Here is a 288358-nt window from a genome sequence, read left to right as displayed (position 1 = left end):
GTGCCACAGGGGAGTATTTGGGACCATTGATTTTCACAATATATATAAATGACCTAGCAGATAGTGTCGGAAGTTCCATGCGGCTTTTTGCGGATGATGCTGTAGTATACAGAGAAGTTGCAGCATTAGAAAATTGTAGCGAAATGCAATAAGATCTGCAGCGGACAGGCACTTGTTGCAGGGAGTGGCAACTGACCCTTAACATAGACAAATGTAATGTATTGCGAACACATAGAAAGAAGGATCCTTTATTGTATGATTATATGATAGCGGAACAAACACTGGTTGCAGTTACTTCTGTAAAATATCTGGGAGTATGTGTACAGAACGATTTGAAGTGGAATGATCATATAAAATTAATTGTTGGTAAGGTGGGTGCCAGGTTGAGATTCATTGGGAGAGTCCTTGGAAAATATAGTCCATCAACAAAGGAGGTGACTTACAAAACACTCGTTCGACCTATACTTGAGTATTGCTCATCAGTGTGGGATCCGTACCAGGTCGGGTTGACAGAGAAGATCGAAAGAAGAGCGGCACATTTCGTCAAAGGGTTATTTGGTAAGCGTGATAACGTTAGGGGGATGTTTAGCAAACTCAAGTGGCAGACTCTGCAAGAGAGGCACTCTGCATCGCGGTGTAGCTTGCTGTCCAGGTTCCGATAGGGTGCGCTTCTGGATGAGGTATCCAATATATTGCTTCCCCCTACTTATACCTCCCGAGGAGATCACGAATGTAAAATTAGAGAGATTCGAGCGCGCATGGAGGCTTCCCAGCAGTCGTTCTTCCCACAAACCATACGCGACTGAAACAGGAAAGGGAGGTAATGACAGTGGCACGTAAAGTGCCCTCCGCCACACACCGTTGGGTGGCTTGCGGGGTATAAATGTAGATGTAGAAATTGGTAGGTTGTCCAGAATGTACTCTTCCAGTATGAACTTGCATAATGTACTGTTCAATACGAATTGGTACAAATCAGTTTGAAGACATTCTAAATAGTTTGCAATATAGTAAAACTAGATTCACACCATATGAAGTTCATTTTGATCAGAAAGCTGCTAACTTACAAGGTGAATTGATTTAGTTTCCAACTTGTACAGAGTTAACTGCTGATGAGAGGAAAGAGGTGATGAAGAAGAATATGGAGCCATATCACAGTAAGAGGAAGAAAAAGCATGACAAAAATGTTAAAGCTATACACCGTTTAAAGTAGGAGACCTCGTGTTGACTAAAAGTTACGAAAAGTCAAAAGCAATTAACAAAAAAACAAAAAAATTCTTCGATATATACACTGGACCATTCGTGATCTTAGAGGTACCACATCCAAATGTATTCAGGTTAATTTATCCAAAGTCAGTTAAGCTCTTTGGTTTAAGAAATACCACACAGCTGAAGCCATATGTTCGAATATGATCAACCCTCAGAGAAGTACACTCTCTGTGTGTACTGTGTATCTGGCAAGCACAAGAACCCCAGCTGATGTAGTATCTGCTTCAACTTCTTTGTACTTTGGAACTACATTCCTCATATGCACCAGTTACACTTACTTTATTGCCACATGTTTAAATCAATTCTGTGTATATGAAGTGCTTTCACTGACTTGAAAATAGAGTCTTATCTAATCTGTACTGACAGGAACTGACAAAGTCATGAATTTTGAAGATAAGTATTGCCAATTGGATAATATACATGCTTTTGTCTACTTAACACTCTACTTCATCAGCAGGAACTATGGTATAATCTTGGTCACATGCATAAAATTCGACATTATTTCACATTTTTATGATTTTACAATTAATCAACGACATTTAAATCTTAAATACCTTGTATATATATGACTGAATGTTCAGCATGTTTACTATGGAGACTTTCAGCGACAATCGACTTAAATTACAGTGTGTACACTTAGCCTGCTATTTGAAGTTTATACATGACGCAGATTCTATGGATTACAACTATTTAATTATTTTTTACTTTATCTTGACTATAATGAATACCATTGTTTTGAAGTAAATCTGATGTTTTCTCTGAAAGCTTTCGATTAATGTGACTTAGGAGTATTTTGCTTGCTCTTGTCCTAGGGTGACAATAATATTATTAGTGGATTTTGGCTGCATGGTAACAGATGACAACAGACTTGAAGACGTATAAGCACTGGCTGATTAGTCTGCAGAAGGCATCAGTCAGATAGGAGATATTTTGGTTGGATGCTCCGGTTGGACATGAACCGTTTCTTTGACACACCAGTTATGCATGGAGTTTAAGCTATGTTTCAGTATGTGAAGTGTATTACTCTGATGTGCATTAAGTTTTGTGCTTTTACCTATAGTTGATTCTGTATATGTTTTTGTGTCATGTTTTTTATATTTGTTCTTAGCATTCATCATATATGTTCTTTGGTACTTTGATGCTCAACATAGTCATGTGGTATACTGATGCTCTTCTTAATCATTTTACATTTTCTACACGTGACCATCTCACCAACATGTTTCTGTTACATGAAATTTCTTGTGTTATGCGTACCCATATATACATTCAGTTTTCTCTCTCAATTTAACCTCCATGTCAGAGTTTGCACAGAATCTTTAACAACATTCTTGTTGAACCACTTTTGTTGGGATATGCTTTATCATCAATTTCATGCTATCAGTGATATAACAGTACTGTCATTGCATTTTTTTAACTGTTCAGGATACTACTGAATACTTACATTACTCTTCTTATTGAATCATTTAAGTGCCAATGTATCTTCAAGCATCCATTCATATTAAAATGTGGCATGAAATAATTAGATTGTGACTGAAAAATGTCTACAAAATCATTTTTGTCATGTTTTAATGCAGTATGAACATCAATAATTTTGTTTTCTGGAAAAGTGTCCCATATTTAAAATGAGTTGTAATCGTTGACTGTTCTGTGTTAGACATTTCTTGTGAACAAAACCTCATCATACAGTCCAGTCTGTGCCTCATGAACCCCATTTATAATCTTCTGTTTCTATGCCCTGGATAAAAAACTTCAGTCGTTATTTCCTCGATTGGAAAGGCATTTCTTCATGTTTGCTGTCTCTTAATATGTAAGTTCTTTAGTTTTTACGTTGCACTTTGGAAACTGTGAATATCTCTGTTGACCAGTTCGGCAGTAAGACTAATCAAGTACAGTTTTGTATTTTGAAATACACACCAAATCACTTACACTGAATCTCTGCCTATATGAATTCACCCTTTAATACAGCTGTATGCTGCGTTTAGGAGTTGATCATCATGTGCATTGATAGGTTTCATTTTCATCACGTGGTATCTAGTTAGATTATACTCCTCATCTATTTTTGGGGGCAAGTCTAGCCATTTGCATGACCTTAAAAGATTAAATCTCATCCATGTATGGTTTTTTATCACACTGTTCGAATATTTCACCATAGTTGCATTCTTGTGAGGGAATATGGAGCAACAGTTTATTGCATATCGATCTGTTACCAATTTGAGATGTCTACTGTCATCGGTTTGAAGATCGTCAGGACATCGATTCATCCTTGTCTGCAGCAATTGTTCGAACACCTGTGCACCTTCCTTTCCCATCTTTGCGATCACAGACAGGGCCCAGGCGCATTTTGAATGTATATCTATGACCATTAAAAGGTATTTAGAATCTTTATTTGACCATGAATGTTAGTTCACATCTACAAGATCGTCCTTCCGGGAATCGTCTAAACTTTGTATTATGATGTGTCTACAGGGGAATGTTTCACATGCAGGCTTGTTGAGTCATGAAGACTGTCTCCATAATTACTTGATGATCTGTCTTTCTTGAAGCCCTGAAAATGTTGATATAATTTCATTCATATGCATTGTGCTGAAGCCTATACTGTGACTAGTCATAGGCATTTTATAATTTCGTTTTTGAGTCATTATAGAAAATATACTCCAGATGTAGATGTTTCAGTAGTTTATACTGAGCTTCAATGACTTCACTTACACTACATGTATCTTTTAAAGTAAGTTCCATAATATTATTGTATTTCTTACTGTCATAACCCTATAACCTCCCCACAGAAATTTTTTTATAAATATTAATAATGATTATTATTGATAGTAGTTCTGAGCCAAGTGTGACCTCCCACAGAAAAAATTAATGAATATAATTAATGTGATTCTCATTTACTGTAACCTCTCTACAGAAATTCTTTCACATTTAACCTCCACACAAAATTTGTTTCCCATTTAATGTAAGCTCAAAACAGAAAAATTCCTAAACCTCATAATAAAAAATAAATTCAGTAACCTGGTAAAATTTGGACGATAGCAGTGCTGCGTCATGGCCCTGTACGATCATTCTGAATAAAAAAGCAAAAATTCTCACCTCGATAAAGTCGGCAACTATCTGCTCTTACAATAGCTCTTTTATGGCACAGCTCTGTGCAATGCTGGCCTATACATTTGTTAGTTATGAAAGGAAGCAAATGATTTTTCTTTTGCAACAATCGGAATGATCATGCATTTAAAAAAATATTAAATTCTTTAAATTGAAATGAATGCTTGTTAGAAATTAGACAATGATTATTATTGACACATTTTTAAAAGATTTACATGTGAGTTTACATAGTTACTAGATATGCGCAAGGCTGCTTTTTTACCTTATACAATAATACTCAGGCTCTGGCATCGCTGCACCGCCACCGCGACCAGCCCAGCGAACATGATACACGAGACAGGACTGACTAGCGCATACACGTGACTGCTCGCTACTAACAACATACTGCTATTGCTACACAGTTCGTACTGCAGTCAACACTGCTCTTTGGTCTCAGATTCTCTTATAGCTTACATATCGCTGGTAGCGCATACCTCTTACATAACCCTCCACTGGGGGGGCAAAAATTTGGCAGCGATGGTGAGTCAATTGGACTTGCCATGCGCAACAAATTTTTCTAAAATGTACTTAATTAACTAAGTTGACAGTCACAGAGTATATACATATATATAAGTACAGAACATAAAATGAAATAGAGTGCACATGCACTGAGTACAGAACATATCAAGCAATGACAAAATGTATACGCAATGAGTACAAAACATATTAACAAATGACATAGAGGGCATACGCACTGTAGTACAGAACATATCAAGCAATGACAAAATGTATACACAATGAGTACAAAACATATTAACAAATGACATAAAGTGCATACGCGCTGTAGTATTTTTGTTATCATTTTACTAGAACTAGGATAGGAAAGGGAAGGATTGCATCATGGTTGTAGCACATTAGGTTGCACGTAGCTGCACTGAAAGTCCATATCTTTCTACAGAAGCACAACACCAAGTGAGACAATCTGAAGTTCTCACTCCTGAAGTATTAATCAGTGTAGCCAAGACACTGAAATGTCGTATTAATATTCCATGTTATCATTTTGGTAGTACATTAGGTACACCAAATGGTGGAACCATAGTAACATCTTCATTGTTCAAGGTGGAGGACATCATGACATGTCAACACCACACTCATTCACCAATGTAGAATTAGTGCAGAAACCAAATATAGTGCTCCATGATCATAAGGATAAACAGGACAAACGTATATTGCAGTAATTTTTGGTAATTAGGTCAGAAGATGAAGGACATTAAGTCTCATGCTAGTCATCATTGAGAATTACACTAGTCTATCAACCAATTTGACTAATTGTTGGCACTCATTGCCTAGTTACTGAACACTTCTGTGCTATGTATGAAGTATTACAGAATAATGTTCATAAATCATCTGATTACAGTGAAGATTGGCACTCATTGGCCAGTTACAAACCATCAGAAGTCATCATTCAAAACAGGAGTTAATGAATGGCATAGTATTAACATAATTCACCTAGTTATAGTAATCATTGGCACTCATTGGCCAGTTACAAACCATCAGAAGTCATCATTCAAAACAAGAGCTAATGAGTGTAGCATCAAGCTACTGGTATTCATATATAATAGCATGTAGGTGACATAATACAAAATTAAAATAAGAAACAGGGCATTCATTGGCCAGTTACTAAACATATAGAAAGTATTGAATAGTAGAAAACATTTTTCATCATTCAAGTGACATACGACATATTTAAAATAATTATTGGCACTAATTGGCCAGTTACAAAGTATTCTTATATTTTTATAAAACCTTATTCAGTATTATTCAGAAGTTATCATTCAAAATGAGAATTAATTATTGGCATAGCATTTATAGAGTATAACAAAAATATTATTTACAGAAATTATTGGCATATTATTTACGCATTATTACAAAGCATCATTCAGTATTACTCAGAACTGATCATTCCAGTGACATAGGACATATTAAAAATGTAACATACTGTAACTATTATTCAAGTTCTGTGGCTAGAAAACATTACTCAGAATTACTCAGAACTTTCTTAAACTGGTAGCATTATTTGGGACTGGTAGTGCATTTTTTTTGTGCTAGCAATGCATTGCGTTGGGATCGATAATTAACTGCTGGGGCATAAAAATATTTATTTTTGATTTATTGCTGCAAATAAAGATTATTTACGTCTTTCGTCATGAGTCAGCTGTAGCAAGGTTATGAAACAAGTAGAGTATATGTGATCACATTCATGAATGACACACACAAATGGGTAAAAGAAAAAAATGCAAGTACTAGGACAGGTTTAATGATTAACTGCTCATAGCATATTAATTTTGTGAATAGCTTCTCCTAGAAAAAATACAAAATGGATTATTAAGCTGAAAGAAGAAACGCATATTATGCTGAAAAGTAGTGAACTTCGAATTAACAGGTAATGAAATGTGTATTCAATATATATGTACTCTAGCTGTCCTTTCCAAAACCTTCAGTCATTATACCATCCGACATAAGACATACTGTCAAAACGAACTGCAACAAATACTTAAATAACTGCATAGCATTTCTTAACTAACAGTAAATATATAAACTTCATCATTATTCTCATCTGCAAAGAATAACTTCATTATTCATATTACCATAACTTTATTACTATCATCACCTGCAAAGAAAAACTTCATTATTCATATTACCATATTCTTCATCACTATTCATCATCATTCATTATCATCTGCAAAAAGACACTTCATTATTCATTATTCATATTACCATTTACTTCATACAACTATTCATAGTATAGAGTTCCTTATTTCTAGCATATTTCATCACTAAAACTAAGATGTGTAGTTCTGTATGACAGCCTGCATCAATCGCCTCGTATTCTGAAAGAAAAAATTAGTTAAGACTGCTATCATACGATGTGTATAGTATATTCATGTTAATGTTTGTTAATTCTGATTCATTTATTCTTCGTGACGAGGTATTGCATCGTCTTTTGTTCATTACGAAGGTGAAATCCCATTTCATAGTAATCCACTGTGGTTTGTTTCATTTATTTCTTTTACACGTTATTGCTTTCTGAAAATGATGAATAATGATTAATGTCTTGCATTTAAATCATATATCCATTAAATAAAAACTGGTTTCTAGTGATATAATTAAGAATACAGCATAGCATGACAGAAAACGTAATATGTCAAAAACAGAGACAGTGTGCAGGTGAAAAAATGTATAGAGAGTATCATAATGTAGTAGCAAAAAAATGTAAAATAGTCACGATGTTGAGATATCATAAGGCAAAAATGTCAACGTCAACTGGTGTTTGTTATATCTTAAAGATTTCATAGTGCATACAAAGAAACAGGGAAACAATCATACATACATAAAAAAATGGAAAATATGCACGGTCTGATATATAACGACAAGAAATGACTTTCTTTGTGTTCAGCTTGTATGTTGTGTAGTTGATAGAGGCGAGAGTTGAAGAGTTTAATGGAGAGAGAATTTGATAAAATTAATATGTCACTAGATAGAATTGGACAGTTGTTCATAAAATATGTAAGTTTATCTGGAAAAATGTGCACGGTCTGATGTGTAATGACAAGAAAAGCGACCTGCTAACCTTACCTTGCCGGACACTTGCCAAGAAAAAATATGATAATCGTTAGTAAGTAGTCACATTAATATAATTGCATAAGTGGTCATAAAATGTGTAAGTTTATCTAGATAAATGTGCATGGTCTGATGTGTAACGACAAGAAAAGCGACCTGCTAACCTTACCTTGCCATGCACTTGCCAAGAAAAAGTATAATAATCATCAGTAAGTGTTCATATAAATATAATTGTATAAGTGGTCATATAAAATCAGGAAATGGCATTACAGTGTAATAAATCATAAAGTATGTTCATTCAATAAAGGGTTTAATATTGGTACATGGTGATTGCCTTTACTTTTTCTGGTTCTCAGAGTTTCAACGTGTACGACATTGGGGTGAGGAATGCTGCGAATTCTATATGGACCTGCGTATTAGAAGCTCAAATTTACTACATCTACTCTTTCCTCTGTTAGATAAATAGTGTGTACACACTAATATCTTCTGTCCAATGTCAAAGTCACGGCGTGTACAAACCTGTTTTTGCTGTCTTCTCCGGCGCTCTGCGGTATGTTTGATGTTGTTCAGCGCAATGTCAATTATTTCATGGTGTCGTAGTCGACGAGATGTAGGAAAGGATACTAATTCTTTAATTTTGTTAGGTGGTTCAACATTTTTCAGTATAACAGTCGGAGATAACAGAGTAGATTCATTTGGTATGGAATTAATTACATCCTCGAATGAGAGTATTTGTGTGTCCCAATCAATATGTCTTTTATGGCAGTATATTCTACATAGTTTACCAATTTCTTTCATTAATCGTTCACAAGGGTTCGAAGAAGCATGATACTTGGATATATAGATCGGAGAAATATTTCTTGTTCGTAAAATACGTGTCCATATAGCAGATCGAAATTGTGGTCCATTGTCGGAAATTACTTTCAATACATGCCCTACATAAAATAAAAAATGTTTTACAAATGCTTTCGAAACAGATTTAGCAGTAGCTTTGCCTAACGGAGTGAAGGTAACAAATTTTGAGTTGAGTTCAACAGCGACAAAGATGTAGCAAAAACCTCTATTAGTCTGGGAATCGGACCAAAAATGTCTACAGCGGCCATGTGTCTCAATTTAACAGGTACAATGGGATGTAATGGAGGAATATGTGAGGTCGTGTCTGACTTAGCTTTCTGGCAGATTTTACATGACGCTAAAACTCGTCGAATACGTTTCTCCATGTTGGTAAAAATAAAAGTTCTGTCTCAGTATTAGAAAACATTTTCTGGCTCCATAATGTGCGTAACTTAAATGAGTATACCAAATTAATTTGTTAACAAGTTCGTCAGGAATGCATAGTAACCAGTTGTTGCTGTCTGGGTGAGAACGGCAAAACAGAATATTATTGCGTACAGTGTAATGGTTTCTAATGGTAACATTATTCCTATCTTGCCAAAGACGTTTTATTTCTTTCGATACGTTGTCTTTTACTCTGCTCTTGTGCTATCTCTCGTAATGACGACGAAATGAAATTTTCAAATGCAACTTGTTGAATATACATGACGCTGAAATTTGCTTCGCAGAAGTTGGTTGCGATGTCTTGCTGACTGTTGCTGAGAGAACGGGATAGTGCGTCTGCTACAATATTTTGTGTACCGGGAATGTGAGCAATTGTGAAATTAAATTCTTGTAAATAAAGTTACCATCTGCTTAATCTGTCGTGTGTAAATTTAGCGGAAAGTAAAAACTGTATAGCTCTATGATCTGTGTAAACGGTAGTGTGTCTTCCATATAGAAAATGCCAAAATCTCGTAAATGCCCATATAACACATAATGTTTCAGGTTCTGTAACAGAATAATTGCGTTCAGCAGGTGATAGAATGCGACTCGCAAAGGCGATGTTTTTAATTACTGTAGTACCATCTTCTTCAATTTTCTGAAAAATGTGTACGCCCAAAGCGGTACTAGAACTGTCGGTAGCAACGGAAAAATTTCTAATAAGATCTGGATGTGATAAAAGTGGTGCATTCAACAAAGCTTCCGTCAGATTCACAAATTCAGAAGGTGCTTGGCCATCCCAGGACCAAATAGTGTTTTTACCCGTCAACTGGCATATTCTAGGGGTGTCTAAAGCAGAGTAATGAATAAATTTACGAAAAAAATTAATCCCAGAAAGCTGCGTAGTTGTTTCTTCGTCGTAGGTACAGTAATGTCACGTAAAGCTTGAAGTTTCTCCGGGTCAGGCGCAATGCCTTCTGCTGAAATTACATGTCCAAGAAATTTTATAGAAGTTTTGCCAAAGTGCGATTTGCTAAGATTAACTGTGAGTCCTTGTGCACGTAAAGTTTGCAAAGTCGTTCAAGAATCAGATTGTGTTCAGACCAGTTAGCTTCTGCAATAAGAATGTCGTCTACATACGTTGTGATTCTGTCTTTAAGTTCTGTCGGAAGTATACTATTCAAACCGCGAATAAATGCTGCTGAAGAAATAGTTAAACCGAACGGTAATTTACAAGACTAATAACAGTCACTAAAACAGAGAAGAGCTGTGTACTTTCTGCAGTTCGGATGGAGCTGAATTTGCCAAAATCCCGGTTTCAAATCTAACGTGGAATAAATAGCAGTACCATGAAATTTCTGTAGAAGTTCTTCTAGTGTCTGTGGGCGATCTGTTTTATTAATAATAATGTCATTAATGTGACGCGAATCAAGTACGAGGCGAAGTGAACCATCCTTTTTCTTAACATTATGGATTGGGTTTATGTACGGACTAACTGCCGGTTCAATAATTCCTTGGTCAAGCATAGCTTGCAATTCTTTCTTAACTTGTTCTCTGTGAATATACGGAATGGGATAATGTTTGGCTTTAAATGTGTCGTGCTGTTTAACTTGAAATTCATACATAAAACCGGACATAGTACCAGGGACGTTGTCAAAAACTGAAGCTTGGTGTAAAAGAATTTTGCGTAGTTGCATGCGTTCGTCGTCTGTATTTGCACTGCTCTGTTTAACTTTATCAGAAATCATCTGTATAACGTCATAGTCGGCTTCGTCTGGAGTATTATAGTTGTGTACGTACGTATCTGTGAACACTGTGGAATGACAGCCTATGTTACGTGATGCGGAAATGACCTCTGTACGATTAATTGTTTGTTCTTCTGCAGATAAAGAGTGCTGAAATTCTAAAGCCAGTTGAACATTTTCATCCTTTAACATTAAATAGGAGTTTTGAAAGTCAATAATTGCGTCGTGTTGTACTAGAAAATTCGTACCTAAAATAACGTCTGTTGTCAATAAGGGAACAATCCAAAAATTTGAGTGAAATGTATGACCTGCAATACAAAATGATAAATGTGTCTGTAATTTTACATCTACTCCTTTACCAGATACTGCTCCTTTTACTATAGTTTTGCCTAATGGTAACGTAGGATAGGTATTCTCTTTGTTACATTCGTTGAAAGTTTTCCTCATTTATAACTGACATAGGTGATCCAGAATCGATTACTGCTGAAAATTTGGATGATCCAATCTTTACTTCAATGACAGGGTGTGAAATGGTTTTTTGAATAACTGGTTTTTCCTCCAAAAGAGTGTCTCGGATGTCGTCAAAAGTAATAACATTTTCGTGAACAAGATTCTGCGTATCTGAAGTATTGCTTGCGTTGCTGGAAGACGCAACCTGTACTGTATCTAGTCAAATTCTATCTGACGTGCTATTATTTTCGGGAGGATGCTGTGGTATTTCCACTATTTGTACTGTTCTGTTATTTCTTCCTGACGTGTTACGTTCGGGATGATATCTACTGTCTGGTTCATTCATTATAATATGTTGTTGCGGATGATTTTGCTGCTGATAAGACCGACTGTTATTAAACGTACGCTGAAAATTGTGCTCATTATTCTTACGTCTGTCATGATAGTCATTGCTATATGGCGCGTTGCGATAGGAATTGAAATGTGTCTTCTGTACGTACTGGTTTCCTTGTTGCGGTGCATTCAGTGTTGCCAACTCTAAAAAACCCGAGTCGCTAGGTTCAATATCAAAAGTCGCTAGAAATTCGTTAAAACTGATTTTACTAGGGGTGTACTGAAAATTTCGTGCTGTTAATGGAGCAATAAGCCAGTGTGTGTGTGTGTGTGGGGGGGGGGGGGAATCATCATCATCAGTTATCTGCTATATTAGCAGGTCCTTTGCCTCTCCATTTTCTGCGATCCATTGCTTCCTTCTTAAGGCTGCTGTATGTTGCACCGTCCATCATGTCATCCAGTATCTGGAATCTCTTCCTTCCTCACTTCCTTTTCCCTTCTACATAACCTTCTAAAACTGTTTTTATCAGTCCGTCACTCTTTCTTAATATATGCCCAATCCAATTTCTTCTTCTTCTCTTTATTACATCTAGTAACTGTCTTTTCTCTCCCACTCTTGTCAGTACCTCTTCATTTTTTACTCTGTCCATCCAACTTATTCTTTCCATCTTCCGCCATGTCCAGATCTCAAAAGTCTCCAGCCTTTTTCTGTCTTTTTTCCTCATAGTCCATGTTTCAGCGCCATGTAGAAGAACACTCCATACAAGACATTTTATGAGTCTTTTTCTGAGTTCTCTGTCCAGACCGCTGCAGAAGATTCTCCTTTTCTTATAAAACGCCTCTTTTGCCATTGCTATCCTTGTTTTAATTTCTGTGGTGCACTTCCAGTCGGTGTTTATCCTCCTTCCAAGATACTTAAAATTTTGCACCTGTTCTAGTGTTTCTCCATTCAGCACAATTTTTATTTCCTTATTTCCTCCTATTGCCAATACTTTTGTTTTATTTGTGTTAATTTTCATTCCATATTTTTTTCCGTTAGTTGCAATGGTGTCCACCAAATCCTGTAATTCTTTTTCCCCTGTAGCTAGAAGGACCATGTCATCAGCAAATCTCAAGCACCCTACTCTTCTTCCTCCAATTTCTACTCCTTTGTCATCTAATGAGCATTGGTCAATCATATTTTCCAAGTACAGGTTGAAAAGAGTAGGTGATAAACAGCATCCTTGTCTTACTCCTTTCCCTAGTCTGATCCAGTTTGTACTTTCTCCTCTCACTTTAACTGAAACTTTTTGATTAAGGTATAATGAGTTTATAAGTCTTCTGGTTTTCCAGTCCACTCTCTTTTCCCTCATAATAGTAGCCAGCTTGTCCCAAACCACATTGTCAAATGCCTTTTCTAAATCGATGAAGCACATATATAGGTCTCTTCCTTTTTCAATAAACCTTTCTCCCAAGATTCGTAGGAGCCCTATTGCATCTCTGGTGCCCATATTCTGTCTAAAGCCAAACTGCTCCTCGCCGAGATTCTCCTCTATTACTTTTTTAAGTCTTTTATTAATTATTCTTAACATCACTTTGGCTGCATGTGAAATGAGGCTGATTGTCCTGTGGTCGCTGCATTTCTTTGTTCCTTGTTTTTTTGGTAATGGAATCATTACTGTTGTCAAAAAGTCCTCTGTCCATTCACCACTGTCATATATTTTATTACATAATCTCAATATTTCTCTTATTCCATTGTGGTTCAAGCATTTCAGTATTTCTCCCGGTATTGTATCTGTACCTACTGCTTTGCCATTTTTCATTGCAGCAATGGCAGCCTTTACTTCTTCCATTATGATGGTCGGTCCTTTCTCTTCATCACTTACACTGTTGTGTGATTCAAGCTCCAGAGTTTCTGGTTTGCTATTTGTGTCATATAGCTCTTTTATATATTCTTCCCATCTCTGGAGGACATCGTCACGATCTTTGTACACTACCTCTTCGTCTTTACTCAAAATTTCCATAGTAGCACTTCCTGCTCTGTTTTGTTCCCATGTCACAGTCTTTACTCTGTTGTATAGTAAGTCGTATCTTCCCTCCCTGTCCAGTTCTTCAATTTCATCACATTCCTCTTTTAGCCATTTTTTCCTAGCCTGCTCTGTTTCTCTTCGCAGTTCGTTATTTAACCTTCGGTATATCTTTCTTGCATCTTCAGTGTTCTTGTTTTTCAATTTTCTTCTCTCCTCCATCTTGGAAATCATTTCTTGTGAGACCCATGGTTTTTTTTACCTTTTCCCTTTTACATATCCTACATTTTGCTGTCCTGCTTTAATGATTCCTTCTTTCGGCATATTCCAGTACTCGTTCGCATTGTCAGGTGCTTCTTTGTCTCGTAATGTGTTTAAAAAGTCCTGAGACAGCATTTCTGTAATTTGTTCTTTGTTGGACCTTATCTTCTCTAAATCCCACTTCTTCACCATTGTCGCCTTTTTCAGTTTTTTCATTCTTATTTCTATTTCTGCCATAAGTAAGTTGTGGTCACTGTTAATATCTGTACCTGGTAATGTATGCACCTTCTTGATTCAATTCCTGTATCTTTCTTCTACCAGTATAAAATCGATTTGGTTTCTGTATTTATCCCCTGGTGATTTCCAAGTGTATAGCATCCTCTTATGGTTCTTAAACCATGTGTTTGCTGCTATCAGCTGCCTTTCCCTGCAGAAGTCAATTAACCGTTCACCTCTGTCATTTCTCTTTCCAATACCATGACTGCCTACTATGTTTCCCTCTTTCCCTTCTCCCACAATGGCGTTCCAGTCTCCCATTACTATTTTGCAGAATTTTTTATTTTCGACCATTATTCTCTCTATTACATTGTACGTTTCCTCTACAATTTGGTCATCATGTTCTGAAGTTGGCATATACACCTGGACAATCAGTAAATCTTTTTGCGCTCCTTTCAGCCTTACGCCAATAACCCGGTCATTTGCATAGTCTACATATTCCACACATTTAGCCAATTCCTTTGTCATAATCATTCCTACTCCATTAATTTCTTTTACTTCTCCTCCTGAGTAGTAGAATATAGATTCATCTGACTGCAACTCTCCATGTCCATTCCATCTTACCTCAGCAACTCCTACGAGGTCCATATGATTCTTTTCCATCTCTCTTTTAAGGTTTTCTAGTTTTCCTGCTTGTAGCAGAGTTCTGACGTTCCAGGTACCAATTCTCGTTTTGATTTTTTGCCTCCTTTCAAGTTGTCCCTCCCAGAGATCCGAATGGGGGACTATTTTACCTCCGGACACTGATTTAACATGAGAGGAAGCCATTTTTTGTGCATAAAATGGAGACTGCATTATGCAGGGAAGATAATCTGCGGTGGTATTCCATTGCCTTCCGCAGTTCTGGAGGCCGCCCCTAACATGGGATACAGACGCGTTTTGCAGCCGCCCGCTCCGGGTCAGACGCTGCATGAGAAGTATAGGTTGGAAAATGAAAGACCCCTAGCCCTCGAAACCTAATAGCGTCAGGGTCGGAAAAGAACAAGAGCTGGCCGAGGGTGGCCAGATAGGAAAGATGAAAGTGAGGAGAAAGTGGAAGCAATGCCAGGACTCAGCTCGGGGCCCTGTGGTCGCCAGCCACGTATCACTAGGTGTGACTCCCTGAGACGGGGGGGGGGGGGGGGGGGGTAATAAAATATTAATAAAAATTGTATCGTATGTAATTGCTATATTGTCTTAATTAAATGACGCATTGCTTGCAACAACATACATATAAAATGCGCTAACGTTTAATTAAACATGTTATCATAATTGGTGCAACACATAAATTGTTGTTTCAATCACAGTAGTCAAAAAAAAAAAGGTTCAAATGGCTCTGATCACTATGGGACTTAACATCGATGGTCATCAGTCCCCTAGAACTTAGAACTACTTAAACCTAACTAACCGAAGGACAGCACACAGTAGTCAAATATACTAGAAATATACAACTATATTTGTAACAAAAGAAAGCAGAACTCAAATTATGTTACAAAATATATACATACCAGTATGTGAGCTATTCATCGTCGTCACTCAGAAGATCGAATAACTCTTCTGTTTCATGCTCTGACAGAACTGTAGTTGATGTAGAGGGTTGAACGTCGCTCAAAAGATGATGTTGCAGTTCGACTGGTTTTATCGCAAAAGAGTAGCTTTTGTTCGTTCCAATAAGCTCCAATACGCCTGACGTATGTCAAAAGATGCACAATCTTTATTTTGTTTCTTCAGCTGGTCTCTCAATATGATCAAAGCATTAGTTGTCTTTAACGATAATCTGTTATGTTGTTTAGTTTTTATAATGTTCATAGAACTGAATATTCTTTCCACTTCTGCATTTGAATGCGGTAGGCACAGAACAGTCATTGCTAGCTGTGAAATCAAAAATAAAGGATTCGCCCCTGCAGCATTTTTATACTGCAAAACCTCACTCCAAAATCTAACAGTGTTAGTAGTGTTATTCCACCTAATGAAGTTGATATTATGCCAGTCTTGCAGCATACCGTCTATGAAATCGCCACTAAAACCCAATTCCTTGGCTACATCCGCTACAGCATTATTTTTATTCACTTTAGTTTCTTCAACATTCAGCATTGACATTTTTTTCAGAATCGTAACGTTACTTGGCAGTCTTTGTTGAATTTATTTTATGAGTTTCAGACTAAACTGAATGCATCTCTTCTTAAAATAAACTTTCTTTTCTTCAGACAAACTTGACTCAGACAATTTCTGTTCAAACATGAAGCCAAGGTTCGGATTTGCGTACATACATTTGCTTGGAACTGGTGTTGTCAACAAATCAACAGTTGGAAAAACTATGTTTTGTCCGAGTGACTGCATGAGAAATACAAGTGGATCTAGTAATTTAGTGGGGTCATTGTCTTACCCTTCAAAAGCTTTTATTGCTATTTGTGCGTCTTTTAAAGCATGTTTAAGGTAAAACATGTAAAGATGATTTGAGTCGTCACAATACATCTTGTACAAAATATCGGCAGTGTAACAACTGTTTTGAACCACAGCAAGTGAAAAATGTAGCTTTAGTTCTCCCCACTGTTCCAGAATACTTCGTATTGCTGGTTCAATTGAAAGCCAACGTGTTGCACAGAGCTTCAGAATTTTTATTGGCTGTTTTCCACAATTTATTGTCTCATAAACCTTTTTATATTCCTCTTGTCTTTTGTGTGAAATGGAGAACCAATTGTAGGTTTCCCTTACAAGAAACTCTATGTTTCTAGGTATGGTATTCACTGAGGTGTGCGAAATTGCAAGCTGAAGAGAGTGACAAATGCAACGGATCAATACCAAATGCTTAAAACCATATTCTCTCTTGAGTTGTTCGAAAAGCCCATTGTTTATTCCAACCATTGCAGAAGCATTATCTGCGTCAATTCCTACCATATTAGCGATTGGAAGTTTGAGATCTTTCAAAGAATTCACAAGAACAGCAGCCAGATTTCTTGCATCTGCAGTTACTACTACAGCGAGTTTGAGAAATGCTGATCTAATGGTTTGGTTGTTTACACTACAGTACCGTGTAACGATACCTAGCATTTTATATACTGATACATCTGTGGATTCATCTATTAGTACACTATATTTTTGGTTAACTATATCTTCAACCAATGATTGTATAAAATATGGAGCCAAAACTTCAGTTATAATGTTAGTGCACTTTGCACGATGTAATTGCATGTTTTTAGCGCCCATCACCAGAAAACACCTTCTTGCACAGTATTCCTAAATCATCTACAGCTAAAATAGAACAATGCTCAGCAATAAATAAAGAAAGGGCGCCTTCCACTCTGCTTACTATTCTAACTGTAATTTTCGGAACAATTTTCACAGGTAAGGTGGTTTGCGTTATTTTTAATCAATTTTTCGTTGATGCTTAATAGTTTTCGAATGCTTTCTAATATCACACAATTTAGCATAAAACTCTGTTGCACATACTTGACATCTTGCCTTGGATAAGTCTCCAACGACTGGTTTCAGCCACCCATTGAATTCAGGTTCTGCTTCTCACGCATCCCGATATTTTTGAGCGTACTTCTTCTTCTTCTGCGGTAAATCCATTATGTAAGCCACCACAACATAAGTTTCACCAATTTATAATCACTGAAAATACATTAAAACTTAGGCGAACTAAAGGTCATGAAACAATCTACACACTCGGTAACTCGATATCAGTCCTATTGCTCATTGTTTAAAACGTAATAATGTCTGAGATACCCCCACCGAATTGTTCTTGCGTTACCACTGTGCATGTGATAATAATTTGACGGCGAGTTAACATTTCGAAAAATTAAAGGTTGCTGGACAGAAATGTATTTTATTATACTTACTATTACGTATGTTTTTTGTCAATTCGAAAAATAAAGGGAGTTCAAAAGTTGAAGAATTGTAGATCGATACGCTATCGACGATAACAGGCTAGTGGGTAATGTATAATGAATTGTTCTATAGTCAAGGTTTTCTTACTCTGTAGGCAATTCCCACATTCAGGTTTACTAAATGTTGAACAATGCTAAGAGCTTAATTTAACTTAGTAAATCTAGAACAAAGTCAGTGTAGTACCCATTCTATAGTTAAAATCGTAGTTTTGTTAATGAAATTACTGGCCCAAAATAGTTTTGATTTGTACTTCAGAAGTCGTCAGTACTCCAAAAGTCGCCAGATAAGTCGCTAAATAATTTTTGTCGCTAAAAAGTTTGTTTTTGTCGCTAAGACGAAGGCAAAAGTCGCCATTTCTAGCGACAAAGTCGCTAAATTGGTAACACTGGGAGCGTTACTATTTGGTGGAGCCGACATTATGCGTGTAGGTGGCGAAACATTAAAGCTTGGTTGACCTTGTACATTACATTGTTGGTTAGGTATGCTAACCGGCTGGCTTTGTTGCTGTTGTTGGGATAAACCTCTATTGTTACCAAAATGTGTTTGCTGTTGCTGATAACTTTACACATACTGATGATTAAAATTTTGTCTATTATTAAAATTATGCTGGTATTTCTTTTTATTTCGCGAGTGTCACTTTCCATAAAACTTGTCATATCTGGTTTTCTTTACTGATTCCTAATCCTACATAGATCGATAGTTGAAGAGCTGTTTTGGTAGATATAAAGAATAGTAGAAGAGAAGGCAGCAGTGCAGAAAACTAAAGATGAAATAGCACTACTACGGCTCGGAGCCCTGTGCACGCTACGGCACATATTCATCGAAGAGTAATGAATCCCCTGAGGTCAATTACTCGCTACAAATAAATTTTAGTTTCTGCGTTACAGGCAATGGCGGTGAAAATTCAAAAACAAATTGTCGTATCTAGTCCAAAGCGTGATTCTGTGCTGTGTCATTATTAAGTACCTTAAATTTTTTCACGGATAAAAATTGCTTATAATCAACGTTAACGTCTCTGAATGTGTGAACAGGTTCAGGATGGCATGAGAATCTATTTGTCCGTGTCTGTTCGGATGCTAAGTCACGTAGTCTCTGTAAATTACCCAAGTTATGCTGGCAGTGTGAGTCTGACAAATGTTCACAAAGTGGCGTATGCTGTGATGTGTTAAAGGCTGAAACATTTTTCATCTCTGTCACTTCTTGCTGTAAAGTTGACAATTTTCTACGTAATGTATTATTGGACGAACCTATCTCACTGATTGTCTGCTGTAAATTTTGGAATTCAGGTGTTTGATTAAACGAAATCGGTGAAGTATCGTCTGATTTGGTGTCATTATTACTTTCGATAACGTCAATACGACTGGCCAATTCATCATATTTTTCAGTCAGAGCTTTTAACTGATCATCGTCTTCATTATCACAAGCATTAATTTGTTTTTGTATTTTACGTGTGGTTTCGTTCAATTTTTTAACGTCTGCTTTGATGGCATCGGGATCCTGTATTAGTTCCAATTGTTCAAGTCTGTTGGTCATTGTCTGAAAGTCTAATGTGTGTGTGTCTCTTTTTGATTTAAGATCGGAAATTTCATCATGCAATCGGTGTTCAACTGTTTGATTTCGTCTGATACTGTAGCAATATTGTTGTCTACGTATGTTTTTGCTTTCATAAACAATTTACGCTTATCTTCCTGTCTCTGTGCAGTAATTGTTTCCATGACTTGTCGCTTTACTTTTTTCTGTTCCTGTATGAATTTACGGTAACGCGTTTCACTGTTTTGTAGGTGGTGATTAAAACGTTCGTCAATTTGGCTATTCTGTTGGTCAAATTTCGCGTCTACTTTCGCATCCAGTGTACGTGAAAGTTCTGCGGACATTGATTTAAACTCGTCACGTAACTGTGTTGCGTTCTCAGAAAATTGTTTGGCGACTGCACTAATTTCATCTCTAAGTAATTTCGTTGTAGCTGCTTGCGTATTCCTTAATTCTTGAGCCACAGATCTAATTTCTTCACTACTGCTCCTAGCACAAGCCTTAATTTCCTCGCGTAATTGTTCTTTAATATCATGACATTGCGCGGCAACGGCTGCAATCTGTTCACTAAGTTGTTTGTTCTGTTCATTAAGTTGTTTGGAATTGTTGTCTAATTTTTCATTAATTTCATTAATTTGTTGTTCGAGATTTTCACTAAATTGTTTGTGATTGTTGTCTTGTTCTTTCTTCGACAGTTTGAAATTTTAATTAAGGTTGTCTTGTTTTTCATTTAGTTGTTTGACATTTTCATTATTTTCATTAAGTTGTTGTTTGAGATTTTCGTTAAGTTGTAGCATTAATGCTATGACTCGATCCATGCCAATATTAGCTACTGTATTCTCTGTGCTTTGTGATGGTGTATCTGCTTTTGTCGCGTTTTGTGTAACCATTTGGTCATTCTCTGATTCTTGAAAAGGTTCGCCACTTGGATGTGCACTGTTAGTCACTACCTCGGAATCAGATAAATCTGACGTACTTTGAGTGCATTGTTCACCTTCGTTAGAAACAATTATCTGTTCGCTACGTAAATTTTGCAAATTAGGCATGTCAAACTGGACAGCATTCATTGTAGCGGAATGTGCCGAATCATCAATTGTTACATTTACTGTGGACATAATTGCATTTGTTTGCTCATCATTAGAATTAAAATCATTACTAGTGATTGGTAGGCACTGATTGTCTGTAAATGGAGGATTATCGCTATTACACTGAGTGTCGCAAGTATTATCGGTCAAATTAATCAAGTTCGCGTTTTCACTCATTACATATTGCTATGTACTGTTAACAGTTTTTCGCGGCATTTTTCACAAATCAAAATGAAGTACAAAAATGAAACAAAGACAAAGCAAAAATGGAACAAACACAATTACAACAAAGAGCAATAAATTGCCGATGACCTGTGAAAGAAAAAGTAACAAATTAGTAAATGTGTTGCGCCAGATGCAAACTACATTTAAGTAAATAAGAGCAGATATATGACTACTTCTCAGAGATTCACAAAGAAATACGATCCCTGCCGGATGTCGCCAAGTGTAACCTCGCCACAGAATTTTTTTTATAAATATTAATAATGATTATTATTGATAGTGGTTCTGAGCCAAGTGTGACCTCCCACAGAAAAAATTAATGAATATAATTAATGTGATTCTTATTTACTGTAACCTCTCCACAGAAATTCTTTCACATTTAACCTCCACACAAAATTTGTTTCCCATTTAATGTAAGCTCGAAACAGAAAAATTCCTAAACCTCGTAATAAAAAATAAATTCAGTAACCTGGTAAAATTTGGACGACAGCAGTGCTGCGTCATGGTCCTGTACGATCATTCTGAATAAAAAAGCAAAAATTCTCACCTCGATAAAGTCGGCAACTATCTGCTCTTACAATAGCTCTTTTCCGGCACAGCTCTGTGCAATGCTGGCCTACACATTTGTTATTTATGAAAGGAAGTAAATGATTTTTCTTTTGCAACAATCGGAACGAACATGCATAAAAAAATTAAATTCTTTAAATTGAAATGAATGCTTGTTAGAAATTAGACAATGATTATTATTGACACATTTTTAAAAGATTTACATGTGAGTTTACTTAGTTACTAGATATGCGCGAGGCTGCTTTTTTACCTTATACAATAATACTCAGGCTCTGGCATCGCTGCACCGCAACCGGCCCAGCGAACATGATACACCAGACAGGACTGACTAGTGCACACACACGACTGCTCGCTGCTAACAACATACTGCTACTGCTACACAGTTCGTACTGCAGTCAACACTGCTCTTTGGTCTCAGATTCTCTTACAGCTTACATATCGCAGGTAGCGCATACCTCTTACAACCCTCAATTCATCACTTGTGATTGTTGTCCTTCCTATATGTCACAGTCATATGTAATTCTTCAGCATATGTTTGCTTCTCTTTCAGTATACATTTTTCAGGACTTGAAGAATATTAGCTCTAATACACTTGGTATTTTCTCAAATTTGTTATTTACGACCTATATTATGTCTTTGTTTAAATGTCTAGGGTGGCTACCTAGCGCATATAGCTCATCCTTGCTGACCCCATATACACACATCAAAAAATGTTTTGTGTCACCTCGGTTCCGAGAGTTCCGCAACCTGTACAGAAAATTGGAATAGAGATCAACATAAACATCATTTCCACCCTTTTTATTGCTCATGACACACATTGCATGTTGTTCCACCATCAGCAAGACCTTCAGAGGTGGTGGTCCAGATTGCTGTACACACCGGTACCTCTAATACCCAGTAGCATGCCCTCTTGCACTGATGCATGCCTGTATTCGTCGTGGCATACTCTCCGCAAGTTCATCAAGGCAATGTTGGTCCAGAGTGTCCCACTCCTCAACGATGATTCGGTGTAGATCCCTCAGAGTGATCGGCGGGTCACGTCATCCAATACACTGCCATTATGCTGCCGATATGGTTGCACTATCGATCGGAGGATGGCATTCACGTATCGTACAGCCATTACAGCGCCTTCCATGACCACCAGTGGAGTATGTCGGCCCCACATTTTGCCACCCCAAAATAGCAGGGAACCTCCACCTTGCTGCACTCGCTGGACAGTGTATCTAAGGCTTTCAGCCTGACTGGGTTGCCTCCAAACACGTCTCCGACGATTGTCGATTGTCTGGTTGAAGGCATAAGCGAGACTCTTCGGTGAAGAGAACGTGATGCCAATCCTGAGTGGTCCATTCGGCATGTTGCTGGGCCCACCTGCAGAGCGCTGCATGGTGTCATGGTTGGACTTCACCATGGACGTCGGGAGTGAAGTTGCGCACCATGCATCCTATTGCGCACAGTTTGAGTCATAACATGACGTCCTGTGGCTGCACAAAGAGCATTATTCAACATGGTGGCGTTGTTGTCAGGGTTCCCCCGACCCATAATCCGTAGATAGCGGTCATACACTGCAGTATTAGCCCTTGGACGGCCTGAGAGAGGCATGTCATCGACAGTTCCTGTCACTCTGCCTTTCCTCCATGTCCAAACAACATCGCTTTGGTTCGCTCTGGGATGCCTGGACATTTCCCTTGTTGAGAGCCCTTCCTGGCACAAAGTAACAATGCAGACGTGACCGAACCGCGGTACTGACCGTCTAGGCATGGCTGAACTACAAACAACATGAGCCGTGTACCTCCTTCCTGGTGGAATGACTGGAACTGCTCAGCTGTCGGACCCCTTCTGTCTAATAGGTGCTGCTCATGGTTGGTTGTTTACATCTTTGGGCGGGTTTAGTGACATCCCTGAATAGTCAAAGACACTGTGTCTGTGATACAATATCCACAGTCAACGTCTGTGTTCAGAAGTTCTGAGAACTGGGCTGATGCAAAACTTTTTTGATGTGTGTGTATGGTGTCTAGGTCTCTATCACTGTGTTTGTTAATGTTATCAGTAACATGTTTCCTTCTTCTTCTTCTTCTTCTTCTTCTTCTTCTTCGTCTGCTGCTAAGAAAGGCTGATCTTGTTTCAACTGTCCTAATTTGAGCAGTCGTAATTTCTGTCGAACACGTTTTCACACCTCAATAACTCTTGCCATGGTGAAGGAGGTGAGGGAAGGGCCCTTCCATCCCTCCCCCCCTTTCCCCTTACGCTTGTGCAATGTGCATGAAGCATCCTTTGCCTCAAGCGCCCCCACTATGCAGCCAGAAGAATACAAGCTCAGCTCCACACACTTGATCATTTTTTAAAATAATGCAATTCCATGCATATCACCGTTTACTGTCCAGAATGGAGAGCTCCCAGCAGCAGACACAGCGATCAGCTGGGCTAAAGAAAAAGATATCTATATGTATTATGAAAATCCGCCTCTAATTAATAATAATATTATTATTAAGTACGTATGCTTCATTATACTTAGCTTTTTTTGCTGCTGTACTTGTTATAGACACACAGCAGCAGCTGCCACCTACAGGATGTCCAGCGTTGTTAGACTAAACCATAGCATGAGCAGAGGAGCTGCAGTGAATGCCTAATCCAGTGATGAATGAGGACACTCAGATGTTTCCACAGTCATAATCCGCAGGTTGTCTTCCCAACTTTTTGGGCATGGTGTCATCTAACTTTACCAAACCAAAACCACAGCAACCAAGTTCCACACAAGAGGGTTGTTATTCACTAACACATACAATGCAACTGTCAGTGCTTCTAAATGTGCAAATATATGTTTAGCACCTAAAACTGACTTTGAAGCAGTTATAGAGGTAGAAAATGCATAACATGCTGGTGCTGAGGTGCAGTACTCATGGTATGACTATCCATGTAGTGTGGCGGAATATATAGAAAGGAATTGACACATACCACACCCCTACTGACATTCACATGTTTGGTTGTAAGTAGATATGTATAGTAGATATGTATAGTGAATCAATGCTAAATTTAACCTCATGGGACATGAAAATAAATCTAAAACATCCAGAAGTTGTTGAACTGAGAGACTTCTATTGTGAATTTTCAACTGCCACTGACAGATTGTGGTGTTGGTGTCTCTGTATACATGAGGGGCATATTATGAAATTATTGAGTATCTGCACAATAGTAGTGTAAATATTGATCAGGTGGAGCATTGAATCAACACCTGTGCTCCCCTTGTATCAAAGCGTGTAAGTGTTGAGCCTGTAACTATAAAATCAGTGGAGGCTGAATTCACTGAAAGAATGCCCATGTATATAATTGCACCTGCATACTTGAATGCAATTCAGACTGAACCCAAAGTATATGAAAAACAATTATTTGGAATCTTCTGTAAATCTGAATGATTGTGCATAAAATAAAATAGAAGTTCTATAAAACTGTTCTTATTATATTCCACCCTACAGTAACTTCAATGGTAGAAGAGACCAAAAAAAGATAATAATAACAATAAGAACACATGGTTTATTATGAGAATCAATATATTTTTTCAAAAAAGAGATTACACAAATGTAGAATGATTTTATTTACATAAGAACTACTGATTGACTGTACAATATTTTACAGCATTATACAAAATACATTAAAGCACTAACAAAACATTTTTAAGAATAGATTGCATAAATATAGAATGATTTTATTTAAATAAGACCAACTTATAAACTGTACAAAATTGACAACAGCAGAAGTATATAATATTAAGTTGATGTTATGTATTTATAATATTTACAGCATATGGGGACTAGCAGCAGCAGGTGAAAAACCACACACATATGCACAAACACCCATAATATACACAATTCTTTTACAAGCACACACAGTGTGCAGTTGTTTACATGGTACTCATAATTATATACAATTCACACACACACACACACACACACACACACACACACACACACACACACTTTAGCAAATAGTGCTTGAAGAGTTCAATTTCCATCTACACAAGTGAAGCATTTGTCGTCATGACGTGACAGACATACTTTCCGTTGCAGTGCAGTATATACTTCAAGCCTTACGACTGAAAGACTACTTGTTGCACCATATGAGGAGATTCGTCATCAGAAAACAGATACTCATTATAGTTTTTGATTTTGAGCGCCTGTGAGGCTGCACAATGCATATCGTTACCTCGTCTCAGGGTGGCATCTGCATCTAAATGGTATGTACAGATCATCGATCTGAGACCTATAAACTCCACAATCTGCAAGCTATTCACCTTGTCTTTCATCAGGCCAATAACCTTCTTGTTCTGAGGTGTTATACCGTAAGGATTATCAGCTGCAAATCTAGGCTTGTCGAGTCTTCCACCCAGTAGGAGAAACTTGACACCAGTGAAGTCTGATTTTGCCAACTTGTAATGGAACCGGTACTTGTGGAGTTTGGAGAAATCCAGAACACACAGACTGGTACAGGCTTTGTGAACTCCAATGAAACATTAGCCATCTCGACAGCCACTAGTCCTTCATTGAAGATTGTGGCCCATGAAAATCTGTCCTAGTAAGTTAATCTCTTGCACCATAATGCCCATCCCAACTGAAAGCTAAATGCATATCGAACATTCTCCATGGTTTAGCGAAAAAAATTATTCTTTAATTTATAAAAATCTTTACAAAATCACACATCGTTTGAGCCCTCTGTTCAGTGTTTAAATCAATATACTCTTTCAACCAGGGACGTCACTTGGAGGAGATGCCGTGGGTGGATCTAAGAAGTCGCATCACCAACCTCAGTCGCTGCTGGAGGTTTGTATAGCGTAGAATGTATCGCCGCTTATTTCCCACTGTTGTCATCAGCTTGCGGATGGAGCCATTTCGTGGGAACAGACGTGCCCAGTGCTATGCTTGTCACGCAAATCACTGAAATATTCCAGGGCTGCCTCTGGAATATATCCCCTAGCAGCATCAGCAGCCCCACTGAGGATCTTACCCTTCATTCGGCGATTTCGTCTTAGGATAGCCATCGGAATTTTCCAAATGGCAGAGTTTGTTGCATGGCCTCATATCATAAGATGGCCTGTAGTCATGCTCACTCAAATGAGGGTTATTCACCTTGGCATACCTGTGGACATACTCACAGAGTACCTGGCGAATCCCACTTTCGAAAAATAGGAACATATCAACATTGGTCAACAGTTCGAGGTTGACACATGTCTTTTTTAATATTGCTTTCCACGAAAGCCCCAGCATGACGTAATAGATGGCAGGAGCCAGAGTGCATGTGCCCTGGGATAAACTCCAGAATTTCTCAGAAAAATCTGTGAGCATGTGCACATGTGTCTCCATGTACAATTTAGCATACCCCTCATAAATCAATGATGCTGAACTTCTGGCAAACAATTACCATGTGCCTATGTTTCTCATCTGTTATCGCAGTGCCTGTGAGTTTGGTGGCGAATGTTGTTATATTGGGCAACATAGTTTTGCTGAGTTTCTCCATCAAATTCATATGGAAAAACGCCCTTCTTTTTTAACAAGCTGAAACTTTCCATCCTTGGGAAATTCAACCCAAGTGATATGCCTATCCTCATGCCGCACCACCTCAGCAAGTTTTTGAAGAGGTACCTGTATAAATCTTAGCGAATCCAGGAAGCGGAGCGATATTTTTGAAGTCATTTGTTTAGTACGAGAGTGAGTCAAATGAAAATCTTAAATATTGTTTTAAATATTATTTGTCGTGCAGAAGGAGCACAAAGCTTTTCACTTTTCAACGTAATCTCCCCCACGCTCAATGCAAGTCCTCCAGCGCTTACAAAGTGCATTAATTCCTTTACAAAAAAATTCTTTTGGTAGTCCGTGCAACCACTCATGCACTGCGTGGCGTACCTCTTCATCAGAACGGAACTTCTTTCCTCCCATTGCGTCTTTGAGAGGTCCAAACATATGGAAAGCACTTGGGGCAAGGTCTGATGTGTATGGTGGATGAGGAAGACACCCAAATGCAGGTTTGTGATTGTTGCAACTATTGTACGGGCAGTGTGGGGCTTTGCATTGTCATGTAGCAAAAGGACACCAGCTGACGGCAATACACGTCGCTTTCATTTGATTGCAGGCCGCAGATGATTTTTTAGGGGATCTGTGATGCACTGGTGACAGTGGTCCCTCTAGGCATGTAATGCTCCAAAATGACGCTTTTTTCGTCCCAAAAGAGAGTCAACATAACCTTCCCTGCTGATGGTTCTGTTTGAAACTTCTTTGGTTTTGGTGGTGAGGAATAGCACCATTCCTTGCTCGCTCTCTTCGTTTCCGGTTGCTGGAAGTGAACCTAAGTTTCGTTCCCAGTAACGATTCTTGCAAGGAAGCCATCACCTTCTCGTTCAAAGCGCCGAAGAAATTCCTCACAAGAATCAACACGTCATTCTCTCATCTCAGGAGTCAGCTGCCATGGCACCCATCTTGCAGGCACTTTGTGAAACTGGAGCACATCATGCACAATGTGGTGTGCTGACCCATGACTAATCTGTAAACATGCTGCAGTGTCATTCAGTGTCACTCGGTGGTTTTCCTTCACTATGGCTTCAACTGCTGCAATGTTCTGTGGAGTCACAACTCGTTGTGCCTGGCCTGGACGAGGAGCATCTTCTGCTGAAGTCACACCATTTGCGAACTTCCCACTCCATTCGTAGACTTGCTGCTGTGACAAACATGCATCACCGTACTGAGCCTTCATTCGTCGAAGAATTTCAACAGGTTTCACACCTTCACTATGCAGAAACCGAATAACAAGAAAAAAAAGGTTCAAATGGCTCTGAGCACTGTGGGAATTAACTTCTGAGGTCATCAGTCCCCTAGAACTTAGAACTACTTAAACATAACTAACCTAAGGTCAACAAACACATCCATGCCTGAGGCAGGATTCGAACCTGCGACCAAATAACAGAACACTGTTCTTCCCTGGTGGTGCAAGTCGCAAGTGGGGCGGCCATCTTTATACTGATACTGCGACGGTATGTGTGCATCTGCACTCCATCTTTATACTGATACTGCGACGGTATGTGTGCATCTGCACTATTCTGCCACCTACAGGCCATTCTACACGCTGTTTGTAGCACGCTTACCAACTTACAGGATAACGGGGCGAAATTTCGATTTGTTATTACAAATTTAAGGTTTTCATTTGACTCACCCTCGGAAATGAAATGTGCTTGTCTACGTTGTCAGGTATGACACTGACCTTATCATTCTCCAACCCAAAAGCTCTCAAACGCTCAACAAGACAGTGAGCATCATCCCCCACAAATTATGACAGAAGACGGGTATGTATTGTGAGAGTTGCACTTCAAGCTGCATGGTTTGTGAGCTGCATTGTGGAACTTCGTCCTTCTATCCAAAGACAGGTCACAAATGACATTTAACTGCCTGGTTGTATAAAGCATCATTCTCCTGTGATCTGGTAACGGTGATGTTTATGCTTAAAGGCCATTAACATCCCAAGCATGTTTTTCGAGCTCAGAGAACAACTATCTCACAGGATAATCCCCTGACATATGAGTCAACTTTTTTGCGTCTGGAATCATATGAGCATACAACGAGAAATGCTGCCATATACAGTACGTGTCGTTCTGTGAAAGTGATTTGAGGGGAATTGGGATCAACTTCACAGTGCGCCAGAGGAATTAGTAAACGCTCGGAATCGGCATATGCAACAAAGGGACTCATTCCTGATAGCGAGCGTTCTTAAACTTTAAAACGTTTTTTCTCCCTCGTGGGCATTTTCACACACACTAGTTCCTGTCGCATTCGGGAGGACGACGGTTCAATCCCGCGTCCGGCCATCCTGAATTTGGTTTTCTGTGATTTCCCTAAATCGCTCCAGGCAAACGCCGGGATGGTTCCTTTCAAAGGGCACGGCCGACTTCCTTCCCCGTCCTTCCCTAATCCGATGAGACCGATGACCTCGCTGTCAGGTCTCCTTCCCCGAAACAACCAACCAACTAGTTCCTGGCTTGAGAAATCAAGCAGATGTCTTTCTAAATACTCAGATTTTGTAAAAGAGTTGAGGCATCTTTGACATAAGTGCCTTGCCTCAATCTTTTTCGACATTTAGGCGGAAAGTAGGCGGGACATGTTTTTGATCCAGATGCAGTGTTGCTTTTCGCCTTCTGAGAATAGCAATAGATATACGTGTTTAGAATACCGAAAAGCTACACTGGAAAAGTAGAGAGGTCCAACTACTTTATGCTTCAGATCTCCTGGATTGCTTAACTTCCCATCTACACAAAGACTGTAAACATAAAGCTAGTAATTAAGGTTCTGCCTCTCGAATTTTTAGCAGGTTTGGAGCTGTGACAGGGAATGAGATGCCTTTAAAAGTCTTAATGTCTGCGGATGTTAGGTGTGTTTTAGGTATCTATAAGATCTGCATTTTTCAGGTAATAAGTGACCATGTGAAGCAGTATTCATCCTTCTCATCCAGATTCAGGACATTAATGCATCACTAATTAGTGGCAATATCATCTGGAAGAGGGATGAAACTGGACCTCCCCATTAGCTGGATAAAAAGGTGTGAGTATACATCAAAATAGAGTAAACGGCTAACTGCCTTACCAGAGTCTCTCCCGTTCATATTGGAAAAATATTTCAGTTCAATTGCTGTCTGTAAAACTTCCACACCACTGTGTTGTTGACTGCAATATCATATCATCCTTCATCCAAAGTTTGATGATATTTTTCTCTGCAGCATCATTTCTCCCTTCTTTAGGGAGGTGCAACAGCTCACAGTAGAGGACTGCTTTGCACATGGTGGTGGGATACCATTGGGCGTTTGTGATTTCAGGGAGCTCCCTTTCCACTTTCCAACACTGTTTGACAGGCATGAAGGAAGGTAGCCGGATCTCGAAATCCAGCATTGATATTATGTGTGGCATGGTAAGTTCCTACCCTTGAAAGCAGCAGCAACAACAGAGAACTCTTAACGTGCCTGTGTTGTTCTACCTGCCGTTGGTGGCTCAGATGGGCTGTGGGACTCCTACATGCAGGCTGGGGTGATGGTGATACGTTGATGGTATGACCATGCTACCATAAGGCTGGGGCATTAGCCTTGAGACCTCAGATGAGGTGACGCAGATGTCGAGAGCATTGTTCTGCAACCTATAGGCTGGGTCCGGTAGCCTAATGGCCTCAGACGAGGTGACACACACGTTGATGGCTCTGCCCTGCTACTGCTATGCTGGGGTGGTAGCCTGACGGCACCCCACAATGTGACGCAGACACTGACAGTACTGCGCTGCTTCCGCGAGACTGACGTGAAGCAGGGGTCGGTGGCCTTATCAATGAAGGGTCCAGTCAGTGATGTGAGCTCCCATCTGGAAGTTTCCAGTACTCCTTCTGCAATAGAAGAAAAAGAGATATTGATTTGGCATGTTAATTGGAAGGGGTGGCCGGATGCCCTTTCTGCCGCCACCCCGTACCCCCCCCCCCCCCCCCCCCGGGACAGAATCAGAGTACCCCATCTGTCTGCGTCTAGTGCAAATCATGGAAAAGTGCGGATGTGTTTCAAATGTCTGTGAATCGTGTAACTGAGGCGGGAGGTGAGGACCAGTCCAGTATTCACCTAGAGGGATGTGGAAAACTGCCTAAAACCCACATCCAGGCTGGCCGGCACATCGGCCCTCGTCGTTAATCCGGCGGGCATATTCGATCCGGGGCTGGCTCTCGGCTAACCTGGCGGGTCAAACAACAGACATATACATCCAATAATAATTATTAATTTACAATTAGTTCACTCATGTGAATGGGTGGTCCGTAGTGATTACTTAGAAGAAGAGCTTCTTAGCCGAGAATGCTGTAAAAAAACTTTATTGAAGATAACCGGTTTCGCTAAAACCTAAGTTACCAGCTTCAGATCTGTAATAAAATTACAAGAAGAGCTACAGACTGTTATACGAATAATGTAACGTTAACCCATAATATAAAAGAGTTCCATATGCCACCGCTGGAGAACGCTTATATACGTTGGAGCAGAGTGCCGCTCAACCCAGTCCGCAATCTTCATCGTAGACGACAGCATCATCTCCTTCCAGACAGTAGTGAGAGAACTGTATTAGACAGACTATGCAGCGAAGTTTATAGATATTTGTACTGTGAGAGAGGAAACTATTATCTTTTACTGTATCAAGTGATATGTTGCTGTTCAATGACAGTAACAAATATAAAAATGGCTCTGGTCACTATGCGACTTAATGACTGAGGTCATCAGTCGCCTAGAACTTAGAACTAATTAAACCTAACTAACCTAATGACTTCACACACATCCATGCCCGAGGCAGGATTCGAACCTGCTACCGTAGCGGTCGCTCGGCTCCAGACTGTAGCGCCTAGAACCGCACGGCCACTCCGGCCGGCAGTAACAAATATACTCCTGTGGCATTGGATCAGAGTTAAGTACTTCATCGTGCTCTAAAGGGATGTTAGGATATAGTATTATAGTATCAAATCGGCCTCTTCCAGAAGTCATCTAAGAACCCACCTCTTACAGGTGTTTTTTCGTCGAACACAACAGTAACAGTTGCAGAATAGTTCAAGAAAAGTTTACGATCAGTAGTACGAAAATACCCGGATCACGCAGTATTACTAGGAGGCGACTTTAACCTACTGAGTATACATTGGGCCATCTACAGGTACACTGCACTTTGTACAATCATACAGTCATATGAGGTACTTTTGAACACATTTCCGCACTGTCTTGAACAACTAGCCCGACAGCCCGCACGCAATGGAAGTATTTTAGACCTTGTAGATACAAACACGAGCCAATGGCCTTGCTGCAGTGGTAACACCGGTTCCCGTCAGATCACCGAAGTGAAGCGCTGTCGGGCTGGGAAAGCACTTGGATGGGTGACCATCCGGTCTGCTGAGTGCTGTTGGCAAGTGGGGCGCACTCAGCACTTGTGAGGCAAACTGAGGAGCTACGTGATTGAGAAGTAGCGGCTCCAGACTCGTACGACGCCTGTGGTCTGAGGATGACACGGCGGCCGGTCGGTCCCGTTGGATCTTCCAAGGCCTCTTCGGACGGAATTTAGTTAGTTTTAGTTTTAGCTACAAACACGCCTGACCTTATCGACAGTGTTAGTATAGAGACAGAGATTAGTAATCAGGCCGTCATCTGATGTGATAAATGTATACTGAAGTTAATAAATCCATCAAGAAGGCTGTGAGAGTATTTCTGCTAGAAGAAGCATATAAACAGTTGTTAGCATCCCACTTAGAGGATGAATGGACATCATTTAGTTCCAACACGACGGACAAAGAGAAATTATGGGCAAAGTTTCAACTGATTATTAATCGTTCTCTGGAGACCTATGTGCCAAGTCAGTGATTCAAGGATGGAAGAGAGCCTCCGTGGTTTATAATGATATTCGGAAAATGATGAGGGAAAAGTAATTGTTGCCCTCTCGCTTCAAAAAAGGACGCGCAAATGTTGACAGACGAAAATTAGTAGAAATTCGCCCGACAGTAAGAAGATCAATGTGCGAACCGTACAACATCTTCCTCCGTCTTACCTGACAGAAGGATCTCGCCGAAAACCCCTAAAAATTCTGGCTATATGTAAAAGCGCTACACGGGTCACAGGCTTCTATCCAGTTCCTCGTCGAATAGACTGGTGTGGCAATAGGAGACAGCAAAAGGAAAACCGAAGTCTTAAATTTCTGGTTTAAGAAATCATTCACGCAGGAGGATCGTACAAATGTACTGTTGTATGACTATCGCACAGATTACTGCAAGGAGGACGTAGAAGTAGGTATTCCTGGGGTACAGAACCAGTTGGAAGAGTTGAAAATAAATAAGTCGTCAGTTCCAAATGAAATACCAGTTCCGTTTTCCAGAGCGTACTCTGCGGCATTGGCATCTTACCTGGCCTGCATTTATCGCGAATCTCTGGCCAATTGCATAAGAGCCAATCGACTGGAAGAAAGCACAAGTGATTCCTGTACACAAGAAAGGTAAAATAAAGGACCCGCATAATTACAGACCGCATAATTACGGTTTGCTGCAGAATTCTTGAACACATTCCGACGTCGAATGTAATAAATCTCCTTGAGATATTAAAGCTTCTGTCCACATATCAACAGGGGTTTCGAAGGCATCGCTCGTGCGAAACAGCTTGTCGTTTTCTCACATGATATTCTACAAACCATGGATGGAGGGCAACTGGCACATTCTGTATTCCTAGATTTCCGGAAATCGCTTGAAATGGTGCTCCACTCCAATCTGTTGAAGATGCATATGGATTAGGTTCCTGATAATGTGAGTGGTTTGGAGACTTTTTAAGTAATATCACCCAGTGCGTTGTCCTCAATGGCCAGTGTTCACCAGAGACAAGGATATCGTCGAGAGTGCCCCAGGGAAGTGTGGCAGGACCTGTGTTATTTCTTATATACAGCACATAAATGATCTGGCGGACAGGGTGAACAGCAATTGTAGGTTGTTTGCTGATGATGTTGTGGTGTATGGGAAGTTGTCGGCCTTTTGTGACTGTAAGAGAATACAAGCTGACTTAGACAGAATTTCTAGTTGAAGTGGTGAGTGGCAGCTTGTTCTGCATGTAGAAAAATGTAAGCTAGTGCAGATGAGTAGGAAAACCAGTACTCGTCGCAGCGATCAAATATCTAGGCTTGATGAAACAAAGTGACATGAAATAAAATGAGCATGCCGGGTTAATAGTCGGGAAGATGAATGTTAGACCTAATCTTATTGGTTTTTTTTTTGGGAAAGTGTAGCTCATCTATAAAGCATACTGCATATTAGAGATGGGGGATCCGCTCTTGAACTAATTCATAGAGTTGAATCTTTCAAAGGAGTGAACAATCAGTGATTCAGAAAAAAAGAACGGTAGCTCCAAACGTTTCCCATGGCAGAGAGAGAGAGAGAGAGAGAGAGAGAGACGGAGCATATCAGCAGCGCCTCTGCTGGTCAGAGCACAGTGCACGCCACACAACACAGCCAGCGCCGGCCTCTGCCCTGCTTCTACCTTGGCTGCCTTCATTGTGCAGTGCCCCATTGGATTTTGTGTTTCACATATGCCGTGCCGTCTCTGTGCGTCGTCTGCCGCCTGCAGTGTCTGGCGCAGCTTAACTTCGCATCGCACTCTGTCGGCGATCGTTTCAGTCGCACGTCCTGCCCTCTGGGCAGTTGATGTGAGCAACAGGACAGAGAGCCACCTAGCGGATAACATAGGAACTACTTGCAACAACCTGCTCGCAAGGGAACGGACGATTTGTCTCGGAGCGGCTGAGTTCACCGCTCCCCCCACCCTCGGAACTCGCCCGCTCAACGCTCGCCCCACCGTCTCGACTCTAGCCAGAGCGTTGAGCAAAGCGACTCAGGTGTCACTATGGTCTCTGCGGTCTCAGCTCACGCAGTAATACAGCTCGCGGCTCGACCTGCTTGACTCAGCGCCTCTGCATCAGAGTTCGTCTCTACTGGATATTGTTCTTCGTAGTAATACCGCTATGTATATTACATTATTATGTTATGTATACATCAATTGTTTTTATTTTATTTTTATTTGTTTAAACTGATTACATTAGGTTCCTGATGACTCCTCTTACTATAGGATTTTTATTATGGACACTCGAATTTACGCTTTAATTACGAGCGAACCGATAAACGTATCGCAAAATGTGATACACCAATATTTTCCTTGTTTTATTCTGCGTAAGGCTATATGCAGCACTTTTGTTTTACAGTCAAATTTATATTTTTTTTCTTATTCTGGTACGGATTTTGCGATTTTAGGCGTCTTCGGAAGGAAACATTCACTTTAAAAATATATGGCTTGCGATGTATTTGTATGAGGTTAATGAAATTTTAATACATTATAGCCAAATATATTGTTAATGTAAATCTCAAGTTACAACATTTTTCGATCACCCAAAAAACCACAATAGTGCAAAATAAATCAATAATCAAAAACTTTGTCATATCGTGGAAATTTCAATAAACAATACAAAATTCTTACTCATTATCTGTGTTACTTCAAAATAGGATCAAATAAGATCAAAATACAGGTATAGTACTGGAATAAACCAAGTTTAAAGGGCAATGTGCCTTCCATTTATTTTCTATTGTAAATGAGTGGTGAGTCATGAAAAAGAGCTAATTCATTTCAGGGACTGAACAGTTCTGATCCAATCTCTGAAAAGAACAGTTTTGCCCATCTCTACTGCATATAGGAGGCTAGTGCAACCCATCCGTAAGTACTGCTCGAGTGTTTGCACCCCAACAGGTCGGATTAAAGGAAGACATTGAAGCAATTCAGGGGCGTGCTGAATTACTGTTAGATTCTATCAACACGCAAGTATTACGGAAATGCTTCTTGAATTCAAATGGAAATCTCTCGAGGGAAGGCGATGTTCTTTTCGAGGAACACTACTGAGAAAATTTAGAGAACCAGCATCTGAAGCTAACTGCAGAACGAACCTACAGCTGCTAACATACATTTTGCGAAAGTACCATGATGATAAGATATGAAATTAGGCCTCATACAGAGGCATATTAGGCAGTCCTTTTGCCCTTCTCTATTTTCGAGTGGAACAGAAAGGGAATGGCTAGTAGCGGTATGTAACACACTCTGCCATGATCGGTATGGTGGCTCACGGCGTATGTATGCAGGCGTAGAGGTAGAAAATTTTATGCTCCATTGTAAGACTTGGATCCAGCTGGGTGATCATTAGTTCGAACAGATACTATGAGATCAAGTTATCGCTATAAGATGTAGATGCAAAATGTTGACATAAAAGTATCATGAAACACAGTTTGTGCTGATTCCTGAGCTTTGGCAAATTTTAAATGCATTGCTCTGGATTGGTGACTCTAAAGCCTTCACACTGATATCCCTATCAGGAGCTAGGCATCTAATGATAGCACGGATTAAAGATTCTACAGGTGATGCACCACACTGTTTACAGGAAAAATTACACTGGCGCACTAAGTCTTACAAGTCAGCAGCCACTCCTACATAAGCCTGCTTGCATTGCTTAAGACACTGATGTAGTCTGAGCCTAGCTGCAATTATAGGTAAGTTCTGACTGTAATAGCCAGTCAGCAAACCACAAAAATCAGACAAGCTCAAACTACTAGCGTCTGATAGAGCGCATTTTTCTGCACCACTTCGTATAACTTGTTAATAGAAGGCAGTAAGTGTCGACTCGTTCAGGGTCAGTTACTTGATTTGCCTTGCGCTGAAAAAAAAATTAAAAAAATAGGCCTCCCAGCTCTCGTTTGCCTCATTGAAGCAAGTGAGTGGTCGAGGAAAAGGCAATGATTCTGTAGATGCAGAATGCTGTTGGCTTTGCAGTAGTCGTAACGGAAATTCTTGTTGTTGCTCTTGTTGTTTTTATTGTTGCTGTTGGAATTTCCGTTGCTTTTCTTGCTGTTGCCACAGTTATATTGTTTCAGCTGCAACTGCTACTGCCACAATTTTGGAAACTCGGGATCCATACCCCGTAGCGAATAGGTGCATGATGAGAAAGTTCTCGTCGCCACTTTCATATCCTAATCGCCTTAGGTAGAACACAGTTTAACATAACTATCCCTGGTGGTGTTGTAGAGGCTAGAGGAAAAAACAGGCACTTCTTGTGATGGATGACAATGGAATTCACAAAGTGAACGGCTAGCAAGGAGTTAAGTTCAGAGCACTGCAAAAGTAAGTCGTTGAAGCATGTACAAACAGTCCAGTGAGCAATCCAAATTGAAAAACATAAACACAGGCAAAATCAATCACTCTACTACCAATGAAATGTAAGAAGGCTTTAGACAAGTGCTAGACTAATGCAGGGCATAGTGTTTACGGGTACGCTCATGGCAGTGGAATGTGAAATGGGTACAGTGGTTACAACCTCAGTGACATGTAACAGTGGCTGTGTTAAGAAACCTGAGTGTCTCTGACCTTTCCTCCATATCAGTGATGCATGCTGTACAGGGAATCCAATTCACTGTCGAATACTAAATTAATGTTGCATCTTGGAAATAAAATTCACTGTTCTTTCAGATAATAACTTCTAACTTTGGTCTCATTTAGACAATCATGTCAATACTTCACCGTTTGTAGATCGTCGTCTGCATAACGCGAAGGTTTGATATTCTGTAACAATTGATGGGCGAACTTCCTTCCTGTGGTAAAATTTATCATTATATCTTTCTTCGTAGGATAGGCTATGTTCAACAACACTGCATCTCTAGAAAGGCACAACAATGCATCGGTTACAAAGTTAATCTGTTCAAGCAGATACCTTATTCAAAGTCGAAGTCTTGTTATATTATTGTCCAGTCTGTAAGATGGTTGTGTGTAAGATGACAGCTCATTAGAAGAGGTAATGCTCTGTGGTCAGTCACTACAATTGTACGAGAACTGGATTACAGTAGTGACTATCTGATCTTTCAATTATATTCTGTGGCACCATTTCTTTAATTTCAAGGCTCCAGCTTCACACTTGTGTCATGTGAAGTCATCCACATGAGTACTAAAAGAAATCCGCTAAATTTTAGTTACAACATAAATCACACGAATCTAAAGGTCATGAATTCAACTTAGTGCTTAGTGATTATAATTATAGATAACTTAACTTGAAATGATCACAGAGATAATGTTGTGGGGAAAGCGAACGGAGACTGCGAGTTATTGCCAGAGCACATAGAAAATGCAACTGGTCTACTAAGCAGACTGCATACACTACGCTGGTCCGTTTTTTTCTGGAGTGCTGCTGTGTGTTTTAGGATCCACATCGGATAGTATTGATGGAGGACATTGAAAAAGTTCAGAGAAGGGCAGCTCGTTTAGCATTATCGCAAAATGAGGAGTGTGTGCGATGGATATGATACATCAATTGGGGCGGCAATCATTAAAACAAAGGCATTTGCCGTTGTAACAGTATCTTGTTGGAGAAATTTAGATCACCAAATTTCTCCTCCAAATGCGAAAATATTTTTTTGGCGCCTGTCTACATAGTGAGAGCTAATCATCATAATAAAATAACAGCAAAGATTGAATTCTCTTATGAATTTGACAAAGAACATTTTCAGTCTTTTCTTCATTTTGAGTGCCACCTTTTTCTCTGAGGTAATACTATCTTTGAATCATTGACGTTCGCTATGCACACTGCTCCAAATGAAATTTTGATAGTTGCAGATTGTATATCTGTTTTAAAGTCGATGACAATAAGTAACTGTAGAGTATCTATCTATAATTACGCTATAAATAATATAAAACAATGCATTCATTGTAACAGAAAAGGAAAAAATGATGACTAACTGAAACCCTCAGCTGCCGACAGGTGTTGTTGATATACCTCGATTTGGACAGCTGAAAATGCGTACCCCGATCAGGACTCGAACCCGGGATTTCCTGCTTACATGGCAGATGCTCTATCCATCTGAGCCACCGAGGACACAGATGAATAGCGCGACTGCAGGGACTTATCCCTTGCATGCTTCCCGTGAGACTCGCATTACCAACTGTCTACAATTCTACATATGTAATGTACCTTATAGACAACTTATAGACAACTTTCGAGAACAGTTACTGTCTTCATATATATATATATATATATATATATATATATATATATATATATATATATATATATATATATATATATATATATATATATAGTTAAAGGCTACCCAGCCATTGACCTTCGTCTGTGTGATTGCGCACAGGTTGCCCAAACTCTTACGGGAATCGCCATAGCGTGCGCGAGTAATGAGTAAATGGGCAAATGTCTATAAGGTACATTACATATGTAGAATTGTAGACAGTTGGGAATGCGAGTCTCACGGGAGGGCGTGCAAGGGATAAGTCTGTGCAGTCGCGCTATTCATCTGTGCCCTCGGTGGCTCAGATGGATAGAGCGTCTACCATGTAAGCAGGATATCCCGGGTTTGAGTCCCGGTTGGGGCACGCATTTTCAGCTGTCCACATCGAGGTATATCAACAACACCTGTCGGCAGCTGAGGGTTTTAGTTAGTCATCATTTATTCCAGGGAAAAGCTGCACAGTCAACAACAGTAATTTGTTCTTTCGAGAACAGTTACTGTCTTCACATATACATAGAAAAGGAAAACTCGTAGAGATGGCACAGGTAAAAGTACACTGTGGAGTCATCTGCAATGAAAAGGAGGGTGTACATACAAAAAAATCAGTAGCAACAGTGATTCATTTATCTATAATAAAATTCTAAAATCCAAAACTAATTTCCTTTCGATAAAGACAGGAACTTACCAAGTCAATTAAGGGGCATTTACCATGCAGCAGTTCAAAGCAAGATTCTGTTGAGATCTTGGTTCCAGAAAACCAAATTTTCTTGTCCTCTATTAAGGATACTGCAAGAGGAACTAATGAAGAATCTGTTACAGAAAAATGTACCTCTCCCTGCATCCAGTAGCACCCTTTTGGAATCAGGAGCAGTTGCCACTTATCACCTAGTACACAACAAGAAAAGGACCTGTATAAAATCATAGAAAAGAAGGTAACTTCAATGAATGATATAAGAGTGTAGTGTGTGCAACTCGTTGGCATAATTATTTTATTGCTAACATAAAACTTAAATCTACACACTCAATGTTATTATATAACTTGTCCAGCACCTTAATGAAGCTCTATATTCTCCATGTGTATTTATGTAAATGTGTACATGGAAGATGGTGTATGGGAGAAAGGTCAAAAACAAATAAAGAACCAATAGTAATAATACAAAATAACATTTATCTTAGCCACAGTCCCTCTTCATCCACTTTAATACATCATCAATTCATGCACTTAGTGCTTATCTCTTCCTTACTGACATATTCTCTAAATGCAACTTCCGTCCCCTCATCACCCTTTTGAGTATATAACTTGTCTGCAGAAAAATTCGCTTTACATCTATTTGCTGTGATCCAGGTGCCCCCAAAATACACCCAATGGATACTGTCTGTCTGAGCTACCAGGAAACTTTGCTTGTAATATTTGTCATTGATTGAAGACTTCAGTAATATATCATTCTTAATCAGTTTGCTTCTGCTTTGCCACAGCACTGACAATATATACACTACTCACAGGAAAAGATGGGATCTGTGTAATTTCACTTAACTGTAGATGCAGTTTATTTGATAGTGCACATACCTCTGCCAATAAACCCATCAATATTAATACCACACCACAAACAGTAATGTTGATAATGTGCATTAATAGAATTATTCACCCAAACAGAGTTGTAACTAAAGAAACAAAAAATTTTGCAGGAGAACAAAAAAAATTCTTTATGCTAATGTATTTGGGTTTTATTGGCGCAGACAGTATATAAGAGGTAAAACGCCATTCTGGATATTTTAGTGACAATAATTACAAAATTTATTATGTTGTCTTTGAAAAATGGCAGTATTTCAATTTTCGTAGTTGAACAATTTTATATCTGTGCAGTTGCGACGTTGTACTGCTGAAACTCGTTGTTGTTTCTGTGTTACTTACAGCATAAATAGCATCTTTATTTTGAGAAAACGCATGTCAAAATACATTATGTTCATTACAAAACAAGTTTGCACTATTTCTGGACAATTACATGAAACACATACATTCATTACATACATTTTCAGTCCTTAATAAGACAGACATGTAAATCCACTGTTTGTCTGGTAGTTGCTAACAGAAATTTTGTTTTTCAGCTGGGATGTACTGAGACATATAAGGCAAGGATTTCTTCTTTGTGGTTTTTATTTGCAAAAGTTTATTATAGAAGATAGAGAAAATTGGAAAGTTATCTGGTGGCAGATTTCTTTTCCCAGTGCCTCTCAGCTTCTTTTTGAAGCTCTGACAAACCCACAGTTGCAGGATTTTATGATTTTTTCTTCTCCTCAGTGAAGCAGGATCGTCATATTAAATTCGTAGCTGAACTTACTCAGATATTTTGAATGAGGTACTATACTCTAACATCCTGAAGTCCTCTGGTTCCATCTTGCAGGCAAGGAATCCGTTGTCTTTGGCGTTGGTAATGATTGGGATCCATTTGTGTGCGTGCTACATGTGAAACTATCTTCTGTTCCTCTCCATAAAGCCAAACCCTTATCACAAGGTAGGAACTATGTCCTTTTATGAGGAATTTCTGGCCTACAGCAGTGAAATATTTATAGACAATGAGATTTTGGAAAATGGAAATCATCCACCTGTCGTTATTCTGCCAATGCAACAGTCAGGACAGATTATCACATTTCGAACCTCACCATCAGTGCGCGGAATGAAATTTGTGAAAACATGCTTCAGAATACATGAAGATGTATTTGCTGCCGCTCTCCTGACAGCGCTTTTATGTCAAAAATCATGAATTGTTACTACTAGTATTATGTAATATTAGGGTGTATCGAGAGTGCTGCCATTGACAGAATACAGAAGAATGATTCAACTGTGGACAGAAGAGCAGGCCTGTCGAAAATCGAGATGCACAGGTACATTATTACCTATTGTTTTGCTTTTTCCAGCATCAGCAGCAAGTGTTTTGTATGCTGCTTCAGCCCTTGCATGGCAAATTGCGCTTTACATTTTAGATTTTTTAAACTTTTGGCAAGATCTGTCCTAACTATCTAAATAAAGAGTTTGTTGCAGTACGTACGAACACATATCTGAACATGACAGAACAAATTTTAATTCGAAATCTCTCCAGATGTATTTGTGCTGATATTTAGTTCAGGATATTTCTCTTGGAAAAGAAGAAACATCTTGTGCGTGTTCAAATCTGAACTTAAATAGTAACTAAGACTTTTACGCCTTGAGTAGTACCTTTATTATTTTGGAAGAAATTTACGTATTCCTTCGCTAAGTCTCTGTCACTGTCCGAATTTCTGTGGGGCCTGACGGAATGTATTCCTTTTTTGTATTTGAGAGGCGAATTGCTCATTAATTTGTCGATCAAAATTTGCAAAGTCTAATACACAGAACATTGCTTTGTGCCTCTTGAGGGACGTGTACTGTATTTTACGAGTTTCTAAAGGCAAATGATACATATACTTGAACAATGGCGATTGGACACACTCTTATCTGTTGTTTGTTCCTTCATATCAGCTACATCAGTCCAATTAAAAGTCAAAAATTGGATCTGCTTCTCATGTTCAAGTGCGTAAAATCTCCAAAACAGCTGCACCTTATGATTTTCCGATAAATCTCCACATAAAAACTGCCAGCGGCAAATCACATTCTAGAGAAAAACCAAATTCCATTACTAATATTTTGAATATGTCTTCAAAACGTGCGATATTCAGGCTCACATTCGAATTAATATCATATGAAAAATAGAAATTGTTTTTAAGAGATTCGCCAGCCACTGTGGCATAACGGTTCTAGGTGCTTCAGTCTGGAACCTTGCTGTTGCTACGGTCGCAGGTTCGAATCCTGCCTGGGGCGTGGATGTGTATGATACCCTTAGGTTAGTTAGGTTTAAGTAGTTCTACGTCTATGGGACCGATGACCTCACATGTTAAGTCCGATAGTGCTTAGAGCCATGTTTTGTTCAAAAGATTCCATTTTCGACTGGGTTTTACAGTACTACACTAGAAGTCTGTAAATATTTAGGAATAGGACCTATTTTTCTTGACATATAAGGGTTCCTTGGTGCCTTGCTTTCATTGTTCTTCCACTCACAAATTTTAACTTCGACTTTCCTTCCTTTATTCAAGAGTTTTTGCACTCTGCTCATTATGAGAACATTTGGTGAGTACTCATGATGCCTTCACTTACAACATTGTTTGCTGCAGTAAAGAATTTTGTGGCTCAACAACGGTAATAGTAATAACACGAGACAGAAACAATTTAACCAGCAGATGCAGGGTGTCAGATACAACATTGTTCTGACTCTAGCACACTTTCGACAAAAATGTTGGCTACAATATTGTTTGGGCGAATGATTCAACACATCTCCAGTAATCATTTCAAGCTCCCACATCAAGTCACATATTACGTTATAACCCATGTCATGCTGAATATTATTAATGACAAGTAATAACTCATTAACTGCAATTTCACTTTCAGACAAAGACCCATACAAAACTTCATTTAGTTTGATTGTGAAGGTTGTGTAGGTATGCATTAATCATTTGTTCCTCAATCCAGAGATCTGTCCTGAGTTCGTCTGTCACTGATTGGCTGATAACTATCACGATAAGGATCATAGACTTCATTAACTAATTTTCAGTTGGTGCTTGGCAGAACATGATAATTATACTAAAAATAATATCACATCCTGATGCTCTGTAATTCTTTTTAGTATTATTATTGATTTCTCTTGGTTGCCTGTAACCCATGTTTCTGTCCAGTCGTTTTTCTGTCCTATCAAATCGATTTCGTTGCCATTGACTTCTGTGCAGCATATTTTCACTTGGTGAAAAGAGTGCCTCACAATTATTTCATCAAAATTCCCTCCATTGCACTACCACTTTTCTTGAACAACACACTCCATGTGATCTAGTATGACATATACTTCTTGAATTTCATGGTGCCAATTTTCTCACAACCCAATGGGTAACCTTTTAATTAAAATTTCTGGTAACTCCTGACCTTTTACTGCATCATCTAAATATACATTTTATGCCAGTGTTTTTGTAAATATTGTTGCTTGGGCCCCTCATTACATGTACTATTTGGTGGCAATAGTAGTCATGATTGACTGCTCATTAATCGTTTTGTGGTCAGTATTTGTTAAAAAACTGTGCTATATTGTAAAATATTTTAAAAGTTTCACATTTGTCCGACGCTTTACTGCTCCACATATGAGCTTCATCTTTTAACACTGTGAATAAAGTGCGCCACTCACAAATGACACTGTTTCGTACCATTCCATTGTTGTTTTACAATCGTGAGTCATACCTACTCCTTCATTATTCCCTCAGCTAATACAGTAATTATAATTAGTTCTGTTGTTATATGTCCAGGTGACCAGCAGAAATAAAAAGTAACAGCAAGCTAGGTGAGTAAAAATTTACAGTTAAAGAAAATTACCTAGACTGTGAGCTAGCAGCATAATCGCACAAGGAGGCAGTTATCTATGGGATAATTAGTAATCAAATGACTGGTTGACAGGGATATGATGCAACTGCCTGTTTAATGCTTCAAGTGGGTCATTACTGCAGGGTAACACTTGTGCGTGGCAATAGTTTGATCCAATTAAAGGTTTGTTTTATTACTGTTTAATTACACAGTGATTTATAACGTTAGTTTATTTTATCATTGTTTAATTAAACTAAGATTAAAGTATAATTTACTGTGTTTACTTTGCTAACATAAAGACAGCTATTCTTTGTATGTGAGCAAAGTGCGCCATGTGTCCACTCGTGTTATGAGAAACGACGCTCCCGCTCGAGGGTTAAATGGCTCACACATATATCAGTGCTCTGGACAGATTTCAGGAAAAATATTTCGAAATCGTTTTGTGAAAATAATTGGAGTATGCCTTGAACTGGTCTGAACTTCTGAAGCTTTTGAAATTTAGACTGTGATCCATAATAAGCTCACGTGTGGTAACAGTTAGTTTGCTCCTCCATTCATTGGATACTGTGCTAGCATCAGTTTTCATACTATCACTATCAAATTTCACTGTACTATCAGCACAGTCGCATCACACTTCGCTAATGCCATTAAATTATGTTTCAAGCTTTGTATAATGAGCTTGCACATCATGAAGCATTTTTGTCACTGTACTTACATTGCCTGTGTATATTTGGTTTGCAGTAACCATTCTAAAATAAGAGGTTTCAGTTGCAGATTTTTGACACTGAATCTTGAGGTTTTTTTAAATACTGTTGTGATTTTGCCCGTTACATTATTGAATTTACTCTAGGTCAGTCAAGACAAATTATATGTGTGTGTTGGATGGTGTTCCATACAATATATTTAAAAATATCTCTAATTGTGTTATAAAACCACTGATGTACATTGTTCTCATATCCTTTTCAAATGGAAATTCTCCAAGTTCTCCATTCACAAAAGAGGACAATGGTAATGCTGATAGGTATTGCCAGTTTCCCAATTCAGTGTTTTCTAAAAAGTAATTGAAAAGTTTCCTTTTTAGTCCTATATGTGTTTGTGGAGGCTCTCTATAAAGCAGTGATTGAAAGAGAACATGCTATTGGTATTTTCTTACTCCTTTCACAAGTACATCTACATCTACACAGATACTCCGCAAGCCACCATATGGTGCACGGCGGAGGGTCCCCTGCACCACTACTTGCCACTTCGTCTGCTGTTCCACTCATAAATAGAGTAAGGGAGAAACGACTGTCTGTATGCCTCCATATGAGCCCTAATTTCTCGTATCTTATCTTCGTGGTCCTTACGCACAATGTATGTTGTCGGCAGTAAAATCGTTCGGTAGTCAGCTTTGAATGCAAGTTCTCTAAATTTTCCAAATAGTGTTTCTCGAAAAGAAAGTTACCTTCCTTCCAAGGATTTCCATTTGAGTTCCCAAAGCAACTCTAACAGCCCACCTCTGAACTGCTTTGATGTCTTCCTTCAGCCTGACTTGGTATGGATCCGAAATACTCGAGCAATTCTCAAGAATAGGTCGCACCAGAGTCATATATGCGGTCTCCTTTACACATGGACCACTCTTTCCTAAAATTATCCCAATAAACTGGAGTCCTTCCCTATCACAGTTCTCACATACTCATTCCACTTTATATCGCTTTTCAACGCTAGACCCAAATATTTAAACGACTTGACTGTATCAAGCAGGGCACTAGCAATACTGAAACCGAACATTACAGGTTTGTTCTTCATACTCATTCTCATTAACTTACAGTTTTCCACATTTAGGAACTGGGAATTTTGTCTAAATCGTCTTGTATCTTCCTACAGTCCTCAACTTTGGCACCCTATTGTACACCACAGCATCATCAGCAAACAACCACAGACTGCTGCCCACTCTGACCACCAAATCGTTTATGTATATAGAGAACAACAGCAGTTCTATCGCACTTCCTAAAGACTCATGATGATACCCTTGTCTCTGATGAATTCTCACCTTCGAGGACAACATACTGGGTTCTGTTATTTAAGAAGTCTTTGAGCCACTCACATATCTGTGAACTTATTCCATATGCTCGTACCTTCATTCACAGCCTGCAATGTGGCGCCATGTCAAATGCTTTCCAGAAATCTAGAAATATGAAACCTGCCTGTTGACCTTCATCCATGGTTCTTAGTACGTATATCACGTGACAAAAGCGCAAGCTGAGTTTTCCTTGGGCGATGCTTTCTAAAACCATGCTGATTCGTAGACATAAGCTTCTCAGTCTCAAGGAAGTTTATTATATTCGAACTGAGAATATGGTCAAGGATTCTGCAGCAAACAGAAATTAGTGATATTGGTATGTAATTTTGCAGGTCCGTTATTTACCTTTCTCAAATGCTGGAGTTATCTGCGCTTTTTTCTAGTCGCTTGGGACTTTGTGCTTGGCGAGAGATTCACGCTAAATGCAAGCTAGATAAGGGGTCAGTGCTATAGAGTGCTGTTTCTAAAATCGAACCACGATTCCACCTGGAGCTGGTGATTTATTTGTTACCAAATTTTTCAGTTGTTTCTCTACACCACATATGCTGATTTGCATGTCGTCCATTCGGGAATGTCTCTGATGGTCAAATTACGGCATGTTTATCCAATTCTCCAGTCTGAACGATTTTTTGAACGTGAAATTTAAAACTTTGACTTTCGTTTTGCTATCTTCAGCTGCCACACCAGACTGGTCAACAAGGGACTGAATGGAAGCCTTAGACCCGCTTAGCGATTTTACATACGAGCAGAATTGTCTCAGGTTCTCTTCCAAATCATTTGCTAAGGCATGACAGTGATAGTTGTTGTACGCTTCATGCATAGATCTTTTCACAGGTGCACGAACCTCTACTAACCTTCGCTTGTCGTCAGTTTTGCGTCCCCTAGAGTCCAACAGCCTCTGCTTCCTCAGCATCCTCCGAATTTCGTTATTAAACCATGGTGGGTCTTTTCTATCCTTTATCCACTTACTAGGCACGTAAGTCTCCAGACTACGATTGAAAATCTACTTAAGCTTTGCACATAATTCCTCTACATCCATCATACTGGAGCCAAGTGATGCCAATTCACTGTCTAAGTGAGATGTTAATAACTGTTTACCTGGTATATCTAGCAGAAACACCCTCCTAACATTCGTGACTGATTTATTAACTTTTGTGATCATAGTTACCACAATGGCGTCATGGTCGGTAATCCTCATTTGTATACTGACATTGTCGATAAGGCCCGGCCTATTTGTAGCTATAAGATCTAAGATATTTCCTTTATATGTGGGCTGCTGAGCTAGCAGCTCAATACAATTTTCAGAAAATGTGTTCAGAAGTATTTTGTATGACTGTCTGTCTGTACCTCCCACAATGAATCCATAGACATCCCAGTCTATACTCGGCAGGTTAAAGTCCCCTCCAAATAGTATTGCATGATCTGGGCACTTACACGCTATTGACCATAGACTTTCTTTGAATGACTATAGAACTGTCACATTGGAATCAAGTGGCCCGTAAAAACATCCAACAATTAACTTAGTTTCATCTAAACCAGTTATACACGACCAGGTGACTTTACTGTCACACTCAACTTCGACCTCAATAGCGATAATATTTTTGTCAACTGGAATGAACACTCCCCCTCTTATGGCCTCTAGTCTGTCTTTCTGATATACGTTCCATGACTTGCTAAATGTCTCAGAGCTTTCTACTTCGGATTTCAGCCAGCTCTTGGCCCCAAGAATAATTTGGGGGCGAGAACATTCCTGGAGGGCAGTTAATTCGGGAACTTTATTACGAATACTTCGACAGTTTACTGATAAAATTTTGACAGTCGAAGTGTCTTTACTCTGAACGCCGTTTGACTTTCCTTACTGTAAACTGACTGGCGAGTGTTCATTAGAGCACTTCAAACTACCGCTTAGCCTAAAAAAAAACCTTATGTGCACTCCACAAGTACTCTGCTATCCGAGTAGCTGTTTCCTTTGTGTAGTACACCCCTGACCTAGCAAGGGGAGTCCTACAAATCCCCACATGATAACGCAGATCTAGAAATCTGCAGCCCAGGGTGTCACAGTGCTGACGAAGCGTTTGGTTTAGACCCTCTACTCGACTCAAAACCAAAGGACCGCGATCAACTCTTGGAACGATGCTGTAAATGCCAAGCTCTGCTTGCACCCTGCACGTGAGGCCAGCAGTCTTCACCACTTCCGCCAGCCACCTTTACAAACTGAAGATTGCCTCAGAACCCATGCGATAGGCGTTGTTGGTGCCGACGTGAGCCACAACTTGCAAACAACTGCTCCCTGTACGATCGATAGCCACAGGCAAGACTGCCTCTACATTTCAGATGAGGCTCCCTGGAAGACATACCTAGTGTACATTGGGTTTCTTTCCACCAGAAAATGATTTAGAATGCATAAAAAGCGCTAGGGCTATATGCAACTTAAAAGAAGCTGATATAATTTATCATGACTTTCATATTCAAAAGAAGAAAGGCTAGAGTTAACATCCCATTAACGGCGAGGTTTTAGAGAAGTTTGTATTCACAGAATAGCCTAGAAAGATGTCAGGTGTATCACAAACTAGTGGATAAGGCCTTACCCAGAAGAGAAGCAGCGAATGGTGATACTAAGACATGCTAATATTGAAGAAAATATCATTATAACAACAACATATTTACCCAATAAGTTACTGCTAATTTATGGTACATCAGAGCTCATTAGCTTAAGACTTTTATTATTCATTATTTTCATTGATGATATAAATGACTCGATTAAGAAAAAATTGTTTTCACATGATCTCAGCATTTTAGTTGTAGCTGTGGATAAAAGTTTATGGTATTACTTATAGATTACTTCAGTGTCCCTGATTACCAGCTGATTTCAACAAAATAAGATAATACCAAAAAGAAATAATTATTTTTATGAATTTTCACTGTTTCTCACTTTTACAGGAACTTGCTAAGATATAAAATATTGGCAACATGTTACTGAATCAGTTGGTGATACTAAAGTTCCAGGAATGTTGCTAAAATGCGAGATAAAATGGGATTCCTGTGTGGAAGCTCTTGAAGCAAAGTTTTCAAAATATCCATGTCCCAAGTCAAAGTGCAAGGAGAACAGTTTCTTAGTAAACTAAACGCCTAGCAGAAAACGCCTTAGAATGCAGAAAAAGCTGCTAGGGCTATTTGCAAGTCAAAAGAAACTTAAATCGTGTAGAATACTTTCCATTCAGCAGAAAATAATGAGCCTGATTGCAAACAAGTGCGTTCTAAGCAGAACTGGGGAAATTGCAACAAAATCAACATAACCATAGCCATAATGCGAGAAATAATTGTAATATCCACATATCTGAGTCTGAAACATTATTATATTAGAAAACTGTTTTAACATACCATTTAAATTTTTCAGTACACTAGGGATTTAGAAGAGTAACAAAATAAAAATTCCATTGAGAATAAACATATCATTTTATAATGGAATTTTGCTTTTATTCCGTAAAGGCACTCTTGTGGACTATCAATGATATTGGATGTTAGTATATGGAACATTTCTTACTTCTCCTTCAGATAGGTGTGCACTATGTTTCGTTCCAAGCACTGAGCAAAATGTTTTGTTTGTGGTATCTATGTTATATTATGGTTAATAGAGGGGCTAACACAGCTGCAAATTCTGTGTAGGATCTGCCAGTAATTCCATGGCTCCTTATTAGGATTTAGTGACTTCAGCTATTTCTCAATGGTACTGGCAGTAAATTTATAGCACTTGCTTTTGCAGTGGATCTCGAATGAAAGTGGAATACTATTTCTGCATCTTTGTCCGTAAAAGATTTGAAAAGTCTGTGATTACGATTTAGAAACTAATATTTATATGTATTTAAGCAGTAAAGAGCAGTCCTTATGTTTAACAGCCACAATAATAATAATAAAAAAAAACCACTGATGATGCTTCAGCTGCAGTGAAACATGTCTGGGACAAAAACAAAATTGTGTTTTGCTAAAGGCGGACACCACCCAAAAACATATGTTATTGTTAAAGCAAACACAGACAAAAGAGCTTCAACCTCCAGATGATTATTTGAAAACAGAGTCCAGCATTTTTTCTTTTGTAGTCTCTGTTTAGATTTCTGTGTTATCAGTGAGTGCGTGAGGACTAACTTATGTGCCATTGACAGCCTTAACATATAATCATAATTTGTTGGGTCTCTGAGACGTCTTTTGATAAGATATTGCTATGATAGTCGTTAGAGGCTTCATACATTGCCTTTCTAACAACTAAATGCATTTCATTTATTATTTCTCTATCTCTTTTTATACTTGTTAGTCATTATTTTTCAGTGTCTATAGACATTCTTTATAGAAATGGCATACCCTGAAGGTTTTGGCCATATAATTTCGTTTTCATGAACGTATATCATTTACATATAAAATGAAAAGAGTACGGCTTTGTCCACTAAAGTACACTGTACTTTGCATACTGAAAACTACACTGTGCAATTTCATTTATGTTATTAATTTACACTTTGAGTTCACACAGTGTTCTCCCTTTACTACGAAAGTTTCACGACGTCAACGACTGTTTTGCTGTATCACGACCGCATTATTCAGGACGCCGTGGCTGTATGCTTCTTCACGTATCTCAACGCCACCTCTATGCGCAAAGTTAGGAGGATGCTAAGTTCACCCAACCTGGATGTGATGTGACGTCATTATGACGTTTCTACGCTTTAGTCGATTAACACACCTATCGACTTTTACGAACGTTCGAGATTTCTAAACTGTCGACAGCTAGTGGTTTGTTTTGACACGTGCGATTCTGAAAACAGCTCAGTGTGGCAGCGTATATGTATTTCGCCAAAATAAAAGTAAAAGAGCTGGATATTAGTAGAAATATTCCTGACCGTGGGCTTGAAAACACCATGGACAATACGTTTCGTAAAAAAGTGAAGTCTTCTTATGTCCCGACCAGATTAGATTGTGTGATTGTTGTATTGAATGCTTACGCCGAAAATAATATTTATTTACTATCAACATTTTAGTATGGTTTCATTTAAGTGGTCTTGTCAGTACATATTAGATTGTAGCAGCATACTCTTGCTGACTTTTCTTCTTAATTTATATAGCTGAAAGAGAACTCGTGGACGTTTGTTAGCTAAGTAATTTATATGTCCATCCCAAGATAGTCTTTTATCAACCATAATTCCAAGTAATTTTACTCTCGGACCGCAGAGACGGGTACCTTAGTGTCCAATAATGACTGGTGTGTAGAATGATTGAATTTCGAACTCAAAAAGAAAAATATGAGGCATTGTTGAAGAAAAATCGTCGACCGGAGATGAAATGCGAGGGGAAGTGGATTTCTCAATGTAATCTTAACCAAAGGTTAGTGTCTAGTACTTCGACCATAGATACTAGTAGACTGGCCTTTCCATGGAGGTATTTTTACCTCCATGGGCCTTGCTGTGCAGAAGCTATGGGGCTAGTGTGGTTCCAACATAAACCACGTGACTGTTGGCAAAACGTGGCGGGATTTCAAATCAGCGGTCTGCCATCCTATGTTTGTATCGGATTTTCCCCACATTTCTCAATTGACTGCCAAATGCTTCCAACAAAACTACTTTTTTATTTGTGAAAAATTATGCCAGAACTACATTTGACCTGGATTTGTTCAAAGTACCATTTATAAAATCTAACAAATACATCGAACGCCACTCTGGTGGGCAGCGGGACGAAATTACTATAAACTATCAATGTCGTTAAAATTCTCGTGTCAAAACTTTAAACGTTGTATTCGCCACGTTTCGAGGTTTAGTCACTTATAAAAGAAAATGGGTTATGGGAATTATGTCAACTATAGGTGTCAAAATTGTTTACTTTAGGAGCAGGTCCATTTTAGAGTATCAATTTTAGGTGCACTTCAAAGGTTCAGTTCCAACTATTTTTACAAAAGTTTAAACTATCAGTTTAAAAAAATATATTTTAGATGAAAGGTGAGACTTTGCAGTTTCAGAAAATAATTTTGGAACCTAGGTTTAAAAATGACAGACACTATAAATACAAATTATAGATATACATTGCAAATAATAACTAACCTATCAAAACACTTCTCCGCGAAGTGCTTCGAGCAAAGGCGCGTATGTGCAAACGGCTTGAAGTTTTTCCGTTTCAGGGCCTGTATCCAAAGCTGCCTTCGGTTTTCATCCTTACGGAACCTATGAGTAGGAACGAGAAACGATTATACTTACTTCTGTAACCGAATTATCACAGATACTTTCCAAAATGTAACATGAGTCTGACTTTACAGGCATCGCTTTCAACACTTTAATTTACGTGATACTCTATTTCAAGTGTAAAAAACATATAAAAGTCACTTCAGCAGATTTCAATAAACGCATCTGCACTATCTTAGACACACTTACACGTGAAATGTAATGCCATTTACCCGACAAAACGCTGAGTACAGCCATAAGCGCAACACGAAACAACCATGTTTTGCCAACATTCACGTGACTTCAGCCCAGAGATGTTGGGGCCACGAAAATGACGTCAGGGCCAGTCTATTATATTTATGGTCGAAGGTCTAGTACTGATTGACGTATGAAATGATTGAATGCAGTGTCAAAGCATTCCACGGTGGTATGATAAACCAGACGTACTGTTTATTATGTCATGTATACAACCACAATAGTTTTAGCATGTACCTGGCCATGTCAATGTGGTTTATGTCAGCAGTATAATTTGCTAAGACAAGATTATGCAAAATACGAATTGCATCACAACATGAGCGGATACCTTAAACTATGCAGAAGTCTCGTTACTTTTGCTGGATGCAGCTTGCAGAAGATGGCACCAGTAAAGGTCTCTTACTCGGAGAACGAATGTGTTAGGTCCATCATATACTCAGTTCAGCTTTGGAGTCTACTGTTCCGAAACGAATGGCGCAGAGCACAACGCTACCCTGTCACAACCTCTCGAAAGTTCATAAAAGTCGAATAGTTGATATACGGTTTCTATCGTTTTCGATGTAGCGTGTATACGTCATAAGGACGTCACATCGTATCCAAGTCCGGTGAACTTCGCATCCTCCGCAAAGTTGTTACAAAGATGTTAGTGATTTAAATTTTGTTACTAATATCGTTGATGTGGTTTACTCACCAAATATATCTTTACAGCGCGTAGTCCTTGACATTACGTCTTGCCTTGTGAAACTGTTTATGTCGTAAACAAAGCTAGGAAGACGAACGTAAATAGCATAATTTGACGTTTTGAGACTGCCGTGCAATGGCTACAGGCACTGTTCTTTTCGTAAGAAAAGGTTGTAAAATGGTGAGTCGTCAATCACTTACACACAATTAACGAGGCGTAAAGGATTTCTTGTAGTATATTTTAAAATCCTTCTGACTTCTTGTCATCAAAGTCGACTGGTAGATGAAATATTGTTTAATAGTTTTATTTGAAAGAATGGACATAACTCTTGCCGTTTACAAGGGTCGCTGAAGTCGGCAGATTTTGATTTGTATACCGATGACAGAACGTAGGAAAATATTTTGTTTCTTATTCGTGTCGCAGAAAAGAATAAGATTTTTTTTTATAGGAAGAAATAGGAAATACTAATAGCATAGCTTCCGTATATGTTATCAGATTGCTAGCTCGTTAGATTGTAATGTTAAAAAGCCACGTATTGAACTGCATTCATGCATTGAAATACTTTTTATACCTAAAAAGACAGTTCTATTTTATCAGTATAGAATATTCCAGCCACACAGTCTCAAATACGACATAATCAAGAAATGTCACTGATGTACAAAGAAGCATCAGGACTGTAATCTATGGAAAATTATGGAGGTGATTTACAGCAGGAGGTGATTGTCGAATGAATGGTAATGGTATCACTTTCTTCTGGCCTGTAGCTCCGTATTGAAGCAGTGTTGTTTCTTATAACGCTATGTTCTGGACATAACTAAGTAATGAGAAGAAGTGTAAATTTAAAACTTCTGTAGTGATATTTCTGAACAGATCTGTTTAAGTCCATTAACATTGCACACAGTCTGATTTCCCTCAAATAATTTGATATCATAGTTCTGGTAACTGACAGCTCTCCTAGAAGTAAAATGTGAAAACAAATTGGGAAAAGTTCCCCCTCAACAGCTTACATTCTGTACAAAAATTTCCATTATTGTCGTGTGAATGGAAAAAAAAAAGACAGTTGGGAAGACATTACTCGCATCTGCATATTTAAGAAAAAGGGAGAGAGAGAGGTGTGAATGGACTGTAATTTAATTGTGACAAAACATTAAATACAAAATTCAATGGTTAGCATAGGAGGAGAAACTATAACCACAACACATTCAAATAATTATATTTAAAGAAAATGTGTAGTGTGTCGTTTGTTGGACTACAGATGGATCAGTCAACACTGGAAACTTTTATCACACCCTTAACGAAGCATCTTAATTCATTTAGTTTTTGGAATGCATGATTACAGTGATTGGTGATTTAAAAAATGAAGACGCTTGTCTACTTATATCTGCTCACAAATGAATTACAGAATCATTCATTTGGGGAAACTAGCCTTAACAGCAATATTTAAAGAACATGAAACTGATACATGAATTATACCAGGTGTTAATTCTAGAATATCCTATAGAAATCTCTTAAAAACTCGTTCTGCAATACACACACTAATTAATGTACTTCTAACTAATACTATTTCCTTTCTTTTAAAAGTAAGTTGCCAGCTTTGCAAGTTAAATGTTCTGCTTTTACATCATTTATTGATGGATTTACAATGTTTAGCCTAAAATCTCTTTGAAAAAAATTGGAAATCAATTCATATATGGAGGTGTTTGATACTTCGTTACATGTGTATTTAACTTGGTAGAGCATATTAAATGTCACATAGATACTTACTTTTATGGGTTACATTGGGCCACCTGCGTCTGTCCACATTTGCTTTTTCTGCAAAGGCTGCTTATTTTTTATTTATTTATTTATTTTTTTTTTTTTTAAGTGTAGCCAGTACCTTTGTTTGGCTAAGGGTTTCCTCAGTTTGTTTGAGACCATTATAGTCTTCCTGTGTGTCATTTCTGCAGAAAATGCAAGTCTTAAGAAGAGAGTTATTCTTCTTTCTTCTCTGCATTTGCTAGCTTAAGTTCAACTGATAAGAGAATTTGGGGAGTTTCTCACACCTATTGTTCCTACCTTCTTTCTGACACCTCCTCACTACCTGCCCTTAAACACTATTTGGAAACATGGAAGCGTCAGATTCCACCCATCTGCTTTGACCCATGACGTCAAAAATGTGGCAGAAACGACCATCCACTACGACTCCAATAAGTCACCTATGACGTCATTATGTAGACATGACAACAAACATGAAAATACATTGAAAAACCAACACACACACCTTCCACAAAAAACATAATCAAACTAATGGGACAAATGTGGGAATTTGGGGGTTTTTGGGTGGGGACAAACTAAATATAAACACATGCCACTACACCAAACAACAAAAAACAATAATGTAACAAGACCCCACAACCTTCCCAAATTCCACTGGAATCGAACACTTCCCTTGACCTGTTATCCTTATGACATCTCCACATATAGCCGTCCCTGCTCAGATGCCGGAACTTTAGCAAGCCTCATTTCTTCTCAAAACATTGAACACTTCGTGACCTCAGCCAACTGACTGAATAGCTGAAGAAATTTTATTAGAGACGGCGCACTGTCCCCCATCATCGCCGACAATCAAAAACTGTTAACCTTGTCAGTCATATCCATGCCTACCAAAGACATAAACAAAGCAATTTACCAAAATTCACACATGATGAACAGAAAAAAAACTACAATAACGTTGACATAACAAAACCAAAATTGTTAACTCCCTGAAAAATACTCCGCTGAAAGCACAGTCACCACCGATACCACACACGTGCAATGCTACCACGCAAGTGAACCCCATACACTACATAACACGCAATCCATAAACACACCACCAGAGAGAACCACCGACCACAAGAATACACCACTTATAACCATGCCCCCCCCCCCCCCACACACACACACACAAACTAAACCAAAAACATCACCTAACACTCAACACATACACACCACCAGAGAGCACCACCGATCACATCAAAACGACACTTACAAACATGCCATTCTCACAAACTAAACTCCGCGCCATTGTCTCGTCACACACCACAACAGCCTTAAGTCACAGGTCTAAGCCGACGGGTGTGAAAGAAACAAATATATCTCCTTTTTGCTGATGATTGTGTCAGTCTCTCATTAGGCAATGCCTGTGACCTATATTGTTTATTTACGCTAGTTCTGGTGATCATTCTTTCAGTTTCAAGGAATTGATAAGTTTTTTTCATTTTATAGGTATAATTATGGTTTTATAATGTTGGATTTGTTGGTATCTCTTGGCAACCATTCTTATAATTTGTAGACTCTATTATTTGTTGTATGTGTTTATCCAATTTTTTTCCCTTAGATTGCACAAGACATTTTCTCCCTATGTTGCAGCCATGTTAATTTTCTGGTATTTATGGAGGCTTTATTGATACATAGGGTTTTTATGGAAGTAATCGGTTTTCTCAACTGATACTAGCAATCCCAGTTTTTAAGCGATTTTTTTGTAGACTACAATGTAGGCTTTCAAAGTTGGTGTTTACTTCAACAACTACCAAGGTTTGAGGTTCTGCTCGATATTGTCAAAACCTGAAAGCAGGGTCACGAGTGAAGTACAGCACATTTATTACTGACACAAATGTATAGCCAGAACAGAACTGATCTCCTGGCTAGAGAATGCCCCTATTTATACAAACATGAGATGTGCCAGAATGCTGGTATTCATACAAATGTAACAATTTCAGGAAGCTTCTAGAAATAAATACTAAATAACAAATAATTCCTGGTGGTTATGTTTGAACTGGCAGCATGCCAGCCAGCATTACTAACTACTACACTGCATGTGCCACAGTATGTGGTGTTGCTTCCTCTCTTGGTGACATAATGACCTGCTGTTTCAGAAGTTCTCATTGGAGCTGATTACAGCACCCTGGGTATAGATACCGACAATGGTCCTCTGTATGGCATCGCTGGCAGATCCTTGTCTTCTAGTTGTGTTATTCCATCTTCTTCCCTCTGATGAGCATCAAAAGTAGTCCCTCCCTTTGAAACATAGCAATTGGTAAGTAGGTCTTCAGTTTTCTTTAACCTCCCATCATTAATTTGCACCTCTGGACTGTTTTAGGGCTTCATATGGAGGATGTGAACAGTGTCTCAGCACTCTCATCTTATTCATGAAGGGTCATAATCTTTGACTTCATATGTGACTTCCGACAAGTGCCAAAAGATGCAATACGGTCCAAAGTAGTGCTTTAGTAATATTCTAATAGTCCCACTTTCCACACTGTCCTAAAAATTAATACCAAGTTTCCCAAACTTTATCTCACTGGCTAGAGCTTGACATTATAGTGTTCTCATGCTTTCTCCTTGGCACTCAGTGTCCATATGTGAGCCAGCTGCCTTGCTTCTTTGTTCCTTGTGATCAGGTGTTTCATGTACTTCGTCATTCTGAGTATTTTACAGTTGAAGTGGAAACAGTGTATCCCTTGTTTTGGGCTTGGTACTGTGTAATAAGAATGGTGTGACGCATTTACTGTTTCATTTCCCTGTGTTGTAAATGGGTGACACAACGGGCAGTATTGTCCCCCAATATCTGTTTGACATCTACATGCATAAAGAGTAATTTGCCAGCATCTTATTAAAGCAGTCTGTGAGGTCATTCATCTGTGGATGGTAGGCACTTGTTATCCTGAGGGTTATATTGCAATATGAAAGTACCTTTAATGCCAGTCTTGACTGAAAAGGTTTTCTGCTATTTGAGAGCGTAACACGAGGTGCTCTGTGCTTCAAAACGGTATCTTCTACAAGGAACTTAGCAATTTCTGGAGCTTCGACCGTTGACACAGCTTTGACAGCATAGCAGGTGAGGTAGTCAGTGCAGACTATTTTCCATCTGTTCTCATTTGTTGATTTTTTATGATCATTCCAGTATTCTGGAATGACCCTGAGGCAGATGGGATTCATAGCTGGTGGCCCAGGGGTACATGTCATGTGCTTGATTAATTGGCACTCTTTACAGTGGCTCATGTAGTAATCTAATTTATTTGCAGACACGTGGCTAGTGATACCTGCATCTGATTGGATTGTCTTCATGAGGCCCAGATAACCAGATGTTGGAGCATCTTTGAAATGCTCCAGGATAGCATGCCATAGATAAGCAGCCATTTCTGCCCTGTTGTATCTTAGTTCCTCTTACACAATGCGCCATTTATTAATTGGAATTCTCTTTTAGTCAGTTCCTCCTTCAGCACTTTGTGGTTTTCAGCTGTATTCTTCCAGAGGATTTCTTAAGACATGTAGTGTCCTCATGTTTGTGTTCACTTCTGTATACCACTGTGATGTCAAACACCTGAAGCTTCAGTGCCCATCTTGCCAGTAGACCCAACAGATCCTCCAAGCTAATCAGACAGAACAGAGAATGATGGTCCATAATGCCAGTGAATGGCACAAACAAAAGTACTACCAAAAGTACTCTGGAAACATAAGCTCTCAGCTCTTGAGAAACATCCTGAATTTGTTCGAGAACTGCTTCTATCCCATAACGCTAACATCGGTGTAAAGTTCTTTCTTCGCAATCTTGTCATACAATGCTAGAACTAGAGATGGTGACAGTGAGTCCTTAAGGATAGGGAACGATCTTTCTTGAACCTCGTTTCCAGAAAATTTCATGTCTCCCTGCAGTAATTCTTCTGTGGGACATGCCTTTGTACAGAAGTCCTGAATGAATCACCAGTGCTGTGAGCACATTTCAAGAAAACATCTCGCGTCATAAATGAGCCAAGGAGTCAGGAAATCTGTAACTGCACTTATTTTCTATGGAGTGGGATAGGTCCCATTGCTATTCACTATGCACACCAAGATATTTATTTCTTGGACAATAAAGAGGCACTTGCGGATTCAGGGAGAGACTTGCAGGCCGAACAACTTTAAAATTACAAATTCAAAGTTCATGTTCCTCTTGGCTGGACAGATTTCCGTTTGTGACCTTTAGCGCACTTGCTGTAGTATCAAGGAACATAATCTTCTTTAGCCAATGACGACAAGTATCTGACATTACAGAACTGGAAGCTCAAGTCAACTAGTGGCCAGACTAATTGGCTGTCCATGAGATTTCCTGTCGGCTTGGTAACTGTTGTCCATAGAGGATTTTCATCTTTTGGCCTCACCTCTGATAGGGGGGTTGCCTTGCTTAATTTTCCTGAATTAGGCAAGTGTCTGTGTCTCTGTATGGCGACAGGGAATGGCTACACCATGTTGAGGAGAGACTTCATCCAAGCTGCAGTGATGAGCTTTGGCTTGCAGGTCAGCTGTAATAATCTGCAGTTGACACATGAAAAGGATTGTTGCTGTGGCATAATAGTTGTTGAACACTCACTGTCTTTCTCTGCAATAGTGCACAAGATGTCCATGGTGCCCACAGTGAAAATAGACTGGTGTGTTGTCATCCAAGCATCTATTCTTTTGTAGGGCATGTTACTTGGTGGAGGAGTTGGTTGTACGTGTGTTAATGGATGCTGAGTTCTTGTTAGATGGCGGCGGCAAAGTAAGTAGGAGTTGGCAGAGTTCATTTTTTGTGGTATGTTTGACTTGTGTTAGGGACTTGACCCAAAGATAAATGTGCTTTTCAAAATTCTTTGTTAGCTACTGACGTTTGTGGTCGACATTCATGTCTGCTATCTGTTGTTTAATTGGTCTGACAGTTCTGACTGCCAACAAATACTGTCTTCTTCTCGTATAACCTGTCTTGTGAGAGCAGCAAAATCATGGTCTTCCACAACTGCCATAGGGACCACAATCGCAATCAGTTGTACCTGTTTCATCTGATGCTTTTCTATCACATTTCCTGATGCCCCAGGGCCACTTGCTCCGAAGACCACCCACCCCCCACCCCGAAACCTTCAGGTATATCAGTCCCCACTTCTGAGCCGGAGAAGCGTAAGTCTTCTTCAGCTCCTCTCACTAGGAAGGGATCCCTTGAGTTCTTCCCAGGTTTCTGCTGCTGGGAAAGATGACACCTGCCAGTGGATGAAGAGCAGCTGGTTGTGGGGCTTCACACTCGTCCTCAGTCCCAGAGACTGAATCACTGAATTCCTCCCAGCCAGGGAAACCCAAGAAGCAGTGAAAAAAATCCAAAAAGAAGTTCCTCAAGACCAAGGGAATTGTGGTGGCACCCACACCACTGCTACTTACAAGCTCTGTGTCTGCGGATGAGGTGGAGATTCTGGGGTCCGCTGAGGACCTAGATCTTGCCGGACCCTCAGACACAATGGATACTGACTGCTCAGGCAAAAAGTTGGTGGCAACAGGTGACCCTGAGGCGTAAACTGTCTCATTGAATGTTCCATGTCTTCCCAGTATCATGATGACGTCATCCTCCAGTGGAGTTGCAGCGGTTTTTTCCACCGCCGGCTGAGCTACAGCAACTGTTAAGCTTTATACCTGCTTTCTGCATTGCCCTCCAGGAAACCTGGTTCCCGTTAATGCAGTCCCCTGTCCTCTTCTGATATAAGAGATACTACAGGAATCTAGCGACTGTAATCGAGTGTCAGGTGGAGTTTTTGTTTAGGACATAAACTCAGTCTGTAGTGAACCCCTCTTGAAGCTGTGACTGTCAGAATAAGGACGATACAGGAAATAACTGTGTGCAATGTAAATCTTCCTCCAAATGGTGCATTATCCCTGAATGTGTTAGCTGCACTGATTGATCAGCACCCTAAACCTTTCTTACTTTTGGGATGTTTTAATGCCCATAACCCCTTGTGGGGTGGCACTGTGCTTACTGGTCGAGGCAGAGATTTTGAAACTTCACTGTCTCAGTTCGACCTCTGCCTCTTAAATACTAGGGCCGCCACAATTTCATTGTGGCTCATGGTAGTTACGCGGCCATTGATTTATTAATTTGGAGCTCAGGACAAGGCGGACTGGGAAACTTTCACATTTACTGTCACCTTTGAATCTCCCCCACACGGTTACAGCAATGTGATGGTTGAGCAGATCAGATCCACAGTCAGATGATTAAAAATCTCTCATCTGACTACAAGCGACATCTCCTCGTCATCTTCAACTGGATCTGGTGTGATGGTGTTTTCCCCATCACAGTGGGGGGAGAGCTCCATCATTCCGTTGCTCAAACCCAGTAAAAACCCACATGATGTGGATAGCTATTGGTCAATCAGCCTCACCAACATTCTTTGTAAGCTGCTAGAACGTATGGTGTGTCGGCGGTTGGTTTGGGTCTGAGAGTCGCGTGGCCTACTGGCTCCATGTCAGGGTGCTCTACCACTGATAATCTTGTCCCCCTAGAGTCTGCCATCCGAACAGCCTTTTCCAGACACCAACACTTGGTTGCCGTCCTTTGTCATTTACGAAAAGCGTATGCCATTACCTGGCCGACGACATAGCCTTGCCACATTTTATGAGTGGGGCCTCAGAGGCTCACTCCTGATCCGGAATTTCCTGTCACTTCATATTTTGTGTCGAAGTTGGTGCCTCCCATCGTTTCCCCCGTACCCAGGAGAATGAGGTCCCGCAGGGCTCTGTATTGAGTGTGTGTATATTTTTAGTGGCCATTAATGGTCTAGCAGCAGCTGTAGGGCTGTCTGTCTCACCTTCTCTGTATGCAACGACTTCTGCATTTCATACCGCTCCACCAGTGCTGGTGTAGCTGAGCATCGCCTACAGGGAGCCATCCACAAGACGCAGTCATGGGCTGTAGCCCATGGTTTCCAGATTTCGGCCGCAGAGTCATGTGTTATGTGCTTCTGTCAGCGTTGTACTGTTCATCCAGAACCAGAACTTTACCTTAATGACGATCCACTCACTGTAGTGGAGACATATTGATTCTTAGGCCTGGTTTTCGACACCCGATTGACTCTGCTTCCTCACTTTCAGCGGAAGTGCTGGCAGCACCTCAATACCCTCCGCTACCTGATCAACACCAACTGGGGTGCAGATCGCTCTACGCTGCTGCAGCTCTACAGAGCCCTTGTTCAATCCCGCATTGATTATGGTTTATGGTTCGGCGGCACCCTCAGCGTTGCGTATACTCGACCCAGTGCACCACTGTGGTGTTCTATAGTTCTGAGTTGGGCGCATATGACCCCACTTATTTTTTGCGCCCTGAAACAAAACAATCAGTCACTCGTGGAGCATCAACAATGGCTTCCACTTTTCCCCTGACAAGACTGTCTGTATGAACTTCTTTGACACAGAGTGTTTCTTCCCCCATCCCTGTGTCTCAGCACATTCCTTCTTCCATTCGTTGACTCAATGAAATTTTTGGTACTCAAGTTTCATAGGAAATTATGTTCTTCTCATGTTTCTTACTTGGCAGCTCGTTGTACTCGCTCCCTCGATACCGCTGGGGGCGCACTGCTCTTTGATGGGTCTATACTTGGCTCCCACAGGGTTCCGGCCTTTACAGCATCTTTTCCCTTCAGTGCTGCATGTCTATCCTCTCATTTTCTTTTCCCCCCTCCCTTGGGAAATACGTCTTGGATATTTTGGAAATGTGTTCTGCATATTCAGTATCTGACATCAGAAGAAGTCACTTCACTGTTTTTTTGTTCCTATTTTTCTTTGTTCCCCTTGTCCTATCCTTCCTCCACTTTGGTATTAGAGGTTCCTCTGTTTCTTCTTCCTTCCTGTGTACTCCTGAAGGCCAGGCCACGCCTCTATGCATAACTGGTGATTGGGTAACGCATACACACAATTCCCAGCCCTGCATTGATAGGTAGGGTCCGCATGTACCCCCTGGTACAGGTCAGGCTCAGGGTGGGGTGATTGCCTGAGCTGCTGCCTTCCCAAATTACCAATTGGTACCTCAGTCAGGTGTTCCAATTAGCTTCAGTCAGCAGCTGTGAAACCCAAATGGGATGAAGCTAATAATTCAAAGACCCTCGCTGCTTCATCACAGTTCCTTATGGTTTCACATGCTGAAGGTGGTCAGTCTTTTGCTACAATAAATCTGTTTCATTCAGGAAGGGGTTGATGCAATTGCTGTCCCTGTGACATCCTGCTTTCATTTATGCAATGACACTTTGCTTTTGCAGACTGCTTCTGATTCCCAAGCACAAGAATTGCTTGCAGCTGCGTTCCTCCATGGCTATCCTGTTTGTGTAGAGGCCCATCGAGTGCTGAATTCTTTCTGTGGTGTTATTTACGCTAGGCTGCTCGATGGTCTGACTGAGGCAGAAGTCCAGACATATCTCTCTGATCAGGGTGTCATTGCAGTCCATTGGGTGATTAGAAAAAGACACCTCCTTTGTGCCCATATGCACTCTCTCACTTTCTATAGTAGTTTATCTATCAAAGATCAAAGCAGGTTATGAAGTTATCACGGTCAGACTGTATATTTCAAGCCTAATGTGCTGCTACCAGTGGCATCATTACAGCCACACTCAAGAGTCCCGTCGACACCCAGCCAAATGTGTAACCTGTAGTAGTGATGCTCATGAGGGATTTGTCTGCCTCCTTCTCACCACTGCATCAACTACAATGGTGCCCATGGCATCTCCTCCCATGATTGTCCCATGTATCTTGATGAGCGGGCTGTCCAGGAGATCCTGGTGAAGGAAAAAGGGCCTTACCCAATCACTCGCAAGGTGTTGGATGGCGGAAACCCTGGGATCTACCATCTAGCACCTACAGTACTGTTCTTGCTATATTTCGCTCCACGAAGGACATGGCCATGCAGACATGCGACCTCAAATTTAGCGCTGCAGTTGTGAAAACTCCCAGTGTCGTGATAGTGTCCCTGTCTCGTCCTCCAGCTGCGCACACACTACCAAACTTTCGCCCCACAGGGCGAAGTCTCCAGCTATACCACTGGCAGGCTGGAAACAATGGAAGGAATACTACCCTGAAGACTTCCTACATCCCTCCAGCCAACTAACATCCTCTGCCAGCCAGAATGGTTCTAAGAAGTCAAACAATGGCAAATGGTCTTCTCCTTCGCTGACTTGAAGATCTTCTTTGACGGTGTCACTATGTGATACCCTCACCCAGCTGACCTCTGTGTCTCCAGGGCACACCACCAACCGTTCTTCTATTCTAGATTCTGCAGGGTGACAGGCTTCTGACATTACTGTAGACCTAATGGAGCAGCATTCTCCTGCTTTTGTATCCTCTAGCAGCTAGTCTTCGAAGGCAGGCACTCGGCAGCTGCTGAGGTGAGGTGACACCACTTCATTTTTTTTCCTCATCATGAGGATTTCTGGCTGCTCTTAGAATCACTGCGTTCACTTGTTCTCTGCCTTCAGGAAGCAAAAGTGCATCACTGCAACCGATTGGAGCTCTCGCATTTCTTCCCAGTCCGTTTTGATCTTCCCCTGATAACGGCATTCCATCTCATGGGGGAGTCATGCTGCTCATACAGGATGACATTCATATTTAACGCATCTCCCCGACTATTTGCCTTCAAGCTGTTGCAGTTCCTTTTCCTTCATTTGACCTTTTCCCTTTGTGCCGTTTACATCCCTCCCCGTTTACATCCCTCCCGCATTTGATGTCATCAGGGCAGACTTCCTCCAGCTTATTGTGTGGCTACCTCACCCCTTTCTGCTACTTAGTGACTTTAATTTGCACCATCCCCTTTAGGGTTATCCCAAAATCTGTCAGAGAGGGTGCCCTCTTGGCTGACCTTCTCGGCATTAGCACAGGAGCACTCACGTTCCTTTCAGACTCCTCGCACACCTATTCCCATTTGGACCTATCCTTCTGCACTCTCCCGCTTGTCCATCATCTCTCCCTGACATGTACTCAGGCGACAATATCCTGTATGCTATCCATTTGCTGACTCCTATGCCAGCTCTGTGCACATCCAAATAGCAGCTTATCAAGGCTGACTGGAGGCTTTACTCCTCTCTGGTGACCTTCAACGAACATTATTTCCCTAGGTGTAATGACCAGGTAGAATATCTTAGGAACATTAATCTTACCACCGCAGAACGTACAATTCCTTGCACTTCCTTCTTACCACGTAGTGTTCCAGTCCCTTGGTGGACAGAGGCATGCCACGACGCAATTCGCACATGGACACACGCTCTCCACATTTTTAACTGTCAGCCTACAATGGCAAACTGCATTCATTATAAACAGTTGTGCGCACAGTGTTGTCATGTTCTTCGGGATAGCAAGTAGCAGACAATGTCATTGTAGACCTTATTGCTATCTCAAACACCTTGGGCCGCCATTTTGCAGAGATTTCGAGCTCCTCCCACTATCACCCTGCTTTCCTCCATCGGAAATTAGTGGAGACAGCTCAGGCAATACCCTTCTCGTCTCATAATTGTGAGTGCTGCAGTGCCACCATTGAGGGAGCTAGATCATACTCTCACGTCATCCCCACAGCCCCAGGGCGGGATGATGATAACATTCAGAACTGCAGAACCTTTCTCTTGCAGGCAGTCACTTTCTGCTTTATAACTACAATCGCATCGGGGCAGAGTGCATCTTTCCCAGACGTTGGCATGAACCACTGTCATACCCATTTCCAAGCCCGGTAAGGACAAACAACTTCCTCCAAGCTACCATCCCATTTCTCTCACCAGCTGTATTTGTAAGGTAATGGAACGCATGATTCATGCCCAGTTGGTACGGTGGCTTGAGTCTCTCAATTTACTTATCACTGCACAGTGTGGATTTCGAACACGCTCTTCTGCAGTTGACTATCTCGTCACTTTGTCCACCCATATCGTGAATGGTTTTCTGCAGAAATCTCAGACTGTGGTTGTGTTTTCCGATGTCATACCCATTTCCAAGCCCGGTAAGGACAAACAACTTCCTCCAAGCTACCATCCCATTTCTCTCACCAGCTGTATTTGTAAGGTAATGGAACGCATGATTCATGCCCAGTTGGTACGGTGGCTTGAGTCTCTCAATTTAGTTATCACTGCACAGTGTGGATTTCGAACACGCTCTTCTGCAGTTGACTATCTCGTCACTTTGTCCACCCATATCGTGAATGGTTTTCTGCAGAAATCTCAGACTGTGGTTGTGTTTTCCGATGTGGAGAAAGCCTAAGACACCTACTGGAGGACCGGTATCCACCGTACACTCTGCATAAAACAGAGTTTTCATGGTATGTGTGGATTCTACCTTGTCAGACACCTTTATCCAGGAAAACAGTGTGCCTCAGGGTTCCATCCTGAGCGTCATCCTCTTTGCTATTGCCATTAACCCTATAATGGCCTGTCTCCTGCTGGGTATCTCTGGCTCCCGTTTTGGTGACGATTTTGCCATCTAGTGCAGTTCTCCACAGACATGTATCACTGAGCGGCTCTTCAGTGATGTCTTGCTCGTTGTTACTCATGGAGGATTGGCGTTCATTTTTCCACTGACATAACCATTTGTATGAATTTATGGTGGTGCAATTGGTTTCTTCGACTGTCTTTACATCTTCGTCCTGTTGCTCTTCTGTTCATTGAAACTATGAAATTCCTGTGGCTCCTGCTCAATAGGAAACTGTCTTGGTCCTCCCAAGAGTCTTACATGGCATCCCACTGTATGCGGTCCCTCGAGTGTCCTACATGTCCTCAGTGGTACTTCCTGGGGAGCAGATCGAACCACCCTCCTATGTTTCTACCGGTTCCTTGTCCGTTCAATACTAGACTGAAAGTGCTTTGTTTCTGCATCTGCACATCCGTCCCTCTTATGCTGTGTAAATACTAGCCATGATTATGGCATCTGTTTTGCCACTGGGGCCTTTTACACTAACCCGGTTGAGTGTCAGTATGCAGAAGCTGCCGAACTACTGCTGTCCTACCGCCGTGACTTTCTCCTCAGTAGTTATGCATGCTGATTGTCTTGCCATGCCTGACCATCCATCCTATGCCACCTTCTTTGAAGACTCCTTTGATCGCCAGTGTGGGGCATATCCCTCTTCTCTGTTAACTCGTGGAGTTCGCATTCGGCTGTTGCTCCAGAAGCTTACCTTCACATTACCTGTAACGTTCTGGTGGGTGCGAACCCTTCACCACCTTGGCTTCGTATGGTGACTGGTGTTCATTGTGGCTTTCATTTGCTTTCTAAGGACATCACTCCAGCCTCACTCTGTCACCTTCAGTTTCCCAACCTTTCCATGGAGCTTTGCGATAGTGCCTCTGTATACATTGATGGCTCTCGTGCTGACCAGCGTGTCGAGTGTGCTTTCGTCATTGACAAAAACGGTTTTTGGTATCGGCTTCTGGAACACTGCTCAGGCTTCTGGAACACTGCTCAGTATTTACAGCAGAGCTCTTTGCCATGTATCAAGCCATTCAATACATTGAGCGACACAGGATTTTCAATAGCGTCATCTCTTAGTGCCCTTCAAAGCCTCTGTGTGCTGTACACAATCCATCCCTTAGTGCAAAGGGAGCAGGAAAGTGGTCACTTGCTTACCCTTAATGGAGCCACTGTGGTGTTTATGTGGGTACCTGGTCATCAGTCTGGCAGGAAACGAGGCCTCTGACACTGCCTTCAAGGCTGCAGTCCTCATACCTCAGCCCGCTAGTTCATACGTTCCCTCCAACAATCTGTCGTTGTTTGTCAGCAGGTGTTGTCACTTTGGTATCTCCACTGGTCCTCCTCCTGTGGGAGTGAGCTTCAGGTTATAAGCCTCCCCCAGCAGCTTGAATGACCACCTCTTGCCCCTCTCCCCTATAGGTTGTGTATTGGGCACTATCTTTTAGCCATCACAATTTAAGTGGTGCTCCCCCACAATGAAGTGCACATTGCACTCAACTTTTGATGGTCTAACATTTCCTGACAGAATGCCCTTTTTCTAAGTGCTTAAGTTCTCATTTGTGTTTGCTGTCAGAGTTATCGACCATTTTAGCAAACGATGCACAGGCTGTTGACAGAGTTTTACTTTTTATCTGTCGTAGCAATATGGTGAAGGACATTTAATTTTTAGTTCTGGACCTCCATTTCTCTATGGTGTAATTTGGAGACTTTAGTCTTAAAGTCCCTGTTTTTAGTTGCCTTATCTTCAGTCAGTTGGGACTGATGTGTAGTCATTTGTAACTCCTTTCTTTGTCATCATGTTTTACAGTTTTGACATGGGCACATATGACCCTAGTTTTTTGCCTCCTAACACAAAACAACAAACAACATCCTGTCTGTCCGAGGAAAAAGGGATTGATGACATAGTAGTTTGATCCCTTTAAGTGTCCAATCAACCAAATCTGTAGTATTCAAGGAGTAGGGATTGTTTGAAAAAGTGTCGCCTGTCTGTATCCATAAAGGCTCAGAAGGGCTTGCTGGTACCTTAACGAGTATAAAGTAATTAAGAAATGGTCACGTATTGGTTGAGACTAAGAGGTCAAATCAGGTGGAACTTATTAGGAGGCCAGAAAAGTTTGGTGACTATAACATAATTGTTGTTGCATAACTCCGCCAACTCAAGCAAGGGTGTGGTCATGTGCCAGGATATTATGGACATCGACATTGCAGAATGTAAATGAGAATGGGCATCAGAGGATACAATGGATGTGTGGAGCAAAGGACACGAAGAAATAATGGAGAAATTGAGGACACCGCCACCTTCATTGTGACCTTCAAATTATAACATTCTTAAGGGTTGTTTTACTCATTGTATCAGGCAGTCTGTCGCAGCATAAGTCCTGGAGACAGGAATTAGACTGGGAAATGTTCATTTTAAATAAGCCTCAATGGGCTGTTATGTTTCAACACCCGAAAAAGGATTTGTGAAACTGAAAGCTGAACAAAACCTTTTCTGACATGTATGTAACAGTCCTCAGTGTGTGTGTGTGTGTGTGTGTGTGTGTGTGTGTGTGTGTGTGTGTATAAACAAAGATGATGTGACTTACCAAACGAAAGCACTGGCACATCGATAGACACACAAACAAACACAAACATACACACAAAATTCTAGCTTTCGCAACCAACGGCTGCTTCATCAGGAAAGAGGGAAGGAGAGGGAAAGACGAAAGGATGTGGGTTTTAAGGGAGAGGGTAAGGAGTCATTCCAATCCCGGGAGCGGAAAGACTTACCTTAGGGGGAAAAAGGACGGGTATACACCCGCGCACGAGCGCGCGCGCTCCTACCCTTGTAACCGCCCCTGGTGTAAAACCTGTCCCATGCACCCTCCCACCACCACCTACTCCAGTCCTGTAACCCGGAAGGTGTACACGATCAAAGGCAAAGCCACGTGTGAAAGCACCCACATGATCTACCATCTGACCTGCCTACACTGTGACGCATTCTATATGGGAATGACCAGCAACAAACTGTCCATTCACATGAATGGACACAGGCAGACAGTGTTTGTTGGTAATGAGGATCACCCTGTGGCCAAACATGCCTTGGTGCACGGCCAGCACATCTTGGCACAGTGTTACACCGTCTTGGCACAGTGTTACACCGTCCGGGTTATCTGGATACTTCCCACTAACACCAACCTATCTGAACTCCAGAGATGGGAACTTGCTCTTCAATATATCCTCTCTTACCGTTATCCACCAGGCCTCAATCTCCGCTAATTTCAAGTTGCCGCCACTCATACCTCACCTGTCATTCAACAACATCTTTGCCTCTACACTTCTGCCTCGACTGACATCTCTGCCCAAACTTGTTGCCTCTGTATATGTCTGCTTGTGCCTGTATATGTGTGGATGGATATGTGTGTGTGTGCGAGTGTATACCCGTCCTTTTTTCCCCCTAAGGTAAGTCTTTCCGCTCCTGGGATTGGAATGACTCCTTACCCTCTCCCTTAAAACCCACATCCTTTCGTCTTTCCCTCTCCTTCCCTCTTTCCTGACAAAGCAGCCGTTGGTTGCGAAAGCTAGAATTTTGTGTGTATGTTTGTGTTTGTTTGTGTGTCTATTGATGTGCCAGCGCTTTCGTTTGGTAAGTCACATCATCTTTGTTTTTAGATATGGTTGAACATTATACATTGGGAATTGGTTCATAAGTGAAACATACACCATGACAGTTATAAAATAGGCTTTGTACTCCAATGTGAAGTAAGAAATGAAATAGAAAATTCGGAGTGTTAGAGCTGAAGACGACTTGCATATAAGTGAGTTCACAATTTTGAGTGCTGGTACATGTAAAAAAAAAAAATTACATACAACAACCTTGGACATAGATAAATATAGAGTAATTACAAATTTTAACGAGTGAGCCCTTCCTCACTATAATTACAAATATTAATGAGTGTTCACAAATTTGAGTGCTGGTATGTAGCAAAATAAATCCATAAGTAAAAGGTTTATCAATTTAGTGGTAACATACAACAAAATAACATAAATAAATAATATAGTATGACAGTATGGTTACATCTAATAATGCATAAATGCTGGCTTGATTCCTGGTTCCTCCTATAAAACTGGCTTTAGTCATTTAATAGGCTGACAAGGTAAATTAGAAGGGTCTTAGCAATAGACATATGCATGTGAACAGGGACCAGAATAACTTGGTACTCAAATGAGAAGTAATAAATGAAAAATAAGATTCGGATGCTAGTATATAGCAAAGCAAATACATAAGTAATTATTTACCATTTGGGTCATAACATACAACAAACTCAGACATAAATAAATAATATAGTATGGCAGAGTATCGTTATATCTGATAACACAGAAATGCTAGCTTGTTCCCCAGATCCTCCTAAAAAATAGGTTTTAGTCACTTAATAAAGTTGACACGGTAAATGAGAAGGGTCTCAGCAATAGAGACATATGCATGTGGACAGAGGGAAGGATAGCTTGGTACTCTAATGAGAAGTAAGAAATGAAAAAGAAGGTTTGGAGTGTTGGAGTTGAAGAAGAAAAGACAGCAGACCCCAAAGACAGGAAATCCCCCTACCCAGGACCCCCACTGTTCCAGTACTTCACTGTGGCGTCGGAGGGTGAAGAGTGTTCAGCATTCCCTGCAGAATGGACCTGCCACAGCTTCACCTTCCCAGTCCCCGAAAATTAATCCCAACAGTTCCTATTGATTGATCAACGAAGGGCGAACTAATGGCATTCTGCTGAACAGAGTAAATGACAAATACAATGCTGTATTGGTTAACCAAATAATACATGGGAGATCCAACAGCTGACTTCCAAGTAGTCCCTCTAGTATCTGGGTTTGATCAAACATAATCAATAACCTAAACACACAATTTTGAAACCTGTGACATATCTGAGACGTATTCATGAAAATTATTGAAGCAAGGTACAGAATTACTGTGTTCCTCTGACATCTGTTGCTGCTCAAACATAAATTTATATAAATACAACAAAATAGAAATAAGGTAGTAAAATTCATCGAATACAGCATATCTCATATTAAAAAAATGGACAAAGTCAACTGCCTCACTGGATGAATGATCAAAGTGTTAAAATGTTCACATTATGTGAAGCACTTTCTTTTGCATGGAATATATTTGCTTAACATCACAGAGCCAAGTGTGACAATGACAAAAGAAATTTTTTTGTTACGTTTTCAAAACTGTACAAGAGGCAGGTCTTGAGATATAAAATTAAAGTTACTGGAATCTAGGGCAAATTATATAAAATTTCCTTTTCATAACGTCATGGCATATATGTCTTACATTAAGTTCAAGGACAAATTCATGTGTTTATAATGTTACGAAATTATATATATATATACAAAAACAAAGATGATGTGACTTACCAAATGAAAGTGCTGGCAGGTCGACAGACACACAAACATACACACAAAATTCAAGCTTTCGCAACAAACTGTTGCCTCATCAGGAAAGAGGGTAGGAGAGGGCAAGACGAAAGGATGTGGGTTTTAAGGGAGAGGGTAAGGAGTCATTCCAATCCCGGGAGCGGAAAGACTTACCTTAGGGGGAAAAAAGGACAGGTATACACTCGCACACACACACACACACACACATATCCATCCGCATATACACAGACACAAGCAGACATTTGTAAAGGCAAAGAGTTTGGGCAGAGATGTCAGTCGGGACGGAAGTACAGAGGCAAAGATGATGTTGAAAGACAGGTGAGGTATGAGCGGCGACAGATTGAAGTTAGAAATTAGCGGAGATTGAGGCCTGGCGGATAGCGAGAAGAGAGGATATGCTGAAGGGCAAGTTCCCATCTCCGGAGTTCTGACAGGTTGGTGTTAGTGGGAAGTATCCAGATAACCCGGACGGTGTAACACTGTGCCAAGATGTGCTGGCCGTGCACCAAGGCATGTTTAGCCACAGGGTGATCCTCATTACCAACAAACACTGTCTGCCTGTGTCCATTCATGCGAATGGACAGTTTGTTGCTGGTCATTCCCACATAGAACGATTCACAGTGTAGGCAGGTCAGTTGGTAAATCACGTGGGTGCTTTCACACGTGGCTCTGCCTTTGATCGTGTACACCTTCCGGATTACAGGACTGGAATAGGTGGTGGTGGGAGGGTGCATGGGACAGGTTTTACACCGGGGGCGGTTACAGGGGTAGGAGCCAGAGGGTAGGGAAGGTGGTTTGGGGATTTCATAGGGATGAACTAAGAGGTTACGAAGGTTAGGTGGACGGTGGAAAGACACTCTTGGTGGAGTGGGGAGGATTTCATGAAGGATGGATCTCATTTCAGGGCAGGATTTGAGGAAGTCGTATCCCTGCTGGAGAGCCACATTCAGAATCTGATCCAGTCCCGGAAAGTATCCTGTCACAAGTGGGGCACTTTTGGGGTTCTTCTGTGGAAGGTTCCGGGTTTGAGGAGATGAGGAAGTGGCTCTGGTTATTTGCTTCTGTACCAGGTCGGGAGGGTAGTTACGGGATGCAAAAGCTGTTTTCAGGTTGTTGGTGTAATGGTTCAAGGATTCCGGACTGGAGCAGATTCGTTTGCCACGAAGACCTAGGCTGTAGGGAAGGGACCGTTTGATGTGGAATGGGTGGCAGCTGTCATAATGGAGGTACTGTTGCTTGTTGGTGGGTTTGATGTGGACGGACGTGTGAAGCTGGCCATTGGACAGGTGGAGGTCAACATCAAGGAAAGAGGCCTGGGATTTAGAGTAGGACCAGGTGAATCTGATGGAACCAAAGGAGTTGAGGTTGGAGAGGAAATTCTGGAGTTCTTCTTCACTGTGAGTCCAGATCATGAAAATGTCATCAATAAATCTGTACCAAACTTTGGGTTGGCAGGCCTGGGTAACCAAGAAGGCTTCCTCTAAGCGACCCATGAATAGGTTGGCGTACGAGGGGGCCATCCTGGTACCCATGGCTGTTCCCTTTAATTGTTGGTATGTCTGGCCTTCAAAAGTGAAGAAGTTGTGGGTCAGGATGAAGCTGGCTAAGGTAATGAGGAAAGAGGTTTTAGGTAGGGCGGCAGGTGATCGGCGTGAAAGGAAGTGCTCCATCGCAGCGAGGCCCTGGACATGCGGAATATTTGTGTATAAGGAAGTGGCATCAATGGTTACAAGGATGGTTTCCAGGGGTAACAGACTGGGTAGGGATTCCAGGCGTTCGAGAAAGTGGTTGGTGTCTTTGATGAAGGATGGGAGACTGCATGTAATGGGTTGAAGGTGTTGATCTACGTAGGCAGAGATGCGTTCTGTGGGGGCTTGGTAACCAGCTACAATGGGACGGCCGGGATGATTGGGTTTGTGAATTTTGGGAAGAAGGTAGAAGGTAGGGGTGCGGGCTGTTGGTGGGGTCAGGAGGTTGATGGAGTCAGGTGAAAGGTTTTGTAGGGGGCCTAAGGTTCTGAGGATTCCTTGAAGCTCTGCCTGGACATCAGGAATGGGATTACCATGGCAAACTTTGTAAGTAGTGTTGTCTGAAAGCTGACGCAGTCCCTCAGCCACATACTCCCGACGATCAAGTACCACAGTCGTGGAACCCTTGTCCGCCGGAAGAATGACGATGGATTGGTCAGCCTTCAGATCACGGATAGCCTGGGCTTCAGCAGTGGTGATGTTGGGAGTAGGATTAAGGTTTTTTAAGAAGGATTGAGAGGCAAGGCTGGAAGTCAGAAATTCCTGGAAGGTTAGGAGAGGGTGATTTTGAGGAAGAGGAGGTGGGTCCCGCTGTGACGGAGGACGGAACTGTTCCAGGCATGGTTCAATTTGGATAGTATCTTGGGGAGTTGGATCATTAGGAGTAGGATTAGGATCATTTTTCTTCATGGCAAAGTGATATATATATATATATATATATATATATATATAGGGAAATATTCCACATGGGAAAATATATATGAAAAAATAAAGATGCTGTAACTTACAAAATGAGAAAGTGCTGGTAGATAGACACAATAAAACACACACACACATACGCACGCACATACCCACCCACACGCACACACACACACTCCAAGCTTCTGGAACCCAAGGTTGCTTCATCAGGAAAGAGAAAAGGAGAGGGAAAGACAAAAGGATGTGGGTTTTAAGGGAGAGGGTAAGGAGCCATTTCAAACCTGGGAGCGGAAAGACTTACCTTAGGGAGAAAAAAGGACAGGTATGCACCCACGCGCGCGCCCCCCCACGCGCCCACGCGCGCGCCCCCCCACGCGCCCACGCGCGCGCCCCCCCACGTGCGCGCCCCCCCACGCGCCCACGCGCCCACACACACATCCGTACATATACAGATACAGGCGCTTGCACGTGTGTGTGCGCGTGCTCCTAAGGTAAGTCTTTCCGCTCCCGGGATTGGAATGACTCCTTACCCTCTCCCTTAATACCCACATCCTCTCGTCTTTCCCTCTCCTTCTCTCTTTCGTGATGAAGCAACCTTGGGTTGCGAAAACTTGGAATTTGTGTGTGTGTGTGTGTGTGTGTGTGTGATATTGTTTTTTTTTCCCCTTCAAGTGGCAGTACTTATAGATAAGCAGTCATCAGCAGAGTGATAGGATCAATTATAGCTATAATATTGCTATTAAAAATGCTGGAGTAGGCTGTATACCACAAGCAGTTTACCACGAGTACAATAAATAATCGCAGAGAATAGAGTTGCATGTGACAGCATATCATAGTATATGTTAATACATCAGTAGTTCTAATTTTTGTGCCTGTAAGTTGTAGATTAATTATAGTAAGTGCATTTCTTTTGAAATGAAAAGAGTATTGATAGTTAGTGATTGTGGAGAACAGTATATCATTGTATTAAGTATAGTCAGAAAATATTACAAGCAGCAGTGCATATGAATAAATACTCAAGTTTGAAATTACATTGACAATACGTAATTATAAACGAATATATTGCATGTAACAATTGTATATCATTGTATTGAGTCTAGATAGACCAGATTAATCAGATAATTATAGTATGCATCATATCATATAGGCAGTTGTCAAGCAATTTACAAGAAACAGTAATTGTTAGCCTTTCAGACATCTATTTTCATGGAAAAATTATGTCAGTTTTCAACTGGTGAAATGCACATAGATATAATGACTGTACCACTCGTAGGACTAAAAGTTCTTATTTCTTCACAACACAAACTCCGACTTTAGACCAACTGAACTGACAAGAATATTTCAGGTCAGGAAACCACAAGGACGGATAAATGGATTTGCTCACAATATCTGTCAAAGGCACCTTGTTCTCGTAGTTTGAATGTCGTCATCCCAAATTTTTCAGCATTTTCCTGCAGAGACTGAGAGCCACCACTGTATAATCAGATTTACATTGGCAAATTAAGTACCAGCAGGTTACTTCCAAAACACATACTGCTCAACAACTAGTTAACAGATTTCTCGTTGGTCATCACCACATTAGACATGATGTAGCAACATCAGATCAGACAGGGATTAACATTGGGCACAAATAAGGTAAATTCCAACATAGGCAAAAGGTAAAGTACTAGTGTTTAAATATGAATGGGTTAATACTGGGAGTAAAATGGTTAGTTCAGTCACTCTAAAGGTATGAAAATATATATTTCCTCATCAGCTACATATTAATGAATCAACAAGTCTTCAATTGAAAGTAGATATGTGCAAGAACCATAACTATATCATGAATACTAATCCTCAATCTTTAGTTTCTCCTTTGCTACTCATTACACATGAATTATTAGTGGTCATCAGAGTATTTTCAAAAAGACATTGGAGATAATTAACCAGTTTTCACTAATAATCGGATAATAAGCTAACATTTGTATGTATTGAAAAGCATGGACTTGGTGTAACATCCAGCAGTATTGAAAAGTTCAGATTTGTGTAGACATTGTGACAAAGAACATCTCGTATCTATACCTAAGAGATAGCATGACTTTTACAGATACCAGACATATCTTATAGTATTAAGACGGCAAAAGAATAATTAAATAAGACTACCAATGATTTGATCATTGAAGTGGTAGAAATTACATGAAAATAAAACTATGTGAATCTTAAATCCTGGAAATCAGAACATTTCTGTCCCAATAACTATTTCCAACACAAAATTCCATTTTCCTTATGCTCCACAGACGAATTACAGAAGTAGTACAAACAAAATTAATTTTTTGTCTGATAATTGTTCCTTTTCCAAGTACATATTAAATCTAACATATGTTAAGGACAAGATCATGGCAAAGTATTTTCATATTTGATAGTAAACCATGTCTATCCAGTGACTTTCACATAATAGATACAGAAACAGGTGAAACTAGATGAGAATACATGTATAAGGCTACAAACAGTCTGACCTAATTGTATTCACATCTCAGTTATAAAGTAATAGTACGTTGCTATTACAACACAGATATCTTAAGTAAACTTCACACCAATTCTAAACATTTTCTCTACTTTTCACAAAATCAAATGAGATTGTAACTTTATCAGCATAATGAGAATAATTGTATAGACATCATGAGTAAATATTACACCAACTCTCCTCAAAGTTCATACTATGGTTGTATTATTAAACTACACATTATTAAATCTGCCCAAAGTTTGTACTCGTATCCAGATAACCAGAAAAAGGCAGCTTGCCCAGTATAAAATACGTGCACCAGTTCCTTTCGGCATCCAGTCTCTAACTACTCGTCCAAATCAGAAAGTGGAAGAGGGTGAGTTTGTACAGATAAGTAAGAGAGGATGTGGCCTGAAACGGAAATAGTCACACCAGCTCGGAGCCTTGGGTTCGCCACCCCCAAATTGCAAAAAGAGCTTCCAACCTCCTGAGGAAAGACAATTCTTATGATGTTATGTGAGTGATGAAGACTGTTTGTATAATTTCAGCTGCCCAACATTCCTGAGCCCAGATATTCTTTTGGACTTAGGATATACAAGTCTATAAGCATTTGGATGTGTTTATTCAACATTTTCAAATGGTCCTATATAAATATCAAAAAATGTCTTTATTTCTCTATTTAGTGCCTTAGATTTAGTGTAACTTTTTGTCAATACTAGATCCCCAACTTTGAATTCCATATTTTTTATCTGTTTGTCATGCCATTTCTTTCTTTTTTTCATAATCTTTCATAGTTGTAACTATCTCCTCTCTATCAGCTACTGTTATACTTTTACAAGCTGGGAACTCTATATGTTCTTTGATTAAGTAAGGTGGTTTTTGGTCAAATATGATCTCGTAAGGAGAGTATCCTGTGGTAGTATGTTGTAAGCTATTCTTTAATGTCTTCAAATTTTTTAACATAACAAAACCAATATGTATGATCTTTCTGACATTAAGTTCTACACAACCTACCAATTTCCCTCATGTACCGTTCAGTTGGGTTACATTTAGGTGAATATGATGGTATTAAGGTATGTCTGATATGTTCTTCTGCAAATTCCTTCCAAAATTTAGAAGTAAACTGGCTTCCATTGTCAGATAAAATAAAATAAAGTAGTCCTTTATAAATGTAGAAGCTATTTTCTTACTAGTTGCTTTCTTTAAAGGATAAAATTTCACATATTTAGAAAACAAATCTACAATGACAAAAATATACTGAAATACCTCTTTAGCTCTTGGAAGTTGACCATACAAATCTATCCCTACCAAGTCCAACTGTTTATTTGGTACCACATTTTGTAAAAATCCCTTGTTGGTTTTGTTACCAACTTTTGTTCTTTGACATCTGTCACAGCAGGTGAGTAAGGTCCTAACTCTCCTGGACATATTATGAAAATATATACACTCTTGTATTTTTTGAATACATTTCAATGCACCACAGTGTCCGAAGCTTTCATGTGTGTACTTTATCAAAGTATTTGTGTAAGAATCTGGCCAGCAAACTTTCCAAGCATCACTATCTGTGCTGTGTCTATAAAACAGAATACCTTTGAAGACCTGATAATACATTTGTACTTTCTCGTGACCTTTCTTCCCTAAATAACTTTTAACATACTTCCAATGATCATCACCATTTTGATATCTTCTAAATTGATTACAGATTTTTCTAATTTCACTTTCCTCTTTGACACTTTTAAAATACATTATTTTAAACTTTCCCTCCTGACTGTTGTTTCCATTAACATTTTCATTCCCCACTGGCATTCTTGACAAGGCATCGGCAATGACATCTGAATGTTCCTCCCAGTTCTTACTTGATACCAAAATGTCATCCACAGAAATAATTAACTTTTCTAAGAGTTCTTTACCCAAAACAAAGTCCAATCCCCTAATAAATTCAGCCACAGATACATTTAAACTGAATGGTACAACACAATATTGAAAACATTTCCCATTAAACAAAAATGCACTGTATTTTTTAGACTCTTTCTAATTCAATCTGATGAAATCCAGATGTCAAGTCAAGACTAGACATATACACTCCTGGAAATGGAAAAAAGAACACATTGACACCGGTGTGTCAGACCCACCATACTTGCTCCGGACACTGTGAGAGGGCTGTACAAGCAATGATCACACGCACGGCACAGCGGACACACCAGGAACCGCGGTGTTGGCCGTCGAATGGCGCTAGCTGCACAGCATTTGTGCACCGCCGCCGTCAGTGTTAGCCAGTTTGCCGTGGCATACGGAGCTCCATCGCAGTCTTTAACACTGGTAGCATGCCAAGACAGCGTGGACGTGAACCGTATGTGCAGTTGACGGACTTTGAGCGAGGGCGTATAGTGGGCATGCGGGAGGCCGGGTGGACGTACCGCCGAATTGCCCAACACGTGGGGCGTGAGCTCTCCACAGTACATCGATGTTGTCGCCAGTGGTCGGCGGAAGGTGCACGTGCCCGTCGACCTGGGACCGGACCGCAGCGACGCACGGATGCACGCCAAGACCGTAGGATCCTACGCAGTGCCGTAGGGGACCGCACCGCCACTTCCCAGCAAATTAGGGACACTGTTGCTCCTGGGGTATCGGCGAGGACCATCCGCAACCGTCTCCATGAAGCTGGGCTACGGTCCCGCACACCGTTAGGCCGTCTTCCGCTCACGCCCCAACATCGTGCAGCCCGCCTCCAGTGGTGTCGCGACAGGCGTGAATGGAGGGACGAATGGAGACGTGTTGTCTTCAGCGATGAGAGTCGCTTCTGCCTTGGTGCCAATGATGGTCGTATGCGTGTTTGGCACCGTGCAAGTGAGCGCCACAATCAGGACTGCATACGGTCGAGGCACACAGGGCCAACACCCGGCATCATGGTGTGGGGAGCGATCTCCTACACTGGCCGTACACTACTGGTGATCGTCGAGGGGACACTGAATAGTGCACGGTACATCCAAACCGTCATCGAACCCATTGTTCTACCATTCCTAAACCGGCAAGGGAACTTGCTGTTCCAACAGGACACTGCACGTCCGCATGTATCCCGTGCCACCCAACGTGCTCTAGAAGGTGTAAGTCAACTACCCTGGCCAGCAAGATCTCCGGATCTGTCCCCCATTGAGCATGTTTGGGACTGGATGAAGCGTCGTCTCACGCGGTCTGCACGTCCAACACGAACGCTGGTCCAACTGAGGCGCCAGGTGGAAATGGCATGGCAAGCCATTCCACAGGACTACATCCAGCATCTCTACAATCGTCTCCATGGGAGAATAGCAGCCTGCATTGCTGCGAAAGGTGGATATACACTGTACTAGTGCCGACATTGTGCATGCTCTGTTGCCTGTGTCTATGTGCCTGTGGTTCTGTCAGTGTGATCATGTGATGTATCTGACCCCAGGAATGTGTCAGTAAAGTTTCCCCTTCCTGGGACAATGAATTCACGGTGTTCTTATTTCAATTTCCAGGAGTGTATTTTACATTTTCAAATTTATTTAGTAGTTTATCTATACTTTCAGGGTGGCCAGTTTCTCTCTCCAAATATTTATTCAAGTGTCTAGAGTCGAGCACTAAACGAATACCCTCATCTCGTTTCGAAACAACCACTAATGGGTTATTGTAAGAGCTACAACTTCTATTATTTTCCACCTTTCCATTTTCTGAAGTTCTCTTTCTACTTCCTTTCTCTTACACATAGGGATTGCATATGGTTTTATGAAAAACGGCTCGTGAGCTTTTAATTTTAGCCTACATTGATAGCCTTTTACTCTCCCTGGTTTTATATCAAATATGTCATTATAAACACACACAAAATTTGCAAGTTCTCTCCTGTTCTCTGCATTAAGACTTTCAGTTTCAGATACCTTTTTAACTACTGTAATATTTAACACTACCCTCATCAATACCAAATTCTTCCCTTTTCTCACAATAACCATCACCGTCAGTCTCTTGCATCTCTCTAATCTGACTACTTAGACCATGATCTTCCATTACAATACACGTTTCCCCATGAATTCCACTTTTTGGTTCAACAAAAGTTATTTTCATGTCACCCCAGATAAGGCTAAAGTAAATTTTAACAATCCAATTCATTCCTAGTATCAAGTTTTCATTCAGATCATAAATTACTAAGCATCCTTGTATAAATTGTACATCATTAATCTTAAATTCAAGTAAGACTTGTCTGGTAATCAACTTAGTGCTTTTTCCTGTTGTCCCTTTTATCCTTACCCCTGCTACTGGAAATTTTGTGAAATTTTTATTATTTTTTATCCTGTCTTAGCTTTCTCGATATTCCTGTAATTGGGCTGCCTGCATCCAGAAGACAGTTTCCTATCCAATCATTAATCTGTACTACAATATATGGACTTCCAAATACTTTACCCATTTCATTGACCTCATTTTCAAACAATGTCCCAAAAATTCACCCCTTTATCACAATCACTAGTTTTTATTACAGACTCTACACATTTACTAATCACATTACCACCTGGAAACTGTTCCACATTTTTCATGACTATTTTATCATCTGAGAGCACACTTTGACAAATTTCACTTAAGACCTTACACTTTTGATCACCGTACTGACATTTGCTACTATAGTCATTGACTACACTTAGTACTCTGTCACTAATTAGATCTTCCTTTTCATTTTCACAAACACATTCAGACACAACATCACTGACATCAACTGGTAACATTAATCTATCAGGCACTGCTCTACTGGTTTCTAAATCATTACTCGAACACACACCAGAAATTCCAGAATCATTCAGCATCAAATCATCAAGTTTAACTTCTACATATACTATCCCATCTAATTCTGTAAGTAACATTTCATCATCAACATCATTATTATCAGCATTATCTGAATCATTCTCATTAGAAACATTATCATCACATTTAATATTTTCAACACCAAACTCATTTCTTTCTTCACATACTTCAACCACCTCAACACTGTGACTACTCTGTTCTACCACAACCTCATTTTCCTGTTTATTATCTACTGTAATTTCATCTGGAATTACTCTGTCATTCTCACTTCCATTGCCTAGCACATGAACATCAACTTCCACACATACAGCACCAGTGTCAGCATTTTCACTCGTCTCACATTCACTCAACATTCTCACTAAACCATAATCATCAGACCTGTTCTCATCACTATCAACAGCTACTGCTGCGTTCCTACTGTTAAAGAAAGTTGTAAAAGTGTTTTCTTCTAATTCAAATTCAGATTTTTTACTGTTTTGTTAATCATTGTTTTCAGATAAGAAATTTTCCAAAAATTTCCTGGCAGACTTCATTCTACTTACTTCAGGTTGTAATCTGGGTACAAAATTTTGGTAAGTTCTATTTGTTCTCCCCCTTCCCCTTCTGAAATTACTCCAATGTGCCTGATTGTAATTTGCATGTCTATTTGCCCCATTTCGCCAGGCTCCGAAAGGGGCAGGTCTTAGTTTACTGGACCATTTCTTCTGTTTTCAAAATTGTTACTATTATTTCCCTGATTTTGCCCCCACTGCCTGTTTCTTGGTTCAAAATTCCTGTTCTCAGGTCTCTGCCTATCATTCCTCTTCTTATTTCTTCTATAATCATTTCTGAATCTGCTATTGAAAGAATCATTGAAAGTTCTGTTATTGTTATTCCTGCTATCATCAAGTCTGTCATGACATCTGTCATTTCTCTCCCATGCTAAATTCAATTTATCTATATATCTAAGGAATTGTTCAATTGTATCATCACGTCTGTAGACAAGACTCCACTATACCTTAATAGGTAACTTATGTTTCAGGGCATCTATTTGGATCATTTCATCAAGTGGTTTATCAAGATGTACCAAAGTTCTTAACTGTTGTTCACAAAAAGTTTTCATGTGTCCACTACCTGGTTTGAAAGTTGGTCCATTCAAAAATTCTGACTTAATTCTAGCTTGTTTAGTTTCTGACCAGAATTTGTTCATGAAAGCTCGTTCAACCTCAGTAAACGACATTTCAGGTTTGATTGCTTGGTTCGCCCATGACAAAGCCTCCCCATTTAAGAAATTTTTAAAAAATTTAATTTTCAAACTATTGCTCATTTTATCAGTCACATTGACTTTAATATGGAACATGAAATCAACTGGATGTATATTGCCTTCCCCTGAAAATGTTTTTATGTTTACGTTACTCCAAAATGGACTGTAACTACAGAAAGATTTCACAGCAACGGAATCTTCGATTTCTTGAAATTTAGATTTGAAGTTCAAAATGTCGCCTAAACAAGTGCCTACATCTTCTTTTAACACCGAGAAATTATCATTAGCAATTTTAGTGAAATTTTGTGTATTTTGATCCGTTTCTGTGAATTTTTTCAATTGTAACACTTCTACAGTAGCAACTTTTTCAAAATTTCCCACGGAATCTAGCCTCTCTTCGAATTTTTGGTTTTCCTGTTTCAAGGTAACAATTTCCCCTTCTATAGTCGACACATTTCTGGAATTTGTCTACTTTTTCCCAGCATTTTTCTAAACTCTCTTTTGTCTTGCAAATTTGGGTTCCTTGTTTGTCTAATTTTTTATCAATCGAATCAAGCTTTCGATCAAGAGTGATTCTATGCTCGTCAATTGACCGTTTTTGTTCTTCCATTAACTGCACTAACCTATTAAAGGCTGATACATTACATTCAAATCCACGAAAGGGTGAACATTCACTACCGTGGTCACTATTCTCAGCAATTTCATTGTCCTGATCAACTACATTATTAGCAGTAATATCTACTCTGTTATCGTAGGTTTCTATTAACCTCCCCACTATCATCAACTTGCCTATTGTTAACCTCTCTACTATCCTCCATAATGTCAAAGCAGACAAAAAACAGTTCCCAAAAGTAAAATTAAAGTATATTTTGTACATATAAACAGTTGGCTCTCCAAGTTTCATTTTCACGTAAGTATACTATTTAGTGTTACTCGCGTCTTCTTTGTCCTATTCTCGTAAAAAAATTTAATATTATTTCAACAAGTGGGTTAACTCTGAAACAAAATACAAGATTAGTCTACAGATTTACACTGTATCCCAGCTCCTCGACAAATTATAACATTCTTAGGGATTGTTTTACTCATCGTATCAGGCAACCTGTAGCAGCGTAAGTCCTGGAGACAGTTACTGTAAAATTCCAACTTCAGAAAAGTTAAAATTAAAAATCATCTTGCATTATGTTATTTTAAATACACTTATTATACTTTCAAAACATAGTTAAAGCATCATTACAAACACAAACAATACTTGCATTGTAAGTAGAACAGCTACATGCTCACTGCCCAAAAACTAAAACCAGACTGACTCTCCCTGCCAACATGGCAGCCACCCTTTATACTTTCTTAACAATCCTGAATAGTCCTCGGCATTGTTTAAGATGAACATTTGATTCATTAACAGTTAAAATTCATACAAAAAATGAAAATACATATATAAATATAATAGAAAGAAACATTCCACGTGGGGAAAATATATATATATAAAACAAAGATGCTGTGACTTACCAAATGAGAAAGCACTGGTAGATAGACACAATAAAACACACACACACACACACACACACACACACACACACACGCGTGCGCGCGCGAAAACAAACAAATTTCAAGCTTTCACAACGTGAGGTTGCTTCATCAAGAAAGAGGGAAAGACGAAAGGATGTGGGTTTTAAGAGAGAGAGGGTAAGGAGTCATTCCAATCCCTGGAGCGGAAAGACTTACCTTGGGGGGAAAAAAGGACAGCTATACACTCGCGTGCGCGCGCAGACATACGCAAAGGCAAAGAGGTTGGGCAGCGATGTCAGTCGAGGAGGAAGTACAGGGTCAAAGATGACTTGAATGACAAATGATGTACAGGGAGCAGAAAGTTGAAATTAGCGGAGGTTGAGGCCTTCCCGTTACCCACCAGGCCTCAACCTCGCTAATCTCAAGTTTCTAGTTGCCACCCCCTCATACATCACTTGTCATTCAACAACATCTTTGCCCCTGTATTTCCACCTCGACTGACATCTCTGCCCAACCTTTTTGCCTTTACACATGTCTGCTTGTGTCTGTGTGGGTGTGTGCCTGTCTGTGTGGGGGGGTGTGTGCGCCTGTCTGTGTGGGGGGGGGGGGTGTGTGCGCCTGTCTGTGTGGGGGGGTGTGTGCGCCTGTCTGTGTGGGGGTGTGTGTGCGCCTGTCTGTGTGGGTGTGTGTGTGCGCCTGTCTGTGTGTGGGGGGGGGTGTGTGCGCGCCTGTCTGTGTGTGGGGGGGGTGTGTGCGCGCCTGTCTGTGTGGGGGGGGGTGCGCACCTGCCTGTGTGGGGGGGGTGTGTGCGCGCCTGCCTGTGTGGAGGGGTGTGCGCGCCTGCCTGTGTGGGGGTGTGTGCGCGCCTGCCTGTGTGGGGGTGTGTGCGCGCCTGCCTGTGTGGGGGTGTGTGCGCGCCTGCCTGTGTGGGGGTGTGTGCGCGCCTGCCTGTGTGGGGGTGTGTGCGCGCCTGCCTGTGTGGGGGTGTGTGCGCGCCTGCCTGTGTGGGGGTGTGTGCGCGCCTGCCTGTGTGGGGGTGTGTGCGCGCCTGCCTGTGTGGGGGTGTGTGCGCGCCTGCCTGTGTGGGGGTGTGTGCGCGCCTGCCTGTGTGGGGGTGTGTGCGCGCCTGCCTGTGTGGGGGTGTGTGCGCGCCTGCCTGTGTGGGGGTGTGTGCGCGCCTGCCTGTGTGGGGGTGTGTGCGCGCCTGCCTGTGTGGGGGTGTGTGCGCGCCTGCCTGTGTGGGGGTGTGTGCGCGCGCCTGCCTGTGTGGGGGTGTGTGCGCGCGCCTGCCTGTGTGGGGGTGTGTGCGCGCGCCTGCCTGTGTGGGGGTGTGTGCGCGCGCCTGCCTGTGTGGGGGTGTGTGCGCGCGCCTGCCTGTGTGGGGGTGTGTGCGCGCGCCTGCCTGTGTGGGGGTGTGTGCGCGCGCCTGCCTGTGTGGGGGTGTGTGCGCGCGCCTGCCTGTGTGGGGGTGTGTGCGCGCGCCTGCCTGTGTGGGGGTGTGTGCGCGCGCCTGCCTGTGTGGGGGTGTGTGCGCGCGCCTGCCTGTGTGGGGGTGTGTGCGCGCGCCTGCCTGTGTGGGGGTGTGTGCGCGCGCCTGCCTGCGTGGGGGTGTGTGTGCGCGCGCCTGCCTGCGTGGGGGTGTGTGCGCGCGCCTGCCTGCGTGGGGGTGTGTGCGCGCGCGCCTGCCTGCGTGGGGGTGTGTGCGCGCGCGCCTGCCTGCGTGGGGGTGTGTGCGCGCGCCTGCCTGCGTGGGTGTGTGCCTGTCTGTCTGTGTGTGTGTGTCTGTGTGTGTGTGTAATCATATGCAGTACTGTATATGCAATGCTGCATTTTGGCGCGTGCTTGAGTGTATACCTGTCCTTTTTTCTCCCTAAGGTAAGTCTTTCCGCTTCTGGGATTGGAATGACTCCTTACCCTCTCCCTTAAAACCCACATCCTCTCGTCTTTCCCTCTCCTTCTCTCTTTCCTGATGAAGCAACCTTAGGTTGCAAAAGCTTGAAATTTGTGTGTGTGTGTTTATGTGTTTTTTATTGTGTCTATCTACCAGTGCTTTCTAGTTTGGTAAGTCACAGCATCTTTGTTTTTTAAAATACGTATATAAACACATGTCTGCTCAGACCAGCAGGTACACTACAATATTAGTACGTCTGTTATTTCCTTTGAGAATAAACTCTCAAATAAGAAATTACAATAATACATTAATATTTTCTATTAATTACTGGAGACTCCCTTCACGGGAATTATTCCCTTCATTTACAGAGCTTCTACACTTTGAATTTAAATAGATTAAACAGTTATTTTCTCAGTTATAAGTTTTTCTAGACGAGTTACATATTTTGTTTACATGTGCGATCTTGAATTAGGCTGGGAAAGGTTCATTTTAAATATACCTCAATGGGCTGTCAAGTTTCAAAATCTGCAGTGCTGCCTGAACACATCACAGGAGGGTTTGTTGGACTTAGTGTTAGGCCCTAAGTATGTAATCATATTCAATGCTGCATATTCAATGCTGCATATGCAATGCTGCATTTTGGCCAGATGATGCTAAGATGAAGAGGTGAAGCAGTCTGAGAGAGCTGTGGGCAGGCACACCATGAAGTGGGACTGACTGCCCATCTTCACAGATATGCATCAACTCCTCTCTAGTCAAGATTTTGATGCCCCATTTCTCCATTATCCATGAAGGGGAAGGGTTATGAAGTTAGTCAAAAGCTGTCCCAGTCACCATCAGATGTCATTCTGGCACAGCTGGCTGATGACATGGAGTTTGATGCCTCGTCACCAGACACAGCCAGCCCCTCCATCCCCCTTGCTCTAAAAGTCCCTCACAACCCCAGCACAAGGATAGGGATAAATGAAAACTACACTTTTGAAATGGCTCCCATACTCCAGTGATTCCACTGGTTACAAGACTCGTGTAGAGAAATTGAGACTCCTCATACAGAACAGATCTTCTTGCCTGTGTTGGCGAGGCTCATTTTGAACAGACTGATACACATGTATTTGGAGGCTATCACCTCTACAGAAGATGACCTTACTGGTGACAGGGTGGAAGTTGGGGTAGAAGTGTTTGTCAAGGAGACATTCCACTCCTCACTTGTGCCCTTAACCACAATGGTACAGGCGGCTGATGTTCAGATATTGGCCAATGTTACTGTTGCTGTGTGCTCTGTGCACCTTCCACCCTTGAGCCATTGACATTTAGGTCCTCCCTCATAATCTTGATTAACTATGCTATCCTTTTATCCTTCTAGGGGATTTTAATGCACACAGTGCACTATAGGATTCTAACTTAAGGATCTGACACAAACTAAAGACATTACATTGATGAACATGGCCAAGCTATACATTTTAGCACTGCTAAGGGTTTGTATATGGCCATAGACCTCTCCTGCTCAGCTGCCCTTGGGGAGTGCTCTATGACCTTCGTAGTAATAACCACTACCCTATCTGAACCATCTGCCTTCTGGAGCAGATCCCAAATGGAAGCTGCCAGATGCCTATTCAGAAAGGCTAACTAAATGTTTTACAGGCAGCAGTGCGATGGGCAGCTTGTTCTTGGGTGGAATGGGTGTTCTGCAGTCAGGAACACATGGCAGCTATGCCAGATTCAGTCTTTCAAATGGCAAATCTTGCAGCCTTTCAAATGGCTTTGGCAAGCGTAAGGAAAATAATTCAGTAGAGTCAGCACAGGTCTTGGCAAGAGTTCCTGAACTCCATCAGCGGGTACACATCAGCAAGTAAAGCATGGGAAGCCATCAGGATCATCTCAAGGCAGAACTTGCTACTGCCAATAGCAGCTGTATGAGGGCTTTGCCGAAAGACATTGTGTGGACAATGGTTTAATTGTAAAATTCCATTATGGCCGATTCTAGCTTCCGGTGGTATCAGGAGACACGGGAGAAGGCTGTCTTTTATTTCTGTTCCACCAGCATGTAGAAATACAACCAGCCTTTCTCTCTGTGGGATTTGGATTCTGCACTGTCAGTAGCACGTGATACTATGCCTGGTCATGGCCTGATAACATACAGTATGTTGAAACTGTTGGACCTGTCATCAAGAGGTGCTCCTTAAGCTCTCCAGTGAAATTTGGATGACAGGAGACTTTCCCAATTCGTGAAAAGAATCAGTTTTAATCCCAATTTTAAAACCAAGGTAGGATCGGACTGCCCTTGGTAGTAATTGTAGCATTAGCCTGACAAGCCACATAAGAAAGACACTGGAGCATATGGTCAACCAGCACCTAGTGTGGGTTCTCCAGACCATGTCACTCCCAATGCAGTTTCAGGGGGTATCCCTCCACACTAGATGACATGACCCTGCTCGAATTACCATTTCAACCAGCTTTCTTCTGCGAGCAACACCTTATTGGTGTCATGTTTGAGGCCTGTGATATTACCTGGAAGCATAATATTTTGTTACAGCTCTTTCAGTGGGAGTTCCATTGTCATCTACGCATCTTCATACAGCCCTTCCTGTTGGACAGGTATTTTAGATGTGGGGTTGGGAATGTCCTGTCTGACCAATTTGAGCTGGAGAACGGTGTCCCTCATGGAAGTGTTTTAAAGGTAATGGTGTTTACCATTGCGGTGAACAGTGTTAATGTCCACATTGTGGCATCACATACTGTGTTTGTAAATGATTCCCCCTTCTTCTGTGCATTCTCCAACCCTTCAAATTGGATTTGACCATCAGTTGGTTGGAGAAATGGTCAAACACCACATGTTTCAAATAATTTTTTGGAGACATGGCTGCCACACCTTAAAGAACTGAAACCAAGATGTCTCAAGGTTTTAAACATCCTTAAATGTCTGCCATAGATCTTGGGGAGCCAACAGGGTACATCTGCTACAACTTAGTAAGGCCTTTGTGCAATATGAACTTGATTATGGGTGCCAGGTTTATTGATTAGCAAGGCCTTTGTACCACAAAATGCTGGATATGGTTCACCACTAGGGTATTTGGCTTTCAACATGGGTCTATTGTAAAAGTCCAGTTGCTAGCCTGTGTGCAGAGGCTTTTGGTGAGCCGCCACTGTCTATTTGACATCATACAGTGCTTTATGTGTTCCTAAATTACTAGTATCCAGCTCTATTGTACTGCTGCCAATGGAATAGTTGTTCATTCACTGTCCATGGGTGGAGGTCATTTGGGATCCATGCTAGAGAGAGCCTTGAGTTACTACAGGTGGGTAGCATTAAGGTCCAAAGGGAGGTGTGGAGTAGGTGTTCCCTCTGGCTACGCCCCAGATTTCTTTTAGGATTGCTTACTTACAGGAAGAATTGTATCCAGGCTACACTTTTAAAATTAAATTTAATGGGAGTTTACATCACCACCCAGATTTTATTTCTGTTTACACAGATGGGTCTAAGCAGGGGGATTTTATTAGCTGCTCTGTCATGTTCCCCAACATAGCACACAGGAAGGGGGCTCCCAGAACAATTTTCTGTGCATTACATGGAATTGTTTCCAAATCTGAGGGAGTGGAGCAGATGAGACCATGCTGTGGCAAGAAATTCCCCATCCGTTCAGGTCCCCAAAGTGCTATTCTTGCTGTTGGTTCAGATGTACTTCGCAGATTGGATAGGGCAAGAAGTACAGGACACTCACCTCCTTTTTGAAAGACTGACCTGTCATGATTTTCTTATGGGTTCCAGGGCACATAGGGATATGTGGAAATGGACTCACTGATGGGGCTGCCAAAGAGGCTTGCTTCCTTCCACCTCCTGTTCACTCTTCGTGTAGGCTGTAACCTCATTTTTGAGCAAGACCACCATGTGTTGGTGGGAGGCTCAGTGGCTGAAATTTGGAATAATAACTATGTTCTGTAAAACCTTCAGTGCGACCATGGCTTACCTCCTCCTGGTCATGACAAAGTGATGTGGGTGCCGGTAATCCTTATCCGGATTAGTGAGACTTTGCCCCTTGACACATGGCTTTCTCTGATGTCATGAGGAGTCCCCAGTATGTGGTCACAGCTGTCAGCTTAATATATTTTATTTAATATATGATGACCTGATGGCTGATCTGGACCTCCCACAGAAACTTTCCTCTATTTTAACTATGAGGCGAATCTGGTTTGTGTGTTAAGATTTTGTGTGATATCCAGAATTCTTCCCAAAATACTGGGTGAGAGATTTTGATGTCACTGACTGACTCGGTCGTGCATTATTTCTAAGCAGTCATCCGGTCAATCCTTTGTCCCTTCAACTGTGTGTGTAGTGGTTTTTATCTTTGATTTTATCTAGCTATTCTGCTGTGTATTATTTTATTTAGGGCTTTTTCAATGCTCATCTTTGTAGAGTCGTCTTTTCAATTTTTGTGTGTGAGTATGCAACTTGATTTTCCAAATTTGTTGTTATTTTTAATAGATTTTCACCACACTCTCTATATTCATCATTCATGCAGTGACATTGATGACCTTGCTGTTCAGCACCCACACTCACAAATCGTCCTCTTTCATCATCATCATCAGTCAACATCATCTGCTGTGTCCCATTTCAGCAGTATGTGCTGACTGTGTGGTCTGAAACACTGGTGCCTACACCCGATTGTAAACTCTAAACTCTGTCCGAACAGATCTCGGAAGATCCTAATGGTACTTACCAATCGCCATGTCTTCCTTAGCCTTGAGGTAACACTGGATGTAGATACATCTCTTCTGGCCGTTGTCAGCTTTTGTGACCAGAGGCACTGTTTCTCAATCAAGTAGCTCTTCAATTTGCGTCACAAGGGCTAAGTGCATCCCACTTGCAAACAGAGCTTGGCAGATCGGGTTACCTCTCAAAGTGCTATCCAAGCCCTACAGTACTCAACTTTGGTGATCTGATGGAACCATTGTTTCCACTGCAACAAAGCTGTTGGCACACCAGCTTAGTAATGTCTTAAAATCTTCTGCAGATCACCGCCTATTGTGTTTGAGTGGGCAAGCCTCTAATGTCCACATTCTCCGCTGATGCTGAGACATCCAATAGTCTGTTGCCTACAATGGATTTTCACTATCCTTCAACCACTTTCCGTAGATGCTACAGTATCGCACGAGCAGCTGACCAACCTTACAGTTCCTAAGGTGCTCTTCCCAGGTGCCGGGCCATAATGATTTTCCCTTTGTCAGAGTTGCATGTCAGTGAATTTTGTGTCTTCTCTGTTAATACACTTTACATGCACCACATACTTGCAGCACTACGCAGTGGGTGATCGTGATATTGTTTGGGATTATTTGGCTGACATTTATCAAGCAAGCACAGTTCTGAATCTGTGTACATAGGATCATGAACCATTGCTCTAAAAACATGTCAGTGTGCCTTAGTGTTAATACTTAACAGTGACTGATAGGAAATGAACAGACGCACAATCCTGCTTTTTCGAATCATTGCTGAAGAAGATCTGAAAGAGCTGTATGGACCACGGATGGAATAATTTGTCACGCTAACAACTTTGTTGGTCCAAAATGGTTTCAAACATGAATAAGTTTAAAAAAAATGGTACTCCAGACTCTGTGTGGAAATGCCCTCTTCATATGAGGTTTGTTCATAACTTGATTGTTAAAATTACTGATATGCAAAAGCAGTGCTATAACCTTGTTGAAGGTGACACAGCAGAAAATTCATAATTTTCTCTGGTCTCCTCTACCCTGAGAGTAGTACAATAACCATACTGATCCACAATACAAGCTATGCTATACAGTATTTAAAAAGCTGAAGCGAAGAGGTGCCACTCTGCTGTTTAACAGGGCATGTCAGGATAAGGGGATATGGTGTGATTGGTGATGCAATGAAGAATGCATGTAGAGGAGGAACACACACACACACACACACACACACACACACACACACACACACACACACACACACACACACAGAGAGAGAGAGAGAGAGAGAGAGAGAGAGAGAGAGAGAGAGAGAGAGAGAGAGAGAGAGTGTTTCGCAGTTGAGAGGGAAATGTGTGAGGTCTTCACTGAGTGCCATAGCAGAATATTGTTAAATGATGTTCCACAAAATTCAAAGAAATTCTGGTCATATGTAAGGGCAGTTAGTGGCACCAAAATTAGTGTCCAGTCATTCATGGGCAAAAACAAACCGAATTTGAGAGTAGCAAAGCAAAAGCAGAAATTCTTAACTTTGTTTTCAAATGTTCTTTCACAAAGAAAAAAATCCAAGAGTACTGCTGCAACTTAATTTTTGTGCCACTGAAAAGATGAGTTAAATAAATATTAGTGTCAGTGGCATTGAGAAACAGCTAATACAGTTAAAATTGAACAAAGCTCCATGCTCCAAAAGCAGGTTTGTTTTATTCAGGATTCCAGTATACGATATTATTCCCCACTCTTTTGCTACAAAGTCCCATTCAACATAATCTCCATTCATTGTAACTGGCTTACGCCATTTAATGGGAAGGACCTGTACGCCTGCATGGTACCATTCTACTGGTCAATGTTGGAGCCAATGTATTGCTGCATCAATAACCTCCCCATCACTCACATACTGCTTCCTACAGAATGCATTCTTCATTGGGCCAAACAGATGGAAGGGAAGTTGCCTGTCATCGCAGCAAGGTTGCACATATATGTTAGATCTCCGTTGCTCCAGCTGGCTGCATGCAGCTATGACTCCTGCAGTGTTGGAATATGTGAACACTCTTTCAAGGTGATCAATGGATCACAAAAAACACCTCAGTTCACAGCTGGACATCTCTAATGGTAGTGGTGACATACTCATCTACCAGTTGAGGTGTTCAAATGTGTGCATCTGCTGGGTTCCTTGCTGCCTAACAGAAGATAATAAAGAGCAATGACATCTGGAATTACTTGCATGTTACAAGGCTGATAGAGGCAATGGGACTCTGAAGGGGTTACTCTGATGTCGTCCTTTGTGATGCAACAATAAACTCTGAAGTGTACTGTGCTACCCTCACGAAATTTCAGAAATGACTTCATGTTTTCATTGCAAAAAAATGCAAATGAACTTCTTCTCCATGACAATCCAAGGCCTCACAAAAGTCTACAGACCCAAGAGGACCTCACAAAACTTCATGGGACTGTTCTTCCTCATCCAACCTAGGCTACATCTCGGATCTCGCACCTTCAGACTTCCATCTGTTTGGCCCAATCTGTGGGAAGCAGTATGTGGATGGTGAAGAGATTATTGATGCAGCAAGGCATTGGCTCCAGCATTGACCAGTAGAATGGTATCATGCGGGCATACAGCTCCTTCCCATTAAATGGCATAAAGCATTCACATTGCAGTTGAAAATAGGATTTTGTTGTAAAGAGTGGGAAATAATGAGGTATATTGGAATCGTAAATAAAATCAGCCTGCTTTCAGAAAAAATGTTGCATTACTTACTGAATCTACATCTACATGGATACTCTGCAAATCATATTAAAGTGCCTGGCAGAGGGTTCATCGAATCACCTTCACAATTATCTATTTTTCCAATCTCGTACAGTGTGCGGAAAGAATGAACACCTGTATCTTTCCGTACTAGCTCTGATTTCCCATATTTTATCATGTTGATCATTCCTCCCTAGCCGGCCGCGGTGGTCTAGCGGTCTGGCGCTGCAGTCCGGAACCGCGGGACTGCTACGGTCGCAGGTTCGAATCATGCCTAGGGCATGGGTGTGTGTGATGTCCTTAGGTTAGTTAGGTTTAAGTAGTTCTAAGTTCTAGGGGACTTATGACCTAAGATGTTGAGTCCCATAGTGCTCAGAGCCATTTGAACCATTCCTCCCTATGTAGGTCAGTGTCAACAAAATATTTTCGCATTCGGAGGAGAAAGTTGGTGATTGGAATTTCGTGAGAGAATTCCATCGCAATGAAAAACACCTTTCTTTTAATGATTTCCAGCCCAAACTCCTGCATCATTTCTGTGACACGCTCTCTCATATTTCGCGATAATACAAAACATACTACCATTCTTTGAACTTTTTCGATGTACTCCGTCAATCATATCTGGTAAGAATCCCACACTGCACAGCAGTATTCTAAGATGGGACGGACAAGTGTAGTGTAGGCAGTCTCCTTAGTAGGTCTGTTACATTTTCTAAGTGTCCTGCCAATAAATCGCAGTCCTTGGTTAGCCTTGCCCACAACATTTTCTGTGTGTTCCTTCTAATTTAAGTTGTTAATAATTGTAATACTTAGGTATTTAGTTGAATTGACGGCTTGTAGGTTAGACTGATTTGTCGTGTAACCGAAGTTTGAGTTCCTTTTAGCACTCATGTGGACGACATCACACTTTTCGTTATTTAGGGTCAACTGCCACTTTTCGCACCATTCAGATATCTTTTCTAAATCGTTTTGCAGTTTGTTTTGACCGTTTGATGACTTTATTAGTTGATAAACGGCAGCGTCATCTGCAAACAATCGAAGACGGCTGCTCAGATTGTCTCCCAAATCGTTTATATAGATAAGGAACGGCAAAGGACCTATACCACTACCTTGGGGAATGTAAGAAATCACGTCTGTTTTACTCGATGACTTTCCGTCAATTACTACGAACTGTGACCTCTCTGACAGGAAATCGCACATCCAGTCACATAACTGAGACGATATTCCATAAGCACGCAATTTCATTACGAGCCGCTTTTATGGTACAGTGTCACTCGGAAATCCAGAATCTATCTCAAATCCCTTGTCAATGGCACTCAACACATCATGTGAATAAAGAGCTAGTTGTGTTTAACAGGAACTATGTTTTCTAAACCCATGTTGACTGTGTGTCAATAGACTGTTTTCTTAGAGATAGTTCGTAATATTCGAACTCAAAATATGTTCCAAAATCCTGCTGCATATCGACGTTAACGATATGGGGCTGTAATTTAGTGGATTATTCCTACTACCTTTCTTGAATATTGCTGTGACCTTTGCACCTGGCTGGGTACAGATCTTTCGTTGAGCGAACGGTTGTTTATGATAGGTATGGAGCTAATGCAGCAGCATACTCCAAAAGGAACCTACTTCGTATACAGTCTAGACCAGAAGACTTGCTTTTACTGCTTTAAGTTGCTTCAATAATCCGAGGATATTTACTTCTACGTTACTCACGTTGGCAGCTGTTCTCAATTCGAATTCTGGAATATTTACTTCGTCTTCTTTGGTGAAGGAATTTCGGGAGGCTGTGTTTATGAACACTGCTTTGGCAGCACTGTCGTCGATAGTATTTCCATTGGCATTGCGCAGAGAAGGCATTGATTGTTTCTTGCCGGTAATATACTTTACATATGACCAGAATCTCTTTGAATTTTCTGCCAGGTTTCAAGACAGTTTCGTTATGGAAGTATCTCGCATTGAAGTCCGCGCTAAATTTCGAGCTTCTGTAAAAGATCGCCAATCTTGGGGATTTTGCGTCTTTTTAAATGTTTCATGTTTGTTTCGTTGTTTCTGCAACATTGTTCTAACCCGTTTTGTGTACCAAGGAGGATCAGCTCCGTCGTTTGTTAATTTATTCGATATAAATCTCTCAATTTCTGCCGATGCTACTGCATTGAATTTAAGCCACATTTGGTCTACACATATTATTAATTTGGAATGAGTGGAGATTGTCTCTCAGGAAGGCGTCAAGTGAATTTTTATCCGCTTTTTGAATAGTCATATTTTTCGTTTATTTTTCGAGGATTTGGGGATTACAGTATTCAGTCTCGTCACGACAACCATGTGTTCACTAATCCCTGAATCGATTTTGATGCTCGTTATTAACTCAGGATTATTTGTTGCTAAGAGGTAAAGTGTGTTTTCACAACCGTTTACTATTCGCGTGGGCTCATGAACTAACTGCTCGAAATAATTTTCAGAGAATGCGTGTAGCACAATTTCGGATGATATTTTATGCGTACCTCCGGAATTAAATATGTATTTTCACCAACATATCGAGGGTAAATTAGTCACCACCAACTATTATTGTATGAGTCGGGTACGTGTTTGAAATCAAACTCAAGTTTTCTTTGAACCTTGCAGCAACTGTATCATCTGAATTGGGCGGTAGGTAAAATGATCCAATTATTATTTTATTCCGGTTGCCAAAAATGACCTCTTCCCATTCTAACTCACAGGAAGTATCTGCTTCAATTTCACGACAAGTTAAACTGCTTCTGACAGCAACAAACACGCCACCGCTAACCGTGTTTAGCCTATCCTTTCAGAACACCATTAGGTTCTTTGCAAAAATTTCGGCTAAGCTTATATCTGCTTCAGCCAGCTTTGAGCGCCTATAACGATTTGAGCATCAGTGCTTTCTATTAACGCTTGGAGCTCTGGTACTTTTCCAACACAGCTATGACAGTCTATTAAAACTGTTATACCAATGGTTCCTGTATCAACGTTCTTCCTGTGTTCAGCCTGCACCCTTTGTGACTGAAACCTTTCTTGTGTTTTCCTGAGACCCTCTAACCTAAAAAATCGCACAGTCCATGCCACACAGCCCCTTCTACCCGTGTAGCCGTTTCTTGCGTATAGTGGACACCTGACCTATTCAGCGGAACCTGAAACCCAACCACCCTTTGGCGCAAGTCGAGGAATCTGCAGCCTACACAATCGCAGAACCGTCTGAGCCTCTGATTCAGATCATCCACTTCGCTCTGTACCAGAGGTCCAGAATCAGTCCTGTCGACTATGCTGCAAATAGTCAGCTCTGCTTTCATCTTGCAAGCAAGACTGGCAGCCTTTACCACTTCTGTTAGCCGCTTGAAACCAGAGAGAATCTCTTCTGATCCAAAGTGACACACATCATTGGTACTGATGTGAGCAACCACCTACAGTTGGCTGCACCCTGTGCTCTTAATGGCATCCGGGAGGACCCTTTCCACATCTGGAATGACTCCACGCGGTATGCACATGGAGTGCACATTGGTTTTCTTACCCTTATTGTCAGCCAAGTACTTAAGGGGTCCCATAACGAACCTACCGTTGGAGCTCCCAACTACCAATAATCCCACCCTCTGGGATTGCCTGGATCTTGCAGGCCGAGTGGTTTCCTCTTAAACAGGACAGGCGACGTCATCTGACTCAGCGACAGTGTCGGCCACAGACAGCACCTGGAACTTGCTTATCAGGCAAACCGGGGAGGCCTTATGTGCGGCCACCTGGGAAGTCTTTTGCCGCCTGCTTCGCCCTGGGGTGACCTCCCACTCGACTACAGGTGAGGGGTCAGCCTCAGTGCGAGCAGTAACTGGGTTGGCCACAGGTGAGGACTGATCGGAGGACTCTGACATGCTGGACATCCATTCGATCTCCACAGCCAGCCCACAACAGTGGTGCACATCCACTGCAGCCTCAAGCTGTGTAACCGAAGCCATCACAGCCTGAAGCTGAGAGTGAAGTGTCACCAACTTGGCTCACATCTGCACACAACAATCGCAGTCCCTGTCCGTAATAAAGACCATGTAAAACTAAACTATTCAGATAAACGTACTATTGGCATGTGCTGTACAACTTTGCTGTAGACCCTGACAAAAATGCATGAACTGTGTCTACTAATATGCAGATATTCAAAAACCTAACTAACGAAGCACTCTGGTGAAACTAAGTAATTTGCCCCTGATTAGGAACTTGTAATATGTCACAAAATCGGTTTACTTTCTGATGCAAATGAGAACACGAGAACTGTGGCTATTAGATATTAAATTTAAATGCATAAACTCAAAAAACTAAAATATTAAAGCACACAGATGATATAATAAAATTCGATCCTGGTTTAGGAACTCGTAAGTGTCACAAAAGCAGTTACTGTTGCTGCATCTGTCTCGGTTGGCTATTACTGCCGCACTGACTGGCTGACTAATGCTAACAAGCTGTCACTAGTTTTCAAAACAAGCAAACAAACGACTATCGACACACACTACATAAATCTACTGTAGACCCTGACGAAAACGCACGAACTGTGTCCAGTAATACGCAGATAATTCCTCGTATATTTGTACAGTCATCATTTAAAGCTACTTCCTGAAATTTCGTTAGCAGACTTTCTCAGAATAGTTTCTGTCTGTATAGAGTTCACCAGTTCAATTCTTTCTATATCTCAGTGACACTCTCCTGTGGGTCAAACAAACCTGTGACCATTTGTGTGCCGTTCTCTGTACGTGTTCAATAGCCCCTGATAGTCCTATTTGGTATGGGTCCCATATGCTTGAGCAGTATTCTAGGATGGATCACACAAAATATTTTTAAGCAATCTGCTTTGTAGACTGATTGCATTTCCGTAGTATTCTGCCAGTCAACAAAAGTCTACCATCTGCCTTACCCTGACTGAGAATATGTGATCATTGCACCTCTTGTCCCTACTACGTGCTACACTGAAGTGTTTTTCAACTGTGACTCACCAATATTGTATTCATGGGACACTGTTTTTTGTTTTGTTTTGTGAAGAACAAAATTTTAAATTTTTTACCATTGAAAGAAAGCTGCCAATCAATGTACCACTTCGAAATATTGGCATGGTCTGACTGAATATTTGTATAACTTCATTCAGACTGTACTTCATTACAAGTAACTGTGTCATCTGCAAAAAGTCTGAGGTTACTATTAACATTGACACAGGATTGTTAATATACGTCATGAACAGCAAAGGATCCAACGCACTTCCCTGGGGTGAATCTGAAGTTACTCAGTCCAGTCGCATATTTTGTGCAAGTTAAATGCTTTTTGGAAATTGAGAATTACTGCATCAACCCGAGTGCCTAGATCTATGGGTTTCAGGATGATGTGTGAGAGGAGTGCCAGTTGTGTTTCATGTGAGCTGTTTTTTCAGAATCCATGCTGGTTGGCATTCTGTTAATGGTACCCCTTTATATTTGAGCTCAGAATATGTCATAAGATTCTACAACAAATGGATGTCAAGGATATTTGACAGTTTTTTGGGTCACTTCTGCTAACCTGCTTGTAGGTAGATGTGACTTGTACTTTCTTCAAACTACTGGGCACAGTTTCTTGTTAGAGAGATCTAAAATAATTTGTAGTTAACAGATCAGCTAACTCAACTACAAATTGGGTGTACAACCTAATTGGGAATCCATGGGGTTGTTCAGTTTTAATGATTTCAGCTGTTTCTCAATGCCTCTGACACTAATATCTATTTCACTGATCTTTTCAAGGGTACGAGAATTAAGCAGGGTCAGTAGTCCTGTGCTTATCTTTGTAAAGGAATATTTGCTTTGCTACTCTTTAACTTCAGTTCGTATTGTCCGTGAATGACTGGATGCTAACTTTAGTATTCTGATACGGCAGTCATTGAAGGCTTCATGCAGTGCTGCCAAATGCATTTCATTCAACATACCTCTCTGTGGGTCTATGCTTTATTGTATGTATACCTATTATGCAGTACTCTTTCTTTAGATGTTTCTTTACAGTTACTGTAAACCATGGAGGATCCACTTGTTATGAACTGCCCTGCTGGGTACATATGTATCCAGTACATGGTCAACTATTGTTTTAAACTTGAGCAGTAGTTCCTTTATATTATCCAGTCTGGAGCTAAAAGTTTCCATAGTTACCTTTTGTGTTTTGGTATTGTCACAGTAACTGCCTCAGGGTCAGTGATATCCCTTTTGAGGTGGACTTCAAGGATCTCAGTTCTGTTTGTTGCCATTAGATCTAATATACTTCCATCTTGAGTGGGGTTGTGAACTGTCTGTTCTATGTGATTTTCAGAGAAAGCATCTAGTAATGTTTCACAGGATATCTTGTCATGCTTACCACTAACAGAACTGTAGTTTTCCCAATTGATTGTTGGATGATTAAAGTCTCTTCTCCAATGATTACAGTATCATTAGGGAGGTTATGTACAAGGGAACTGAGGTTTTCCCCAAACTTTTTGGTTATATCAGGAGGAGAATGTGGTGATCAATAGAAGGGTCTTATTATAATTTTTTGGCCACCCTTGATACTGTGTTGTGCCCAGACAATCCCACATGCAGCTTCACACTACTTCCATTTCCCTATCCTGCTATGCTTAAATTTTCCCCAAAGATCTCACTGTTGTCAGCTTCAAGTTTTAGCCAGCTTTCTGAGCCTAGTGTTACATTAGCTTCAGTACTTAGGAGTGCTTCAAACCCTGTGCACTTTGTTGCAAATGCTTCGACATTTGATACTCTTGTGTGCAGGAGGCATTTATTTGTATCTTGCGTTGGGTACTCCACAGCTGTTATAAGGATTGAATGGAGAGTCGTCTAGTCTATTTCAATGTCAAGTAGCAGGATCATGTGCCAGAGAGCAAAATAATGGTTGTAAGTAGCTAACAACATCCTGACCATGGCAGACCTTTTGCTTAGAGAAAAGTGATTATACTTATCAGCTTAAGAGTACATAATTGTCCATTGCCACACAGCTTCCTCCTCTGATAATATAATCAACCAATGACTGAAAGTACTACGGCCTCTGGTACAATATTTTGTAACCAGCTGTGTTTTATTTGCCAACTAGATGACAATTATTACCTTGTTTGGTTATCTGACCTATATTTCCTATGACAGTGGGACAGGTGTATTTTTAATTTTTTTGGAATATTTGGTCACTTTCCGTGATTTCCCATGCATTGATAAGCTCATAAAACTAAAGTTTCTTCAGTAACACCTCCTAGATCAGTGCAAGTATCATTCACAATGAGAGTAGATGGACATAGACAAGAGTCAGTGAGAAAATGAACATAGTTGTTTTATTAATTTTGTCTGAAATTTCTCCATAAGAATATATTACATCTCAGTTTAAATTGAAGAAGTTGGAGTCATTGAATGAAGGAACAACTTCCATTACGGAGACAGGAATATACATATGCTGAAACTTGTGGCTAAATAAATTCACAAACAATTACAGTCTTTATTCACTATCAGTTGTAAAGACATTTTTGATGTCAGTAGTATCATGAATAAGAGTTTCATCAGCAGGTCATCTGAATTACTAAGCAGCTATCCCTGTTGCACGTTACCTATCTAACAGCTTCCAAGGCCAACAAAAACTTGATTTTGACGGATTTAAAAATTTTAAATGCTGTCATCTACTTGTTAAGAGGTGCAATCTTCTTTTAAAACTTTTAATGCAGTAAGAAAAGTATTACCCTTGGGAACAGTGTGTTTGCATTGAGGCAGCATAACTGATGGTGCACAAATACCTGGACTAATTAATCCAGTATATGAGAATGAAAGCACTTAATCACTTCCAACCTTACACATAATTTTGTGCAGTAAAACTTAAGCATCAGACATGATATCTTAATTCCACTTTCATTACTACCTACACTATTTGCAAAGTTTGTAGACAGTATCAACACACACCACTGAAGGTACCTGCAAAATTATATCGATGTAAAACATAGTTCAGGAGGTATGTCAAACATTGAGGGCATGAAACACTTTGTTAGGGTTTGAAATTTCCCAGACGTTTTGTGGCTGGAGTTTTTGAAAATGAATAATTTGTTGAGTGGGAAATGTAATGCCAGTTTTGAATACAAATGAACACACTATTATCAGAATATCCAGTCAGTTGTTCATCTGGAAAAATTGTACGGAGGTTAAAAGTTTAATTATTTTGTGGAAAGATTTGGTAAGGAGCAGGTCCTGTTTCATGTGTTTAATTATTTTTGTGGGTTATTGCACATGAGCTTCTTGCCATCCCGGGAATGTTAAAACAGTGATTGGCGTCATGACATGCGGAGTGATTGGAGATGACAAAGAATCTTTCGCACAAACCGTGACGTCATGGCATACCTGTGACCAGAGGATTAATAAATTAAATCCTGATGTAGATGTTCTTGTTTCTTGCTTTGGAAGTTTTGGAGGAGAGCACTTGCCCATGAAAGCAAAGGTCCTGTGTGTAAGTCCTAGTCCAGTGCATAGTTCTAATGTCAGGAAGTTTCATATGAGTGCACATTCCACTGAAGAGTGAAAATTTATTGAGGGAACTTTCAGCATAATTTCAAACCTTGCCTAAATTCATTCTCACTTACGTGCTTAATGTCGCATATCTAACACATTAAATGATTTGTAAAGTAAGCAGATATTTGAAAGTGCCTTGTACAAGGGAGTTGGATTCTTTAAAGAATTGGGGCTTCACTGATTCAACTCTGATGTCCTCTCATGATACAATGAAATGTTTTATTTAAAATATGTTTTCTTTCAGTTCCTTGCATTTTATGTAATTACTTATGCAAGGTAACAATTTACTTTAAATTTACGTGCTGTTTAGTTAAAAGATTTAAAATGTAAGAATTTACAAAATAACAAAATTTCACAAAAACTTTTACATTGGGTTTCTCTCAATAAAAGACTGTTGCAAATTTATCAAATTTCATACAACAAGGATAAAATATAATATGAATAATTTGATATTACATATCACATCAAAGTGTCACATTTTGGGTACAAATAGATAAACAATATGTTCTCTAAATGATTAGTCATTTCCCTGGGCTGATAAAAACCATCTCATAACATTTGTCTGGTCCACTAACAATATCCCATTTTAATATACAGCTTTAGTGATTGTCATCCCCAAAAACTTAGCAGAACATTACAAAGATTTTCAAATTCAATTTTTCAGTACATACTATCAACAGTGTCTGAAATGTACTCTCTGAAATATAACATACATGATGTTTAGTCTATTAAATAATATTTTTTTTTTCAAAACAGTTTGTGTTATTGTAGTATTGGTATTAAACACCAACAACATATCATAGCATAAACTACCACTCACTCGCAACGTTATCTGTTGTTTACGAATATGATTATTTTAAACTAAGTTCGTAGTTTACAAAGGCCATGTAGTACTGACTACATAAATATCATTACATACAGTTTCTGTTGAGCAAGATACAGTAGTACAATTAAAAACCACTGGGTGGCCACATGAAATTAAGTAACTATTCTCAGGGTGGCTGGCATACACGCAGATTCTGTGTAATTGGTTTGCAAACTGCATGTTTGTGGATAAAATTTTTGTATACTTTTACTCAACCAATGTTCATTTAATTAAGTAACATTTTATGTTGGGATTATTTAATTTTTGTGAAACAGAGCACGTGCAAACACTTGGGTAAATACTCATGTATGATGATATTCTCTATTTTTATATATCGACAAGTTGCCTTTTATGCAGTTTACTAACTTGCCCAATACATGGTTTCTGCAGGCTCAGATAACTGTAAGATTGTCCACTCAGATAAACAATTTATTGCCCATTTTGTCAAGAGTGTGAGGCATGTCTCTCTTGTCCTCAACACACACATTTTCATGTATTTAAAGTTAGTTGTGCAATTCAACTTTTGTCAGTGGCCAGCTATATACATATTACAATTCTATGATTTTACTATAGCTTTGCAGCTTTATGATGACCAGGTGACAGATTTTGGTTAGTCATACCCAGATTTGTCACTTTCTTCATAACACACATGTGATTATCTATCATGACCCACATCATCTCCCTCCCCCCCATTCCACACACACACACACACACACACACACACACACACACACACACACACACACACACCAGTTTCTAGCTCCCTGGTGATGGAAGAGTGCCTTGGAATGAGCTCAACTCGTGGCAGTTGTTAGACCTGTGGGGGTTGGGCTACACTTGGAGGGCTGGCCTATGTCTTACTCCTAAATTTTGACATTGGTTCTGAGGCAAGAAGGTGTATTATGTGTATATTGTTTAACTGTGTGCTGAAAAAATCAACAGGAAATGGACCAGATCTCCGATCAATACCAGAAAGACAGAAATCATTACCAATATTGAAGATGCCCCTAAAACGGTAAGTCAGTGCTGCCAAGCACATAAAGAACCAAAACCATAGTGTCTTGGAGAATGCAGATCAGATGATGTCAGTGAAGTGAGAGCTCTCAAACAAAGGACAGTCAAATTAGATAAGGCATACTACGCTTCCAGAAAAAAATGTACATCTCAAAGCATCTGTTGATGAATATTGAAGACAGTATATAACACAGTAGCTATACAGCAGAGTGCTTATCCCTAATGTAGAAGACCCCAACATAGACCTTCGAATTGCAAGAAGAGAATATTGTGCAAAAGATAATGGGGCCAAGGCTCTTTCCAAGTGGTAAAGTTCGCAAGTAAGTTTGTACTGTCCTCTCCCAACTTCAAGAAAACCTCACTGATGACATTGAAGAAGATAACTAGCTTCCTATGGCCACATACACAGTGCGCTCCATAGGCTGTCCTAAGAGATCAAAGTAGCCGGCAAGGGTAAAGGAGTTGGATCGAGCAAATAAAGGCCTTGCAGAACTTCATATTAGGCAAGACTTATTATGAACGGGGTTGAGTAATAGTCAGCTACTGAAACCAGACCCTTCGTAACATCCCTAATAGAAGTTAACCATGTTGCAACAATGAAATTTTCTGAGAAATGCTAGAATAGTTGAGCAGGAAAATAAAGGACTAATGTGCTAACATAAAAGCTCAATGTATTAACAACAACAGTCATTAAACTTCATCAAGGTCACCAGAAGTAGTAGACAAAAACGTAGCAAAACACAAGCATTATGGTCCGCAGGTGGCCCAAATGAGTGAATAAATAAATAATTAATAAATAGAGGTTGCTAATACAGGATGGTCCATTGATAGTGACCGGGCCAAATATCTCACAAAATAAGCATCAAAAGCTTGAAGGGGGGAAACCAGATGGCGCTATGGTTGCGCCGCTAGATGGCGCTGCCATAGGTCAAACAGATATCAACTGCGTTTTTTAAAAATAGGAACCACCCATTTTTTATTACATATTCGTGTAGCACGTAAAGAAATATGACTATTTTAGTTGGACCACTTTTTTCACTTTGTGATAGATGGCGCTGTAATAGTCACAAACGTATAAGTACATGGTATCATGTAACATTCCGCCAGTGTGGACGGTATTCGCTTCCTGATACATTACCTGTGTTAAAATGGACTGTTTACCAGTTGCGGAAAAGGTTGATATTGTGTTGATGTATAGCTATTGTGATCAAAATGCCCAATGGGTGTGTGGTATGTATGGTGCTCAGTATCCTGGACAACATCATCCAAGTGTCTGGACTGTTCACCGGATAGTTAAGTTATTTAAGGAAACAGGAAGTGTTCAGCCACATGTGAAACATCAACCACGACCTGCAGCAAATGATGATGCCCAAGTAGGTGTTTTAGCTGCTGTCACGGCTAATCCGCACATCAGTAGCAGACAAATTGCGTGAGAATCAGGAATCTCAATAACGTTGGTGTTGAGAATGCTATATCAACATAAATTGCACCTGTACCATATCTCTATGCACCAGGAATTGCGTGGTGACGAGTTTGAACGTCGGTGTACAGTTCCACCAGTGGGCACAAGAGAAATTGTGGGACGATGACAGATACTTTGCACACGTTCTATTTAGTGACGAAGCATCATTCACCAACAGCCATAACGTAAACCGGCGCCATATGCACTATTGGGCAATGGAAAATCCAGGATGGCTGCGTCAAGTGACCTTGGCTGGTAAATGTATGGTGCGACATTATGAGAGGAAGGATAATTGGCCCCCATTTTATCAATGGCAGTCTAAAATGGTGCAATGTATGCTGATTTCCTACGTAATGTCCTACTGATGTTACTACAAGATGTTCCACTGCATGACAGAATGGCAATGTACTTCCAGCATGATGGCTGTCTGGCTCATAGCTCACGTGCCACGTGCGGTTGAAGCGGTAGTGAATAGCATATTTCATGACAGGTGGATTGGTCATTGAAGCACCATACCATGGCCCACACGTTCACCGGATCTGACGTCCCCAGATTTCTTTCTGTGGGGAAAGTTGAAGTATATTTGCTATTGTGATCCACCGACAACACTTGACAAAATGCGTCAGCACAGTGTTAATGCATGTGCGAACATTACGGAAGGCGAACTACTCGCTGTTGAGAGGAATGTCGCTACACATATTGCCAAATGCATTGAGGTTGATGGACATCATTTTGAACATTTATTGCATTAATGTGGTATTTACAGGTAGTCACGCTGTAAGAGTATGCGTTCTCAGAAATGGTAAGTTCACAAAGGTACATTTATCACATTGGAATAACCAAAATAAAAACGTTCAAACGTACCTATGTTCTGTATTTTAATTTAAAAATCCTACCTGTTACCAACTGTTCGTCTAAAATTGTGAGCCATATGTTTGTGACTATTACAGCGCCATCTGTCACAAAGCAAAAAAAGTGGTCCAACTAAAACATTCATATTTCTTTACGTACTACACGAATATGTAGTAATAAATGGAGGATCCTATTTAAAAAAATGCAGTTGATATCCGTTTGACCTATGGCAGCGCCATCTAGCGGGCCAACCATAGCGCCATCTGGTTTCCCCCCGTCTAGCTAGATAAGTTTTGTTCTTTGTAGTTTTTTCGTTTGACACTTATTTCGTGAGATATTTGGTTCAGTCACGATCAATGGACCACCCTGTATATGTCCGTGTATATGTCCATGGACCACAGTCGCTGTGGCAAAAAAGCTACATTGTTCAGTTCAGTGAACGTACTTCATTTTCAGAAAGAACACGAAAAACCATATTGTTTATTGCCCTGATTCTAAATATGTAGTGCCCCCCTGAAAAAGATATTTTCTCAGTTGCAGATGTGTCAAGACATCTCTTGTGTCTGTTGTTACTGCTGTTTTATTGTTGAATTACTTAGATGCATGACCACATTGTAGATAAGTTCTCTCCAGTTATGTCGTTAGCTGCTTGTGCTGTTATGTATGAGGGGAGGTCAAAAAGTGAAGGGACTTTAGTGAAAAGGAATATTTATTATAATGATAGAAAATTGAAACACATTATTTTTCTAAATAACCTCCCTGCATTTCAATGCGTTTTGTCTAATGTTTCACAATGTTTCCGATTCCATCGGAAAAAGTTTTTTGGTTGCACCTGTAACCAATTTGGAGCTGCATCAATGACTTCTGCATTGGTTGCAAATCATCTTCCACTGAGTGGTTCCTTCAGTGGTCCAAACATGTGGAAATTCTTGGAGGCAGGTCTGGAATGTATGACCGGTGTTCCAGCAATTTGAATCCCAACTTGTTTATTGTTTTGGCCGTCTGTTTGCAGAATGTGGACAAGAGGTACCTTGCTGCAGAATGACACTCCTTCACAGTTTTCTGTGACATTTCTGCTGTTCTGGAGATCTTCACGAAAGTGGCTGACAACCCTTCAGGCACAATGGGGTGCATGTCCAGCTAACATAGCCTCTGCACACCTCAGTGTCACCAACTCACCCTGTTGCTGTAATGGTGGCGGGACCAGTGCTAGTAGAGGCATCCAGTTTCAAGGAACCTATTCTTGTCCGCCACACACGGAGCCAGAAAATAACACCGCTGGCCGCTATGAAGGTAGGCACCATAGCGGCACAGGTCAGTTCTTCCAGCTTAGAGAGCCTCTCCTAGCCTCCGGGCAAATGCTACTCACCCCATCGTCTTAAGATGCTCTCTAAGTCCATCATAGGGACCGATGCCATTGCATTCAGCATTTGTTGTCGTTTCCCTTGTGCAGTCGGACTGTAGCTGGGATAAACTTTTCTGTTTATATGCTTACGTTTTTTCAGGACAGCTTCATCACACTTACAACATTTTCCATACAAGTGTATTTGTCTGTGAAGATCCTAATTGTGTTACTTTGTCAAACTCTAGAATCACCATAGTGTCAAGCCTCCATATACGTGAAATGTTGTAATTGTGATTTTGTTATTGTGGCAGCAGATGTTTGTTTTATTGTCAATAAACTTTTTAAAACTTTGATCAGTGTTTTCCCTATGTTGATGTGAGCGACACATCAATTTAGATCTGATTGTAAGTTAGTTTAGTTCTCAACACATCTCGGTAGTTCTCACTATTCAGTTTCCCCTCTTGGGGTGAAATAAACGGCTACCACATCTTCGTTTGCAACTTATACTGAACTGATAATTCTTTTGGTACCCACTTCGCACACATTTTCTGAAAATTTAGCCTGTCATGTAAGACGGAATAGACCGAATATGCTAAACCATGACTTGTATGTAAAGTATTAGCGATTTCTTCCATTGTGATTCACCTGTTTTCAATCACCGTACCTTTGGAGACTTCTAAATTGTCCTCTGTTGTTGTCAGTGGCCTGCACGGTGTTTTTCCTCATTACATAGAAAAGTTCTTCCCTGTTTGGAGTGCTCTATCCATTTGTAGATTTTGCTTAATGATAAACAGCTGTACCCATACTCTGCTTGCATTCGACAAATAATTTCTGCAAGTTTAATACCTCCCGCAAACATAAAGCAGATAACTGTCCTCATTTCCTCCTCAGTGTAGATCGACAATGGAGCTGCCGTGTTTCACAGTCTGCTACAATATGATGACTAACACGGAAATGAGTGACATATTGTATAGAATTGTTGCAGACGACAATACTCCAGCCCTGGTTACTAGCAGTATTACCAAGCCCTATGGAAGAAATTGCAAGTCGCTTTACTTTTTGACCTTCCGTCATAATATGATGGATACAAATATTGTTGTATGTCATATAAATTGTCAGCCAAACCCAACTTCAGTTTATCAACATTACTCATGTTATTTCACAGTTCCCTCTCTTTGTATCAGTTTCTGGCCATATTAGTTTTAGTGTGTTTATCTTTGTTTTCCTTTTGCAAGCTGTCCCCCTCCCACTCCTTCATTTGTCCTTCTGTCATGTCACAAAGATATTTGGACTAGCACACCTCTGGAGTACTGTACAGTGTCCCAGGAGGAATGGTCAATATTTAGGAATGACAGGGACGATCATCCAAAGCAAAAAGTATAGTAAACATGGACTCTAGAATGGATACCTTAAAAGCTATGAGCACTTCTTTAATAGAAGAGACAGGTTTCGAGGTAAGAATGATGGAAAAAGTACTCTTAGCTCTTAAGGTATAAATTTTAGAGCCCGTGTTTGATAGACTTCTTTGATTAGAATTATCATTCCTCCCATACCACTGAAGATTTGACTAATCCTCCTGGGACGTTTGTGGATGAGATGGCTTTTCCAGTAAAATAAATTTTTGTGTGACATTTACTTATCATTGTGTTTTAAGAATGATTGTAACTAAAGGTCATATTACAGCTTTGGTAGGACAAGTAATTGTAATGCTAATGATTTCTCATACTTTGTTGCAGGGAAGTGACTCCGAAGAAAGCAGTTCAGCAACAGATAATAACTCTTGGGATGATAAAGCCCTGGTTGACGCATTTGAAGATGCTTCACTTGCAGCAAAATACAGAATAGCTGCTCGTATGATTGCACGTGGAGAACAACCTCTTGAAAATGGCTTAGATTTACCAGAACAACTTGAAAGTGGTGTTGGGCAAACTGTGACAAGCAAAAAGTCAAAGAAAGGCAACAAAAGAAAGGTGAAGGTCGTATTATGTTAGGTGACGATGTTGATATTTTCTATCAATGGAAAATCCAAGATGGAATGTAACATTATTATTAAAAGGAAAGTTGCTACTCACCATGTAGCAAAAATGATGAGTCACGGATAGGTGCAACAAAATGACTGTCACAAATAAAGCTTTCTGCCAGTAAGGCCTTTGTCAAAAATACGCGCACACACACACACACACACACACACACACACACACACACACACACACACACACACAGTAGTCTCGGGCAACCGAGGCCACACTGGGAGCAGTAGCCCTAGTGCAGGATTGGAGTGGCGCCTGGATGGAGGTGCTGAGGAGGATGGCTCGGGGAGGGGGGAGGGATAATGGGGTAGAGGTGGTGGACAGTGAAATGCTGCAGGTTAGACGGTGGGCAGGCCAGAGGTAGGGGGGGGGGGTAGTGGAAAAGGAGAGAAGTAGGAAGACTGGGTGTGATGGTGGAATGAGGACTGTGTGGTCTTGGAATGGGAACAGGAAAGGGGCTGGGATGAGTGAGGACAATGACTAACGAAAGTTGAGGCCAGGAAGGTTTTGGGAACATAGGATGTATTGCAGGGAGAGTTACCGCCTGTGCAATTCAGAAAAGCTGGTGTTGGTGGGAAGGATCCATATAGCACAGCTGTGAAGCAGTCATTGAAATGTGTCGTGTTTGGCAGCGTGCTCAGCAACAGGGTAGTCCAATTGTTTCTTGGCCAGTTTGTCTGCCGCCATTCATGCGGACAGATAGCTTGTTGGTTGTCATGCCCTACAAGCTAAGCTGCAACCACTGTGCTGCATTCTATGTGGGAATGACAACCAACAAGCTGTCCGCCCGCATGAATGGCGACCGACAAACCGTAGCCAAGAAACAAGTGGACTACCCTGTTGCTGAGCACGCTGTCGAATATGACATCCTTGATTTCAGCGACTGCTTCAACACCTGTGCCATATGGATCCTTCCCACCAACGCCAGCTTTTCTGAATTATGCGAGTGGGAACTCTCCCTGCAATATATCCTACGTTCCCATAACCCTCTTGGCTTAAACCTACGTTGGTCATCGCGCCCAATCTTTTTACTTCCCTCCTTCTCCGTTACTCCCTCCCCCTTCCCCACCTCTCCCCTGCCCTCCGTCTAGCATGCAGCACTTCACTGTTGTCTGCGCCCCCCCCTCCCGCCCCCGCCCCCCTGCGGGTCCAGGGGTTAGAATAGGACCGAGGTATTCCAGCCTGTTATAAGAGGCGACTAAAAGGAGTCCCTCTCCCTCAAGGGTGTAGTTTGCGCCTGCATCTGGAGACGCACGGTTCCACGACTTACATTTGTGGTCATTTTGGTTTTTCGCTTATTCTGATTTCTTCCTTCCTTTGTTTGGTTCCTTTCTTTGTCCTTCTCCCTCTCTCACTGTCTTCCTTACTTTTTACCTTGCCTCCTTCTTCTTGCCTTCTTGTCCATCCTATAGTCTCCGCCTCGGCGTTTGAGACAGTCTGTCCTTTCTCTGCCTCTCTCCCTTTTTTTTTTCTTTTTCTTCTTTCCTCCCTGTGCGTGCCTGAAGGCCTACCCATGCATTCACACGCGTAGCCGGTGATGAGGTAACGCGTAATTCCCTGCCCTGAGTAGACAAGTAAGGCATGCACATACCCCCTGGTAAAGGCCAGGCCAGGCCAGGCCAGGCCAGGCCAGGCACAGGGAGGGGTGATTGCGAGCTGACACCTTCCGACCATGCCGATTGGTCCTTCCATCTGTTTCTCGGGAGGTGTGACCTGAGGCGTAAACATTCACCTAAGGCGGGAGCGCTCTCTGAGAGGGTCCCCACAAGGAAGGAGCGCACCATCGGAGACGCTGGCAATCGTGGGGATTCCTCCGAAATGGATTTCTCTTCTTCTTCTTCTTCTTCTTCTTCTTCTTCTTCTTCTTCTTCTCCTCTCTCGACTTCTGCCCAAAAACAGAAACTTGACCAGCCACCAATGACAAAAGTTCTACTGCCTGCCCCAAAGTTCCTCGTAGTTTCTAGATCTGAGGATGGAAAGGATTTTTCATCTGTCAACCCTTTCATTATTCAGAAGGGCGTAGATGCCATAGCCGGACCTGTCAAGTCTTGTACCAGGATGCGTAACGGTACCTTGTTGTTAGACACTGAGAGCGCCTTTCAGGCACAAAAACTGCTTTGGGCCACACTCCTGTACATGTTCCCTGTCCGGGTGGAGGCTCGCTGCACTTTGAATTCGTCACATGGTGTGGTATATACTAGATCACTCGACGGGTTGACTGACGAGGAGATGTCTTCCGTCGCTGAGCAGGGCGTGACGGCTGTCCATAGGGTCATGAAAAAGGTCAACAATAACCTTATATTGACCCGGACACTTTTCTTGACCTGTGATAGTGTTCAACTGCCGTCGCGCATCAAAGCGGGCTATGAGGTTATTTCTGTTCGCCCCTATGTCCTAACACCTACGCGCTGCTACCAGTGTCAGCATTTTAATCACACCCGCCAGTCTTGTTCTAACGCGGCTAAATGCGTCACTTGTGGCAGTGACACCCATGAGGGTGACTGTCCACCTCCGTCTCCTCGTTGCGTGAACTGTCAGGGTGACCATGCAGCGTCCTCCCGTGACTGTCCCATCTACAAGGATGAACGCTGTATACAGGAAATTCGGGTCAAAGAGAAAGTGTCCACCTCGGCTGCTCACAAGCTATTTGCTAGTAGGAAGGCCACACTACTCCCAGCGGGGAAAAACAGTACTGTCCTCGCCTCGCCTCTCCTCGAACTACCAGAGAGGTGTCGACGCAGACATGCGATCTGACCTTTAGCGCTACGGTCGTCCAGTCAGCCAGTGCTAAGATTGCCCGGTCAACGTCTCCTCTTCCTCCCGTCACCCATAAGACACAAGCACCTTCAGCAGCTTCTGCCAAGACTAAGACCCAGAAGTCAGATGCACAGGCTTTCAAGAAGGAACCGTCCCGTGAAGACTTCCTACGTACCTTAAACACCCAGCCATCGACCAGTACTTCGACTAAACGACCTTCCAAGAAGGCTCATAGGAAGCAAAGTTCTCATTCTCCGCCACGGCGCATTTCTTCTCCTGCACCACCCAGCAGTTGTCGCCCCAGGCAGTCATCCGTTTCGCCTGGCCGCACCGCTGGTAGCCGAACATCTGGCCATTCACCAGCAGAGGAAGCTCCCCCTCCCGGCCATCTTAACAAGATGGCCGACGAACCTATTGAACAAATGGACGATGACTCTCCACTTATTGATAGCGGCGGCAGTGCTCGCTCGAAGCCAGGCGCTCAGCGGCCTTCGAGGTGACCCCTTCTTGCTTCTCCTTTTTCTTTTTCTTCTCACGATGGCACTTCTTCATTGGAATATTCGCAGCATTCGCTTCAACCGAGAGGACTTTAAGTTGCTGCTACGCTTGCACTGTCCGCTCGTCATAGCTCTCCAGGAAACGAAGCTATGCCTATGCGATCAAATTGACTTGACACACTATGCCTCAGTGCATTTTGACCTACCCCCTGTGGCAGGTATTCCGGCTCATGGAGGGGTTATGTTGCTGGTCCGGGATGATATTTACTACGATCCCATCACATTGCACACCGACCTGCAGGCAGTTGCCATCCGAATTACTCTCCCAACTTTTACATTTGTATTGTTTACAATCCATCGTCGTCTGCCGTTACTAGGGCAGACATGATGCAAATTATTGCTCAGCTATCTGCACAATTTTTGTTGACTGGAGACTTCAATGCCTACCATCCCCTTTGGGGCTTTTCAGCGCCCTGCCCGAGGGGCTCCCTGTTAGTAGACCTTTTCAACCAGCTCAATTTTGTCTGCCTCAATACTGGCGCCCCTACTTTTCTTTCGGACACATCTCACACCTATTCCCATTTACACCTCTCTATATGTACTACCCAACTTGCACCCCGGTTTGAGTGGTACGCACTTTCTGATACGTATTCGAGCGACCACTTCCCTTGTGTTATCCATCTTCTGCATCATGCCCCCTCTCTGTGCTCAACTAGTTGGAACATCTCCAAAGCACACTGGGGGCTCTTCTCTTCCAGGGTGCCATTTCAGGATCAAAACTTCACAAGCTGCGATCGTCAGGTCGCACACCTCACGGAAGTCATTCTCACTGCTGCTGAATATTCCATCCCTAATACTACTTCTTCTCCACGTCGCGTACCGGTCCCCTAGTGGACCACAGCATGCAGAGACGCTTTACGTACGCGTCGACGTGCTTTAAACGCCACCCTACGATGGCGAATTGTATCAATTATAAATGATTACGTGCGCAGTGTCGTCATGTTATTAAAGAAAGCAAGAAAGCCAGCTGGGCTGCTTTCACAAGCACCTTCAGCAGTTTTACTCCTTCTGTTGTCTGCACCGGCTTTCTGGCACTAAGGTCCACTCACCAGTTTCTGGCTTGACAGTCGCGAATGACGTCCTTGTGGCGCCTGAGGATGTCTCCAATGCCTTCGGCCGATTTTTCGCAGAGGTTTCGAGCTCTGCTCATTACCACCCTGCCTTCCTCCCCCGAAGACAGGCAGAGGAGGCAAGGCCACCTAACTTAGGCTCCTCGAATCATGAAAGTTATAATGCCCTATTCACCATGCGGGAACTCGATAATGCACTTGCCCAGACACGGTCCTCTGCTCCAGGGCCTGATTCTATTCATATTCAGATGCTGAAGAACCTTTCTCCTGCGGGTAAAGGTTTTCTTCTTTGTACTTATAATTGCATCAGGATTGAGGGTCGTGTTCCCACATGCTGGCGCGAATCTATTGTTGTCCCGATTCCTAAGCCGGGGAAGGACAAGCACTTGCCTTCCAGTTATTGACTCATTACCCTTACCAGCTGTGTCTGTAAGGTGATGGAATGAATGGTTAACTCCTGTTTGGTTTGGCTGCTCGAATCTCGACGCCTCCTTACCAATGAACAATGTGGATTTCGTAGGCGCCGCTCTGCTGTTGACCATCTGGTTACCTTGTCGACCTTCATTATGAATAACTTCTTGCGGAAGCACCAGACCGCAGCTGTGTTCTTTGATTTGGAGAAGGCTTACGACACCTGTTGGAGGGCGGGCATTCTCCGCACCATGCGTACATGGGGCCTTCACGGTCGCCTCCCTCTTTTTATTCGTGCCTTTTTAATGGATCGACGGTTCAGGGTATGTGTGGGTTCTGTCCTGTCGATGCCTTTCGCCAGGAGTATGGGGTGCCTCAGGGCTCAGTTTTCAGCATCGCTCTCTTCGCCATAGCGATCTCAATCCAATAATGGATTGTCTCCCAGCTGATGTATCAGGCTCCCTTTTTGTGGACGATTTTCCCATCTATTGCAGCGCGCAGCGTACATGTTTCCTGGAGCGCTGTCTTCAGCATTGTCTTGACCGTCTTTACTCCTGGAGTGTCGCCAATGGCTCCAGTTTTTCTGCTGAGAAGACGGTCTGTATTAACTTCTGGTGCTGTAAAGAGTTTCTCCCACCGGCCTTACATCTCGGTCCCGTTGCTCTCCCATTCGTGGAGACAACAAAATTTTTAGGTCTTACATTTGGCAGGTAACTTAGCTGGTCCCCACATGTCATCTTTGGCTGCCCGTTCTACCTGTTCTCCAAATGTCCTCCGTGTTCTCAGCGGTACGTCGTGGGGAGCGGATCGAACCGTCCTACTTCACCTATATGGGTCGATTGTCCACTCAAAGCTGGATTATGGGAGCTTTGTATACTCCTCTGCGCAGCCGTCCATCTTATGCTGCAACAACTCGATACAACATTGGGGGTTACGTCTTGCGATCGGAGCGTTCTATACTAGTCCCGTCGAGAGTCTTCATGCTGAAGCCGGTGAATCACCACTAACCTACTGGTAAGACATACTGCTTTGTTGGTATGCCTGTCGGCTATTGTCAATGCCCGACCACCCGTATTATCGTTCCTTTTTTGACGACTGTCTGGACCGTCAATATGGGTTGTATGCATCTGCCCTGCCATCCCCTCGAGTTCGTTTTCCTCGCCTCCTTCAGCACCTTGATTTTTCACTCCCTGCAACCTTTCAAGTGGGCGAGAGGCAAACGTCACCTTGGCTCCAGGCTCAGGTTCGCGTTCACCTTGACCTCAGCTCATTCCCAAAGGAGGTTACCCCAGCTTCGGTATACCGCTCCTGGTTTGTCGAACTTGGTTCGAAGTTCATTAATACCAACTGCATTTATACAGATGGCTCTAAGACCAATGACAGTGTCAGGTGTTCTTTTATTGTCGGGGCACACAGTTTCAAATACCGGCTCCATGGCCATTGTTCGGTGTTCACAGCTGAGCTATTTGCCCTCTACCAGGCTGTTCTTTACATCCGCCGCCACCGACATTGTGCTTATGTCATCTGCTCTGATTCCCAGAGCGCCATCCAGAGTCTCAGTGATCCGTATCCGGTTCACCCTTTCGTGCACTGGATCCAATGCTCTCTTCAGCAGCTGGAGGACGACGGTTCTCCGGTTACCTTTATGTGGGTTCCTGGCCATGTCGGTATCCCTGGGAACAAAACTGCAGATGCTGCAGTCAAGGCTCCGGTCCTCCAGCCTCAGACAGCTTCTTGTTGTGTGCCTTCATCTGATTTTAGCAGGGACATTTGTCAGCGCATTTTATCGCTGTGGCATGGTGATTGGGCTACACTTACGGAAAACAAGCTTCGGGCCTTGAAACCTCTCCCCACGGCTTGGACGATCTCTTCACGCTCTTCTCGGCAGGAGGAGGTCGTTTTGGCCCGGTTACAAATTGGACCCTGCCGGTTCAGCCATCGCCATCTGCTGACTGCTGCGCCGGCGCCGTTCTGCCAATGTGGGCAGTTGCTGACGGTATGCCACATTTTAATGTCCTGTCCGAATTTTAATACACTGCGTATTGATCTGGCCTGCCGTGTACTCTGGATGCCATTTTAGCGGATGGCCCAGGAGCAGCTGCTCGCATTCTTTGTTTTATCCACTTGACAAACCTGTTTAAGGACATTTGATTATGCTGTTTTCTTTTAATCCTTTGCCTATTAATGTGCCTTTTATAGTGTTGTCCTATTTAGTTGCTGTTTTAACCTTGTGCCTTGCAGTGCATTCATAACTTAGTCTGGGCGCTAATGACCAATGTATGTCTCCCCTAAAACCACAAAAAAGAAAAAAACAACAACTACTTTCCGCCACTCCTACCCTACTGTCCCACCTCAGCCTCCTCTATACCTACACCCAGTTGCCACTCCCATCATGCACTGGTGCTCCTGCTTGCAATGTGGCCCAGTTGCCTGAGAGTACAGTCATGTGGGTGTGTGTGTATTTTTGACGAAGGGCTTACTGGCCGAAAGCTTTATATGTGGCTGTCTTTTTGCTATGTACAAATGTGTCTGTCTTTTTGTTGTGCCTATCTGTGACTCAACATATCTGCTGTATGGTGAGTAGTGACTTTCCTTTTGATATTTTCTATAATTTTTATACACAGTCAACTTCCATGAATTCACAATTTGGGGAGACCAGGAAAAGTTCAAATAGTTTAGAGTTTTACAAAAGTTGGGTTGATCAAAGTGCAATTGAGAATAGTTTTTATCTAGACTATCCTCTAAGACAGTAGTAGAAAGTAATGCTTTAATTTAAATAACATTTGTAGTTCTTACAAAGGGAAGCAGGAAGTAACAACTAGAACTGCAGTTGGAAGAAATTTGATTTGTCACTGACACTATTAATTCTTATTTACATCAACTTTCCAAGTGAAAGAAACACACAAATTTCTGAAACTTCAGTGTTATTTTACAGATAAATCAGATATACCTTTCTTTGTCAGTGACCTCCAGCATGCATGCTCAAATGCCTCCCCCCCCCCCCCCCCCCTTACCACCACCACCACCACCACCACCACCACCACCACTTGTGACCAGGCCGAAAATAAATCGGCAACATCCACTCTAAGGATGGATTTGCACAATGTTTCCAGTGACAACTTTGCTCCCTTTGAGTTATGTATAAGCAGCTCTCCTCCCCCTCCCCCTCCCCCATCATGATCATCACATGATCGCCCAAATGTGCAAAATCAGTTTACTTTTTTCTCTTCAGACAGACAGAAAGAAGGCCCCCAGATATTGTGAAAATAGGTATATATTTCCCTGCTTTCCTGTCATTGCTGTTGAGTCTGTGGCTTTTTGATGAACCCCACATTCCTTAAAACAGTTCAGAATCATCACCAGTGTAACTTTTCCCAAGTTTTATCAGTTAAAACTCTCATGCTGGTCCTCTATCATCATTGCGGTTAAGTCTCAATTGTTTTGCAGTATAAAGTTTCAAAATTCCCTATTAAAGTGGTTGTACTTTCAAAATGGTGGTGTTCACAGGGGAAAAAAAGAGGTCTCATTTTATCGAGAGATGGTGAATTATTGTGAACTGGGCAGTTGTCCAGAAAACAATTTTTATTTTTTCATGTCTTTGACCTGGCTCCAACAGCTGTGTATTGAATAATTCTGTTGGCATCCACACATTTGTGTTAGAGTAATAAGACACAGGAAATCATCAGATACCCTTGTAACATCTAGTCTTAGCATTTTTTGCTCTAGATGGGTTTTGGTTCTGGTACTTTACCATGTTCACTGCAAGCAACAGCATTACTTTTTCTTTTCTGTGATTCTCCTCATGGCTCTTCTGTTTACAAATGTATTTGATCAGTACACTTAAAGAAAAAACAGCCCTGTTTCATCAGTATAGAACACTTTTCATGGATTTTAATGTGTCACCAGGCTTGCTAGTTCATTTTTCGAAGCCATACAGACTGTTTTCAAAGGCTGCACTTACTCCAGAAATCTTTTCAAAACAGTTCTGTCATTTTTAAAGTTAGTCGCTGCTCGCTGGTGAAGAAGCCTTCAGTGTCCAGTCTAATAGTGAATGATCGAGCATTTTCTTTAAACATAAAACCTTTGAAAGATATGTTTCATCATCTACATTGACTAATCCCTTTCAGTAACCATTCTTAAAAAGATTGGCATTTACCTTGCCAAGCCCACTCCCTCCCATTCATATGATGACTTGCTGTTCTTAAAGAGCCCGATATTTGTACTCATTTTAACAATATTATGAGAAGGAAAGCTGCTACTAACCATATAGTGGAGTTGCTGAATCACAGATAGGCACAACAGTGTGTTTCACACTTACAGCTTACAGCTTTCGGCCAATGGCCTTTGTTAACAAGACACACGCACGTGTGCCCCCCCCCACGCCCCGCACGTGCGCGCACAAACACTGACTGCAGTCTCAGGGGCAAACTGCAACCAGTTGCAGTCAATTATTGACGAAGGCCATTGGCTGAAAGCTTTAAGTGTGAAACTCTTTTTGTTCTGCCTATCTGCGACTCAACATCTCCGCTACATGGTGAGTAGCAACTTTCCTTCTCATAATATTGTTATATTCCATCCTGGACTTTCCATTGTTTGATTTGTACTCACTTTAAGTCATTTTTGAACTGCCTTGTGTTCTATAGTACCGTATTTACTCGAATCTAAGCCGCACCTGAAAAATGAGACTCAAAATAAAGGAAAAAATAATTTCCCTAATCTAAGCCGCAGCTGAAATTTGAGACTCGAAATTCAAGGGGGGAGAGAAGTTTTAGGCCGCACCTCCAAATCGAAACAAAGTTGGTCCATTGTATTATGAGACACAATTCAGGTCAAATGACTGACAATACAGCTACAGTAGTTTGGTTCGAGCCGTAAGCTTAGCAGTTAAGCTTTACCAGGTAGCCATTGCTATGCGTCAGGTGCTCCGTCCTTATTTATGCGGGTACCCTTCGTTTTTCATGTGCGTCGTCTGGTTTCAATTGATTGCTTATTTTTCTTTGATCTGATAATTGCCGTTCTCTTTGTTATAGGTGTTTTCGTCACTCTAAGCTGAACATGCATTACTGTACTGTGTCATGCATTGTTTGTCGCATTCCGATAATGAATGTTCACGACCTGTTGCCGCTCGCGGCATGGTTTGCTTTTGTGCGTGGTACCGCCGCTTACAATAAAAAAAAAAAAAAGAGTAATTGTTTCAGTAGCGAAACAATGGCAAGAGACTGCTATTTGTTGTTATTTACAGTGCTGCTTTCTTTGATAATGATCAACAAGAACCAAATAATAAAGTGCGTATGATAGAAGATGTTCTGAACGAGAGTTTAGCGAAAATTTTTCTCCGTTTGAAAACCTTTGCAGACGCCTCTTTAGTACATTATTTTCTGCACAGAAATTAGTCATCTTAGATTTAAAAATCTAGTCAATTGTCGTGCTTCATTTCTGACTGTATCACTATTAGGCATAAGAATAATACGAATATGAACATGACATATGTGTATACTTCCGCGTTTGTGTTGTCTCACTCTAGTTTCGTAGTTCATTAGGCAGACAGGATTTAAATGAGATAGTAGCAAACACGAAAGAATATTCGTATTATTCTTATGGTGAAGAGAATACTGCACGTGATTCAGAATTCACAAAAGTTCCCATTAGCAACCATCTCTTCTCACAGGTAGAAAAAAAATCAGAACATAGAATTGGCCGTACTGACAAACATCACAAACGGTCTTGCCAGTCGGATTTTCGTAGTACATTGAAAAGCTGCTACATTCGAAGATGAACAATACGGAATTTGTATTTACTTCGTTGGATAATGTATGAAAATGCAGTGGTCGAAATTCGGGGCGGAGAAAAAAGCTCATCTTCCACCTTTTTTTAAAATTTATTTACTGACGCAGAGGTTTTGGCGCCAGTATTTATCTTTGTGCCTGTAAAGCATGCCTGTGTAGCGCTACATATATTCGACGGCAGAAGTTAGTTGTGGCGGCACCTACCAACATATTTCAGAACTTCCGCGTACTTTGAACTCGATTCTAAGCTGCAGGCGTTTTTTTGGATTACAAAAACCAGAAAAAAAGTGCGGCTTAGATTCGAGTAAATACGGTACTCTTTCCATGCTAAGTGGTCTAATTTCGGGAAAGTCCCACATGACCATCACGGATTTTGCTGAACTTTTGTGTGAACATTTATATATGTTCAGAATTAATATTGGCAAAGTTTTACTTTCTCCAATTTAATACTTGCAGAGAGATTGTCAGAAACTTTCTGGTTGATCAAAACTGTGTGCCGGACTGAGACTCGAACTTGGTATCTTTACCTTTCACGGGCAAGTGTTCTGCCAACTAAGGTACCAAAGCATGACTCAAGATCAATCCTCACAGCTTTACTTCTGCCAGTACAGTGTCTCCTTCCTTTCAGATGTAACAGGAATTCTACTGCAAAACTTGTGGGACTAGTGCTCCAGGAAGGAAGTGTATTGTGGAGATATGGCACACCAGAGCCTGGGGAATGTTTCAAGAATGATATTTTCACTCTGCAGATGTGCACTAATTTGAAACTTCCTGGCTGTGGCTGATCCATGTCTTCCAGCAGTGGTCATCGGGCAAGTTTCGCAGTAGAACTTCTCTGATGTTTGGAAGGTAGGAGATGAGGCACTGTTGGAAGTGAAGCTGGAGTTGTGCTTGGGTAGCTCAGTTGGTAAAGAACTCATCTGTGAAAGGCAAAGTTTCCAAGTTTGAAGCCTGTTCTGGCACACAATTTTAATCTTCAAGGAAGTTTCATATCAGTGCACACTCCACTGCAGAGTAAAAATATCATTCTGGATATTATCCTTTGCTTGTCCACATAGCGCAGCTACCAACAGTGCACCTCTGAGTTTTTGGCAACTTGTTGTTGTTGTTGTTGTTGTGGTCTTCAGTCCTGAGACTGGTTTGATGCAGCTCTCCATGCTACTCTATCCTGTGCAAGCTTCTTCATCTCCCAGTACCTACTGCAACCTACATCTTTCTGAATCTGCTTAGTGTATTCATCTCTTGGTCTCCCCCTACGATTTTTACCCTCCACGCTGCCCTCCAATACTAAATTGGTGATCCCTTGATGCCTCAGAACATGTCCTATCAACCGATCCCTTCTTCTGGTCAAGTTGTGCCACAAACTTCTCTTCTCCCCAATCCCATTCAATACTTCCTCATTAGTTATGTGATCTACCCATCTAATCTTCAGCATTCTTCTGTAGCACCACATTTCGAAAGCTTCTATTCTCTTCTTGTGCAAACTGTTTACCGTCCATGTTTCGCTTCCATACATGGCTACACTCCATACAAATACTTTCAGAAATGACTTCCTGACACTTAAATCTATACTCGATGTTAACAAATTTCTCTTGTTCAGAAACGCTTTCCTTGCCATTGCCAGTCTACATTTTATATCCTCTCTACTTCGACCATCATCAGTTATTTTGCTCCCCAAATAGCAAAACTCCTTTACTACTTTAAGTGTCTCAGTTCCTAATCTAATACCCTCAACATCACCTGACTTAATTCGACTATATTCCATTATCCTCGTTTTGCTTTTGTTGATGTTCATCTTATATCCTCCCTTCAAGATACTATCTATTCCGTTCAACTGCTCTTCCAAGTCCTTTGCTGTCTCTGACAGAATTACAATGTCATCGACGAACCTTAACGTTTTTATTTCTTCTCCATGGATTTTAATACCTACTCCGAATTTTTCTTTTGTTTCCTTTACTACTTGCTCAATATACAGATTGAATAGCATCGGGGAGAGGCTACAACCCTGTCTTACTCCCTTCCCAACCACTGCTTCTCTTTCATGCCCCTCGACTCTTATAGCTGCCATCTGGTTTCTGTACAAATTGTAAATAGCCTTTCGCTCCCGGTATTTTACCCCTGCCACCTTTAGAATTTGAAAGAGAGTATTCCAGTCAACATTGTCAAAAGCTTTCTCTAAGTCTACAAATGCTAGGAACGTAGGTTTGCCTTTGCTTAATCTTTCTTCTAAGATAAGTCGTAAGGTCAGTATTGCCTCACGTGTTCCAGTATTTCTACGGAATCCAAACTGATCTTCCCCGAGGTCGGCTTCTACTAGTTTTTCCATTCGTCTGTAAAGAATTCGTTTTAGTATTTTGCAGCTGTGGCTTATTAAACTGATTGTTCGGTAATTTTCACATCTGTCCACACCTGCTTTGTTTGGGATTGGAATTATTATATTCTTCTTGAAGTCTGAGGGTATTTCGCCTGTTTCATACATCTTGCTCACCAGATGGTAGAGTTTTGTCAGGACTGGCCTTCCCAAGGCTGTCAGTAGTTCCAATGGAATGTTGTCTACTCCGGGGGCCTTGTTTCGACTCAGGTCTTTCAGTGCTCTGTCAAACTCTTCACGCAGTATCGTATCTCCCATTTCATCTTCATCTACATCCTCTTCCATTTCCATAATATTGTCCCCAAGTGCATCGCCCTTGTATAGACCCTCTATATACCCCTTCCACCTTTCTGCTTTCCCTTCTTTGCTTAGAACTGGGTTTCCATCTGAGCTCTTGATGTTCATACAAGTGGTTCTCTTATCTCCAAAGGTCTCTTTAATTTTTCTGTAGGCAGTATCTATCTTACCCCTCGTGAGATAAGCCTCCACATCCTTAAATTTGTCCTCTAGCCATGCCTGCTTAGCCATTTTGCACTCCCTGTCGATCTCATTTTTGAGACGATTGTATTCCTTTTTGCCTGCTTCACTTACTGCATTTTTATATTTTCTCCTTTCATCAATTAAATTCAATATTTCTTCTGTTACCCAAGGATTTCTACTAGCCCTCTTCTTTTTACCTACTGGTTTGTCTGCTGCCTTCACTACTTCATCCCTCAAAGCTACCCATTCTTCTTCTACTGTATTTATTTCCCCCATACCTGTCAATTGTTCCCTTATGCTCTCCCTGAAACTCTGTACAACCTCTGGTTCTTTCAGTTTATCCAGGTCCCATCTCTTTAAATTCCCACCTTTTTGCAGTTTCTTCAGTTTTAATCTACCGGTCATAACCAACAGATTGTGATCAGAGTCCACATCTGCCCCTGGAAATGTCTTACAATTTAAAACCTGGTTCCTAAACCTCTGTCTTACCATTATATAATCTATCTGATACCTTTTAGTATCTCCAGGGTTCTTCCATGTATACAACCTTCTATCATGATTCTTAAACCAAGTGTTAGCTATGATTAAGTTTTGCTCTGTGCAAAATTCTACCAGGCGGCTTCCTCTTTCATTTCTTAGCCCCAATCCATATTCACCTACTACGTTTCCTTCTCTCCCTTTTCCTACACTCGAATTCCAGTCACCCATGACTATTAAATTTTCGTCTCCCTTCACTATCTGAATAATTTCTTTTATTTCATCATACATTTCATCAATTTCTTCATCATCTGCAGAGCTAGTTGGCATATAAACTTGTACTACTGTAGTAGGTGTGGGCTTCGTATCTATCTTGGCCACAATAATGCGTTCACTATGCTGTTTGGCAACTTAGAAACCTAATATCTCTGGCAATGTTTTCTTGGGGAAAAAACCATAGGCCGTTGTGTACAAATTTTTGTGTGCTCTTATGTGGAATAATGAAATATTTTGTGAGCAATTTTCACATTGATAACTTGAAGCAAGGTCGGCCGAAGAATACACACTCCTGACTTTTGAACTGACTGAGACAGCTATTTATAAGGGACCTACATTAAATATTAGCTCTGAACCCAGTTGCAACTTGCTTTTTTCACATGTTCTGTCTATAAGAGAGAGAAATGGAAATAAATTAAATGTCCCCATGAAAGCATAAGATCAGTACCTCATCATTAATTACAAGATATGCCCATCTGAACTTCAGCATTCATCTATAACACCACATTTGAAAAGCTTCTATTCTCTTCTCATCTAAACTGTTTACTTTCCATGTTTCTCTTCCATACATTGCTACACTCCATGCAGATACCTTCTGAAAACTCCCGCATGTCTAAAAACAAAGATGATGTAACTTACCAAACGAAAGTGTTGGTATGTTGATAAAGACACTAACAAACACAAACACGCACACAAAATTCAAGCTTTCGCAACCCGCGGTTGCTTCATCAGGAAAGGGGGAAGGAGAGAGAAAGATGAAAGGATGTGGGTTTTAAGGGAGAGGGTAAGGAGTCATTCCAATCCCGGGAGCGGAAAGACTTACCTTAGGGGGAAAAACGAACAGGTATACACTCGCGTGCACGCGCGCGCGCAAACACACACACACACACACACACACACACACACACACACACACACACACACACACACACACACACATTCATCTGCACATGTACAGACACAAGCAGACAAGGAGTCATCCTTACCCTCTCCCTTAAAACCCACATCCTTTCATCTTTCCCTCTCCTTCCCTCTTTCCTGATGAAGCAACCGTGGGTTACGAAAGCTTGAATTTTGTGTGTGTGTGTGTTTGTGTTTGTTAGTGTCTCTATCAACATACCAACGCTTTCGTTTGGTAAGTTACATCATCTTTTCTGTGTCAACAGATTCCTCTTCCTGGGAGATACTTTTTCTTGCCATTGCCAGTCTACACTTAATATACTCTCTACTTCTGCTGTTATCAGTTATTTTGCATTATGAAGGTCAAAACTCATCTACTACTTTAAGTGACTTGTTTCCTACTCTAATTCCCTCAGCATCATATGATTTAACTTGATTACGTTCCGTTACTGTTGTTTTGCTGTTTTTGAGGTTCATCTTAAATTGTCCTTTCAAGGCAATGTCCATTCTGTTCAACTGCTCCTTCAAGTCCTGTGCTGTCTCTGACAGAATTACAAAGTCTCCGGCATGTACAACAAATATTAAGGTATGTCGCAGACAAAAGCTGCCATCTTCATTGCAACAAACTCTGGAGCCTTGATGAATTTTTATAAATGATTTTGAGATGCCTTGAGTAGACATTTTCTTTATTTGATGTGGGATTGTACAATTTTGGCCTAAGACCATTTCCAAGTATGTAAAACTGAAGCATAATGCATTTAATGCATTAGGATCACTAATGAATTTAACAACTACTCAGATTCTAAGCTGTACTAAGAGGACTGTAACTTAATTTACAGATTACTCATTAATGTATATTGCACCATATGTGTTGTTGCTCCTATGTTGTAATTATGACTCCATGTAATTGTCATAAAATGAATTGGAAATCTTTTTTCACTGTTATGGGATCATGTTACTTTCGAGCAGTTGTTAAGCAGCTTGTATATACAGGGTGTCCATAATTAATGATGTCAACTTTGAACAGAATATTATTGAAGCAGGTGCCTATGTCATTGAACAAAAAAATTTTAATGTAAATTTGACCAATAGATGGTGCTATAAGTATCAGAATGTGCACACCAACAGATGCGCAGATGCAGCTGTTCCTCAGTTTGCGTCAGAGACATCCACCCAACATGACTCTCCATGAAGTTGTTAAGCTGTTGGCAAAGCTTGCTTACAAGAACAGTGAGTGTGCACCAGTAGCCAAGCAGATGTTCTGGACGCTCAAAGGTATGAAAAATGAATTGATCTGTTGTCTGCTAAAGGCATGAAGAAAATGATTACAAAATTTGAAAAGACAGCTTCTGTTGAAATGAAATGTGGCAGAGGGAGGAAAGCAGTTGATCAGACACCTGTCAAAGATGTGGCCATGGCATTGCAGGAGGGGTGAAGAGAGAGTCTGCAAACATGGGGTGCACGGAAATTGACCAAATATTGAACATGCCTGCAAGCATGTTGCATAAAGTTGTGGGAAACATACTGCATTGCTATCCATGAAAAATCACCCATGTTCAGGTGTTGGTTCCTGCTCCCCTATCAGCAGGACAAAAGTTCACTCTGGAATTCCTAGGTCTGTGGAAGAGGACAGTGAATGGACATGGAACATTATGTGAACAAACAAAGCCCATTTCCATTTCCAAGCACATTTAAATACACAGAATTGCAGAATATGGGCAACGGAACATCCACACCCAAATCTTCTTGGGGTTCCGATTGAACCACCCTTCTCCATTTGTACCTGTCCCTTGTCCGTTCAAAATTAGACTATGGGTGCTTTGTTTATGCATCTGCATGTCCATCCCTTTTATGCCGTCTCAACACTATCCATCATTATGGCATCCATTTGGCCGCGGGTGCCTTTTACATGAGCCCGGTTGAGTGTCTGTATGCTGAAGCTGCTGAATTACCACTGTCCTACTGCCGTGACTTTCTCCTGAGCAGGTATGCTGCCATTTGTCTGCCATGCATGGCCACCCCTCTTATGCCTTCTTCTTTGATGATTTCTTTGATCATCAGTATGGGGCTCGTTCCTCTTCTGTGTTACCTCATGGAGTCCGCTTTTGCCACTTGCTACGATGGCTTAACTTCACGCTACCTGCAACTTTCCCAGTGGGTGTGAACCCTTCACTACCTTGGCTTCGTGAAGCAGCCCGTGTTAACCTTGGCCTTCATTCACTTCCTAAGGAAACCCATCCTCAATCCATCGCCTTCAGTTTCATGACCTTCGCATGGAACTTAGCGATGGTACCTTTGTATACAGTGATGGCTCTCAGACTGACTGTGGGGTAAGGTGTGCCTTCGTCATTGGCACCTATGTCTTTCGATATCGGCTTCCGGCACACTACTCAGTATTTACAGCAAAGCTTTTCGCCTTGTATCAGGCCACGGAGTACATCTGGCGATACAGCCTTCCCAATTGTGTCCTCTGCTCAGACTCATTCAGTGCCCTCCAAAGTCTCGGTGCACTGTACACTGCTCATCCCTTAGTGGAGTGGGTCCAGGAAAACTGTCATTTGCTCAATCTTGGTGGAGCCAATGTCATGTTTCTGTGGGTCCCTGGTCATGTTGGTCTGCCAGGAAACAAGGCTGGTGATGCTGCTGCCAAGGCTGCAGTCCTCGTACCTCAGCCCGCGAGTGCCTATATTTAGAGGCACCTGTTTGTGGTGAAAATTTTTGCCTTATTTCGTCATTTTTTAAAAGTTATTTCGGTATATTTTCGCTAACTTTTTCCATTTTGACAATAATTTCGCTAAATTTTATTTCCACTTTCCAGCAGTAAAAGGTAAAGACAATACATTTATGGCACATTTGCAGTGAAAAATCTTATTTTACATAAATTGAAAAAGCATAAAAATTATAAATCTTATTAAAACAAATACCAAATCCTGAAAGTTTGGAAACATTTATCCTGTCCTAGTCTATGTACACAACACACAAGTCAGTTTAAGAAAGACAAGGATACCATGACTTCCATGTTATTGGCAGTCAGATCTGTTCTCCTGTCAGACATTATATTGCAATATCTAGAAAATGATCTCTCACTATCAACATTACTGACTGGGATCCACAAAGCCTTCACTGCAGCTTCCACAAAATGTTCATACTCTGCTTTCAGGGAAAGAAGAATACCAATCACATCAACATCTTTACCTTCTCTACAAGAACTAGCTACTAAATCCCTAAACAATGTGTCTGGCACAAGAAATTCTGATGTTGGAAGTTCTTGTAGAATGGGAATTTTGTTTATCAGCTGAGAGATTTCAGCACTGTCTAAATTGCCTTTTATTATGTTTCTCGGATCAAACAATTTACCTATAGAAGAAATGACAATTTTTCCTGTATCACACTCCATCAAGTGGTTCAGTTTTGTAAGACTTGCTCTACCTACAGACTGGAAGAGTGATGTTAACTGTACTTGCATATGCTCTGGCAGTTTAAGAAGTTTTTCTGAGGCTGTCTCGAAAAAATTGCATCCTCTTGCAACTTAAAGCTCTTTGCAAGGTCACTAAGCTTAGACTGCATAAGATGAATTAACGGTATCTTGGAGCCCTCTAACGTCAGCAGCAAATTGCAACATTTTGAGCAGTGCCCAGCAAGAAAAATAGCTAGGCATTGAAATTCCCCCCCCCCCCCCCCCCCCCCCCTGCTTCAGCAAAAGTCAAAGCTTTAAAATAATTGACAGCTGCACTCTCATCTTCAACAGTTTCAAGAAATTCTACTATATCACAGAGATATTCTCCAAGGTACTCGACACTTTCAAACCACGAGTTCCACCTGGTGATGACAGGAATAGAGAAAAGTTTAGCTTTTGTGGGTACACCTACATATTTCTGAGCTAAGAACTGAATGTACGCATGCTTTCTCTTTCGGGTATTAAGGAAGATGTGTTTTGTCTGCAAAACACAATGGTTCAAATCACAAAGTTCCACAGCCCACACATTGCCAACCAAATTTAATTTATGAGCCCAGCATTGTGTGTGTACTAACCCTTCGGAAATTAAAACCCTAACTGCATTTATTCACTCGCCCATATAACGGGCTGAATCTGAAGTTAGAGAAACTACATTTCTGTTCTGAATTTAAAGTTTCTGTATTACACTCATAATTGCTTGCGCACATTCTGTAGCATTTGCAATAACTTTCACTCCCCCGACAAATAATTTCTGAACTGCACCATCCCCACAACTAAGTACTTTTATCAGAACCACGAACACACACTGCCCTTTCCTGCCTGTTTCATCACAAAGAATTGAAACTCTTTCATCTTTCATGGCTCCTTTTAATCTTTCCTCTTCTTTGATGATTCGAGGAATGTAACCTTCCCGTAGTCTTCCAGCTGAGAGTAAGTCTCCAGCACCTTAAAAATGTCAATAGAACTGCTGTTAGAGTACTATGTAACGAATTAAATTACCACATTCTCCAATTGTAAGACTTCTTTAAGATGGTGTTCCAGGAAAAATTATTTTTAATATAGGCCTATTCTGACCAACAAAAATTATTGGCTATCGAGATTACCTTCGCTGCGATTAGCAGACAGTAAATTAATTATTACACAAACTTGGTATGTATTTGTTCATCCATTCTCTCAGCTTCGGATGATAAACTTTTTCCGTTGGAATGTTAGCCTCAATGAAAGCTCGAGTAGTTGATAAAATGAATTTTTCTTTATCATTTTTCGCTCATTTTGCCACTGCAGTGACTTCCATGGACGTAGCTTGTCTTTTTATACCAGTAGTTGTTAGCGCCTTCTCCTTCTTATGGGAAGAACTGTTATTAATGTGTTTCAGGCACGTGTCCTTCCTCTGCCACTCAATACGCACATTGCAGTATTTGCACATAAATATCTCCCTGCTTTTGTCGGAAACATAAAATCCTTCTGACAAAAATTCCTCGGTCGAAAACTGTCACTACCATATTAATCATCTGTAGCACGAAAACAAAACACGAAATACCACACTTAATGCACCGGCGATCCACAAAGATTTCCAACACGCAAGACTGAATACTCTGCCAGAACATTGTAGAATGTCTTTGGAATACTCGATTTGTGTACAATCGATATCCGGATTGTATTACCATAACTCCAATCGAATTTCCGCAGTTAAGTTCAACTGACAAGATTTTGTTAAGTTTCGTCAATTATTTCGCGATTTGGCTTAAAAGTAAATAGTTTTGCGTTTTCAGCAAAATGTGTAAAATTTCGTAAATATTTCGCGAATTTGTGCTTTGCGAAAAACAGGTGCCTCTACCTATATTCCCTCTGATGATCTCTACAATGCCATCTGTCAGGAGGTGGCATCGCCAATGGTCCTCCCTTTACGGGTATAAGCTTTGGCTTATTAAGCCTCTCCTGGCACCTTAGATGACCTCCTCTCGGCCCTCTCGCCAGGAGGAGATTATTTTTAACTTGGCTGCGTATTGGGCACTGCTTTTTTAGCCATTGTCATTTGTTCAGTGATGCTGCCCCACCACTTTGTACACATTGCGCCCAAATTTTCCTGCTGGAATGCCCTTTTTTTACCAAGTTACGTTCCAGCTTGGGTTTGCCATCTGATTTATCAGCCGTTTTAGCAAATGATGCGCGAGCTGTCAACCGCGTTTTACTTTTTATCTACTGAAGTATTATGGCGATGGCCATTAATTTTTAATTTTGGACCTCCATTTTTGTATGGTTTTTTAGCCCTTTTTCCATGTGCCTTTTTTAGCTGGCTCCTATTCTGTCCATTGGGACTGATATATAGTCATTTCCCTCGTCTCTGTGCTTGTGTTCTATAGTTTTGACTTGGGTGCATATGACCCCAGTTGTTTTTTTACGCCCTAAAACAAAACACACACGCACATCCCCCCTGCGGGTACGGGGGTTAGAATAGGCCCGAGGTATTCCTGCCTGTCGTAAGAGGCAACTAAAAGGAGTCCATCCCACTCAAGGGGGTAGTTAGCACCTGCGTCTGGAGACGGACGGTTCCACGACCTATATTCGTGGTCTTTTTGGTTTTTCACTTCTCGTTCTTCCTTCCTTTGGTTGGTTCCTTTATTTGTTCTCCTCCATCTCACTGTCTTCCTTACTCTTTCCCTTGCCTCCTTCTCCTTGCCTTCTGTGGTCTCCGCCTCGGCGTTTGAGACAGTCTGTCCTCTCTCTCTTCTTCTTCCTCTTCTTCCTTCCTCCCTGTGCGCGCCTGAAGGCCGACCCACGCGTTCGCACGCGTAGTCAGTGACGGGGTAACGCGTAATTCCGCGCCCTGGGTAGACAAGTAAGGCACGCACGTACCCCCTGGTAAAGGCCAGGCCCAGGGAGGGGTGATTGCCTGAGCTGATACCTTCTGACCATGCCGGTTGGTCCCTCCGTCTGTTTCTCGGGAGGTGTGACCTGAGGTGTAAACATTCACCTAAGTTGGGAGTGCCCTCTGACAGGGTCCCCATAAGGAAGGAGCGCGCCATCAGAGACGCTGGCAATCATGGGGAATTCCTCCGCAATGGATTTCTCTTCTTCTTCTCTCTCGACTTCTGCCCACAAACGGAAACTTGACCAGCCACCAATGAAAAAAGTACCTACCGCCTGCTCCACAGTTCCTCGTCGTTTCTCGATCTGAGGACGGAAAGGATTTTTCCTCTGTCAACCCTTTCATTATCCAGAACGGCGTAGATGCCATAGCCGGTACTGTTAAGTCTTGTACCAGGTTGCGTAATGGTACCTTGTTACTAGAAACTGAGAGCGCCTTTCAGGCACAGAAACTGCTTCGAGCCACACTCCTGTACACGTTCCCTGTCCGGGTGGAGGCTCACCGAACTTTGAATTCGTCTCGTGGTGTGGTGTATACTCGATCACTTGACGGATTGACTGACGAGGAGATTCAGTCTTCCCTCCCTGAGCAGGGAGTGACGGCTGTCCATAGGGTCATGAAAAAGGTCAACAATGACCTTGTACCGACCCGGACACTTTTCTTGACCTTTGATAGTGTTCAGATGATACCGCGCATCAAAGTGGGCTACGAGGTTATTTCTGTTCGCCCCTATGTCCCGACACCTACGCGCTGCCACCAGTGTCAGTGTTTTAATCGCACTCGCCAGTCTTGTTCCAAATGCGGCTAAATGTCACTTGTGGCAGGGATGCCCATGAGGGTGACTGTCCACCTCCGTCTCCTCGTTGTGTGAACTGTCAGGGTGACCATACAGCGTCCTCCCGCGACTGTCCCATGTATAAGGAAGAACGCTGTATCCAAGAACTTCAGGTCAAAGAGAAAGTGTCCACCTTGGCTGCTCGCAAGCTATTTGCTAGTAGGAAGCCCACGCTGCTCCCAGTGGGGAAATACAGTACTGTCCTAGCCTCTCCTCGGACTACCAGGGAGGTGGCAACCCAGACATGCGATCTGACCTTCAGCACCACGGTCGTCAGTTCAGCCAGTGCTAAGATCGCGCAGTCGACGTCTCCTCTTCCTCCCATCACCCCACAGACACAAGCCCCTTCATCAGCTTCTGCTAAGACGAAGACCCAGAAGTCAGATGCACGGGCCTTCAAGAAGGAACCGTCCCGTGCAGACTTCCTACGTACCTCGACCTCCCAGCCATCGACCAGCACTTCCACCAAACGACCTTCCAAGAAGGCTCATAGGAAGCACAGTTCTCCTTCTCCGCCACGGCGCATTTCTTCTCCTGCGCCACCCAGCGGTTGCCGCCCCAGGCCGTCATCCGTTTCACCTGGTCGCACCGCTGGTAGCCGAACATCTGGCCATTCACCAGCAGAGGAAGCTCCCCCTCCTGGCCATCTTAACAAGATGGCCGACGAACCTATTGAACAAATGGACGATGACTCTCCACTTATTGATAGCGGTGGCAGTGCCCGCTCGAAGGCAGGCCCTCAGCGGCCTTCGAGGTGACCCCTTCTTTCATCTTCCTTTTCTTCTTACGATGGCACTTCTTCACTGGAATATTCGCAGCATTCGCTCCAACCGAGAGGACTTGCTGCTCCGCTTGCACCGTCCGCTCGTCGTAGCCCTCCAGGAAACGAAGCTACGCCCATGCGATCACATTGCCTTGGCACACTACACCTCTGTGCGTTTTGACCTACCCCTGTGATAGGTATTTCGGCTCATGGAGGGATTATGTTGCTGGTCCGGGATGATATTTACTACGATCCCATCACATTGCACACCGACCTGCAGGCAGTTGCCATCCGCATTACTCTCCCCACTTTTACATTTTCCATTTGTACCGTTTACACTCCATCGTCGTCTGCCGTTACCAGGGCAGACATGATGCAAATTATTGCTCAGCTACCTGCACCATTTTTGTTAACTGGAGACTTCAATGCCCACCATCCCCTTTGGGGCTCTCCAGTATCCTGCCCGAGGGGCTCCCTGTTAGCAGACCTTTTCAACCAGCTCCATCTTGTCTGCCTCAATACTGGCGCCCCTACTTTTCTTTCGGACACATCTCACACCTATTCCCATTTAGACCTCTCTATATGTACTACCCAACTTGCACGCCGGTTTGAGTGGTACGCACTTTCTGATACGTATTCGAGCGACCACTTCCCGTGTGTTATCCATCTCCTGCAGCATATCCCCTCTCCGTGCGCATCTAGTTGGACCATCTCCAAAGCAGACTGGGGGCTCTTCTCTTCCAGGGGAACTTTCAGGATCAAACCTTCACAAGCTGCGATCGTCAGGTCGCACACCTCACGGAAGTCATTCTCACTGCTGCTGAATATTCCATCCCTCACCCTACTTCTTCTCCACGTCGTGTACCGGTCCCCTAGTGGACCGCAGCATGTAGAGACACTTTACGTGCTCGTCGACGTGCTTTACGCACCTTTAAACGCCACCCTACAGTGGCGAATTGTATCAATTATAAACGATTACGTGCACAGTGTCGTCGTATTATTAAAAAAAGCAAGAAAGCCAGCTGGGTTGCTTTCACAAGCACCTTCAACAGTTTTACTCCTTCTTCTGTTGTCTGGGGTAGCCTGCGCCGGCTATCTGGCACTAAGGTCTACTCACTAGTTTCTGGTTTGACGGTCGCGAATGACGTCCTTGTGGCCCCTGAGGATGTCTCCAATGCCTTCGGCCGATTTTTCGCAGAGGTTTCAAGCTCCGCTCATTACCACCCTGCCTTCCTCCCCTGAAAACAGGCAGAGGAGGCTAGGCCACCTAACTTCCGCTCCTCGAATCGTGAAAGTTATAATGCCCCACTCACCATGCGGGAACTCTAAAACGCACTTGCCCGGTCACGGTCCTCCGCTCCAGGGCCTGACTCTATTCATATTCAGATGCTGAAGAACCTTTCTCCTGTGGGTAAAGGTTTCCTTCTTCGTACTTACAATCGCATCTGGATTGAGGGACATGTTCCCGCATGCTGGCGCGTGTCTATTGTTGTCCCGATTCCTAAGCCGGGGAAGGACAAGCACTTGCCTTCCAGTTATCGACCCATCTCGCTTACCAGCTGTGTCTGTAAGGTGATGGAGCGAATGTTAACTCTCGTTTGGTTTGGCTGCTCGAATCTCGACGCCTACTTACCAATGTACAATGTGGATTTTGTAGGCGCCGCTCTGCTGTTGACCATAAGGTTACCTTGTCGACCTTCATTATGAGTAACTTCTTGCGGAAGCGCCCGACCGCAGCTGTGTTCTTTGATTTGGAGAAGGCTTACGACACCTGTTGGAGGGCGGGCATTCTCCGCACCATGCATACATGGGGCATTCGCGGTCGCCTCCCTCTTTTTATTCGTTCCTTTTTAATGGATCGACAGTTCAGGGTATGTGTGGGTTCTGTCCTGTCAGACACCTTTCGCCAAGAGAATGGGGTGCCACAGGGCTCAGTTTTGAGCGTCGCTCTCTTCGCCATAGTAATCAATCCAATAATGGATTGTCTCCCAGCTGATGTATCAGGCAACCTTTTCGTGGACGATTTTCCCATCTATTGCAGCGCGCAGCGTACATGTTTCCTGGAGCGCTGTCTTCAGCATTGTCTTGACCGTCTTTACTCCTGGAGTGTCGCCAATGGCTCCAGTTTTTCTGCTGAGAAGACAGTCTGTATTAACTTCTGGTGCTGTAAAGAGTTTCTCCCACCGGCCTTACATCTCGGTCCCGTTGCTCTCCCATTCGTGGAGACAACAAAAATTTTAGGTCTTACATTTGACAGGAAACTTAGCTGGTCTCCACATGTGTCATATTTGGCTGCCCGTTGTACCCGTTCTCTAAATGTCCTTCGTGTTCTCAGTGGTATGTTGTGGGGAGCGGGTCGAACCGTGCTACTTCGCCTATATCGGTCGATCGTCTGCTCCGAGCTGGATTATGGGAGCTTCGTATACTCCCCTGCACGGCCATCCATCTTACGCCACCTCAACTCCATACAACATCGGGGTCTACATCTTGCGATCGGAGCGTTTTATAGTAGTCCCATCGAGAGTCTTCATGCTGAAGCTGGTGAATTGCCACTCACCTACCGGCGCAATATACTGCTTTGTTGGTATGCCTGTCGGCTACTGTCAATGCCCGACCACCCGTCTTATCGTTCCTTTTTTGACGACTCTCTCGATCGTCAATACGGGTTGTATGTCTCTGCCCTGCTACCCCCTGGAGTTCGCTTTCGTCGCCTCCTTCAACACCTTGATTTTTCACTCCCTGCAACCTTTCGAGTGGACGAGAGCCACACGCCACCTTGGCTCCAGGCTCAGGTTCGCGTTCACCTTGACCTCAGCTCATTCCCAAAGGAGGTTACCCCCGGTTCGGTATACCACTTCTGTTTTGTCGAACTTCGTTCGAAGTTCAATAATATGACCTTCATTTATACAGATGGCTCTAAGACCAATGACGGGGTCGGGTGTTCTTTTATTGTCGGAGCACAAAGTTTCAAATACCGGCTTCATGGCCATTGTTCGGTCTTCACAGCGGAGCTCTTTGCCCTGTACCAGGCTGTTCTTTACATCTGCCGCCACCGACATTCTGCTTATGTCATCTGCTCCGATTCCCTGAGCGCCATCCAGAGCCTCAGTGATCCGTATCCGGTTCACCCTTTCGTGCACCGGATCCAACGCTCTCTTCAGCAGCTGGTGGACGACGGTTCTCCGGTTAGCTTTATGTGGGTTCCTGGCCATGTCGGTACCCTGGGAACGAAGCTGCAGATGCCGCGGCCAAGGCTGCGGTCCTCCAGCCTCGGACAGCTTCTTGTTGTGTCCCTTCGTCAGATTGTAGCAGGGTTATTTGTCGGCGCATTTTATTGCTGTGGCATGCCGATTGGGCTGCACTTACAGACAACAATCTTCGGGCCTTGAAACCTCTTCCCGCGGCTTGGCCGTCCTCCTCCCGCCATTCTCGGCGGGAGGAGGTCGTTTTGGCCCGGTTACGAATTGGACACTGCCGGTTCAGCCTTCGCCATCTGTTGACGGCTGCGCCGGCGCCGTTCTGCCCATGTGGGCAATTGCTGACGGTCCGCCATATTTTAACGTCTTGTCCGGATTTTAACACACTGTGTCTTGATCTTGGCCTGCCATGTACTACAGATGCCATTTTAGCGGATGACCCACGAGCAGCTGCTCGCATTCTTCGTTTTATCGACTTGACAAACCTCTCTAAGGACATTTGATTATGCTGTTTTTTTAATCCTATGCCTGTCAGTCTGTCTTTTATCATGTTTTTCCTTTTAGTTGCTGTTTTAAACTTATGCCTCGCGGTGCATTCGTAACGTAGTACCATATTTTGAGATCAGTCCTGTGGGTACTGTTATCTGTACCATCATTGCTAAATGCTATGTGAGGGTCTTCTGCACACCCGTGTCATTGCAACCCTCAACTGTGTGAATGTGTGCTTAGGATCATTTTTGTACAAGATGATACTCCTCTGTACTTTGTACAGTCAGTGAAGCACATGCTGCAGAGGCATTTTGGAAATGCTAGAATTATCAACTGTCATTTCTCTATGGCTTGGCAGTCCATTTCACCTGATCTTACACTGTGTGCATTCCGGCTGAGGGGTTATCTGAAAGATGTTGTGTTTAGTTCTCCAATGATGAACATAACTGAATTGAAACCACACATTGTGCAACACATTCTGAACATGACACCTGAACAATCCAATCTATTGTGGAATATTGTGTTTCTCAATTTCAACTTGTACAGATTTGTTGAACAGCATATTGAACATGCCTTGTACCAGCCTCACGACAATTAGAAACCAATGTCATTTTATTTTTTTATATGGCTTTTGGTCTCAGGACAATTAGAAACTGATTTTCCCATCTGATGTGGTACGATGTTGCTGTGCAGAATGGTCATATGTAATGGTGCCAGATCTGTTGAATGCTGAACTTGTGCTGTCATGCATGTGGAACAGTGCGGATGGTGTAATGTGCAACTTAAACAACTGCTGTCATTTTGCGATTCATTTGTCATTTGTAGTCAATCTCATTTACGTTAAGGTAATGCTCTCTAATAGTAAAATTTTCATTAAATTTTTTTGTTCCATGAAGTTTCCCCCTGTATCAGTAATATTCTGTTCAAATTTGATGTTCTGAGCAGTGGTTCTCTTTCTACAGAGTTTTGAAACTGGAAATTTTAATTATGGACTCCCTGAATGTCAATGTTGGTAACATGCATATAGAAGGAAGATCATTAATTGTATTAGAGAATTTCATTAATGGCACACTGTGCCATATATGTCTTTGTTATTAAGTATATTTAATTATTGTTCATCATTGTTGCAAAGTATGATTGCACATAGATTCATAATAAAATAAATTGGAAATACTTCTTATGTTGTTATAGGAGTGCATCTCTTTCAGAAAGTTGTTAGAAGGATCTCATATGCATATAAAGTCAATGCACCATCAAATGGGGTGATTTCAGATGGTTTTAAGGTTATTTTCACCACAACTTGCATAGGTTAGGTTAGATTGCATTCTTTATTACAGAAATGGTAGGGTATATGTATAATCAATAGTAGTAAGGTATATGTACAATGAATAATATGTCCTAAAACAGGAATAAGTGTGTACCTGTATTTGCCTGAGACAAATATCGTTCCCAAATTGCCCAACCCTTTTCCAGTGTCGGGAGCTAGAATAGTTCTGCGGCCATTCCTTGCCTGTCGTAAGAGGTGGCGAATCGGAGTCTTTTTAATTGGGAAAAGCTTTTATTTTACTGTGATCTTGTGACTGTTTTTTGCCTTTTCAAGAGTTTTTTCTCTTTTCGCTTTTTCTTTTTAACGTATTTTCCCTCACATTTTTGACTTTTATGTTCTGGTCTCCTTTTTGAGTTTGACCTCCACTTTCCAAATTGTACCGAAGTGCAGGCTGTTTGTGGAAGACACATTACTGTAGTGCATTACCTCTCCACTGTGCACTGTTATCTTTTGCGCCTACCAATGAAGTGGATCTACTGCTGCAGCCAAAATCCAGCACAGTTGCCAGTCTGTCGTGGTGGGGTTGACATTTACCACCTGACAACCCGGAGATCGCACTGCCAATGCCTGAGCTGTGACCTCCCTGTGACAGACAAGGACCTGCTCACTTTGGGGTACTGGCACTCTGGGCAATGGCTCCTGTGGCAGGTGACCTTAGCTTTGGTGAGGTGGCATTCATGGGGAGAGCCTCCGATCAGAGTGAGTGGCACCGGGACGGATGATCTGCATTGAAATGGATCAAACTTAATGGTGGCCGTGCCGACATCTGCTGTCTCATCAGTCAGGAACAGTGATTTTAATGCAAAAGTTTACAATCCTACTGAATTTCAGTCATTTACCATGCCTCTAGAAAAAGAGCCAGGTAAGGAGAAATGGAAGTGGACAGTTTGCTGAGTTCTTGGTTTATTCCCTCAATGACAGTGGCTTTTTCGCTTGAATGAAGCCAGCGCTTTCCATTGGAAATATTGAAGATTGGGAGGTTGCCCCAATAGAAATAAGTGGATCTTGTTGATCAAAACATCACATGCCAACCAATTACAGGCATTTCAGGCATCTTTTCCATCCTCCAGTTTCTCAGACCTGACTCTGTTGTTGGTGTTGTTGGTGTTGTTGGTGTTGTTGGTGTTGTCTTCAGTCCTGAGACTGGTTTGATGCAGCTCTCCATACTAATATATCCGGTGCAAGCTCCTTCATCTCCCAGTACCTACTGCAACCTACATCTTTCTGAATCTGCTTAGTGTATTCATCTCTTGGTCTCCCTCTACGATTTTTACCCTCCACGGTGCCCTCCAATGCTAAATTTGTGATTCCTTGATGCCTCAGGACATGTCCTACCAGCCGATTCCTTCTTCTAGTCAAGTTGTGCCACAAACCTCTCTTCTCCCCAATCCTATTCAGTACCTCCTCATTAGTTACGTGATCTACCCACCTAATCTTCAACATTCTACTGTAGCACCACATTTCGAAAGCTTCTATTCTATTCTCTTCTTGTCTAAACTATTTATCGTCCATGTTTCACTTCCATACATGGCTACACTCCATACAAATACTTTCAGAAATGACTTCCTGACACTTAAATCTATACTCGATGTTAACAAATTTCTCTTCTTCAGAAACGCTTTCCTTGCCTTTGCCAGTCTACATTTTATATCCTCTCTACTTCGACCATCATCAGTTATTTTGCCCCCCAAATAACAAAACTCCTTTACTAATTTAAGTGTCTCATTTCCTAATCTAATTCCCTCAGCATCACCCGATTTAATTCGACTACATTCCATTATCCTTGTTTTGCTTTTGTTGATGTTCATCTTCTATCCTCCTTTCAAGACACTGTCCATTCCGTTCAACTGCTCTTCCAAGTCCTTTGCTGTCTCTGATAGAATTACAATGTCATCGGCGAACCTCCAAGTTTTTATTTCTTCTCCATGGATTTTAATACCTACTCTCAATTTTTCTTTTGTTTCCTTTATTGCTTGCTCAATATACAGATTGAATAACATCGGGGATAGGCTACAACCCTGTCTCACTCCCTTCCCAACCACTGCTTCCCTTTCATGCCCCTCGACACTCATAACTGACATCTGCCTTCTGTACAAATTGTAAATAGCCTTTCGCTCCCTGTATTTTACCCCTGCCACCTTCAGAATTTGAAAGAGAGTATTCCAGTCAACATTGTCAAAAGCTTTCTCTAAGTCTACAAATGCTAGAAACGTAGGTTTGCCTTTCCTTAATCTTTCTTCTAAGATAAGTCGTAAGGTCAGTATTGCCTCACGTGTTCCAACATTTCTACGGAATCCAAACTGATCTTCCCCGAGGTCGGCTTCTATCAGTTTTTCCATTCGTCTGTAAATAATTCGTGTTAGTATTTTACAGCTGTGACTTATTAAACTGATAGTTCAGTAATTTTCACATCTGTCAACACCTGCTTTCTTTGGGATTGGAATTATATTCTTTTTGAAGTCTGAGGTTATATCGCCTGTCTCGTACATCTTGCTCACCAGATGGAAGAGTTTTGTCAGGACTGGCTCTCCCAAGGCAGTCAGTAGTTCTAATGGAATGTTGTCTCCTCCCGGGGCCTTGTTTCGACTCAGGTCTTTCAGTGATCTGGTAAACTCTTCACGCAGTATCATGTCTCCCATTTCATCTTCATCTACATCCTCTTCCATTTCCATAATATTGTCCTCAAGTACATCGCCCTTGTATAGACCCTCTATACACTCCTTCCACCTTTCTGCTTTCCCTCTTTGCTTAGAACTGGTTTTCCATCTGAGCTCTTGATATTCATACAAGTGGCTCTCTTTTCTCCAAAGGCCTCTTTAATTTTCCTGTAGGCTGTATCTATCTTACCCCTAGTGAGATAAGCCTCCACATCCTTAAATTTGTCCTCTAGCCATGCCTGCTTAGCCATTTTGCACTCCCTGTTGATCTCATTTTTGAGACGTTTGTATACCTTTTTGCCTGCTTCATTTACTGCATTTTTATATTTTCTCCTTTCATCAATTAAATTCAATATTTCTTCTGTTACCCAAGGATTTCTACTAGCCCTCATCTTTTTACTTACTTGATCCTCTGCTGCCTTCACTACTTCATCCCTCAGAGCTACCCATTCATCTTCTACTGTATTTATTTCCCCCATTCCTGTCAATTGTTCCCTAATGCTCTCCCTGAAACTCTGTACAACCTCTGGTTTAGTCAGTTTATCCAGGTCCCATCTCCTTAAATTCCCACCTTTTTGCAGTTTCTTCAGTTTTAATCTACAGTTCATAACCAATAGATTGTGGTCAGAGTCCACATCTGCCCCTGGAAATGTCTTACAATTTAAAACCTGGTTCCTAAACCTCTGTCTTACCATTATATAATCTATCTGATACCTTTTAGTATCTCCAGGGTTCTTCCATGTATACAACCTTCTTTCATGATTCTTAAACCAAGTGTTAGCTATGATTAAGTTATGATTAATGCTCCTTAAATGGAACTGTAATGTCGACTATTTCCATTTCACTGAACGCAGCCGTTTAATGGCTACTTATTCAGTAATTTGTATAGTGCTTCGGAAAACATGGTTTCGGCAAAACACCTCCCTACTCTGAAAAACTACCAACCCTACTCTACCAATTGTGTTAATGTTGAGAGAATATCTGGTGGTGTCCTTACCTTCATACGCTCTGATATTTTCAGTGAGCAAATGCCCCCTACCCCTGCACTAGAAGCTGTGACCATTAATGTCTACCTGACATTTTGGATGACAATGTGTAATGTTTATTTACCCCCAGACCAATCGTTCCATTATTACAAGTTGTTAGAGTTAGTGGCACAGCTCTCCGCCCCACTCTTATTGGGGAACTTCAATGCCTGTAATTCTCTGTGGGGGCAGTGACATTGTCTCATAGGCAGAGTGCTAGAACACCTCCTTTCAGAATTGGACGTCTGCCTACTCAACATTGGAGCTGCAACCCATTTCAGTGTGGTCCATGGACTTTTTTCAGGTATTGATATCATGGTTTGTAGCCTCATAATCTTACCCCTGATTCAGTGGAGTGTCCATGGTGATCTTTTTGACAGTGACCATTTTCATGTCATTCTCTCCCTCCCCCCTCAGACATACAGAACGTACTTAGTACTGGTCACTTCAGAAAGCTGATGGACAGGCTTCCTCTTCTGCAGCCACTTCTGCAACTAGTCGTGTGATGGGTATCAACAAATTGGTACCATTGCTCACCGGTAGATGCCGTGTTTCTTGACTTCCGCAAGGCGTTCGATACAGTTCCCCACAGTCGTTCAATGAACAGAGTAAGAGCATATGGACTATAAGACCAATTGTGTGATTGGATTGAAGAGTTCTTAGATAACAGAATGCAGCATGTCATTCTCAGTGGAGAGAAGTCTTCCGAAGTAAGAGTGATTTCAGGTGTGCCGCAGGGGAGTGTCATAGGACCGTTGCTATTCACAATATACGTAAATGACCTTGTGGATGACATCGGAAGTTCACTGAGGCTTTTCGCAGATGATGCTGTGGTGTATCTAGAGGTTGTAACAATGGAAAATTGTACTGAAATGCAGGAAGATCTGCAGCGAATTGACGCATGGTGCAGGGAATGGCAATTGAATCTCAATGTAGACAAGTGTAATGTGCTGCGAATACATAGAAAGGTAGTTCCCTTATCATTTAGCTACAAAATAGCAGGTCAGCAACTGGAAGCAGTTAATTCCATAAATTATCTGGGAGTATGCATTAGGAGTGAATTAAATTGGAATGATCATATAATGTTGATTGTCGGTAAAGCAGATGCCAGACTGAGATACATTGGAAGAATCCTAAGGAAATGCAATCCGAAAACAAAGGAAGTAGGTTACAGTACGCTTGTTCACCCACTGCTTGAATACTGCTCAGCAGTGTGGGATCCGTACCAGATAGGGTTGATAGAAGCGATAGAGAAGATCCAACGGAGAGCAGCGCACTTCGTTACAGGATCATTTAGTAATCGTGAAAGCGTTATGGAGATGATAGATAAACTCCAGTGGAAGACTCTGCAGGAGAGAAGCTCAGTAGCTCGGTATGGCCTTTTGTTGAAGTTCCGAGAACATACCTTCACCGAAGAGTCAAGCAGTATATTGCTCCCTCCTACGTATATCTCGCGAAGAGACCATGAGGATAAAATCAGAGAGATTAGAGGCCACACAGAGGCATATGAACAATACGAGACTGGAATAGAAGGGAGAATCGATAGAGGTACTCAGGGTACCCTCCGCCACACACCGTCAGGTGGCTTGCGGAGTATGGATGTAGATGTAGATGCTGCAGCAGCAACGATACCCTTCTCCTTTGGCTCATCCTGACGACTGTTGGTGCAATGGTGGTGTGAAGATGTTGCCACAGCTATCGGGGAATGCTGCAGGGTGCTTAAACAGCACAAGTGCCATCACTCTGTCTCAGGTATGCAATCCCACACCCCATTGTCCCAAGTATGGACTCAAATTTGCCGCATTTGTGGCTATCCACCATCCATGGCAGTTCCTGGCATCCTTGTCAATGGTATCATCAGCACTGATAGTGTCCACTTATTGCAGTAATTACTGTCCTCATCCCCTGATCGGGAAACACCGTATTCAATGCCACCTGCTATCTTCCCATGCGTATGGCTCTCTATTGTACAGTGTCCCATTTAGTGAATGGGAGTTTTGCAGCGCTTTGGCAGCCTCTGGACCCAACAAAATCCACAACCAACTGGTCAAACTCCTTGGTACCGACAGCTCAAATTATAGCCTCTGGCTTTTTAATTGCATGTGGCAGGAGGGAGCATTTCTCTCTCAGTGCTTGGAAGATATTATTCCTGTCCTGAAACCGGGAAAGAACCCACTTATCTTAACTAACTACCGGCCAATCTCTCTAATGAATGGGCTGTGTAAGCTGTTCAGATGAATCGTCAACTGCCGTCTTTGTTGGTGCCTTGAAGCCGGAGGCCATATATCAAGATTCCAAAGCGGCTTTTGGGCCACCACAGAATCTGCAGTGCACAATCCTTTTGTGTGCATCACCAACATCTGATTGCTATCTTCTTTGATCTGCAGAAGGTACATGATACCACCTGGCGACATCACGTCGTACGTACACTGCCTGAGTGAGTTTTCTGGGGCAGTTTATCCATTTTTATCCAGAATTTTCTGTCTACAATTGCTTTTTGGTGTGGATAGGTTCAACTCTCAGCAACCACCGTGCACAGGAAACTGGAGTATGTCGGGGATCTGTTCTAAGTTTAACGCTGTTTGCTTTCACCATCAATGGTATTGTAAATGCAGTGGGCCTCAGTCTCTGTTACAGTGTGTGAATTATCTCTGCCTGTACTATGCCTCTGCATCACTGTGCACCACCGAGCACCAACTTCAAAGTGCTGTCTGGAGTGTCTATGACTCGGGCGTGAACTATGGCTATCATGTTTCCCATGCAAAAACATGAGTTATCCATTTTGTTTGACGCTGAACTGTGCATCTACACCCGGAAATTTATCTTGGTGACTAGTTACTTGAAGTTGTTGGCACTTTTCAAATTCTTAAGTATTTTTGACAACTTGGCTGTCATATGTCCACCGGCTCAAGGCAACTTGCATGAAGAAGCTGAATGCTTTGTTTTCTTAATCGCACCTCATGGGGTGCATACTGCACAGCTTTTCTGAGGTTGTACGAAGCTCTGACTTTATCCTGCTTGGACAAGTGGTCAGCAGCACCATCCATACTGGTCCTGATGGACACTGTTCACCATACTGGCATCCAGTTGGCAACATAGGCCTTCCATACGAGTGCTGTTGACAGCCTCCTGGAGGAAGCCAGTGTCCCGCGGCTGTGTGTTATATGACAGCAGTTTCTCACGAGGTGCACAGTCAGTCTGTCAGATGCCGACTCGCCTGTCACTCAACCCTGTTCTGCAACCAGCAGTTCAAACTGTTCTTGCTTCACCCGAAACCAGGAAAACCAGTTGGCATCCTACTCAATAGTCTACTGAAGGACGCGCAACGGCCTTCATTAATCTGTGTTCATTCCTAGAGCTCGCTCTCGACATCCCGTGTGGGTTGTACCATGTTCTGTGATACGGATGAATCTCTCTTGTGGCCCCAAGAAGGATGCTGACCCTACCTTCTTGGACACCTGTTTCTTTCAGTCATCCATGATTATTCTAATTCGGTATGCATCTACAATGGTGGATCAAAAGTAAATGACAGGGGCAGTTGTGCTTTTTGCACATGCAAGTGAACACTAGCAGCATTCTCTGCCGAGTGCCTGCAGTGTGTACACTGCATAGTTAGTCGCCATCTCTCAGGCTTTGCGGTACATCGGATCCCGGGCCACTACATTCTTTCTGAACTGTAGTGATCTCATGAGTTGCTTAAAAGGCATAATCTTGTGCTATCCCAAAAATCTTTTGGTTGCAAACATCCAGGACCTACTGGCTGACCTCAAAGCTCTGGACACAGAGCCACATAGGTGTTCCAGGAAATGAACTCGCCAACCATCCAGCTAAAGAAGCTACTACAGGAGATCAACTTGATGTTGGGATACCGGGCCCAGACTTAAGATTACAACTCTGATGCAAAATTTTGAGACTCTGGGTGTTGGAATGGCAGGCTACTATGACCCAAAAGAAGTTGAGAGCGATTAAAGGATCCACTTAAGTATGGCGTACATCTTTCTAGGCCTCTCAGAAAGATGCTATTGTGTTGTGCCAACTACGCATTGACCACATGTCACACACCCATGAGTTCCTTCTGCATCGGGAGGATCCTCCTCACTGCAGCTCCGGTAGTTCCAGACTACAGCACATGTTCGTGTTGAGTGCACCCTGCTGGCCGATCTGTGGCATGCTCTCAGCTTGCCTACCTCACTACCTCAAGTGCCTGCAGATGATGTGACAGCCACTACCAAAGTGTTGCGTTCCTGAGGGAGAGCAGATTTTACTGTATCCTGTAATAGTCTTAGTGTTAGGAACAGTTGTGGGGGAGGGGGAGGGGGGCAAGAGCTTCCTCCTGTGGTGGGTACCCATCAAGTAACCAGATTCCTTTCTTCCCTTCTCACCTTGTTGTGCTTTTAGCCCCTCTTGTAAAAGATGCTGCCTGGTTTTTCTCTTTTCTTTTACCTACTGTGGTGCAACTATTGTCGTGCCCTTTTAAACTTTTTGATGTGCTTATATAGTTCGAGCAGTCTAGTCCCGATTGTTTTAGCCTCTTACCATCTGACATATTTCTCTCATGATAAGGAGGGACTAATGACCCCGTTGTTTAGTCTCTTAAATGGATAATGATCACCCATGGGATTGGTGTGATTTCGGACACATTCATTTTTTTAAATCTCTGTCCAAAGTTATAAAGTATGTGGGGGGAATTAGGCCGTAAATTGACCCTTCTTTAAAAAAAATTCTACATTCTTCCTACTTGATTTTTAGTAACTTGTAACACACTTTAAGGATGTCTATCATTGCAAATAAGTCATAAGGATTGAGATAATGAATTTTGTATATTAAAGGTCAATTCTTATTTTCTAACAAATTAAACTGAAAAGTCTCAAAGTTCCAAATCAAAATATTAACAACAGAAATAAAACAAAACATTCTACTAAAAGATCAGAAGTGGTTTTCTTTCTCAACACTCAAAATTATTTGGACATAGGCCATAAGAGTCCGATGGCCTAGAAGTGTAAAGCACTTCTTCTCTGAAAATAAACGTCCCTTTCTTCTTAATTGGCATAGGAAGTACTCATAAAACTTGTTCTTTTTTTACTGTCTCTTCATAAGAGTCATTGGGAAACATACACAGTTTCTGTTGCCCTTGAACCAACATTTGTGACCCCCCCCTCCCCTCCAAACTGCCTCATATACGTCGTGTTTTCAGATGTGTATTTATAGCCCACAACAACAAAAAACTTGTTCTTCAGTAGCAAAACTTCATTGTATGATAGGTTGTATTCATTTTCCTTACTGCTAGAAGCACTAAAACTCATTTCCCCACTGTTTTCGTTTTCCTGGAAGTCGTGACCTGTAGTTGATTTCCCAGGAGCAAAAAGTTTGCTGAAATCTTAGTCTGCTTCAGAAGAGAGGCAAAAGCACCCTTGGAAATGGTTCTGCAAGTGTACTTCTGTGCAGTTAATACACCTCGCCATACTTCTTTCATTAATGTGAAACAGCTTACATTCAGTGGTTGGAGGAAGTGGATGCGATTAAGGTTAAGGAGAAAGAATGAAATTCTGTTTCAATCTCATTCTTCAGTAATGTAAGACACACAACTGGCTAAGTTGTCCTCAAGCATCGCTGTTGGCCCATTTTGCTTCTTCAAATAGGGCAAAGCGATTGTAAAGGAGTAGTCTTAAAATATCAATGGATTAAACCATCTGCTATTTTTCCTATTGAAACAGGGTCCCTGTGGGCCACCATCTTGCCATACCCCACAAATGTTCAGATTTATGAAGGACATGTGGAGGAAGCAGTTTGTTGTTTGCACTTGCTGCCATCATGATCAAAACACTATTTCCCTGAATCCATCAGTTTCTCAACATCCTTACTCACTCATTTTGTAATTAAGTACTGTTTACCTGGATTATCTGACTTGTTGGGTTCATCATAGTTGATTCTGGTGCAAGGTGCGAGATCTTCCAGCACTGGCTTCATATTGGAGAAATAAATTTTAACTGTTGCTTTGTTCAATTCTGTGCGAGCGCTTTTAATATTTGTGTTTGTGTGAATGGAGAGATCATCTGAATGCCGCTTGAGTAATAAATGCACTAATTCTTCTCCTGGTAAATTGATAGATATTTAGTGAAAGGCTGATTTAATAAATCTGCCTAAAAAAGAAGAATTTTTCTAATATCCAGTTTAGTGAGAGGAAATCCTCAATGTGCAGCCCTCAGAATATCTTGCTTAGACATTTTTCCTCCTCCTCCTCCTCCTCCTCCTCCTCCTCCTCCATCATCATTTAGTGCTGGGTGTCCTTCACTTTGTTTTGGATGTATTTCCTCCTCTTTATTTTGTATGGCTAGTCTACATACACCATACAAATCATATGCTGTTCTATATGATAATTTGCCACACTAAATATCAACAGCAGCTTTATCTAAAAGTTCCATGTCATAATTACTCTGTATTTTAGCACCATTCGTGCATGTCGAGAACTTAAATTCTGGGCATTGTCCGAAATCACCCCACACAGTACACAATTTTGTAAAAACCATTGTTATAAAATATCTTTCCATGAAAAACTTTGCAAACTAGTTGTACAGCAGTTGTGTCAATGCCATAGGCTATTGATCTTGACAACTGCTGTTACAATATTTTCCACTGGTTGCAACGATATAGTTTCCACTTGATGATATTGTAAATTTTCAACAACGAGACTGTTCACCATATATTTACTGAAGTAAACATTTGACCCAAAATATCACAGAACAAAAGAAATACAATCTCGCACTTAAAATAATTGGTGCATGGAAGTGAAAATTAGCAATTCGCTCCTGTGCAGGAGGAAAGAGCAAATAAACCATACTGCCTGAAATCGTCCCTGTGTCTGAAATCACCCCATTTTGTGGTATTTAACATATATAGATGGTGAATAACAGTTGTTATTCTTTCATATTGTTCTAAAATATTTAGACATACTCAAAATGAAATAATGGTGTACAATTTACCATTTGAGCATATGTTATGTATTATTATTTTTTCTCCATGTAAGAAGAGTAAATTTTATTTGAGAATTTACAGGAAATGGCATAATGTGTGCACTGTACTCTGCAGTATTTATGTTCACAAAACACATTTGTGGATAAACTTGTTTTCAAAAGTCTGCACAGAATGTGTGCATTGTGCTCAGTGACACAACTTACATTATGTTGTTTTTTCCCAATATGTTACTCAATAAAATATTGTTCAAAATTATTTCTGCAACTTGAGCTGTTAATAGGTATGTAAGCCTGCCTACACATATCGGACGCTAGAACTGCAAACTTCAAAATGCATTTTGTGTAATAAAGAAAACTGTTATTGCGTCTAACACCACAGTTGTTATCCCAAAACATTTTCATTCAGCATTCTTGATGCAAGCTACAATAATTTATGAATATTATTTTCATTCATTTGTAATTGCTGAAGTATTTCTTTCCAGTAATTTACATTGTTCATGACTGTGACAATGTCACTAAGTGTCTTAATTTCTTTCTGGAAAACCTGTTTATATCAGGATTCTCCACTCACATCATCAGTTTCAGTGGCTGTGGCATTAACAGACCTGATGTGGACATGGTGTGGAAGTGTAAAAAGTTGTCACACAGATGAGGGGGAAATGTGGTGAGGGTTTTGTAAACAAAATATTTGTAACAAGTTTACTGTTGTGGACATTTTCAGCAGGAACTATATAAATATTCATTTTATAAATTGAGACACATTTTTTTTACTGCAGTATGCATTTTGACTTTTACATTAAGGCATCTTCAGTGGATTTAGTCTGGGATGCTAGTTTTTTAGTAATACTTAAAAGATTGCAAGCCAATTCACATTGTAGTTTTTTCATTAATAAGTCAGTTTCATGACCAAGATGAATGTTACCCACTACACAGCACTGTAGCCAGTCTATGATTGGGAGGGCGGCGGGGGGGGGGGGGGGGGGGTTGAGATTTACCTATACAGTGGCAGCTTCCTGACCAAGCAGGGGTCGTATTATTGATAAACGAGTGGTCACTTCCATATGCATCCTGAGGAGTAGGTGCCCATCTGTTTGGGTGTACCAGGAGTCCAGGTGTGGGCTATCATGACAGATGGCCTTTGCTCTACGTGGGTAGATCCCATGGGGAGAGCCCTAGTTTGGTTTAGGAGGCTAATGTTGAATGTTTGGCATTATGAAACAACCAGCATTAGTGGCTGGTGCCCTCAAGACCCTTGCAGTCTTACCAGACTGATTGCAATTTAGTGCCAATCATTACAACCCTAGCAAATTTACTTCATTGACTACATTCTGGGTGGAAAAGAAGACAAAGTGACTTGCAGACAGTCCCCTCAGTTCCTGATTTGCACCCAAAGAGATGAGGGTACTTTAGATGAACTCTCTTCCCTTAGCAAATTGTGAAGTGGTTCCATGTTTCGATCTTAAGATAGCAAATTCTACCCAGTCCTGGGCGTTTCATTTTTGTCAGGAACTTGGTGAAGTTCCTGTTATCGTCACATCCCATAAGAACCTCCACATAGTACAGGGATTAATTTTTCACTGGGACTTAACATTGCAGATATAGGGAGAAAACACACACACACACACACACACACACACACACACACACACACACACACACACACACACAAACAAACAAACAAAAGGGGCCCATTTCGTACATTATGTCAAGACCTACTACACAGCGAGGTAGATGTCAGGGCATCCTTGCTTTTGAGGGGGATTCCTGCCCAGAAAAGGTTAATCTTTTTACTGCTGCGATTTGAAGACATCCACCCACCCATAATGTGATGTTTTAAATGCCAGCCCTTCAGGCATCTGTCTTCCCGGTGTACTTGCAGCATGATTTGTGGAGACTGCAGCTACCCAATTCACCATGTGTGTTTCTTATTGTGTGTCAGCTGCAGGAACTACTGCCCTCTCTGATCCCTGAAGTGTGCTAATCTATTCAACGAAAGCAAAATCCAGGAACTGAAAATCGCAGTTTCTCTCATACTTTGAAGCTTGGAAGAAAATGGTTTGCAGTCAGACTTATTGATATTAGCCTTTGCCCGTGCCGTGACAAGGTTGTCAGCAGTACCTAGGGTACTTCCATCTCTGATGTTGGCGTTTGATAGTCGCTCCAGTAAACTTGTCCTTGGCGGCACCATCTTAGAGAACATTGCCCTGCGCCCAACTGGAGAAGCAGTTTACTCCTGTGACACCTGCTAATGACAGGACTCCCTCCTGGGAACTTACCCCAGAAATCCACAGATCAGAGGCCTGATGCCAGTGAGTAGCTGAAGTAATAATGGAGTGTGGGTCCCGAGGCTGCCCCCTCCTCTTCCATTTTTACACCAACAGCAGATAAACCCTTGCAAAAATCTGTACTGTCAAAAAATGTGAAGGAGAATAAATCATGGGCAAAGGCTACTCCGGTGACTCCAGACACCCCCATTCCTTCCAACTCTGAACCAGGTTTTTCATTGATGCTATTCCAGCTCCACTGGTGAAACATCTCCAGTGATATATCTCCATTGCTGGAACTGCTGCTCTCTTTTTCACAGCCTGCCCCCCCCCCCCTCCCTGCCCCCACCCTCTGCTGCCCACTGTGTGGATGAGACACTGAAACAGCTTTTCAGGATCCTCAAAGGGTCTTGCAACATCTCAAGCAACATCCTGTACGGACCACCCTCCTCACTTTCAAGGAGCTTCATGCTAAGTCTACTTTCTAATTAAATGCAATAAGAAGGGATGTTGAAAGCACTATTTGTTCCCTGAGGAACATATACCTTTTCATCCCATGTGTGGGCCAAGCTCGGCAGTCTTCTGTGCTGCCAAAGATCTCTTCCTTCATGGTGGTATTTGTACTGATGCATTGATTCTTGCTGAACACCTTGTGGCCCCTGTTGTCAGGGTATCGGTGTCTTCTTACCTGGCTACCTTTTGAATGCACAAATGAACATTTGAAAACATCTTTTCATCTTTCCTGTCACATCACACAAAATTATATAATGAACTTTTCACTGGCTGGGAACTGTTTCAGGCTCTTAACTCGTTACATGATACAGCTCAAAGTGCAAAGGCGTTTTCCTTCACAATGGCAAGTTAATATCAGGCTAGTGTTTAAACCAAGGAAAACAGTGTCCCCCGACAGCTGCCAACTCATTAACCTCACCAATGTATTCTGCAAATTGTGTGAAAGAATGGTAGTCTGACAATTATGCTGGGTTCTTGAGTCGTGGAACCTTTCTTCTCGTATAAGTGTGGTTTCTGGGTAGGATGATCCATAACTGACTCTGATTAGGTTGGAAAAGGCAATCCGACTGGATTTTTAATTACTTTCCATAACTGAAGCTTTAGTCTCCCTATTTATTTATTTATTTATTTATTTATTTATCACTTGCATCCTGTCATTTGTTTCAGGTTAGAATTGGTTCATCACACAGCTCCCCATAGGTCCATAAGAACACCATCCTGCAGGACTCCATGCTGAGTGTTACACAATTACTCATTTGCATTTTTACTGTGTATTGATGACTTTACTGGATTCTTGTCTCACCCTGATTGGATTATGGTTGCCAGGTTTATGGCTCAGTGGCATATTCTGCTTTAAAATTGTTGATCCCAGTCCATCATCATGGAGAAAGACTGGGCACTGGTGCCTTCCAGACCAGTTCCGTTGAGTCTCCCTGCTGAAAGGGGATTTCCCTCTTCACTTCAGGCGATACAACTCTTACTCACTTATGCTATCACCATCCAACAATTTCCAGTTGTACAATTTGTCATGTTCTTTTTGTGTACAAAAGTCACTGCTGCCATGACACCCACCCTCAGGTGGGATTACTAATTGGAATGCACCTGAATCCCTTTGCCACTACCTCTACCTAACCTCCTTAGAATGTGCATTTCATGTTTTCCAGCACAGTACTCCTTAATCAGTATCCAAAACCATGAATTAGGACCAGTCTCATTCCAGGTCTTAAAATTCATTTCTCTGGTGACCTTTGTGTCGGTTCTTCTCAGTTTTCCAAAAGTGTCAGGGTGGTACCATAATTTACATTGAAGACTGTAATACTATGGATAGGACAGCATATCCATTTACATCTCATACTGGTCAGGTACAAAACTTTGTTGCCCAAATGTGCAGTCTTTTTGTGGCTGAGCTAATAGTTATTAACGGTCGTACATTTTATTAGACAGACCGCCCTTGAATGTGTTTCAATTAATAGTCAGTCAGTAAACAGTTTCCAAGCAATTGATAGATATTACACCTTTCACCCTGTGACATCTGCTATTCATGATATTTTCTCTGACTTTAGATATACTGCCTGCTCAGTTGTTTTTATCTGGGTTACAAGTCATTTAGGTATCCTAGGGAATTAACTGTCTGACTGTTTGGCCAGACAAGTGATTACTCACTGAACATTCACTTTGACAATCCTATGTGCAGATTTGCAGGTGGAAATAAGGGACCTGTTTTCATTCGAAGCTGGAGCATCATCTGTGGGGCTACTGCCTCCTCAAACTCTCCACTATCGCAAGGAGACTACTGTTGCACGACACAGCTGCTTCTATTCCTCCCATAAGGAATCAGTTTTTTTCCACTTCCATATCAATCATACCAGATTAATCCACAGTATTATTTTATATATCTAACCACCCCATATTGTGTATGCAGAAACTTGCTGATAGTAGCTCACATCATGGTGGAATGCAGCCTCATTCTGGCTCTTCATGCTAAGCAGTGTCTTCAGGGTTATTTGCCTCTGTTGGTGGATGGATCAAGAGCGGCTGAGCTGTTCAGTTTTCTCCATAGAAGTGGCTTGTATTATCATATATAAAATTTTAAACTGCTTTCAGGGCTGGATGATAGTGGGGCATCACTCACATCTAGCTGGGTCTGAGCCCCCTGGACCTTACCTCCCTCACTACTCCTGGTCATCCTACTACAATCACTTTTGGGTCTGATTAGCTTCTTTTTTCTGTCACCTTACTTCCCAGTTTGCCTGCTCTCCCCCCCCCCCCCCCCCCTCCCCAAGGGGCTCACAGTTCTCTGTTGAGTTTGTGTGTGGCTCACAGCCATGAGCTGTTGTGGCCCTTCCTTCCTAACTGGACTGCATTCCCTTCCCCATGGGCCTTGCTCTCTGTACTCACCCCCTTCCCCTTTGCTCCCTCCCTCCTTACTGTCTGTGTCCTTGCTTGTAGGCCTGACTATCCTTCTGGTTTCTTTTACTTGTTCTAGGTTTTTTGTTTTCCTGCTTGTCCCCCCCCCCCCCCCCCAAAAAAAAAAAAATTAATTTCCTTTTCGGCATCATGTTTGGTTCCCGTTTCGGGTCTGACCTCTCCTTCTAAATTTTGTCTTTGAAGTGTGAGCCAACTGGGGAGGAATGCCTTACTTAGCATCTTTAGTGTGTGGACTTACTGCCTCCTCCATCTTTTACTCGACGCAGTTGTCCTTGTCATGTTACATAGGCTGTGGCCGGAGACGTTACGTATCATTTTGGTTGAGCTTGCTGATGACATAGGGATTACATTTCTGATATCTGAGATGCTACCTCCCTGTGTTTGTCTAGAGTTGTTGCTTGTCATTCTGGAGCAGTGGAACTCCTGGCAATGACAGTCATGTGGACAGTCCTTGCTGTGGATGGTGGTACCAATGGGGAGGGCCCCTGATTGGAGTGTGTGGTGTGACGCTGAATACTTAGCGTATGAAATGCATAAACTCCAAAAGACTGGCTATTCTTGTACGGCTGTCTCTTCAGTTGGGAATGAATCCCTGAATGCTTCTTCTTATGACACTGTGGCCTTCCGTTCCCTGGCTATCCCCTGGGAGGAGGGCCAGGCATGCCTACTTAGGATGAAAACTGTTCCCCTCTACCTGCTATGTACCAGGACAGCTGGGGCAGTTTCACCACCACCAAGCCATTATTTTTCATAGAAACTATCAAAGACAAGTTAAGGTGAAGTGGATTCTCTGAGTAAATCGCTCAGGATTGCTGTTGATCGAAACTATTTCTGCTGCTCACTCTGTTCAGAAAGGCTGTAAGGACCTCTGTGGCGAATGTAGGGCCCACTCCATGAGGGGAGCGCCTGTGTTTCATTGCACATCTGCATCAGTTGTCATGATCATCACTCATCCATGATCATCACTCTCCATCCAAAAGAAGATACAGGAGTAAAAGTCCCTTTATCATTTGTCTTGCACTGAGGCCCATCAGCAATATTACTGTATTCACCCTGTATCTGTGACATCTACCTGTGCCTCCGTTACGTATTTTCCTCCTCCTTCCTCCTCTGTATTGCAGTCCACTCTCACTCTCTCTCTCTCTCTCTCTCTCTCTCTCTCTCTCTCTCTCTCTCTCTCTCTCTCTCTCTCGCTGGGCCGTGCTCCCCTCAACATGGAAGAAGAAATCAACCCATGACGAGGCCCCTCCAGTGCCTCCAGATGTGCTGACTCTCCCCTCGCACCCTGAGTCTGACCTTGTGACCTTGGGTATGGATGTTGCCCCATCCTTGCTGGTGATGGATGGTGAGCTGGCAGAATGACCAGCTTCAGCTCATTCACCTCCTGTTTAGAACTCTGTTCTGTGCTTATCCAGTGGAATTGTAACATATACTACCATCACTCTCCGGAGTTGCAATCCCTAATTTCCTTTTAGTCTGCCGCTTGTTCTACATGAATCTCATTTTACTGATGCTCTTGGATGTGGTTGCTGTCGAGATCTGTGCTGCACTGGTCTCTCTATATGTCCTTTGTCATGTTACTTCCTATCTGTCAGGTTGTATTGCTGAAGACATCTGTGATGTGTCGAGTACAATTATTCTTCCCTCTGGCTTTGCTACCCCCCACTAGTTGAGCCCCAATCAATGCCAGCTGGTCCCATGGTGCAGCATGGCCCTTGCCATTGCCATTTGTGATTGTCATAAAGCTTCACAATCCCCCCCTGCGGGTTCGGGGGTAAGAATAGGCCTGAGGTATTCCTGCCTGTCGTAAGAGGCAACTAAAAGGAGTTTCAACCCTTTCGGCCTTCCATGTGATGGTCCCCCTTGGGGTTTGACCTCCTTTTTTCAAAATTCTACAGAAGTGCGAGCCTTTTGCGGAAGGACGCCTTACATGGTGTATCACTGGTCCTCAGTGCACTAAGACCTTGGCACTCAGCATTGTAACGGCGTTGTAACCACACCCATTATTCCTCAGATTGGGCCAAAACGCCTGATGGGTTGCACAAGTTACGCCCATAGTGCGTCCCCCTCTGCACCTACGATCATGATGGACTTTCCATGGCACCCGAAATCCAGCACGGTAGCCAGCCCATTGTGGTGGGGTCGTCATGTACCCTCTAGGTTGTAGCCCCCTGACAACACAGGGATCGTACTGCCGATACCTGAGCTGCACCCTCCCCACGTTGGCCAAGGAGTAGATGCCCGTCTCCTTGGGGCATCGGGACTCCCGGCTACGGTCATCCTGCCAGGTGGCCCTTGCTGAGGCTGGGTGGCGCCCATGGGGAGAGCCCCTGGTTGGAGTGGGTGGTATCGGGGCGGATGTTTCGCAGATGAAACGTCAACATGTATCAGGTCGCTCTGCGGCAGAGTCTTTTAAAAAGAAAGGTACTGTCTCTGGTTCTGGTTCTCCTGCCCTTTCCCCCTTGGCCACTCCCTGGGAGGAAGGACAGGCCCGCTGGCTTGGGGCGAAGTACTTCCCCTGCTATTTAGTCTGTTCTCGGACCGATGGGGGGGACGTTCGCCACCTCCAAGCCCATGTTCTTTGTCCAGCGCATCGAGGACATCTCCGGGGAAATCGAGGCACTCAGTAAAATGCGTTCGGGGTCCGTTCTTATAAAGACTGCCTCCGCCACACAGTCAGCGGCGCTCCAGGCGTGCGACCGACTAGGGGACATCCCAGTGTCTATTGTCCCGCATCTGGCACTGAATAGGACGCAGGGGGTTATTTTTCATCGGGACCTCCTGCTGCAATCTGATGAGGAGCTCAGGGCCAACCTGGAGCGCCGAGGCATGCATTTTGTCCGGCGAGTTCAGCGCGGCCCCAAAGACCGTCGCATCGACACCGGAACCTTTATCCTTGCCTTCGAGGGGACGTTCTCCCGAAGAAGGTAAAGGTGATGTGCTACCGGTGCGACGTGCAACCTTACGTCCCGCCTCCTATGCGCTGCTTTCAGTGTTTGCGCTTTGGGCACATGTCGTCACGGTGTGAGGCTGAGCCCCTTTGTGGCGATTGTGGACATCCTCTTCGTGAGGAACATACATGCACCCCACCACCTCGGTGCGTCAATTGTCCTGGCATCCACTCGCCTAGATCTTTAGACTGCCCCACGTATCAGAAGGAGAAGAAGATTCAAGAATTAAAAACTTTGGATTGTCTCTCTTATTCTGCGGCCAGGAAGAAGTATGACCGCCTCCATCCTGTGACATTGACAACTTCGTTTGCCTCAGTCGTGTCCACTCCTTCCACAGTATCCTCACCCCTATTCTGTCCCCCCTCCACCTCCTCACCCCATCCGGGGTCTATGCCTCCGCCTCCCAAATCCCTCCCTTCCCAATCCTCCTCCCTCGCGGCCCCTGCCCCCTCTGCCCCGGGGGCCACCCGTCCTCCTCCTTCCCCTCCGCCACCTGAGAAGCGATCCTCTTCTCAGGCGTCCATTGGGGAAACGTTCCGGACCCCAGCTTCCGAGGTCCAGCATTCCACAACGGACCCTGCGCGTGAGGACCTTCTTCGAGTCCAGCCCACCATCCCCGTGCCTCATCGGCCTTCCAAGAAGGCCTCCAAGAAGAAATCTTTATCCCCCTCTCCACCCCAGCGCGTTTCGTCTGACGCTCCATCCGTGAGTCGCTGCTCCGGGCCGTCAACAGTTTCGCCGGGACGCTCTGCTGCCAGGCGCTCAGCTGGCCTCTCGTCGGCGAATGATGCTGCCCCTCCTACGCAACCCGGGAAAGCGGCCGCCGCTGGTGACGACTTGATGGAACAGGATCCGCCTCCCGCCGGTTGTAGTGTTGTTCCCTTGACACCTGGCCCTCCGCGGCCGTTGAGGTGACCAGCTCTTCAACCGTTTCGTTCCCCCTTTTTTCTGACTAGCGGTGGCTTTGTTACATTGGAACATAAGAGGTATTCGATCTAATCGGGAGGAATTACAACTGCTCCTCCGCCTGCACTGTCTGCTCGTCCTTGGTCTCCAAGAAACCAAGTTGCGCCCAACTGACCGTATTGCTTTTACCCACTATACCTCGGAGCGGTCTGACCTCCCCCCTGTGGACGGTATTCCAGCTCATGGTGGGGTCATGTTGCTCGTTCGGGACGATGTCTATTACCATCCCCTCCCATTGACCACCCCACTCCAAGCAATAGCTGTCCGTATTACTCTTTCTGCCTTTACTTTTTCTGTTTGTACCGCCTACACCCCATCGTCATCCGCAGTTAGTCAGGCTGACATGATGCACCTGATTGTTCAGCTTCCTCCGCCGTTTTTATTGTTTGGCGACTTCAATGCCCATCATCCCCTTTGGGGCTCTCCTGCATCCTGTCAGAGAGGCTCCCTCTTGGTGGATGTCTTCAACCATCTCAATCTTGTCTGCCTCCATACCGGCGCCGCGACATTCCTCTCGGACTCTACTCATACCTACTCCCACTTGGACCTCTCGATCTGTTCTACCACTCTTGCCCGTCGGTTCGAGTGGTATGTCCTTTTTGACACCTATTCGAGCGACCACTTTCCCTGTGTTGTTCGTCTCCTGCACCACACCCCATCCCCACGTCTTTCGAGCTGGAACATACCGAAAGCTGACTGGGTACTTTACTCCTCCCTGGCGACCTTTCCGGATCACGATTTTCTCAGTTGTGACAGTCAGGTCGAATACCTCACGGCCGTTATTATCATTGCTGCCGAACGTTCCATTCCTCGTACTGTCTCTTCACGTCGCGTTTCCGTCCCCTGGTGGAATGAGGCTTGTCGAGACACTATCCATGCTCAACGACGTGTGTTACGCACCTTTCGCCGCCATCCTACGTTGGCGAATTGTATTGGATACAAACGACTCTGAGTGCAATGCTGTAGAGTCATCAAAGACAGCAAAAAAGCTTTTTGGGCCTCTTTCACCAGCTCCTTTAACAGTTTTACTCCCTCTTCTGTCGTCTGGGGTGGCCTGCGCCGGCTGTTGGGCATTAAGGCCCACTCCTCGGTACCTGGCCTGACTTCAGGTGATGAGGTCCTTGTTGATCCTGTGGATATCTCCAACGCCTTCGGCCGCTTTTTCGCGCAGGTTTCAAGCTCCGCCCATTACCACCCTGCCTTCCTTCTCAGGAAAGAGGCAGAAGAGGCTCAGCGACCTTCCTTCCACTCGCTGAATCTAGAAAATTATAATGTCCCCTTTACTATGCGGGAACTCGAACGTGCTCTTGCACTGTCCCGGCCCTCTGCTCTGAGGCCAGATGCCATTCACATTCAGATGCTGGCACACCTTTCTCCGGCAGGCAAAAGCTTCCTTCTTCGTACCTACAATCGCGTCTGGACCGAAGGTCAAGTCCCCATGCGTTGGCGTGACGCCGTCGTTGTTCCTATACCCAAACCCGCGAAAGATAGACACCTTCCTTCTAGTTACTGCCCCATTTCTCTTACAAGCTGTGTCTGTAAGGTGATGGAGCGCATGGTTAACGCTTGATTAGTTTGGATTCTTGAATCTCGACGGCTACTTACCAATGTTCAATGCGGCTTTCGTCACCGCCGCTCCGCTGTTGACCACCTTGTGACCTTCTCGACATTCATCATGAACAACTTTTTGCGAAAGCGCCAAACGGTCACCGTGTTCTTCGATTTGGAGAAATCTTATGATACCTGTTGGAGAGGAGGTATCTTCCGCACTATGCACAGGTGGGGTCTACGCGGTCGCCTGCCCCTTTTTATTGATTCCTTTTTAACAGATCGAAAGTTTAGGGTACGTGTGGATTCCGTATTGTCAGACGTCTTCTCCAGGAGAACGGAGTGCCTCAGGGCTCCGTCTTGAGCGTAGCCCTTTTTGCCATAGCGATCAATCCAATTATGGATTGCATTCCACCTAATGTCTCAGGCTCTCTTTTTGTCGATGACTTCGCGATCTACTGCAGTGCCTAGTGAACATGCCTCCTGGAGCGCTGCCTTCAGTGTTGTCTAGACAGCCTATACTCATGGAGTGTGGCAAATGGCTTCCGGTTCTCTGAAGAGAAGACGGTTTGCATCAACTTTTGGCAATATAAAGCGTTCCTTCCGCCATCCTTACATCTCGGTCCCGTAGTTCTCCCATTCGCGGAAACAACTAAGTTTCTAGGGCTCACACTGGACAGGAAACTTTGTTGGTCTCCGCACGTCTCTTATTTGGCTGCTTGTTGTACACGTTCCCTTAATGTCCTCAGAGTTCTTAGTGGTTCCTCTTGGGGAGCGGATCGCACTGTCCTGCTTCGCTTGTATCGGTCCATAGTCCGATCAAAGCTGGATTATGGGAGACTCGTCTGCTCGGCCATCCCTCTTACGCCGTCTCAACTCCATCCACCATAGGGGGTTACGTCTTGCAACCGGAGCTTTCTACAGTAGTCCCGTCGAGAGTCTTTATGCTGAAGCTGCCGAATTACCATTGACCTACCGGTGCGACGTACTGCTTTGTCGGTATGCCTGCCGGCTGTTGTCAATGCCCGACCACCCTTCTTATCAGTCCTTCTTCGCCGATTCTCTCGACCGTCAGTATGGGTTGTATGTGTCTGCCCTGATGCCCCCTGGAGTCCGCTTTCGTCGCCTGCTTCGACAATTGGATTTTGCCCTCCCTACCACCTTCAGAGAGGGTGAGAGCCCGACACCACCTTGGCTCCAGGCTCCGGTTCATGTTTATCTCGGCCTCAGCTCGCTCCCGAAGGAGGGTACTCCGGCTGCAGTGTATTGCTCACAGTTTGTCGAACTTCGTGTGCGACTTGCCAGTCACACCTTTATTTACACTGATGGCTCTAAAACTGACGATGGTGTCGGCTGTGCCTTTGTTGTCGGGGCCGTCACCTTTAAATACTGGCTCCTCGACCAATGTTCCAGCTTTACGGCCGAGCTTTTTGCTCTCCATCAGGCCGTTCAGCATGCCCGCCACCACCGCCATTCATCGTATGTACTATGCTATGATTCACTCAGTGCTCTTCAGAGCCTTGGAGCTCCATATCCGGTCCATCCCTTGGTGCAACGGATCCAGCAGTCCCTCCATTCTTTCGCTGAGGGTGGCTCTCCTGTCAGCTGGGAATGAGGCTGCTGATGCTGCAGCCAAGGCTGCAGTCCTCCTGCCTCGGCCAGCCTCCCATTGTGTCCCGTCATCTGACGTTAGTGGGGTTGTTTGTAAGAGGCTTGTGTTCTTGTGTTGGGATACTTCGTCCTCACTTCAAGGAAACAAGCTCCGGGCAGTCAAACCGTTCCCAGCTGCTTGGACAACCTCCTCCCGACCATCTCGGCGAGAAGAGGTCCTTCTGACCAGGTTGCGGATTGGGCATTGCCGTTTTAGCCACCGCTACCTGCTGTCCGGTGACCCAGCCCCGCATTCCCCTTGTGGTCATGCATTAACAGTGCGCCATGTTTTATTGTCGTGTCCCCGTTTTAGTCAATCTCGTGTTGTCCTGTCTCTGCCATCTACTTTACAAGATATTTTAGCGGATGACGCTTGAGCAGCTGCTCGTGTTCTTCGTTTCATTACTTTGACTGGATTGTCCAAAGACATCTAACTCTTTCACTTATATTATCTGTCTCTTTGTAAGAACTTTCTGGTGTGTCCCCTCCCCCCCCCCCACCTCGCGTTTTACTAGATTCTATGTGCTCTAATAATTGTGACTGGGCGCTAATGACCTCAGTAGTTGAGCGCCCTTAAACCCCAAACAAAAAAAAAGGCTTCACAATGTCTTAAGTAGCACCCTTACTCTGCCACTCTTATTACCTTTAGATGCCCTCTCACCAGGAAGTAACAGATCCTGGTGAGAGGGCGTCAAAATCAAACAGAGAAAGCGGGTGTTTTGGGAATACTTCGTTTCCTCGCTAGATTCTTCTGTCCGTTTGTCATGGGTGTGGGATATGCTCTGCACTGTCAAAGGTTGGCAACGGCTATCTTCCTCCCGGGCCATGGCCTCTTGAATGGCTTTTGTAGAGATTTGCTGGCTATCGTGGAACACGTTGTGATCCATTTTTGCAAAGTCATGGATGTTGGCCACTTACCTGGCCACATTCCTACCCCAAAAACAGTGGACTGAAGCTTCTCACTTACGTGTTACCCTTCATCAGGTGGAATCCTACGATGAACTATTTACTGAATGGAACTTCTCCTGGCCCTCTCATCTTCTTATGATTCAGTCAAAGGCCCTGATTCCATCCATAACCAGTTGTCCCAATACTTCAGTCCTCCACAGTGACAATATCTCCTCTAAGTGTTTAACTGTTCCTGGTTCCAAGGTGTTTCCATTTCTCAGTGGAGAGATAGTATAGTGGTTCTTGGTCTTCAGCCCGGTAAGGATTCAGATCCCTCGATAGTGACTGTCTAATCAGTCTGGCCAACATCCTCTGCAAGTTATTTAAACTGGTGGTGGTTAGTTGGCTCTGTTGTGTCCTCTTACCACTGCAGCTTTTGTAAGGAAAGATATTTGTCTGATCAGTTCAGCAGGCCTCTTCTCAGTGCTGCCACCTTCGATCTTCATAAGGCCTATGACATGGCATGGGTCCATCACATCACTCCATTAGTGAGGTCTTCAGGACCTTCTCCTGGTTTTCATTCACCAGTTTCTGTCCCACCAGTTGTTCATATTTGGGGTTGGCACCATTTTCAGTTCCCTGCAGATCCAGCATTCTGTATTAAGTGTCCTCTTGCTTCTGGCCTTCATCAGACCAGTGGTCATCCCTGTTCTGTATGTGAATGATTTCTGTATCTGCGCTAGTTAGCACTTGGTGGCCTGCATGGCGCAACAGTCCAGTGTGCCATACAGCGTGCTTCTGGATGAATGCACTCACACAGTTTTCAGTTCTCTCCATTTCAATCACAGGTGGTACATTTTTTCATCATACTATGGTCAGGCCCAATTTGGAGCTCTGCCTCGACACCTAATGCCTGATGGTGGTCCCCCTGTTGTGTTTCTTGAGCCATCTTTTAGATAACAAGTTTACTTAGGTGACCCATTCCAAATTCTGAAGATGGTCTTCTGTAAATTCAATGTCCTTCACTTCCTTGCTCACACCTCTTGGGGTGCCAATGGTTTGAATCTTCTCTGCCTTTATTAGGCCTTAGTTCTATTTTGTCTGGACTATGGTTGTCAATTTTATGGCTCAGCTGTTCCTGCCACACTGCTCGCCTTTGGCTTAGTCCAATCCATTTGGCCACCAGTGCCATTTGCACTATCCCTGTCGATAGTCTTCAGGTCAACATTGGGATTCTCACCTGACTTCCCCCCTTTTGGCTTTGCTGTGCCGGCCATTGGTTTCCTATGCCATTGATATCTGCTCACCACTCTTATTCTATTCTTTTTGTCTCTCAGGGGCATTGCCCATTGTCAGGTTGGTTAACTGGTTGCACTCCGCCTCGCTTGGCTTCATCACAGTTTTCATCTTCTCTCTTTGTCCTGTCCCCACATTCTTGTCTAAACGCCTCCCTCTCCCTTGGTTATTTCCTCAGCCCTGGATTAAAGTGGATCTCTCCTGGGATCCAAAAGCCGCCCATCACTCCAATGTTACTCTGTAAATCGTTCCACCCGCTTTTGCAGGAGTTTCAGATGCTATTGTTTTGTGCACTGATGGCTCAAAATCTGCCGATCACATGGGATTCTGTTGTCGTGGAACATGATCTCTTGCCTGCCACATGTGGAGTATTTGCTGCGGAACTGATGGTCATTTAGTGGACCCTTTACTTAGTTGAACCGGCCGTGTTTTATATGTATGGACTTGGAGTGGCGTCCAGGCTATCACATGGTGCTTTTCGTCCCACCTTTTGGTCTCTGCCATCCACGACCTTCTTGCTGATCATGACTGTGCTGCTTCTTTGGTTTGTTGCCTTTGGGTTCCCAGCCATGTAAGTATCCCAGATAATGAGCTTGCTGATCATATGGCTGGAGGGAGGGAGGGCCACCATCTACCCCTCACATTCTCCATGACCCCTTGGGGAGCAGATTTGCTGCCTCACTTGAAATTCCTGTTTGTTCATAGGCAGACTCTTGGGGGTCACCCCTTGTCTAATAAACTTTCTGCAGTTAAGATGACTCCATCTACATGACATTCTTCCTTCCCCCCCTCGTGGTGGGAATCTGCCATCCTCTGCTATCTCCATATTGGCCATATTTGGTTGACCCACAGTTTTTCTATCCAGAATGAGCCATTCCAGTTTGTAGTTGCAGAGACCCCCTTATGAGATCAATATTTTGCTGGTCTGTCCCTTCTTGGCTCGTCACACTAAATATGTTGCCCTAATCTCCTTCCTGCAGTTGTTGGAAGGTAACTCACGTATGGTTACGTCTGTCCTCAGTTTTCTTCGTTAAAGTGGTGTGTCCTAAGAGATTTAAGTACCGGAATTTCCTTTGGAATTGGAGTCCCTTGGTTAGCATTGGTGTTGGTTTGGGAGGCATTCGGTTTGTCTCCATGCGAGCCTGGTTTCTCACTGCCACCTGCCCCCCTTTTCCCTACGTTTTGTCTGGTTTTCTGTGCAGTTTGTTTTCCCTGGTGTTGTCCCTGCTATGTCGCAACCAACATGGTGTGGGATCAGCATGGGTTGGTGGTGGTGCTGGTGCATAGTTGTGCGTAGTGTCTCTGGGGCACCCCCTTCTCTCGCTTCTCCCCCCCTCACACACCCACCCACCCTCATGTTTTTGCTTTTTGTTGCCCTGACATTCCTTATTCCTCCGTTTGCTGCTTTCCTTGCCCATTGAGTGGGCTGTGCTATTGGTGGTGTTTCTCCCTTAGTTTCTGCCAACTTGGATCGTGGGATCAAGGACCTCGCTATCTGGTCCTCTCTGTGCCCCCTTGCTGCTTGAGCCCTCACTTCCCAAACCAACCATCCAATTCAGGGAAAGTGCTTCAGTGTATAGTGCTCTACCAAAGGATCTGTCAGTTCTGTGACAGTCTTGGCTACAAATTTGTAGACCTGCATTATAGGGCGAAGAATTGCCAGATGACACATTGCATCCAGGGCTCTGCGGGCAATTCACCTGGTATCCTTCACCTGTTGACATCATCATTTCTGTCACCTCATTTTATGATTGTCTTACCACCTGATATCCCTTATGCTCCTGGGCTTCTCATGTTTACTACTACTTTTGTAGTAGTGAAGGCGGAAGGCATTCTTTGTCTCATAACTGTGTTTGCTCATAATCGGATTGTCGAGTTATCAGCTGTGGGTGAAGTTTCTCTCACCATAGGTGAGCCCTGGACACCCCTCATTTGCTATAACCTATACAGGGTGTTACAAAAAGGTACGGCGAAACTTTCAGGAAACATTCCTCACACACAAAGAAAGAAAATATGTTATGTGGACATGTGTCCGGAAACGCTTACTTTCCATGTTAGAACTCATTTTATTGTGAAATTTGAAATGAAGTCCCATGCTTCTTTACAGAGCGTAGGGGAACGATGCGGGAGACCCACACCGCCTTAATAGGCAAGGTCCTAATGAAGGTGGTTTGCCGTTGCCTTCCTCCGACCGTAATGGGGATAATGATGATGATGAAGACGACACAACAACACCCAGTCATCTCGAGGCAGGAAAAATCCCTGACTCCGCCGGGAATCAAACCCGGGACCCCATGCTCGGGAAGCAAGAACGCTACTGCGAGACCACGAGGGGCGGACAGAGCTCATTTCATTACTTCTCTTCAAATCACATTAATCATGGAATGGAAACACACAGCAACAGAATGTACCAGCGTGACTGCAAACACTTTGTTACAGGAAATGTTCAAAATGTCCTCCGTTAGCGAGAATACATGCATCCACCCTCCGTCGCGTGGAATTCCTGATGCGCTGATGCGGCCCTGGAGAATGGCGTATTGTATCACAGCCATCCACAATACGAGCACGAAGAGTCTCTACATTTGGTACCGGGGTTGCGTAGACAAGAGCTTTCAAATGCCCCCATAAATGAAAGTCAAGAGGGTTGAGGTCAGGAGAGCGTGGAGGCCGTGGAATTGGTCCGCCTCTACCAATCCATCGGTCACCGAATCAATTGTTGAGAAGCGTACGAACACTTCGACTGAAATGTGCAGGAGCTCCATCGTGCATGAACCACATGTTGTGCCGTACTTGTAAAGGCATATGTTCTAGCAGCACAGGTAGAGTATCCCGTATGAAATCCTGATAACTTGCTCCATTGAGCGTAGGTGGACGAAACTAAAATGAGCTCTAACATGGAAATTAAGTGTTTCCGGACACACGTCCACATAACATCTTTTCTGTATTTGTGTGTGAGGAATGTTTCTTGAAAGTTTGGCCGTACCTTTTTGTAACACCCTGTATACTGGCCCAACCTGTATACTTTACTTCTCCTAATATTATTTCTCAGCACTGTCATCAACATTGCTTTCAGTGCCTCAGTTAATCCAATAAAATTCCTAACAGATGTTACTTACTCCAGATAAAGTATCACATGATAGCAGTACCGATAACCCCACAGTTCAGCCTCTTAATCCCCAACCCACCACCACTACACTAATTTTGGTTTGTACTTTTCATATTAGAGGACATCAGGTTTCCAAGTAGAGAAGGAATTAGCATATTTCATCAAAATATAAGAGGTATTAGAAATAAAGTTAGTGAACTGCTTATAGATGTTGACTTGGACATTATTGGTATTTTGGAGCACCACTTAAATACGAGGTGCATTCAAGTTCTAAGGCCTCCGATTTTTTTTCTCCGGACTGGAAAGAGATAGAAACATGCGCATTGTTTTAAAATGAGGCCGCGTTCATTGTCAATACGTCCCAGAGATGGCAGCACCGTATGGCAGATGGAATTTTACCGCCAGCGGAGAGAATGAGAACTGTTTTAAATACTTAAATTGGCGACGGTTTCCTTACTTGAACAGCATGCAATCATTCGTTTTCTGAATTTGCGTGGTGTGAAACCAATTGAAATTCATCGACAGTTGAAGGAGACATGTGGTGATGGAGTTATGGATGTGTCGAAAGTGCGTTCGTGGGTGCGACACTTCAATGAAGGCAGAACATCGTGTGACAACAAACCGAAACAAGCTCGGGCTCGCACAAGCCGGTCTGACGACATGATCGAGAAAGCGGAGAGAATTGTTTTGGGGGATCACCGAATGACTGTTGAACAGATTGCCTCCAGAGTTGGTATTTCTGTGGTTTCTGTGCACACAATCCTGCATGACGACCTGAAAATGCGAAAAGTGTCATCCAGGTGGGTGCCACGAATGCTGACGGACGACCACATGGCTGCCCGTGTGCCATGTTGCCGAGCAATGTTGACGCGCAATGACGGCATGAATGGGACTTTATTTTCATCGGTTGTGACAATGGATGAGACGTGGATGCCATTTTTCAATCCAGAAACAAAGCGCCAGTCAGCTCAGTGGAAGCACACAGATTCACCGCCACCAAAAAAATTTCGGGTTACCGCCAGTGCTGAAAAAATGATGGTGTCCATGTTCTGGGACAGCGAGGGTGTAATCCTTACCCATTGCGTTCCAAAGGGCACTACGGTAACAGGTGCATCCTACGAAAATGTTTTGAAGAACAAATTCCTTCCTGCACTGCAACAAAAAACGTCCGGGAAGGGCTGGGCGTGTGCTGTTTCACCAAGACAACGCACCCGCACATCGAGCTAACGTTACGCAACAGTTTCTTGGTGATAACAACTTTGAAGTGATTCCTCATGCCACCTACTCACCTGACCTGGTTCCTAGTGACTTTTGGCTTTTTCCAACAATGAAAGACACTCTCAGTGGCCACACATTCACCAGCCGTGCTGCTATTGCCTCAGCGGTTTTCCAGTGGTCAAAACAGACTCCTAAAGAAGCCTTCGCCGCTGCCATGGAATCATGGCGTCAGCGTTGTGAAAAATGTGTACGTCTGCAGGGCGATTACGTCGAGAAGTAACGCCAGTTTCATCGATTTCGGGTGAGTAGTTAATTAGAAAAAAAATCGGAGGCCTTAGAACTTGAATGCACCTCGTAATTTGACAATTCAGAGGATTCCTTTATCAGGATACGGATTGCGGATTGGCTGGATATTTTTCAAGGAGTTCCTTGTGGAGTGGGAGGGCGTGGTCGTGTATTGAGGGGGGGTGTGGAACAGGTATTCCGTTTGGGTCCATAGATGTATCATGGCACTGCAGTGAACAGATATTTGAATGTTGTGCAGGGGCAGTTGAATTTATTGAAACTAAACTTCTAATTATTGTTCTTTATAGGTCCCTCAACTCAGGCTTCAGAGCATTTCTGCTCAAGATAGAGAGGATACTTGGTTCACCTTATAGGAAGTACAAAAAATTAGTTACATGTGGTGAATTCAGTATTAATTTTGTATGATTGTGCGAGGAAAAGGATGTTGGTAGATATCCTAAACTCATATGGTCTCACACAGACTGTGTTTTTTCCAACTAGGGTGCAGGGGAACAGTAGCAAAACAATAGAAAATATTTTTATTCATTCTTCATTACTAAATGGGCATTGTTAGTAAAATGGTGAGTGGCCTTTCAGACCATGATGCACAAATTTTAACACTAAGACTTTTGTACTCAAACAAATGTCATGTATAATCACAAATGATGTAGGAAAGCTAATCCAATGGCAATAGAGTTTTTTAAACCTCGTTAAGGAGCAAGAGTGGCAGGTTATTTGTAGTGCCGATAACATAGATGACAAATATAATGCTTTCCTTAACACATTTCTCATGCTGTTTGAGAGTTACTTTGTGTTAGAATGTTCTAAATTGGTTACTAGCAGTAAAAGGCAGCCTGGGTGGCTGGCTAGTGGGATAAGGATATCATGTAGAACAACGTGGGAATTATATCAAAATGTTAGAAGTAGTGACAATCAAGCTACAGTAGCCCATCAGAAACAGTATGGTAAGGTGCTTAAAAAAGTTATTGGGAAGGCAAAGAGTATGTGGTATGCATTCAAATAGAATAGCTAATTCACAGGATAAAATTAAAACCATATGGTCAGTTGTGAAGGAAGTGTGTGGTCAGCTGCCCAAGGTCGACAATATATTCAGTTAGTTTTAAAAATATTTCTGTTACTGATAAGTCAGGTGTACGTACAATATTTAACAATCATTTTCTGAGCATTGCTGGTGAACTAAATAAAAATTTAGTTTCTACAGGGAATCATATAACTCTTGGCAAATGCCTTTCAGAGATTGATGTCTGAAATACTTCTCTGTGATACTGACAAGAGGGAGATGGGGGTCAATAATTAAATCACTGAAGGCTAAGGACTTCCATGGATATGATGGAGTGTCAAGCAGAATATTAAAGTACTGTGCTGCACATGTTAGCCCTGTACTTAGCCATATTTGTAATTTTTCCTTTGAGAATGGTCAGTTTCCTGAACGATTAAAGTACTCAGTAGTAAAGCTGCTTTATGAATAGGAGGAAAGGGATAATACCGTATTTACTCGAATCTAAGCCGCACTTTTTTCCGGTTTTTGTAATCCAAAAAACCGCCTGCGGCTTAGAATCGAGTGCAAAATAAGCGGAAGTTCTGAAAAATGTTGGTAGGTGCCGCCACAACTAACTTCTGCCATCGAATATATGTAGCGCTGCACAGGCATGCTTTGCAGGCACAAAGATAAATACTGGCACCAAAACCTCCGCGTCAGTAAATAAATTAAAAAAGAAAGGATGGAAGACGAGCCTTCTTCTCCGCCCCGAGTTTCGACCACTGCATTTTATACATTATCCAACGAAGTAAATAGAAATTCCGTATTGTTCATTTTCGAATGTTGCAGCATTTCAATGTACTACAAAAATCGGACTGGCAGGACTGTTTGGGATATTTGTCAATATCGCCAACTCAAGGTTCTGAATTTTTTCAACCTGTGAGAAGAGATGGTTGCTAATAGGAACTTTCATGAATTGTGAATCACATACAGTATTCTCTTCGCCATAAGAATAATACAAATATAAACATTTTGCCATGTATTCTTTCGTGTTTGCTGCTATCTCATTTAAATCCTGTCTGCCTAATAAACTACGAAACTAGGGTGAGACAGCAGCAAATGCGGAAGAATATACATATCATGTCATGTTTATATTCGTATAATCGGGTGCGGCAAGTGATCAGTGCTGAGGCCATCCTGTTCCTTATTTATATAAATGATATACCCTGTAGTATTATGTGCAATTCTAAAATATTTCTATTTGATGATTACATTAGCCTGGTGGTAAAGGATGTCATGTGCGACATTGGCTCAGTTTTAAATAGTGCAGTTCATGACATAAGTTCGTGGCTTGTAAAAAATAACTAATACTAAATCACAGTAAGACTCGGTTTTTACAGTTTCTAACGCACAGTTCAACAAAAAACAACATTTTAATTCACAGAATGGACATATGATTAGCGAAACTGAACAGTCCACATTTCTCGGTGTTCAGATAGATAGTAAACTGTCGTGGAAAGCCCATGTTCAGGATCTTGTTCAAAAACTTAATGCTTCCATTTTTATTATTTGAATGATATCTGAAGTGAGTGAGCATTTGACACGAAAATTAGTCTACTTTGCTTACTGAGGAGAGGTATTAATGTCAGTCAGTGAGGTCTGGCACTAAGTTGGCTTTCGAAAATATCCCAAAGGTGTTCTATAGGATTCAGATCAGGACCCTGAGCAGGCCAGTCCATTACAGGGATGTTATTTTCATGTAACCACTCCGCTACAGGCCATGCATTATGAGCAGGTGCTCGATCATGTTGAAAGATGCACTCACCATCCTCGAATCACTCTTCAACAGTGGGATGACATTCACTGGCATTTGTCATACCCACAGCCTGCCATCGGATCACCACATTGTGTACTGTGATTCGTCACTCCACACAACAGTTTTTCCACTGTTCAATCGTCCCAATGTTTACGCTCCTTACACCAAGTGAGGCATTGTTCAGCATTTACTGGCGTGATGTGTGGCTTATGAGCATCTCCTCGACCATGAAATCAAAGTTTTATCACCTCTGCCTAACTGTCATGGTACTTGCAGTGGATCCTAATGCAGTTTGTAATTCCTCCGTGATGATTTGGATAGATGTCTGCCTATTACACATTACAACCCTCATCAGCTGTTGGCGGTCTCTGTCAACAGGTGAGATGGGCCTGTATGCTTTTGTGCTGTACATGTCCCTTCAAGTTTCCACTTCACTGTCACATCAGAAACAGTGGAACGAGGTATGTTTAGGAGTGTGGAAATCTCGCATACAGACATAAGACACAAGTGACACCCAATAACCTGACCATATTTGAAGTCTGTGAGTTCCGTGAAGTGCCCCATACTGTTCTCTCACGATGTCTAATGACTACTGAGGTCACTGATATGGAGTACCTGGCAGTAGGTGGCAGCACAATCCACCTAATACGAAAAACATATGTTTTAGTGGGTGTCCGGATACTTTTGGTCACATAGTGTATATATTCTTTACTGTCGTTTCTTGTCAACAATATCAGCTTATTCCCAAGAATTAACAACTTTCTGTACAGGTGCTGACAGATTGAGTACGGGAGTCCTTTATTTTCAATAAAAGAAAAGGGAAATATTTTTGTAATGCGGGAGCTATGGATGGCAATTGATCTTCACAAAGCCATGCACGGGCCCTGGGTTGGCGACACATCAGATTTTTCCAGTATATGCCGCTATCCCACGGCTTGTTCACGTGCTTGACGAACTAACAACCTATCTGCTGACGGGGTGACGCTTAGGGAAGTGTCGCTTGCCTAGGCAGAGCTCCTTCAGCAGCCAATCAAAAAGGTCCAGGAGATCACATGTGAGCGCCCACCGCGCCGGGCTGTGCGGACGATGCGTGTGGATTGGTCTCTCTTACTGACAGGCCTCCGTGTACTTTTTGAGCCCCGTCTCAATCTATTTGTGCCTTAGGGCCGCTAAACTCACATAATGTACCCCAGCTAGGTCAATCAGTAAATGTTTTCTCAATAAACGGGAGGCAGTTTGCCAACCGGAGTTGAAAAATTAACACTTGTCTTTTTTTAGACCCCACTTCCACTTCAGCCACATCCTGACAAGCACATTTAACTAAGTTAATACTCAACAGAAACCCAATCTGCATTTGCATCGCACTTTAACTCTTATGGAGAAAGGTGTGCAGTATACTGCTGCATCAGTTTTCAATAAGCTACCACAAGAATTCAAAAATCTTGGCAGTAATCCATGTGCTTTCAAATCGAGACTGAGGAGTTTCCTCATGGGGTCACTACTTCTATTCCATTGAGGAGTTCCTTGAAAAATAAAGTTGTTTCTTGTGTTATTTTGTTGAGTGCATTTACTTAAAATTAAGGCTTGACTTTTTCTGGGTTCATAAACATTTAATTTTTTATCGTTTATTACTTTTGTGTCGTAATTTCGTGTACTGGCATGTTCCATGATCTTGGAGGTTTGTTCCTCAATTTGCTCCTACAGAACTAGACGGGGAATTTATGGCATATAAAATGGATATTCGGTTTGTTTCTAGCAAATGACACTTTTATGCAAGTTAACTCGGTAACTATTCAAAGACTAGTTTATATGAGTGACAGTTACAATACATTGCCATCCAGGATGAAGACAGAAAAAGGACTGAGTAATCTTGTTCAGACAAAAAAGTTAGATCTTTTAACACAGGAAAATCTTACTATGTTAAAGACTGCAGTAGCATCTTAGAATGTGGTACAATATATTTTTTATATATTTCATTTTCTTTACACTATATAATTCAGTAATAGTGAGTTGTTTATACATTTTCAGGATTTTAAGGAAGGGTAGTGTTCTCACATCTGTAACAAAATGTGTGTTGTTCCTTTCAATCATTTTTGATGGCTTGTGTAGTGAACTGAGGAAAGGATCCAAATGCAACTTTCTCTTTTGCTGCTTCATCATATTTTTGGAATATTTCCTGAATATCAGTTTTATAGTTCGACCTGGTATTGTGTTCCTGAGAGACGAAAAAGCTTCATATTGCATGTTTGTCTTCATTTGAGTATTCACTAGCTAAATGTAGAAAGTCTCAGGTAGCTGGCATTTTCTAAACAAAATGAAAATTCGATGAACACCAGGGAAAACGGGAGTAATTCTCAACAGTGTGGCAGAAGTCAAAGAAGAGATTGGCTCATATCTATATTGCAACAAAGGTGGACATGTTATTACAAAATGCCTTTAATGCGTGGGCACAGGAGGAGGAAAGGTGACATCTAGTGGCAATAGTTGTAGTTCGAGTAAAAAAGTGAACAGTGAACCAAATGCGTGTTTTGCCACTGGCTTGGTGGTTCACACTGATTTTTGTCACTGCTAAATTGGATTTATGAATCTGGCACACCACCACATTTCACCAAATAAATTGCATTTCCCTACATTTGAAAAGTTTCAGGTTACACAGTGTGTACAGATGGATGGCAATGAAATTACCCTGTGTGTAGGATTGGCACTATTTATACTAAGTACGCGTAACTGCAGGTGGATACCTGCTTTACTACATATTTTTTGGTATGTCCCTGATGCCAGACGCTAACTTTTCTCTGTTCATAAAGCTGCATAATGGGGATATAATGAGACTTACTGTAACAAAGGTATTATCATTCAGCGACATGTGGAAATAGTCGCAACAGGAAAACTTTATATCAGTGAAATGTTTAGACAACAACTTGCTTTGTGATGTGTGTGTTCTCCCCAAACACCCACCCCCTCCCCCTCCACCCACACCCCCACAAACCAATCACTTCTCAAAGATCGTCCACAAACTGTCAGTGAATTGATTAATGATGATGATAAAGGACCAGTCTCTGTTGACTCTGTAAACAGTTTTCATTACTATGTGAATTTCAAAGATGATTATTTATGTTTTGCTGGGTTGTACTTGATTAGAAAAAAATCTGAAGTTGCTGACGATTTTAAGACATTTTTTGAAGGAGCGTGGTGCAGCTGATCTGATGGTGGAAGATAGTGTAATTGTAACAAAGTAACTGCAGTGCTATGAATCCAGGATATTGAGTTTCATCTTATCCGGATATGCCTGAGCAAAATAATGTTGCTGGACAAGTAAATTAAAACATAGTAAAATTAACTCACTCCATATTATCATCTAGTGTGTTACCTAAATCATTTTGGGCTCATGCAAATGACACAGCCATTTCTCTATTCACTTGTACTGTTAAGTCAAGTGTTCAAGGCAACACACCTTTCAAGGTGTGTACTGACAAAGCTTTAGATAGTTTTAGCTAGTTACACATCTTGGGTGAAAATGCTATGTTTATTTGCCAAAGACCTTTCACTCAAAATTTGATAACATACCTCGCCATTTTGCTGTTGTTGCGTGAATGACAAAAAGGTTACCAAGTGTGGATCCCACAAAAACACCATGCAGTGAAATTGTGTGGTGATTTTTCAGCCAGAGAAGTTATATACAACTGTAAACTTGATGGTGCTGAAATTTAATTACATACCTGAAGGAATGGAGGAAGGTGATTAGTAATTCTTAATCAAACAGAAAGTTAAGTCTACTGTTGATCAAATTGTGAGCAGTAACCAAGAATGTTCAGATGAATTACAAAGTTGTTATCCAGTTCATAAAATAAAACACCAGTAGCCTCAAGAAACAATAAATGCATTAGTTTGCCTGGTACAATCAGTCTATGAAGAACTAGCACCAACAAACTTCAGTGAAGCTATGATAAGTCATGATTCTGATAAATGGCTTAATTCAGCGAAAGAACAAATGAAGGCCTTTGAAGAAAACAATGCATAGGACTTGTCAGAACTGCCAAAGGGTAAACATATTAACGATAATTAATGAGTGCTTCATGTAAAATATAAACCTGATGGGTTGATTGGCCAGTACCATGTTCACTTGGGTGTTTGTGGTATGCAGGACTTCATGATGATGAAACTTTTAATGCAATTGTTTGTACCTTAACAGCAATTGTAGCTGGAGAAGTTTGAAACTTATCAATTCGATGTTAGAAGTTAATTTGTTTGGAACCTCGGACACACAAAAATATGACTCAATTAGAGTATTTTAAAATCAAATGAGGTTGTTTTTGTTGCCTCAAGAAATCATTATATGGGCTTCAGCAATAATCTCATTGCTGGAGTAATAACTTTGAGTCAACCATTCGTTCAACAGCAGATTCCTGCATTTGCATTCGATGGAGAAAAACAGAAAAATTGCTATTTATGTTGATTGTGGTCTTTTTGCAGTGTCAGCTTAAAGCGCAGTGAATTTGGTTTTAGATTTGTTGTCAGGATTAAAAATAACAGTGGACTCTTTAGGTTCATTTTTAGATATGTAGATATAATGAGTGTGGCTTGTTTATTCCACAGTGAGTGTACACAGAAGATTCTACATCATTCTAACATGGCCGACTAGAAAGCATTGAAAACTCCCCAAGTTATAGTGAACGTTGTGGATGTGTGACCTGTTCTTCTTGTCCAAATCTCATTTACACTGTTCCAAAAGTTGATTACTTCATTTATGGCTAAACCCACTTCTGACTGGAATGCTGGAATATGTATTTTCTGATATGTTTGTGTGGTACCTCAGACCTGGATCTTTTCTGCATTTCACCTGTTGATAAACTGTGTCCCTATGCTGATGCTGACATCACAGACAACATTAAAACAAGACTGTCATCTTACAGTTTTGTGTCATTGATCAACAGTGTGTCTCAATGAAAAGCGACTCTCCTGTTTCATGAGTGTCTCAGCTGCAGAAATCAGTCTCGCATCCCTCACTGAAGTGGAGTTTGTTGTTGCCAGTCAAGGAGATAATGTGTATGGCTTAAGTGACTGATGTTGGAGATAGTAGGAAAAAGGAACATAAAATTTGGTGAAAAATCCAGAATTCCACAAATGTTCTGAGCATATGAGAGAACGTTACTATTTTGTGCACCAACTCTAACAAAAAGACAGTATCAATCTGGAATGTGTGTGTTCTGAAAATCAGCTTGGAGACATGTTTGCAAAGCCTTAACTGGAACAAATTTAGAGTAATGTGTGTTAAGGTAGCACCTTGTGAGTAATGCTTCATTCCCTTGTTCTGTTTCCCTTGGTGGAAAGTATTTTATATAACCCAGTTTGATTTAAGAGGGACATATTAAAGTAAATAAATCTTAACATTGATATGTTTTCTCTTCCAACCTACTGTGGCACTAAGTTTTTGTTTATGGTCTGTGGGTGTGTTTAGTGTGTGAAAGAACAGTTTGGATTCCATAGAAGTGTAGAAACATGTGAGGAAGTACTGACCTTACGACTTACCTTAAAAGCTAGGCAAACCTACATTTATAGTATTTGTAGATTTAGAAAAAGCTTTTGACAGGGTTGACTGGAATACTCTCTTTTAATTTGTGAAGGTGGCAGGGGTAAAATAGAGCGAATGAAAGGCTATTTATAATTTTTACAGCAACCAGAAGGCAATTAATGAGTCAAGGGAAGTAATGGTTGAGAAGGAAGTGAGACATGGTTGTAGCCTGTCCCCAGTGTTATTCAATCTGTACAATAAACAAGCAGTAAAGGAAACCAAAGAAAAAATTTTAGTAGGAATTAAAATCCAGGGAGAAGAAACAAAAACCTTGAGGTTTGCTGATGGCATTGTAATTCCGTCGTAGACGGCAATGGACTCAGAAGAACAGTTGAATGGAATGGACAGTGTCTTGAAAGGAGCCTATAAGATGAATATCAACAAAAGCAAAACAAGGATAATGGAATGTACTCAATTTAAATCTGGCGATGCTGTGGGAATTAGATTAGGAAATGACACTTATAGTACTTGCTATTTGGGCAACAAAATAACTTAGGATGGTCAAAGTAGTGAGGATATAAAATGTAGACTAGCGATAGCAAGGAAAGCATTTCAGAAGAAGAGAAATTTGTTAACATTGAGTATAGACTTAAGTGTCTGGAAGTATTTGTATGGAATTTAGCCATGTATGGATGTGAAATATTGATGATAAACAGTTTAGACAATAAGAGAATAAAAGCTTTGAAAACGTGGTCTAAGAAGAATGCTGAAGATTAGATGAGTGGATCACGTAACTAATGAGGAGGAATTGAATAGAATTGGGGAGAAGAGGAATTTGTGGCACAACTTGGCTAGAAGAAGGGATCTGTTGGTAGGACACGCTCTGAGGCATCAAGGGATGGGAGGGAAGTGTGGAGGGTAAAAATTGTAGAGAGAGATGAATACACTAAGCAGATTCAGAAGGCTGTAGGTTGCAGTAGTTTCTCAAAGCTGAAGAGGCTTACACAGGACAGAGTAGCGTGGAGAGCTGCATCACACCAGTCTTTGGACTGAAGACAATGACAACAACAACAACATTTTAAGAAATGTTGATACATATTAGGTAATTTATTATTATTGAAGATCATCTCTCTAGGTGACAATGTCTCTAGGTGTCAATGCTCAAATGCCACGACATTTCAAAGAGTGTTATACTCACCATCTTCTGGCAAAGATATTTTCCTTTGGCCTGTTTTGACACATTTTTTATAGAGGGTCCGCATAATAATTCTAACCTTTTTACCTTAAGTCTTAAAAATTACACTCACTCTCTTCTCAAAAAATACTGAAATATAGCACTAGGAGGAAAAAAAAAAACCTCTAGAAAGAGTTGAAGTGCTTGACATTAATTTAGAAAGTAGTCATATACTTGGATACACGTCCATTCAGCAAAATGCCTGATCACATTAAAGTGATGTTGATATTGTTGGGGAGTGTGAGTGAATAAGATAACTTTGTTGGGCAGCTTCTTGTGCTCCACTAAAGAGTATCTCCATCAGAAATAAAATTTTATGTATTAGGTTCGTTAAAAATTCCAGTTAGCATTCTAATACAATTCATTTTGTCAGCCACATTCACATCCTGTGTCCAAAGATTTTATGCCAAATAACTTAACTCATGGTTGTATTTATTAGCTAAATGTTTTGATTAGATCAATAGTTGCATTCTGATTGTAGGCCAAGATCAATAGGGAGTCTGCTGATCATTTCCTACTTTTTTAGTTAGTTACACTGTGTGATTGCTTGTTGCTACTATCAGCACTGAAAATTAATTTTCGCAGTGGGAAGTTGGAGCACCTTGTAGAGCAATTTTCTCGGAGGATGGGCGTGAATACGAAGCCATTATACAATCTGTAGACCAGAAGAAAGGAAAATGTGTTGTGAAGTACATAGGTAAATATAAACATTTTGCATTCTTATTGGGAAATGTTTTGTATTAATAATAAGAGTAACTGCTATATTGCAAGAATGTTTGAAGTGCATTACATTAGATAAAACACCAGAAATGAGTTGGGAATTGTAGTCAGTAGATATGGAGGAAATTCCATACTTGTTGAAAGAAATTTGTTGCAAGTGATGAGTGTGAATGCTGTACAGGTTGTATATGGACAATGTGTGTGGTGAAAGATGACTGTTCTTGGCTTTTAGAACAAGGGCTTTCTTGTTCAGCAGGAAATACAGCTGCCAAAGGTGGGTGTTAAAAGATGTAGCAATATGTGATGGAAGGTTGCAAAGTATCGATAGCGTTTTGAAGTATTGTGTAAATGAAGTCCATACTGCATTTTTAATAACTTAATTATAGCAAAAAATCAGATGCAGTTGAAGAGTGATTTACTATCATGATTCCAGCTTAGTTTTTAGTATTGTGTATTTCTAAAAATACAAAATGCCCTGCTGCTACAAGAAAATCACATAAGAGTTAACATAAGTCACTATTTAGTGATTCTGGCCTATTAATGAAAATTGTCAAGTTTAATTATAACTTAAAGGATTTATTTTCAGTAGTGTCCTCCCGCATCCTTCCTCCCATTCACAGAGTCCTGTTCTGTAGTTTTTTAAGTTTGTTATGTACAGGCTTGCAAATAATATAACTTTACTGGGTGTGACCCACCTTTCCGGGAAATATAGCTTTTAATTTTTTCCAGCATTACTCTGTCCTTTCAATGAATTAATTATGCTTCTCAAATGTAATTTCTTAGGCTACGATAATGAAGAAGTAGTTCCAGTGGCAGCTTTACAGCCATCAAAAGGTTCCATTGCAAGGCAGTACCAAATACAGCAAGCACTGGAAAATGTAGAGGTGATATTTCAGTTTTTATTAATATAAAATACTAATCTTGCCGAGTAACATGCTCAAAAGAATGTATTTGTTTATTTAGTAAAGCACTGCATAAAAATCAAATATAATTTAATAACCAACATTTTCAGTCGGATAATATTATTGGAAGTGATGAAGATGGAGAACATCATATTGATTCATTTGAAGATGCGTCATCAAATGGGGCCTCCTGGATTGGACAGTCTGAATTTTACAACAGCAGGCAAGGACCATTTCTGCATCCTCAGGTACTGCTGTTAGCTACTTCCAATGCAAAATATAGCAACAAATTATGTGAGAGAATTTCTAGGTTGTTCTTACCTTCAGGAGATGAAATATGTAGTCCTGCCGATAAGACTTACATTGAAACAACACACAATTGAGCTTTTTGAAGTAATAGTTCCTTCGTTGCAGAGAAGAAAGGGATACACTGTTTGATCTAGATACTGCTGTGTAATGTTGCTGTGTGTAGAGACAGACCTGCTAGTATGAAAGAAGGCTGGGATTATTGTATTGTTGAGAAGCAGAAACAGCCCCCTCCCAGGGGGCTTGCTGCTCTCTGGTGGGTTCGTGCTTGGCTACCACGGGTCCCAGTCTTTGCAGCATTTTTTTCCCTTCCATGCTACATGTCTATCCTCTAAGTTTCTTTTTTCCCCACCATTGTGAAATATGTCATGGATGTTTTGGAAGTGTGTTCTGCATATTCAGTCAGAAATGTCTCTTTGCTGTTTTCTTTTTTCTTTTTTTTCCCCTTCTCCTATCCTTTGTCTGCTTTGGCATCTGAGGTTCCTCTTTTTCTTCTTTTTCCATGTGCACTCCCGAAGGCCAGTCCACGCATCTGACGTATAGCAGGTGACTGGGTAACACACAATTCCCAGCCCTGGGTTGACAGGTAGGGTTCGCACGTACCCCCTGGTACAGCCCAGGCCCAGTGAGGGGTGATTGCCTGAGCTGCTACCTTCCCAAATTGTCAACTGACCCCTCTGTCAGGTGTTCGGGAGGAGTGACCAATCACCTAATGTGGGTGCAACCTCTTCTGACCGGTATCCCCAGTTGGAAGGAGCAAATCATCAGAGACGCTGGCAACCCTGGGGATTTTCTTGCAATGAGCGAATAGTCTTCTTCCCAGTCAGTGCCTGCCAAACATAAACAGAAGGTGGCTAAAGATTCAAAGACCCTCCCAGCTGCACCCAAGTTCTTCATGGTTCCATGTACTGAAGATGGTCTTTTGCCACAATATATCCCTTGTTGATGTGACTGCTGACACTGTGAAATCCTGCTGTGGTTTATGCAATGGCACTTTGCTTTTGGAGACTACTTCTGATTCTCAAGCACAACAACTGCTTGCAGCTTCGCTCCTCCATGGCTATCCTGTTGGTGTCAAGGCACATCAAACACTGAATTGTTCACTTGGTGTTATTTACAACTAGTCTGCTTGATGGTCTGACAGAGACAGAAATCAGAAATGTACCTATCTGATCAGGGTGTCATTGCAGTATATCGGGGGTGTTAAAAAAGGTAGACTCATCCTTAGTGCCCACACACGCTCTTTCTCTCAAGTTTGATAGAATGGTGCTTCTGCCAAAGGTCATAGCAGGCTATGAAGTTATCACAGTCGGACTGTACATTCCAAACCCAATGTGCTGCTACTAGTGTCGTCATTACAACCACCCTGTGGACATTTGGCCAAATGTGTAACCCTTGGTAGGGGTGCTCATAAGGGCAATTGTCCGCCTCCTTCTCCCTGCTGTATCATCTGCAATTTCAGCCACGCTGCCTCCTTCTGTGATTGTCCTATGTATCTCAATGAGCAGGCTGTCCAGGAGATAAGGGGGAAGCAAAAAGTACGTTACCCTGTCACTCACAAATTGTTGGCTAGTTACAAATGCTGTATTCACCTATCTGCCACTTGCAGTACTGTTCTTGGTACATCTTGTTCCATGAAGGACATGGCCACACAGACACACAACCTCAGATTTGGCACTGCAGTTGTGAAATTCCCCAGTGTCATTGTACCATCCCCGTCTCCTCCCCCAGCTGTGCAAAAAGCCCCAGACTTTTGCATCATGGGGCCAAGTCACCCGCTACACAACTGGGAGGCTGGAAAGGACAGAAGAGATACTCCTGTGAAGACTTTCTACATCCCTCCAGCCAACAAACATCTGAATCGTCATCTGCCAACTAAAAATATTCAAGAAATTAAACAGAGGCAAACGATCTTCTCCTTCGCCAATTCGGAGATCCCCTTCGATGGTGTTGCCAAATTGATACCCTCACTCAGCCATCCTCCATGTTGCTTGTGCGCACCATCAACCGTTTTTCTGCCCTGGACTCCGCAGGCTGACAGAAGGAGAATTCTGATGCTTCTATAGACCTCGTAGAGTAGGGTCTTCCTGCCTCTGTGCCTGGTAGCAGCGATTCTTCGAAGGCTGGAACTCGGCAGCCACTGAGGTGACACCCCTTCAGTTTTCCTCGTCATGAGTCTCCTCCAATGGAACATTTGCGGTCTTTAATCCAATAAAGAGGATTTATAGCACACTCTTAGAATCAAGCATGCACTTGTTCTCTGCCTTCAGGAAACAAAATTGCATCGTCATTGTTTTGAGCGCTCTCATTTTTTCCTGATCCGTTTTGATCTCCCCCCGAGGTTGGCATTCCATATCTTGGGGGAGTCATGCTGCTCATATGTGGTGATGTTCATAGTCAACAAATCTGACTACCCACCTTCAAACTGTTGCAGTTCGCCTTTTCCTTCCTCACTTGACCTTCTCCATTTGTATTATTTACGTCCCTATGTCATTCAATATCACCAGGGCAGACTTCCTCCAGCTTAATGGGCAGCTGTCTCATCCCTTTCTGCTGTTTGGTGACTTTAATTTGCACCATCTCCATTGGGGTTCTCCCAGAAAAGGTGCAAAGGATGCCCTCTTGGCTGACCTCAATCAACTTAACCTTTCTGCCTTAACACACGAGCACCCCCTTGACTCCATATTCCTATCCTTCTGCACTGCACAGCTTGCCTATCATCTTGAATGGTCCGATCTCTCTGACATATACTCAAGTGACCATTTCGATAGGCTATCCGTTTGCTGACTCCTACCCCACCTCCTTGGACACCCAAATGGTAGCTTACTAAGGCTGACTGGAGGCATTACTCCTCCCTGGTGGCCATAGACAAACATCATTTTCCCAGTTGTGAAGACCAGGTGGAATATCTTACAAATGTTTTCCTTACCACTGCAGGACATTCCATTCCTCCCCCTTTATCTTTACCATGCAGTGCTCCGGTCGCTTGGTGGACTGAGATGTGCCGCAACGTAATTTGTGCATGGAGACATGCTCTCCGCATTTTTAACCATCACCTTATGATGACAAACTGCATTCATTATAAATAGTTGTGTGCACAGTGTCATTGTGTTGTTCAGGGTAGCAAAAAAGCTAGCTGGATTTCATTCACTAGTTCTGTTAACAGTTCCACCCCCTCTTCCATCATGTGGGCCAATCTCAAACAGCTTTCTCGGATCAAGATCCATTCCCCAATTTCCAGCCTGACAGTAGCAGACGATGTCATCATGGACCCTGGTGCTACCTCCAACACCTTGGGTCACCATTTTGCAGACATTTTGAGCTGCTCCCACTGTCACCCTGCCTTCCTCCATCGAAAATGAACAGAGGCAGCTCGGGCGATACCTTTCTCAGAATCATGTGTACTACAATGCTGCTTTTACTATGAGGGAGCTAGATCATGCTCTCACTTCATCCTGATTCTTTACCCCAGGGCTATACACTGTTAACATTCAGATGTTGCAGCACGTTGCTTTGGTGGGAAAGCACTTTTTGCTTCATCCATACAACCACATCTGGGCAGAAGGCACATTTCCCAGACATTGCTGTGAACCCGCTGCAATTCCTGTACCTAACCCTGGTAAGAAAAAACACCTCCCTCCTAGTTGCCGACCCAAATCTCACCAGCTGTGTTTGCAAGGTAATGGAACGTATGATTTATGCCCAACTGGTATGGTGGCTAGAGTCTCGCAATTTACTAACCATTGCACAGTGTGACTTTCGAGCACACCTTTCTGCAGTCGACCATCTTGTCGCTTTATCCACTCGTGTCATGAATTGTTTTCTGCAGAAATACCAGTGTGTGTCTGTGTTTTTTAAGTTGGAGAAAACCTAAGACACTTGCTGGAAGACAGGTATCCTCCGTACTCTCTACATGTGTGGCTTCCATGGCTGCCTGCCGTGTTTCTTTCAGGAATTTTTAAAAGACAGAGTTTTCAAGGTATGTGTGGGTTCTGCCTAGTTGGTCACCTTTATCCATGAAAATGGTGTGTCTAAGGGTTCCGTCTTGAACATCGTTCTCTTTGCTGTCACCCTTAACCCTGTAATTGCCGGGCATCTCGGCTCCCTTTTTGTTGATCATTTTGCCATCTACTGCAGTTCTCCATGGATCTGTCTCACTGAGTGGTGTCTACAGCGATGTCTTGATTGTCTTTACTCATGGAGCATAAACAATGGCTTTTGTTTTTCCACTGACAAAACCATTTGTAGGAATTTCTGGCAGTGCAGTTGGTTTCTTTCACCGTCTTTACATCTTGGGCCTGTTGCTCTTTCGTTTATTGAAACTATGAAATTACTGGGTCTCGTGCTCGATAGGAAACTTTCGTGGTGCTCCCACATGTCTTGTCTGGCAGCCCGCTGTCTGCGACCCCTCAGTGTCTTACATGTCATCAATGGTAGTTCCTGGGGTGCAGATCAAACCACCTTCCACTGTTTGTGCCGGTCTCTCATCCATTTGAAACTAGACTACGGGTGCTTCGTTTATGCATCAGCACACCTGTCCCTCTTTTGCCATCTCAATACTATCCACCAGAGTGGCCGCTGATACCTTTTACACTAGCCCAGTTGAGAGTCTGTTTGCAGAAGCTGCCGAACTACTGCTGTCCTACCGCCGTGACTTTCTACTCGGCAAATGTGCATGATGTCTTGCGTGGCCGCCCATCCTATGCCACCTCCTTTGATGACTTGCTTGATTGCACATGTTGACCTTGGCCTTCATTCACTTCCTAAGCACACTACTCCTGCTTTGCTCTATCACCATCAGTTTCATGATTTTTGCATGGAACTTCACAACAGTGTACACTGATGGCTCTTGGACTGGCCTTGGTGTTGGGTGTGCCTTTGTCATTGGCACTAACGTTTTTTGGTATCTACTTCTGGATCACTGCTCAGCATTTACAGCAGAGCTCTTCGCTTGTATCAGGTCACGCAGTACATCCGGTGACACAAGCTTTTCAATTGCGTCATCTGCTCAGATCTCTCAGTGCCCTTCAAAGCCTCTGTGTGCTGTGCGCCATCCATCTCCTAGTGCAACGGGTCCAGGAAAGCTGCCATTTGCTCACTCTTGATTGAGCCACTGTGGGTTCCTGGTCACATCAGTCTGACAGGAAATGAGGTCCCTGACGCTGCTCCCAAGGCTGCAGGCCTCATACCTCAGCCCACTAGTTGATACAGTCCCTCTGATGGCCTCTTTGTTGCCATCTGTCACCAGGTGGTGTCACTTTGGCATCACCAATGGTCCTCCCTTCATGGGAACTATCTCCAGGTTATTAAGCCCCTCCCAGCATCTTGGACGCCCTCCTCTCGGCCCTCTCAGCCCCTCTCGTCATGATCATTTTAACTAGGTTGTGTATAGGGCACTGTCTTTTCAGCCATCGCCATTTGTTAAGTAGTGCTCCCCCATCATTTTGTGCATATTGTGCCCAACTTTTGACTGTCTGCCATTTCCTGTTGGAATGTCCTTTTTCTAAGTGCTGATGTTCTCGTTTGTGTTTGCCATCTGAATTGTCTGCTATTTTAGCAAATGATGCGTGACCTATCAACCACATTTTACTTTTTATCTATCGTAGCAATATGTTGAAGGACATTTAATCTTTAATTCAGGACTTCTGTTTCTCTATGGCATATTTTATGGTCCTTTCTCCAATTCCCTTTTTTTAGGTGTCTTTCCTTCCATCAGTTGGGATTGATGTGTAGTCATTTTTAACCCTTTTTCTCTCTCCATGTTCTACGGGTCTGACATGGTCCTTCAAACCTGGACTAATCAGTGAGGGTCAGGTGAGTAACAAATCCGTCAGGGACATTCCAACCCTTCTAAAACTGCTCAGATTGACTGTGGGTAATGTGATGGTGAAGTGGAAGTGTGAAGGACAACCATAACTAAACGGAGACCAAGCAGGTCTTACGTACTGACTGACAGGGACCAATAAACATTGCGGGGGGTGGTTGTAAAAAAAATTGCCTTAAATGAGTGGAAGGAATTTCTCTTCAGTTCGAAAGTGCTACCAGAAATCCGGCTAGCACAATAATTGTATGTAGGGAGTTAAATGAATGGGGTTCAATGCTGAATAGCTCCTCATGAGCCATACATTTCTGTAGTCAGTGCTAAGTGATGCCAGTGGAGGGCGCATGACTGGGAACAAGTGATTTGGAGTGATGAATCACACTTTACCCCATGGAAATCTGATAGGATTAGGGTTTGGCAAATGCCTGGAGAATGGCATTGCCATTACGTGTAGTGACAGCAGTGAAGTAAGGTAAATGTGGGGTGATGTGAGGGTGTTTAGTCGCTAGATTGTGGTCCTACAGCTAAGAGGATATGAAAACGTTTTACAATATTGTGAGTGTGTACAGTAGAGTAATAGTTCAGTCAATGATCATTTCAGCATGGCAATGCACCGTGCCATGAAGCAGTGGTTTGTGGCCAGTAACATTCTTGAAATGAACTGGTCTGCCTAGAATCCTTACTGGAACCAAATGGTATGTCTCTAGGATTTTACAATGTCAAATTTGCTCCAGACCCCACCATCCAACACCACTATCTTTTCTGGTTTTGCCTTGTAAGGAAGAATGGGCCATCCTTCCTCCACAGCCATTGACACCCCACTGAAAGTGTCCTCAACACAGTTCATTATAATACATTGATATCCGCTAATAGGTGTATGGATACTTTTAATCTGAGGTTGTACATTAGAATATGTGAAAAAGGGAAGAGCAGGTCACTCTGGCCCCAGGATGAGAGTGAGTGACTTCTAGCACAGATGAGGGTGAACAAAAATTTTATATTGGTCTGTTGGCAGAACTACACATTTTGCTTCCTGAAGATAACCAGTAATTACACCTCATAATTTCAGTTAACTAGATTGAATTTTCATGTTATGCAAAGTATCACAGTATCTCTTATATTGAGAATTGTTTCTTTTGCATTTATTTAAAGTTCATGAAGAAACTTCCTGACAGATTAAAACTGTGTAACAGGCTGAGACTTGAACATGGGACCTTTACATTTCACAGGCACTTCAGAGCTATCAAAGCACAATTCACAACCTGCCCTCACTGCTTGACTTTTGCCAATACCTTCTCTTCAGTATTATTAAGTCCTCTTGTATACTTTGCAACAGAGCACTTTCCTGCAAAAGACGAAGCTCCCAGGTTTGAGTCCCAGTCTAGGAAAGGGTTTTAATCTGCTGGGAATTTTTAAATTGGTGCACACTCCACTGCAGAGCAAAAATTATGAGCAACATTCAATAATTAGAGGCAGAACAAGGTGGAAATTAAACAGATTGGAGAAGGAATTTTGTACGTCCATGACTTTAGGTTGGCATCACCAATATGAGCTGAGAACAGCTGATGAATAAAAATTGTTTTGCAGAATTATGAAAATTTAGTGAACCATCAAAACTTTTGTAAATAGGCAGAACGGAAAAAAAGGTTGACTAGCAATACTCTGGCCAGCCATTTGGTGTTAACTCCTTTCTTTAATTCCAAAAGTATCAACCAACATTAAGATCTTAAGTGTTGTCATTTGCCAGTAACAAACTAACTTAGAGACAGTACTATTTTAAGTTTCAAACGGCAATTGACATTGCTGAATTACACATGAGCTAAGTAATGTTGGCTGCTCACCTTGGGGGGAGGGGGGGGGGGGGTAATTATTGCTGCCACTGCTTAATTAGAGAATGAGAGCGAGATTAAGAGTTTGTATTCCAGTACCTACAACTAATATTCATGTGCGATTCATTCCGATCTGCTGCTGCAGCAAAATTTTGACATGGAAGTGACACAAATACATGAATTTGATTTACAGAGATGGTCGTCTTCAAATGTGGTAGATATGAAATGGAATTAAGGCTGTTGGAATACAATGCAATGAGAAGAAGAGAAATGGCACTAAAAACATTTGCTAAATATCTATGATCATGTCTCATATTGCATAATGCATCTAAATTTAAGTAAAATTAGTGTTATTTATCAACCAACCATTCACATAGACAACACAGTAACTCTTAGTCAGACAATTACAATGTCATAACTTTGGGTCAGCTGAGGGTGGCAGCAATCTGAACCTGAGAACAGGTGACATGAAGTATTAGGAATAGTGTCGAGTTATAACAATCAGTACATAGTGACCAGTGGCAACTTACCACATGTCCTTACTATAGCTAGCCTGTTGAGAGCTAATCTCATACTAACTTATGTACATTATCAATAATTAATAATAACGTTAGTATGTATGTGGTCTGAGGTGCCACCCCACAATGTCAGTATTTGCTACTGAGCAGAAACATTTGATGACCATAGAGCTAACATGTCCGTAAAGAATGTGGGATGCCAACCTCAGTGAGAAAAGTTTTGCTGACCATCTCTTGGGGATGCCCAAAATGTTGCCTTTTGTGTTGGAAGGTCAGTGTACAATAAACAGTGCGTCCGCCGCTCGTGGTCTCGCGGTAGCGTTCTCGCTTCCCGAGCACGGGGTCCCGGGTTCGATTCCCGGCGGGGTCAGGGATTTTCACCTGCCTCGAGATGACTGGGTGTTTGTGTTGTCCTCATCATTTCATCATCATCCAGGAAAGTGGCGAAACTGGACTGGGCAAAGGTTGGGAAATTGTACGGGCGCTGATAACCACGCAGTTGAGCGCCCCACAAACCAAACATCATCACAATAAACAGTGTCTACTACTGACATGCCGATGAGTAAATTAAAGCTAGCAATAAGAGAAAACCATAAGTTTTTAAAGGCCTAATTATGCGACACAACTATGCTTGCCCTCTTATTGCACATCTGACCCAAGAGGCCATTGAAAAAACAGGTTAGGAGATACCACCTCGTTCTCCCTAAGCTTTGGCTCCCTTGGATCTTCATTTGTTTGATCCACTCGAGGAGGCATTATACAGAAAAAAGTTCAGCAACAACAAGGTGGTCAAACAATTTGTGGCAATGTGGCTCCAACAACATGAAAGACTTCTTTGCATCAATGAAGTGAAAATTAAAACACCTGCTGCTATCTTATTTGCATTTAATTTATTTACGCACCCTATTTTGCAGTTGCATCACACCATCTTCAGGCCCCTTGACAAACATAAATTGGGAGGAATCTAGTGTGCACTCATAGGAGGAGCCATTGTTAAATAACTGGTGTCCACAGATGTCTTCTTTACATGACACTATCCCTGTGTTTATCAACCCCCCCCCCCCCCCCCCATAATTTAAGAAAATTATTTATTTTCCTTGTGTGACCATAGTTACCTTTCAAAATACATTCAATAATGAGTTAAAACAAATAATTATTATGGTAGTAAGCAGGTTAACTGAAAAAAAGTGAATCACGATAGTGTTACGGTGCTGCGAGCACACTTAAAATTTGTCCCGTTGCTCGAACCTTTGGGTAAAGTCCGGTGCCAGTGGACCAGCACTGCGGCTGCAGTGACATCAAAAGAACTGGAGCAGAAGCACCTGGAAAGCTTCGCTATATAAAGCCCACCCTGCTGTCGCAGTCATTGAGTGTGGAAGGTTTTGTTCCGTGCATACTGCAGATGTGTTTAGTGTTCAGACTTCAGTGTCTATTTTATATGACTATTTTATTCATTTACTTTAGTCTCTTAGTGTATTGTGAATTAAGTTTGCAATGGATAAATTTTTTACCAAAAAAGCGCGCTTGGAAGTTGTTGATACTGCCAGTCAACCTCCAACAATTATTGTGTCATAAGTTGCTTCATTGTCTTCAGGCAAGAATCGTTCACAGCCGAAACCTGGACAATCTGGTAAGGGAAGATCATTTCAGAAGTCTTGGTGGATCAAATATTCATGGCTAGAATATGAAACATCTACCAAAAAAGTTTTTTGCAAAACCTTCAGAGGCACATGCCAAAAATCTATTACAATTTTCTTCCAAAAAAGATGATGCATTTACTTCCATAGGATTTTCTAACTGGAAAAAGGCTTCGGAAAAATTCCATCTTCATGAAAATACGTTTACCCATAAAGAAGCTGTTCTGAAACTAAATTGTATCGCTAACCAAAGCGTGGCCTCCCAATTGAATGAACAGTTAGATAGTGATATGAAGAAAAGCCATTTAGCTCTTGAGACAATTTATACTACCATGCTATTTCTATGCTGACAAGGACTAGCAATTAGATGGCATGAAGATGTAAACTCAATTTTTTTTCAATTGTTGGAACTCCAAAAGAATGACATACCTGAGTTTAAAGATTGGTTAGGGTGTTCTGGGTATGAGGGGAAGTCCCACAATACTCAAAATGAGATCATTGATCTACTAGGAAAGTCTGTGTTGAGAAAGGTATTGGCTTCAGTCAAGAAGACTGAACCTTTTTCTATTATGGTTGACGAAACAAGTGATTCTTAGATTCACGAACAAGTATAATTTTGTATTAGTGCTGTTGATGATTCCTTAATCATCAACAAAGACTTTAATGGCTTATACGAGATCCCCAACACTGAATCACAAACTCTGTTTAGTATTTTAAAAGAAGTTTTTCCTCATCTTGATTTGTCAATGGATTACTTAAGCAGACAGTGCCATGATGGTGCCTCGAATATGAGAGGTAGCTCGAAAGGACTATAAAAGTTTGTTTTGGATATACAACCAAAAGCAAGTTATGTGCACTGCACTGCTCACAGTTTAGACCTGGCAGTTGTAGACAGTCTCTGCCATCTTATGTCTATGAGGGATATTATGACTTTAGTCCAGGGCTTAATAAACACCATAAGGGAATCCAACAAAAAGATGGGACTTTTCAGAAGCATACGCTGTGAGAGCGCCAACGACCAAGTTGTCTATGACCCCTTTGCCCAACTCGATGGACTATGCGAGCTTCTAGTATCTTGAGAATATTGAAAAACTTTGAAGAACTTCTAGAGTTTTCGGAAACATTTTCTGCAGAGGACAAAACAGAGGCAGGTTCAAATGTGCAGGCTACATTGAGTCAGTGTTCCAAGTTAAGACTTATTTCTTTTTATGTCTTTATTGCCATGCAATGAACCCAGTAGAGGATGTGAATTAAAAAATTCAATGCCCTCGTGTAAGTGTTGCTGATCTGGAAAATATGAGGACTTGATTTTGTATATTGAATCGAAGGCATGATAGTTTTGAACACTTTTGGGAATTGTGTTTAAAAGAACCACCTTCACAAGTTGATGATCCTTCACTTCCTCGGAACCGAAGTATACCAAAGTAGAATGAAAACAATGAAGCCAACTCACCACACACTTTCAAAACCCCAAAGGAATACTACAAAGATATTTAAATTGAAGTTTGTGAAATTGTGCAATCTTGCATTACTGAGCTGTTTGCTTCAACTGGACTCTCACAGGTCATTGCAGTTTAACAAGAGTGCTTGCTTTTAGTAAACAGAGGTGAAAAAATTTGGAAAAATCGGGTTTTACAAAAATTACCTAGACAATGAGACACTGCGCGTACACTTGAATATGTAAGCCGATATCGCTAATGAAAAACAACTGATTTAAAAAACACGCATGATGTAAGAAATTACATTACGCAAGAGCCTGCAGTTGGAGAAATGTTATGTGAAGTAGTGAAGTGCATTAGGCTTCTCCAAGTAGTTCCAATCACGAAAGCAACAGCAGAATGGTCATTTAGCGCCCTTAGACGTCTGAATCATATCTCTGATCAACAATGGGACAGAAGCAATTGAACATCTTGGCTGTTCTTCATGCCCACAGAGATGTTTTGGATGAATTGGATATCCAACCAGTTATAAACTACTTCATACTCAGTAATCCAGTCAGACAGTTGACATTTGCACCTTTCTACAGACACTGTAGCCCTAATAATGCCATTTAGAGTAATATTAAAAATCTTTATAAAATGGTGAATTAAATACATACATACATAATGTTAAATTTTCAGTTTCGAAATATTAGTACTAGCTTAGTACTGTATTACTATAGTACTATATAAGTTATTTCCAAATACTTAAATATTTTTAGAGTGTAAGGTCCAATTATAACCTGCTGTTTACATACTTTTTGACAAAGTATTAAGCATACTGTATTAACTTTATTAACTGTATTAAAGCATTAACCTTGAGAAGGTATTGGTTTTATTTAATGAACCCTGAGCCTTATTCAAAGTAAGGTTAAATTAGCTATTTCACCTATTAAAGTGCTATTACTGTGCGACAGCAATATTTTATGTTTTATTCTTTTAATGATAGTTTAGGATTTATTTAAATATGATTTCGGTCTTTTCAGAGCTATATATTCACTGCTCTGTAATAGTTTATAAGCATGATTATTGCTGTAAATTAAATTTGCTTTTTACAAAAATACTGTGCGTGTTTGTTTTTTCTTTTTTCAAAGCCAAAAAATGTCAGGCTTCTCGAGTTATTGAGAGTCCAGTTTTTGGAGTACGTTGATCATATGACTCTAAAGTGCTTAAACTTTAAAACTCACTATTTTTCATCTAAAATTTCGAAAATTTCATGGGAAGACCCGCAGTATGGACACCCCCCCCCCCACCAAAAAAAAAAAAAAAAAAAAAAAAAAATTGTAAGTCAGCGCCCTTGTCATCAACCAAAAACTCTCATGACAACATTCAAACCAGACTGTTGTCTTCACCATCATTGGTTGATGAACGAAGGGATAGTGTCCTGTAGAGATTTATGGACGTTGCTTATTATTGGCTCCTGTTATGTGTGCACACAAAATTGGATTCCTGCTAATTTATGTTGGTCAAGGGGCCTGAAGATTGTGTAGTGGAACACCACAATTAGTTGTGTAAATAAATTAAAGGCAAAAGAGAGAGATGAAAGTGTTTAAATTTTCATTTCATATTGAACAGCTGAAGTCCTAGTAACCATTTATTACAAGGATATTTATTACAAGGATAGACATATAAAGACTTTGTACATCAGGTTTAAGGTAACTCGTTCATTGGTGGCAAAAGTGTATTAACATTGGTGGGGATTATGTTGAGAAGTAGTAAGTCTCATTTTGTAAAAATATTTTTTACATGAATTTGCCTCTTTAATTGTTGAATGTCTCTTGTAATTTTGGAAGTTTGTGGAAAGTTCTGCAACCCTTATTGTTCATTCCTGATTTGTTAAAAATGGTCCATATGTATGTATTCTCTCTCATCTCTCAAGCCTCAGTTCTCACTCCCTCCTTCCCCAAAACTGTTGACTTGTGAGATACACTAATACAATTTCCCTTTTTTTGCTAGCTGAGCTTACTACTGCTTTGAACAGCTCATAATGTTGACCTAAGGTATCAAAGATATGCACGATGCCACTACTTACGCATATCAGATTATTAAACATCTTTTTTACCGATATTGGGACTTATATATATATATATATATATATATATATCTCCAGCAGGGATACAACTTCCTCAAATCCTGCCCTGAAATGAGATCCATCCTTCATGAAATCGTCCCCACTCCACCAAGAGTATCTTTCCCCTGTCTACCTAACCTTCGTAACCTCTTGGTTCATCCCTATGAAATGCCCAAACCACCTTCCCTACCCTCTGGCTCCTACCCTTGTAACCGCCCCCGGTGTAAAACCAGTCCCATGCACCCTCCCACCACCACCACCACCACCACCACCACCACCACCTACTCCAGTCCCGCAGTCCTGTAACCCGGAAGGTGTACACGATCAAAGGCAGAGCCACGTGTGAAAGCACCCATGTGATTTACCAACTGACCTGCCTACACTGTGGGAATGACAAGCAACAAACTGTCCATTCGCATGAATGGACACAGGCAGACAGTGTTTGTTGGTAATGAGGATCACCCTGTGGCTAAACATGCCTTGGTGCACGGCCAGCACATCTTGGCACAGTGTTACACAGACGGATTATCTGGATACTTCCCACTAACACCAACCTGTCAGAACTCCGGAGATGGGAACTTGCCCTTCAGTATATCCTCTTTTCCCGTTACCCATCAGGCCTCAACCTCCGCTAATTTGAAGTTGCCGTCGCTCATACCTCACCTGTCATTCAACATCATCTTTGCCTCTGTACTTCCGCCTCGACTGACATCTCTGCCCAAACTCTTTGCCTTTACAAATGTTTGCTTGTGTCTGTCTATGTGCGGTGGATATGTGTGCGTGTGTGAGTGTATACCTGTCCTTTTTTCCCCCTAAGGTAAGTCTTTCCGCTCCCGGGATTGGAATGACTCCTTACCCTCTCCCTTAAAACCCACATCCTTTCGTCTTTCCCTCTCCTTCCCTCTTTCCTGATGAAGCAACCATTGGTTGTGAAAGCTTGAATTTTGTGTGTATGTTTGTGTATGTATGTGTGTCTATCGACCTGCCAGCACTTTCATTTGGTAAGTCTCATCATCTTTGTTTTTAGATATATTTTTTCCCACGTGGAATGTTTCCTTCTATATATAATGTGTTTCAGGTTTTCTTCTAAACGTATATTTTACATATTATCTTAAGTTTTATGTACAAATGCACTACTTACTTTGTGGTAAATAAAACATTTTGCTCTCATTAAACAAGTTGTTAATGTGGAAACACAATGTAACACTTCCATCCATCCTTAAGGCTGAAAGTGATTCAATTGAATACCGTAAGTGCTATAATATTTTTAATAGTAACATTAAACCAGAAATTTATATGTCTTTTTAGACAGTCTCCCTGACATTAAATGGACATATTCCACTGCTTAGTAAGTGCATACATACTATGATGAAAGAATTCTTTTGGTCATCTGTGTAGCCAGTCAGGAACTGCATTTTTCACTTCATCCCCCAAGGGGCCTACCACTCTTTGGTGAGTGTGTAATAGGTTTCCTCAGTGGCCCAGCCTTTGTTGCTTTGCTCTTCTTTCTATGCTGCAAACCTACACTTAAACTTCCTCTTACCTCCTCTGACTTTCTGTTGGATGGTCCTTTTGGTGCAGACCCTGCCTGGACTTATTTTAGTTTTGTTTTCTTGTTCCACTATCGGCACTATCTTTTCCCAATTTTACGGAAAACTGTTGTGCAGGGAAGGTCGCCCACTGTGGTGTATGCTCCACCTCTGCACATTTCCATGCTGGCACCCTTGCTTCCTTTTGTACTCCAAAAATTCAGCACGGTAGCCAACCTGTTGGTGGGAGTGGGGGGAGGGGGGCTGTCGTCATCAAGCACCTGCACGGTGGTGGCTCCCTGACCATGCGGGGATCACACTGTTGGTACCTGCACTACATACTCTCCATGTACACCATGGAGTATGTGCCCATCATGACTGGGACACAGGGACTTCTGGCAATGGCTTGCTGTCCAGGTAACCATTGCAGTGGCTGGGTGGCATCCATGGGGAGAGTATCACAGCAGATAGTTCACTCATGAAGCAACTTAAACTTTCTCCTGATGGTGGTCGCTCAGACCCAGCAATCTCTTCACTTGGAATGACCTCGTATGATGCCGCTAAGTACAATCCCAATGTGTCCCTCTCCCTGGCCACACCATGGGAGCAACACAGGACTAAACAAGGAGCAAAATCCCACCTCCCTCCCGCATACTTGGTCTGTGCCAGGACCAACAGGGACACCTTTTTGGCCACAAAGCCTTTATTTTTTGTTGAACACGAGGGCAGATACAGTAAAGTTGCAGCCATATCTAAGATGAAGACAGTTATATCCTGCCCAGTCAAAAGTGCTGCTCTCTTGTGAAAAGTTGGGTGAAATTCCCACGACTGTCACTCCCCCCCCTTACTTTCCTGTCAGTCAGAACCTCCAGTGGAATTATGATGGGTTATTCCACCACCTGGCTGAGCTAGGACAGCCTTTAAGCATGTACCCTGCATTCTGTATTGCCATCCAGGAAACATTGTCTCCAGCAACTCGGACCCCTGCCCTTTGTGGCTACCGAGGTAATTTTAATAATTGTACTGACTATGAGAGGATATCAAATAGAGTTTGCACGTTACGTGCTGGACTCTATATACAGTGACCTCGTGCCTCTTGATGCATCATTGGAGACTGTGGCTGTTAGCGTATGGGCACATTAGTTATATCCTGCCCAGTCAAAAGTGCTGCTCTCTTGTGAAAAGTTGGGTGAAATTCCCACGACTGTCACTTCCCCCCTCCCTTTCCTGTCAGTCAGATACAGATACCATACCATCTGTAATGTTATCTCCCTTCTGATGATGCGGTGTCCTGGGATGTACTGTCTCCATTAATCTCCCAGCTCCCCCACCTTTCCTAGCCTTGGGTGACTTCAATGCCCATAACCTTTTGTGGGGTGGGACATTGATCACTGGCCGTGGTAAAGACATTGAAACATTACTTACGCAGTTCGATATTTACCTCTTGAACTCAGGTGCCCCCACACACTTCATTGTGGCACACAGAACTTATTCAGCCATTGATATTTTCTTTTGCAGTTCTGGTCTTCTACGATCTATCCACTGGAGGGTCCATGATGACATGTGTTAGTGACCACTTCCCGATCTTCCTGTCTCTCCCTCAGCACTGCTCCCCTAACACCCGTCCAGATGGGTTCTCTGCAATGCTGTCTGGAATGGGTTCACCTCTTCTGTCATCCTTAGCTCCCATCGCAAGGCAATATTGGTGCAGCTTTTTAGCATACAATGGCAGCCAACCAAGCCTTCCCCTCTTTCTTGGGATCCTTCCCACCCCCTCCCCAGGTTAGTCTGCCTTGATCTCCCCAAACAGAGGGCCATTTAAGGGACCATGATCATGTGGCAGTCTTTCCTGCATGCTTCTCGCAGGGAATCCGTCGTCCTTTACTGATGGTGCATTGGCCACCCTTGGCTGACCAATGGCCACATCCTCAACCCCCCTCCCCCCGGTGGCTCACCACTCTTTGGTGAGTTAGTGCTTAGCTATCATTGGGGCCCTAGCCAGCATTTTTTCCCCTTCCGTGAAGCATGTGTATCCCTTGGGGAACATGTGTGGGGTGTTATTGGGAATGTTCTGCATTGTCTGTTGCTGACGTAAAAACAGTCTCACCTTCGTTTTTTTTTGTTCCCTTTTCCTTCCTTTGTTTCCCTTCTCCTCTCATTTCTACGCTTTGGCATTCGAGGTTCCTCTTTTTCTTCTTCCTCTCTGTGCGCTCCTGAAGGCACAGTGTAACAGGGCGTTTGAGGCGTAACAGGTGACTGGGTAACACGTAATTCCCAGCCCTGGGTTGACAGGTAGGGTTCGCACGTACCCCTGTTACAGGCCAGGTCCAGGGAGGCATGATTGCCTGAACTGCAACATTCCCAAATTGCTGATTGGTCCCTCTGGCAGGGGTTCAGGTGGTGTGACCAGAGGTGATTATTCATCACCTAAGGCCAGTGCACTCCCTTATGAAGGGGGCCCCCAGTTGGAAGGAGCCATCGGAGATGCTGGCGATCATGGGAGATTTCCTCACAATGACTAAATCATTTTCCCAATTAACATCTATGAAATGTAAACATAATGAGGCTATTGAGTCATAGACCCTTCCCGCTGCACCGTAGTTCCTCACATATTGAAGACAGTTAGCCCTTCGCCACAATAAATCCATTAATTTTTCAGAAAGGTGTTGATGCAGTTGGTGGCCCATAAAATCCTGCTGTCATTTACAGAACAGCATTTTGCTTTTGGAGACTTCTTCTGGTTCTCAAGCACAACTGCTTGCTGCCTCTCTTCTTCAAGGCTACCCTGTTCGTGCTGAGGCCTATAGAACTTTGAATTCTTCCCTTGGTATAATTTACACCAGGCTGCTAGGCTTTCTAACCGAGGCCAAAATCCAGTCTTGCCTCTCTGATCAGGGTGTCATTGGCATCCATTGTGTAATGAACCAGCCAAATGGGTAACCTTGGTAGGGATGCGCATGAGGGCAATTGTCCGCCTCCTCCACCCCACTGTCAGCTGCAGTGACAGCCATGCTACCACCTCTCAGGATTGTCTCTTGTATCTTGATGAGTGGGCTGTCCAAGAGATCTGGGTGAAGGAAAAAGTACCTTACTCAGTCGCTCACAAGTTACTGGCTAGTCGCAAACCCTGCATTCTCCTGTCTTGCGCTTATAGTTCTGTTCTTGTTACCCCCTCGCCCCATGAAAGACATGATCACGCAGTCCTACGACCTCCAATTCAGCTCTGAGGTTGTGAAATTGCACAGTGTCAAGGTAGCATCACCATCACCCCGTCCAACTGTGCAATAAGTCGTCAAACTCTCGCCTCAAGGGGTGAAGCCACCAGCTACAAAACCGGTAGGCTGGAAAGGACAGGAGTAGTACTTCTGTGAAGACTTCCTCCATCCCTCCAGCCAAACAACACCAGAGTCTTCCTCTAATCAGAAAGGATCAAATAAGTCCACCAAAGGCAAATGGTCTTCCCCTTCACCAATTTGAAGATCCTCTCCTACGGTGTCGCCAAATGATACCTAAGCCCGACCGGCCTCCATGTCGCCGGTGCGCACCACCAACCGGTTTTCAGTGTTGGTCTCCAAAGACCGACCACATGAGCAAGCTGATGCTTCTGTGGACCCCACGGAGCAGGATCCTCCAGCTTCTGTGCCCTGTAGTAGCAACTCTTCACAGGCTGTCACTCTGCCACCACCGAGATGACACCCCACGTCTCTTCCTCATGACTCTCCTCCATTGGAACATTTGTGGCCTTTGGTCCCACAAAGAGGATTTACAGCTGCTTTTAGCATCACAGAGTCCCCTTGTACTCTGCCTTCAGGAAACGAAATTGTGCCCTCACGACCACTTTGAACTTTCAAATTTCTTATCAATTCTTTTGATATTCCCCATGAGGTCGGCATTCCATCTCATGGGGGCGTCATGCTGCTCATACGGTTCACTAGTTCTTTTAACAGTTCCACCCTGTCCTCTGTCATGTGCACCAACCTCAGACGGCTCTCTGGGACCATGAGCCATTTCCCAATTTCCGGCCTGACAGTAGCAGAAAATGTTGTGAACCCTATTGGTATATCCCACACCTTGGGCCGCCATTTTGCAGAAATTTCGAGATCTTCCCACTATCACCCTGCCTTCTTCCATCAGAAACGAGCAGAGATGGCTCGGGCGATACCTTTCTCTTCTCTGAATCGTGAGTGCTAAAATGCCACCTTTACTATGAGGAGCCTAGATCATGCTCTCCATTCATCCTGATCCTCTGCCTTAGGGCCAGACGCCATCCACATTCAGATGTTTCTCTTGTGGGCAAGCACTTCCTGCTTAACATATACAACCACATCTGGGCAGAGGGCACATTTTCTGGACGCTGTCGTGAAACCACCGTCATACCCATACCTAAGCTCAGTAAGGACAAAAACCTTCCTTCTAGCTACCATCCCATCTCTCTTACCAGCTGCATTTGCAAGGTGATGTAACATACAATTCATGCCCGGCTGGTGTGGTGGCTCGAGTCTCACAATTTACTGATGAATGCATAGTGTGGATTTTGAGCATGGCATTCTGCAGTTGACCATCTCATTACTTTGTGCATCCATGTCATGAATGGTTTACTGCAGAAATCCCAGTCTGTAACTGTGTTTTTTGATCCGGAGAAGGCCTAAGACACCTGCTGGAGAACTGGTATCCTCTGTACTCTTTACACATGGGGATTCTGTGGTCACCTGCCCTCTTTCCTTCAGGCATTTTTAAATGACAGAGTTTTCAAGGTGTGAGGTGTGTGTGTGTGTGTGTGTGTGTGTGTGTGTGTGTGTGTGTGTGTGTGTGTGTTTTCTGCAATGTTGGACACCTTTATCCAGGAAAACGGTGTTCCTTAGGGTTCCATCCTGAGCGTCGTCGTCTTTGCTATCACCATTAACCGTATAATAGCCTGTCTCCTGCCGGACATCTCCAGTTCCATTTTTGTTGATGATTTTGCAATCTATTGCAGTTCTACATGGACCTGTCTCACTGAGCAGCTTCTCCAGCGATGTCTTCATTGTTTTTACTCCTGGAGCATCGACAAATGCTTTCTCTTTTCCACTGATGAAACCATCCATATGAATTTCTGGTGACGCAGTCCTCCCATGTTTTTTACCTGACAGCCCATTGTACACAGTTTCTCAATGTCCTATGTGTCTTTCCTGGGGTGCTGATCGAACCACCCTAATTCATTTGTATCGGTCTCTTGTCCATTTGAAATTTGACTATGGGTGCTTTGTTTATGCTTTTGCACATCCATCCCTCTTATGCAGTCCCAACACTATCTACCATCATGGTATCCATTTGGCCACGGGCGCCTTTTACCTTAGCTCGGTTGAGTATGTGTATGCTGAAGCTGTTGAACTACCACTGTCCTACCACCGTGACTTTCTCCTCAGCCGGTAGGCATACAGTTTGTCTGCCACGCATGGCACGCATCCTATGCCTCCTTCTTTCATGATTCCTGTGATCATCAGTATGGGGCTCATCCCTCTTCTCTGTTACCTCGTGGAGTCCGCTTTCGGCACTTGCTGTGGCTGCTTAACTTCACACTACCTGCAACCATCACGTGGGTGTGAAGCCTTCACCACCTTGGCTTCGTGAAGCGTCCATGTTAACCTCGGCCTTCATTCGCTTCCTAAGAACACTTCTCCAGCCTTGGTCTGTTGTCTACAGTTTCACAATCTTCGCTTGGAACTTCGTGTAATACCTTTTAACACACTGATGGCTCTCGTACTGTCTGTGGGGACGGATCTGCCTTCTTCATTGGCACCTGTGTCTTTCGTTATCGGCTTCCGGCACAGTGCTCAGTATTTACAGCTGAGCTCTTCACTCTGTATCAGGCCACGGAGAACATCTGGCGACAGCCTTTTCCATTTTGTCCTCTGCTCAGACTCACTTATGTGTACACTGTCCATCCCCTAGTGCAGTGGGCCCAGGAAAACGGTCACTTGCTCACTCTTGGTGGAGCCAGTGTGATGTTTCTGTGGGTTCCTGGTCGTGTCAGTCTGCCAGGAAATGAGGCTGCTGCTCAGGCTGCAGTCGTTGTACCTCAGCCCACGAGTGCCTGAATTCCTTCTGATGATCTGCGTGTTGCTGTCTGTCTGGTGTCCCTTTGGCATCTTCAGTGGTCCTCCCTTCACGGGAATAAGCTCTGGCTTATTGAGCCTCTCCCAGCGGCTTGGACAAGCTCCTTTTGGCCCTCCCACCAGGGGGAGGTCATTTTAACTAGGCTGCGTATTGGACACTGCCTTTTTAGCCATCGTCATTTGCTAAATGACACTACCCCACCACTTAGTGCACATTGTGCCCAAGTTTTAACTAACCTCCACTTCCTGGTGGAATGCCCCTTTTTTAACCGTTTATGTTGCCACTTGGGTTTGCTGTCTGTTATCAGCTGTTTCAGCAAGTGATGTGCTGGCTGTCGACTGCACTTTACTTTTTATCCACCAAAACAATATGGCGAAAGCCATTTAATTTTTAGTTTTGGACTTCTGTTTGTGTATGGTGGCGTTTTTAGCTCTTTTTTCCACATGCCTGATTTTAGGTGTCTTCTGTTATCTCCATTGGGACTGACGCATAGTCGTTTTTGAACTCCTCTCTGTCGTTGGGTTCTATAGTTTTGACTTGGGTGTGTATGACCCCAGTTGTTTTTGTGCAGCAAAGCAAAACAAAACAAAAAACAAAACAAATATACATTCTCAGACGTAAGGATCCCCCTCACTGCCAGTATAGAGCTCACCTGATGTGGCCCACTTACTCGTAGAGTATCCTAATTTGGGCGCTTTGCGGTGGCGTCTCAATATTCTTGACGCTCTCTCTCTGGTACTAGAAGAGGATGCCAACTCAGCTGACCTGGTCTTGAATTTTGCCACTGAAGGTGTTTCCTATTCATTCCTGTAAGGTAGGGGTTTTTGGGCTTCATTGACCACCTGAGGGGCTGGTGGGGCACCCCTTTCCACCCCGCCACATTAATCTCTGCCCCCCCCCCCCCCCTCCACCTCCCTCTGGGGGGGGGGGGGGGGGTATACTTTTGTGGCACATGGTGAGTGGCCCAGACTGGCCTCTACCCTTTCCACCTTTTTATTCACTTTCATTTCTTGGTTTTAATGCCTTATCTTCACTGATTTTTTTTACCTATTTGTGCTTCCTTTTTTATGGGCTTTTATCTCTGTTTTTATTGTGTTAGTTACATGTAGGCTTTCCAGGATTCGCCTTTTGCCTCCTTCCCTTGAGTACTACTACTGGTTTTCTACTTAATGGATGAAGAGACTGATGACCTCACAGTTTAGTCCCTTTCACTCCAAACCAACCAGTGTCACCTGTTTGTCATTTCTGAAATGTCTCTCCCATTGCGAGTGCACTGAACAGGTAAGTCACTAAGAGTGAGGTCTGGTGAATGAGGTGGCTGTATGGTACATTCAAATTTATTTTCCTGAGTAGTCTTTACTGTCTTATAGACTGTTTGCGATCAGGCATTGTCATGCTGTAGCAAGCAAGACTCCTGAAGTGGGAAGCCTTTGTCATTTACTGCTGATTGCAGGGTGAAGTTGTTTTTTCAGCATGTCTGAATATGAAGTACTGGTTATTGTTACTGCTCTATCCACGTAATGCTCACCAATTACTCCATTTGCATCCCAGAATAGAATGACCATGACTTTTTCCAGCATACAGTTGAATGCAGATTTTTTTGACAATGAGGCTTGGCACCATTCCTTGCTTGACTTTTTCATTTCTGGTTGGTGATAGTGGACCCAAGTCTTATTGCTAGTAACAATTTTTTTGTATCATCTTCGAGGAAATGATCGAAAAGTTCTTCACTGGCATGAAGATGATGATCTTTCAGTTTGGCAGTCAGCTTATGTGGCATACATCTTCATGATAATGCATTGAGGTGGAGTACATTGTGAACAATGTTCTATTCTGAACCAGTACTAACCTTCAAACTTGAATGGCTATTTCCTTCATACTTACGCATATGTTCTCTTTTGCAAGCTCCTCTGCTAATGCAATGTTCTTGTCCATCACTATGCGGTGAGCATGCACTAATCTTGGAACATCCTCCACAGAAGTTATTACTTTTAAACTTTCTACTCCATTTGCACACTTGCTCCACTGACAAGCACGAATCACCATACTGCACTCTCATTCTGCGATGAATTGATGTGACATTTTCACTACACAAAAAATGCAACAGGGATTGCTGCTCAGTTGGGGTGTATGATGACAGTGGGGCAGCTATCTTATGGATGCTGCTGCCTTGTCCTGCATTGTAGAATCACTCTGCCACCTGTGTCACTTTCTGAACCTCAAGAAGCATTGCTGCCGTCTACCAACTCATCGCACAACTTTTCGAAATTTTATGGAACTTGGATTTTCATTTGAATCACCCTTGTATTGTACTTGTAATGTATGATTCCATATCAAAAGTGATGTATGCATTTAGAAATAGAAGCTATAGAATTCCACATATTTTGCAGAACCCAATGAGTGTGCCAATACCACCACCTCCACCTCCACATATAACATCACGATTCCCAGAAGAAGATTCTGAAGCCCTATCTGCAATGCTGTTGTCCTGGTATATGAGTGGTTTTCATACAGGTAATAGTAAAAAGTAGAAATATATCGTCAGTTAATCATTAAAAGGAAAGATTTCTTAACTACTTTATCTTAACTTCATAAGTAGTGTTCTTTTGATGCAATGTGTCTTAATGTACCACAGTTACAGATGTATCGTGATACAATGTCTCCCTGTGTATAGGCAGATAGGTGTAGAAGTATGACACTTAATTTCCCTTCCTCAAAGCATTTTGCTGAGGATAAGCAGAAAGTATCAAAACTTAACATCAAAATAAAAAGATAACGGAATTGAATATGTTCCTACTGGAGAAATCTAGATGTTAGAATCTTAGAATAGATGGTCAAGAACATTCACTTCCAGTGTGCAACTTCACTCGGGATAACTGCTACAACATTGTTCTTGCTCTTGAAATAAAAAGCTGTAATAATTTCAGGGTGTGCTTAAGAATCATTCCATAATAGCTTGTTTAACAACAAAATCCTGACAGCACATAGTGATTAGGATGGTCATAGAAACATTAAAGAGGAGCTATATATCCGGCCCGTGCTGAGAATAAAAACAAAGTAATGATATTATTTGGTATCAGTAATTTGTGAGAACATTTCTTATGGAGAAAGTGGTCTGGCTAAAAGTACATTAAAATGGATTAAAAATAGTCTTGACTGCAATAAGTGTTTTAGTGTGGTAGAGACTGTTTTTAATCAATTTTTAAATTATTTGGTGTGCTTACAGTTTACCTAATGGTGATTTGTGCTGACTAGTTTGTAGGTCTTAATCCTTTGACTGCTGCAGATGCCATGTTGATTACAAAGTTATCATTGCCTAATCTGGATACCTGTCTTGTATGCCTCACATTTGGGCCATCACAATCAGCGTGCCTCAGTCAGTACTGACTGATTCCATGGTACTAGCAGTGATGACTTGTTCCTGGATTTTTTTTTTTTCACTGCCAAAACAATAGATTCTGTGGGTGCAAAAAGTTCATGCAGAGAATTATTGTCTTTGATGTGTGTCGATAAGTTATTTATCACACGGGAAAACTCAGAGTTGTCAGAATTACTTTTTGAGTATGAATTATGTCTTCTAACAATTTTATATGAGTGTAGTGACAGATGACAAAAGTTACCCACCATACATTCATTTCAGTTATTCCTTGTTACTTTTGTGAAATCTGGTTATGACAACTTATGTTCTGTGTGAAATACTTAATGAAAATTTTAAAAACTGTTAATAATTACATAACTGTGCAAGAATCGTACATCATGTGCCACTTTTGACAAATTCATATTATACTGTTTAAGTTGTATGCTAAATTTAGGGTGTTTTTGTAATGCAAAGCACCCTATTACATCATTCAGTGACAAAGATGTAATGATAGTCTGTGATGTCATGGTAACACATGGACATTCATTGTGAACCACAGAATTAATTTTATCACTCCATTTCTGTTAAATATGAGATCTATCTGGTAGTTTCCTGTATATGTTAGTTAGGCTATAACAAAGAGATTGTTTAGTTTGGAAGGTGACAACATACATTTCTACTATGTAAATAGTGTGAATGTGGCACAGCTTTTATCATCGTGTTTAGTATTGTAGGGTTTCTTAACTTTTGGATAACTACTTCTCTACACCTAAAAGATGTGCATAGAGAATATATGTCTGTCTCTGAATGACTTGATTGAGCTGCCTTCCTGTCATGAATAATTCAAGAACATTGCCAATGATCCTTAAGTTTTCTGTGCTTTCATATAACACTAAATACATGCTGTAGAATCCAAGATGCTCAGCCTTTCTTGATAGTTTTTCAGGCACAGTTACACATTTGTAAACAACCTTAAAGACCAAACAGTTGTTAGGTGAGTACTAATATGTTGTATACACAGACTAAATTGTTCCTAGATTGCAAAAAAAGTGAGGAATTTAATTACTTTTTCATAATCAAAAAACAACTTACGATGATCAGTGTAAGATAATACCTGACAGTTAGCAGTGCCATAACAATAGCCATCCATAGCTGTGTCAACACTGAGGCGTTGCCATAGGGATACTTACAAAATCATGTTATGTGACTGGTTGAGATGAGGTAGGTGCACAAAGCTGCACCTCGATGGAACTGTCGTTACTCTTCTTACACCAACTCAGCTGTGCAGGAAAGTAAGGATTTTTATTTGGTGCACTGTTACTGTGTTAGTTTTGTGGGATACAGAAATAACACCCCGAGACTTGAGATAGATTCAGGTTTCACTGTCCTGCATGCTGAATTTTCTGTAATGTGAAAATATGAAATAATGTAGAAGAGTACAAATTTTTATGCACAACTCACTTTTATTAAACTTTTTGTATTGTTTTGCAGAATATTCACTAATATGTGCCTACACAGAGGCACCTACCTTCATTTTAGTATAAATTCCAACTGATAATATTGATAGCTTTCATCTGTGTCCTCCTTTTTATTGAATTACAGCTGAAGCTGGGGTGGCAGCAAAACAATGGGTGCTAAAGTGATCTGCTAACCAAGTGCAAACATAAGAAAAGCAAACAACACAAATGCTGCTATGCAAACCTGCAAGTGTGTTGCACAAGCATTTGTCATTGGGTGTCTGTTTTTTAAATTATTGTTCATATTTTTCAGGATACTATCAAGGCCTGAGAGACGCTAAGAAGGGTAGACATAAGCTGAGCCACCCTCGGATGCATTCAAGGAAGAAATGAAACTAAGGGGCTTATATTTTTATACCATAAGGAGCCATGGACATACAGAAATTACTGTTTTGAACAATCTTTTGCAATGTTCTGCCAGAACTCATCTGAAGAGATACATATACTTTTTATATTAATTGTAAAGAACCTCAATTTGTAACATGACTTCCTTCAGAAATTACATCTTTCCATTTTTGTATGACACTGTGAGATTGTAAAAGAACTGTTTATCATTTCTCACTTTAAACTGGAATGTGATAATAAAATACTGGTAATTTATATATAAATATAAAAAGTTTCTTCTGTTTTCATTTTATGGTCATGACTTCATTTTTTCTTTCCTTGGCACTAGCTTTGTTTTAACTACGCAGATCCAAAATCTTCCTGCCACTTCTGATACTTCAAAACAAGGTGAGATGCTGAAGGTCTTGTTTTTGTCAAAGCGTGCATAACATCATCTGTTGAAATAGCTTTGGCCTTCAGCTTACATAAATTTGTGCCTGCAAAATAGAGAATGAAGAAACATAATTATTTGTTTATAACCACAGAAGATTACTTAAGTTTTGGATTTGTGGTAAATAAGTCTGTGTGGACAAAATCATTATTAGTACTAATACGATAGAACACCACCAGGTGTTAATGAGCAATACTGTTAGGATACCAAAACCTGGATGAAACCACTCATTTTGTGCGAGTGTAAGCTTCTGCAGTCATTGTCCTCTTCAGTAAAACTTTCCAGATACCTAGCTGCACTGTTATGTTTCCTATGAAATGCATTAAACTGTCACATACCTGAAAGTGTTGTTGAGCCATTCATTGTGACTAACAGCTTGATACTTATTGTAATATAAAGTACTGGACAAAACTTGCAGATTTATTGACAGATCACATGATCTCTCACAGATTATCATATCCATCATATTTTACTAGTGGTCCAGTTGGAATACATGAAATATACAGCATGAGTAAGACCTTGCTATTGTAGTAGCTTCTGAACCAGACAAAATTGGAGCTTGGCTGGCACACAGAAACAATGCCGAATCTTATTTAGAAATCTGAATGCTCCTTTTCGTTTCTTTCCTATTTGCTGTTGGAGGAAAAATATTAGGATTGCTCCCTGACTAAATTTATAAATCCCAGGATTCAGTCCTCATATTGGCACAATTACTTTTTCCGTCATGTACTGCATTTGCCACGTTCCGCAATGATTTGTATATGTGAAAATACTGAGTTGCTTTGTAGCTGAATTCACATTAAACTGTAGATTCCACTAATAACTGATGTAGGTCAGTTCAGGAGCTACAGCCTTTAAGACCAAGACAGCCTTACTCTCTATTAGATTGAACAGATAGTTGGAGGAAGGCAAAGCCAGTCCAAACTATGAATCAGGAGTGATAAGCAAAAAACAAAGTAATTAACAAAAAATTGAATCTGGCCCCATCTCGCATAAAAAGTAATAAATTGCATGTGAAATGAATGTTTCGAGAAGCAAGTTCTCATCCTCAGGCTAAGCACATGAGAATTTTCACAACTGCTAGACAAGGAAACGTCAGACTAAACAGTTTGTGCCTTGGATTATAATTGGTCCTCTTTGTGCCCCATCAGTTTCATAGAATCCATATACCTGTTTCTTTCTATAAAGCATCTTTTCCCACGAGCCAACGCAGCATTATGTTGTCATGGGTTCCATAACATGCTTGAGGGAAGTCCATGTGGACCAGCCTCTCAACAGACCCGTGGTCTGAGTTGGCAGTGTGCTGAGGTTACTAGCTGTTGTCAGTGTCCACATCACTGATATTCATGTGCATCTTTAATAGATCACTGAAGTATAGGATATCACTCCAGTACAAGCTGTGTTGAGATTTATAGCAAAATTTCTACATAGCCTATAAAGAATATATTTGAGCTATTTATTTAAAATATTCACACTTTTTTTACTTTACAAAGTTTTTTCTAGCTTTTTGAAAGCAGTTTTCTTCCCTTCGTCACGCAAAATTTCCACATTAGTGCCGTAGCTTACCATCCTTATCTTCACAGTTTGTTACCAAGCAAAATGGTGCATTTGCCAAATGCAAAAATAGACAGAAATGTTCCATCACCCACCAGTTTTCTGTAATATTAAAAAAAGTTGTCATGTTTGTTAGGATATGATGCTGAACACAGTGATTAAAAGAATATAATTATGTAAATTGGGTCAACAGTTGACTTATTTGCTGTAGTCAGTTGTTGACTGACTTATGAGCAGTGACAGCTAATAGTGTGTTTTCTGAAGGACTGTGTTTCAGGACGAGAAACAGGTCTCGCAAATGTGTTAACAATAAAAACAATTTTTGTTAAGCTTATAGTGAATTCAGTTTGAACACACAGAGGTGAATTTGATTCCTTAAATTAACTGAGCTTAGAGTTTTATTCTAACAATAAAATAGATGTGAATAAGTTTTGAGCTCCAGAAATCTGTTAGCCAAACATGTAACATTATTAACTGGCTAGTTAAAATGGTCATGTCAGGTGCCTTTTGCAATGCCTAGGATATGGTGGGAACCTAAGAATCATGTAATAGACTGCTTCTTCTGTTTGACAGATATATCTGGAATAAGTTCAAAGTCAAAACATACTGCTTCTAAAAGCAGCAATTCAACCAGTGCATTGAGGACCATGCCTCCCCATACCAACTCTAGCAGACTACAAAAATGTGACTTAAGATTTTGAAAGTGTTGATGACATAAATGAATTACAATAATAGTGATCCAGATTTTGAGGAGTGAGTTAAAACAAATTAACCTCACTTTCTAAAACAGGAAGGTCTAAATGACTTAATTCGTGATCTCGGGCTACCTAAAAGTAAAGCAGAGTTATTTGTTTTGAGATTGAAAGGATGGCACCTCCTGCAGCATGACACCAAAGTTGTTGTTGTTGTTGTTGTTGTTGTTGTTGTTGTTGTTGTGTGGTGTTTTTTTTTCTTTTTTTTTTTCCGAAGAGAAACTAGAGCACTCATTTTCTAAACAAGAGGAGCTACTTTTCTGTAATTATGTTGATTCTGTGATTGAGTCACTGGGTGTTGAATATGAACCTTAAGACTGGCATTTGTTCATTGACACCTCAAAAACTACCTTGAAAGGGTCTTTGATACGTAATGGAAATCAGTTTCCATTCAGTCCTATAGCTGACACAGTTAGTATAAAAACAGTTACATAAACGTATCTTCCTATCCAGTATCAAATGTGGTGACTATTCATAGCAGATATGTGCAGATTTTAAAGTGATAGACATTCTATCCTCCCCCCATGAACCATGGACCTTGCCGTTGGTGGGGAGGCTTGCTTGCCTCAACGATACAGATAGCCATACCGTAGGTGCAACCACAATGGAGGGGTATCTGTGGAGAGGCCAGACAAACGTGTGGTTCCTGAAGAGGGGCACCAGCCTTTACAATAGTTGCAGGGGCAACAGTCTGGATGATTGACTGATCTGGCCTTGTAACACTAATCAAAATGGCCTTGCTGTTCTGGTACTGCGAACGGCTGAAAGCGAGGGGAAATTACAGCCATAATTTTTCCCGAGGGCATCAGCTTTACTGTATGATTAAATGATGATGGCGTCCTCTTGGGTAAAATATTCCGGAAGTAAAATAGTCCCCCATTTGGATCTCCGGGCGGGGACTACTCAACAAGACGTTATCAGGAGAAAGAAAACGCGTTCTACGGATCGGAGCATGGAATGTCAGATACCTTAATCGGGCAGGTAGGTTAGAAAGTTTAAAAATGGAAATGGATAGGTTAAAGTTGAATATAGTGGGAATTAGTGAAGTTCGGTGGCAGGAGGAACAAGACTTTTGGTCAGGTGAATACAGGACTATAAATACAAAATCAAATAGTGGTAATGCAGGAGTAGGTTTAACAATGAATAAAAAAATAGGAGTGCGGGTCAGCTACTACAAACAGCATAGTGAACGCATTATTGTGGCAAAGATAGACATGAAGCCCTCACCTACTACAGTAGTACAAGTTTATATGCCAACTAGCTCTGCAGATGACGAAGAAATTGATGAAATGTATGATGAGATAAAAGAAATTATTCAGGTAGTGGAGGGAGACAAAACTTTAATAGTCATGGGTGATTGTAATTCGAGAGTAGGAAAAGGGAGAGATGGAAACATAGTAGGTGAATATGGATTGGGGCTAAGAAATGAAAGAGGAAGCAGCCTGGTAGAATTTTGTGCAGAGCATAATTTAATCATAGCTAACACTTGGTTCAAGAATCATCAAAGAAGGTTGTATACATGGAAGAGCCCTGGAGATACTAAAAGGTATCAGATGGATTATATAATGGTAAGACAGAGATTTAGGAACCAGGTTTTAAATTGTAAGACATTTCCAGGGGCAGATGTGGACTCTGACCACAATCTATTGGTTATGAACTGTAGATTAAAACTGAAGAAACTGCAAAAAGGTGGGAATTTAAGGAGATGGGACCTGGATAAACTGACTAAACCAGAGGTTGTACAGAGTTTCAGGGAGAGCATTAGGGAACAATTGACAGGAATGGGGGAAATAAATACAGTAGAAGACGAATGGGTAGCTCTGAGGGATGAAGTAGTGAAGGCAGCAGAGGATCAAGTAGGTAAAAAGATGAGGGCTAGTAGAAATCCTTGGGTAACAGAAGAAATATTGAATTTAATTGATGAAAGGAGAAAATATAAAAATGCAGTAAATGAAGCGGGCAAAAAGGAATACAAACGTCTCAAATATGAATCGACAGGCAGTGCAAAATGGCTAAGCAGGGATGGCTAGAGGACAAATGTAAGGATGTAGAGGCTTATCTCACTAGGGGTAAGATAGACACTGCCTACAGGAAAATTAAAGAGACCTTTGGAGAAAGGAGAACCACTTGCATGAATATCAAGAGCTTTGATGGAAACCCAGTTCTAAGCAAAGAAGGGAAAGCAGAAAGGTGGAAGGAGTATATAGAGGGTCTATATGAGGGCGATGTACTTGAGGACAATATTATAGAAATGGAAGAGGATGTAGATGAAGATGAAATGGGAGATACGATACTGCGTGAAGAGTTTAACAGAGCACTGAAAGACCTGAGTCGAAACAAGGCCCCAGGAGTAGACAACATTCCATTAGAACTACTGACTGCCTTGGGAGAGCCAGTGCTGACAAAACTCTACCATCTGGTGAGCAAGATCTATGAGACAGGCGAAATACCCTTAGACTTCAAGAAGAATATAATAATTCCAATCCCAAAGAAAGCAGGTGTTGACAGATGTGAAAATCGCCGAACTATCAGTTTAATAAGTCACAGCTGCAAAATACTAATGTGAATTCTTTACAGACGAATGGAAAAACTGATAGAAGCTGACCTCGGGGAAGATCAGTTTGGATTCCGTAGAAATGTTGGAACACTTGAGGCAATACAGACTCTACGACTTATCTTAGAAGAAAGATTAAGGAAAGGCAAACCTACGTTTCTATCATTTGTAAACTTGGGGAAAGCTTTTGACAATGTTTATTGGAATACTCTCTTTCAAATTCTGAAGGTGGCAGTGGTAAAATACAGGGAGCGAAAGGCTATTTACAATTTGTACAGAAACCAGATGGCAGTTATAAGAGTCGAGAGGTATGAAAGGGTAGCAATGGTTGGGAAGGGAGTGAGACAGGGTTGTAGCCTATCCCCAATGCAAGCAGTAAAGGAAACGAAAGAAAAGTTCGGAGTAGGTATTAAAATCCATGGAGAAGAAATAAAAACTTTAAGGTTCGCCGATGACATTGTAATTATGTCAGAGTCATCAAAGGACTTGGAAGAGCAGTTAAATGGAATGGACAGTGTCTTGAACGGAGGGTATAAGATGAACATCAACAATAGCAGAACAAGGATAATGGAATGTGGTTGAGTTAACTTGGGTGATGCTGAGGGAATTAGATTAGGAAATGAGACACTTAATATAGTAAAGGAGTTTTGCTATTTGGGGAGCAAAATAACTGATGATGGTCAAAGTAGAGAGGATATAAAATGTAGACGCAATGGCAAGGAAAGTGTTTCCGAAGAAGAAAAATTTGTTTACATTGAGTATAGATTGAAATGTCAGGAAGTCATTTCTGAAAGTATTTGTATGGAGTGTACCCATGTATGGAAGTGAAACGTGGACGATAAATAGTTTAGACAAGAAGAGAATAGAAGCTTTCGAAATGTGGTGCTACAGAAGAATGCTGAAGATTAGATGGGTAGATGACATAACTAATGAGGAGGTATTGAATAGAATTGGGGAGAAGAGGAGCTTGTGGCACAACTTGACTAGAAGAAGGAATCGGTTGGTAGCACATGTTCTGAGACATCGAGGAATCACCAATTTAGTATTGGAGGGCAGCGTGGAGGGTAAAAATTGTAGAGGGAGACCAAGAGATGAATACACCAAGCAGATTCAGAAGGATGTAGGATGCAGTAGGTAGTGGGAGATGAAGAAGCTTGCACAGGATAGAGTAGCATGGAGAGCTGCATCAAACAAGTCTCAGGACTGTAGTCCACAACAACAACAGACATTCTATACAAAATTTTGCAGCTTCTTGTGCATGTGGGATAGAGAGAAGCAGCCATTGTATTAAGAAAAGTTGCCCAAATAATCATTCAATCCAGAACAGGCAAATGTTCATCAACCACTTAAAAGGGCTGACAAAATTGTGTTGCCTCCATTACATATCAAATTTGGTTTGATTATGAACTGTGTAAAATCAATGGATCATGAGATGAATACATTTCTCTTTGTACAAACCAAATTCTTGAAGACCAATGAAGCAAAACTAAAAGAGGTAATATTTGTTGGGCCTCAAATTAGGGAATTTATGAAAGTTTCACAGTCCAAAAGCCTGTTAAATATGCAAGAATCGGCTGCATGGTTCTCTTCCAAAAAGTCATAAACTTTATAGGAAGCTACTGGCTCAACGTAATAGAGAACTACACAGTGAGCTGATTGAGAACTGCAAGGACATACGGCGTAATACGTTGTTGAAAATACATGTTGAACTCCGAGCTTGATTTCTTTCCTGAAGCCCTTGACACTGTTAGTGATGAACATGGAGAGTGTTTCCACCAGGACATCACTGAAATGGAAAAATTCTACTAGGGGAAAATGGGCTCAAAAAATGTTGGCCGGCTACTTTTGGACACTAGAAAGAAATTCCTCATGCAAAGCAGTGAAAAATTTGCTACACACGCATTTTAGATTTGTGAGGTGTATTATAGCTAATGTTTTAAATTCACTCAGATTGATAATTACCTGAAATGTTATTTATGTGATTACTCATAAACTATGAGTGATGGAAAAGCTCTGTGCAAAAGACTCGAAAAAGGCACACAAAAACTCAATCACCCATTACTTTCAACATTGAAAACACAATATTGTTGACTATTGTGGCTGTATTCCCCAAGTGATTAGCAGCTTTGGCAATTTATTTGTGTGCTAGGGCAAAAGTCGTCACCATGGATCAAATTCTTGTTGCTGATATCACTACTTCTTGTCCTCGAAGTCGTCCTCATCAACATAGTCTCTCATCTAGGGCATTCTACTGTGTCAAGTGGTTATGTATCTATGAGCTTTCAGTTGTGTCGTCCTCAGCCATTGTCAAGTGGTAACTTGGCAACTATCTGCCACATAGCTGTGGTCCCAACTGTGATGTGCTCAGTTCACAGCCATGTATGGCAGTGTTTTTGTCCAGCACAAGCTTTACTCTGATGATCACAGAGTTCCATGTTGTACTTGGCTACAAACTGCCATCTTTATTGCTGATGCCGAGCACCGATCTTGAAAGGATCCAGCTTGTTTCATGGCAGTTTTCATCATCTGTTTCATTGGGCTCCTTGTGGTTTGGTTGCCACATAAGACTTATTATTTTGTAAAAAAGAAACTTTCATGACAGTTCCTTCTGAAGTGGTGAGGTAGCAGCAGCACTGATGCCTTTCACCATCATATTGGTAATCACTGCTAATCCAATTTGTTGTGAAATGAGTCAAATCTTTTCAAAATCTAAAGAACCAGCCCCTAATCTGACAAGGGTGGGAGCAAGTGCCTCTACAAATTGCACAACTTTCTTTTTAGAATATGCATGTTAAAAACTGGAAGAATTCTTGGAACACTTCAAAGCATCTGTGACCACATCAGATTCACAACAGAGATTGAAAAAAATGTGGTGTCTTTCCATTGCTTGTTGTCTTCATCTGCTGAAAACTAAATGGGTGTCTTGCACTATATAGAAAAACCAACTTCTAAAGACTGTTATCTGTATGCGTTCAACCACCACCACCAGGTAGCCTAAAAGTGCACTGTTCTAAGGAGCTTTACTGTTGAACAGAAGCCATCTCAGATGCCAAAAACTTGCCAGTAGAACTGAATCACTTACAAAGTATTCCATTGTTGCCAGACAGCAGCAGCAGCAGCAGCAGCAACAACAACAACAACAACAACAAATAAATTCCAGAAGCAGTTTCAACAAGGTCTTGAACACCGCTTAACAGGAGAGGATAAAGCTTGCAGGTCTACCATTCTGTAATTGTGACAGTGAAGATCAGCTTTATTATTAATATAATAATATACATTGTGTGTCTACAGGTAGTAGCTAAAGTCTTCAGGTGTCTGGTTAAAATACTTGTATGCATACTCAAAAGGCTTGTGCAGGCATCTGGTTAAAATACTTGTATACATACACAAAAGGCTTGTGAAAGATAATATATGTCTCAGAATACCTGGCATTTAGAAATTACTATGGGAGTAGGACAGAGTTATGTGGAACTGAACATGAGAGGTGACTGTGACTATGCTATCCAGAGAAATTGGGGGTTGCTGAATGTGTTATGGAAATTTGACATAAACTTACATCCAATCACACCTCTGTCAACATGAAGTCTACAGGTTTGGGGGAGGGGTTTAGAATAATGAAAGAAGTTATAGAGATCAAAAGATCTAATAACATCATTGATGAAGTCAGCAATTTGCATCTACATGCATTGTTTCACTCAACCATTGTGAAGCTGGGTGTGGCAGATTGAAGATGAACCTCGCTCAGGGAGACCTTCAACTTTAAAATGTGATGTTAGTTTGCACTTTTGACAGTAGGGTATCATGCATAAAGAATTTGTTCTTCCAAGGCAAACTGTCAACCAAGTGTTTAACAAAAATGTCCTTGAAAGGTTTAGGAAAAGGGAGAATTGAGTGAGACCAGACACTACAAACAAGTCAATGCAGCATCATAACACCCTATGTTACACGGCAACTTCCATCATGGAATTTTTGACCCCAAAAGGGATTGCTGTTCTTCAGTCCTCCCATTCACCTGATCTGAGTCCTTGTGACTCCTTTTTTCCCAAAATTGAAGTCTTAAAAGCACACCATTTTGGAACTCTTGAGAACATTCAGAAGAATGTGACTGATAATGTTAAAAGCCCTACCAGTTGAAGCCCTTAGTGCTGCTACCAAGAATGGGAACAATGATTCCACCAATGTGTAGCTGCCGAAGGGAACTACTTTGAAGAAAACAATACTGTTGTTTTTATTTTTTTCAAACTTTAGTAGATAGAAAATAAGTATCATTACTTTTCTCACATACCTCATATTTTTCCTGCATATGATATAATGCTGCTCACATTTCCACTTTCATGTTATTTGTTCACAGCTGGTGTTATGGACTTTTTAAAATCTTCTGGTAGTATACTTTTATTTGAACTAAACACACAAGTTTATAGCATTTTTGTGTAACAGAACATATTGAATGGTGGCACTGTATTGTTTCTTACAATTACTCCTTCCATCTCTAGTCCATATCAACCACAAACTATTTCTTCTTGTTTAACAAAAATAATTTTACTGACTTGTAAGCTGTTTCTAGGTAGCCAAAATATCTAATTGTACAACCAGTTCCCAACATTTCTCCTTTGCCATTGTTGATTTCTGCAGCCTAAATTCCCCAACTATCTAGAATCTTGAATACATGTCCCTGTCATTGTGACTTTCAGTTCCTGTTTGAGCTCAGTCTTATGGATCAACTCGTTTGTCATTAAATCAGTGTGTAGCAAGAGAAATTGCTTTCCTATAACTTCAACAATAACGGGAATCAATTCTTTTGTGACTAAACATTACATCTTTTCTGATCCACTATTGGGAGTATGTAACAACATTTTTCATCTGACATACTACTAGTTCTTTAATTGTGCATAGATTCCAATCACTTGAAGAGTTAGCACTTTTTTTGTACTTAAAATGGCACTTGTTTACTTATCACCAATTATAATGACTACTTTAGTGATAAAATCAATATCATTTGTTCCAGGTGTTTTCTGTTTTTCCTTATTGCTACAATATAATCTGTGTGGTTAAGCTGTATTTCCTTTAGAGCCTTCCAAGTGTACCCTCTACATGAGGGGGGGGTCAAGTTTTATTGTTGGCACACAACCTGTTCTATCATTCTTCAAATCCATTCCTTTCTCTGAGGTCGTAGCTATCCATTCTGCAGTCTTCAATAACAATTTTCATAACTTTGAGATTTAAATCATGCTTGATACCTTTAATGGTTTCATTTATCTCACCTGGCCGCTTTCCATCTCCTCATTGTCTTAAGTTGATGTATCAAGTCATATGTGTCAGCACACTCTTTGGTATTATATCCAATATGACTAATATTGTCCTTTCACTTTATTTAATGCATATCTTTACTCTTTGTCCCAACTCTCTAAATTGCACTACACATTAGCCTTCTTGTCCTGCTTGGTTCTCTACAGTGCTTGTGTCAACTATCTTGTAAATTTCACATCAAAAGTCACTATTATCAGGCCATCTCGCTCCAGCTATTCAAAGTAGATCCAAACCCATATTGGCCATTTCAGTCTTTAAATATTTGAGTTTACCACCCTTCAAGAAGGACATAGACATTCTGTACTGCTAATCTTCTGGGCAGGGGTAATTTCTTTTTTTTTCCCACTTCAGCGTTCCATGACCAAAGGCCCAAGTGGGTCCTAATCTAGATATGAGTATATGGTTAAATCACACTTCATCATCACAAAACACAAGAAAGTGCTCTTAGTTGGAGTATCCAAACGGTGTGGTTTTGTCTTGCTTTTATCATTCTATGCTTCAACCACCTTTCCCAAGTTCACTCTGATTAAATGGAAAAAAGTATTACTTTCCAATCTCCACTCTTTTTATTTTAAGTATTTTTGGCAAGGAGAATTCCTCTCTGCTTCTGTGTTAGACAGATAGCAGCTTATTGAGTTATTTTTTCTGTGTACAATTTTAATAAACAGAGACACTTATTATACACATAAAATGCAGATATTCCTAGTATGAAAAAAAGAGTGAATCAGAGATATGAGAGATGAATTCTGTTATGAATAATGACTTTCCTGCTTTTAAATATAGACCAAATAGTGTGTCATGGAAAGGTTTCAGTCAAGCAAGTTGGCTGGTTGGAATAAGAGACTATCTGTCTTGGTGAGGAATTTTGTAGGAACAGCATATGGCAGACTAAAACAGAGAGTGGCAAATCATTATCCAATGCTAAAGCTGAGTAATTTTACAGAAAAGAAAGGATAACTGTGAGAAGTGTTACATTGATGGGATTACTTTGCCTTTGCATGTCAAAGGACTCACTTATGACAGAGTGAAACTCTCGCTCTGGAAACAACCCAACTAAAAAAACCATTCTACAAAATTTTCTCTCTCCAAGATGCTGATGCAGCAAAATACATAAAAACATGGAAAAAATTGTAAATTAGTTGCAACAGATGTGTGAACATTTTTGTAAGAAATGTTTCCTTCATAACCTGTTATTCATTTCCATTTTATTTTTATTTTCCTCACTATGGCATTTCAGTTGTGTAGCCATTCTGAAGTAAAGTGTATAACCTATTAAATACATATTTTTTTTTGGTTACAATCATTGTCATGGGCAGTCCAGAGTTCACCAGACTTGAATGCTGTAGCATGATGTTCAGGATAGACAGTAGCATACAGCCACACCATTTGCTATTGTCAAGGAGCATGGAACTTTGTGCATTGACACCACATAGCAAACAAAAAGTAATTTCAGATTGAAACTTCAGGTTCAGCTACATCAAATGCTCTGTTGACTCAGTGGATAGAGCACTGCCACAAAAAAGGAATAGTTTAGGTTCAAGGTGCAGTTTGGTACATGGCTTTAAATTAGTAAGGGAGGTACATTCAGTATACACTTGTTTTCAAACTTAATATTCCATTGCACTGAAATACGTGAAGGATAAGTAGAGCACATAAAGCAAGAAAGCAACTAAAAAAATTCACAAAACCAATACACAATTCTGTAGCAAATGACTGCAAGTGTCAAATTTATACATATGAAGTAAGATATTTTTAGCACTTACCAGAATCACATTCTTCCAAGACAGAGAACAGTGGCCTGATTGCATTCATCAGTGTTTCCTGACTGACTAATTTGATGTCAGAACCAGAATACCCATCTGTGACCTGCATCATGTATGAATTGCATGTTAAACAGGCAACAATAACTTCTTTATTAACAAATTTTGCATTAAACGATATCTAATATACTGCAAATGCGGAAACTGATCCTCACTCTCTCTCTCAGCCACATACCGTAAATCCGAAAGAGAGACAGCATTCATGGATGTGAATATGTATGCTTTACGCTTCTAGAAAACCATAATGACATGATCAGAAACGTGGCAGATGCCCACACTAAGAGGGGTGCTCATAAAGTTGTAACTATCACATGAAAAAAATTATAAAATAAATAAATAGTTTGTTCGTTTGCAGGTTCATATCTGCAGTCCAACTACATATTGAAATGCCATGTGGAGGTACCGTAGCATGCCCCTAGATGAGGTGTAACCCAATGATAAAGTGGTGTATTTTGCAGCTGTTAATTTTCTGCCTAAAGATGATATGACTGCTGAGTTAGTGGACCAGTCATTAGGTGGCGCAGATACTTCTAATGTGGTCAAGCACATCTGAATTATGGAAGAAAAAGGCGGACACCATCTCTGTATGAGGAACTGGGAGTCAAAATGATAGTGCAAAAAATGAAAATCAACCATATACCAGTTTTCAACATCTTGCACTATATTTTGAGCACAGCAAAGTTCACTACCAGCCAGGTTCTGTGACTGCTCACACCTGTTCGAAAATCTTGCCAAATCAAGATCATGTCAAATCAAAGATGGTGACTTCTTTACTCACCTAATCACCACGGATGAGTGTCATATGTATTACTCTGATACCGAGACAAAGGAGTGAACTAAGCCGTGGAAACATTTGGATTTATCATTGCCAAGAGAGGCAAAGAGGCAACTGTCAATGAGAAAGCTGATGACAAGTGTTTCTTTGGGTTGCCATGGTATGGTGCTAACAAATTATGATCTAAGGTGCAAACCATCTCAGGAGCTTGATACCAAAATCTTCTAACCAAGTTATGGGAGACTGCCAAGACAGTGTCACAGAGAGCTTTTTGAGGGAGTATTTTTGCTCAATGACGACATTCTGGCTTACTCTGCTCAGTACACAGTCACACATACTGTTTCTTTTGGCTATCAGATGTCAGCTAATCCCATGCATTCCCCTGATAAGGCATCCCGTGACTTCTCCTCTGCATCAGATCAAGAAACCGTTGCATGGCAGGCATTTCCGGACGATGATTAGTATTCTCCAGGAGGAATGTTTCTTGAACAGCCAAAATGCAGACTTCTACTACCAAGGTCTCTGCCAAATGATCTGTCATTGGGAAAATGTGTTACATAAAAGGGTGAATATGTTGAGATGGTTTGATGGTCACAACTTACATTTTTTGAGGGGATAGTTAAAACTTTGAGTACTTCTCATATGTCCACTTGTTGTGATTGGTCAGGTGATGTTGCCAATAATGTTGACAATCCCAACATATTCTATGTGGGTTAGGGGTACTCAACAATGAGGTTATCACTGGTGTCAAGTCTGGTGATCATGCTGGCCAGGGGGAATTGATGCTGAACAAATTGGAGAGCATGTCGAGTAACATAATCCAGTACTTTCTCATCTAAAGTGTGACATCATCCTTGCAATGAGACCAAGGAAGTATCTTATCTCATCATGAAACATACCCCTGTGTTTCAGTCTCCAATTGTATGTTTTGCTACTCTGGGCTGCATTTTGAGGTGTGGGAGGAAGCCTGGAAAATGACTCCCTTTGTTCATAGCCCATTACCCAGCAAATGCTTTTTGATGGTCCCAGCTGATACTCGGGAAGTGACATTGATCACATTTTGTGTAATGGGCAGTCAGCAATGAATGCTTGTTTGATGGAGCAGTGTTGGCATACAGTATAAATGTAATTTCACTGACCAGAAGGTTGTAGCCTTGTGTGTCAAAGTTAATATGAGGCATGTTCAGAAAGTAAGTGCACTAATTTTATATACTTGTTTGAAAAAGTGTATTTGAAAAAAAAGTATAAAGGATAGTGTTGGTACATTTGTTGACTATTTTTCCACGTACTCGACATCTTGTTCAAAATGTGTGGTGGCACAAGATCTTTTATGCCCTCCTCGAAGAACTCTCCAGCCAGGTCCTTCCCCCTATTTAGAAACTTTTTGTGCACCTTTAGGGAGGTGAAAAGAGGATAATCTGAAGGCACTAAATCAGGGTAATATGGGAGGTGGTTCAAAAGATCCCAACCAAATGAGTTAAAGAGTGCCTTGCTGGTTAAGGCTGTGAGAGAATAGGCATTGTGCAACACTCATCTCGTCGGCATTACGCTCCTCTTGATTTTAATGTTCCTTTTTTTTCTTTTTTCTTTTTTTAGGCTCTCACAATATCATTGTGAATTGCTGGTCTCCTCCTGAGACAGAAATTAAACCAAAATTATGCAATTTCAGTTCCCAAAAAATAAAAATGAGTCCAAGAGTATTTTGCCTGAAATTGTGGTTCAAATGTTTTGGTAGATGGGGAACTGGTGAGACACCACTGTGAAGGCTGGTTTTTTGTCTCAGGCATGTAATGAGCCACCCACATTTTATCTACAGTTACAATAGAACTCAAAAAATCCTCATCTTCCAATTTGAGTCACTCAAGAAACTCATGGGCACTACTGATCTGATTTTTCTTGTCTTGCTCTGTCAGCTGTTTTGGGACACATCTTGCGCATAGAGTCTGACATCACAGATTTTCTGTGTCTTGTGTAAGAGAGTTCTGAAGAGTAGTAGAAACATCACAGAAATTTCATCCACTGTCAACTTGTGGTTGTCATGAACAATTTCCTCATTTTGGACCAACTCATCAGTCAGAATCGAAGGTCTTCCACTCCTCTGCTTGTCTCAGAAATTTGTTCTGTCTCCACTAAACCCCGTACATCACTTAAATACACTCATTCTGTTCATAACACTATCACCTCAGACCATTTTGTTTCACAAAAAACTGTTTGTAGGTATTATTCCTTCTGTTAGTCTGAAGTGGATCACAGCATGTGGTTTGCACTTGATGGGATTTCTTACTGATATCTTTTACACAACTGGACACTACAACATGAGTTTATATACTACTGTGTTTCTGCAATGCTCGCTTTGGTCAGGGAGTCTCCTTTTACCACTCAATGCTGCCAATCCTAAAAAAAACCACAATTCATTATGGTCACAGTAAACTTACTTCCTGAACATGCCTTATAATACCAGGTGCTGTAGATGTTACAGAGCGTAGCAGATAGGGACGCAAGTATTTCAGAAGTTGAGATTAATATTTAATGTGTTCACAGAAAGAGATCAATTTAGTACCAGTCTCATTTGCCATGTATGCTAAAAAAAACCATAAGGCTGATGTGTGGTGTTGCAAAAACAGGTGATAAAAGGTAATCTAGTGTAGGAAATGGAATACTTTACAATTTTATAGACATGTGCAGATGTAAGCAGTTTATTGGTAGATGCAGGTGTTGAAGGAAGTCTACACATTCAGGAGGAGTAACATTTAAATGCCTATCTTCCCACTCATATTTAGCTTTTCCACAGTTTACCTACACTGATTAAGAAAAATACCAAAATAATTTCTTTTCAAAACACATGAACAGTATCCTTTTGTATCTTTTTGCATGATACAACCTAGTGCACTCTCTAAAATGTTTGCAGGATGTTATACCTCTGTCTACCTTCCTTCCTTCCTTTCGTAAGATGTGTGTGAGCCAGAATGTGCCTAAAGGAATAATTCTCTCCCAGCAAGTATGTTGTGGGATGTTAATTTAGGTCCTTCCCAACCTATGTTTTAATGAAAATATTATAGGTAAGTGTGCAACATATTATTAACTTTGATAATAAGGCTGCAAGTAAGAAATCCTTGCTATCACTGCAAATGAAGTGGCCTATTTACAATGCTCAGACAGACGCCAAAAGTGAATAATGGAAGAGTTGACTTGTTACATGGTCAAACCATGTTTTTCCAATATGCAAATAATATGTAGAGCTATGCTGATTGTAGATCTGAGTAAGTCATCCAAGAGAACTGCATGCAAGGGATGGTTTAAGTTAAAATAGGCTCTGATGTAGGTATGTTATAATTATAATAGTTTGATTACAACACTGGTGATAGATCATAAGAAACAATGATAGCCATAAAATACCTAGGAGAAATTGTAAGTAATTTCATTGAGGGACAGCTATGCAAAATTAGACAGTGTAGATGTAACACTGAGATTCAATGTGTTACAGAACACTCCCCAAAGCACCATTTAAGCTCCATATACGCATATAAAATATTGTCAAACATTCAAATATTGCAATTGGATACTAATTACCTCATGATTACATAGATTCAAATATACTTAATATCCAGAATCAGTAATTGGGGCCGGCTGGTGTGGCCGAGCGGTTCTAGGCACTTCAGTCTAGAACCGCGCGACTGCTATGGTCGCAGGTCTGAATCGTGCCTCGGGCATGGATGTGTGTGGTGTCCTTAGGTTAGTTAGGTTTAAGTAGTTCTAGGTTCTAGGAGACTGATGACCTCAGATGTTAAGTCCCATAGTGCTCAGAGCCATTTGAACCAGTAATTGGAAGGAATATTTTTTGTTAACACTGAAACCACTAATTAACTATATTCTTTAATGACTACCAGTGTTCACTAGACTTTATATTTACCTCACAGTCACATTCTCTTGCTGCATAATTTCAGCAAAGTTTGCAGTATAATAGGTCATACATGTAAAATACTTGCAACATCATTTGTAATTAAAGAGAAATTATGGTCCTTTATTACAAATGTAAATATATACTGATTTTTAGCCCTAGCAATCATATTGAACATATGGTTTCTATTAAATGAAGTCATTTTAAATTTGTAATTCCAATTTATATTAGAAAAAGACACAACTGATATTTTGCTTATAAATTAATCAAATGTTATTCACATTGTTAATTTCTGTATATTATCTTTTTCACACTTGTAAATTGTTTATTTCACAAACTACCTTGACAGACTCATCAGGAAACAATGTAGTGAAGTTATGCTGTCCACAGTTTATCTCTGTATATTGATTTTCTATTGTAATTTTGTAAATTTGCATCTTAAACAATACTATTGATTGTTATTAAAAGTATAAATAGAAGTGCAACAGCACTGTCACAGCACAGAGTGTTTTCAGAGTGTCAAGATGTTGTCAGTTTGTAATGAAAATTATTCATTGCTACACAACACCTACTCAGTAATAAAAGAATTCACTGCAACTCCTGAACTTTCAACGGTGATTTCCACGATGTGGCAAGATTGCTACAATTTCTTACAATATCAGCTGTAAAGTAGATATAAATATCTAAAAGTTCAGTGCTAAATTCTACTGCTGAGTTTATATCTCCCTATAACTTTATTGACATTTACAGTCTTATTAGGTTTACTCTAAATTTTTGGTATAAACATATCATGTTCTGTACCTGCTGGAGGAACCTTTTATTTAATTATTAATTTTTGGTGAAACTACTCAATGAGATTTCAAAGTGAACATTACTATTTAGCAGTTTTAAATAATTAAATTTTCTCACATTCCCAGCAGTAATGCTACAGATGAAAGTATTGGAAGGAAACTGAATTCATCCCTCATCTTGTTCAGTTCATGCCTTAGTGAAATACAGCTGATATTGAAGCAAGTGGAGGTGCCACATCTTATTAAGACGAAGACGAACTTCATATTTTGTGAGCTTACATAAGACTGGGGTTCTTTTCTCTTTCTTTAGCTTCTGGCTTGCAGACCATGCAGCCAATAAGATTGAGCTACATGCCTCATCTTCAGTGTCTGTTAAAAAAATCTCCAGCTACTGTTGTTCCTTCCTTTTCACTATATGTTTTGGTTAAGTCATTGTTAAAAAAGGAAGAGGCTGGGGTAGGAAGAGATAGTAGGTAGGTGTGGGTGACAGTGAAGTGCTGCTGGGGAGCACACAGGGACAAGATGGAGAGAGGGTAGGGCAGCTATGTGCTGTTTGGAGGTTAGACGGAGGGTATTGGTGAGGTGGCAAAAGGGGGGAGGGGAGGGGGGTGCAGCAGAAGGTGAGAAGTAAAAAGACTGGGTGCGATGGTGGAATGAGGGCTGTGTAGTGCTGGAATGGGAGCAGGGAAGGGGCTGGATGAGAGAGGATGATGACTATTGACTAAGAGGTAAATTTAGGAATATACACTCCTGGAAATTGAAATAAGAACACCGTGAATTCATTGTCCCAGGAAGGGGAAACTTTATTGACACATTCCTGGGGTCAGATACATCACATGATCACACTGACAGAACCACAGGCACATAGACACAGGCAACAGAGCATGCACAATGTCGGCACTAGTACAGTGTATATCCACCTTTCGCAGCAATGCAGGCTGCTATTCTCCCATGGAGACGATCATAGAGATACTGGATGTAGTCCTGTGGAACGGCTTGCCATGCCATTTCCACCTGGCGCCTCAGTTGGACCAGCGTTCGTGCTGGACGTGCAGACCGCGTGAGACGACGCTTCATCCAGTCCCAAACATGCTCAATGGGGGACAGATCCGGAGATCTTGCTGGCCAGGGTAGTTGACTTACACCTTCTAGAGCACGTTGGGTGGCACGGGATACATGCAGACGTGCATTGTCCTGCTGGAACAGCAAGTTCCCTTGCCGTTCTAAGAATGGTAGAACGATGGGTTCGATGACGGTTTGGATGTACCGTGCACTATTCAGTGTCCCCTCGACGATCACCAGTGGTGTATGGCCAGTGTAGGAGATCGCTCCCCACACCATGATTCCGGGTGTTGGCCCTGTGTGCCTCGGTCGTATGCAGTCCTGATTGTGGCGCTCACCTGCACGGCGCCAAACACGCATACGACCATCAGTGGCACCAAGGCAGAAGCGACTCTCATCGCTGAAGACGACACGTCTCCATTCGTCCCTCCATTCACGCCTGTCGTGACACCACTGGAGGCAGGCTGCACGATGTTGGGGTGTGAGCGGAAGACGGCCTAACGGTGTGCGGGACCGTAGCCCAGCTTCATGGAGACGGTTGCGAATGGTCCTCGCCGATACCCCAGGAGCAACAGTGTCCCTAATTTGCTGGGAAGTGGCGGTGCGGTCCCCTACGGCACTGCGTAGGATCCTACGGTCTTGGCGTGCATCCGTGCGTCGCTGTGGTCCGGTCCCAGGTCGACGGGCACGTGCACCTTCCGCCGACCACTGGCGACAACATCGATGTACTGTGGAGACCTCACGCCTCACGTGTTGAGCAATTCGGCGGTACGTCCACCCGGCCTCCCGCATGCCCACTATACGCCCTCGCTCAAAGTCCGTCAACTGCACATACAGTTCACGTCCACGCTGTCGCGGCATGCTACCAGTGTTAAAGACTGCGATGGAGCTCCGTATGCCACGGCAAACTGGCTGACACTGACGGCGGCGGTGCACAAATGCTGCGCAGCTAGCGCCATTCGACGGCCAACACCGCGGTTCCTGGTGTGTCCGCTGTGCCGTGCATGTGATCATTGCTTGTACAGCCCTCTCACAGTGTCCGGAGCAAGTATGATGGGTCTGACACACCGGTGTCAATGTGTTCTTTTTTCCATTTCCAGGAGTGTATTAGTAGTCAATGCACACGCACCAACAGAGGAAAAAGAAGATATAATTAAAGAACAGTTCTATGGAGACTGCACAGTGCCTAAATATGACTTGATGTTAGTAATAAGATATTTTAATGCAAAAATAGGGAGGAATGGATGTCCATATGAAGTTATGGAAAATATTCATTACATGAAAAAAAAAAATGAGACTGGAGACTTACTATGCCAATTCGCAGCAAGGAATAATGTGAAAATTAAAAGTACATGCTTCCCACACAAAAAGGTCCATCTGGGTACTTGAAAATCTGCAAGCAATGTAGTAGTCAATCAGATTTATCATATTTTAGTGATAGCATGCCACTCCATGTCGGTTATGGATGTATGGAGTTGCAGAGGACCAAACTGTGACTCAGACCACTTCGTGATAAAATCAGTCTCGAGAGAGATTGTCACAAACAAATGGGAACATAAGAGGAAAGATGATGAAATGGAATACTGACAAACTGAAAATCCCCCATGAAGTAAAAAATATGCCAAGTAACAGTAAGTAGAAAGTTCAGCAATGAAGAGATCATACGAGGAGTAGAGGAAGGGTGGAGCAGGATTGAAAAAGCCAGGAGGGTTATTGGAACGAAGGATATATTGCAGGGAAAGTTCCCACCTGTGCTGTTCAGAAATGCTGGTGTTTGTGAGCAGCATCCACATGGCATATGCTGTGAAGCAGCCATTGAAATGGAGGATGTCGTGTTGGGCAGCATGTTCAGCAGCAGGGTGGTCCACTTTTTTCTTGGCCTCAACCTTCGTTAGTCATTGCCCTCACCCATCCAGTCCATCCCTATTCCCATCCCAGCAGTACACAGCCCTAGTTTCACCATTTCACCCAGTATTTTTACTTCTCTCTTTTTCCACTCCTCCCCCCCTTTCCCTCCCACCTCTCCCCTGCCCACCATCTAACCTCCCGAAACCACATAGCTGCCCTACCATCTCTCCACCTCACCCCTAATCTATCGTTTGCTACCTTTGTTTAGAAAAACTATAAATGGCCCTGACACAAAGCTTCTCTAACTTCACACACACACACACACACACACACACACACAGAGAGAGAGAGAGAGAGAGAGAGAGAGAGGGTGTAAAACATCCATGAAATTCTATCAATAAGGAAATTACCAGTGCAAAAAATATAAAAAAGAACAAGGAGAGAAGCATTAACCCTTAATTGCTCATGTTAGGTCAATATCATTCAAGAGTTTTTTATTATTTTGCCAATCTTGGCACAGTGAGGAATGAAGGTAGTGAGCCTCATATAAATTCCTGTGCTGTGCAGCTGTCTCTTGCACTCTATCTGAAACAATCATCTCCATCATTGTTACCTTGTACTACATGTCCAGATTTGACATGACTACCTGCATCACTCTGTATTTCAGTGAAATGACCCAATTTGACCACCTGCATTGTTCACTATGTTACAGAAGTGGTCTGAAGCAAATATTTACTTGCTATCATCATCATTGTCTTTCATATGCATCAACTCATCAGAAAATTCGTCATTATCACTTTTCTTCCTAGTTACATGTTTTAGGAAGTGTTCATTGTGCTATATAGACGGTCTTAACATGGGTTCTCATGTCCTTTCAGAGAATTCCAAGTTTCCCACAGAGGATGAAATTATGTCAGAGCTACTATGAACTGTTGATGAACAGTCTCTATCTGAGTAAATTTAAGAAGTTGACAATACTGAAATAAGACACCACATGATATTGATTCTGTTTATGTGCATCTTGTCAAGTGACAAATCTTTGAATTCATTTTGTTACCAAAGATATGAGTAAAATAGACACACTAAATGGCAGATGTAACTAGTTAGTCTTAGGCAAAGACCCAATAACCATAACATCATTTCTTATAAGGAAAGTGCTTTAGCCCTGGCTACACCATCAAAGACTCCAATGTAAATCTTTTCTCTTCATTTTGTTGATATGAGGGGAAATTAAATATAAATGGGGTTTTATTTTCAAAAATTATTAATTGAAAAATCAAAGGTAAATACAACTGATTTTTCTACATAGTTTTCTGCTTTAGAAATTCATATTTCCCAGTGAGGAGGAAGATTTTTTTTATCCCAGAATTGTAAAGTGCTGGTTGCATCAGAAGCCAATTGCACAAGAACCCCTCTACACCCTCAGCTTCAAATTGCTGCTCCTAGAGCTTCTTGAAGCTGCTGAAACAAATCAGGGTGATAGGTCCAGGCAGGGAGGGAGGATGATCAAGTTCAGTCTAATCCATTTCCTAAAGTTTTGAGAATCCAAGAGCTGCAGTATGGAGCCTGGAATTGTTGTGGTGGAGGATGACCTCTCAAATCAATTGGTTTCATCTTCTGCACCAACATGCAGTTCTAACGTCATCAAAAGTATACAGTAGTAAGCAGTTTTGATTGTGAATTGCTTATGCAAAAAAATCAATTAGCAAAATGCCTCACCAGTTGAAGAAAATGGCTAAAAGAACCTTTCCAGCTGACAGATGAGTCTTGGCTTTCACTGGGGCTGTTTCCTGTTTCCTCCACCTCTCCACACTGGCCTGTTTTCACTGGTAATGGACCCACATTTTATCACAGGTGACAAATTGGCTAAAAAATATGTCATCTCCTTTCACAAATCTTGCTGTACACCTCTGACGGAACTCCAAGTAACTCAATTTCTCATTTGTGGTCAAATGGCAAAGGACCCATTGGCACATACTTTATGGAACTTCAGGTCATTTTCATGATTGTTTGACAGCTTCCATGATTTATTCTGCAATTTCAGTTACACTCATGTCAATTGTCTTCGAGAATGTCTCTAACTGTGCAAATGTTTCACCCTTAATGCCGGTCTTAGGACAGTGATCATGTTTCTGATGTTCAACTTGTTCTCATCCTATCTTGAGATCTTTAGGCCAGGCGGACATATGATTCCTTGGCCATGTTTGGATCCTGAACTGTGCAAGAAGTCTCCAAAAAATTTCCATTGCTTGAACTCCTTGATGAACAACAAATTTAATAACTATGCATGCGCAATGGAGGGTTGCCCCTGTTGCTTCAACATCATGAGTAATATTGATGAATTAATTGGGAGTGTGGAATGGCTGGCAGCTGGCTCTCCCCACTCCTAATGCCCCCCCCCCCCCCCCCCAAAGTATACTAGAAGTGCAGTCTCAGTTCTACCAACCACAGATGCTCATGCACAAAAGTCCCATTTGTCTTTGATTTACCCTCATATATTGGTGAATGACATTGTTATGTACACTAATAAGCAAATGATGAACATTCATGGACAGTTTGACAGATCTTGTGATGCACAATGTACAGACCATGTGAAGATGAATGCCTTTCTGGGTCTCTGGCTATGCACAGAAATTATGTAGATGGGTCAGATGTATTTGCAGTTACTATTGCATTAGAAGATTTCTCTTTTGACTTCACTGTATTCTCTTTGATGATGAAAACCCTAGAGATGAGAGGAAAAAGACTGCTAAGTTAACTGGTGTGGGTGAACTTATCACACCATTGTAAGATAAGCATCTGAAGAGATAAGCATCTCATGGAGAATATGTGACAAATGAGAATCAACTAATTCTGTTGAATTCTTCTCAGATTATCAGCCGAGTGGTGGCTTCATCTTGTCGCAACGTTTCAGTTAGTTTCATACCCATCATCTTCTGGTGAAGTGTGACACTTCACCAGAAGATGATGGGTATGAAATATGTTGAAAGGCTGCGACAAGACAACGTCACCAATCAGCTGATAACCCGAGAAGAATTCACCAGTGGAATACGCCGAGAAAGACTACAATTGCATAGATCAGCTAATTCCATTTCAATGGTGATGTTACTTCCTACAGTATATGCAAAAAGACCAAACAAACATGGTATAAAGGTTTTTTTCTGTGGTAGATTCCAGAATATTTTATCTTATGAACATTGAAACATGTGTAATCACAGAGTCAGGTTGTCCTTTCAACAAATCAAATGGGCACTCAGAAATAGGGTAACTTTAGTGTTTCTCAGTAAGTGCTGGCAGAAATGTAACTACTGTCAACTGGTGCACCTGTCTGCTTCTTGCAGAAATTGTATTGGAGAAATGGTTGGCATTAGTTGGAAAATTATGAAAGAACAAACCCAATTTTCTGCCACAATATTTGTCTAATAAACAAACATGTGTATATTCAAGCTGTTCAGTATTACAAAACATGTAACAATGTTGTCATATGTTTGAGCCAAATTGCAACTTTTACTCATCTCTATTATGCATAATGATGGAAAAATTAATGAAGAAACATGTTCTCAGAAAAGCTCAGTGTTAAAACGTTTCACCACCATACAAAGGTGGATCACTCACTTGTGATCAGTTATGAAATAAATTACAATGTTGTTTGAAGAATGAGAAGATGGCCATTAACATTTTTTTTGTTTCTTTTATCATTTGGTAAATGTATTTCCTCTGAATTTGTATGTCATTTACAAATAGAACACTAGTAATTAAGTGACAAAATATGAATTTCTGCTGGATGTGGCTAAGGTCTTAATAATCAACTATGTTGTTCAAAGGACGACAAGTTCTTATAGGCATTGGAAACTATCACAGAATATAATGCTGCAGTTAGTACAGAGAGGAACAGAATGGAAAACAATAGGATTCCCAAGAAGATACCTAGAACAGAGATGCAAAGGAAATGACCAGGAGAAAAGGTTAGTGATAGATGGGTGATAGGTGGGGAGGACTGGGTTGCAAAAGGAGGTGGTGATGCACTAGAGGAACATAGGAAGATGGTAAGAAAACAGGAATAGATAGCAAGTTTTATGTTACAAACAGACCCAACCTTAGGCTGGAAACTGTTCAGAATGACCATGAGTAGTTGTCATCCCTACAACACCTGACAAAAAAGTGAAGCACATACAAAACATGATCAGGTGTCAATTTAACTTTGTACATGCACATGCTATCAGCTAATTTGTAATCAATTAAAAATGGAATTCTCTGTGACATGAAGAACAGCCAACATACTGCATTGGTGTGGTTTGGTTTAGTGCTGTTACCAGGTATGGTATGGTATATAAGCCATGTGAACAGTGTCAGATGTTGTGAGATCATTGTGAATGACAGGGAGACACAGCTTACTTCTGTGAGACAGTGTTACTGGTACCTGACAGAGTTTGAAAGCGGCCTTATTTTGGATCACCAGTTGGCCAGCTGCACAACTCATGCAATATCCAGATCTGGTGGCATTTGGATGTGATAGCGGCCTGAAGTTGAACTGCATGGGAACATGGGGGCAGGCACTCTCATCGTCAATGTACCAGTCGACCACTTCTGACAACCAAAAGTGAGGATTGCAGTATTGTGCACCAAGCATGTCATAGACCCTTCACACCTGCACCTGCCATCCAAGCAAAAGTAATGAATTCCATGTAACATTCTGCATCATCCTGCACCGTTGGTCAGAGACCAGCAGCAGCCAGACTAGGGAATTATTGTCCCATGTGAAGCCTGGTGTTAACACCACGATACAAACGACTGCATTTGGAGTGATGCCATGACTGGGCAGCACAAGCTGCCAATGAATGGCATCACAGAGTGTTCAGCACTGAATCAAGGTTCTGCAATACCCCAGATGACCATCATCAGTGAGTATGGCAGAGACTATGGACGCGTCCCATTCTTACAATGTTTTCGAGTGGCATAGTGGTGATCCTCCTGACATCATGGTGTGGGAGCCTTCAAGTTTGACTTTAGGTCATGGTTGGTAACGACTGAGAGAACTCTGATGGCACAACAGCATGTCACAGATGTCCTGCACCCTCATGTGTTGCCTCTCATGCAGCAGTACCATGATGCCATTTTTCAACAGGACAATGCATTTCTAAACATGGCACATGTCTCTATGAAGTGTCTGCATGACTCCCATGGGCAGCAAGATCCACAGGTCTGTCCCCAATAGGAAATGTGTGGAACCAACTTGGGACATCAGTTCTGTTTCAGTGCCAGTATTAGGATATCAAGGACCAATAACAACAGTTGTGGGCCAGCTTGCTTCAGGAGAGGATTCAATGGCTTTACGGCATTCTTCCCAACTGAATCAGTGCTTTTGTCCAGACCAGAGGGGGTACAAAATCATGCTGATAACTGGGCTCTTACTGAAAAGTTCTTTTTAAATTTGACTCGAGTTTGTAATCACTGGAATAACATCACATACCATCTCTACCTGTGAAGTTTCATTTTGTTTCCTCCTCTCCTGCAGGGTGCTTCAGTTTCTTGTCTGACAATGTGTATAAAAAGACATGCAGTGAATATGTTAGCAAGTAAACAATTTACATGGTTTCATATCATGTTCTATTTATGATAATATAAGATTTACCTATGATGCAGCTGGAGTTAGTGGCAGTGGATGAAACATGAAATAAGTGTTACAGCAGGAATGGGTGTAAGGATAGGAACTTTTGGTTAGAGATAATGGTCAGGGAATGCCTTATGGTTTGGCAAGGTAGTTACGGATTTTAGGAAGGCAATAAACAGAGACAGTAGTTGCTATGGAACTATATATCAGGGACAGATCTCAATATGGGGCAGGACTTGAGAGTGGATTGATATATGGAGGCATTCAATGCCTGAGTTGCACAAAGTAATTAGGAAGGTGCTTCACAGATTTTTTTGAAGTGAAAGCTATATTTATCAGAGGGTGAAGGGAGGAGACTGCCCAAGAGATTTATTTGAGGACAAGATCTGTAGGATGGATGCATGAGAGGAAGGCCTATGCCAAGTTGTTGGTACAGGTGTTGAGGATTTGGAGCCGATACAATTGCCACATCTGCCTTATCTGTAGAGAAGGGAGACTTGGATGTGGAAGGGGTGGCAGTAAGCAACAATACCTCCACTTTGACACTGCTTCCACCTCAATGAGTGCCATACTGTTCAAAGCAGGTGTTTACTAACATATTGTGAGAACTGCTTCCTAATAAATGTAACTGAGCTTAGTGATTCAGTAGACTGTGTTACTATGCTGTTTTCATTTCAGATCATTATCCACAGTAATACTTAGGGCTAGATTCTACTTCCTCTAGCTTTGTTTCAACTACCTTCATGTCTAGATGCTCAGACTTTTTTTGTTTCATGATATGTAGTCCTTTTTAGATTTATAATGAGGCCCTTTTCCATGAGCCATGGTGTGGTGATGTTTATAAAAATATACATTGACACACATATTAAGCAAAGCACTGTGAAGTGCATGCCAGAGTGGACTTAATATTATGCCACATGTTTGGGTTTCTTCCCACTTCAATCATGTATGAAGCCAGAGAAGAATGACTGGTCAAATGCCTCTGTGGATTAGTCTAATTTTGTCTTCACAGTCTCTATGGAAGCAATATGTGAGAATATGAAGAAAATCTCTAGCTCCTCTACTTAATACTGCAGTTCAAAGTTCCCTACTTAGAGTCATTTTTAAGAAGTTGATGTTTTGCTTGTTGACGATCCTGACTCCTTTAGTGGTTTGCTTCAGTTCCTATGTTAGGTCATTATTTATGAAATGGCTAACTGGCTGTCCATGACTACTGGGTATTTCTATTTGAATTACCTGTGCCCCATTTATAAATTTATTAATTCTGTTGATCATGTCATTAGTGACTTTCTGACTTTTAGAAATCAGTCTGGTAGGTGCAGATATAATTGCCTCCATTTGTACTGTAACAACAATATTCCAAAATTTTGCCTTGTTTTTTATTCTTTCCCCCATTTCATTGTTTAGGTCTCCAAAAATTACACTGTTTTTCTTCATCTTCTTTCGTAGTAAGTTTGCATTTATTTTTAGAGAGAGGAAAATTTCTGCATTTGACGACCTTGCATATATACAGAACATGAGGACATTATTTGTCAAAATACTTTCCTTTAGCTTTTGGTGATCATGGGGTTAGTTTACAGCATGAAGGAACTTCCCTATTATTTTAATGAATACCACAGTTTTCTGACAATGTGCTTCTCCCACAGGTACATTACAAATAATTTCAGAAGCAAGGAACACTACTGTAATTGCATCAGGAAAATGCCAAATTTCTTGGAACTATGAGTAAGAATTAGTTTGGTGTCTTAAAATAGGCATTCATGTACTCCTTAGCTGTGGAAAAGAGCAATGATAATGCTGAGATGTAACTGGAATTAGAGAACAGAAGCAGTTTTATTGCAAATCCAGGACTGCACTGAAAAAGAGGTAATTTAATTCTGCAATATACTCTCAAAATCTGAGATGAATAACTCGGCAGTGAAGAAAGAGTGTCTTGTATTATTTGAATAATCAGTAAGTAAGGCCTGCTGATTGCATTAATTTATAGACTATTCACCGTTGTGATGGATCATCATTTTTCATATTGGCTGATAAGGATCTGTCTGAACAAATGTCAAGACAGACACTGACATTTCAGTAGCATGACATCAGAGCAACTGCATTCTGATAATCTCTTGGAGGAATATCCTATCATGGATGATATCCTCATTATCACTGCATTAACAAATGTCACTGCTGAGAAAGGTAGAATACAGCAGTGATAAAAACCATAATGTCCTAAGAGAGGTAAGAAGCTGTCAAAGGAGAATTCCTGTGGATACAATGAACATTGTATAAAGGGGAACTGCAATGCAATAATATGAAAATTTGTTCATTATCCCAGCTCATTTGTAATCAACAATTCACAATAATTTTCACAACATTTCAACACATGGTCATCTGTGACTACTTAAAAAATAAAATAAAAGCAGGTTTCACTGTTAACATCTGTGTTAATACAACAGACTATCTAAAATGCCATCAATGGAATCATGTGGCATCAGTTCTGTGCATTGTGGTGCCATTCTTGGAGTATATTTCTCAGGGGAGTGATTTATTTAGTAATTTATTACACTGAATTTAAATGTAAAACCCACAATTTAATGGTTTTCTTCTCTTATTCTCAATCCATTGACTTGTCAGCACCAATTCTCGTTCTTCATTTTTCCCAATCATTTGCATGTCTGTTCACTTTTGAATATGTTGATAATTTCAGACATTGATTTATCTGCCTGATGTACTGACGTCTTGGGCTTCTCGTGTATTCTTCCCAGGCATCTTTCCTCTTGTTAATTTCATAATAAAGGAACAATGTCTGCAAAGATGTCCAACCCTTTGGTCCCTTTGTTCCTTGATAGCACTCCATACTGATCTTTCCTCTCCTACATTGTTGAAAATTTCTTCATTGGTTATTCTCTCTGTCCATGTAATCTTTATGACTGTAGCAGTGTAAGTGAATAATAAACTACACAATGTATGATATTAAAATTAGAATTTGATAAATTCTAATAATGAATTTTCTTATATTCTGCCTGGTACTTGTCACTGTTCTTGACTGATTCCACAAACATCACACAACTGGTTATGGGCCCTCCTTATTTTTTTATCATGTTTCCTAATAGCTATAGAAATTTTGCAATTGAGAATGCTGAAAGGTATTTAAAATGACAAAACATTGAATAATATTCTGCTCTATAAGAAGGAAGAATCTTATTGCCCATACTGATAATGGGGGAAGAATATGGTAGGGAAGTGAGTAGAAGAAATTTGAATTAATCTCATCCCTATTTGCCACTCCCTTTAATTTAGTAGCCCCATTTGAACCAGCTGTTTACCTGTGACTCCAGGAGTGATTACCAAAATTGATAAATAGGATTCATGGCCACTGACTACCTCTCTCAATATGCTGTAAAACTACTGTATAGAATTCTGAAGCTGCAGATACGAAACAAAGTCCTTGTGAAATGCACAGTTTTGAAGTACAGAGCAGCACATCTAATGTTTTTGATCCTGGAAAAATGTTTCAGACAACACTGGTGTCAAAAGCCATTGAACATTACAGGATCACTCACAGAATGATACCAATGGACAAAACACAGGAACTGACCTCAGAGGGAGCTTTAAATACACATTGAGAGATATACTGTCCATGTGTATAGCCACTGATTAGAGAAGCTGGGATACAATACTGATCTTCTAGACATTCACAAACAACTCAGTCAAGTTAGACACTACAGGCTTCATGTAATTTTTTCAGGTCTGTGGTTGTGAGTCCAAAACCACAACGGAAAAGTGAGTTACTAGAAGTCACTGATACACTGTCTTTACTTGTTATACAGTCTTCTATATGAAAACTTATTATAGTCATGAGTGACAAACTGACAATGGAGACATTCCATGTAAAGGGCATGAAGACCCTCTCATCACAGTGACCACATAGCTGGAATGTGACTTTTTTTTTAGCATTACCATACCGAAGAAATTTCCAGGATCTAGTGCCAAGATCCTTTGAAGCAGCACCTATAAAAGTCACTCACTATTCCCCAGGAGGGAGAAGGGCTGTCACTTGTTTGTTGTCCACCATGGTGTAGAGGTTAGATACATTGTTGGCAATGTGCTAATCCTAGGTTCAAAATCATAGAACAGAGCAGTGAGTATGAATGACCACTTTGCCTGGAATTCATATATTTTGAAACACACTTTGACTCAATTTCAGCAAAATTTTTATTTACAGTCCTCCAGAAACTAGCCATTTATTTACCAAATAGTATTTTGTTCAGCAACATATATGATGCACCTTCCATTAGACTTAATTAGGATAGTAAGAAATTCAAAACTGAAACAGTAATTACACAAGAAGTTTCTGTGCCACCAAAACTAGGCTTGGCAGCCCTTAAGAATGTTTTCAGATGCTTACAGTGGCAAAATAATTGAGGAATATGTGCTGTTATAACATTTTTATATCACTTTCACTTTGAAACTTCCTGGCAGATTAAAACTGTGTACCGGACCGAGACTCGAACTCGGAACCTTTGCCTTTCGCAGGCAAGTGCTCTACCGACTTTCATTTTGCTAATAACTTTGTACCATTTGCCTTTAGTGCAGGTAAATTTCAACAAAAAATTGAAAACAATAGAGAAAGTTTGAAAGCAGGCCAAAGATCAAGTATAACAAAACTAAAATTATGTGAATTTAATAACTAGGAAAGAAAGTAGTGCAATTTGACAGTGAATTCAAAAAGGTGGTTTCCTTTTTTTATTTAGGTTAATTGGATGAACAGAAAAAGGAATAAACAGAAACATAATAATGGCTTGAAGTTCTTATGATAAATTAAATAGGACTTTTAGAAACTAAGCCTCTTTTTTTTTTTTTTTTTTTTTGGTCATCAGTCTACTGACTGGTTTGATGCGGCCCACCACGAATTCCTTTCCTGTGCTAACCTCTTCATCTCAGAGTAGCACTTGCAACCTATGTCCTCAATTATTTGCTTGACGTATTCCAATCTCTGTCTTCCTCTACAGTTTTTGCCCTCTACAGCTCCCTCTAGTACCATGGAAGTCATTCGCCGATGTCTTAGCAGATGACCTATCATCCTGTCCCCTCTCCTTATCAGTGTTTTCCACATATTCCTTTCCTCTCCGATTCTGTGTAGAACCTCCTCATTCCTTACCTTATCAGTCCACCTAATTTTCAACATTCGTCTATAGCACCACATCTCAAATGCTTCGATTCTCTTCTGTTCCGGTTTTCCCACAGTCCATGTTTCACTACCACACAATGCTGTACTCCAGACGTACATCCTCAGAAATTTCTTCCTCAAATTAAGGCGGTATTTGATATTAGTAGACTTATCTTGGCCAGAAATGCCTTTTTTGCCATAGCGAGTCTGCTTTTGATGTCCTCCTTGCTCTGTCCGTCATTGGTTATTTTACTGCCTAGGTAGCAGAATTCCTTAACTTCATTGACTTCGTGACCATCAATCCTGAGGTTAAGTTTCTCACTGTTCTCATTTCTACTACTTCTCATTACCTTCGTCTTTCTCCGATTTACTCTCAAACCATACTGTGTACTCATTAGACTGTTCATTCCATTCAGCAGATCATTTAATTCTTCTTCACTTTCACTCAGGATAGCAATGTCATCAACAAATTGTATCATTGATATCCTTTCACCTTGTATTTTAATTCCACTCCTGAACCTTTCTTTTATTTCCATCATTGCTTCACGATGTACAGATTGAAGAGTAGGGGCGAAAGGCTACAGCCTTGTCTTACACCCTTCTTAATACGAGCACTTCGTTCTTGATCGTCCACTCTTATTATCCCCTCTTGGTTGTTGTACATATTGTATATGACCCGTCTCTCCCTATAGCTTACCCCTACTTTTTTCAGAATCTCGAACAGCTTGCACAATTTTATATTGTCGAACACTTTTTCCAGGTCGACAAATCCTATGAAAGTGTCTTGATTTTTCTTTAGCCTTGCTTCCATTATTAGCCGTAAAGTCAGAATTGCCTCTCTCGTCCCTTTACTTTTCCTAAAGCCAAACTGATCGTCACCTAGTGCATTCTCAATTTTCTTTTCCATTCTTCTGTATACTATTCTTGTAAGCAGCTTCGATGCATGAGCTGTTAAGCTGATTGTGCGATAATTCTCGCACTTGTCAGCTCTTGCCGTCTTCGGAATTGTGTGGATGATGCTTTTCCGAAAGTCAGATGGCATATCGCCAGACTCATATATTCTACACACCAACGTGAATAGTCGTTTTGTTGCTACTTCCCCCAATGATTTTAGAAATTCTGATGGAATGTTATCTATCCCTTCTGCCTTATTTGACCGTAAGTCCTCCAAAGCTCTTTTAAATTCCGATTCTAATACTGGATCCCCTATCTCTTCTAAATCGACTCCTGTATCTTCTTCCATCACATCAGACAAATCTTCACCCTCATAGAGGCTTTCAATGTATTCTTTCCACGTATCTGCTATCTCCTCTGCATTTAACAGTGGAATTCCTGTTGCACTCTTAACGTTACCACCATTGCTTTTAATGTCACCAAAGGTTGTTTTGACTTTCCTGTATGCTGAGTCTGTCCTTCCGACAATCATATCTTTTTCGATGTCTTCACATTTTTCCTGCAGCCATTTCGTCTTAGCTTCCCTGCACTTTCTATTTATTTCATTCCTCAGCGACTTGTATTTCTGTATTCCTGATTTTCCCGGAACATGTTTGTACTTCCTCCTTTCATCAATCAACTGAAGTATTTCTTCTGTTACCCATAGTTTCTTGGCAGCTACCTTCTTTGTACCTATGTTTTCCTTCCCAACTTCTGTGATGGCCGTTTTTAGAGATGTCCATTCCTCTTCAACTGTACTGCCTACTGCGCTATTCCTTATTGCTGTATCTACAGCGTTAGAGAACTTCAAACGTATCTCGTCATTCCTTAGTACTTCCGTATCCCACTTCTTTGCGTATTGATTCTTCCTGACTAATGTCTTGAACTTCAGCCTACTCTTCATCACTACTATATTGTGATCTGAGTCTATATCTGCTCCTGGGTATGCCTTACAATCCAGTATCTGATTTCGGAATCTCTGTCTGACCATGATGTAATCTAATTGAAATCTTCCCATATCTCCCAGCCTTTTCCAAGTATACCTCCTCCTCTTGCGATTCTTGAACAGGGTATTCGCTATTACTAGCTGAAACTTGTTACAGAACTCAATTAGTCTTTCTCCTCTTTCATTCCTTGTCCCAAGCCCATATTCTCCTGCAACCTTTTCTTCTACTCCTTCCCCTACAACTGCATTCCAGTCACCCATGACTATTAGATTTTTGTCCCCCTTTACATACTGCATTACCCTTTCAATATCCTCATACACTTTCTCTATCTGTTCATCTTCAGCTTGCGATGTCGCAATGTATACCTGAACTATCGTTGTCGGTGTTGGTCTGCTGTCGATTCTGATTAGTACAACCCGGTCACTGAACTGTTCACAGTAACACACCCTCTGCCCTACCTTCCTATTCATAACGAATCCTACACCTGTTATACCATTTTCTGCTGCTGTTGATATTACCCGATACTCATCTGACCGGAAATCCTTGTCTTCCTTCCACTTCACTTCACTGACCCCTACTATATCTAGATTGAGCCTTTGCATTTCCCTTTTCAGATCTTCTAGTTTCCCTACCATGTTCAAGCTTCTGACATTCCATGCCCCGACTCGTAGAACGTTATCCTTTCATTGATTATTCAATCTTTTTCTCATGTTAACCTCCCCCTTGGCAGTCCCCTCCCGGAGATCCGAATGGGGGACAATTCCGGAATCTTTTGCCAATGGAGAGATCATCATGACACATCTTCAATTACAGGCCACTTGTCCTGTGGATACACGTTACGTGTCTTTAATGCAGTGGTTTCCATTGCCTTCTGCATCCTCATGTCATTGATCATTGCTGATTCTTCCGCCTTTAGGGACAATTTCCCACCCCTAGGACAAGAGAGTGCCCTGAACCTCTATCCGCTCCTCCGCCCTCTTTGACAAGGCCGTTGGCAGAATGAGGCTGACTTCTTATGCCGGAAGTCTTCGGCCGCCAATGCTGATTATTTATCAAAATTTAGGCAGTGGCGGGGATCGAACCCGGGACCGAAGACGCTTTGATTATGAATCAAAGACACTACCCCTAGAACACGGGTAAGCCTCTTATTGTCTGAAAATGGAAGTGTTTATTAGCATTTTTGACGTATGGCAGTATGATTTATTTTTTTATTTATTTGTCAGTAGCCAACATATGCTGAAATACACAATGTTGCGTTTCACATTCTACACCATTTTTAATAGTTTGCCATCTTATTGCTAGAAATTTACTTTATAACTGCAAATTGATGTGGTGCACTTGGAACCAGTAAGTAACACTGTATACACTCTGTTGTTGTTGTTGTGGTCTTCAGTCTACTCTATCCTGTGCAAGTCTTTACATTTCTCAATAATTACTGGAACTAACACCTTCTGAATCTGCTTACTGCATTTACCTCTTGGTTTCCCTCTGTGATATTTACCCTTCATACTTCCCTAAAATATTAAATTAGTGATTTCTTGGGGTCTCAGAATGACGTGTCCTAGCAACTGATCCTTTCTTCTAGTCAGGATGTTCCACAAATTTCTTTTCTCCCCATTATGTGGTCTACCCATCTAATCTTCAGCATTTTTCTGTAGCACCACATATCGAAAGCTTCTATTCTCTTCTTGTCTAAACTGTTTTTTGCCCATATTTCACTTCAATACATGGCTACACTCTGTACAAATACTTTCTGAAAAGACTTTGAGACACTTAAATCTATATTCAATATTAACAAATTTCTCTTTTTCAGAAATACTTTTCTTGCCATTGCCAGTCTACATTTTATATCCTCTCTGCTTTTGCCATTATCAGTTATTTTGCTTCCTTAATAACAAAACTCTTCTACTACATTAACTATCTTGTTTCCTCGTATAATTCTCTCAGCATCACCTGATTTAATTAGACTACATTCCATTATGAGAAAAAGAAACACCTACAGCCATACTTATGACTATTTATTTTGTTTGTACCAATTTCGGCACTTCAGTGTGCCACCTACAGGCTGTAGTTGATGCGGACGGGGTTGACACGATCCCTATATGTTTCACATCAGTGGCCAGCATAACTGGTTACACAAACTACCTGAAAACTTTGATGTCAGCACTCAACAGCCAACAGTTGATGGTTAGAATGCTGACACCAAAGTTTTCAGATAGTTTACATAACCAGTTATTTTGGACACTTCTGTGATATGTATAGGGATTGTGTCAACCCATTCTGCATCAACTACAGCCTGAAGATGGCACACTGAAGCACCAAAACTAGTTGCAACAAAATAAATAAAATCATAAGAACAGCTGTAGGTATTTCCTTTTCTCACAGTACTAAATGACTGATGTCTCAAAGAGCTCCTGTCAAAAGGATGGACATACATTCCATTACTCTTGTCTTGCTTTCACTGATGTTCATCTTACATAATCCTTTCCACACACTGCCATTCTGTTCAGAGATGGCAAGGTATATGGAGGAGCACTCCAAGTCCTTTCTGTCTTTGACAGAATTACAATGTCATCGGCAAACCTGAAAGTTTTTATTTCTCCTCCCTGAATTTTAATTTCTACTCAAAATTTTTGTTTGGCTTCATTTACCGCTTGTGCAGTGTACAAACTGAATAACATTTGGGATAGGCTACAACCCTGTCTCACTCCCTTCTAACCATGCTTCCCCTTCATATCCTTCAACTCTTATAACTGCTGTCTTGTATCTGTACAAGTTGTAAATAGCCTTTTGCTCCCTATATTTTACCCCTGCTACCTTCAGCATTTCAAAGAAAGTATTCCAGTCAACATTTCCAAAACCTTTCTACAAATGCTATAAATGTAGGTTGCCTTTCAAAGAAAGTATTCCAGTCAACATTTACAAGAGATTTCCCTTAGTCTATAAATGTACATTTGGCTTTCCTTACCCTACCTTCTAAGATAAGTCATAGGTCAGTATTGCCTCACGCATTCCTACATTTCTCCGGAATCAAAACTGATCTTCCCAAAGGTCATAGAATAATTCATAGGGTCAGTATTGTCTCATGTGTTCCTACATTTCTCTGGAATCAAAACTGAGCTTCCACAAGGTCAGCTTCACACCCTGTGTTACATAAATCTGAAGTTTTTGTGTACACTTTGAGGATACACAATACTGAATGTTTATTTCCTTAATGTGGCTTAATTCCTGCAGGAAGCGATGGGTTTGAACAATAGATGGGGATGAGGAGATTTATTATGTTCATTCATATTCCTCAACTGTATAAACACACTTATTTACATTCAAATTTCTTCACACTATAAACACACTTATCAACTGACAATTTATGAAGATACTTCTCAAAAATATCGTTAGGTTATTTTCTTACTGGTGGTGGCAGCTTTTATAAGCTTCATCCCTGTGTGCCTAAAACTGTTTTGGATCTTGCACAGTACTGCAAATTCTACTTCTAGGTTATTTCCAGTTTCATGAGGATGGATAGCTGTTCTTGAAGATAATGTAGTTATTATTTTTTTGAGGAGAGAAGACATGTTGTAATATAAAATGAGGGTACAGTCAAGATATTTAATTCTTCAAAGTCATTTCAACATGATTCTCAGCTTGTAATTCCTGCTGTCAATGCTCTCATAGCTTTCTTCTGCCACAAGGCCACTGCTTGAGCACCATGAGAGATGCCTATAGTTTTATTGTATATTGCAGACAAAACTGAAAGAAGGCACAGTATGAAGATAGTTGTTGTTGTTTGCTAACTGATATTTTAATTTGCTTAACACAAAGACTACTCCAAATAATTTGGTACATAACTGTTCAGTGTGGCTGTTACAAGTCAGTCTGGTTCCAGGTGAATTCTGAGAAGTTTAACAGAGTCAGAATCATTGAGTTTTTCATTAAGCTTGTGCAGGAAGAAATACATAGTTTCAGTCTTGCTATTGTTTAGGATAAGTTTGTTATTTTGGACTCATGTGGCAGACTATTAAGGCATTGTTTTTGTTTCTTTCCTCATCTCCTCCAGGTTGTTATCCACAGTAATCAGTGTAGTGTCATCAGAATATATTATGGGGCAAGAAAGTAGGCAAGTCATTCACATACAGGAAGGATCTAAGTACTGAGCCACCTATAACAACTAGTAGGACATTTGATTGAAGTTATTTACTATAACCATTCAAGTTTTGCTAGTCAAGTATGATATTATTAGTGTCAATTCATTATTCTTGATACCACAGCACTTGAGCTTATTTATAAGTATTTTGTGTGACACAGTGTCAAATGATTTGCTCAGATCTAGTAGTAAGTAAAGGAATTTTTCTTAAAACCATCAAGAATACCAGCAATAAGTTTTTTACTGCATTTATTGTAGACAAACTTGGTCTAAAGCCGAAGTGTGAAGAGGAAAATAGATTGTGCTCCTCAAAATAGCTGCATAGTTCTAATTTAATAAACATCCTATTAGGTTGGATATTATGGTATGAGGGATATTGGATAGTAGCTTTCAGGTCTGTTTTTATGTCATTTCTTATAAATTGGAATAACAATAATAGCCTTCAAGATGTCAGGAAATTTTACAGTCTTAAAAGTATTATTAGTCAGAAAGGTAAGGATGGCAACAATAATGTCAATTGTTTGTTTCATCATGGTGTTTGAGATGCCACAGAGATTTTCACTGTAAGAACCATATAGGTTTATGACCACTTTGTATACAGTTTGGCAGGTAACCTGTTTCCATCTAAAAGATAATTATTTAGATCAGGTATGTTATGGAAAGTACTTCCAGAAGTTGCATCAACTGGTGTGGATATAGTAGAACATTCACACTTACTGCAGTTAACAAAGTATTCATTTAATATTTCTGGCAATATAGCAGTTTCTTGTCCGTTTTTGTGTTTTCCTGCCTCTGTAGTTATTCCATTCCAGGCAGCTTTACATTTAATGCTAGAATTTTCAATGAAAGCATCATTGGCTCTTTGCTTTGCTGTCTGAATTTCAGTTCTGTACTTCTTCTTGGCTTCTTTGTAACTCTGCTTTGGTTCTAGGTTAACAGTTTTAGCCATTTGATAAGGGGAAATGACAGTGTTTCTCAGGTTATGCAGCCCAGGTATGAAACAGTTGTTCAGCCTTCTTTTTTTTGTTTGGTGCACTATATATTTTCAACTTTTTAGTTACTTGTGAGGAACAGCTTTGATCTAAGTTTGTTAGTATATTAGTAAATAAGTTAAAAATCTTATCTTGTTGTAACAAATATATACTCTAACACACTCAAGTTCTGACAATTTTCATCTTAGCTGTGTAATGTCTGGATATAACAGTGAATGGGTTGCTGCACAAGAAAATTTTCACATCTGACCATCAATCATAGGCTGTGGTGGTCAGATAACATTGGATTTATCACTCATATACATTTCTCATCCAACTGGAGATTGTGTTATCCAGTCAAACATTTAGTTGGGTCAGCCTGTCATTCACAAAGTAAAAGTTACTGGATCTTACCAGGTGCTGAAAATGGAGAACAGTTGGTGTTGTGTGTCTGATGACAATATTAACATCATCAGTATATGTTATCTTGTGGTGCTTGTATATTGCTAGCTGGGGTGACCTTTCAATGTGAAAACTATTAAAAAATTGAGGGTTGCTTGATGAGCAATGGAGATATGTATGCTGGGAATTAATGGCACAGACAGAGAAACAGACAAATAGATTGAGGTACAATGAAGATGTAATTATGGCTGTAATGAAAATGAAATGCAGGTGAGAAGTGCTTGTATTTGGGAAAATAAATGGTAGATAGGCCAAGGAAGTTCTTTACTGGATTCCAAGAGATAGGAAGAAAACAGATGGTAACATGAGGGTAAGTGAGTATACAACTTTAGAAAACATGCAGGAGAAACATGGCTGTGTAAAACTGAAGATCATAATTCAGGGAAAAGTCAAGCTGCTTTGGATATCAAATAATTGCTGCTGATGATGATTCAATTATCTGACTACTGTATCCTATCAGTCAGATAAAATTTTGGATTTTTTTGTGCACAGTTACTAAAATTTGTCATCAATAGAAGGTTAATATGATTTTTCTCATATCCAAAGATATTAGCAGCATTTTTTACTTGCATTTCTTTCTTTTTTCATTTCAAAATGCTGTAATGAAATTAATCTTAGAAGAACACAGACTATGATGATACTGCAGATCAAGGACATATTATTAATGAATATAGAGTAGTACATTACCCATTTTTGTTTGAGAGAGAAAGAGAAAGACAGAATTATAACACAACTAGTACATACTTCAGCAAGTTTAGAATAATTAAGATCACTCTGAAGAAGTGGCTTGTTGAGAATTGTTGGAGGCAAATAGTGCTGAAACATGGCTTTTCGGGCCTCTGCATCTGGTAGATCCACAAGTATCCTCTTCGGCAACCGTCGCAGTATTGCTGCATCCAGTGCCCTGCAATTATAATTGCAAAACAATGCCTGAGTAAATATTTAATATACTGACATGGCCATTACAACATTTAAAAAAATTCAAGTGAAGAGACTCTCATTCAGTTTGAAGATATATGTGAGTTTCTCAGTTTAATGGTTCAGTGACAGTCTCAACAGCAAATGAAGGAGAATACAGTTTTGGATATTTAGTTGCAAAAAGTCTAAAAAGATAAAGAAATAGACCTAAAGATTTTTTATTGATATATTTGTAAGAGCTTGACAAATAACTGTGAGAAAAAGAAATCATTCTCATTTAACAGTGTCGTTGTCAATATGATAAAGGTGGTGGTCTTCAGTCCAAAGATCAGTTTCATGTAGCTCTCCACACTAGCCTATCCTGTGCAAACTTCTTTATCTCTGAATAACAATTGCATCCTACATCCATTTGAACCTGCTCACTATATTCATTCATAGGTCTCCCTCTACAACTTTTACACCTTACACTTTCTCTGATTCCCAAATTGATGATCCTTTTATGCTTTAGAAAGTGTCCTATTAACCAATTCCTTCTTTTAGTCAAATTGTGACATACATTTCTCTTCTTAACAATTTCATTCAGTTTCTCTTTAGTTATTTGGTTTTGCCATCTCATATTCAGTATTCTTCTGTAACGCAGCATTTCAAAAGCTTCTCTTCTTGTCTGAACTGTCTATCATCCATGTTACACTCCTGTACAAGGCTATGATCCAGACACATACCTTCAGTACAGTCTTCCTAACATTTAAATTTATATTCAGTGTCAGCAAATTTCTCTTTTCCAAAAATGTTGCCAAAAACACTTTTCTGGATAATGTCAGAGATATTTTTCAAACAATATACGAGCCAGCATCTGTAGCAACAGAGACCTGTTTACAGCACTTTACTATTTTTCATACAGTTTTACAGTGAGCACAATTACTTACCATGTAGGTAAAAGAAATTTTCAATTTTAGAATTTAGAAAAATATGGCAATTTTTTGTAGGAGTGGCTAGTGTATTTTTTCAGTTTTCTGTTGAAGTGTAGATGATTCTTAAATTCTTGCTACAGGTTAGATGGGAGTTTGTTGAACACTCTTGCACTAGAGTACATAACTTGACACTGGACTCTAGACAAGACAGTGAAGTTGGCAAAAAATTTCATGCTATATTCTAAATCATTTTGTAATGGGTTGGGTGAGAAACATCTCAAGTGATATGCAGGCTATTGTACATAGTTCCGCGTAGTCAGCGCATACACAACTTTCCCACTAGAGTGCGCCCTGCTAAGCACAACAGCACAGGCGCAGCGCTGGTCTGTCTCCGCACTACGAGATGGTGCTGCCATAAAGATGGACCAAATTCTGCTTCCACTGATCCACGTATTAATATGTAATGCAGCCAATGAGATTGCTGTTAACGTAGAACCTTTTCTCCTCATGGATCACACTCGCGCAGTGATACCTGAACGCTCGAGGTATTATAACGAGTTTACAGACCTCCGATAAGTCAGTCTGCATCAGTCTGCATTAGTCTGTGTGGTGTCACTGCCAGACACCACACTTGCTAGGTGGTAGCCTTTAAATTGGTCGCGGTCCGCTAGTATACGACGGACTCGCGTGTCGCCACTGTCAGTGATTACAGACCGAGTGCCGCCACACGGCAGGTCTAGAGAGACATCCTAGCACTCACCCCAGTTGTACAGCCGACTTTGCTAGAGATGGTTCACTGACAAATTACGCTCTCATTTGCCGAGACAATAATTAGCATAGCCTTCAGCTACGTCATTTGCTACGACCTAGCAAGGCGCCATTATCATTTGCTATTTATCTTGTGATGCATGTACCGTCAGACTGATGTTCACCAATTATGGATTAAAGTTAAGTATTCCAACAGCTAAGACCCTTTTTGTTAAAGTCTAACTTCCTTAAATGCTCCAGACCTCACGCCGGCCTGCGTGAGCTTAACGCGTGCCTTTCGGCTACCGGTCATAGTGGCTTGGCTGTCTTGCCAAGTCACAACAAATTGGCGATGAGAATTTTGCATTCATATTGATTTACATGTGTAATGGCTTCGCCACATTCTCCAGATGTACTGTCTGAATTTTATCGCTTGCAGAACCAGCCTTTATTGGATGCCCTTGGACAGGTCGTCCAGGGTCAACGTGCACTGCAAAATGATGCGGCAGCTGCCGCTTCACCGCTACCGCAGCCACAACACGCAGTTGCACCACCTTTTTGTCCTTTTGATGCGGCACTGGAAAGCTGGACGGAGTGGTCACGCCAATTTGGATTCCATCTCGCCGCCTACAGAATTCAAGGTAATGAGCGGCAGCCTTATCTCCTTTCCTCAGTAGGGGTGCAAACGTACAGTCACATTGTTTCCCCAACGCGACATAGCAACTCTGTCCTACGAAGAACTTTTGTCTGCATTGGATGCATATTTCAAAGAATCAGTCAATGTAGATGCAAAAAGGTATACCTTCTTTTGTACAAAACGTACGGCCGGTCAGACTAATAGGGAGTGGGTTGCAACCTTGCAAGGCCTTACTAGGGATTGTGCTTTTGAGTGTCAATGTGGACTCCCTTATTCAGATACTATGGTGCGTGATGCAATTGCACAGAACGTTTCTGATGTTCGTATACGGGAACAGATTTTGAAACTAGTCAATCCCTCCCTTCAACAAGTGATGGACATATTGGATTGGCAGGACACACTTGACTTTGCTCAGGAATCATTTCAAACTTCGCCACCCGGGTGTCAGGTTAACCGGCCCGCCGGGCGAGCTGCACGGAACAGTAAACAGTCCTCGCGCCAGGCTGCGCCAAAGCCGCCTGGCTCTCAGCCACATGTCCCATGCTGGCCTGCAAATGCAGTGAAATCACGCCCGCGGTGTGCTACTAGACATTCGCGTGAGAATTGCCCATCACGCCAGGCTATTTGCTTTTTCTGTAATAAAAAAGGACATGTTCAAAGTGTTTGCCAGAAAAAGCTCCGATCGGAAGCTCAAACCCATTCCAGGCCCTTTGCTTCGCGCCGGAATCGAAATTGAACCAAGGATACTCAGGCTCACGACACTTCGCCCATGGAAATTCATGTCGTTCATGCCACTCCTCCCAGTGCCAATCTCTCTAACAGTGACTGTGTTCGTCCCACAAATAGTGTGCATCGACATCGCCAGAAGTCCCGTCAAATCGCAGGTGATTCTGTATCAGTGTCAGTTCACGTTGCACAAGACAGTCGCTCTTGTCGTCAGCAGGACAATAAACTTTTTGTAGACTTGGACATTCACGGCAAAGTGATCCCGTTCCAGTTCGATACCGGTGCTGCAGTTTCCCTCCTCAATCACGACACGTACAAACAGCTGGGCACAGCTCCGTTGCGTGCCGCAAATGTTCAGCTAACTAGTTATTCCGGACAGGTGATCCCTGTGTTAGGACAGTGCAAACTTCTTGCAACATACAAGGGACAAACAAAACTTGTGTCATTTTACGTCCTTCGTTCTTCTTCTTCAGTGAACTTGTTTGGTTTGGATTTATTTCAGTTGTTTAACTTGTCTATAGTAAATCAGGTCCTATCAGTGAACCAGACTGTGCCTTCAGCCAGTGTTTCTCGTCTATGTGAAGAATTTGCAGACTTTTTGCACCGGGCCTTGGTTGCACTACGAACTATAAAGCACATTTGAAACTGAAAGTCAGTGCGCAACCGACATTTTTCAGAGCGCGCAATGTTCCCCGCGCATTGTGTGATGAGGTCGCAAGAACATTATACGATTTGGCATCACAAAGTGTAATTGAAGGTGTGCAGGCTTGTCTCTGGGCTTCACCCTTAGTAATTTTGCAAAAACCTTCTGGAAAATTGAGACTTTGTGTGGACATCAAGGCAACAGTGAATCCCCAACTAGTGACTGCAAGTTTTCCTTTACCCCGCCTGGAAGATCTTTTTGACAAACTGTGCCCGGGTAAATATTTTTTGAAGTTGGACCTAGCAGATGCGTACTTGCAAATACCGGTGGACGAAGAATCCCAGTGCGTTTTGGTGGTTAACACGCATCTTGGTTTGTACCGATTCAAACGACTGCCATTCAGGTGTGCATCTGCCCCTGCATTGTTTCAGCAATATCTACAAACTGTTTGTGCGTCGGTCCCTACTGCAGCAAACTATCTGGACGATATTGTGATCTCCAGAAAGACGGAAGAAGAACATTTAGCCAACCTCAGAACATTGTTTCAGGTCTCGCGACAAAATGGTCTTCGCTTGCGGAAGGACAAATGTGTGTTTTTTGCTCGTGATTTGCCATATCTGGGACATGTACTCAATGCCCAAGGCATACATCCCAGTCCAGAGCACCTCCTTGCCATACAAGACTTGCCTTCGCCGCAGAATTTGAAGCAGCTACAGAGTGTGCTGAGAAAAATCAATTACTACCATAAATATGTGCGCTACACTTCTTCCATTTCAGCTCCGCTTCATCGCTTGCGCCGTAAAGGTGTTCCCTTCGTCTGGACGACAGAATGCGAACGCGCCTTTCGCCAGTTGAAATTGGCATTGCTTTCCAATACTTGCCTTACACCATTCGATCCCCGGAAGCCCCTTTTGTTGATGGTGGATGCATCGGATTTTGGGATCGGTGCTGTGCTTGCGCACAAAGATGGTTCGCACAATCGCCCTATTGTCTTTGCGTCCAAATTGCTCTCGTCAGCGCAAAGAAATTATTCACAGATCGAGAAAGAAGCATTGGCTCTCGTATTTGGTGTTACAAAGTTTCGTGATTTCTTGTACGGTCGTCGCTTTACCATCATCACAGACCATAAACCTTTGACATCAATTTTTCATCCGACCAAGCCTGTACCTCCACGTACAGCACAGAAATTCATTCGCTGGTCTATTTTCCTCTCGCAGTACTGCTACGATATCTTGTATCGGTCCACTGCTAAGCATGGAAACGCTGATGCATTGTCCTGTTTGCCTGTTGCTGAGGATAGAGCATTTGATTCCTCCGAACTTGCTTGCATGTTCATTGATTCGGAAACCGATGACGTGGTCGAATCGTTTCCAACTGATTTTCGTCATGTAGCTACAGCTACAGCTGCCGACCCTGTCCTTGCTACCGTTTTGCGTTTTGTTGCTACGCAATGGCCCTTGTCAAAGTCACAGATCGAGGATCCGTTGGTGCGCTGAATTTTTGCTCACAAGGAGAGACTTTTTGTACGACGTGGTGTTTTGCTGTTGCGTTCTGATAATGATCAGTCCAGGGTCGTGGTCCCACATTCGTTACAGTCCTCTGTCTTAAAGGTTCTCCACCAAGGACATTGGGGTATAGTCAGAATGATACAACTTGTTCGTCAGCACTGTACTTGGTTCGGAATCGATGCTGCGATTACGAATATGTGCTTTTCTTGCATGGCATGTGCTACACAACAATCCGCACCACCGTGGAAATTCTTTGCATGGCCGAAAGCCACTTCCCCTTGGCAACGCTTACACATTGATTTTGCTGGTCCATTCTGGAATGCTCGATGGTTGGTTCTGGTCGATTCATTCAGTAATTTTCCTTTTGTTGTCCCGATGTCTTCCACGACGTCATCTGCCACCATTCAAGCGTTGTCCGCTATCTTTTGCATTGAAGGTCTTCCACATACTATTGTTTCCGACAATGGCCCACAATTCATGTCCGCAGAATTTCAGTCATTCTGCCAGGCCAATGGTATTCAACATCTGACGTCCGCGCCGTTTTCGTCACAGTCAAACGGTGCCGCTGAACGTTTAGTCAGGACTTTCAAGTCACAGATGTTGAAGTTGAAGAGTCGCATTCTCGGGAGGATGCGTTATTGCTCTTTTTGTCTTCGTATCGCTCTCAGCCTCGAGATGGTCGCTCGCTGGCTGAGTTGCTTCACAGTCGCCCTCATCGCACCTTGATGTCTTTGCTACATCCGCCACATCAGGTTCCTGTGCAGCGGCAGCCACCTGCTTTTGCTCCAGGCGACGTTGTCTATTATCACAACTATCGCGGTTCATGGCATTGGCTCACAGGGCGCATTCTTCGCTGCCTCGGCCGCGCTATGTATCTGGTTTTGGGGGCCTCTGGTGAGGTGCGTCGGCATCTCAATCAGCTGCGCCTCTGTCATCGCATGGGATCTGCCGCTCCCCGTCTGCTTTCAGTGATGGTGCTGTCCGGTCAGCGCCCTGGGGACCCATCTACTGGCTCACCTCATCCCCAGGTGTTCCCGACGCTGCCTTCCATTTTGCCCCATGGCAACGCTCCGCCGCCACCACCACCGCCGCCGCCGCCTGTTCTCCCGCCGCCGACGCCCGCAGTGGATGCGTCGCTGCAACCGCTGGACGCCTCCCTGGGTCACGCACCGCCGATCGCTTCCTGTGACCAGTTGTCCTCCGCCATGGAACTCTTGGCCACTCCGGACCATCTATCGTCTTCGCCCGTCGGGTGCTCCGGCTCGATGGAGGTCGACCCTTCGGCCCCTCCTGTCTCTCTACGGGCGCACACACCGCATGCTGGCGTGCACCCTGGACTAGGTTTTCAGGCATTTCCCAGCTCCCCTCGAACTGAATGGCAGGGTGCGGGTGGCACAGCCTCGCCTGTTGTTAGGCTCCCCACCTCGTCGCATACGTCAACATGGGGTCCTCCCCACAGCGGGCAGAAGCCTTATAATACATCCGTACGCCGATTTGCAGGGGAGGAATGTGGTGTCACCACCAGACACCACACTTGCTAGGTGGTAGCCTTTAAATCGGCCGTGGTCCACTAGTGTATGACGGACCCGCGTGTCGCCACTGTCAGTGATTGCAGACCGAGCGCCGCCACACGGCACGTCTAGAGAGACGTCCTAGCACTTGCCCCAGTTGTACAGCCGACTTTGCTAGAGATGGTTCACTGACAAATTACGCTCTCATTTGCCGAGACGATAGTTAGCATAGCCGTCAGCTACGCCATTTGCTACGACCTAGCATGGCGCCATTATCATTTGCTATTTATCTTGTGATGCATGTACCATCAGACCGATGTTCACCAATTATGGATTAAAGTTAAGTATTCCAGCAGCTACGTATTATTTTTACTAGACTCAACTCCTTTAATGTTCCAGACCTCACGCCAGCCTGCGTGAGCTTAACGCGTGCCTTTCGGCTACCGGTCATAGTGGCTTGGCTGTCTTGCCAAGTCACAACAGTCTGCATTAGTCTGTAGTCAAGTTTCAGTCTGCGCCTAATAAGATTATCATATTCCTGTACATAGCCATGAAGAGAAATGTATAGACACCTTGTTAATTATCAGAGATATGTGAGAATAAGATTAACGTACCAAGACCAAAGGAACTTCAGATTGTCAATTGTAAATAGCATACAGAAACAAGTTAAGTTATTTTTATGCTTGTCATTATTTTAATAAATGTGTGTGAAAATTAATCAAGTTCTGTTTAAAGTTGGTCACCGTCAATCTGCTACTCTAAGCATGCAAGTGGCATTTCTATCGTCTGATCTAACGGCAGAAGATAAACACGCCACGATAAGACCACGAGACATATTGCTGACACTCGTCTACTTCGCTAGAGCAACAAGTCAAATAATTTGATGGTGTGTGTACCGAAGGTCTTACAGTATGCACACCACACAGGCAAAAAGATGCTATTTTCAATAGGACCATGCATATTCAAATAAAAGCTGTGGTCCAAGTCAATATCATACACGGAAGAGCCAAATAAACTGGTGCTCCTATCCAAAATCATGTATGGATCCCGCGAGCAAGCAGAAGTGCCACAACAATGTCTGAAGTAGTGCTGGTGAGAACTGATACTATTAATCCTGCAGGGCTGTCCATAAATCAGTAAGAGTATGAAGGTGTGGAGATCTCTTCTGAAAAACACAATACAAGGCATCCAAGGTATGCTCAATAATGTTCATGTCTGGGAGTCTGGTGGCCAGTGGAAGTATTTAAACTTAGAAGAGTGTTCTTGGAGTCACTGTAGCAATTCTGGATATATGGGGTGTTGCACTGTTCTGCTGGAAGTGCCTAAGTCCATCGGAATGCACAATAAACATGAATGGATGCAGCTGATCAGACAGGATGCTTACGTACATGTCACGTGTCAGAGCCATATCTAGATGTAACAGGGGTCCCATATCATTCCAAGTACACACACCCCACACCATTACAGAGCCTCCACCAGCTTGAACAGTCCCCTGCTTACATGCAGAGTCCACGGATTCATGAGGTTGTCTCCATAGCCATACACAACCATCCACTTAATACAATTTGAAATGAGACTCATCTGACCAGGCAATATGTTTCTAGTCATCAACAGTCTAATGTCAGCACTGATGGTAAGGTGTGAAGCTTTGTGTCGTGTAGTGTGTCAAGGGTACACGAGTGGGCCTTCAGCTTCAAAAGCCCATATCGATGATGTTTCATTGAATGGTTCACATGCTGATGCTTGTTGATGGCCCAGCATTGAAATCTGCAGCACTTTGCAGAAGACTTGTGCTTCTGTCATGTTGAATGATTCTCTTCAGTTGATGGTCCCATGCTTGCAGGATATTTTTTTGGCTGCAGCGATGTCGGAGATTTGATACTTTACTGAATTCCCGATATTCATGATACACTCATGAAATGGTCATATGGGAAAATCCCCACTTCATCACTACCTTGGAGATGCCGTGTCCCATTGCTCATGTGTCACCTATAACACCATGTTCAAACTCACTTACATCTTGATAACCTGCCATTGTAGCAGCAGTAAATGATTAACAACTGTGCCAGACACTTGTTGCCTTATGTAGGCACTGCTGATCTCAGTGCCATATTCTGCCTGTTTTCATATCTCTGTATTTGAATACACATGCCAATACCAGTTTCTTCAACGTTTCACTGTATGACTGTAGACTGGAAAAGTAATAATTCTGTACACATACAGACTGGAATTGGACATCTCACAAAGAATGCATCCATATAAAGCAATGAAAATTTTAAAGACTTCAAATAGTCTTTAAGATGAAAATACAACGCTCCAGTAAAATTTTCCTCATAAATTACTATACAATCTAGTCCCTTGATGTGACTGCCACCAGTGTTCAACATCAACATGTAATAACCACTCACAGATGACAGGTGGCAGCACTAGTAGTGGAGAGTTCATAAAGTGTGTGGGAGGGTTGCGGGAAACAGTATAGTCATTGCCATGATGTGGAAACATAGCTTTCAGGCCAAGGTGGAAGCATTTCTAAAGTGGCCATTTGTAAACTGTTTGTGTACCACTTTGGTTAGCACTTTGATCATGGTGCCCATCACCATATGGGTGCGATCAGCTGGGCATTGCTGATGCCGCCCATATCCCATACAGGTGAGCATCTGCTGACCACCTGAATGTCATTTAGTGTATCAAGGAAGCCATTTCCTTGCTTGGTGTGGAGGTAGTTCATTGTTCTGGTGCCAGATTTCAGCACTTACTAACTATATCAACCTAGTGGCAACTGAGAGAAGTGCAAGGTCCGAGTGTTTCTTAGTTAATTTCCACCACCTCCCAAATTCCCACAGTCCAGCCACAAAGGAGCATTCCCCTCGTAACTCAGTACCATCCGAGACTGGAGCAACTGAATTACATTCTCTGCCAGGGTTGCGATAACTCTCGTTGTGCCCTGAAATGAGAAATGTCCTACCCACTATCCTTCCCACCCCTCCTACAGTGGTATTCCACCATCCACCAAACCTACACAATATACTCATCCATCTTTACACAACCCCTGCTCCCAATCCCTTACCTCATGGCTCATACCCCTGTAATAGACCTAGATGCAAGACCTGTCCCATACATCCTCCTACCACCTCTTACTCCAGTCTGGTCACTAATGTCACCTATCCCATCAAAGGCAGGGCTACCTGTGAAACCAGTCATGTGATTTACAAGCTCAGCTGCAACCACTGTGCTGCATTCTATGTAGGCATGATAACCAACAAGCTGTCTGTCCACATGAACTACCATCGACAAACTGTCGCCAATAAACAAGTGGACCACTCTGTAGCTGAAAACGCTGCCAAACATGATACCCCTCATCTCAATGACTGCTTCACGGCCTGTGCCATATGGATCCTTCCCACCATCACCAGCTTTTCTGAATTGTGCTGTCCGCCACTCCCACATACTATCCCTCCATGCCCCAGCCTCCTCCTTACCCAGGCACCACTCCCATCATGCACTGGTGCTGCTGCTTGCAGTGTAGTTTCAGCTGTCTGAGACTGCAGATATGTGTGCAAGTTGCGCTTGTGTGAGTGTGTGTGTGCGAATGTGTATGTGTGTCTGCTGCTGACAAAGGCCTTAAAGGCCGAAAGCTATGATTGTGTGAATCTTTTTATTGTGCCTATCGCGACTCAGCAACTCCGCTATATGGTGAGTGGGAACTTTCCTTCTCTCGTATTGTTATATTCCATCCTGGATTTTCCATTGTTTGATTTTTGCCTGACGGCTTTTCTTCGATCCTGACGCTGTGCTGTTTTCCTTTCTAACTACTTTCTTTTGCATCACTATACACAATGTCCAGCTTTCTTTCTTTTGTTTCCTGTGTTTCTCTTGTTGCCTTACGAACCACACTGCACACTCTACTTATGAGCCACAATGTATCAACGGACTCAACCGTGCGCAATAGGCTGCCTCAAGACCATGCTGATTGTTGTTGCAGTATCTTATGTCCCACATTACTCCCACAGATATAATTAAGCATATACCTTCAAACTGATCACGCTCCTTGTGTCAGTCCCCATATTTTTGTGTGTTATCTCCCGTACTTTTCTGGTGCCACATGATCTTACATCTCTAACTACGAACCCCTCTCCATCCGCCACACTTTCTCTGTTCTATCCCTGTTCACACCCACTAAATCCACCTCATCCAGTCACATCCACCACCACCCTTCTCTACACTTGTCCACTCTCAGACCTGCTACCCACAGTAATATACATATATTTATTAATGATTAATTATTCTCTACTTTGACCTTTGTGACTTCTCGCCAATTTTATCGAGTTTTTGCCTTTCACTATCCGTGTCTTCCTCAGAATTCATCTCTTGTTTTCCCCATGTGCATCCATTTTGTACTTTTCACACGTATTTGGGCGTATTTTTGCATAATTTTTTGGACGTAATTCTACTTTCTTACGTATTTTTTCGCATTTCTGCACCACCATGGATCCTTGCTCCTTCTATCTGCATCAATACAGAAAAGTTTACTTATACCTAGCCAGATCCCAGTCCCACATACTGTTCCTGCATTGTTGCTTGGCTCATGAAATCTCCCCTAATGGCCTTACCATCAAATTACCCATCTCTGGTTGCTAACCCTCCTTCCACAATGACCTCCACCTGTTCAGATTCCACCTATCCTCAGCCCTCACCAACATGGTCCTGCAAAACCATATCAACCAAGCCCCATCCTCCTTGCAGTACCTTCTCTCCATCCGCAAAATTCTCCTGCTATGTAATCTCAAATTTCTGGAACCCATAACACACATTGAAACACTTGCCCTGCAGTAACTTGAGCAACATGCACAATGCCACGTCAAAAACTGCTCCATCCTGCTCACTTTCTACTCCCACCTCAGAGTACCACTGTCCGCCACTTCTACAACAACCTCCAAACCTCCCCCACACCCCCTCATAGCTGACAAACCCTGTCTCGCAGACTTACTACACTTACCCCACCCTCCAAAACTCCCTCCCACCACCACACAGAACTCAAAACCTAAAGAGACCTGCAACACAGTCATGAACCTTTCCTCCAGAAGTCTTAGTACCACAGAAATATCAGTCCTTTCCAAAGGCCTCACCTTTTGCCCCACTCCCAAATTCAACCATGCGGGACTAGTTAAAGACCTTCTCTCCTTCTCCCAGTCCCTACAGTGGAAACACTTTTTTGCCACCAACCTGACCAATCAGACTCAACCAAAGACCAATATTGAACCTTGTCTAACTCAGTTCACTCCTCCATCTAATCGTAATCCACTCCCACTGCCTCCAAACCACCCCCTGTTAACTTTCCAGAATTTCTTATCCTCAAATCTTGCCCCACCATCATTCCGCATATCCCCCAACATGCATACTAACCTTACATCCGCAGAAAGAACCACAGTCCACCATTTAAAAACTGTTCCCGATCTTATAATCCTACCTACAGACAAGAGCTCCATCACCGTAGTTTTGAACCGCAAGGATTACGTGGCAGAAGGACTCCATCAGCTGTCAGATACTTCCACCTACAAACCATGCCACAGTGATCCCATTCCAGCAATCCAGCAGGATTTCCAGTCACTACTCAAATCCTTAGGCCCATCCCAGAACCTCTCCCCAGAGTCCATCTCTCTACTTACCCCTACCGCTCCCCGCACTCCCACCTTCTACATGCTTCCTAAAGTCCATAAACCCAACTACGTAAGACACCCCATTGTGGCCGGTTACTGTGCCCCCACTGAGAGAATCTATGCTCCTTCAACCTATTACCTGGAACCTATCCTCCTATATAAAAGATACCAACCATTTAATTGACCGACTCTCCTCATTTCCTTTCCCTTTACCACATGGTGCCCTGCTCGTAACTATTGATGCCACCTCCCTGTACACTAACATTCCTAATGCCCATGGCCTTCCTGCTATCGAACACTACCTTTTCAGATGCCCTATGGATTCCAAACCAACTACCTCCATCCTAGTGTTCATGACCAGCTATATTCTCACCCACAATTACTTCACCTTTGAAGGCATTACCTACAAACAAATCCATGGTACGGCTATGGGAACCTGCATGGCACCATCCTATACTAACCTATTCATGGGCCATCTGGAGGAATCCTTCCTAAAAACTCAGAATGCTAAACCCCTCACCTGGTTCAGATTCATTGATGACATCTTTGCTATCTGGATTGAAGGTGAGAATACCTTATTCACATTCCTCCAGAACCTCAACAACTTCTCCCTCATTTGCTTCACCTGGTCGTACTCAACCCAACAAGCCACCTTCCTAGATGTTGACCTCCACCTCAGAGATGGCTACATCAGTACCTCCGTCCATATCAAACCTACTAACCACCAGCAATACCTCCACTTCGATGGCTGCCACCTGTTTCATACCAAGAAGTCCCTTCCGTACAGCCTAGCCACCCATGGTCTTTGCATCTGCAGTGACGAGCAGTCCCTCTCTAAATATACTGATGGTCTCACTGAAACCTTCACTGACCGTAATTATCCTCCCATCCTTGTACAAAAACAAATCTCCCAAGCCTTATCTCTCAACTCTCCCACCACCTCCCAAAGTCCCACAGTCCAGCCACAGAGGAGCATTCCGCTCGTAACTCAAAACCATCTGGGACTGGAGCAAATTAATTACATTCTCTGCCAGGGTTTCGATTACCTCCCGTAGTGCCCTGAAGTGAGAAATGTCCTACCCACTATCCTTCCCACCCCTCCTACCGTGGTATTCCACCGTCAACCGAACCTACACAATATACTCATCTATCCTTACACAACCCCTGCTCCCAACCCCTCACCTCATGGCCCATACCCCTGTAATAGACCTAGATGCAAGACCTGTCCCATGCATCCTCCTACCACCACCTACTCCAGTCCGGTCACTAACATCACCTATCCCATCAAAGGCAGGGCTACCTGTGAAACCAGTCATGTGATTTACAAGCTCAGCTGCAACCACTGTGCTGCATTCTATGTAGGCATGACAACCAACAAACTGTCTGTCCGCATGAACAGCAACCGACAAACTGTGGCCAAAATACAAGTGGACCACCCTGTAGCTGAACACACTGCCAAACATCTCAATGACTGCTTCACAGACTGTGCCATATGGATCCCTCCTACCAACACCAGCTTTTCTGAATTGCGCAGGTGGGAAATTTCCCTGCAATACATCCTACGTTCCTGTAACCCTCCTGGCCTCAACCTTTGTTAGTCACTGTCCTCACCCATCCAGCCCCCTCCCTGTTCCCATTCTTGCAGTGCACAGCCATAATTCACCGCCACACCCAGTCTTTTAATTTATTTTTATTTTTATTACTCTCCTTTCTGCTACTTACCCCCTCCCCCCTCCACATCTTCTCTCCTGCCCTCCGTCTAAACTGCAGCACTTCTCTGTCCGCCACTCCCACCATACTATCCCTCCCCCTCCCCACCCCAGCCTCCTTCTTACCCCCACCCAGTCACCACTCCCATCATGCACTGGTGCTGCTGCTCACAGTGTAGTTTCAGCTCTCTGAGACTGCAGACGTATGTGCAAGTTGCACTTGCGTGAGTGTGTGTGTGCGAGTGTGTATGTGTGTCTACTGCTGACAAAAGCATTAATGGCCGAAAGCTATGATTGTGTGAATCTTTTTATTGTGCCTATTGCGACTGAGCATCTCCGCTAGATGGTGAGTGGCAACTTCCCTTCTCTCGTATTGTAAGCAAGAAGTTGAATATTTATGTGTCTAAAGCTTTTGAGTCTTCTTTAAAGGCCAATTTTTGAAGTGATGCCTTATTTTTTGAGCTTTTATCTGTATATGCATTCCTATTATCAAATGTTACCTCTCCAATAATGGCAGTGGACTGAAATTGTATCCACAGGAGGTCACATATGCCCGCAGTGATCTTATTGTGGCTGTCACCAGTAAGATTTCTCGTGCTATTTGTAACAAAAGGACATTCCGAGAGGAGGAATCAGATTTAGTTTATTTTCAGGATTTTCTCTTTTTTGTTTAACCCAATAACTTCTCTCAATAAATAGTGCCAATGTGTCACAGTTCTGTCTCATGCACCTCCTACCCCTCTCTCTTGCATTCCTATCCCATACTACTGCTGCCTGTGTGTGTGTATGTGTGTGTGTGTGTGTGTGTGTGTGAGAGAGAGAGAGAGAGAGAGAGAGAGAGATTCCTAAATTATGTAAATGATCATATCAGTTTTTTCCCTCAGCCAGTCAATGCAAAGAAAAATTTTCAGTGCTATAAGGCAACACATCATACATATGACTGTCAAGAGCTCAATGCTTCATTTCTACAGAGATCAGTTGTTTTTATTAAAACATTATTTAAGATAATATTTTTATTTTAGTACAGAAAGTTTCTCTATACATTACCAGACAAACTCCATAAGTACATGTTACATTTAAATCTCTTATGTAATATTACCATGGGAGGTTAGATGTAGCCAATAGAAAGACACTGTCATGAGATGAGGAAATTCCATCCATCTGAATAAGTAGCTCAGCTTTCAGTCTACGAGATGCTTCATGTTCCAGTAACCCATCACGATGAGAAGCAAGAGCATCGATTTCATCGAGAAATATTGTGGATGGTGCATAGTGGCGAGCCACGTCAAACAGTACCTAACAACACATTTTATCATTAGAATACTTCACATGAATTCTATCTCACAAAAGTGGCAGCAAGGTAATGCTGTCACATCTGTAGAATATGATGCAACCATTGTGTAAGAATTTAACAATTCAATTTCACATGAAATACATTACAAGTAAATAATTGATTTAAAATTTTTGTTTAGGGGCTTTTACATGAAATACATTACAAGCAAATAATTAATTTAACACTTCTGTTCAGAAAAATTAACATTGAGGCTGTGGCAAACATTTGATTTATGATACTATTAACAGATAGTAAATGAATGTAGTTACTTGCTACAAGGTTACTACAAACATTCATTTATACTATAATAGTACTTGGTCATTAAGAGTTTAAATATTGCTTCCATGAATGTAAACAATGTTTTTATTTCTTTTAGCTGAGTTGGAAGTTTGTTGTGGAAAACAGTACCCTGTATGTTGGTTTGTTTTTGTGTTAAAGCCTTGTTTACTGTTTTTTATGTGGGTGTCATTGCACATTCTTGTATTGTAGGAATGAAGATCTGAGTTGGTTTTATAATTATCAATGTGCATTTTTTTACTAACAACACTTTTTTTATGTAGAGGCATGGTAAAGGTAGACTATTTAGGTGTTGAAATAGCTGTTTGGAAGGTGTTAGCCTTGTACTGTTTGAAATTATTCTAACAGCTCGTTTTTGTAAAGTGAAGATGGTTTTCATGTTTGCCTTACGGCCCCAGGGGGTTAGTCCATAGGTGATAGCAGAATGTATGTAAGTGTAGTAGACAGTTCTGCTACACTCTCTCCTACATACAGTACTAATTATGCATAATGCATAGCAAGCAGAGCTTAATGTGTTAGTGAGGTATAGAATGTAGGTTTCCAGTCTAATTTTCATCAATTTGCACACCTAAGAATTGTGGCAGCTACCATTTTAATTTGTTTATTTCTAATTTTGAGGTTCATATCATGATGAGACTTTGTTTTCCTGTAATGTATATAATTACTTTTTGAAATATTTAATGTTAGCCTGTTCAGTTCAAATCAGTTTCATATTTATTCCGAAACTCTGGTTTCAGATGTTGACAATACCCTATTTATGCCTGTTACAACAATATTTGTGTCATCAGCAAACAAAGTTATGTGCTTACCACTGATTGGGATCTTGATAGCAGTAATATATATAAGAAATAAGAGATGTCCTAGAACGCTGCCCTGAGGTACTCCGATTGGTACAGTTTGCAGGTCCAATCTGTACACAATGCTTTGGTTTTTATTGTTTGCTGAGGTAATTTCTCTTACCTGTTTTCTATTGTGGAGATATGACTGAAACCATTATAATGCAGCTCCTTGTATACCTATAGCATCTAGTTTGTCTAGCAAGATATCATGATCAACAGTATCGGATGCCTTCGATAAGTCCAAGTTTATTCCTACTGTACTGTTATTTCTGTCAAGTCCCATTACAATGTTTTCAATGAATTGGGTAATGGCTGTTTCTGTACTCATGCCTTTGCAAAAACCATGTTGGTTTACAGATGAGAGATTGAATTTTTTGATGTAATTTGTAATAGTATTTTTGATGACAATCTCTATTATTTTTGAAAATACAGATAACAAAGCTATTGGTCTATAGTTTCCCACTTCATATATATTACCCATTTTATACAATGGTTTTATTTTTGAAATTTTTAATCTTTGGGGGAACACTCCTTATGTTAATGATATATTTATTTAATTATGACTGAACCTGGTAACTCATCATTTCCAGAGGACATTTTATTCTTCATTGTTTTTATTATCCTAAGAACTCCTAATTTATTTGTGGGACATAGCAATACTGAATTACCACTTTGCCCTCTTTGATCTGTGGTGCTAATATTACTAGCAAAATTTTTACTCAGATTGAGTGTTTATGAAATAGTAATTTATGTAATTTGTTAGAGTACCATTTCTGAGGAACACACCACAATTATCTTTTAATACAATGTCATCTTGCTTTTGTTTCCTTTTTTACTATATTCCATATTGCTTTCAACTTGTTTGCTGTCCCTATTATTACTTTGTCATTGTGTACTGCTTGGTTTACAGATGAGAGATTGAATTTTTTGATGTAATTTGTAATTGTATTTTTGATGACAATCTCTATCATTTTTGAAAATACAGATAACAAAGCTATTGGTCTATAGTTTCATACTTCATTTATATTACCCTTTTTATACAATGGTTTTATTTTTGAAATTTTTAATCTTTCTTATAAATTTTCTTATATGTCTTAACATATTCTGCAGAGTTCTCATCTTGGTTGTCTTTTCTCACTTGACTGAAAAGTTTTAGCTTTTGACTGGATATTCTGATAGCAGGTGTTATCCACTGGCTGCTGTTCCTTGGCATAACATTAATTCTTGTCAGTTTTTTGGAAAAAACATTTCAAATATGGATATGAAAGTATTATAAAATGCATTGAATGATTCATCACTGGCTGTTATTCCTTGGCATAATATTAATTCTTGTCAGTTTTTTTGGAAAACACATCTCAAATATGGACATGAAAGTATTATAAAACGCATTGAATGATTCAGCAGTTGATTTTGAGTATACATCTTGCCAGGTTTATTTTCCCAGTGATTGAATAAAAATATTTACCTTTTCTGGGTAGAAGTGCCTTTTATATTCCCACTTGTATTTAATCATTTCAGGTACAGAAGAATTTATGTGTGTTACTAGCGTGTTGTGAAAGACCTAAGTTTACATTTTGTGCCTCAGTAACATCCTTTTCTATATTTGTAAAGATATCATCTAATGGGGAAGAATATGACTCTGTTATTGTAGTGGGGTCCTTGAAGAGTGGTTTCATGTGAAAGCTGTTTAGGATACTCAAAAGCTGTCTTCTTTCTTCATTTTCAATTAAGAGGTTGATGTTAAAATCCCCACATAGTAATAAGTTCACTTCATTGTTATACAAAATGTTTAGCACTGTTTCCAAATAAAAAAAAAAATGTTTTTGTCACCTGGTGGTGACCTGCATATTGATATGACACTTAGTTTTTTTACGCTTCTCCTCAGATTTTAGGTCTATGGCACATGATTCAAAATGTTTCTCGATATTTAGATGGTATGCTTCAGATCTAACTTTATACACAGCCCAGCCCTAGTGTATATGCATTCTCCACCATTTTTACAAAAACTGTGGCAATAATGAGATGCTAATTCAAAACTGCTTATATTTATAAGACTTAATTCACTGACCCTGCACAATTATTCTTTAGACAAATACAAGAGGTACCTACAAAGTTCTTCTGATTCTAACACTTTATTCTTGAGACACTGAATGTTTTGACTCATTATCTTGAAAGGTTTGCAAGTATTTGTTATTTTGTCAATACCTGGTGAAGTGCTGCTCTGTTGCTGATTTTTGTCACTTATCTGCAATTTTTCAGGATGATTTGTCACAATCTCTTCCTTTTCTTCGTTTGGTGCCATAAAAAATCATCACTAAGTGAAGCAGCTGTGCCTAGTCTTTGGCTCCTCCTCAGGCAGTGTTGATCAACTGCTACTGTTGTTGGAAGTTTAGTGGCTGCTGCTGTTTGTGCTGTCGGTGACATGGTTTCTTGTACAGTGACTGTGTTTGCTTTTTCTACTGACACTGTTTCTGCTGAAGGTGGGGCTGCTGCTGTAACTGATGATGGTTTTTCCTCAGCTACTGATGGTTCTCCTGCTATTGATGTAGGTTTAGTTGTTATTGATGTTTCTTCTGTTGTTGTTGTTGTGTCATTGTTTTTGTTGATGTTACCATTGGTGGTGGTGGTGGTGGTGGTACTGCTGTTGCCGTCATTTGTGTTGCACTTGCTACAACTGGCTTTGGCGATTTTACTGATACTGCTGTTTGTGTTGCAGATATTTGCAGGTGCCTTTTGATTTTTTCCAGTAATTTCTGGATCACAATTTCCTTCCCTAGACTGTTCAAGTGAAGGCCATGTGACGTGTGAAACCTGCGCCCAATGTCGCTGGCTGGGCGTTAATATCAACAACATCAACGTTTTTGAATTGCTTGCATATATCAGAAAGAAGGTCATTGGCAGCTCTTATCTCCTTGATTACACAAGACCAATGAGGCAATATATCATTTGAGCCACCAAACATAGCTATAAAGTCACCTGAAGATAACTCCAAAATTTCTTTATAATGGATAGTATTCATTATTTCTGAGAGGGGCGCTCCTGGCTTGACAAAGCTCGTGGCTTTCACAACTGCTGTCTCATTAACATGAGAGGCAATTCCGCATCCATGGCTATCGGCTAGAATATAAAGTTTCATCAAGCGATCACGAATTTTTTACTATGACATTGGTACATGTTGTCATAGCTTGCGAGTCTTCAGGGGTGTAGAAATGGCTAGTTTAGGTATCTGAATGTTTGCAGTATCATTTTCTGATGCAGAGCTCATCACTTACTGTACTTTGGACATCATATTGGTTTTTTTAAAGGAATTGGTGAATTTGGTAACTCTCTGGTGTTACCGGTGTCACCTTTCCACTCCGATATTGTGCTTTTGGTTGTTTTCTGTGACAGAATGACTTTCTTGTACCATAAATTGAGCTCTCTTTCACATACAATGCATATGACACCATTTTTGCCACCTTGTTCATAGTTTTTACACATGCTATAACTTGTTTTAGTGTTCATACAAGTTCTTGTACCTGAGTGAAATTTATCATACAATTTACTTGCATTCTGTTGTGTGCCTTTGTTACAGTCGTGTTTTAAAACCTTTAAAACCTTGTTTTGTTTGAACAGTCTTTCTGTTAAGTTTGTGAACTAAATCATCTGGAAGACATTTTGAACACAGCCATATCTTACATTTTGTATATGTATTTACACATTTATAATGGAACACAGTTTTACATATCGCGCACATTACACCTTTTGCTGCACATTTCTCGCAGATGCAGGGATCTGAATGTATTATTTCACTTGATTCATTGTATGATGATGTGGATGCTCCATGTGTGAAGTTTTCTTCATACCTTCTTCTGGCTTCATTGTTCTTTTCTGTTACTCTTTTGATGATGTAGCACAAAAAACACATATACTCACAATATACATCGATACTATTACACATTGTATGCTTTTCCTCATTCTTTTTGTACTTTTGTTCAGACCTAGTATTCTGCCAATTTATTCATGATCTAATTTACTTTCACATTCATGTTTAGACCTAATTAACAATCAAATGATGCAAAACAAACTACTTTGCTTTATTCATCATGTAATGGTTTCAGGAAAGTCTATAAGAGTAAGCAATACAAATTGCAGTGTGTCTGACTAGTCAACATCAAATATTCAAATCTGATGCTGAAGATGTGGAGCCTAAATGGTTAAAATTCAAAAGTAGTGTTCAATATGCCTTAGACCAATATGTGGAAAGTAAGTTTTTGAGGGATGGGAAAGATCCAGTGTGCTTTAATAGCTGTGTTAGAAAGCTCTATGAAAGCAAAGAGAGCTTCATCAGAGATTTAAGTGAAGTTGAAGCTTAGTTGACACACAATAGCTGAATGAATTCAAGATGAGTGTGTGGAGATCAATTTGAGGTATTCATAAATCTGTAAGTAAAATTTTGACAATCAATCTGATAAAAAAATCCTAAGGAGCTTTACCCTATATAAAATCAAGAAGTAGACTGACATTACATGTTCAGTCACTCTGTGACTGTTCTAGCACCAGAATGGAAGACTACAGAAAGGAGGTCAAAGTACTGAGTTTAATCTTCTGAAATTGTTTCATGTCAGAGGAGTGTAATATGGTTCCTGCTTTCAGTCATTGTATGAATGCTAAAGTGGCAGATACTGAGGTATTTGATTTCAGAATAGAAAATTAACTAAAATCACTCAATGGTAGAAAGGCATCTGGAATGGACGAGGCACCTGTGAGATTATACAACAGAACTGTTTCTCATAATAGCAGTAGTTCATTATAGATCACTGGAGCAATGAATGGCACCTGCTACCTGGAAAAATGTGCAAGTCAAGAAGGGTCACAGGACAGACGCACATATTTATAGGACTATATCATTGATGTCAATCTGTTGTAGAATTATGAAACATGTTTTATGCTCATGTATTATGACTTTTTTTGGAGAACCAAATTTTCCTCCATAAAACTCAATGTGAATATCACAAATGGAGATCTTGCAAAACTCTTCTTGCTTTGCCCACCCATGAGATCCAGAGCACAATAGACAATGGTTTGCAGGTTGAAGCCAGGTTAATTGATTTCAGGAAGGCATTTGATACTGTTGTTTAGTGAACAAAATACAATGTTACTGAGTACTGGACCAGACTTGTGATTGGATCCTGGACTTCCTTGTGGATAGAACTCAATTTGTTGCTCTTAATGTAACAAAACTGACTGACATAAATGTAATTTCAGGAGTATCCAGAGGATTTGCAATAGGGCCATTGCAGTTTAAAATAAATACTGGATGATACTTATTAACATTAAAAAACCCAAGTAACACAGATGATGCTGAGACAAGTAATATAATATAAAATGCACGGAGTCACAAATGTCAGGAAATAGCCCAAAAATGGACAAGAAAAGTTGAATATTTTATGTCACCAGATGCTGTACATTGCTGCATATGCAGCAGTTGGGCTTAGACATTAGGGGATGATTGAGAATGCAATAATTGCATCTGAGCAAATTGTGCCAATTTTGAACACATTTTGTAAATGTGATCTGTTGTAAACATAGAAGTTACAAAATTATTGTCCTCACTGCAATGAAGTAGAGGCTTTTCTTATTTTGTGTAAAAAAATGTATGTAATTTACTGGTAATGACAGAATTTGGAAGCCTATACTCATGTACTTGTGATATGATATGGTAGGTTTTTGTTGTACGGTACATTGCAATAAACCAGCAAGGATTGTGAGATTGGTAAATAAAAAATAATAAATCATATGTCAGTGTAAACACATAGTTGTCTAACACAATGAAAAAACACTGCCTGCCAGATGCAAGACTCAAACCCTGAACTCCACGCACTAAAGCTCCACAAAACAGTCCAATCTGATGTGAACACTTGACACTGATTGGGATGAGCAGGTGTGACAGATTGATAGGGTCAAATGCTGCATGTGCAGTGAGGTACGTCATCTGGTGACGTCACATATTGAACATCTGTAATCCAGTTTTAGGGTATTTCTTGACATTTGTGACCCCATGTGCATTATATTAAATTACTTGCCTCAGTGTCATCTACATCGCTTCAGAGATTTGTAATAGAATTCACCCTGCAAAAGTGATCTAGGGAATAACATCAAAAATTTCATAATGCTAAGAGGCTTTTATCAGATGATGCAGTTATCTGTAGGAAGATTACCAGTCCAGAAGACTGTGATGAATTGGAGGGAGACATGCAGAGGATTGATAATTACTGTAGGTGCTGGCATTTGACTAGGAACATAAATAAATGTAATGTGTTAAACATCTATTGGCAAATAAATGCACTACTGTTTGTTTATACTATTGGAGATAAATCCTGGAATCAATAACTAATGTGAAGCACCTGGGAGTAACCATACAGAGTGACCTACAATAGAATGACTACAAAAACAAATTGCAGGCAAAGTAGATGTCAGTTGGAGATGAATTGCGAGAACCTTAAAAAACATAACTCATCCATGAAAGAAGTGACTTACAAAGCACTTGGATATTGCTCATCTGTCTCGGAAATTGATAGAGAAATAGAGGGGACCCAATGAACAGCAGCATGTTTCATCATTAGGTCATTTGTTAATCAGTGCAACAGCACTACAAAGATGTTCAACAAATTAAAAAGAGGCATTATGCATCACAGAGAGGTTTATTATTGAAATTTCAAGACAGCAGATCCCAGGAAGAGATGAGCAACACATTACGTGTATTGTATTGTATTGTATTGTATGTTAACCTGCAGCAGCCGCAGTGGTCCACAACCCCACAACGACTACCGCAGACCACTTCACCCCTCCACCGCCCCACACTGAACCCAGGGTTATTGTGTGGTTTGGCCCCCAGTGGACCCCCCAGGGAACGTCTCACACCAGACGAGTGTAACCCCTATGTTTGCATGGTAGTGTAATGGTGGTGTACTCATACATGGAGAAATTGTTTGTGCAGCAATTGCCGACATCGTGTCACTGAGGGGGAAGAAGGGGAACCTGGCCACATTCCTGTGAAAGGGATAGCATACACAGATACATCAAGAAGTAAATTTCCATATTTGTGCCAACTTTTAAACAACCAATATAGATTTTACTTACTGAAGCAGCAAATCTTGATTATTGCAAGAACAGAAAGGATGCCTACTGTGGTTTCCATTTGCATACCTCGCCACTACCAAGGCAGATGGAATTTCTTTCAACTAATGTCAAACATTTATTAAAATAAGTCATTTCCTGCATAGGCTCTTCTTTTAGGGAAAGAATTCTTTTAAGAAATTTACAGTGTCTGTGGACCCATATGTGAAAAAGACTAATGCACAACAGCTTCATAGCTTCATCATTTTCCCAGCTCTTTCATGCAGCAGATAGTCATAAAAACAAAACTCATTTCTGGCTGCATATAGTTCTTTCAGCTGCACTGTTGTTAGTGTAAGATGATCTAATTGTCATAGAACAGTATTAAAGCATTACTGGTATTTCCATAAATGAATGTATGGCAGCACTTGTGATGAAACATACTAGCTTCAGCTTCTTAAGTTCCTTCTGATATAACTTCTGATTTGCCTTTATGGCCTACTCTAATATCACCCTTCAATGCAAACATTGGGACAATGCAGTACATTATTGTATGCCTTGTGTCCCTTCACTAATGCTGATATTGTAATGATTGTGGGTATTTATTCCCTGTAGTCATCAGAGGTAAGAAAAGTAACTCAACTATGAGAAATAACATAACTTTATTGTATTAATAAAACATATACATAAGAGCACAAGTGAAAAGCACAATAGTGTAGCACAGACTGAAGTCCAAAGATCTTAGCATTCATCATAGTTGGAGGTTGGTTGGTTCGTGAACCATCAATAGTCACCAAAGAGCTCCTCCCCCCCCCCCCCCTCCCCCCAGCAGTGTGGAGTATGGGGAAGGATGCACAGACAGTAACAGTGCTAGATCCTGTAGGGTGGAGCAGTGGTTAGGTGGTATCAGGTATCAGAAGGGACAGTCAGCAATACTGAATGACCAGCCTTATGATGAGAGGTCCCCAAGAGAGGCATGACTGGATCATATCTCGATGACTGGGGAAGGTTGGAGATGCAAAATATTACAGACCACATAGTCTTGTAATCAGGCAGGTGCCTGCAGGTGTTACCCTGCATGGTAAGGAGGGATCTCTGGCACACACACCTGGTCATGTGGATGTGCAAGAAGCAGCACAGTAATGGTGAGACTACCACATCCATCAATGGTTGCCGTGATGTCACCCTAATCACCATCACTCAGTAGCTGGAATGAGCACAGAAGGGTGATGTAAGTGGTGGATGAGTTGTTGGGAGAACAAGGAGAAGTGACAAACATGGAGATCGCTCCATCATGAAATTGAAGAAACAGATCCTTGATGCAGAAGTCAGGTATGTTCATGGAGAAGACCAGAGCACTGACAGGGGAAGACGGGGGTAATGGAAGCACAGAATGTCCACATATCCTAACTACTTCTTCTGGTAGGGTGCATCAACAAGGCACTAGTGTCAGGGGTTACAATTTTTTTTTTGGGGGGGGGGGGGGGAATAGAGCTCAGGGATGAGTAATTGTTACCCACAGTGAGGGTATCATCCGTCAAGACTGCATCTGCGTCTGGGGTCATAGAGGCTCCTCGTCTAGTGTCCAGGAAGGTTTGACTCTGTTTAAGGAAACTTTCTGACATTTCCACTTGAGAAGAGTGTCCACTGTGTTATCTGCATGGCTAAGTACGCCACGCAGCCCAGAGTACGGTGGTTGGGAGACACATGAATGGTGTCATTGTGAAGCATAAGAAACTTACAGTGTGCCTGATCACTGTATATGAACTCTCACTGTATGGTGTGAGGATGCAGTGCAGGTATAAGTTTATTTATGATGTGTGAGCAAACAAGCTCAACTAGTGGAGGGAGCTTGTCCTGTGGTAGGTGCCCTGTATCCTTGATGAACTCAGCAAGTAGAACTAAGGATTCATCATAGAGGGTATCAGCAAGGGAAGAGGTCAGGTCATCTCTGTGAGATGACTGAATGATACATGGTAGGACCTGTGACCAGAAACCAGCATGGCTCAAGACAGCTGCTTTAAGGGTATGGTGCTAATGTACAACACATACGTTGCTCTGCAGGTAGTATGCAGTTGTAAGAAACACGTCAACACTGCGCAGAGGGCATAATCTGGAAAAAAGGAGGGACTAGAATAGATGTCCCTGATCAGTGGTGATGGATGTGGGGCATCTGATACATGAAATCCATACAGAAGCAAAAGTGTGTGAGACAGAACCAGCTGCACATACTGCATCAATTATGTTGGAGCAAGGGAAGCAACAAGCTAGACTTAAGTGGTTTCACACTTTGGATGGGAAGGAGGGAAACATAAAGCCATTTCCACTCTAGAAAAACACCACAACAAATCAAGCTGATGCAGTTTGTTCACAGAAAGAAAAGAAAAGATGTCTTATTTTTCTTGGACTTATTCCTTATTTTCATGGGGTCAGCATGTTAATTTAGATTTAGCAACTTCTGCATGAAGTCAAAATTTGTGCACCCAATCTGTCTGTGTCTATTGTTATCCCATGTGAAATAATGAGAACATTTTTGAAATTGTGAATCATGTCTGTATCTTAGCTGGGACATGGGTACCAGCCTGGTATTCACCTACCTGGATGTGTGAAATTGCATAAGAACCACATTCAAGTTGGTCAGCACACTGACCCCCGTGTTAATCTGCCAGGCAGATCTGGTAAGCTAATGTGTACAGATATCCAGGTGGGTAGTAAAGAAAAGAAGTAAATGGATTTTAATGTGTGAAATAATTAATAAAAAGATTAACCTAGAAAGTTAGCACTACACCTAGAAATCCTCATGTCAAGTTTTTTCACTAAAGACATCAATAATGCCATTACAATCAATAATGTTTACAATTTCACTTTCAATTTGCAAAGAATAATAGCTTCCATTTGCAGCAATGACAAATCTCTCTCTCTCTCTCTCTCTCTCTCTCTCTCTCTCTCTCTCTCTCTCTCTCTCTCTATCTCCAGTGTCTCATGAAGTGAGGGCATGTGACATTGTTGATAGTGATCCATCTGTCAGATGAGGACATTAAGCTTGGGTGGACCCCTTGATGCTATTGGAGAACAATTGGCTATGTGCCAGCACTGAGTTTCATGCCTCTCTCTTCACTTACCATCATCCAACACAAACATTACCCACACTACACAATCCCATTACAGTCTTCTGCAATCATCAGATACTATTAAACACACAACTCCCCCATTTCATGAAGGAAAGCTGCCATTGTGCATCAAAGACAGAACAACCTTTCCTAGAAGGCAGATGAACCTGCACTTTGGGGCTTCCCAGCCAACAATGACATATGTCTTTACTTTCTTTTACTATGATGAAGAAGCAGCCATAGCAATCTCAGCTTGTACACAAATCAATTTGAAACACAAAACTAGAGAAGTTACTATGTTGTGGTTGCTGTTGTTGTTGTTGTGGTCTTCAGTCCTGAGACTGGTTTGATGCAGCTGTCCATGCTACTCTTATCTTGTGCAAACTGCTTCATCTACCAGTACATACTGTAGCCTACGTCCTTCTGAATCTGCTTAGTGTATTCATCTCCTGATCTCCCTTTATGATTTTTACCCTCCATGCTGCCCTCCAGTACTAAATTGGTGATCCCTTGATGCATCAGAACATGTACTACCAACCAATCCCTTCTTCTAGTCAAGTTGTACCACAAACTCCTCTTCTCCCCAATTCTATTCAATACCTCCTCATTAGTTATGTGATCTACCGGTCTAATCTTCAGCATTCTTCTGTAGCACCACATTTTGAAAGCTTCTATTCTCTTCTTGTCCAAACTATTTATCATCCATGTTTCACTTCCATACATGGCTACACTCCATACAAATACTCTCAGAAACGACTTCCTGACACTTATATCTATACTCGATGTTAACAAATTTCTCTTCTTCAGAAACACTTTCCTTGCCATTGCCAGTCTACCTTTTATATCCTCTCTACTTCGACCATCATTAGTTATTTTGCTCCCCAGATAGCAAAACTACTTTACTAATTTAAGTGTCTCATTTCCTAATCTAATTCCCTCAGCATCACCCGATTTAATTCGACTACATTCCATTATCCTTGTTTTGCTTTTGTTGATGTTCATCTTATATCCTCCTTTCAAGACACTGTCCATTCTGTTCAATTGCTCTTCCAAGTGCTTTGCTGCCTCTGACAGAATTACAATGTCATCGGCGAACCTTAAAGTTTTTATTTCTTCTCCATGGATTTTAATACCTACTCTGAATTTTTCTTTTGTTTCCTTCATTGCTTGCTCCATATACAGATTGAATAACATTGGGGAGAGGCTACAACCCTGTCTCACTCTCTTCCCAACCCCTGCTTCCCTTTCATGTCCCTTGACTCTTGTAGCTGACATCTGGTTTCTGTACAAATTGTAAATAGCCTTTCGCTTCCCGTATTTTACCCATGCCACCTTCAGAATTTGAAAGAGAGTATTCCAGCCAACATTGTCAAAAGCTTTCTCTAAGTCTACAAATGCTAGAAAATTAGGTTTTCCTTTTCTTAATCTAGCTTCTAAGGTAAGTCGTAGGGTCAGTATTGCCTCATGTGTTCCAATATTTCTACAGAAACCAAACTGATCTTCCCCGAGGTCGGCTTCTACCAGTTTTTCCATTCGTCTGTAAAGAATTCGCGTTAGGATTTTGCAGCCATGACTTATTAAACTGATTGTTCAGTAATTTTCACATCTGTCAACACCTGCTTTCTTTGGGATTGGAATTATTATATTCTTCTTGACGTCTGAGGGTATTTCGCCTATCTCATACATTTTGCTCACCAGATGGTAGAGTTTTGTCAGGACTGGCTCTCCCAAGGCTATCAGTAGCTCTAATGGAATGTTGTCTACTCCCATGGCCTTGTTTCAACTTAGGTCTTTCAGTGCTCTGTTAAACTCTTCATGCAGTATCATATCTCCCATTTTATCTTCATCTACATCCTCTTCCATTTCCATAACATTTCCCTCAAGTACCTCGCCCTTGCATAGACCTTCTATATACTCCTTCCACCTTTCTGATTTCCCTTCTTTGCTTAGAACTGGGTTTCCATCTGAGCTCTTGATATTCATACAAGTGGTTCTATTTTCTCCAAAGGTCTCTTTAATTTTCCTGTAGGTGGTATCTATCTTACCCCTAGTGAGATAAGCCTCTACATTCTTACATTTGTCCTCTAGCCATCCCTGCTTAGCCATTTTGCACTTCCTGTCGATCTCATTTTTGAGACGTTTGTATTCCTTTTTTCCTGCTTCATTTACTGCATTTTTATGTTTTCTCCTTTCATCAATTAAATTCAATATTTCTTCTGTCACCCAAGGATTTCTACTAGACCTAGCCTTTTTACCTACTTGATCCTCTGCTGCCTTCACTACTTCATCCCTCAAATCCACCCATTCTTCTTCTACTGTATTTCTTTCCCCCATTCTTGTCAATTGTTCCCTTATGCTCTCCCTGAAACTCTGTACAACCACTGGTTTAGTCCATTTATCCAGGTCGCATCTTCTTAAATTACCATCTTTTTGCAGGGATGAGTGCGGGTACAACGAGATTAAATTTGCCCCCCCCCCCCCCCCAACTAAACTCAATAATTAACCAAATTCTACACTAGTGACAGTGCTGGTACCTTGTTCTCCATATTTTCAAATTACATTCATTTTTTGCACCAGTTACAATGAAAATACAAGCACTTATCAAGGTCTGTTGGAGGCCTCTTTCCTCTTGGCAACCGAGGCCCTGGCATACCTTATCTGTGAGTAAAAGAACATAAGAAATTCAGAGAAATATTTTTTATTGAGTGGACACACTTACCCTCACAAGTTTTTCTGAGTCTCCTCTCCACTTGCTAACAAGTGAGCACGCCGATATATTGAAAAATGTTGTTTTGCATTGTGCTGCAACAGCTTTGGCAAGTAAAGTTTTCCCTGAAATATTAGGTTCTTGAATGCATCACAGGGGTACTTTCACAGACTAAAAATTACAATAAGTATAATAAATATTACAGAAAACTATAGTTTTACATTGTGTACCTGTTCCTGGTGGTCCATACAGTAATAAACCCTTCCATGGTGACAGAATTCCTGAGAACAGCTCTGGGTATTTAACTGGGTAGACAACAGCTTCTTTAAGCAGACTTTTGGCTTTATTTAATCCCTTTACATCATCCCAGTGAACATTCAAGTTCATCATCCATATATCCTAAATAATTAAGAATTTGTTATTATAGTGTACTGAGATTTAGACAGCTCTGAAGCTTTGATTATTTCATACATACCTGTATAATAATTTCTGCCAGATCTTTATATTCACCACTGAAATGTGGTGGAGGTTGCAATAATATACTCCTGATGGAGTTATTCTCTTCTGTCTTACTGTTGTCTGCCACTAGCAGTGGTATTACCTTTATCTCTGACTGCAAATCCTTAGATAACTGTTCAGCATCAACTAACTTATCTGGCTTACAGTCATTTTTTCCACCCTCTTTTTGCTCAAAGGAGTTACTTTCATTATTCAGAGTTGATGATGAACTGTTGGCTTGTACTGTTTTCTTCTTTTGAAAGTTATTTTTTGATTTTGGAACTGAGAAATTTGTTGATTCTATATTTTCTACTGCCTTCTTGCATATTTTAGGATACTTTTGAAATCTTAGATAGTAGTATGTTTCATACTCCATAACTATAGTTGGAAGGTCTATGTTGTCACAGACTTCATATTCACCAGTCAAACATGCTTCTTTGGACAGACTTTGAGCAGAACACTGAAGTCTTAAAAACACATGATCAATGACAAAAACAGAACTAAAGGAAAAGGTCATAAAATATTAATGCAGTATATCAAATTATATGGTATTTTAAATTGGGTAATAATGAACTGAAGAATGAAACAAAAAACAACAGTGAATATAGCATCAAACATTTACCTGAGAATAAAAGGTGATGAAGTACATGTCTGAAGAGGCAACTGAGTGATACTGCGACATTACAACAGATACTAGAGTTACACTATTACTGAAGACTAGCCACAATTAATTTGTACATTAAATGATTCCAAATCAACACCTTACATAATTAGTGGTTACCACTTGGAAAGAAAACAGCTTTATCCCCAGTTGTTCTATTTGGCTGCTGTTTATTTATAATTTCATATTTAATGAATATATTGTTTGGTTGATAGCATTTACTATGAATTTTCTAAGTTACAAAAAAGGTTTTCCAAACTTTAGATTTAAATAATTCATCCCTATACCCATTGTTTATGATCTATGTTACTGTCTATCTTTTAACAACTGGAACTCATTTGTCCATTCTTCATTTCTTCTTAGAAATTACAGCCCTCATCTCCCCCCTCCCCCACCCCCACCATACCTGCATATCATGCACATTTCAATCACCCTTTTCATCTAGTCAGACCTGTAATTTTCCAAGAATTTCAGTCCCCCAACCTAGGTGCACTTCCTTCCCTAAAGCCCTTCTTAGTGGGTCAAGTATCACAAACATGGAATAAACAGCTGAGTTCACCTCATACCCCAACCTTTTACCTACTCTGAAAACTCCACAAACCAACTCTAGTGATCTTGCTGCTTGTTGCCCCTTCATGGCTCCTTACAGCATTCCCACAGCCTTAATTTACCAACATCCTTAATCAATCTTATCTACACCTAAGAAGTTAATCACTTCCTCCACCTCCTTACCACAATTCCTGTCCCATAAGCATGCCACTGTGTTTCTTACAATGCTGTATGCTAACATCCCCAATGCCCATGACCTTTCTGTCATTGGCTCTACCTTTCCCCATGTCTTCTTGACACTGATACTTCCTTCCTAACCCTTTGGGCCACTCACAAATGTTCATAATTTGAAAAACAATAGCTACAAACATACCCACAGAACTACCACATTAATTCATGGAGTACCTTTCTATCCAGCCTATTTATGGGTCTGCTGGAGGAATTCTTTCCACCCAGGAGTCACATTCAGAAGGAGGAAGTTCACATCCGTTTCTTACCACCTAAATTGAGTTTTTACTACATTACTTAAGCCAAATTCTGGTATGGTTCCTTTAAAAAGAGCATTGTTGATTTCTTTTCTCATCCTTTTCCAATCTGAGATGACTGTGCTCAGCATGTGCCATCAGTTGGGCATTAATCCCTAATCTTTCTTACTTATTCCCGAACAACAACATTGTGGGAAGGATAGATTGTTACTTATTGTAAAGAAGACACAAGTAAAAGACACTTTCACAGAGGTTTCACCCACAGTCTTCATCAGCAAAAGAGAAACACACACCATTCATACTCACAAGCAAGCACACCTCATGCACACAACTGGAAGCTCGGGCCAGAATGCAACCATCATGTGGGATGGAAGCAACAATCTGCAGGGGGTGGAGAAGGGATAGTAGTGTATGTGTGAGTGGGTGAGTGGGGGGGAGTGGGTGGGGCAGTGGGTGGGTGGTGTTGGGGGGGAAGACAGGAAAGCTGTCTGCCAGGGTGTGCACTGTCAGGTGCAGCATTAGGAGGTCATGGAGCAGGGAACTGGAGAAAAAAACGAGTGAAAAGGAGAGGAGCAGGGAAATATTGGCAGAGAGTGGCAAACAAAGAGGGTGAGAGGTAAGAATAGGGAGGAGATGATAGGATGGGGGGGGGGGGGGGATGGAAACTGTTGGATGGAGGGTGCAGTATATTACTATAGGTTGAGGCCATGATAATTATGGAAGTGGAGAATGTGTTGGTAGGTTGTTATACCAATATGAAAAGCTGTGCAGTGATTCAGCAGAGCTGGTAAATGACATGGCTGCATTCATAGCTGGCCCAACCCCTGATGGGGTAGGATAAACTGGTGACAGGACTGGAATAGGAAGTGCTGTGTTTTTGGACTGGGCAGGTCTTGGACCTTGGTCTTTTACAGGGGTATGATTGTTTTGGCAAGAGACGGATTAGGAGTGGCATAGGGATGGACTAGGATGTCATGGACGTTGGGTGGGTGACAGAACACCACTTTAGGGGGACGGGAAGGATCTTGGGTAGGATGTCCCTCATTTCAGGGCATGATGATAGATAATCAAAGCCCTGGTGAAGGATGTGGTTCAGTTGTTCCAGCTCAGAGTGGCACTGGGTGATGAAGGAGGCACTCCTTTGTGGCTGGTTCTTGGTAGTGGTAGGAGGATTGGGGGTTTGAGGGGAAATAGCATGGGAGATCTGTTTTTGGACTAGATCCTGGTCATAGCACCTGTCTGTGAAGGCCTTGGTAAGACCTTCAGTATACTGAGCAAGCGAGTTCTTGTCACCATAGATAGCCATCCCCAGGTGGTCAGATCATGAAGATATCATTAATGAACCTGAACCAGACTAAGGGTTTGGCGTTTTGCGAGGCAAGGAAGGTCTCATTTAGATGGCCCATATACAGGTTGGCATGCAGATTCTCATGGCTGTGCAATAGATTTGTTTGTGTACCTTCCCTTCAAAGGAGATGTAGTTGTGGGTTAGGATAAGTATAGTAAGATGTATGAGGAATGAGGTAGTGGTTTTCGAGTCTAGAGCATGACGGGAAAGGTCATCTTCACAGTAGTAAGCCCTTGGGCATGAGGGATGTTGGTATATAGGGAGGTGGCATCAACAGTGACTAGGAGTGATTCAGGAGGTAAAGTGGAGGGGATGGTGGAGAGTTGACAAAGGAAGTGGTTGGTATCCTTGATGTGGGAGGCTATATTATGGGCAACTGGTTGAAGGTATTGGTCAATGAGGGCTGAAATTCTTTCAGTGGGGGCGCAATAACCAGCCACAATGGAGCAACCAGGATTGTTAGGTTTATGGATTTTGGGGAGCATATAGAGGGTGGGTGTGTGGAGTGTCATAGACTAGACATGAGGAGTGAAGGATTCAGAGGAGAGGTTCTGAAAAGGACCTAATGCTTTAAGCAAGGACTGGGAGTTCTGTTGGACTTCTGGGATGGGATTACTTTGGCAGAGTCTACAGGTTGAGGAATCAGATAAATGGTGGAGGTCTCCTGGCAGATAGTCAGTGAGATTCATAACAACAGTGGTGGACAGTCATTCAGACTCTGTGTGTGACAATCTGCTTCCTCAGGTTCAAAAACACATTGTGTGTGACATTCCATCAACGTAAGTACTGTCCCCTGCTGTTCCTCCAGTGTGCTGTAGTGCTTCTCCTGAAGTACAATATCCCCCCCCCCCCCTTTCTCTTACAGCACCACCTATGACTACTATCAATGAGATTCACTTTTCCATCAACATTTCTGGGTGCCCACATGATGAGATTTACTTACTGCTCCAAGATCAATCACTCTCCATCCTTTGTGTGAGGGGCACTCCGCCTGAGGCCACACCCACTTCACATATAACCACCCTCTGTACAACCCCCATTCCAGATGATATGGATGCAACACTCGGCAGCAATGGGATACTCAAGATACATGTCTTCCTCTTCGCCACTCCTCCAACACCTCCCATGCCAGTACAGTTCACACATGCAGGGCAACCAGTCCATCCTCCTTACTGGATGGCTGACTATCCCCTCCCCCCCCCCCCACCCCCCTTCTCCTACAGCACCACCTATGACTACCATCAATGAGATTCACTTTTCCATCATGCATGGACCTACCTGACTCCACATCGTAAGTACTCCACAAAAAACAGTCCACCCACGCCTTCCATTAGGACTAGTCATGGCATAGATGGTCATGCTACCTTGCTACCTTGCATGATCAGCCAACACCTGTTGAGCAGCCCTCAACACCCCTGTATTTGACAACATCCACTTCCTCTCCCTAGGGCTCTGCACTCACAAGAGTGGAGTGGCGGGAGGGCGGCTCTGTGGCAACCCATAGATTGCCAATGACGATAGAATGAGTCCTCTATCTTCAGATTTAGTGGGCTCTGAATCTTGTTTTGGGACTATGGTTATATTCGCTTGACATGTGTTATTTTTTGCTTGTTGTGCACAAATAAAGAGTTGGTTATTTGTATCAGGAAGCTCATCGGTGTTGATAAAATACCAACAAGCTTTCCTGTTCTTGAATCCAGAACTGATCAGATAATTTATAGACAGATTAGCTAATGATGTACATTTTCTGTTTTCTATTGAACTGTTAGGGATTTCCATTTACATGTTTTATGTTGTACTGGAACTTTTTAATATCTTTGTACCCAGGTTCATAACTCCACTTCTTAACCCAAGAGAAGGAGACAAAGTCTACATGAAATTTATTTTTGTGTCTTGTATTATGACTGTGTAGATCAAAATTCAGTTGAAATTGGTTCCATTCAAGTAACAAAAAATATTGAGGAATATATGGAAGAGAAACTGAGTGCAAGATTTTCATGACATTAAAAAAGGATCCTGTGAGATGTATCGTTATCTACATTACGCTATATTATGACTGCTCTCTCCTGTTGAGGAAATAATTTATTTACTTTAGTTGTTCTGCTTCAGCATTTAATCCCATAAGACAATAAGGAATGAAAATGAGCAAAACAAGCCAACACTTGTCTCTAAGTTAACACAATGATAGGTGCTTCTAAGGGCAAAACATACCACATTGAGCTTCTTAATTTGTTTATCTATGTGATGAATCCATTTTCGCTTGTTATTCAACTGAACCCCAAGGAATTTTGAACACAGTGTTTCACTTAGTGTACAATTATTAATATCTACTTCTGGTACTAGCAGGTCTCTTGTGCTTGCATGAAATCACATGATCTGAGCCTTTATGAGATTAAGACTTAACTTGTCAGCTGTGGAACATTTGTAATTTGTTTAATTTAATTGCTAGCCCATAGACACCTTTCAACCTGTATAAGACATCATTCAGTCACACACACACACACACACACACACACACACACACACACACACACACACACACACAATATGTTGTACCTATGTAAATACAGTATGTATAGGTCAATACATAACTGCACAGTTACATTACTATTTGCAAATTCATCAGCAATATAGAAAGCTTCTTCTTTCAGCCAGGATTTTACTGACTTTCCGAAGTTATTAATTTTCAACTGGCTCATCCCACATAGTAATTTTTAATAAAAGATTTGCCACCCACAAAGATTTTTGTATTTTTTTAGTCTAGTCCAGCAGATATTCAAAGAGTTCTCGTTCCTGTTACTGAACAGTGGCCATTTGATTTAGTATCTTGTTCATCCTGGATGATCCTAGTATGCATAATGGTGTGAAAGGTGTACAGACTTAGAACAGTCAGTGTTTTGTCTCCAGTATAATGTTTAGCTATATCTGATATGTCTCTGATAAGTTTGTGTTCAGAACCTTGAGCAGTATGCTTGTGTTGTCAATAAACATTACATGTTCTGAACTACTCTTCAAAATCATCAGAATATCATTTCTACAGGCTAAGAACAAATGTGGGCTCAATACTAATTCTGGAACCAGGTATATATGTCCTCTCTCCCTTCTACCCCCCCCCCCCCCCTCACCCCTCCACCACAACCACCACCAAACTGAGGTTGGTTTAATGACTGTTGCACCTCTGTTTTCTAATATAAGGGTAAGACTAAGTGCAATAGAAGTGTTTATATTTTTACATATATCAGTTTCCCACGTACACAGCTATCAGACAGTAAAGTATCATAAAAAGTAAGTGTCTTTAAAATGACAAGGTGTTCTATAAACTACAAGGCACATTAAACACAGTATAGTTTACAATTGCTTGTGAGAGGGCTTGCCTATTTGTGTGGGATTACAACATGACCAGCAATATTTTAACCAAATGAAGGCACACATTCACAGTGTGATTGTACCAGATATCAACAAAAAATTTAGCATGGTTTGTAAGTCAATAGACAGAGCCAACAAACCACAGGAAGTGAAGGAAGATAGGAAGTGAAGCAACCTAAATATTTTTGTCACCAGCCTCCTGACCACCTTAATGTGAATCACCATGAATTCCTCTTAATCTCAGAGTAGCACTTGAACCCAATATCTCAGCTATTTGATGAATGTATTCCAATCTCTTCACTATAGTTTTTACCCTCTACAGCTCCCTTAACACCCATGGAAGTTATTTCTTGATGTCTTAACAGGTCCTCCATCATCCTCTCTCTTTTCCTTCTTGTCAGTGTTTCCCACATGTTCCTTCTCCACACCAGTTCCTTGGATAGCCTCCTCTTCTCTCATTTTATCAGTTAACCTAATTTTTAGAGTCCTTCCAAAGCATCACATCTCAAACATTTCAGTTCTCTTCCTTTCCACATATTCTCATAGCCACAATTCATTTGCAGACATTGCTGTATGCAAACATACATTCTAAGAAAATTCCTCATCTATTCGTGGATCAGAATAACAAAGTGATTGACAGGGCAGCTACCACTGCAAAAATCACACAGAGAATGAACTTGGTTGTGTCTTCTCTAATGCTCACCATTGTCATATTGTCTGCTCCCTAGGTCAGTTGAAGAAGCAGCTTGTGGCCAGTAAAGTAACCAGTAAAGTAACTGTTGATTCCTTTTTGCTATTTTCATGGTTTTTCTATTTTTTTATGTGATAGAGTGTCCTAAACTAGATGCAAAAGTGTGCAAGAAAGCAATAAGATTATTACCACCCTGCTAATCAAACCCAATACTGAACATTAACAGGCAGTGTGTAAGTATGCCCAGAACAGAAATGCTCAGCTATTGCTGCGGCATCCATTTTGTGTGCATTGTCATACATGAAAAACAACATTGCTTCTGCCACTGTTCAACTCTTATTCACTTTTGAGCTGTGGCACCATTGAGTTATTAGTCAGGTCTGTCTGACACCACTGGCTCAGGTCTAGTATTGACTATCCCTCTTGCGGCCCCGTGCCAATATCTATGAGGAAGAGTTGGTATCTCTGAGTTGTGCCCTTAGAAGGTCTTTGCTTGCCGATATATATATACGGGGTTTGCCAGCCCAAGATGGAGGCACAAACTTAGGGGATTGGCGGCAGCGACACAGCAATAGGTGGTCATGAGGTCCAAGCAGCCAAAGCCACGAGCTGCTCAAGAAGAGCCTGCATAGAGCGAGGATACTGGAGTACTTCACCAGGGTCAGCGTTCACCACAAGCAGTGGGCCAACATCCCATCAGTTGGTTAGCAACATTTGTGTCAGATGACTGCTCATGCTCTGGCTGCCCTGTTCTACGTGGCTTTCATCAGCACCACTCAGTAATCGCTGCAATGTACCATGGATCCATGGAACTGCTTGCTGATAGAGGGAAGTAACATTCTGTAATCCTTGTGGTAATTTGTTTCATTGTCAACCTACCCTCTTTATTATTTCCTGGTTTGTACCCGAGCCTCAGAATTTTACTCAGTTGGCACTTTGGTTGTAAACATAGGTAGTAGTATTGTACTAAGACACTAGTTGTCATTTGAAAATTTGTCCCGCTATTATATTGACTTTCCTTTCTGGTTTGTACCCAATCATTAATATTCTAATTAATCAGCTCTTGGTCATAAATACAGACGGAACAATTGTACTGAGGCACAGGTTCCCGTTAAACAAAAGTGGGACCTCGTGGTTAGATTTAGCTGTTAACCAGTTCAATTCTTTGATTGTAATTGAATTTCTCAGTTATTACTTATAATCTGAACAACCTGTTGTACTAAGCTGTTTGTTTCTGTGTTTGAAGGACCAGGTCATTGTTGGTGTATTTTAGCTGGATCTTGTGGTTCCACCAAGTGAATTCTCTTGTAATAAGTGTTCACAAGTAATGTTTTAAGACATTCCTTCAGAGCAGTTTGACAATCAGTTTAACTTTGAAAACGTTAATAGCCGACTGTGACCAGGACTTCAGTCAAAATCAAATTGTCAGAAGGAACGGGTTGGGATCCAGTCGCACATGAGTTGCTGATTGAAATTATGAGATTGGTTACTTTGAAGTAATATTGTTTGCTAATCTGTTTAAGCTTTAAGCACAGGTGCACATCTTAACCCTGAAACTTTCAACATACAGCTTTCAAATTAAAAGTTAAGTCATCTGTTTTGAGTAGTTGAATCACTCTTGTCATCAATTGTGCTTATATAGTTTCCATTGTTGCCATTGTTGCAGAAGGGCATTTAATAAGATAGACTGTGTCCAGTGCAGTAGAAAACACCGCTGTTTCACCTGATAATGAGTGGGCTGCAGGTCTGGCTATCTTGTAATCATTGTCGTATTGTTTGCTGTTTTGCAATACAGCACTTAATTTCTTTTGCAAAGATTGAAAGCTTATTCAACTTAGGGTTTAAGGTCACAAGTATTTTTCAAATTTGCTTATTATGTTAAAGAAAATTTTAAGGTTAAATGCTTCAATTATCTGTAAAACACAATTTATATATTGTTAGACAAACAGGTTGTGTGAGAAGAAAGTTATATTTGTGGGTCCTTCCTTCCATGTTTTCCTTAATTCCAGTAAGTACCATGTATCAACTTTATTGTACCAATCAAAGTATAATTGAGGTCAATGTTGCTAGACTGCTTTTTACATCATTCTTATGTAGGATTTGGGTAACGAAGATGATGTTCAAGACGTGTAATGATTGTCAATGTTACTGATTCTCATACACAATATTTATTTGTACACATTACACAGACAGATACAACTTAAACACTTGACGTCTCAGAACACACTGCCCAAGGTCCAGAGATACTGTTTTTGCAGTGATATTGCAATGATATTGTTGAGGAGGAAAGTCCATAGGGCTTGTGTCCCCATAGGGCTCCCCCCCCCCCACCCCACCCCCCTCCAAAAGACATGGAGTGCTGAAGCTGCATTGTGGTGTGGTACAGGTTGTCTCTGAAGAAGCTGTCTAGCTCTTACTGCTCTAGACATCTTGGTCGGTGCAGCAGTCTGCCTGTTTGTGATGTTGGTACTGGCTGAGTAGGTGGTACTGGAGGTGCCATCTTTAGGTCACCCACCAGTGTATGTACATGATCCTATGGTAGGGGTATAAGCTGATCCTGTGTCCAGTTTTCCATGTTGTGGTCTGGGGCTGACACATGTAGGACGCCATCCCTGGATAGCATAGATAACAGTGCAGCTGTATCGAGTGACTGTGGTATTGGTGTGGAGTGGTCCAATGATCATAAGACTGTGATGTTGCTACCTGTCGGTTTTCTATGTGGCAGATACCACAATTGTCGTGTCATGTAGAGACACTGTGATATCTTCTGGAAGGTAGTGCTTGACATCGACTGTGACAGAAAAGGGGGTTGTGTCATGGCATGAGGTCAAAGGGGCGGTATTATACCCTGGTGTCCCCGCCAAAGTCAATGCTGGCTTCAGTCTATTGATGGACATAGTAGTGGGTTTGCCAGCAAGCCTGATTTTGAATGTGTTGGGTCTCTGTCTTAGTACTTTATATGGTCCACGGTACACTGGGTGCAGTGCTGGCATGGTGGCATCTGCGCGCAGCATTATGTGAGTGCAGGTCTGAAGGTTTTTGTGCACAATTACAGTGGGTGTTGTGTGGTGTGACAGGGGTCGGACTCGTGATGAAGCGAATCCTTTCTCTGATGGCCGCGAGAGTAGAAGTGTGTGATTCTAACTTGAGAACTAGTTATTGTTATGCAGTTAAAAAAGGAGTTTGTAAGAATTGTAACACTGAAATAACAATGCTAAAACAACAAATTGCAAGCCTACAATTCATAGTCAGTGCTTTAAGATGCAATATTGATTCACTCAAGAAAGAAAATCGGAATCTACGAACGAAGCCAAGACCAAGTGAAGTGATGCAAGTCAAAAGTAATCAATCATCCATTTGGATAAAACTGTCATATAAAGATAGTTTTCCAACTGCAAAAAGAACAATAAACTCTGCTAAAACTGTCACATTTCCCGATAAAAACAAATATCATGTTTTGCAAACAAGTGACTGTGATAACAACTCTCCAAATGATCATGAACTTTTAAAAATCAGTGAACTGAAAATGAATAGAGTTTTTGCAAGAAATGTAAATAACAAACATAGATCATCACGGAAAAAGTGTAATGTACTGTTACTAACAGATAGTCATGGCAGAAATCTATCCAGCGTGCTCCATGAGAAAAATCGGGATAGAGCAGTGACTAGCATAGTGAAACCAGGAGCAGGATGTAAAAATGTTAAAAACACTAACTCTCAGACTAAATTAATGCAGAAAAATGACTTTATCATCTGTATAATGGGTTCAAACAATGTGGCAAAAATGAAGCAGAGGTTTGCTTGAAAATGCTGCAGAATTTTCTACAAGTTAACAAATGCAGAAACATAGTAGTTGCCACACTGCCTCATAGGCATGATCTAATTTATAGTTTGTGTGTAAACAAAGAAATTCAGAAAACAAACTTTAAAATAAAGAAGTGTGTTCTCAATATGCTAAGTACGATGTACTGGATATAAGCAAGCTGCATCAAAATCTGCACACAAAGCATGGAATGCATTTGAACCATGGAGGGAAAAGGTTTATTTGAGATCATGTTAGTTAAATAATTAAAGAAAGACTTCTGAGGAATAGAACAATCTATCAGCTTCCTGTACGTCCTTCCACCAACAGCAAGGGGACACAACCTGCTAGAGCAAGACAACCACCATCAAGAAGTGAGGATTTTTACTGGCCACAGATGACGACAGCACATCCATAGTTCATCCCAGAAGTGTTCTTCAGATTAAAACAAAAGGAAGGCAGAGACAAATAAAGGTAAGTGATGAATCAGATATGCCAAGCAAAAACCCCCGAGTTTATAACTGTCCATCAAAATGTGCAGTCATTACAAAACAAAATTAATGAGCTAGAGGTTTACTGTCAGATCAATTAAAAGAAGTATCTGTAATGTGTTTTAGTGAATATTGGCTAACTGATGAGATGTTAGCAATCACAAGTATACAGGGTTATGTTATGACATCTCGTTTTTGTAGAAAAATATCTACACATGGAGAAACATGTATATTTGTGAAAGACAGTATCAGCTGTTGCTGCCTAAAATCTCTCGAAAATTTAGGAAAAGAAGGCAATTTTGAAATTTCTGCTGTAGAACTAACCTCAATAAAAATTGTCATCATTTGCCTGTACAGAAGTCCAAACTCAAACATAAAAATATTCTTTAACCAACTTGAAGGTAGTCTTGACAGTATCAGGGACCTAAACAAAACAGTTACAATATGTGAAGACTTTAACATTGACTTTAACAAAGTTTCAAAAGATAGAGGTGATCAAAGTCCGCTACAAGTGTATCCAGCACCACTATTGATATGATACTGATAAACAGGGATAGCCATGAATATGCAGCTAGAAACTTCAAAACGGGCTTCAGTGACCACTAAGCACAGCTTCTTGAAATATCTTCAATGCCAAACTTAATTAAACAAACAGAAACAATAAAAACAGGAAGAACCTTCAGCCATCAAAACATTGAATACTTTAGAAATTCACTAAAGAAGGAAACATGGACTCAAATGTACAGATACAAAAACACAGATGAGAAGTTCAACATATTTATGGATATATTTACACATTATTTTAACATGTCATTTCCAGCTAAAAATCAGAAAATCATGTGTAGTAGGCTTAACAGAAAAAATTGCTGGATGACAACAGGTATAAAAAGTCATGTGCTGAAAAATGAAGATTATATGAGATGTCCAAGTCTCCCATAGTATTCAATGAATTCCTTGCATATTTCAAAAATTATAAAATGATACTTAAAAAATTGATGAAAGAAGCTAAAGTAATGGCAAATGACTGCTACATAAATAATGCCAATAACAAAATGAAAGCTGTGTGGAGTATAGTGAAACAGCAAACCGACAATGTTTCTCCTCAAAATTCCAGTATTAAATTGAATTGTAATGGCAAAGAAATTAATGATCCTAAAGAAATAGCAAATGTATTCAATACTTATTTTAGCAATGTAAGTGAGCAATTAATTGCTGAAATCAAACCTTGCAATATAATGCCAGAAAGAAGTCCTGTCAGTTATCAGAACTTTAAAAGTGAATCATTCCACTGGAATAGA

The 288358-nt window shown here is 41.5% G+C and overlaps 2 protein-coding genes and 1 pseudogene across 3 annotated transcripts; 2 read left to right on the top strand and 1 right to left on the bottom strand.

Moving 5' to 3' along the window:
- The first annotated feature begins 32385 nt into the window (after positions 1-32385).
- LOC126095861 (5S ribosomal RNA) lies at positions 32386-32503 on the top strand (annotated as a pseudogene).
- Positions 32504-53797: 21294 nt separating this feature from the next.
- On the top strand, positions 53798-206016 carry LOC126095305 (survival motor neuron protein). 2 transcript variants are annotated; one of them, XM_049910099.1, is made up of 7 exons: positions 53798-53956; positions 110035-110268; positions 178263-178374; positions 179181-179281; positions 179410-179547; positions 202975-203098; positions 205713-206006. In XM_049910099.1, exons 1-7 carry the CDS (start codon positions 53912-53914, stop codon positions 205790-205792), a joined length of 834 nt encoding a protein of 277 aa, XP_049766056.1. In that variant the 5' UTR covers positions 53798-53911; the 3' UTR covers positions 205793-206006. The 2 variants fall into 2 exon arrangements, with proteins under 2 accessions (XP_049766056.1, XP_049766055.1); XM_049910098.1 differs by lacking the exon at positions 53798-53956 and adding an exon at positions 96018-96105 and having other exon boundaries at positions 205713-206016.
- A 114-nt stretch (positions 206017-206130) lies between these two features.
- On the bottom strand, positions 206131-285267 carry LOC126095418 (katanin p60 ATPase-containing subunit A-like 2). The gene is made up of 8 exons (XM_049910215.1): positions 285185-285267; positions 275645-276134; positions 275400-275568; positions 275182-275294; positions 260885-261081; positions 245563-245722; positions 218165-218267; positions 206131-206280 (listed from the first exon to the last, which is right to left on the bottom strand). Exons 1-8 carry the CDS (start codon positions 285265-285267, stop codon positions 206144-206146), a joined length of 1452 nt encoding a protein of 483 aa, XP_049766172.1. The 3' UTR covers positions 206131-206143.
- Positions 285268-288358: the final 3091 nt, after the last annotated feature.

Source organism: Schistocerca cancellata, chromosome 8, assembly GCF_023864275.1.
Source record: "Schistocerca cancellata isolate TAMUIC-IGC-003103 chromosome 8, iqSchCanc2.1, whole genome shotgun sequence".
NCBI classification, from domain to species: domain Eukaryota; kingdom Metazoa; phylum Arthropoda; class Insecta; order Orthoptera; family Acrididae; genus Schistocerca; species Schistocerca cancellata.
Note: the sequence above shows the minus strand (reverse complement) of the source record. Positions and strands in the feature narration are given on the sequence as shown.

Coding starts and splice junctions, on each gene's coding strand:
- LOC126095305 (XM_049910098.1), top strand. CDS start 96,025: ATGAACACTGCTTTGGCAGCACTGTCGTCGATAGTATTTCCATTGGCA. Junction 96,106..110,034: donor GCATTGATTGTTTCTTGCCG/GTAATATACTTT, acceptor ACTTTGTTGCAG/GGAAGTGACTCCGAAGAAAG. Junction 178,375..179,180: donor ATGTGTTGTGAAGTACATAG/GTAAATATAAAC, acceptor GTAATTTCTTAG/GCTACGATAATGAAGAAGTA.
- LOC126095418 (XM_049910215.1), bottom strand. CDS start 285,267: ATGGCACCTCCAGTACCACCTACTCAGCCAGTACCAACATCACAAACA. Junction 276,135..285,184: donor CGACCAAGATGTCTAGAGCA/GTAAGAGCTAGA, acceptor TGTGTTTTTAAG/ACTTCAGTGTTCTGCTCAAA. Junction 245,723..260,884: donor GCTACATCTAACCTCCCATG/GTAATATTACAT, acceptor TTATAATTGCAG/GGCACTGGATGCAGCAATAC.